Here is a 288358-nt window from a genome sequence, read left to right as displayed (position 1 = left end):
GGATAGCGTGGCATCTGCTGCCATGACTTGTACCATGAGCTGCCACTGCCAGCAGGTTGTGCTGGCTATGTTTATAGTTCCCCTTCATCCTGCAAGACGACATATGCGTCAGGGCACAGTGAGGGCCAGCTGCTCCCCAAGGGATGGGGATCCAGGAGCCAAGGATGACTCAGTGCAGTGCCCTCAGTAACTGGGCGCCATACAGCAGGAGTGAATGCAGTGGGCAGATACAGGGGCTGGTAATGGGGTCCATCAACAGCCCCCAACAAAGCAAGCAGTGAGTGAGGTCAATCCAGGAAATCCAGAGACAGGACTAGAGACAAGCTACAGTGTACTTCTGAGGGGTCCATCCAGGAGGCAAGGCTGTGGCAGGGCTACAGTCTGGCACTGCTACGGCATTATGGATCAGGGGCTGATTGTCCCCGGCTGGGCTGAAATGGGTACCTGGGCCTGGGCAGGGTGAGGAGGCCTGTGGAGGTGGGTAGGGATGGTAAGGCCTATAGATGCCCTCAGCCCCTGACAGCTTGTAATGAAGAGCATTGGAGGCGAGCAATGCCTTTCCTCTCCTCTTGGCCCCTGAGGGAGCTGATGAGCTGATGTGCTGTCCCGTTTCAGAGGAGAGTCGAGGGCTGACAGCAGATCTGTACACAGAACCAGAGGAAAGAAGAACATGACCCAGTGTTGTCCAACTTTCACAAATTGCAACACAGAGACCCCGCTTGTAATGTTTTACAGACACCTCACCTGTAATGTGAAGGATAAAATGACAAACTCATCCACTCTAGGAGAGGAAAAGGTAGAGGGAGTATGAGACAGTGGTTCCTCACGCTTGCCCATGAAAGTAGAGCAGTTTTCTCCTCTTAGGACTATCCTGGCATGTGTTTTTTTCAGCTCATGGTCTATGCATAGCTTTGAAATGAGCTTGATATCTGTTTTCTAGGAGTTCCTCAACTTGCAGGTGTCTTCAGTCTTAGAGCAAGAAGCTTTGCTCTGCACTGAGCCTACATTCAGTGCTTTACAATATATACATACCAAACAGCAGGGACTGAGATGGCCATGTGGCTGAACTGATGTCAGTGCAGCAGAAAACAGGTGCCATCTGCTGTGCCCTCTGTGTCCAGGAAAATTTTAATGGGACAGGGCCCTTCTCTTAAGAAGTTCCTCCTTCCTTTTCTCAATGTCTTATGAGAGGCGCTGGTTTCTGGTTACTCCAGTTTCAGAGTCAAACTAGTCTTCTAGAAGGCAACTAAATGTTCTAGTTCACATTTAGTTCATATTAGTTCACAGATCTTGCCTGCTCATGCTTAGCTGCAGATATTAAATCTTTGCAGCATGCACAGAACATATCTGCTTGGCTAGGAGCAGATGTCCTTGTCCCTCCTGTTACAAGGTATTTGACAGAATCTGTAATTTGCAGTTCAACTCCAGTATAACCTACCAAGACCTGGAGCATGCCTCCACTTGTATTTTTTGACAGCAACTTGATTCCTTTGCTCACCGCCACAGGAATCTCCTGCCCTCTGAAATGTGCTCCTATGGCAGGACACTACAGAGCAGCGCTCTTGCACAACCAGAGCCTTGCACTGAATGCTTTCCCCTGATTTCTCCAAGGCCTGATTTAAGTGCTAAATCATTTTGACATGAAGCTGCTTGAGGAACAGTTGAAGTGCCACCTTGGCCAGGCCAACTTTGTCACACACTCTGAATGTTTTCTGTTGGGGATCAACAAAAGGTTTTGTTGAAGGATCATTCACCACGCTTCAGAGCAGAATGCTACAGAAACAACTACTTTGTTTCTAAGACAAAAGAAAAAGAAAAACACCTTAGTATACCCTACGTGTATTTCTGTAGGACCTACAATTTTGGGCTCTAGCTGTGCACTGTTTGCCAGCAGAGGGAGCAGACATGCACAGGTTGCTCCAGCCCCATAGCTGGGCATAGTGTTGGTAGCCCATTCATGACACTGATTTCCAAACAAGGGAATTAAAAAATACAGTAAAAGCCTGTTCAATTTAAGCAAAAATGAAAATCAATGTATTTCTCAAGTGTCTCATCAGTCAAGGAGTACTTGGGCTGAATAATTATTTTCAGGACTACCAGAAGGTATTGCTCTGAATTTTAGACAAAGCTGCAGCTCTCAATAACCATTCAGAGAGGTTTATTTTTAAAGGGTCCTTGATGGTGCTCCTGCAATAAGCACAGCCAAGCAGTACATGAGTTAGCACATTTGAGAGACATACCAGCAGAACAGGAATAATCCAAATCTAACCCAACACCATCTGCCACACAAGACACTGCAGCAATATACAAAAACCTCATTAGTACCTGATGAGAGGGAGGCTGGGCCCACAAATGAATGTATTTGCAATACAAGGTATGTGGAATGCTGTCAGCATCCAAGTGACTCATTAAGATGGGATCCTTGTCCCCTGCTGCAGATCTGCCAGGGATGGCACTAGTAAAACCCCAGGGAAAGCTGCAGGGGCCCAGGTGTAGCATCTCCTGGGCAGTGCTGAGACTGATGCTTAAATAGCACTAGGAAACAGCCTAAGAAAAGTGCACGGTGAATAACCTATGGCAGATGAAGATGAAGCCCAGCTAGGCTTTTCTTCTCCTTTGACCCACATTGATCAGAGTGAAAGCTGAAAGCAGCAGAACTGTGAGGAACCAAAATAAACTCTGCCACATCAAGCTCCCATGCCCCAGGCTGCTAGCTGCTAAAGTGTGGGGGCATGGCAAACACAAGGGTGAGTGACCACATGCCCCACCTTCTCCTGCCTCTCACTCTTTCCCAGGGGCCCAGCAAAAAGACTAATAAGAAATTCATCTCTCCTGCTCACACAGGCCTCCACCATCACCAGTATGTACCACCAAATCTGCCTTTGTCACCTGAGAGGTGACAGGACACCAGGCTCATACTTGCAGAGCCCAGGCTGCACCAGTGATACCTCCAACACCATGGCCATGAGGAAGAGGGAATGACATGGCAAGCACATGAGGTGTCACTCCTGCAGCTCCTCATGGAGCCCTCTTGGGCTGTTTCCCACAGCACACCTTGCCAGAGACCAGCCAAGTGACTTACAACCAGGATTTGACCCTCAGAGGTAAAAGCTAAGATTGTACTTGGCGCTCTTTATTGTGCACTATCACTATAATGGGATTATTGTCAGATTACTGTTTATCCAGGCTGCAGCAAAGACAAGCTCATGAAACTTCAGTGAACACTGGAGCAAGGCCAAAAATTATTATTATTATTTATTGCCTTATTTTTAACTGTGCACTTGTGTTTCTGTGACCTCTACTAGCTTTTCCTGCTCTGAGAGATTTGAAGGTACTTGTTGCACAGTGAGATGGCACTGGAGGAGGCATTGGTAGGGGGCAGGCAAAGAAGGATTGAAGGGGGGGGGAGAGGATGAAAACTAAGACTTCAGAGCAGATACAATCCAGAGATAAAAAAAAAAAAGTAATTAAACAGAGGGAGGCAGAATTAAAGGGTCATTTCAGGGCTGCCACATGGTAGCTGTGCTAAAGCTGTTCATGGAAGTACAGTCTGGTATAACAGTGTGGTCCTAGTGTTGGCTCTTTTGTATTACAAGCTCCCTTGTTTTCTTTCTCTGTACAATGAAATACGATGCACTAAAGCACTAAAGCAGTTTCTCAGATGCAGGTCCATAGAAGTGGGATGAGGATGAAGAGGCAGGGCACCATGGTAGCTGCCCAGCCAGGTAACCAAGAAGCATGTACTCTACCAGGTGATACTACTGGCAAGAGGAGGGAGGGAAGGACTAGCTTCCTTGGCTTTGCTGCTTGCTCCTGAAAATCCGCCTCTCTCCAGAGCTTATAATGTCCTGTGGGCAGCTTAGCTCTCCCTGTGCACCTCCCATCTCAACACAGGAATTTCCTGTGCTGTGACCTGGTGACAGGGAGACTTAGAGGCAGCACTGACTTGCATTCAGGCAGCAGCCAAACGCTGATGAAGGTAGTAACATTGGGTAGTTACTCCAAATGTGGTTATTACATCTGCTTTACATGCTGAAGGTCCTGGGTTCCCTAGTGGAACCAGCACCAGGAAATCTTTGGGAGGCTGGACTAGATGATCTCCAGAGGTCCCTTCCAACCTTTGTGATTCTGTGATATTCTGTGAAATGAGAAGTGGGCTACATATTCTCCATACTGCTTCTTAAATATTTTGGCTCTAGGCTGGCTTCCTCTCCCACTCTAAGCTTTTGCATTCTTCTTTCATCTCATGGGGACACTGCTAGTGCTAACATCTTTTTTTTATTATTATTATTTTTCCTACGACATGTCTTACTTGCTGTATTTTGCACTTTCATATGTTTCATCTTCCCTTTTTCAGTGCAGCTCCTTGGCCATAAGCTACTTCTCAGTTCTAGCATCAGCTTTGCTTTGCTAGGTATTTTGCTCATTGTTTCATCTGTGCCCTCTTTGTTGTTTTCCTTCACTTTACATTTTCTCTTGCCTTGTAGCTAAGCTGTTGGGTCAATCAGAGACCAAGAGATGGCAAGGACCTTTTATCACACTGACTTCAGCAGCTGGGGCCTTCCTGTTGGCATAGGACACTGTGTTTGCCTTGGACCAGCTGGGAGTTCAACCATACCAGTTACTGAGAGGTAGGGCAGGGCATCTTTCTCTTTCATGTTCACCTTTTCTTTTGGTCTTTGCTGTAGATTTTCAGTTTGTCACAGGGAGTGGGGCATTTGTGGCTAGTGGTCCCCAGACATGAAGGGCTCACAGGAATTAGTTCCAGGCCTCTCTGCCTGGCTCCCAGCTTTTGAGGGCAGATGGCAGCAGGTCCTGGGAAAGGGTGGTGCCGGAGGGAACAGGCAGAGGGGATAGACAGCACAGCAGCCAGGCTGGACTCCATGACACAGAACTGCCTTCATCCTCACAGCTGCTGGGAGGGAGCATGACTCGGGGTGCTGAGATGCAGCTTGCAGAGCCTGCCATGAGCCAGTTCCCAGGAGAGGCAGGCAGCTGCATGGCCACGGTTTGAATGGAGTGGATGGTGCTTGTCACGAAGAGCAGGCAAATATAACTTGAGCTGAAGGCCTTGACAAAGATTGCCTTGTTGAAACAAGTTTCTTTTTGAAACCATGCGAGTCCCACTCTGAGGAAAAGAGGGGAAGTGATGGGATGACTGGGCGGCAGAGCTGCAGTACAGGGATGATGGCATGGGGTAAGGGAGCAGGCAGGTTTGCCCCAGCACATTAGCAAGGCTGGATGCAGCCACAGCGGTGCTGATGGGGTCACCAGGGCCTGCAGCAGCCACTGCCCAGCCACGGGCATGACCAGCAGGGAGAGAGGCCCTGTCTGGCCCTAGTATAGACCCCAGCCAGCAGCTGGAATAGGCCTCCCGGTGCGGGCGTCTGCCTGCTGGCTGGGAGGGCATGCGTGGGCAGAAGTGTTCCTTTTTTCTATGTTTTTTTTTTTTTTAACTGCCATCTTTGGATGAGCTTGGTTCTTCAAAAATCCTGAACATTTGCAACACTGCTTTAGAGTTTGGGAGTAGCTCTTTGTTGGTTTAATTTCTCTACTTCTTAGATCATTCTGTTTTATTGAATGGTTTCAAGAATTATAGCCTGAAAACATTGGAACAGGCAGACTTTTCTGCTTTGCCTGCCTTCATAATTATAGTGCTTGCGTGTTTAAAATGATTTAGTTAATTTAGCATTTTAAATTCCACATAATTTCAAAAACACAAGGGGATACATTAGATTGAATTATTTCCTGCCAAACAATTCTACCATGAAAAATACCAATAAAGCTCATGGAATTGTAGCTGAGGTAGAAAACACACTCTGTGCTGCAAGGTAGAATTCAAGTCTTCAGCCCTGGAGAGTTTCTATGGCGACATTTGCAGTAAACAAATATATAGCTTCCCTCTTACGGACACTGCAGTCTCAGCCCAAGAAGATGGCTTAGTTGGTACACTCTTTGGGAAGCAGCTATATTTTTTGGAAGGGGCAGATGCCCCTCATGCATGGATGTCCTTCTAGCAGGGCCACAGCAGCCCCCTCTCACTGGGGCTGGGAGGAGAAGGGCCCCTCGAAGCAGCACCCACCCAAGGTGCTGTTTCGGTGCTGTGCATTGCCCAGCCCTGGGTTAAAGGTAAAAGCAATGCCAGGAGCAGGGACTGAGGGCTGGTGAATATTGCAGGTACTGCGTAAAAGACTCCATCTTCTGCTTTGCCCTGTGAGGCCCTGGCGGCCAGATTCATGAGGAAGGAGAGAACATTTTCTCCAAAATCCCCCTTACTCATTCTTCTGGGTTTCAACATCCCGCTCTTATTTTACCATCAGCCTCTTGTCCCCGGAGTGGCCAAGCAGCCAGTGCGGCACAGCAGGGAAGGCAATGGCTCTGTCCCCATGGCCCTGATGCCCCTCGACGGGCACCTACAACCCTAGCCCATGCCCACCCTGGCCAACCTCCCTGCTGCTCCACTAATACTGCCTTTGCAATCCCTGAGACAGCACTCAGGAACAAGATTTTCCAGTACTCTAGCTGAGATGAATTTCTCGTAGTCCTTGCTCTTATTACTTGTGGTACCCTGCTTATTTGGCAGCTGTAAACACAAATCCATTTAAATATTTGTGTGTATCTAACTAAGCCCTTGGCGAGGTGCAGACTATTATGTAAAAGGAGAACAGTGGTTTCATACCTCTTAGTACCCTGCCTCAGCCCATGGTCCTCCTTCTCAGGTGCTCCCTCCTTTGCACCCTGCAGGGTCCTGCATGCGACTTGCAGGGCCAGGACACCCGCACATAAGCGGGCTCCGCTGGGAGTGTTTGCAGACTCCATCTGCCAAAATCTGCAGAAAATTAAAGCCCCTCTTGTGAGGTTTTGAACCATTTTTCCCTGGGATGGCTCAACAAACCATACAGCAATGGTACCACACTCAATTACCTTCTGCCGGGCTTTAATGTCATTTTTACACTCCCTTGTGATACCTGTGTGGAACTTACTTGCTTTCCTCATGATGGAAAATTTCCATCAGAGTTAAAAGCCTGTGGCGCTTTTCACAGAGGTGCATGTTAGCTCCAGCATCCTGGCCAAATTTTACTTGAGTAATTACAAGGAGCTGTGCAATAGCTTAATTATTTTTCCTGTTAAGGTCTCTCTTGCTGTTTCATCTCAGCAGAGCATTCTCCTGTGCTTCCTGTCCTGAAAGGCAGCATTGGATTGCTCAGGGCTGTTTAAACACGGCTGCTTCTTCATGAAGGGCTGTTTGTCATTGAAAGCTAAAGCTGAGCCTGGAATATAGACTGTGTAAAATGTGCTAAAGGTTTTGTCATTATCAGGCAAAAGAATAAATGCAGGTGCCAGTAATTATAATCTCTGAGGACCAGCACAAAATAAAGCAACAACTCACCAGCTAAGTGCACAGCATGTTTGTATTGCAGCATCCAAACAAACAAAATGTTAACGGACCTGCACAAAATAGGACCCCCTTTCGATTTCCAAATTCTGAGCTGAGCTGGAGTGTATGTGTGTGAACTTTTCCAACAATACTGTCTCTATGATTCTAAATTTGGAACAAGAATAGAAAATACTTATAGAAACATATACTTCTGTTGGAAATAGTCAGGGAAACTCAGACAAAATAGGCGAAGAGTCCCTGACCTTGTTTCAGCCATGGTTTATTTTTTATTTGAGGGGAAAGGGAACAGACAGAGGGCTGCAGAGTGTTGGAGGTGTCTCAGGACACAGCAGAAACTCCTTGCACGTTACAGTCAAACCCTGTATCTTTAGTAACACGCCCCCAGAATGTGCTTTTTGAACAATGCTATTGCTAGTTAATGGCATTTGAAGCTCCTCACGGCAGCAGCGAAGGAGCTGCTGCAGAGCCTGCCACAGCTCAGCCCTCCCCTCGGAGGAGAGGAGGCATCGCGAGCCGCCTCTCCTTCCCCACGCGCCTGCCGGCCTCCGCCCGCTGCTGCGGGCTGCAAGCACGGGAAGTGTCAGCACGAAACACATACCATCATTGCATTAAAATCCCCCTACTCTTGCTCAGCTGTAAGAAGGGATTATTCAAGCGGTTGACAAAACCCCGACATCATCTGACCCTTGGTTGATGAAGGGGTTTAAAGCACTCATCCCTGCTGCTACAGCCTACGACTAGCTAAAACCTGGGACGTTCCAGGCATTTAACATCCACATTTAGGGACATGGTAAAACAAAGGATGCCCCTGCAGTGGAAATTCAGGGTTAATAAGTGAATGCTAGTTAGTGCCAGGAGCAGACAGCCCTGCAGGGCTGCTCGTGTGTCAGAAGGCGATCGCTGCGCAGTGGTCCTTACGCTCCCTTGCATTTTGGGGCTGCAGCATGGCTGTCATGCTTTCACTTGTCACCTTGGTAACAAACTCTTCTTAGTGAAATGCACTGAGAGAAGTCCCACTGTGGGCCAGGGCTGATGTTTGCCCTCTCAGCACAGCCCAGCCAGCTGCAGCCGCAGCCAGACTGCGCAGGGGGCCTTGATGCACGGCCACGCAACTGCGTTGTGGCAGCTGTGCGTTTCTCCTCTGCGTGCTGGAGATGTATCTCTGTGTCAGATGAACTCAGCTCTATTTTGGAATAAGTGCAAGTGTGCAAAAGTGTGCAAATACCTGAATCAGGAGCCACTGGCCCATACCCTGAGCGAGTGCAGCAGCCTCATGGTGAGAGCTCTGGCCACGTTCCCTGCTCACTGGAGCGAGCTGGGGCTGCAACACTGCAACAGGGGCTGTGCCTGCACTGGCTGAGCTGCTGGGCACCCTCCCCTCTGAGCATGGCAGCCAGTTCCAGCCTCTGGAGGAAATGAGTGTGATGAGATTAATGAACTGCTGCTGCGTGGTACGCAGCCAGGCGGGAGTGCCACTAGACGGCTTCTCTGCAGACCCCAGAAGCTGCTAACACACAACCAGGGCTCCTGCATCTTCCCCACCGAAGGCTGGGAGGAAAATCATGGGTGAATGAGGAGGGCATTTGTGCAAGGGGTGGAGATTGTCTATATCTGATGTATGCTAAATTGGTCAAAAGCAACCCTCAGCTCGCTCCTGCAGAGCTACCTGCAAGGGCGTGTGCTCCCCTTCTGTAAGAGGCAGAACTTGCAGACAGGTCAGTCGGCTGCCTCCCTTTCCTTTGGCTATGCTGTGCTTCAGTAGTTGCCCTTAAGAGCTGTTTCTCAAGGAGCTTGCTAGGTTCTCAGTGCTGGGCAGAGGGTATAAGCATGGGAGCATACTACTGAGAAAATACAAAGAAGAAACCAACTCTTCTCTGCTTTAGTGTGTGTAGTGCTGTTCTGCAGTACCCGGTGCTGCAGTTTGATTTTCAAAACAAGTACATCTTATTCCAGGCTAGCGGCGTGCTGATTCCAGGTTGCAGCTGGCAAGACCTAAGGAAAACCTCCTGCCCTGTGAGCCCAGCTGCTCCCTGCTAGCACCGGGAGGGAGTGCGAGCCCTCCTTGATGGGTGCCCTTTGCTAAAGATGTGCCGAGACCCAGGCTGGGGAGAGGCTGCTGCCACAAATGAGTGATCCACTTTCAACAGAAGGAGTTAATTAGGGTGATCTGCTTCTGCTTGCTTTTCTAGTTTACTTCCTTTGAGAGTTAATAAATATCTTGCTCTATTTTTTTCACAATAACAACAGTGCTCAGCTCAGGGGAAATATGCACAAGGAAGAATTACTTTGTTAGTCGACTGTGGCTTGTTTTATTCACATCATTTAGTTCTGAGTAGTTGGAAGAGTATTAGGGGGAAATACCTTTTAGGTTCTTGCTCGGTGTTTATTGGCATATGGTCCCTGCTGGAGACAGAATATGTAACTATGTGTTCTGAACTGGTGTGACCAATCTTACCTTCCTTTATGTAAAGGCAGTTATTGAATATGGGTCATAAAATTCAACTTACTGGTTTCTGAGACACATAAGTTACATCATTCCAGCAACATGGCCTGCGTGCAGCTCCACTGTCCTGAATATGGCCTGCATGCAACTCAGCTATCCTGTAAGGAAGGTGCTCCTTTTGCCTCAGAGGGATGCCCTGGGCAATCTCTCTGATTGCTCTCTAAGAGGGCCACTTCATACAGCTTTAAACTAATTATTGCTATGCAAGCTCAAAGGCAAAACAAATATTTACAAACCTTAATACTGAAACTCTGAATATGCTATAAAACCACCTTCAGTAAGTGAAGATAGAAAGTATTACAAAAGGCAGGATAGATTTACCATAACTCCTAAGCTAGTGACACTTGACAACATGAAAAGAATTTTGTTAGAAAAATAAGGATTAGATATAGTAGGTAAAGAGAAGGGAAAGTGAAGGAGTAGGCATTTGCTCTGCAGAAATACCAGAGTAGAGGAGAGATCCTGGGATAAACTACATGAATCAGAACAATAACATCTCATCAGTATTATTTGGATTGGAAGCCTAGTTCTATCAAATGTGGGTTATTTGGGTTTTGCTGCTGTTATCAGCTTGGCAACCTTCAGAAGTGACATCCAGGCTGTTGAACACATGGTGAGGAGATGTTCTTAGCTTCTCTGAGTGCAGAATGTGAAGAGAATGAAGCTGCTTTTGTAGGCATACCTCTGGTGGCAGTTCTCTGTAATGCTGGCTTTTGCTGCCTTTCTGGACTACTTTTATGTCAGGCCCATTGCGCTCTAAATAAGCCACATGCACAGCTGTCAGAGGGAAATATCTGGATCGGAGCCTGTAACAGCCTGTAACCTAGCTGTAGAGGTGAAAGATGCTCTGTCTCATCATCTGCTTAAGCAGCATTCCAGTACTGTTATCATCGTGTGCTAATCAAAGCCCATTACTGTGACAAGACAAGCTGATTCTGACCCTTCACTTGAATCTACATTTTAGGCAGGTGCTTACTAAGGAAGTGTGTATTAAACTGATGCTGCCCCCATTGGGAATATGTTTAGCAGGAAAAGATGTGCTGTGCATTTCCCTTAGCCTGAATGCTAGTTTTGTGCTTTAGGAGACCAAAGACAGATCCCCTTTCAGGTAGTAGTTATCAATTTTAGGCAAGAGCTCAAACTTGTGCTGAGTCCTAGCTCCTCCATTGCTTGTGCTGCAGGACTGGGTGCAACTAGCCTCGCTCCTCCATTTGCCGCGATGCCCCAGCAGCATCCCACAGCTGCGTGCTACCAAGGAATTAAGGCACTTGCTAAAAACAGGCAATGGGAATTGCCTCAGTCCCTCAGTCATACCTCAAGAGCAACTCACAGTCAGTGAGAGGTCGCCTTGGAGGTCAGCTGTGCCAAATCTGGCACAAACCTGCAAGGAAGGGAGATTTGTGGGTAAGTCTTTCTATGGGCTATAAAACATGAATGCTGATCCCAGTGGTTTTGCCTGGAAGTGAAAAGGTGAGGAAAAAGCAGTTCATTTGGATTCATTAACCCCGAAATTGTTTTCACAGCTGATGCAATCTGCTAGCCCCAAACTGATGCTGAAGCATTGCAGTATGTGGAAAGTGGTACTAACAAACCACAAGCCTTCAATCATCACCACTAACTGAGATTAATTTGCTTGTGTAGCGCTTCATCAGTTGGTCAGAGCATTCATCTCTGCATCAGTGTCACTGATGTTATACTCCATATGCTGTGAGACCCAAAAGAAGCAGTAGGAGCATCTAGTCTAATCATCTACGTTCAGTCCTTTGCATCTGTCCCAGAATCTGCACACAAGTGTGTATTTTAAAAACATATTACATGATGTCTCAAGGACTCTAGTCAATGACAGGTGCTGTCCAGCACTGGAGAACTGCACAGGTTTAATTACCTTCTTCATAGCAGTTTGCATCTTATGTCATGGATAAATCCGTCTACCTTCAGCTATCAACCATAGGAATCTGTGTAGGCTTTTTCTATACTACTGGGAAGCCCTCACTCCAATCTCAGACCTCTTTTCTCTGAAAAGCTCAGCAGACTGATTTCCTGAGTCCCCATGTCATTCAGCTTCATTTCCTAACCCTTGGATTGCTTCTTATCTTCTCTTTGCACTCATGCTTATTTTCCCCATTTTTCATTGAAGAGAAAAGTTTTCTTCCTCATAAGCATGTCTTGCACCTCATCTATCAGGTAGGCATCCAGGTTACAGTAGAGTGGGAGACCAGAAGGGTTACAGATGTTTCTGGTTCACCACAGCTGGGCCTTGTGGTCAGAAAGGGCTATAGTTCCTGGGAAAAGGATTTGCCTAGGAATGGGGTAGTTCTTCCCCACACACAAGGATGATGATCTGCAAGGGCCTCCCCAGTCCCAGTAAGTCAAGGGAGCTGTGGTGGGAGAGACCTGGATGGAGACTTACTACAGTCTTCTGCTAGAAGTACAACTGCTTTTGCTGAGTGTGCAGCTGATGTTGCAGGAGGATGAGCCTCAGCCTCAGGAAGAGACCCAAACTGTGGATGGGACAAAGTCAGGAAGGAATGACTCATGGAAACCACATAAAATAGGGCTAGAAGAGTCTTTGAAATACCTTACAGCCTATCACACTATCACAAGGCAACATCAGCTCTGGCTGTTCTGACACATTTATCCAATCAGTTCTTGAAATCTCCAACTTTGGCAATCCTATGTCCTCCTCAGGCAACCTCTTCCATTCCTGCAGTCCTTCCTAACATGCTCCTAGGTACTGTATCAAACCATTACCTGATGCATTTAAGGATAATTCAGGGATGCATGTGCTGACCTTTCATGGATGCTACCAACGCACTGCCATGTTGCTCTAACTTTTTGCACTTCAGCAGCTCTCTGTTCCCCCTTCCCTAACACACTAGTGCTGTCACCCTCCAGAGACAGTTCAGACTCTCATCTCCTTTGACAACAACATGCAAATACTGGAATGCCTCATAATGTCACTATGTTCCATCTCACAATTCCCTGCTGCTGATTTTCTGTTTTCCAGCAGTGTTTGCTGCTCCAGCAATATAGTAGGTTAGTCATGGCTCGGAAATTCTAAAGGAAGGTGGATTTCAATGGGTTTCTGTTCCTTCTACACTGAACCCCATGGAGAGGTTTCTTCACCACAGCTGTGGGGAGGGCCCTGCACTATGCTCTAGGAAAGATGAGCATTTTTGGGTCCTGCCATAACTGTTCCGCCACTCAGTGCTCCAGCAGGACCTGTTGCACCGGCTCAAGAGTGGATAGCTCCATGTGATAGCCCTTTGACCTAACGGCAAAGGAGAAAGTCATGATTTCAGCCTCCTCTTCCTTATTGCCTTGATTCTGAAATATATATAGGTATGAAATATGTAAGTAGCTTCAGCTATATTTGCAGATTCTTATTTATCATGGTGCAAATCACAGCATCCAGCAAAGTTTTGCCCTTAAAATGGGAAGGACCAAAGAGAATACTCTATTTGATGCTGATGACCTGAATCCTGTTGCCTTCCAGTAGGCAATTCACAACACATAGTGCAAAAGCCTCACAGCCCGTAGAGCACAAAGGTGCGGAATACCATGGGGCACCAGCCCAAGATGCTGCGCATTACTTCAAAGTGGCAGTGTGCACTGTGGATATAGATAGCCAGAGCAGTGGTGGCCCCAGTGATTAGTTAGCACGTTCTGTTTGCACATTGATTTTAAACATCCCATAATGCGGCCATGCAAAATCAGGCCTTGGCAGGCTCCCAGATGGCAGAGTTTTGCAGAAGGAGGGGATGGTGGGAAAGTCCTGCCTCTGCGTAATGGAGAATCACATTTGCAGCATATCAGCTTATTTGGTTGGTTTGCCCCAAGGGTTGGGCTTAATGCTTTACAAGATAGGTGAGGTCCTTGATGGTTTTCAGAAGGAAGTGAAGAAGGGATCTGGGCATGCTCTAATTCAGGGGGATTTCCTGGGCACCTGTGGGACAGGGCAGTAGTCAGCGCTGGCTCAGTGAAAGCTCCCTGCCTGCAGGAGCCTGTCAGAGGGAAAGAGAAGAGAGAGGAAACTACGTGTGAGTAGGTTATGGTCCAAAAGATGAGTTTGCGCAGCGGGAACGCGGCACTGAGGGTTTTCTTGGCAGCAGAGGGAGCTGGGGAAGAAGGAGCATCCTCTGTGTGTTTTCATCCCCCGTGTGCGTCCTAATGGGGTTTTGCTTCCCTTCCCATTTCACATTGCTGCTTTTAGAAACGATGGAGCGTGCTTTAAGAGGAGGCATCTATGCGAGTCCCTCCTTCCAGAATTAGAAAAGCGGCCTAGATGAGCGATATAAAAATACCTGCCTCGCAGGAGCAGCGGCCTCGTTGTGCCCCGCCAAGGCCCGTGCAGGAGCGCGGGTGTCTCTCACCTGGCGAGGGGCTGTGAGCAGCTGGCCCCACGGGTCCAGGCCTGGCAAGCACCCTGCAGGGCCTGAGCCACAGCCCAGGTCATCTCTAACCTCCTGCTGCAACATTCAACCCTGCAACCGGCCCCGTGGACTCTTAATTTATACTCCACCAGTTTAAATTAACCCTGGGCATAAGGCTGCATTAGGCATTAATTATTGCTAGATAAACAGGAGCTTTTGTGACCAACTTGGTGACCATGGGCTCACGGCCCGGATGCCCATGGAGCCGGGCAGCCCTGTTTCTGAGGGTCTCCAGAAGAGCGAAGGTCCCTGGCCGCAGCCGGCAGTGGACATGCACACCACGATCCTCCTCTGCTGTTTTGGGGGCACAGAAATGGTTTGGCCAAGTCCCACATTAACAGAAGGACTGCTGCGAGCACCATGCCCAAGCCTGTCAGTGAGCAGAACTGGCATCTGCAGAGATTTTATGTTTTCACAAATTTATCCATTTCAAGGCAAGGACCAGCAAGTGACTACGGCTCTGCGATACCACATCTGAGAAGAGGGCAAGTCATTAAATGCATCCACTGTGCGGTGGAGGCTGACAAAAGCCTTTTAGCGAGAAAGCAGAGAGGAAACTGTAGGATCAGTGGATATTTCACAGGTGTGCTGAGGGCAGACCCCTGTCGCCACACCCTGCCTGCCACGTGGAAAACGCAAGATGAGAGCGTTCAAAAATGGGTTGGATACACTTGAGCCCTAGCAGCCTCCCTGGAACAATAGGCACTCAGAAATCGAGATGAGAAAAAAGAGTGGAAAAATGCCCCTCTTTCTTGGCCCTCACCCAGGCACCAAGCAGGGCACAAATTTCCTTCACTCACCTGGCTGAGACAGCCATGGAGACAGCTTGCACTGAGCACCGAGGGGTTGGCCCTGGCTCTCCGGGCATGGGAGAGATCAGGGACTAGCCAGAGGTGCCAGGACAAAGGGATCCCAACACTTGAATTTGCAGGAGAAGGTCCCACTGTGCTTTCTATAGCTGAGATTTCAAATAGTCAGTGGAATAAAACTTGACAGGGCTCCAGGATTCTTGGCTTGCTGGGATTTATCAAAAAAAAAAAAAAAAAATAGCTGTTACTTGGGCTTTATAAGAAAGAGTAATGAGAAAGGACCTGAGACCTGACTCTTCCCTTGCGGACACCCGCAAGCATTTCTAAAGCACCAGCTGGTGCAGTTTCAATTAAGGAAATGTCAAGAAAGGCATCACCATTAATATTAGCCTCTTAAAGGAGTCCAAGCTGTGATCATGCAAAACAAGAGTCCCTGCCCTGACCAGCCAACTGCAGTGGTATGCTGTGGCCATGGTGAGACATCCCTGCAGCGGCTGGGTGCAAGGAGAGTGTTACAGCCCCGTGGAGCTGGACGGGCCATAACCTGCTACACTTCCAGGCAGTGCTGCCGGATGAAAGACTATTTCAGTGCATTTATAGACATCTCATTCAGAAGAGCTGGCAATTTTCGTACAGGTTTGCAGTCTGAGAGAGGTATTTGTTCTGATATTCTGCTATTCAGAAAAAAAAAATGGATGGGAGAAGGCAATTAATGGAATTATCACCGTGCAGAGTGTGAACCCAGTGTCTGCAGACATGAGTGCTTTTCCTTCTCCCTGGACATGCTTTTGGTTAGCAGAATTTCCCAGCACCCTTCCCACTCCTGGACAACTGCTCTGGAGCATTGAACAGACAGCATGCTTTCAGGAGCAATATTAGATTTCAGATATCAGCAGTATTTGCCAGAGCTGATTGCCATTACACCAACACAGTCCTGGCAGCATTTCTGGGTGAAACATAATGTATGAAGCTTGCAGTGACTTGACATTAAAGTCTAATTTGAATCAGCCACGCAAGAAAGCCCATGAGACTTTCCCTCCTCATGAAATTTGCAGTCACCTCCCATCATCCTTTCAATATTCTTGCATTCATCTCTAATCTCTTTGGACTCAAACTTAATTCAGGGTCTAATGAAGAAAAGAAGAAAGATGAAGAGTTTGGTTTTCTCCTCCCTTACTCTAGAGGACTTATAGCCACAGCAAAAAACTGCCACATGTGCAACAAGTGACACGTTCCACGCTGCTGCGAGCTTGTCCCTCTGCCCAGGGAAGTTACATCTTCTCTTGCCATGATAGTGTGGGAAGGATGCCTGGGCCTGGTGTTGGAAACAGATGCATGCAATGCTGTGATTAGCATCTGTATTATAATACCTATTAACAGAGGTTGAATTTAGGTTTATGTGGGTAGCGTCAGTGTAGGTATTTCCCACAGAGGCCTCCATGCTCAGGAAGGAAGCAGCTGGAGAGGGGCACAGATCTCTCTCTACCCATTCCTCAGAGGTAAGCCCCGGTTCCTTCAGGCTGCCCTGCTCATGCTGGTCTCTTTCCTTAATTTTCTCTGGCTCTTCATTCATTCCTCTGGTCTTGCCTCTGCATCAATTGTTTCTTTTTTCTCATCTAAACTGTCGCAGCTCTCCCCTCTGTTTTGTCTCCTCTCCATCCTCTTCACCCTATCTCTGTCACTCCCAGTCTCCTGCCAGATCTGTCTTGGGCGCCTTAAATTTCAGACTAAGATTGTATGGGACTGTGAGAAGATATTTACTCCCACCGCCCTTGAGTCCTACCTTGGGTTGGGACGCATTGCCTTTTGGAGGTATATTTTTCTCTCTTGCTTGCAGAGAGAGCTCAGAAGAGAAGCTAGACACTTTGCTTTTCAGTAGCTAAAGAAATAAGCTTTTAGATGACAGAAAGGAAATTACTGTGCAAGATTATTACTTATTCTTTGTTTTTGAGTGTTCTTCACATATTATGAAGAATTTACAGTATTATATATTCACCCTAAACTACCTAGTATATTGTTTTTTCACCAACCTAATAATGCTTACCCTACTGCTGGAACCTCATTGTCAGCTCTCAGTATTTTAAGACTCTGGACTACATTAGTGGATTCCCCAGGAGCACGCTGGTCTGCCTGAATAACCCCATTGCCTTCCTGCCGGGTCTGTGCATGGAGTCCCAGCCCCTGCCCTGCACAGGCTCCCATCCTCTCTCGTGGCTCCCGGCCTGCCTTTGGGCTTGCCCAGCTGTGGAAACCTCCATGACTTGGTGACATGAGCTCCAAGCACTCCCATGATTCAACCCTGAGGCACATGCACCCAACTATTATAATTTCTGGGGCAATACAGGCGATAAATGCAGGTCCATATGGATCCTACAATCTATTTGTGTTACCAAAAGACTTAGGCTTTCCAACTGTAAAATCTTCAGGGTTTTCTTTGCTTCAGAGGAGGCCTGTGATGCACTGGCAGTGTTACGCAGTGGTTGTCATTCCTGCCACCATACAGTACAACTTTTCTATACATAACCTCTTCCCGTGTTCAGAGTTGCGCCTTGCTCAAGACCTTCTGGGCCACTACACAGTTCTGCACAGGGAAACTGGTAACAGGTTAAGAGGCATCCTCCATGACAAATATATGTTGTATCCTCCTTTGGGAAGGACCTCAGTTTGCAGCAGATCTCTCCCCTTCGGCAGAACGGGAGCCCTGAGATTGGGAAGATGTCCTGCCTTGGGCCTATAAAGTCCCACGGAGGTAGAGGGCAACATGACCTTTGGAAAGTCCTCTTCTCTTGTTGCCTTAGATTTGACATTTCCTTACAGTGAGGAGCTTGGTTTAGAATTTAAACAAGGTTAATTTAATATGTTTTAATATAATAATTATATCACAATAGAAAGTAAGTAAGTGCTCAAGACCAAGGAAATGGAAAGATGCTTACCCTGATTAGCAGCTCTTCATTTGTTACTAAGCCTTAATTTTACAATTGGAAATGAAAAGATGACTCAACCTCCCTGACAACCTTCTGCACTAATACAAGACTTTCTGGCTTTACTCTGGAGACACGAAATATGCCAGTGACAATAAGATTTTAAAAATCATCTAAAGAAACAGCCCAATAACAAACAGGAAAAAGTTGCTTGGAAGAAGCTAGACAAGAACATTACGAATTCATTTTAACTATAACAAACACTATCAAATGGTTGGAAGAATGGTAGAAGTGCACAGTGTTATTATACTGCAAACTGTGAGGAAATTTGGTTCCTGGAATTTGTTTTGCTTCCTTCACGTTACTGAGTTGACTAGATGTGTCTGGCTAGAATTCTTCATGTGAAGAAAAAAAAAAAGACACAAATCAAATAAAATGGTATAAATTCAGATCAAATGAAAATTAACCTCCTACCCCCGAGACATAAAGCACAGATGAATGTTAACACCAGGGTGTTTCTTCAATGAAGTGACAGTGAACGCTGCCTAGACCTATGTGCACTGGGACCTCGAGGGACTCACAACGGCTACACCTGAGTGCAGGCACCAAAATGCGCATGCAAAAGGCTTGAGGCACCTCCCAGGTCGTGTCTGGTAAGACCCGGTCACATAAAATAACAAGCATTTAGATCAGATCCATTTAAACATAATTATAGCTTTTCTGCGTGTGGATCAGTATTTCCATTCCCAAATGACAATTAGAAGAAACTTTTTTTAAAAAAAAAACAAGGAAACAGCAAAGTGAAAATAAAGAAGCTCTGAGCTTCTGCAGTGATATATACCACTCATTAAACTGTCAACATTTCAAAAACAGTTCTGCAACACGAAGCACAGGAGTCTTTTGTGCATTTTGGCTCAAAGGTCAATAGATATTTGTGGTATAAAAGAGTGTTTCTTTGGAAATAAGGGGAGTAGATTTTGCAGATCACGATTAATTCTCCTGGGCATGTGAGAGCTGGACAAAACAATTACAGCTGTGGATAGTTTTATCCTCTTTGCTATGAGTAGAAAATGGAAGGGCTGCAGAAGGAGACAGTATTATATCCCAAATCTCCTTGTTTAATAGTGGAACAAAATGTACTTTTATGCCTGTGCAGTTTGTAGCATAAAGCTGAAGCTTTTTTCCTCTTACCCCAGGGTGCTTTCATTTGTTCTGCCAGCCCATTCCCTGTCAGTCAAAGGATATAGATTATTAATACAGGACTAAATGCTTTCTCCCTCATCCCTTTGCTCTCAAAAGCACCGCTTACATGAAGAGGACAAGGAGGATTCAGCTCAAAGATTTTAATCACGTCACCCTGATAAGTTGGTTTAACACAGATTTAAATGGGAAACTTTTTGTTCTGCTTTTTGTGGTTGTTTTGATTACTGAATTGGTTACTATTTGGCTAATTTAAAACAACACGGAAGAAGAATACCCTGATAGCTGCTTGAAGGACTGTTCCTGTAGCTCTGTCTGAAATTATAAGATATTGAGACTGAAAATACATCTTATAAGTCATAATTTCAAAGGGCTTTCAATTTTTTGATAAGGGAGAATCTATGTGCAGGAAGAGATGCCACCTTCAAAGCAAGTTTGCTTTTCTGTGCTCAACCTGCACCCAGCTGAAGTTTAATCAGCACCTAGGATATATTCTTACAACTCATGGCCTCATATGAAACAATATGTGAATTGCAATTACACAAAGCCTCAGTCAGCTTGAGCTGTTTGCACCCAAAAAGTACCTCTGCTTGGAAAATAAAGCATGTAGCAGAACATAAATACAAGCAACACTTTGGAATCTTTTCCTATTACAATGGCAGTTACAGAAAACTAAAGTGCATTAAACGTTTCCAATACCACTGAAAAATAATAGTAATGTCTGCAAAGTGGAGATCAACCTCTTGCCCTGATAGAAAAAAAACCTTAGGGCCAGATCCAGCAAGTCCTGATTTTGCCAGCACTTGAACTGGATATGCTGGGTCATTCATACAGACTTTATATTGCCTGTTCTCATTTTGAATTGTGCCAAGGACAAGGGAAGGCGAGTGGGGGATTAATTTCTTTTTACACAAGACTTGTCTTTTCCACACAAAAGGGGCATTAAATGAAAACTAAACGAGATGAAACCCAAGAAGAATGGAGGAGCAAATACATTGGGCAGAAAGTGCCAGAAATTCAGTAAAACGCATCTTTAAGGTATTAGCAATTCAGAGGTCACCCAGGGTAACACGCAAAATGGTAAGCTTTAACCTGACAACTAATTATGTTAAATCTATAGTGGTGATACACACTCATGTTTTATAAATAGTTATTTGGGTTCTCACTTTGGAGACCATGCTGCTCAGTACAGCGGTGATTTTAAGCGTGAGGAGAGCAGGTCAAGGCTGCTTCTGAGCCTGCCTCTCTGGGGCGACCTTTTATCAGCTGTTCGAGGGTGCAGTAAAGAACTCTACTAGTCCCAGCTTGGCTACAGACTGTGCCGGAAGCAGATGGCATGGGCTCAGAGGGGGCTACAGATGCACGTTCTTGCTCTGCGCTGCTTGGTCCCAAGCCTTGCCCTTGCATCTCTGACTTTCCAGTTCCCCAGGCTAAGTAAGATCCTGTTGGTGACTGAGGGCAGAAAAGGAGAAGAAAGTACAGGAAAGAGAAAGACGGTCATAAAAAGATGTCTTTGCTTGAATTTGGATGCTAAGGGCCAAGGCAGGAAATCCTAATTAAAAAGGATGTAGTCAGAAGCAAGGACCCTGAGGAATGAATGATTAATTCAGAGAAGTGACCTAAAGTATACTAGTTTAGAGGAGCAAGAGAACCCCTCAGTTATTAATGAACTGTTTATACAGTGAAAAAAATAGAGCTCCAATGAGAGTTATTTCAGTATTTAGCAGATGTGACAACTTCTGTCAAAGCAGGGCACCTATTCTGTACGGGAAAGACTTCTCAATGTAAACTGAGAAAAGGACTACACGACTGCAAGATGTGTGTGTTTGCGAAGTGCCAAAGAGCACTGGCCGCAGAACAGAACCCAACTGTGCCTGGTGCTGCTCAAGACTACAGTGGGCAGATAGAGCCTGCTGCAAAGATGCCAAATGGATATCGGCAGATGGGGGTGGGGGGGCGAGAAAATAATGAGGACAGGCTGACCTGGAGAACAGCAGTAGCAACCTGTCACTGACTTTTGGAAAGCATCCATGCAAATCAGAGTTTTGTGGAGGGAATTGAAGGAAAGCAGTAAGGTTTAGAGAGCATATAACCCACATGCGAAGGACAGCAGTGCTTATTGGAAATGTGATTCTTGAAGACAAATAGAGACTACTGTCACAGGCCGGTGGTGGGAGTAAGCTCCCATGGCTTACTGAAACATGGCAAGTGTGGTGGATGAAAGCCAGGAAAAGGTCTGAAATTCTTGATAACCTGCATGTTTCTCACAAGGCAGAGTTGGGGATCCTGTGAGGAGAGTTCTCTGAAGAGAATAATATGGGAAAGCAAGAGATAAGGAAAATGATCTTTTGGGCAGCTCTCTGGATAGCCATTCTCTAAGCTACAGGCAGTGCCAGACAGCATGCAAATGCTAGTGAAAAGGATGTTGCACAGATGAGATGTCAAGGGCCTGGACAAAAGAATTAGCTAAAGGCAAAAGACCCTGTAAGACTCGTGTAACTTGGACAAAAGGTCTAGACAGAGACCATAACCAAGCCAAGAGCCCACCTTCTGCCCAAAGGGAAAGACAGGATAATGGCAGTAATGGGGAAAGGAGGAAATGGGGGAAGAGCTGTTGGCAGCAGGCAAAAAGCTTTCTTGTAGCTCTATGAGCCACAGCTCTTGGCTAGACATTCATGTGGAAATATGAGACAGGCTGACATTTACTCTACAGTAGAGAGGTAGATTGGAAAGTTGTTGGAAAAAAATAGTAGCTGCATCAGGTTTTTGAAGAGGAAAGACTTGAACAACTCTTCTATAAAGCTGGTTGGAGATAGGGGTGAGGAAGAGACTACTGGGGACTAGAGAGACTGGAAAATTATTGCTATTTGAAGATAAGATTAATATGAATATTTGGGGAATAATTTCCAAATTAAAGGATAGACTGTTCACAAACAATACAAATAATTCTCTACAGATGGGGATAGATTCATAAGAATATGTGGATTTTATTATAGCTTAGCAAAAACAAGAGATATATATCAAAAATAAGCTATGTGATATGAAATTCAGTGAACAGGCAAGAGATTTAACCAAGGATAACCACTGGGATTGTTTCCACATACCTCTTAATCCACCAATTTGCTTGAAAAGCGACTTGAGATAGATCAGTCTCAATAATGAAGAATCTTGATTTTAAGCTAAATTCTGCACCATCAGTTTTATTATAATCAGCTTCCATTTGCTCCCCAGGGAGACATTAACAGCTTTTCTTGTTCTAAGAGGTTGGACAACTAACTTTCAGCTAGAATAACATTTCAATATTTTGTTGTAATCAGCTTTAGCAATGAAGTCAATAAGATTTGGTAGAGCTTTTATCTCCTCAAGACCTGGAGCCATTTGTAAACAAATTCTGGGAAGAAACGCTCCTTTTGGCTGTTGAGTTCATGGCTGATCTTTGCTCCTTCTGTTGATACTTTTTGGTGTTCCCGTTGCTTCGTTAGGCTTTCTTGTTCATTTCCTCTCTTGTAGCTCACTGAAAATGGAAGGACTTTCTCCTCCTGGCCCTGCCAGCTGTACAGCATATGATCTGCTGGAGTTAGATTCTCATCAAAAACAGCTTGTAAACATCTTTGCTGACAGCGGGGTCTCATCATTAATTTAGTTTAAGTTTCTCTCATTGCAGTTTTTCCTCCCTGAGATACTAACTCTAAACAAGCCTGTTCAAGAGTACATGGAGAGATGAGTATCTGCACAAGTATCAATGCACCATGCGGAGGTTTGGGAAAGATGTGCCCACAAGAAGGAATGAAAGGTAGTGGAGGAGGAAATCACTCAAATGCCTAGCCCATTCCATTACCTCATTAGTTAGAGGGATGGTGCCTCAGTACTTGCAAAGTATCTGCCACAGGTGTCATATAAAGCACAGTCTTTTAGAGATATTTTTATTCTATTGCCCTTTACAGATCTTGACCATCATTAACAATCAACCAGTTCTGAACCACCCTCAAGTGTTTAAAAGCGAACACTTCACGTAAGCAACTGCACACAGTGATTTGTACTTATAGTCTCTACTTGGGATCTAACCTCTCCCACTTTCCTCCTTCCCTTAAGCAAGACAACTATCAAGGAAAGGCTGTTTTTCTTTGCTGATCTTGTGCAGAAATATAAACTTCCTGGAAAACAGTCTGAGCTTAACAGTTGTCTCCCAGCAGCTCAAAACACATCAAAATAGCAGCAGTATATGATTTGGACCATCCAAGGCTGCAGTTCACAAGACCAGGCAACGCAGCAGCTCACTGTGACAGCTAAGGGATCATTTTGTGTTGGACTAGTGGGCTGGCTCATATAAGTGCACAACGAATACCTGACCTGGGGCAAGGCTGATGCTGGGTCATGCAGCTGGGATCAGGGAAGGGGGCAGAAGGAGGACAGCCTAGCTCCTCCTGTGGCAGCAAGCCCCAGCAGCAGCTCTGCTGCCCACAGAGCCACAGCCAAAGCTGGCAAAAAGCTCTGCCCCGGTGCATGTTCGGTGTAGGCACTCAGTATCAAGTGAGCATTTGAACCTTTGAACCTGAATTCTCCTTCTCCTTCCTGACTGAACAGATAAAAACACTGATGGAAATTTGTCTTGTACTTTGGGCATTTAGTGATCTTTCTGAGGGGCTCTCTAGTGCCCAGCACTGAGTGAGATTATTTTGCAGCTCTCAACCTTGCTTTGCGCAGACATGTGGAGTCTCTTTCCTCTATCCATCTGCCCCTTTTTGTAAAGTTTGTAAGAACAAAATTGCCTTTAATACCATCTCTTTCCACCAAATTTTGCTGTAGTCATCCAAGGAGTTTTAAAGTCCAGAGGCACCCAGACACAACTAGGCAGCATAACTTCATAAGCCTCATTTCAATAGAAAAGCATGCTGGTGTTTGAGTCGGAGAAAGCACACCTGCAAACGTCTTACTGCTTCTGTTTCTTCATACTAACGAAAGGTGAAGTCAGGCCATCACCAACTAAAACTAGATGGTGCAACCAAATCAGCATTAGCAGTTAATAGTTTCACACTGGACAAATTTGCTGTTGTATGATTCCACTCCTATCCCCATGCCAACTGGGAAGCTGCGGTGTGTTTGTGTGCGGGACAACACAGACGTTTGGGTCCTGAGAAAATGCCTGGAGCCACAGAGCAAGCGAGTAAAGACAGACAATTTCAAAAGCATCTAAGACAGTAGTTTCCAAATTTCTCTCCATGAGACACTAACATCTGTGAGGTCCATAGAGTCACATTACCCACACAGTATTTCCAATTAAAAGACTTATGATAAAATGACAAGAGTAGGCCAGAAGAAATTGAGAACTGACAGTGGCTGTAGCCCCAAAACATCTTATGACTTTATGAATTAGTTTGTGAAGTCTGTCTTATCATCGCTGTGCTACTTGGTACAGCACTGTATATATATTCCAGGATAGACTAGTGTCTCATTACACACAATAATTGCATCTTCTTATGGTAATGAGATCAGCTAAAACTATTCTAGTAACATACCTGATTCATAGATTTCACAGATATTCAAACTACCAGCCTGCTGCACATGGAGATGAATGTTTATGAAATTACTAGACCAAGTTTCTACCAAATTCAGTGATACACAATTAAACTCTCACTTGAGAAAAATATAGGCATGCTTGTCCATTTAGAAAGCGGTCTACAAGCTGCAAAGTTTTCCTCATTAGTTAGCGGCAAAGTTATGATCCCAACAGAGACCCATTCTTTCAGATGCACGGAAGAATTTAATAGCAAATTCTTCGAATGACTTACTGCAGCAGCAAAAAGCAGCTGTGTATTTCTTAATGTGGTCTTGAATAAAGAGTATTGGTTAGACTCCTCAAGAAAACTGTCGTCTTTTAGCATTAATTTGGTAAGAGCTAACAGCAGCAACAGAATATCTTTGCGAAATATATCTAAGAATAGTTAAGTATTTTTTTTAAAAAATCACTGAAACAACAGAAATTTACTTTCTAAATAATTTCAGCAAATGAAGTCTAGTCCAAAAATGCAAATTATTTTTCCTCAAGTTCTGTATGGAGGGAAAAAGAAGTTCCATTGCAAGGGAAATTATTTTAGTTGTCTCTCACAGTACTATGATACGAAATCTTAACTGTATCACCTGGATAACAAAAAGTGCCCCTGTGCTATGCATTACTGTAACAGTTAGCTGTAATGACCATAAAGAACTTTAAATATTAGCAAGACATTTGCAAACATTTTAGACTTTTCAGAAGACATCATTCTTCAATTATTCTTTTGGTTGGAAAGAAATACACATTTTTAAGCCCTTCAAAAGATCCACAAATAATTCAAAACAAAGTGATCTTTTTATTGCAAAATATGCAGTGACCATTCACAGCTAAGTTTAACCATGTACACCAAAATAGAACTAAAATTCATAGCAGGTATCAGCTGCTGGAACTTTAAGGCACATCAGGAATAAAGAGATAAAGATTAAGGCCCATCCTGAGGGGCTGAGCATGCTGTGCAGTAAACATGCATTTGTTTTCCGAGTGTACTTTCATTTTGCTAAGCACTATATAAGACGCAAAGGAAGACTTGATTACAATCCCATTACCAACAAGCGAAAAGTAAAGAACACAGATACAATAAACTCCTGCAATGGGCTGGATGGCATAAGCATCCATATGAAAAAGAAGAATAGCTAGAATTTAGGAACAGTCTTGAAGATCAGAGAAAGAAATGCTCAGAATGATGCCTGGTGAAAATAACTCAGTAACACTTGCTCTAATTAGAGTTATGTAATTTTAAATACAGCAAAGCAGCTATTGCACATTCGAAAGATTTAACAAGTCAGCCTGGTTTGTATGTCTATAAAGTGTTCTCACACTGCTGTACTCACGCTGGAATTAAGCCATAACCAACATGAGGGTAAGTAAATATGCAGCACGGTTCAAACCTTAACGAGAAGATTTGCAGTTCTAACAGGTTTGGGACCATGAATTTGTCAGGACAAGGCTAAACTGCTCTGCTGCTCCAGTTTGTCAGACCTCAGCCAGCGGCGCTGCGGTAGGACCGCAGCCTTCTCGCCGCGCCGCCTCTCGGCTGCGCCCTGGGGACCGCGGCTGACCGCCCGTTCAGCCTGATCCGAAGCAGGTTGTCTCCCCGTCACTTCCCCCGCAGAGGGCCAAGCAACGCTAAAAACGTATTTTCAAAGACTTGGCCTCAGTAGTTTTGTAGTACGTTTAAGTTAAAGTTTGGGTTGATTCTGAGAGAAAGCCAGATAACTTAGTTTTAGATGGGTCAAAAGCCACAGTAACAGCTTTATTTGCAGAGTTAAACACTAGCCAGGGAAACAGAGGCAGACAGAAAGTGTCTATAAATATCTAGAAAAAGGTAAGTTAAGTATAGGCCCATTAATTGATAGGGGGAAAGAAAATGAAAGATAAGTTTTACAAATAAGTAAAAAAAAAAAAAAATGACTTAAGTCCACAGAAAAGGTTAATAACTAATTAAACAAGAGGATAGCAGCACGTTAAGAAATGGAAAGAATAAATTAAAAGTATTTAGAGGATTTAAATGGTATTCAAGTTGGCAGTAGCTGATTAATTTAACCTAAAATATTCCAGTAATCAGCTAGATTAGTGCAGAACATTAATGATTCTCTCTGAGAACTCACAGAGCCTGCAAAAGAGCCTAAGAAAACAGAAGGAAAATACAAAGAATACAAAAAGAAACAAGGGATTACATCACTCAATCTAAACCTGGAAAATGCTAGAATAATTTTAAAAATTTGTATTTGTTAATGCATGTGGGAAAAAAAACTCAGCAAAAGCCAACCAATATAGATTTGTCAGGAACAAACTATGCCACGCCACACTAATCTCCCTTCCTTTCTTTGTGTAAACTGGCCTAGTGGCTACAGGAGCACTAGATGTAGAAATCTCACCATTGCTGCAAAGGCTTTTGACACGGTAACCATAAACCCCACAGATGAAACAGTGAGCTCCAACTCATATCAGTCACAAGGAGAATGACAACTGTAAAAAAATGCTCATAAAAAACAATTACCAAAGACTCACTGGGAAACTAAGACACTCAAGCGGAATCCTGCAAGGCTTTGCCTGGCATCCGTCCCAACCAGTATGTTCATTAACTCAGATTATACAGTAAAAGAGGACATTTGCAAGACTTGCCCACGATGCCATACTTGGATGAGTTGCAAACAGTTTAGCAGACAAGAACAGAATGCTGATCTTGATAAATCTGGTCCGCGATCCATTAAAGGTCCGCATCCGCGGATCCTAAATCCGCGATTCAGGTATGCGCACACTGAATATGAATACAAACACAAAATGGAGCTTAGCGCTGCACAGTAGCGATACAGAAACGGATCTGGAGTGCTTGCAAGCCACAGATTGAATGTAAGTCAATGAGATGCAGCTGCAAAAAGGCAAATGTAATTCTGGCATGTGTTAATGCAACTGATATGTTAGTCCCAGAAGTTAATAGCTTCATCCATTCTGCATTAGTCTCAGCCAGCACTTTGGGCAGCATTTTGGGCAATACAATTTAAGAACACAGTCAAACTGGAGCAGACCCAGAGGGGAGCACAAAAATTCCGAGATTGAAAGACCGGACCTATGAAGACTGATTGAATTAACAGCGTTTACTTAAAAGAGAAGACCAAAAGGACAAGACAGCAAGGTTCATATAAGGCTACTACTATTCATCATATCTTTTGCCAGTAAGAACAGTAAGTAATTGACTTAACTTGCAGGGATAAAAAATTTGCGTTGGTAACTTTCCAGTTGTAAGGTTCAACACGGGTACACACAGCTTACAGAGTCATGAAATCTCTTTCATGGGAAGCTGTTAAACAAGTTAGACAAATGCTTGTCAGTCTTGCCAGATCTGATCCAGTCTTGGAGCAAGGCAATGGACTGGATAACTTCTTGAGATTTTCTTTAGCCTTTCTTTCTCTGAAAGATCTCCAACATATAGTAACATCTCACGTTTGTGATTTTGCAACAGGTAAGAATAGAGAGCACATGAATGCGTTTGCTGCACCATCAAAGCACTGTATAGAACTTAAACATTAAGTGGATAGTAATTTTCAGAAGAAAGCTGTGTAGCTAAACAGATTCATGCTAGATAACAATGCTGGGATGGATATAAACTCCTCCTTTCCCCAAAACCTCAAGGCTAAAAGTCATATCAAAGAATTTCAAGATACATGCAATCTATTCTTTTACTGAAAGCTACCCAAGTAACGCAACTCCCTTAGGAAATCTCTAGCGTATCTTATCTACACAAAAAGCCACAAAGCAACAACAATACATTAAGACATTAAGTGTTTCCAAATAATCAAAGTACTGATAGCAAAATTCCACATACAGAACTTTACATTTACGTTACCTTCCCACTGTCTGGACTTGAGCAACCTCTCTGATGATGCTACGGGATACAGATCATAAACTGAACAAGTCCAAAGTCTTGGAGGTGAATTCAAAGTCCACAGCAAAATCCTTAAGGTTCTAAACAGGTAAATTAAAGGTCTAAAAATTATATTCAGCAGAATGGAGCCAAGTAGATAAAAAACACAAGCAGACCTTTACTTTCTTTGTGAACTCTGCAAGACTAATCAGCTTCACTGGTCAGATCTCAGGGAAGACCACAGTTTCAGTAAAACCCAGTACTCTCCAACCTGCTTTTGTGAAAGTGATAATATTCATTTTCAAATGATAATATGTAATGATGAAACAGACATCAATCCTATCAGTGACTGGTGATAAAAGAAATTCTACTAGTTCACTTTATCAAGATACAAAAACAGTTCCATACAGTTTACCAAAATGCTACAAATTCCTTCATTACTACGTGTTCTGCAAACAGCCCTTGGTCATCAGCTTTAGTTGAGCTTAAGTGTTTTCAGCTTAACAACAAATAACCAAAAGGGATCGTCTCCCGGGACTATTTTAGAACAGTGTATAAAGCTAACTATTTCCTTAAGGCTAACACAGCAACTCACTTCTATTCTTCCAACTTCCACTTCTATTTCAGATTTTTTCACATAGCGCTTTGATAGCAAGAATAGTACTTCTTAGATGTAGGCAAGTTTCTGTATTTTTACTTTGCTCAGTAAGTCTAGGTAAAGACAAATTGCAAAGCTGTTCTTATTGACTGATTATTCAGTAGTCTTTGAGATGACCTAATCACGATTATACGTGCCAACTTTTGGGGGGGGGATCTAAGGTGAGAATGTTTTCTTCAAAGGCTTGCAAGTCCTACTCTTATTTTTAGATGATATTTAAAGAAAACTCCACAAGAGGTGCAGGCTTTTGAAAATCCAAAAATCACATTTTAAAACTGTGCTCCAGAAGCATCCATCATAGCTGACAATCATACTGACAATACCAGAATATGTAACCTAAAAGCTGTCCCTGTACAAAGATGAATTTTTCCCAAGAGAACACAGGAATTTTTCCATGCCTATTTTTCTTCCTTCTAGACAGCTTCAAGCTCCAGGACTGTCCATAGCTAGCAAATACATTTTAGAAGTGAAGTAATACTTGTTAAGAGCAGGAATGAAATATCACATTTTACATTTTTTTTTAATTCTCTTTAATCAGACACATTACAATGCACAGTTGTGTCTTTAGCCAGGTAACAGGGTGCCATCCTTCAGATCAGGAAGAGATGATAGAGAACTTAGACTGTCCTCTCAACTTTTAGGTACAAGGAGTATTGTAGATATTCTAAAACGATAACAATTCCCCCATTTAGTATAGCATTCCCACTATACTTTTAAAGCTTTTATAACAATTCAGTCATAGGTTTAATCTGTTACTGTATTTTAGATAACAACTACTGCAACTAGGGGTTTATTGAACTGAGGATCACCCTCGCCTTCTACTATGTAAAAATCAGTTCATATGGTATTTTTGAATCAAGCTTCATACAGTTTTGAAAATATACCAGTTCTAACATAATTCATCCATCCTACAAGTGATACAGCTTTCCGGCTCTTCAGTGCTCATTAAGAGAGATTGTTTATGAAACAATATTTTTATTTAATGCTTCACAATCTAAACCGAAGGAACATATACTTCACCTTTAGGCTCAAACTATAGGAATGCATCCCAAACATTTTCCAAAGTAAAATCAGATTACCAAATACTAATAAGTGCAAGAGATACCTTAATTTGCACTAGGCATATTTTCAGACAAACTACAGCATCAGAACATTTAAGTACTCCTCCCCCATTCAGCACAAAGGTTGAGAGCAGATTTCTCGTCTCCTGGGAGCCAGTCTGTCAGGATATACTTATTGATAACATTAAATAAAAAAATAAATGGTTACATTCTGATGTCAAGTGTACAAGTGCAGAAGTGGATTACTCCCAGAGGAAAACAACTTTATCTACAAAAGTTAAGTGGTATACACAGGTTATCCCAGAGTGAGTATAATATAGAGAAACTTTAGGTCAAAATGAGTATTTACAGAGATAACTGTCATAGTTAAGAGAACAGGAAGCTAATTTCACAGAAGTATTCCATTAGAGAGCAAACAAGTGGACAAAGGCTTTGACTTTATATAATAAAATACCAAGTGCATTCTTTTAAGTGAATGAGTTTTTGAGACTATACTCCTAGATTTCAGGAAGCCATTTGAAGGTCAGATACACAGTCCTGCCACGAAGCAAGGGTTACTTGGACTGCCAAAATTATTTTGCATAAATTGTAACCACAATAAATAATCACAACTATTCTAGTATCGCTTCTTACAGTAACTTCAAAACTAAAGTTCTTAAACAAGCCCAATCCAAATGTGGAGGATGGGAGACCTCCTAGTACAATTCAGATGTTTTCTACCACTTTGTGCTGTAAATCTGGGATTAGAACTGCGCCCAGAATACTAAAGGTTAATAGTATTTAGCGTCTCAAATGCTCTTGGCCAGAGTGTTATTATCCAGCTTTTTCTTGACAATGAAACTTTAAGGAATCAGATGTGATTAAAACTAGCCATATGATTTTAGTTACTTTGGTTCTATTCCAATAGGCTTATTTTAAGCTGGTTGTGAAGTAAGGCTATTAATAACTGGCTACTCTACATATTTCTTGAAGAGCTGCTACTGAAATAACCAGACACATTCAAGGGGGAGCTTGTATGGTTGACTGCTCAAGTATCTTTAAAAATCTTTCCTATCAATATTACAGTCAAGAGCAGTTACTTTAACTTATATTTGTGAGCATTACTCAGGCCACCATGCCCAAAAGCATTAAATTCTATCATCTTTCACCTCCCTTAGCCATTAAGGATCACTTGCCTCTAACAAGGGCCTCTCCAGCGCACGACTCCAAGGAACAAGCTCCCTTGCAACACAGGAATCCCGTTCTAAATGGCTTGTAGTACTAGACTCTCATACGCAGAACAGCAACATGGGGAAGGAAGTCTCATGATTCTAATGCAACTTCTAAGGAGTTTGCTTTGCCTTTTGAGCCAAGAACTTGAACACTGCACACTGAATGATAAATCTGAGCAGCTTCCCTCTTCACTTGGGATTAATTTACTGTAATGTACATTACTTTCAGTGGAATGATACTGCTCAAGTTTTGGCAGGACAGGGAAGATTCCACTTTGTCTTTGTCAGGATTTCATAAGGCAGATAATGCAGAAATTTGAAACAGAACTTCTACAAGCACTTAACCTGTGATACTGTAAAATCAAAGTACTACTTTATTAAATGAGTTATTTTACACAATATGAACATCAATATAATTACAATTGTAAAAAATTTTTTATAACAAGTATGGACTGATTTTTCAGGATTTTCAAATAGGGCACAACTGTACATTTACACAGAATTGTCTTTGCATGAAGCCCAAGAGGGAACAGCATAAAAATATGAATGTTTCTGTAGCCCCTTCATTTTTGCTGATCAACAGTTTTAGAAAAGCAGCTGCAGGTTTGTTATGTAAGATCTGACAGCAGAAGAGTCAATAGGTGCCGTGACTTCACCTATAAAAAACAAGAATAACTCAGTTCAGCTTAACTGTTACACAATGTTGTTTATCTTTGAGTGAATGAAATACTGTAATATTACTTTTTACCTTATTTCAGCCTTTTTCATTATAACTACTTCTTCCAGTTACAGCCTAACAACTGGCTATTGGTAAATCTCTTCTAGAAGTTAATATAGAGCTTACATTTTTGTTTGGATACAGAAAAATCTTTCACTTGCATAACTTCAGGAACAAAAAAGGCTCAATCACTAGACATGCTAAACAACTATTACATGTTCTGTAGCAACAGGCTGACTATATTTACTACAAATACTTTGTTCAAAGCAAAACTAATGTTTCAAAGCAAAAACAAATAATGTATTCTTATAACTAAGAAGAACTATTTCAAATAACATTCATTCCCTTTAAAATAGCATCCTTGCACAGCAAAGTGCCACAGCCCTTTCACTTACATATTAGCTTGCTTCTCATGTGTTATGCAACAGGACAAGAGGAAACGGGCAGAAATTGAAGCACAGGAAGCTCTGCCTGAACGTGAGGGGGAATTTCTTCCCTGTGAGAGTGATGGAGCAGGTTGCCCAGAGAGGTTGTGGAGTCTCCTTCTCTGGAGATCTTCAAGGCCCACCTGGATACAACCCTGTCTAACATGCTGTAGGTGACCCTGCTGAGCAGGGAGGTTGGACTAGATGATCTCCAGAGGTCCCTTCCAACCTTACCGATTCTATGATTCCTTGAACAGTTCTGGGGTATAACTATAAACTATAGTTAATTTTCATATTAGAGAAAAAGAAACAAGTTCCAACTCTCAGCTGGTTGGGGGGAAAAAGTGATTTATAATACAACTTCATCAGACTATTATTTAGAAATTAATATAATGACCTGTAGACAACTTTATGCCTGAACATCAGCCAATTCTGGAGGAAGTGGAGTCTTAGGATGCTTGCTTTCAAAGTGCTGTTTGAAGGTCTTGGGGTCCGGCATTTGCGTCTGATTAAAGAGAGACATTTAGCTTTATGCACAGTACAAGAGTTAAATGATAGTACAAGAACTGTTCTCACTACATTTTAATCTGCTTAACCAAGAAAAAGAAGTATCTCCTCAGTGACACTCCCCTAGTGATAGACGCACCATTAATTTAGCTGCATATTAAGAACATTTAACCTCAGAATCAGAGACTCACTTTTAAGCACTAGTATCACACTCTCGACATGTTCATCAACAGTGTTATTCTTAACAGAAAGTTCTTACGTACTTCACATGCTGCTTTGGTGGGAAACTTATCTCCCTACCATTTTCTTCTTTAACACAAAAATATAAGTGTTCATCCTTTTCAGAATCAAATCTTTATGAAAGGTGTTTATTCTAAAAGGCTCAAGAGTTATGCAATGCCTGCATGGCGCAAACTAAGACCACTGCCACTACACACCTGCAGGCATTAACTGCCCATTTCACAAAAAGAAGAGCTGGTTACAAGTACTTAAGTGGGCAGTCCTAATCTGGAATCTTCATTAAGACATTAAAAGTGACAAAGCTATTCTAGGACTGACTATCTGTGTGAAAAATGCAAGTTTATCCTTCAGCTCTGAAATTGGCACATTCAGGAAATTAGCCAGAAGGAAAGTATAGTCTCATTAGTGCTTACTTTTCTGTTCTGTTTCTTGTCAAGTCATTCATTCTAGTATAAATTACTGTATAGCACACCTACATTAAAGCTTTTAGCATCATACAGTGACACTTTTACTGTTTATTATCATCAATAACCAGTGATCTCAAGGCAGGCCAGTTCCAGCACAAAGGAACCTTCTTTTCATTTGTGGCTGTACAGAAAGTGATCTCAAGCCTTTCAACCTTTATATGACACACCAGCAGCACACGCAGACCCTTGCAATTCAGTAGGCAGGATGCCTAGCTGTACGAAACAGATCCGCACATGTCATCACAGGTTTTCTTAGATCTAAATTATCAACACAGCTGAGTAACCTGTAAACAAGTCACAACTTTATATTAGATACATAAAAGATACAAACACCTACAGCAACAAGCTAAGGGTTTTACTTGGTTTCCACTATACCATCTTCTAACAAGTTCTGCTACGGGCTGCAAAAAAGCCCTGCCTACAATAATACTTTGCTTTCCATTCTTCTTACCCTACAGACAGTGCAGGTATATATCAAGGCAGCCTTGGCTGCAGCCTTCTGATCATGTCCTTGTTTCTTTTTTTGCTCAGCTTGTTTTTTGGCATTTTTCTGCTGTGACTGAATCTTCTGCTGTCCACGAGCCATATCTACAAACAAAAAGATGACATTTAGTCTACACAAGTGAGAAACTACTACTGCTAGCTGACTCAGAAGCCATAACTATGAACATAAGCAGTCATGTGCTCTTTCTATAAGGCCTATAATTCCCATAATTCATAAACAGACATCTATTCAAGCTCTTTTTGTGAGGACCCTCCAGTTTTCAGTGTCTTGCTAAAAACATTCACTAGTGATTTAAACCATTTTAAGGCTCCTATTTCTACTTCAAGGCTTACCTTTGAAAGGTGTTTCCAACAAGTAAAACAAATTGTCTCCTTTGCAGCTAATAGAAACTTATTCTTTATTTCTGCAGGCACAGTAAAATTTAGAGGGAAGGGTGTTCGTTTTGAGTTCTTTTTTTTTTGGGGGGGGGGGGGGAGGGAGTTTGCTTTTTGTTTTATTTTTTGAATCAGAAACAGTAAGAGCAATATGACAGCTTTCTTAATTCAAGGCTGTTTTTTGCAGGCAACCATGCTCTGATTTCCAGCTGACTTTACATACATGTACTGTTTTCAAAAGAGTAAGACTGTCTCCATCAGAAGCCTTTACTCCATACAAAATAGAAGCATAAAGGAATCGGACCCTGTTGCCCCCTGTCATTAGAAGGTCCACTGTAAAAAAAAAGAAAGATACTAAAACTACATTTCAGGGAACTGCACAATGACGTATTTTACGAAGATACTAGTACGCAGCCTACTAGAACATCCAACCCAGCCTGCATCCCACCTCCAGAGCAGATGTCAGGCAGAATTCAGGAATGCAAACACAGCAAACTTCAAATGTGATTATATAATCCAGCAGCCCACTTTCAGCTATCATCTTTCTTACAGTCCCTTACATCCCACACTTAATCCAGTTGTGCGACTCTCCTGGAAATGCTAGATACCAGAAGCAAGCAGAGGACAGCTAATAATTGCTTCCAGGACGACTAGTAAAGTCTAACATTGCCAGGTTTGTTGGCTATTGTCCCTGTATGAAACAGGTAGTCTAGTATCTGTGCAGTGTATTTTCATGAAATACCAAGCTTGCTACAACAGGTCTGTCATGTAAGTCCTTCCCAGAAGGGCAGTGTCTCCCACTGCAAGGAGAATGGCCTACACAGACAAAGACTGAGCTTCAGTAAATACCTATGAAAAGTCCTCTGAACCACCATAAAAATGAATTCATAAGAATTTCATGAAATACCAACTGCACCTGGAAATTCAGTAGTATTGTAAGAATTCCCAGACACATAGCTTCACAGTGCTCAACACTTAAACAAGAAAATGGTCCTGACCCAAAAGAGCTCACACAGATTGAAAGGCACCTCCCAGGTCAGAGAGTCAAGTTTGCTCACTGTATGTAACCATATCATGCAACTTTGTAGAAGTATTATGCTGCATCTTGAATGGTCCCTCCTCTTCCCCCATCAATTTCTCTAGATGAAAATTTAGAAGTCCAAGTAATTCTATAGCCATTATTCTTTAGCATAGCTAGTAGCAGAATTAGTTTTCTTGTCTTCAACGTTAATAAGCATACAGAAACACTTGAAGTTTCTAGTGTTTAACAGTTTCCATGAGATGCAGCACCAAACATTAATAGATTAAGAACACCAGTTTGTGTTTCACTGTCAACAGTAAGTGGATGCTACCATTACTTGGAAATATCCCAATCAGGGCCTCACATTGTTTACATAGAGCATGGCTTAACAAGAACACTGCATTCTCATTAAAAACAAAAAACAAGAGTTATTGGCAATAGTTTTACATACACTAGAAGGAACTGTAGATTTATTTCAGTTTCATTTTATCAGCATCACAGCAACCCTCCAGGAGTCAAACAGCTCCTGACAGAAGACATATTCAGACATAGCAAGCAAGAAATAGATTTTAATAAAGCAGCTGCATATTACTATGCGTTTTAGTTCTTTGATAAGAGCTTGTTAACTAACACATTGCAACAGCTCAGTCACACTGAGCTCGTATGTATTGGGCAATTCCTGTTTTAGCTGAGATACAAACAAGGAAATATAAACAAAAAACATCTGCTTAGAAATATCAACCTTCATATGATGCCTGGGACCAAAACACCAGCAGTGCTTAAGAACTGCAAATTACTCCTACAACAACCAAAACACAGAGAGTACTAAATACTGGAAAATTAAGAGCGTTTGAACTGAGTTCACTGACAAAGACAATCCAGAAGTTTGTTATAAAGAGACTGAATCCGTCTACAAGGCTCCAGCTGCATTTTGCTTGCACAACACAGATAAAGCTTTTCTTTATCAGGCACACCCTCCCGGCGCTCCGCAAGCCGCCCCGCCGTTTCGGGACGGAGGCGTGCGAGCGCTCGCCCAGCGAGCCGCCGCCGCCCGCTACGCGCGGCCAGGCCGGACCTACAGCTCGCCGCCGCCTCTCGCCGGCCCGGCTCCCTCCGAGCACCGGCACCCCAGCAGGGGCTTTCGAGTCCTAAAACCAGCCGCCAGCAGCTGCTTCCGCTGTCGCTTCCAGAACCGCGCGGCAGCTCGGAGCACCCGGCTCCCGCCAGCAGGCCGCAGCGCGGCCGGGCGCCCGCAGGAGCGGCCGCGGCAGCCGCCCCCAGCGGCGCGGCGCGGCTCGGCCGCAGCGCGCGGGGCCGAGGGAGGCCGCGGCCCTCGCGCCGGGCCCCGCCGCAGCCCGGCCGGCGCCGCCACGTGCCGTGCGAAGGGGCCGAGCGCAGGAAGCGGCCGCGGAGCCCCGGCCCCGGCGGGCGCCCACGGCGGGCCGGGAGCGGAGCGCAGCGCTGCCGGGCCGCCCCTTCGCCTCGCCTTCCCGGCCGGGCCGGGCCTGCCCCGCCGCCCGCCCGCCCGCCCCGCCGCTCACCCGGCCTCGGAGTCCGGCCTCGGCGGCCCTGGCGAGCGGGTGGGGAAGGCTCCGCGCGGCCCCGCAGCAGCCGCCGCCGCCGCCGCCTGCCCGAGAGGAGGAGGAGGAGGGGGGGGAGGGAGGCCGGCGGCGCCGGCACTGCGCACGCTCCGCCCCGCCCCCGCGCGCCGGCCCCGGCGGCGCCTCGCCCGGCCCCGGCGGCCAATGGCGGCGCCGCCCTGTTACATAAGGCGGGGGGAGGGGCGCCAGCGGCCGTTATGACCTTAACGGCGGCGGGGCGGGAAGGGGCGGCGGCGGGCGGGGCGCGGGGCGGCGGCGGCGGCGGCAGCTGCGGCCTGAGGGGGCTTCGCACAAAGCGCCGGCTGCAGCAGCCCGCCGGCTCCCGCCGGCTCTGGTAGAGGCGGCCGAGTGCTTCCTGTTGCGCTCACCCCGACAGAGGTCTGGGCTGTGCGCGGCCAGGTGCCTGCGGCTGTGAGTCACCATCCTGCCCGTGCTGCTGACAAAGGCAGTTCTGAAACCAGCAGCTCTTCCTCTGCCCTGCAAGGGTTACGCTCCCGTTTGGGACAGATGCGTGCTGATATTCATTATTGGCCTAAGTCCCTTTAAAACCATTATTTATGCTATGTGGTGCTCAGGAAAAGCAAAAAGTTGCTGACACGGCAATGCTGCAATCATGGAAGTAACTGCATTGTAGCAAAGAGGCACTGGGAATGCATAACCTGTGTAGCTTTGACAGTTCATTTCTGCGAATCAGGAGAAATCAGGCCTGTTGAACCCCGTGGTGCTGCAGATAGATTTGTAATGAGCTACTTCTCATACCGCTTGCTGTTTGCTGGGCTATCGCTAGCACTACGCCGCAGCACTTGTGTGACTGCGGTATGCACATGCCCTTAGACCATTTCTGCTCTTCCCGGCAAGCTCTGCTCGCAGTCACATTCCTCTGTGCTTAGAATACAGACGCAGCCTAAAAATAGGAGCTGTTCCTCCTCTGGGATCCGGAAAAATGGCTCGGGAGGGGCTGCAGGGAACGGGCTTGAGACAAGGCCGGAGCGGAATCCCGGAGAGGATGAAATCTGTCTTCAGATAACAGTTTACAGTCAAGCACCACACTGAGGCTAAAAGAGTTAAATGAATTGAAAGCAGAAGGAAACTGTTTGAGATGAGAGAAGCAGAATTGGTTTGAAGTGGAAAGTGCACTACATCTTGTTTTGGCATGTAAGGCATGGACTGCAGAGGAAGTCGTTTGCAGACTGTAAGTGATTTTGGAAGATACTAGCTTGCATGAATAGAGCTATAAGCAGGCCTCACAGAGAAGGGCAGAGTGCTTTATTTTGTATTCAAAACTTCATGTATCACAAAGGAGGACCGAATGTCCGAATGTCTGTGCCTCCTCGAATTGCACGCCTGTTAGAAAAAGGAGAAACTGAGGCTGCAGCAGTGGCTTCTGCTCAAACATGATTATCACAGTTTGAGCAATTGTGGCTTTAAAATAAACCTAGAGCCTTGAAAATAGTTCAGTGTTAGGGCCAAAACAGCAATAGTAATATGCTTGCCAGAGGAATTACTAGGTATTGGTTTCCATTCAGCAAGGGGTAAGGCTACAGTACTGCAGTGTTACTTTTTGGTGAGAGGAAGAACAAAAAAATTCCTAAAGCAAAATGGTGAATGCTTCAGGTCATCATTCTGAATTACAACTGAGCCCACAGCGCAGTAGCACTTAAAGGGGAGCTGTTTAGCAGATTTCTGACACTTAAGTTACAGGAAGTAAGTCTAGATGTGACAACATCTCCTAAGACAGTGAAACATTAGCCTATGATAACAAATAAAGTTATATTTTCCCCAGCATTGATGTTTGCAATGATCTCTTCCACATCAAACTGACAATACCAAAAATAATTATATCTGGACAATATGCACTGCGTTAAAATAATCTCATCAGTAGATTCTGAACTTTATGGAAATAGACAACTATAAAAAGCCCACTGAAAGTGCACGTGTACATGCTTGTGGCGGTGGTGGGCACTTTGTACTTTGCACTTGGAAGCAGGTGGCTTTCAGAACTAGTTTTTCTTTGATCAGAGAGACGATTGTCAAATGAAAAAGCAGCCTTTTCCCTGGCTGATGCTGATTAAGGAAGAGTGCTGACCTTAGTTACATTAGTGGAGACTGCACTTTCAAGGTTATGTCCCTATAATACAGCTCAGTCAGGGTCCTGTTGTCACACGCACCTGGCTGGAAGAGAATTTCAGATAAAGCAGATCTCTTGAAGGCCTGTTGAGCCCTGGATCATCTCTGAATTTTCTTTTTCTGCTTTCAGTTGAACCGAGTATCTCCTTGAAGGACAGAGGACCGTGACCTTCCCTCTGGCTGCTTTGTCTTTTATCCCTTTGTGCTATAGGCCCTGGTCACAGCATGGGTCCCAGTATTGTCCAAATCATGGCTCTGCAGTGCAGATACTTCCAGAGAGACTATTAGGAAATAGAAACCATTGTGAAACAAGAATACAGGCCGCCGCAGTTGTATTTCTATAATAAGGATAAAGATAATAAGGACAATTTACCATTTGCTCTTAAGTAATTTTTCAATTTTTTTTCACTGTCTGAAACCTATCTATCAAACCAAAGGGGATATTTCCATGCATGGGGATAGGTTAGCAGAAAGAGACAGAGTTCATGCGGTAAACAGGTGGAGGGGCAAAACTGATCTGCATACTGGATGTTTTGCATAGAACTCACAAAATAAATTCATTGTAACTGCATTTTATTTGTCTCATGTCCTCCATCTGCTTTGTGTTGCACCTATACGAGGTAAAGCAAGTCAGAGTATGAATGAAAGTAACAATAAAAGTTGAAATAAAAAATAAAAAAAAGCTTTAAATTGAAACATCATATCTTCAAATTATTATAAACATACTGCACCATTTTCTGCATTTCTAGTTTTTTTTTTTTATTTAAAAACAGCTCAAAAGCCGCACTGGTATTAACAAGCATTCTGCAGTAAAATAGAGTAAAAATCAGAGTACCTCTCAGTAATTAAGGTAGACCAAATGCAAGAAGTTTGTCATCACGTCCAAACCAAACCTACCAAAAATGCTTCAGTGGTTACAATTCTCTGAAATCTGTAATGATATTTTGTATATAGAAATCACAGCTCCATACAGTTAAGACTAAAGCATTTTAGTTTTTGTGGACCCACTAAGACTAGTCTAAATTAAAAAATAAAGAAGGCATTATCTTCTCATGATATCACAACTGATTGGCATTAGGGTTCCAATATAAGGCCAAGCATAAATGTCGTAAACAACATGATGAGAAAAAGGAAAATGCAGGTGCTACTCAGGAGGGAAGCAGCAAAGGAGAAACTAGTGGAAGGTGCAAGAACAGGTTAAAAAAAAGCAAGTGAAAAGGACTGGAATCATTCACAAGGTGATGGTAAAAGTTACATGTGGTAGAAATAGAAGAAATTCTAAATCTATTACTACCCTTTTACTTAAAGATGAGGTTAATAAGGGAGGAATGTTGTAAGATAATTTGTTAGCTTTTTTAAAAAAACAGTCTTGATTATTAGTTTTTCCCATGCTTATTTCCCATTTCTTTTGATTCTAGTTCTCCATCATTTTCTAGGCAGGCACACAGGTGCAATTTCTGTCATTAGATCAAAAAAACTTGTTCTGCTTACCAGTGACTTGTTGGCACTGAATTTTGCTGCAAGTCAGTTTGGACTATCTCACATTAAAGTGACTGTTGTCCTCAGCAGAGTTCATTGCTAGGAACCATCTGACATTTTGATGTGCGTTATTAAATCCAAAAGCAATTGTCTGGAGGTACAGGATGAGTTTGCTCATCGCCGAATAGGTGTGGCTGCATCTCCCTTCTGAATCAACTCGTGTTCGCCTGCCAAGTCCTCCCACTGACATTCCCTGCCACGTTTACTGACTACTTCTGTTTCCCGCTTGTTTACCTCTGTGCTTGCTATTGATCCAGTGTCATGTTGATCAAACGTCATCTCACCAGCCAAATGCTGGCATACGGCCGAGTGCTGCCCTTTGCCATTCGCTTGTGGTGAGTTCACATGCCGCTATCATGTGCGTGCCTGTTGAACGATTATATTTTGTGCCCCACCATGACCCCACAGCATGTCCGAACAAGTGATGGGAAGGGGATGTGCCCTAGCCCTGTAAGTGACAGAGACCGTCTCGCTAGATTTCGTGGATCCAGATCAATGTTGACAAGAGCACAGAACAGCAGAGACTGGCTCTGCAGTCCAAGGTCATAAGCCTTAGACTGCACAGCAAATATCCTTTGAAAGGATATTCAAAACAGATGCAGTGATAGATCAGATTCAGTATCGGTGGATCTCAGGGGCAGGACTGACATGACAGCGAGCAGAAACCTAAATAGGTTGAAATCTTCTGTAGTTAGTATTGTTTGATATACACCGTCATGCAGTAGTATCTTACATAGTTCAGGGGCCTAACAGGATAACATTTTACTGATTTATCCTTTTCTGCCTTCTGGATTTCTACCTCCTCCCTCCTCCATGTGTTAGCATACCATTCTTTTCCCTATAAATGTGTTTTTCACAACCAGTGCTCCAGCTTTCATACATCCAGTTCATGCCTCTCTGATAAAATATTAACTCCTGTCCCGCTTTTGCCTTGATTGCCATGTGCTACTTTTCCACAGCCTGAATGTTGGCATCTCATGAGCTTACAAAGTGATGGTTTAAACAATGTTTTTTGTGTGGCAAATACGTAAAAAAAGATACCTATAATCATTTATTTTCTTTACAGGTTCACTAGTTTCTTAGCTCTGCCCTGGTGTAAGGTCATGTCAAATCACAATACATAAATACTGAAGAAAGACATATTTTAAGGCACCTTTCTGTATGCTATTGTAGAAGTAGGTATTTTGTAGTGAATGGTATGCTGATCCACAAGCATTAAAAATGAAAAAAAGAAGTTAAAAAAAAATCCCAAAAGTGAGGAAGAAAGCCAAAAACCATGCTCCGTTTTGGAATGAAGCCGGCACAGCACTGCAGTTCTCTTGGCAGGACTCCTCAGGCTTGCAGTACTCTTCCACTGCCCTGTTAGCTTTGAAGGACCACCCTCGTAAGCAGCATTGCTGCGTCTTTTCCTGGTTTGCCTGCTTTCTGAACACAGTCTTTCTTCTGTGCACACACCATGGATGACATCCTCCACAATATTGCTAGCCTCCCCGTGCTGCTCTCTGTACTCACTCTCCCATCTGTAGACTTCAGAGGCACATTAGTAAGAGTAACACAATTTCTTCCTTTCTATCTGGACAATTCCCATTTCTTCCATATAACTAGTTGAGTTGGCAGCCTGCCAGGTGCCCAGGAATTCACTAACTTTTTCCAAATTGTAGATACCACAATCTTCTCCACCTGCCTTACTCCTACCATGGGCCCAGGATCTTGTGCAACAAGGCAGCCTGTGAAAATATTTTTGCTACCAAACCTTAAAATAGGAGAATCCCAGGGAAAAGGTGTCCCAAAGCTGACCATAAGATGTTTTGTTTTTTCTGGCACAGAGGCTATGACTAATTGTCCTGTCTTTCTCTTTTTTTTCCTCCTATAGCTCCTGACCCTTTGCAGCAACCATGGACAGAGCTGCCTGAGTGACAACTGGTTTAGTTTCTATTGGACTGGGGGAAAAAAAGCATTCAAAGGAGGATGTGACATGGAGCTGCTTACATCCTGTGAGAGACAAAAAAAGAGAGGGCATGAGGAAAAAGTTCATGAAGAATGACAGCGAGAGGGAGGCAGTTACAAGCTCACAGATTCAGTTGTTCAGTGGTTGGCAAGGCATATGCACCTTCTGGAGAACATGGTCAAATATTGCCTTGTGACCTGTAAGTATTTTGCAGTCTGTCCTCTTTTAAATCCATGTTGTTGGATGTGACTTTTGCTAAAAACAACAAGGTGCAAATGCCTTTCTCAGCATGTCACAGCTTTTTTGACCAACCCACGCAGACAAACTGGAGACCTTGAGAACATACGCTTCCGTTCTTTTATACAGACTTTTTATAAAAACATTTTAAAATAGATTTTAGCTTTGCACAGCATTATGTACACTCACTATTTTTAAATGAACACAAATTTGATGCATTCATTTCTTTTTTTGTGTGTGCCCTCCATTCATGCTTTTGAGTCTCATACATGTTCAAGTCCTGCTTTATCGTGAAAATCAATATATCTGTAGGTTTGTAATTAATTCAGAATACCAAGATTCCCATCCCCACAGCCAATATGGGAAAAAATATACATGAAACTGTGCCACATGCAGATTAAAACGTGTGCAGCAATTGTAATTAAAATGTCACAAAACACACAGATACTGGTTACAACTTGCCTGTAGCTTGAAGGAGGTCAGTATATTCCCCTGTCTGTGCTTTTAAGTGGTTGCGTGTCCCAAAGATGTCTCTTCCTTGAGGTTCCTCAAAACATCCGCCAGCTCTGCTTGCTTCCTTCTTCAGCCCATCTGCAAGGCTTCATCCTTGTACTAGAAAATATTATACCTGCTTCCCGGACCTTGCAAAAAGGGCAGTTACTTCTTATCCAGAACCAACTTCTTCACCACACTCACACACATGCAGATTTCATTGCCTTTCTAAAACTATTAACAGCAGAGTGGAACGTTCTTTCTGTTGTCCGAATAGTATATGAAATCTTTTGCTGGATAAGGAAGTAGGCAAGGTCATGGCCCAGAATGAGACATCCCTGAATGAGAACGAAGAGTCAGCCCACAGAAGTGGAGAGTCTGTTGGAGCCTACAAACCAGGAAGAAATAAAATAATGCCCACTCCTGAGAGCCACATATCTGAGATGTGCCGTTAACCCAGTTGGCACGCTACTGGGGAATGACAGCTTAACTGATGTTTGCCCTGGAGAGGAAGAGCCAGGAAATGCTGCATTCTTGCTAAAAAAAAAAGCAATAGCAAGATGATAAATAAAATGTTGTGAATTAGAAGCAGTAGAAATCCATGAAGAGCAAGAAGGAAAAGCTGGGAATTAGTTGCTCTGTCCAGGGCAACTGTTGCATTGGGTTGTGTTAGTTAGATCTAATCAGTTAGAAGGGAAAAGGACTGAGGTCTCTGGAAGAGGACAGAGTAGGAGAATGGTCAGGACAGGCTGAAATGAGGAACTAATTCTGTTCTCTCCCCTGCGCCAGAACAAGCCTGAAGCACAAACTCATTAATACTTTCCCCTGTAAAGCTTGGCCTTTTGGGCAGCAGTGTTTGGGAGAAGTGTCTTTTTGCTAGCAATGCCAACCTGTGCTGCTATAGCCAAGATGTTAGCTCTAAACTACCACACTACTGCCTAGCAGCAGTGAGTGGCGGGGACCACCACAGCCACACCATCCTCCATCCCAAAGAGCGTCTCAGATATGGGCTCTGCAGCTGCAGAATGTACCCTGTCAAAGGAAAGCAGCTTTGGTCATCCTACGGTGCCACACACTATGCTGGTTTTCCCAGGTCTGCAGCGCTGGCCTAGCCCCTGTGATCTCCTGCTTCAGGAAGAGATCAGTGAGAAAATCTTTTGGCTTTCAACTTTTTCCTTCTCAGATGCCCTATTACCGTGGTTCTGAATTTGCCGCATGTCTTAAAGGCAGAAGTCCAAAGAGCCTGCTGCAAAGAGAGCTGTGAGGACTGTTCTGCTTGCCAGTGTTTCCTGCCAGCTGCTGACAGTGCTTTGAACATAGTAAGGTCTGGCTCAAAACCACCAGAGGATAAATGGGACCTGGCAAGAGAAATCAGGGGAATGATTTAGTTTGCACCAGTCCGCTGGATCCTATTACTTTCTGCAAAAGATCTCAGAGTACACAAAGTGCAATGGCAAAGCAACATGCTGTGGGATACAGGAGCAGAACAGAAAACACGTTTCTGGAAACAGCCAGCAATGCCAAAAGGCTGCAGCTATGTGAAGACAAAAGACATTACTTGTAGGGCAGTGAGGTGGAACATAAGTACTGCTTATCAGAATTACTGCAGCTTACTTAACATGGATATACAAAGGACACAGTCATGTCTTACTAGATGCTCATAGTTTTACTCTTAAGATACTCAGTCTGCCATGAGATCGAGGAATGAAAATCCCGTTTCCTGTTATATGGCAGATATCTGAGCAGCACAGGCAGAAGGTGCTTTTTTAATCTGTCCTTTAACCTCACATACATTCTATCTAGCTTTTGCACAGAAACTGCACAAGGAAACCAAAGAGGATGAATTATGCTTCTGTGAAAACAGTCAGTGCACATCTCTAGTCAGGTAAGACAGCATAACATTTAAAGGAGAATCCTAGAGCTGAAAAGAAACAAGAACTGGTTATGAGGTAACATTAAGTACAGACTTTACACATTAGTATTTACTGAGCTAGAATACATCAAAGATCTCATTTAAATTACTTGACTTTAAAAACAGTCATTTGAATCTTGATTTGTACATCTTTAATTTGAAAAGTTTTACTATTAAACATAGCTAAAAACTTACAATGAACTGAAAAAGAACTGTCAGGTGCCAGAGACTTACACATCAGTCCCAACAGAGAACTGTTGACTTTGACAGGGCTCCCGTGGGCCAAAAGACCAAGTTAGAAAGCAAGGGCCTGATCCCACCCGTGCTCAGACAGGTATGCCACTTCAACACCTCCTGCCACACACACTTGCTATTTCTAAACCAAGATTGTAACCCTCTACCATACTTTACCCAAGCCTTCACTACTCCCCTATGTCCAGTATTCCCTTCTCCAAAAAATAGCTGTCACAGACTCTCTAACACTTACCTGCATTGTCCCAGCATCCACAGTAACAACTCCAGCACTGCAAAGGTGCAGACCAAAGCCTGCTAGCACAACCTGAACCCTTGCACATTATAGCTTTGGGAGCAGCAAGCCAGAGCTCACAGGAGGCTGGTAGGGAGGAACTCACAGCTCATTACTTCATCTGCCTTCTCCAGTACAGGGCAGGGAGCACCCGTGATGGAAAGCCATGGCCTAAAGAAGCTTCCTGCATAACACAGGCCTTTTACCTGGCAGGTCCTGTGTCAAACCCTTCCTTTTTGGCTGCTCCAAATTGTATCCTGTAAAACAGAGTCTAAATTAAAGATTCGTGCTGAAGAAGATTTCACCATACTACTGAGGGCCTGGTGACAGATTTATGCTCCCTATTTTAAAATGTACACCCTTATGCAAGATAGACTCAGACTGGAAATAACCTCCCAGCCTCATTACTTCTATATTCTTCTCGGACCGTAAAGAGTTCTTTGGTGTCAGAATCTTTTCCATGTATACTTAATATCAGAATGAGATCCATTTTTAACCCTCTCTTTGATAAACCCAGGATCTTGAACTAGTATTGAATAGTGTTTTGCTAAGAACAGATCTGTGCATCTGTGCAGGACCAAAACTACTAAAGAGGCTGACATTGAGCATAGCTTCCCCTTTACAATTACTTTTCAAGATTTCATACAGTCTGATCCCAGTCTGCTCCCATGTTTTCCATTGGCTTGTATAAATAGGGCGCTTGTATTTATCTCTTGGCTCTCCTGGACCATGTCCTGGACACACAGGGCTTGGCGTACACATGTGGCAGAATCAACCTGCCTCACAGTGTGGCCATATGGCCCAGGTCTTGGGGATGTCCAACAGCCCTGTCAGAGCCATTGTCCTGATTTATTTATTGGATGCCCAGAAGTCCTGGAGAACTTCTCCAAATCGTTCTTTGGACGCTCCTTCCTATTTGCCCACTCAGGCATAATTTCCATAAAGAAAAAGACAGAACCTGACATTTACTAACCACTATCGACATCTTGACTCCATATTTTATTTGGGAGCCTCTAGCAGTACTCATATACAGCTGTGCATGTAAAACAGACTGATGGAAGGACTCAGACTGATGTAGCTTCTCTGAGGCTCAAATCCATCTTTCCTCATAGCCCTAATGCCCTAGTCCTAGACTAGCATGAACCTCCCTGATTAACTCCCCTTACAGGCATTGCAGCTCTTCAGCTACATTAATTAGACCTCTGGCTGGGTCAGGAAAGGACCTTTGTGCTTTACACAGTACAAGGACCCATCACTCTCTTTGCTTGAAGAGGCACTATAGAGGGTGAGGTGCTTGGGCAAACAGTGATGATAAGAGAAAGAAGGTATAGTTTTGCTGGCTCAGCACTGGAGGTGGCTTTTTACCACACCCGGCTGTAAAAGAAGAAGAAATGTTTGTCTTGGGAAATAGGAGGAGGTGGAGGGCACCACCCTTGTGCTAAGGGCAGCCCAGCCAAGAGAAAAGGCTTTGGTTGACTCTCTGTGAATTTGTTCAGGGCTTTGGGGAAGAATTACATGATGGTGCTAAAGAATCAGAGAAGAGCACAGCTGGTTACCAGGCTCACTGTTCTCACCTGTGCTTCCTCCGATGCTTTAGAGTGCACCAACTTCAGATTCTGGATCCACTGCCTTCAGCTGTCTTATGATGGGACATCTACACTCTTAAATCTCAGCTGTAGCACTAGATGTTGGGATGTGGTCTGGGATGTGCTGCACAATACATAAAGACCCTGACACATCAGCATGCTGCTCTGGGAAAATCCACTGTGATCACTTCAACCAGCAGCTTTCTCACTGCAAAAATATTTGCTTTTAGCAGTTAGGACAAAACATGAGGGAGAGAGGATATTAAACCACCAAACATACTTGCATGTTGTGTCTCATCTGATCTTACAATGAAATGTTCTAGGTGAGGTTGACTGGAGAAGAAAAAAGCCCGCTTGATCACACTGGCTGCTCTGGAGTGCCTGCATCATATATTCTGAGGAGAGGGACAGCAGATTATAGCATTAAGGTTACTTGCCCTGGCATTGTCTAGTAATCACCCTTCAGATCAAAAGTGTCAGGTGGCTTCTAGAAAAGGGCTTAAGATTCTGTTATTTAGACTCCAAGCATGAATGAAACAACTGCTCCATTATACTGTGACAGGAAGACCACAGCAACGATATCTGATGCAATATCAGTAATCTTCAAAAAGTATGTGATATCCATAAAAGACATTCGATATTCTTCAAGAGTTGAGACCAGGGTGGACAAGCCCAGTGCCAACACGTTCCAACATATTACAAAAGCCTCTAGTGTAGACATAGTAGAATCTAGAGAAGTTAAACCCAGATCCCACTGGTATAGTTGGTCTCTGGTGAGGTCTTCCCTGCTGTTTTTCAAGCACTGCCTTTGAATAGGTCTACTAACAATCAAGCAATGTATGTCACAAACTAGCCTTAGCCAGCCCTAGTCTGAACAAGGAAAGTAGTATCATGACAGATAATGTCGGATGTGAATAACATTATTCTTGAATATATAAGGAAATTGAGACTAAGAATTTTGATTTGCTTGCAAGTCTTCCTAAAAAGAGATAATCTTATGTAATACTATGGGCTGCATTCCTCACTGGCACTGACATGCACAACTCCGTTAGCATTAGGTGGGTTGCAAACACTCATACAATGGCTGTACTTGGCCTAATGTCTGCTTCTGCTCTGTTTAATGCAGTCTTACATACTATATAGAAATACTGGGAGAAATCCACCCCACTTCTGTTAGTTAGAGTATTGTTGCCTGTGTTTGACGCTTCCCAGAAGGCACATATGTGGATTCAGAAGAGGTGCAGTTGTTCATTTGCAGCTCGCATATCATAAGAGGATGCAGTATCAGGCCCCAAGCTCCTCATTGACAGCACATGTCACAGTTCTCGACAGCTGATTGCTAGATTTTCCAGCCAGCTTCTCATCATGGTCTGTTAGCTGCTGTTTGGAGATCAAACTTGCTCCTTGGCATCTATTCAAGCTGTAGAGTCCAATTTATTTCTAACATAACATCCGCTGGCATTGCCTCTCCATTACGTTGGTCCAGCCTGTGTAATCTCACTAACTCAGAAGTAGCTCTGATTTCTTTTCTGTTGCCAACAGACAGTGGTAGCAATTAAGGTGATGACTGCAATTTTACGGGCTTTCTTTTCAGGAGGAATGTAGCACCCTGTGGTTGGTCACCAGCAATCTCTCCTCTCAAGGGACGCCTTTAGGAGCACAAAGGGTACTTTTGAAGCAGAATAGGAACAACTTGGCTGAGGTCAGAGCTCCCCAGGGTATGCCAGGGCTCCATTTCAGCCTCAGATCTCACCGGGCTTTAAATTCTTTCCATTGACTTTATCTTAACCTTTCTGTTTCATACACAATGTTATCAGAGCTACTTAGGCTTTATTGGCATGTTTCCTATATTAATAGTTACATTTGTTGACAGGACTGGACTGGCTGAGGTAAATTGGCTTGGTAGGCTTATTCAGAGTTCAGTTAGCTTCACGCACACAGTTGCTCTGGCCATATATTTTTCTGGAGCATTTTCAAAAAGAAAGGAGGCTTACACAACCATCCAGTCCATCTCACTAGTGACTTCGTGCCCATTGGCTGATTTCAGTCAAAATCTGAGAGAATCATTAACTAGAGGAGGCAGCCGTCTATGAACAGAGCATCCACCTAGGGCCCCAGAAGCTGCACTGTGGCTCTCATAAGCACCTGCGAATCCATCAGAAGAGACATCGCATCCTACCTACAAAAATTTTGGCGGGAGTTCATGTCTTGCTAGACACCAGAGAATCCAATTATAAATCCAGAGGAAAAGAGGCTTTCTTAGCTGTGCTGCTCAACTGCTTTTTAACTTTTTGGAGTAAGGCTTTTTTTATATCTGAGAGCACAGGTACTAAATATAAAGAAACTCTCAGGTACAAATGAGCTTCTAGTTTTCTTCTTGCTGGAGATATCTAAATTAGCACACAACTTCAGCACAAGAGAAATAAATGAGTATTGGAGCAGATGTCTGTCATCAGCATGTGATAACAGCTGTTAATTATGCAGTGGTGCTATAAATGTGCTGTGCTCTGTAGTAATAAAACAGCACCAGGCAGGCCCCAATAGGAAAGCCTTATAGTTTTGAAAGGCAGAACAAACCAGGATGGTACCCAGAGAGTGTCAGAACATTTACCAGCAGTGGTTGCTTAATGCTTGCACTGCATCTGTGAGAAGCACTGCATGTTCCTGAGGAGTTTGTTTAGGAGTTTGCTGGCTGGGTAGTCTTATGGAGATTTAAGTTAGTGAAGCGAATAAAGAGCAGAAATACTGCAATAGCCTCATAGCAAAAGGACCCCCTTTCCTCCAGCACTCTCTGGAAGCTGCAAAAGCAGGACTACCCCGTCATAAAGCGAGCTGATGTGCACCTTGCATGATGAGCCCTCCATCAAGAGAGTCCAAACTGCAGGTAGCTCCACTGCAGCATGAAAGACAAAGAACTACTTTGTTATGGTTGACTTCACTCCAAATACTGCTGTGTTTAAAAGCTGAGAAGATAAGCAGGTGGTTCTGCCCTTAGATGTTGAAATAATGCAGTGACTTTAGTAATAAGAGACTTTACTCTGTCCTCAAATATTAAATCTATGTGGTTAATTTCCCCATCACCAGAGCTGGTGTGGAGCATGGTGTTTTGCTGGTGGCTGACCGTGATGAGGAAGAGCCATCCCGGGCACTTGCTGCCCTGTCCCTGCGACCTGAAAGCTGCTGCCCTGCTGCCCGGCCAGCAAAACTCCTTGGGGAATTGCTACTAAGACTAGTTAGTCACAACAATGGTGGTAAGGAAAGACATATTCCACAGGCAGCCTAATTAAGATTTACTATAAAGACATTTTAAGCTGACCTCACTCAGTTTTATCTGGGAAATACAACATGTGACCCATCCAAGAAGCAATTCTTGAAAGAATGAGGGGCAGACTGAATAAAACTGGGTTTCCTCAGACTTTGTGCTCTGTGGTTGGGTTCAACCATGTGAGCTCTAATCAGCGATTTTGCTTTGGGGCACACACAGTGTTGCATAGACATAGAGGGTCTTTGGCATGGGTTCTCTGCTGTCTAATAAGAGTTGAGCTCATGTACCCCCCAAGAAGGGAATTAAGAAGATTATTCTTCTATTTTCTGTGGTCTTTTCCCAAGGAACTAGTAGTAAAGCTTTGTTGTTGAGATACCAAACTGGGCAAAGTCGTATCTTGCAATGGTGGTTTAGTCCTTTGTCACGTAGAATGAGACTGTGTATTTGCATGAACTGTCTTTCCTTCTGTAGATGATTTCAGCAGAAGCAGGACACACTGGGTGTCTAGCAAAAGGACCCCAAGAAGCTTAAGGTATATATAGTATCCTTCTGCTTGGGCACAATTCTGCCAGGAAGCAAATACACAAAGTATATGCCTATAGCTGATGCCATTCTATAATGCTACTGTTACATCTTCTTTAAAGAGGGAAGCTCAGAAATGCTCTCTGTATGGGTAAGTTGTGTGGTGGGATTTCCCAGAAGCTTTTTGGGGACCTGGGGTTTCTCTGGAGCTTGTATGAAATCCTGAGACAAAAAAGGCTGATTTTAAGTGTTCCTGAATAAATCACTCTATTGTTTTCCTTCAGGATATTTATTAATAGACTGAAGAGCTGAACACCCTCCATTTTTTAACTGATTCCCACCAGATTTAGAGTAGGCCAACAGACACACAGGATGGGAAGGTTTGGTAGGGAGCTAGTCTGATAAAGTGATAATCTGTATGAAGCAGCACTGTCTGTGGGCATCTTCTTGTGAGACACTGCTTTATGAGGAGACAAAGTGATTTTCATTGCTGTTACCTGGCTTACCTCTTTGAAATATGTGGTGCTAGAAAGGAGCTCACACATTCTGTTTATGTTGAGCACTTCTCTTGATTGCTTTTAATGTATTTAAATAACCCATAGTAGCTTATCTTGTTCTCCCCAGGAGGGTTTATATGTGAAAGTTAAATATGCTTCTGTTCTTCAGTTGGTTTTTCTTTTCCCTTCCTTTTCTAAAATCAAAATACCAATGCTAAAGAGAAATGCAGCCTGAACAGGCTCCAGTGCAGCCTACAATGATACCCACTTCCTTCTGCCACCTCGTGGGCTGCAGCTATAGTACATGTAACATGGATGCTTTTGTAGCGGGAGTTGTGCTGTTTTCCCATCACATTTTATGGAAGGTCTATGATAACAGGAAACATTACACATCGCCACTGCTGGGCATGTCCTGACACCTCCTAAAGGAGCTTCTCCTCCTGGTGTCAGAGTTATCGTAACCAGAGGCACCTTTCAAAGTGGTGATTACATTTTGAATGATTTAAGCCTGCTATTGCAACGGAATAATCTTCTGTTTAATAATCTGAGCGTTTCCTTTATTTTTACTGTTGTTTCTTTTTTAGAAGTTTAGATGAATTTATTATATGCCAAGCTCACAAAAAAACACATCATTGCCTTACTCTGTGCTAGGAAGCAAAAACTGAGAGGCTCCATACCCAAACGCTTGCAGCTGCTGGACCCATTACCCCCAGAAGGCTGCCACTGAGCTGCCTCTGGCAAAGCTCAAGAGTAAGCCAAGCTTGCTTTCTTTTCTTTTTGCAAAAGCAAACATAACATCTCAGCCCAAAGTAGAAATAAAAACTAAATTAAAAAAGCATGGATGGAGGACAAGATGACAGCTTTCTTTTGCACAGTGCTCTTAAGCTCTGGAAGCTCAGGCCTAAACCTGCTCAGCTGGCTCACTAGTAATCAAACATCCTACTCTGGTGGGCCGTCTTTTAATATCATATAACCATCTGTCTCAAAAGAAGGAAAGACAATGAAATATCATTATGAAAAAGGCGGTAGCCATATGTGGGCAGAAGAAAGGAATGGGAAAGGAGACCCAGGATTAGACAATTTGCCACAGGTAGTGTTTCTTGTGGAGAGAAAAGAGCACCTGCTCACAGGTAACCAGACCACCCAGCTCTGCCATAGCCTCATACTTTAGCGCAATTCACCTGAGCTACATCTGAGCAATATGGGAGGAGGGCAGGTGCATAGGTTATAAGACTAAAAGCAGACTCCAAAGTAGTCTTTACTGCTTTATAAGACAGCTTTTTGTTTCTCTTTGCATTAAATGTGTAGCATTTGACACCAGCTATTGTAGGATATAGATGCTGAGAATAACATGGATCAAGGAAATAGTGCTAATAGTATAGTACAGCAAAAGATAATTAAGATAAACATTAAAAAAGAGCGTTTTGTTTTCTAAGAGTGGAGGAGTTTTAGCAGGAAATTATAGAGTGCTGTAACCTAAGGCTCTTCTGATAAGCCTGAACACAAATGTACAGTAGTGAGTAATCCTGTACTGGGAGTAAAACAGGTCAATATGGATATCCCAATAGCTTTCTTCCCTTCCTGTGATGCTGGGGGAAGGCTAGCTGCTCTTTTCTTTACTACTTTAGGAAACCAGGAAATTTTGAATTGTTTTGGGCTAAATGACCAATAGAAGAACAGCTATGTTATGTTAAAATAAATGTTAAAAATCAAGCTTTGCATAATTGTGTCATGCATATTCTTTGGATTTGCTTTCGCCACGTTATCTCAAACTGATATTCAGGAGCTGAGTATTTTTTCCTCCTGAATAACTGTAATCATAGCATTGACTTTGGACGGACATTCACCTCTCTGAAATGTAACTACAGCCTGCAGCTACATTTAGGAAAGTTTTACCTTGGCTACAGTAATATATATATATATATATATATTTGATGAGTTGTAATCGTGCCATTAACTTTAGAATACATTGGAAAGATCCATGAATGAGACTTGTTGATACAGTCCTAGTGTTTTGGTTATGACATCACCATTTTATATTTATATATGCATGGGTCATGCTAAAAACATTGGTTTGGCCTTATTAAATTATTCAGAGAAACTCTCTGATGAAGAATTCATTAAAATGTTAAAATGTATTACACATACATTTTTCTCTTTACAGAAATTACTCAAAGAACACACACAAGCTTGACCTCAAAAATACAGCCCAATGCAAACGTTCACTGCTGACACTTGAACAGTCACTCTTTGCACCTCCTCGTGACCCATTTACCCTGCCTCCTCATGAAATCACATGGCCCAAAAGAAAAGCTTTTCCAGAAAACATTCAACTTCCTACCCAACAAGTCTTGGGATTCTCAGCCCAAGTGACCCCACCACTCTCCTCAGCAACACAGAGGGTGCCTGCCAACCACGTCTGACCTCTCTGTGGGAGAAGGCCAACACGATGAGCTGCAACCAGAACTGGAAGCTGCTGCAATCCCTGCAGCAAGGCCTGATGCACAAGTAGATCCCTTCAGAGAGACTTAATTCAGAGAGAGCTCAGTCCTGCTGATGCCATTTCTCTTTAAGCTAATAATTAGTGCAATTCAGCATAACATTCTCTGCTAACATAGTTGGAAAGTTTGGCCTTTGCTGCTTAGCATCCCACCAGGCAGAAATCTTTTTACCTGATGTACTACTTGCTCTCTTTGCTCAAATGTACCTTTCACTCGGTGGTGTGGGATCTTGGCACTCCCATCTTACCTGGACTGGCAGGAGGTGCCAGAGAAGATGGTGCCTTCTCATTACTGTGCCTCAGTGCGAGGCTCGGGCTCCTGCCAGAGGAGCACCGGGCTTGGACCTTCTCCACATCCCACCTCATGCTAAGCCAGGTTGGCATGTCTGGAAGCTCCTGCATATGCGCTCTGGAGGGAGGTAGTCTTCATCTTCGGGAAAGGTCTGGGCTGACTTTTGGTCCTCGTCTGCCTCACACAACTCATTATCTAAAGTATTTAGCAAAGAGGGGAGAGAACTGGAATCATGCCAGGATTTGGTCCTCCTTCTGCCCCACTGCAGAGTGCTGTAGGTATTGATCATCTGGTCCTGGGTTGCACAAAACCCCAGAGATTGCATTTTCTTGAAACCTGAGCTGACTGCGATATTTGAGAACTGCAGTCTCTCTTCTCCATGTGCAGCTAGAGGGAAGAGAGCATGAGCATGAGCATGAGCATAAGGCTGACTCCTGGGGGCATCCCTAGGAGCAGACACTGGCAATGGGGTGACCACTAACAGCCCCTCAGGAGCAGCTGAGGCCCCCCTCCTCATCAACAGGTTGGTTCTTCTCTGGTCCTGCTAACCATCCTCTGGAATATGGACAACTAATCTTTTTACCCTGCTCAGGATATTTGGACTCCTGACTCTTAAATGAGCAGATATATGTTTGCACTGTGCTTGCAATGCTCCTTTTTGCTTCTCCTGGGGTTTCTGGGTCTGCTTCCTCTGTTTCCACTGAGAGACACAGCCATGTGCCAGGGAAGGCAGCCCCCGCAGAGATGGGCAAGTGACTTGGGGATGGACAGTGCCCCACTAAAGGGACAGCACATCATGCAGACAGCTTGGGAGCATCTCTGGAGGGGAACTATAAACCAAATGGAGAAAGGAATCCCAGAAAGGCAATCTTTTCCCAAGGGGTTGAAGGATCTCTCAAGGCCCAGAGACTGTGCACCCCAGCTCTGTGGCCTCACAGGTATATTAAGGATCAAAGGAGAAGAGAAGTTTGATAGGGAGCAAGAAGGAAGGAGGAAGGTGAGAGCAGGGGATAGAGAACAATTGAAGAAAACATGATTTTCTGACCCACAAAAAATGGAGCTACCTCCTACCTGAACTGTCATTCCTTCACGTAATGTACGCTACTTTCCATACGCTGCTTTTACATACACTCCTTTCATGTAGTGTAAAATACCTGAGGGCTCCATCTTTCCCTTACACAAACATGTTGGTTTCCAAGGACTAGAGCTTTTTAGGGCAATAATTAAGCTTTAAATGCAGAGATTAAATGTAGAATAAATATCTCATTAGCTTTGACAAAGCACAATCTTTCTGCACAGCTCATTGTAAAAGAGAAAGCGGTATGAAGGACAGGATAATAGGAAACAGGCATTGGCTTCTCTTTAGTGCTTAAGACTGGTGCCTGGTGCAAGGAAAATATACCAGGAGAGCGTACCCCTCTGTGTGTTTGTACCCCTCTGCTCACCTGGAGGGGTCCAAACACACATCTCCAATCTCCTGGGAGAAACCAACAAGTTACAGACTATTTCCAGGAGAAAGAAACATTTTCTACTATCTCTGCTGAAACAGGGAACACACTACAGTGTGGCCAAGAATGCAAAAATTACAGGGAACAAAAAGAAGAAATACAGGAGAGCTTGATTCTGTATCCCACTGGTAGGACTGGGGAGATTTGGGATTTTCCACTTCCAAGTTTTTTTATTTATTATTTTTTTTTTTAATCTAATTATTGCCTGACGTGAAATGTATAAAGATCCCAGCAAACAAAGCCCTGAATGTGGCACGGCCCTCAGCCATGTGTGCGAAATACCACGGTCACTGAATTCACATCCGAGAAGTTTACTAACAATAGATTCTACCTGTTCTGGTCTCACTCTTATTTTATCTGTCTAGAAAAGAGGATTTACAAATTTAGGAGAAGATAGATAACAAACACTGGCTATGTTTTCTTATTGTCAAGCCATTGTTTCTGAAAATGATACAAGAAGAGTATTTATCCATCTCTTTTATGCCTTTGTGAGCCAGTGGAAAAGAAGGGAAATGCCAGAGTGTCTTCAAACTTTTCCCAAGGGCATGGTAGGGTTAAGCTGGGTGGTTATTTGTGAAATTACTCTATTAACGTTCTTATGCAAATGAAATGTGAATCCCTGAAAAAAGAGCTACAATGCCAGCTGAATGAAACAAGACAGGGCAAGAACTAACCAGCACGAGATTGGTCCCAGTCTCCAGTTTGGCAAGATACTAACAGCTGAAAGGATGGAGGTAAACTACCTAGGACTAGTATAACTAGTCTTTACTGAGGTGAAGCAACTAAACAACAGCTTGCAAAAGCTCCTTGACTGCTTTGTGGGTACTGTCATGTAACTAATCGAAACAAAGCAAATATAAATAATTCAGCTTATTTCTGTTCATGTTGGGAACTTGGCTATTAGAGCCTTAGGAATAATTGCTCACAGGGTATTAGATCACAAGGATGCTTGAACATACTGTCAGGCTCCCATCGTTCATACTTTTAAGGCCTTGTGTTTCTTTTATATATATATGGGAAGTTTTGATACATCAGTAAATGGTGACAGTATGCAGATAAGTCAGTGTTCTTAGAGTTCTTGATTCCTCCAGGAGAGCAGGCAACAGCATCCTGCTCGCAGTCTGAGACAGGGAAACCTGAGCCTGTGGGGGGTCTTGGCTTCTCATGGAAAGAGCACAGGCTGCAACGTAAGCATCTAAACCATACACTGTGATCAATTTATTTCCTTTCGTAGGCTGAGGTATGGGTCCTGTTTGGGTTTGGCCACTCTAACACATTCAGCCTTAAGGGTTGAACCTCATTTCAGTCTCCTTTACGTCCCTGCAGATGGTGAAGCCACAGCCTGGATGTCCTGGATTCCTGATTAGCAGCCAGTGGGTGTTGTGTACAATATCACTACGCTGGCAGCAGCCAGTCACCGCAGAAGTTGCCCCTGCCTTTCCATGCCCTGTGGAAGGGAGACTGAGGGCAGCCACAGGCTTGCTTGGCAGCAGCTCTGCTTTTGCATGTCCTGCATGGTCACCGCTTGCCCAGCTGCTGAGCCTGCAGGAACAGCCCAGGATGCAGGTGCCTCGCTCTCAAATACCTGCACACATGGCAGGCTGGGCTCAGACTTCTCTTGCTTCCCTCAATACATAGAAAGGGAATAAGGAAGTTCACAGTGTGGCCCCAGGGCAGTTTGCTATTGGCTTTAGTGGGAACAGGCACTTTGTAGATCGAAGACTGTGGGCCTGAGGCTCACATCTTTTTACTTCCATGCCAGTAGAAATGTCAAGGGCTAGATTCCCCTCTCATGTTGGGCTGCAACAGGGAGTGAGGGATAACTGACTGAGCTAACACCACAGGTATGCTAAGAGAGGGTGTAAGTGTTTAACTACCAGCTCCACACACCAGAGGAAAGAGTAAGATTGCCTTTGCTGAAGACAAAACACACACAACTCTTCAGAGCTCTCTGCTACCCAGAAAACAACCTGCACCCTTGTGAGACAGATGACTCCTAAGAAGCCTACCCTGACAGTGACATTGCTGGGATCGCATGCCTGCCTGGCTGTGGGCCAGGAGCTGGCAGTCTCTGGAGAGCCAGGGGCAGCTCGGGCGCATTGGCTGTGCCACCTGCAATTTGGCATGAGAAGCCTCAGGATTGCCGGCTGCAGCATTTGTTTCGTGAAGGATCTTTGTGCCTTCTATGCAAAAAAGCCATGAACCTCTCCATTTTCTTATCACAACAGTGCTCTTCATTGGTACCTACAACAACAGCAGTGCTCCCTTGCCCTAAAAAGTAAAGACAGCTCCAGTTTTGTGTATGGTGGAAGACAGAAGGCAGAGCAGTGTGTGCACACAAAGTGGGGCACATCCCTTGTTTGATGAACAAAACCATAGGCAGGATCAGGAGCTCATGATGCTTGCATAAGGCCGGCTGCACAGTGAGACATGCTCCCTCTTTACCTTCAAGAGCCTGCACATGTGGTGATGACTCTCCAGCAATGCAGTAAAACTAGACGGTCAGGACTCTCAGGAACCTGAGTCATGCATGGGGCACCACACACACTGTTCATGGCTCTCAGAAGTGTGCTATAACTTATCATCTGTCTCCTTTGTTTAAGGTTTTACAGTTGTGATGATGCCAAAAGCTGCAGATGGACATAAGTTGCCTCCAGCTTGAGCCATGCTCTTCCCAGTGCACAAGGTCTGGGGTTGCAGGCTGACATCCACTTTGGATCTGTCTCCATCACTGGCCCCAGGGCTTTGGAAAACCACATCTTCTGGTTGAAAACACTTTCCCTTGCTACTACAGTATTAAATGTTTTACTGCCATATAGTAAAATTGCAGCACTTTTTTTTTCTTCTTTGCAGGAATGTGAGTGCACTTTTCCTTGCAGATCAGAGGACCATTTCCTAGGTGGATTTAGAAATTACCTTTTATGCACTACCACGCTGTAATGCGCTGGCCTATCTCATTCCACTTCATTGCATTGAACTGGGCTTCCTTGAGCTGTGGCTGGTGACAGAGCCTGCAAGGCACCTGCTGCACTTAGATGGCTGCAATGGCAGTGACTCCTCTGGCTTTTTGTTGAGCCTGGCAGTGTACATGACACATGTCACTTCTCCTTTCAGGAAACCTTTCTGTTGTGCTGTTCTCTCTTTCTTTCTTTCTCTAGCCTCTTCTCCATGATCACATACACTTCAATACCTGCCTTTTCTGACTTTTCATCTGGCTTTCCAGTTTGGCTTTTTACTTTCTGATCTCTTTACACATTGTCATCTTGTCATCAGCTGCAGAATCTCCCCCAGAGTTAACCCAACACTCCAGCCGCTCCACTGACTTTTATCTCCGCTTTCTTCTCCTTTTCATCTTTTCTCTGCCCTGGACTCTTTCCAGTCTGTTTCCTTAAGTGCAGTCTGTCGCATACAAAGCCATAGCATTGTCTCTGACCTCGTTTTTCATTTCCATTAGTAATTCAAAAGCAAGCTTGAAATTGGCATTTAAGTATCAGCTTTCATTTTTTTCTGTTGTAAAGAGATTTCTGCACAAGAGAAGGGCTCAGCTGCACTGATGGTTTGGACATGCTCAGCGCCCACTGGGACCTGACCCCCAACAAGACTAGAGGCATAAGCTGGTCGGTCAGCCTAGCTCCATCTCTGGCAACTCAAATGCTTGCAAGTAACTTATCCAATTTATATTTTAGCCTTAAAAATAAAGGCATTCCACCAAGCGTTTTCCCATTAGGTTCTCAAGAAAAAAGTGGTAAGAAAGGGCATTAACTTTCAAAGTCAATTGTTTGTTTCTATCTGGAGATCAAATATTGGATATCCTAGCAATGGTAGTAGATTCTCCCATCACAGAGGCGGTGTTGCCAAAGGCCAAGAGTGCTCTTCACCGCCACATTTACTGTGATGATGGCTATTTTCCTTTCAGATTTTGCTATAAAAGCCATGGTTGTTACGAGTGTCTGCCTCCACCGGCTATCACCTCCTGAAGACTGTAGGTCAATGGCTCACCACTGAGTTTCAACCATGAACAATAAGCACTCAGAGATGGTGTTTTAGGCCTGATTGATAGAAATCATGTAAATTGGGCAGGCCCAGATCATCTTGGTGATCTGGGATGTGCCTGTATGAAACAAACTCTCTTTGCAGCATAGCAGATGTGATAACATTTGAAATTCAGGGTATATAAAAGAAAAGGTGAGAGTTCAGGAGAATGGCAAGAGACTGTAGGCTTGTGTCTATTGAGGAGGGAGGTAAAATAAACAGAAATCTCTGTTAAAAGCATCTCTGATCTGAGCACAGACCAGATTTGATACTATTTATCTCCCCTTCATAGCAGCAAGCTGTACACTCAGTCAAAAGTTTTATGTCCTTCTTTATCTCATTGAGTTTGGTTAAGATGGAATTTAAATACTGCTGAAAATGCTTTACTTTTAGTACACTTTGCATAGTAGGTGATCTGTGAAGCTTCAGCACATGGGCCGCTGTGGATGCTACCTAGAATCAGACGTTAAACGAGAAAGGTCAAATGCTAACAGTTCCTCCTGGTTGCCACTGGGATATGTGGAGACATTTGTGACAGCACTATTATTTTTTTCCTACAACAGAGGGAGCAGCTCATTAATTTATTCACTTCCTTTTTAATTAGAAATATCCTCCTTCAGCTCAGGTAAAATGGAAATGGAAGGCTCTCACATTTCTTTCAGCTTACTCCTTTATTTTTCACCTTACTCACTGCAATATCTCTTTGCAATGGCAGTCCTTACTCTGGCCAGGCATATCTTCATGACATGACTGTAAATTGCCTGCCAGGAGCAGGCGTAGCCTGTGCTTTGGGGGGGCCCTCAAGCACGGACCCTGGAACAGGCCTCCACCCCAGAACAGCTCTGCCGTATCCCACTAACAGAAATGCATGCTGGCCGACTGGCTCTGGTTTTGGTGATTAACCAGCATTGGAAGCAAAAAAATTTCCCTCTTACTCTTCCTCGTAGTTAGTGCCTGTTCTGGCATGTGTAGAGAATCTGCCAGCCCTGGCTTACAGCCCAGCAGCAGCACAAGCAACAGCCCCACTGCTGCAGGAGCAGAACAGAGCTAGATGTTGCTCTCTGCTGGTAAAGCAAGAGAAGACCAGTAGACACGACAGCAGGGTATTTAAATGTGTGCTTCCTGTCTCCCAGCGGAGCATTTTTGGTTGTTTTGTTCAAACAGGACGTTAATACTGGCAGAAGTCTTTCTGGGCCCTGGGACTTGGTTAGCTGCAGATGTCGAGCAGCTGTGAGATGGGAACTGGGGTGACCCTAGCCGTGGGGGAGTAGGAGGACAAGGGTTTAGTTTCCACAACAGGGTGGAAGGGGAGAGTTTTCTCAGGATTTATATGCACATGTAAGTATTTTACATATATACATATATATATATATATATATGCACACACACACCTAAATATATATGTGCCTCATCCACATGAGTTACATTTTTATTTTCCCCTCCACCATATACACACATATTGTTGTTTCCTATGTAGCATCAGTATTTGAAAGAAGCTTGCTGGACAGATAAGGTTTCTCTTTCACAGGTTTCTAAGGGAGAAATTTTACATGGAAACCTTAATGTAATTGACCCTGGCCTCTGTAGCCGTTAACAGCTTTTTGCAGAAATGTTATGAAAATCTTCCTGAAACATTTTTATGCAACAAGGCAGGACTATGTGGCAGAACTTTGCTACTTAAAACCACTGTGCAATGTCAGTGACAGACATGTTTTTTCATGAATTATGCAAGAGAGGTCTCCTGGGCTGCTGGGAAAGACAAGAGCTCAAAAGATTCACCTGGTGCCATTACATAATTGAGCCTTAACAGAGTCCTGGTGTCCAAGGCTGTCAAAATAGTCCAGTCCTGCTTTTCTACATCCCACTGTCCCCTTGGATACAGTGCAGAAGTTTAGACCTCTGCTCAGGAGCAGTGAATGTTATAGGAACAGCATTTTTAATGTTGTTATAAAGCTTACTGCCTAATAGGGAAAACTTAAGATGAGAGGATGAGCATGCTCTTACACAGAATATTTTACCTTGATCTTATAACTTTAGTCCTGACCCTGAGACAACTGGTGAGCCCATACTATATTAACCTGAGACACGAGTTTCAAGTTCATACCCTGCCACAGATCTCCTCAATGGTCCTGATTATCTTGCTGGCCTATCTGGTGGGTATAACACTGATTTATACCTCATGGGCTAATGTGAAGGTAAATGAATGATGTACTAGTTGCCGTAACAGTGTTTTCAGATAGATAGTATGCTCAAGGGCAAGAGGCTGCCTCATCAGCACAGTATATTCAAAGCATCAGAGATACAGCAGAGGTTACTGAGCTTCATTACCAAGAGAGACCCTGTGTTCCTGGACACTGAACTCTGTGAGGCCAAGGGCAGCCCACATGGAGGGTCCTGTTGCTCATGCTGAAATGTGAAGGTTGGCCTCCTCTTTGTGCTGAGCAGCTGCCACTTCGGGTTGTTGCACACATGCTCACATTACTGCAGGTGGGACAGCTCCAGTTGCACTAAGCGTTCCCTGCTTCAGAGGAAACAGGAGGGCAGAGGCCCCACCAGCACAGAGCCTTGCTGAACAACAGCCTCCTCTGACAAGAAGTGGGTTGTTTTTCCCACAGACATAAAATGGTTGGATCTTTCGGGAAAACTGCCCTGCAAGGATGTGTTGTAAGCACAGATTTGGACCTAAGTTTTTATTTTCTCTCACTACATGCCAGAGGGATTCCACTGCCTTCAAAGACAGCATGCAGGGAGGACAGGGATGACGCACCTAGGTAGCAGGGAGACTGCTTCTTTCCCTAGGCAAGCTTTTCCTTTCAGCATCTGCTTGTGCAACCATCAGCTTCCTGGCTGAGTTACTATGGTAATAAGAGCATATCATGGGCATTGCACTTCTGCACTGCAGCCAGGGTCATAAGAGAGGAAAAAATAGCAGGGTAACTTGCTTCACTGCACACCCATGTCACGAGTGTGGGGAACAACTAGAAATATTTGGAAGTCCTTGTTTCTGCCATGCCCATTACCCTCCATGCCCCATTAACCAGGGCAAGCAGCCCCAGCCCTGTGCAGGCCCATTTCACTGACAGTGCACAGAGCCAGGTGCTTCTTCTGCATCTGGGGACGTCCCCACACAGCTGCTCACAGCACTCAGCTCCAGTGGACCCAGCGGCGCAGTGTGGGTCATAGCGGTGCCATGGGATTTTGGCAGGCTCTGGGCGCATGCAGGAATGGTCCTTCATGTCATGCGTCTGAGAAGGGCTTTGAGAGAGAGAGAGAGGAGCCCAAGCGCTGCCCTGCAGACTGCGAATGGCAGTCCTGTCCTGCGGGCTGCGATGTGGCAGGAGCCAGGAGGGCTTGTTGCTCCTCTGTTGTGAGACCAGGGCTCATCCACCCTGCCTGCCACCGTGCTGGCCCTTCTCAAGGGGCTGCAAGACCAGGACTACAAGGTGTTCTTCCTATGCCTTCCACACCAGCATTTATTGTCTCTGACACAGCAAATACTATTAGATCTGCCCTTGCTAGCAAAGCCCGGACACCCATGGAAAAATCCTTCTACTGGTGCAAAGCCCCCTGTTCCCTGTGGCATGGGGTGTTAAATGCCACTTTTTACAGAGACAATAAATGCCTGCGTGGGAGGTGTAGGAAAAGCACCCAGAGGTCCTGGTCTTGCAGTCCCAAGCTCTGACTTCCAGGCCCACAGTGCTTCAGCCAGGCTATTTTTATCACTTTGGCTGCAGTTTTTACTTACTATTCTTATCCTGTGTTAGTGATTACTCCCAGTTATGAAGGAATTTAAACTCTCTCGACACATGTTAATGATTCTCTATTGCACAGCATAAATCAATGAAAGGCACAAGCCAGGGGCCCTGGCTTGATTTGGTAAGAATAGCATCAGAGTAATGCAGTGTGTTAGGACCAAGCACTGTCAGCTTTTGTAAGAAAAATGTAGAAGCCAACACTGGTTTTATTCTTCCTTTTTCTTTGACTGAACAGTCAATCAGGAACAGTTTCTAAGTCACCATTGCAAATAGCCAGAAAAGGCAAATCCAACAAGCTGTTAGGACTGATTTTCCTAGAAAGAAGAATACAAAATGCTGTTCTTTCTTACATTATTCATGCACATTTTTCCAGTTTTGAAGGATCACTTGGGCATATCATGTACTATTTCCAATCAAATAAGCTGATTTCTCAGTAAATTGTTCTGCTTTGCCATAATCCACCAGCTTTTCTTTGCTTCTGTTAGAATTACTGTTTAACTAGGCTTTGGGAAAATTTAAGCTACATTGGTATATTGACACCATCTGGAAGAAGAGAGGAGAAGAGAATCATGTGAATTAGCCACACTTAGTTATCAAGTTTGCCTGAATACAAACTCCAGAGTCATTTCAGTTCCCCACCCTGGGGGAGATAAGAGCTGGCAACACTTCCAAAATGAAGAGCCTAGAAATCTTAAGATTTTTAAAAGAGGGAATATATTTTTAGTTGTTTTATTTGCCTCCCAGTTTGTGACTTTTAAGAGGAAATATGAATTTATGAAAAATGCAAGGGCTATTAGCCCCCACTTTCCACTCCCTTGACACAGCATCACGCCATCAAGCACCGCTACCTTCCTCTACCTATGCTACTGTAGAAACCAGCTGTGGGAGTGTAGGGAACTGGCACCCAGTGTGGATCCCAGAGTGCATGTTTGCTGCTGCGCCTGTGACCGGAGCAACGGCTCCCCACCAACAGCATGGTGGCATGTGTCCTGCCGCACTGTATTATAAAGCCCTTTTCTGTGGCAAGGAGCCACTAAAAATGCCCTGGTGAACACTGGTAGCCCAGAGATTGCAGAAGCTGTGGCTCTAGGAAAAATGCCAGATGTCAAAACAAAACTGGCAGGAGAGCAAGAAGTGGCCATGGCTGTGCCAGGGCTGCCCAGGCCTCAGAGCAGGCTGCTGGGCACTGGCAGGAGATGACTCCTTCCCCACCTGCTGCTGCCGGCAGAGGCCCCTACGAGGCTGCCTCCAGCTAAACACCTCTCATCAGTCCTTGCTAAGGACTCCAAGAGGCCTTGGCTGTATTTTAAGCCATTTTTCCAACACTGGAGCAGAGGGAAAGGGCAGCCAAGGTCAGATCGTGTCCATGGCACTGAATGTGACCTAAGCTGCTGGATGAGGCAGAGGTACTCCATGCTTAAAGGAAAGTTTAGCCCAATTTAGGAGAGCAGATGGATAGCAGGTGAGCTGGAGGAAAGAGCTAGAGACCATTTAATGAACATCCAATCAGCAGTGGGTAGCTAGAAGATGTCAGTCCAGCATCAGACAAGCTATCATTTATCCTCCAGTATAACTACATCTTGCTCTTTAATGTGTGGTTAAGAGAAAGAATTATTACAGTAGTAGGGACTGCATTTGCACTTAAATGAATTTTTAAACATATTCTTGTTTAACCTCCCTGACAGAAAAGGAATGTCTGCCTGTGGAAAAATTGAAAACCAATAAATAATATAGCTGCCGAGTGTTTCACCTTGGGAAAGGTCACATTCTGTACATCAGTCTGTTCATCAAATTAAAGTTTCTATTTGATAGAAGGGAGATAATTTGGATTCAAGGACTAGTAGCAAAACTGATTGTTGGACAGGTCTGTGAGTTAAAACAACAGTGCCAGAAGCCAGAGCAGTGTGACCGAGCAGCTTCCTCCTGGAGGCAATGTGGCAGAGTCTTATCTCTTAGGTATTTACCCAAAATAATCATTAATATATTTGTAATATAACATAGTTATTGAATCTTTAAAAAGTTGGAAGTTCTCATTGGTTAGAGTATTTTGTACTTTGCGACTAGTGTCTGTGAGGATTGCCACTGAACAGGGATGGCCCAGGCAGGCCTGTGGTACTGGTAGAGAGGAATCTCGATCTGGGCAGAAGCACTGCATTGACTGTGCTGCCGAGGTACTGTGCTCTCCCCGCTGCAGCTTCTTTTGCTGCCAGTCCCTTGGAATGACCTTCACATCCACCCACTGCTGTCTTACAGAAATTGCTTCATTAAAACGAGGAGTTTGGGGTTCTTTCAAGATCTCAGGTCCTGGTGAGCAGCCAGCTCTGTCACAGCTCTGTATTCAGGTAACACCTGGGCATGCAACAGCCCCTCTTTGCTTCTTCATGACTTCTTGCATCTTGGTTTCTGCAGAAGAAGACTTAAGCATGCAGGCCAGAGAGGAGCTACAGTCCACTCCCACATTCTGATCCTGTCCCTGCAGTACCCACAGGCAGCACAGCTTAAATACAGTCGTGCAACAACAGAACGACTGGGTATATTTACATGAGGCTTCAGTCTTGCACCTTAGTTTGCTTGCTGTCCACAGTCACCTCCAGAGCCAGAAGCTCTAGAGTTTAAAGATTCCTGGGAGCCCGGAGGTCTGAGACCCCCTCCTCTCTTTGGCACAGATGCCAGAAACAGGCTTTGGAGCCGCAGAAGACAATCAGGAGTGCTGCACACCTATGAAACATGCTTGGAAACTCTCCCACAGCTCCCAAGAGCAGTTGCGAAGCGGAGGTGCTCCACATGAATCCCCTCCAACTCCCATCTGCAGGAGTCAGGTAAGCTCACAGGCACTGTGTTTTCCAGGCAGGCAGCTGTTGTTCGGTGCTACGTCAGTGCAGAAACTGGAGAGATGGCTAGGGGGCTTTCCAGAGCCAAACTGGGAAACAAGATCATATGATCAACAATACTTGGAAAGCCACCTGGCATCACTGGGAAGCAGAGAGCTGGATGGGGAGCGGGAGACTTGTGAGAGCAACACACAGGCAGTGGAGTCACCAAGGGGTTTGTTGGGCTCCATGGCAGAGGCATGCCATGGAGGAGTCATGCGATGCAGACTGGGGTCAAGCATGGTCTGTGCTTGCCTTGCATTGCAGGGGTGGGCAGGTGGTGGTGTTTTGTTTCTGACTTCATGATTAGGACATTAGACCTTTGTTTGAGCACAACGTATTGTTTTCATGCTACCCTTGCCCTGTGTTTGAAGTGTTCTGGGTGCTCTTTACTGGCAGTAACGTATTCCAATAAAGTCGTGTAGTGTACATCCCCCACTGTAATGGGGGTACAGCAACCTCATGAATTGACTGTGCTTCCTGCAAAGCTGTTAGCATCAGTTTGGCGGCTGATAATGTTAGCTGTGAGGACAAAGAGAGAAATCTTCCTTCATGAGCATGAATCAGCATCCATTTGGTAAAAAGGGCCGTAATACTGGTCAAATCCTTTATTACAGCAATCTATGCAGAAACAGAAGCTGAGAAGCAAAAACTAGCATCAGGGAAGTTGTAAGAAACAATCTCTTAGTTTTAAGGAGCTGTTTGTATGTGCTCCTACTCCACTTCAGTGCAAAGTCAGTTCAAACTACTGTTGAAGGAACTTTGAGCAAATCTGCCTGATTAGGGTGGACCCAGAAGCTTGTTTTAGGTGGGCTTATTAATAATTGGGAGTTGAGCAAGTAACTAAGCTCAGCCGACTCTTTTGACTCTGCCTCACCACAGCGTGTCTTACGGGGGGCCAAGATGTGGGGACTACTTGAGCAGCTGTGCTGCAGTGCACAGCTTGGCACTCCTGGCTCAGGGAGAGGTGGTGGGCTGCCAGCTGCCTCATGTGATGTGAGGTTCCCAGACAGACAGCAAATCTCTGGTAATAATTTGGACACAGGAGAGCTATGGGACAAAAGCACTGGACCCAGGCCTGGTTAACTGTGAAATACAGTCTTTATCCTTTCTCTTCCCTTTCCCTTTTTCACTTGGCCTGCTCCTTTTTGAATGCTGCAGCCCTATTAGCTGCCTCAACCATGTGTGCAAGAACAGACCAGCTCTTCTAGAAGATTATATGCATGTACCAGCCAATGTGTATGTTTAACACAAGAGCAATCTCAGGAGTGATTTAATAGTAAGATGCTGAAATCTCTGCTTGCACTTCAGATGGCACAAATACGCATAACGCATCATGCATTTTCACTGTGCATCACTTGTCGTATAGGCCATGATGACTTTATATGTATGTTCCATTTATGCCCTTCCCCTGTCATAACAGCAAGGCAAAGCTAGAATAACAAGGCCTGTGTCAACTCACAGCACAGTCATAAAATTCTAGGGTGCTTCTGAGGTAAGTTAAAACAAATTAGTAATTATCATGATTGGCAGGTACTCTGCAGCCACCAATGAGGAACCTGCTGATGAATACTAAAATACTCTTAGCAAAGGAGTTACAACTCTGACTGTCAACATGGCTATAATTAGGCAATGCTAAGTGAAAAGGCTTCTTCTCAGATATACTCCCTTGAGAATCTGCAGATCTTGAATTTCTTAAAAAGGAAGGAGATTAGAAAGGGCTACTCTGCTTCATTGTGGTGGAACCTAGAGATGCCAGCCAAAATGGGACTCAAATGCAGTGGGCACAGGACTCAAGCAGAAGTGGTGTTTGTTTGCCTCTAGAATCAAAACCATGACACTTGGTACTCCCTTTGTGCTCTTCTTTCTCAGGACTACAAGCACTTCACAAGTACCAGTGGAGTTACGCCTCTCAAACACCCAGGAGTATTAATCACTTAAAAGATGAGTTAATAATCTCTGAGTTGTTGAGACATGCTGAAGGACAAGCTGATAAATTTTCATTGCACAGTGGGGAAGTATTCCTCTGGCTGAGAGATCAGGCTGATGACAAGTTCAGAAGTCTCCAGGGAAGCAGCTGAAGAGACACAAGTTTTCTGTGTGAGCAGGAACAGTCGCTTATAAAACCTCCTGTGGAAAAAACAAGCAGTGTTAAGAGACCCATATCTCTGCTCAAGGATTAATCTTAATGCATAAAGGCTAATTGTTGTTGCATAATTTCTCCACTGTCTGAAACAAGCAGGTTTTTCTTCAACATCATCTCTGTGCTTTTTACTGTTTAAAGAAAATAAATACCCATGAAAAATTTGTGGATGGGAATAGCTCTCCATTTACCACTGAGTTCCTGGGTATTCTTCATTCTGGATATTGCATCTCTGATCTTGCTCTTTACAAATGATGCCACTTCTTGCAGTGAATATATCTGAAAGAAGCTTTGAGGGTGTTTGAGGGTGACAGACAGACTTCAGAACTGGGCTGGGACCTCCCTGCTGGAATGAAGTAACAGCAGAGGCAACAACAGCAACTGGGAAAAATTAAACTACCATTGGTTAAGTCAGCTCTGTCTGTGGCTTTGAAATCAGCCCATCTTCATCCTCGGGTGCTTCATTTCCACAATAATAGAAAACATCAGTTTTCAGTCTTGCTTAGTGTTGTTGTCCTGGGAACAGGAATTTTCCACTCACTCCTCAAGATGCTGATCTGTTGACTCATTTTTCAGGTGAGCTGTTGTTAAACCTTGCTGGGTGTGTTGCTGCCACATCCTGTTTGTACAGGAGTGAGGGGCTGAGATTTGTCATCAGCTCTCTTGTGTCCCCCTTCTGTCTAGGAGCAAAGAGCCTTTAAGAAGAAAGAGTTGATAATTTCAGAGACAACCTGAACCCCTGCTTCTTCCCTCTACAGGATTCAAAGCATCAAGGCTAAACTCCATTCAGGACCTTTCCAAGCACTGTGCTTCACATCAAGGCCCTCCCTGCAAGTGACATGCCTGCTGCTGGGATTGAAGACTTAGATCTTTAATCCTGAATAGCTCCAGATGGGAAGGCTCTAAGAAGAGATTTGTTGTCAAGTGGGTGCTTTCATATGGCCTGCCTCATATTCAGCTATAAACCAGACTGTGTTTGTCCCAGTCCTGAGGAAGGCAATGAAAAAAATACAATTGAGAGAGAGGTAAAGGACTGAATTAACCTAAAGGTATGTAATTGCAGGAGAATTCAGACTTCCAGATCTTTTTACTGTTTCCTTTTGTGTTTCAGAGAGCTGCCACCCACAAGGAGCAGGAATATGTTGTCACTATCACTAAACTTGTGTGGAGGACAGTAGAAAAATAGCTCCTTCTTATGAGTCAACATACATCTAAGGCATGTTCAGTATCACTAGCAGGGAGTTTTGCATGTTTTTTCTTCAATATGGCAGTCTGATCCATGTTTCTCTATCACCATTTTTGATAGATTCATTTCATGTATAGTGAAAGCATCTCTCATGGAGATTTAAAAGGCAACAAATAGCAAGGCAGTTGCTAGCAATACAGAGCAGACAGCCTCAACCAGTGGCTCTGCTGGCTGATGTTAGTTACTATCTTGTAGGAGTAGTAACTCACCGAGGCAGCAGTTTTGATCCATATGTTTCCTATCATGGAAACATTTTGAACATGTATTCAGTGGTGACCACTACCAGAATGAAAGAGCAGCGCTGACTGTGTCCCAGTATTTTCATGTGCAAATTTAGCACCACCCACACCTGCTTGTGAGAGAAAGAGATGTAGAAGTGATGCCACCACTGGTAGGGACAACTACAGTTGCACGAGGGGTAGAGGTTCATTTTCAAATGAAAAGTGGGAGTACAGCTCTCAGATGAGTAACTGAGGAAGAGCCCCCACTGAGGAGACTCATATCTCTTACTGCCTTGCAGAACTGCTACTTTCTAGGAAAGCTGCGAAAGTTCACTGCATTTTCATAATGCCCTCAACAGCAATTCTGAGCAACCTGCACACTCATTAAGTCATCGCAATACAAAGAAAAATTTCAAGATGACAGACAATGCTTTTCACTGGCACTCCTCCTTGCATGAGTAAGAACTGAGCCTGGGCTATGTGCGGTGGGGGATAAGTGTATTTGAAACTTGTGAATCATACAAGAGTGTAACAGGCAGAACTTCTTTTATATTTCCATGGAGAAAACATGGATGAAGCAGACAGGATGTAAACCCACCCGGGATCTCCACTTTGGCCCTCTGCTCAGAGGCCAAGCTCTGTCCCTGTTCCACCAGTATATACCCAAAGAAACAGCTGGGATTAAAGACAAACCCATTAAGGAGAACACTTAAAAACTGAGAATCCAGCCTTTATATGGCTTGTGCTCCACAACTGAGTTAAATCTTCTCCTTCTCATATAGTTAGACCCATAAATGTGATGTAGGTAGCATTTAGATGCCTCTCTTACATGACCTGACCTGTAAGCTTTCATCCCTCAGGTAGCAAGACACACATGACCCCATCTCCATGGTCCTTGGGGACTATGGTGATGGGGGAACAACAGTGGACTGTCTCGCTCATTCTGCTGGGCACTGTCCAGACCATCCTTCCTTTCAGAGCAATCTAGTCTTCAAATCAGTCTTTAGTTATAGTAAAACAATCCATTACCAGAATTCAAGGACAAAATCTATTGCATTTCCCCCTAAAGACCTAACTCTTCCATGCCCCCTGTCAGTGAAAGACTTACTATAAGGGCAGGGATAGGAACTGAAGGATGCAAGAGCCCCTACTCCTACCCTGTAAGGTAAACCCATTCATTTAAAGGCAAGTTAATCTGCAGTTTAGGAGATGAAACAAAATGCAGTGAAGGAAGAGTTCCTAACACTGAATTTGCCAGATTTTCAACTCATCTGAATTATGCTCAGAGGTATGCTCAGAGGAGAAACCTGGTTGCTGTTCCTAAAACCCTGTTTCTACCCTTGGCAAATGTAGAGTTGGTTCAGAACAGTCCTATCACATACCAGCTGCTTTGGCCCATGTGTTGGGGGTGGCGAGAACAACGCCGCTTGACACCCTACCTGGCAGTAGATAATCCCTAAGCAGATGCAGATAGGATTCAGCTTTCTGAAGCCATGTAACTCCTTTGCTCTGTTTGCTGGACATTTGACTTTTGTTTCCTTTTTGGAGGACTGTGGGTAGCTGACCAATAGAAAGTAATTCATGTTAAATCTACACTGATCTCACCTGCCTCTGTAGCACATCTAGGACTTACCCTTCACAGAATCATAGAACAACTGAAGTTGAGGACCTCGGGGGGGGGGGGGGGGGGTATTTCCAATTACCTGCTAAAAGCAGGGTCAGCTAGAGCAAGTCGTTCAGGGTTGTGTCCAGTCAGATTTTGAGTGTCTGCAAGGATAGAAACCCCACAACCTCTCTGCACAATCTGTTCCAGTGTTTGACTGCTTTCACAGTAAAATGTTTATTTCTTATGTTTAAGTGGAATTTTCTGTATTTCCGTTTATGCCCATTTCCTCTTGTCCTGTCACTGGGTATGATGAGAAGAGTCCGTCTCCACCCTCTTTATGTTTATCTTTTCAAATCTTTGTCTTTCCCTCTACAAGCAGGGTAATATTGGCCTGTATTGCTGGGAGGGCAAAATTCTGCCTTCTCAATCTGTGGCAACCATTTTGAGTTCACAACTCTCTTTTGTTTATATGTTTGATTTTAATTAAATGTTAGTTTAGGTACTACCTTTGCTCAAATACAAAACTTTTCCATTGAAATTAAGATCTTTAAGAGCTCCTGCGAAGGACTCAGTTGCAGTTGAGATTCAAAATCTTTAATATGCTTCTGTTCTTCCCTACACTTCATTTGCACTTGCAAATTTCCATCTGAGAATGCCGTAAAAATGCCAACACAATGTGGATTAGCTCTTACGCACCAAAGGCAGACTGTAATGATGTGGCGCTGATTTCTAATGACAGCCACAAGTTGGCATGTTTGCAACCAGTCAAGAAGCATCATTCTCTCATTCAACTTTCAACACATGCTTATTTGTAAAACATCTCCAGCCTGTTAGGGTAAAGGAGAATCTAAACTGATTTGAAGTTTATCCTTACATTTGTGCTGTCACAGAAAAATATCACTTTATTTTGAATGTCTGTCACCTTTCTATTTATGCAGCCTAGACACCGTAACTCCCCTGACATCCTACCTCTTACGCACAGGAGTTCTTGGGAACCAATCACTGGTAAGTATTTCTCAGGCAAAACTGGCAGTTTAGCAGTTTTAGATCCATTATTAGAAATTAAAAATTAGAAAAATTAAATCTACTTTGATAGGATAATATTGAGAACATTACGGAGTGCATTCAAGACTAAAGCTTGAATCAGAAATGCAGATGATAAGATCTTATGAGAGTCTTATTAATAGTGAAAAAAATCTTGGTTTTGTAGGACTCGTCACTATGATATTTAAATCAGAAAAATTCCCAAATCAGAAAAACCTTGAATTACAAATTTGTCAAGAAACATTTTAAACATGTTTGCTAGGCAATACTCACTGATAACGATATGATAATTAGACACCTTCATGTTTGGAGTCCAAATGTATTCCAGTTCTGGGCTCCCCAGTCCAAGAGAGACATGGAGCTACTGGAGAGAGCCCAGTGTAGGGCTACGAAGATGATCAGAGGGCTGGAGCACCTGTCCTATGAGGAACGGCTGCAAGAGCTGGGCCTCTTCAGCCTGGGGAAGAGAAGGCTGAGGGGGGATCTGATCAATGTGTACAAGTACCTGAAGGGAGGGTGTCAAGGGGATGGGGACAAACTCTTTTCAGTTGTCCCGTGTGACAGGGCAAGAGGCAATGGGCAGAAACTGAAGCACAGGAAGTTCCGTCTGACCGTGAGGGGGAATTTGTTCCCTGTGAGAGTGACGGAGCACTGGAACAGGTTGCCCAGAGAGGTTGTGGAGTCTCCTTCTCTGGAGAGATTCAAGGCCCGCCTGGATGCAACCCTGTCTACCATGCTGTAGGTGATCCTGCTGAGCAGGGAGGTTGGATTAGATGATCTCCAGAGGTCCCTTCCAACCTTACTGATTCTATGATTCTATGATTCTTAATGAGATTATGTTTCTTTACCAGTATCACGTTAAGAATTTTAAAAGCTTTTCCTTTGCTCAGATACATTTAAGAGGGCAATAGAGTCCCCCTCAACCTTTTATTTTGTGAAGGCTAAACAAGCCCCATTTTTTTAGGCACTGTCATAAAATGTAATCTCCATTTTCACAATGACTTTTGTAGCTTTCTCTGCACCTAGTACAGTTTGAGTTCTTCTTTTCTGAGCACAGGTCACCTGAGCTGCACAAATAAAAGAGTTCTGGGTATACATACCTGGATATACATCAGTACTTTTCTGTTTTAGAAAGATTTCTTCTGATACATAATTTGCTTTTTTCATGACCAGCCCATCACAGTCATGGTATGATCAGCTACTACCCTCCTTTCTTCCCCTCTGCAGTCCTCCCAGAGCTATAGGCTGCATTTTTGAAGCAGACATTCTTCTTAAGGTCAGGACTAATCTCACATTATTTTAGCTGTTTAAATAGTAAATGTCCCAGCTACCTCTTCAGTGAGAGGGGAGAGACACCTCCCACAGGTGATTCACTCCAAATAGTTGTCTAAAGTAGCAAGAAAGAACTGCCTTCCAGAATGCTTGTTTTTCCCTATTAGTGATAAAGAAGACTTGATAATTGGCTTGATTTTGACATCTAACATCCAAAGACAACATGGCTTGCTCTCTGCCCTAGGAAGTGCCACCTTATTTCCACTGCTCTAGTGCCAGTGCCAGACAGTACTTTCATATTCAGTTCCTCTTCCACGCTGACAATACCTCCAAACTCCATTAGCATGTGCCATGATAATAAATGAAAACCTTTAACAGCATCAAGCCCAAGACCTTGAGGAATTCCAATATAAATTTCCTTCCCACTCCATGCTTCCCCCAAGCTAACCTGTGCTGGCTCCTTATCCACTTTGTATGTCCAGTCTAAGGCAGGTGGTCAAATCAACATTGTTTAGCAAGTTATCGTGTCAGGTAGATGAGATATGCCTGGAAAATCAACAAGAGATACAAGCTGAGTTTGTCATAATCATTTTATCTTGTATCATTTTCTACTTACTCTCATGTTTTAATTATTCTTTTCTTCAAAATTTGTTCTAAAGATTGCCCACGATTGAAGAAAGACTGATGAGTTTCTGACTGCCAAGATAATCTTTGTCTTTTTAATAAGCATCGGTACAGTGCCTACAGTTCTGCTGTCAGATGGAAGCACTCCTAGCTTAACAAATATAAAAAAACCCTGATCCTGGAACAGCAGTTTCATGTGCCAATTTTTAAAAATTCTCAATGTGGACAGTTTTATTTCTTTTCCTCAGTCTGAACATACTAAATGCTCTGAATTTCTCTCCCACTTCACATTTGGTTATTCCTTGTGTCTATCTTTTTTCCCAGTCAACCAGCCCAGCCCCATCTTCTGGTCTAGCAATGCTGGGAAAGGAAGTATTCCTTCAGCTTGCATGACTTTTGGTTGCATGACTTTACCAAAACTACTGCCAGGTGCCCTCTGAAAAGAGAAACATGATCAGGCAGGCTTAGTGTTACATACAGGACCACTTTTTTCTGCCTACTTTTTCATTTAGCACCATAACATTTTACAAATATATACACCTCTCTCATATTGTTGGACTTCAAGAGAAAAATGAGGAGCCCTGCTGACTTGAGGCTGAAGACAGCACATTAAACTCCAGGGAAGCTACTGGTCAAGTACCCAAGGAAACATTAATGTCAGGGAATAAAGGTAAAACCCTGTTCAGGTAAAACCTTCAGTTTATGGCAGGATAAGAGGCAGAGGCTCAAACACAGATGTGGATTTACCAAGAGGGGACAGCAGGAAGGCTAGGAGGCCTCCTTCTTTTTACTATGGAGTGAGTCTTTCATGCAAAGAGTCTGCTTTTGTGCCTGTCAAAGTCAGCAGCAAAACTCCTTTTGGCTTTAATAGCGTCCTGTGTTTGCAGAGTGTTTTTTGCTTGCTTGGAGCTGAACAGACCTACCTACCTGCTCTTCTGCACAGGTATTATTATAGCCTGTTTGGTGCCAAGGAAACGTACTCGATTGTCAGACAAGGCCTTATCCAGCTACTAATTGCACTATAAGAGGTTCCTAAAAGTACACACTACGCACACACTCAGCTTCCATGTTCTGTACTCACTGCTTGTTCTTATAGCTAACGTTTAGGGAGCTCAGCAAAGACTGTTCAGGCAAGTGTTTTGGCTGAATCTGAGTTTGTGGTGGAAAGGGGCATTCTGCACTTCCACTTTCTATTGATCTGTTGTCTAGGCTGATTAACCATGAGATAGCAGTGCTTCCAAATAGGATGCTTTCTAGTATCTGCATGAGGAGTAAAGGTTTGCTTATTTTCTCAAGTGTAGGTTTTATGTCAGATAAGGCAACAGATCTTTGATAAATCATCTGTTGCTAACTGAGTGGAAAAATTGCATCAGTTGATGAACTATTCTAAGAATTAATGCGATTCTAAATTTGTCCCTTGGTTTTATTAAACTTTGGCTGTGTAAAGTGTGTGTATTGGGAAGTCTTCTATATCCAAATTAGCTGGATGTCCTTACCAGTGTATCTGACTACAAATGCATTAGATGGTTCACAAAATGTTGAAGTTAACTCTGGGTTTCCATTAGTTCCAGCAGTAGTATTACAGTGGCAGCACTGACCCTGAAGTGAATGTGCAGCCACATTCATGAGAGAGCAATGTGGGCTGAAGGCAGCCAAAAAAGGCCAAGCACTGGATAAGGTCACGCACGCAGCTTTCCGGGCAGCTTGCTGTCTTTATCTGCAGTATGTCCTCTTGCCCTCCTGGGCCTAATTTGCTCAGCTGATTGCTTAATGTGCCATGCTCTAGGCGGGGTTGGAGACGCATAAAAAGGGACTTTGACAGGACCAAATGTACTATCATTGGTGACCTCTTGTAAACAGCATGCAGGCTACAGGGTGGCAGTGACACAACCACCAATTACAGCAACTGTGGATTTGTTCCTCAGTCAAACAGGCTCCATTAAGGCCCAAGGCACTGAACAACAACAGGGAATTCCTGCGAGCACCCAGATTAAAAAAGTACCAGGACTTTGGGGTGTCACAGTGGGTAGTGCAGATTTACACTGGTGAGCAAAACACTGTAACTTACCAGAAGAGCTGACCTCACACATATGTGGGTGAGCCTGCTGGAGCTTGCAATAAGTGTCCTTATTAAGATACTTATTGTTTATATAAGGACTTTTTGCAGTAATGGGTCATGAACAGAAATTAAGGATGTTTTTGAAAGGGCTTGATAAAAATTTATTAATTTATACAATGGAGCCAACATTTTGGGGGCATAAAAGTGAAATAGGTATGTAACGGCTTGCATTTTAATTTAAGAAAGCTCACATGGTTCCAGCTCATGGAATAATAAGATCACTTAACCATGGAAAATACTTATACACTGATTTGTCACGATGGTGAATTAGGTAATGAAGATGTTTTTGCACCAAATGTCCTCACGGGATATGAATGAAGACAGGCTATTTGCAAAGTTAATCTTTCACAACCTGACAGCTCTAGTAATACTGTAATGTAAATACAACATTAGGCATGTCTTGTTTAGTGATACTTAATCACATACATTGTTTACAAATGCATATGCAAATTTTATAATTTTTCAAAATTATTAAAGCATATATTTGGAGAGAGAAGAAAAGCTCTCTGATGTCTGTCATTTAGCTATTGCTATGGTTGTGATATAAGAACTGCTTTCATGGCTTGTTTATAACTTATGGTGGAGATGAAATGTAATTGCCTTTGATTTACATTACAGCAATATCATGAGGCCCTAGTTGAAGGCTTCTTCCATGGTACTGTGATATAAGCTGAACATTGCTCAGTATCTGGCTCCTAGCTATGCACATTCATCTCTAGTCTGAGTTACTCACCATTTTGATTCTTGCTAGCTGTCCTGTTGGAAAGTGGAGCAGAATTCAGTGCTTTGCTTTTATTTAAAAACATCAATCAAAATCAGCATTTATTTCAGGAAATATTCATTTCAACATTAATTTCCAGTTATAATTTCCAGTTTGTTTTAACCTCATTTTGCTTTAGTCTGTCTATCGGGGCTGAAATTTTCTCAATAAGAGCGAAACCCTGCCAAACCAGCAAATCAGTAAGTCTGGAAGGAGTGCCATGGACCTCCAGCCTAGAAATATGGCAGCAGACTATGGCTCAGATCAGCCTGGCTCATCGTGTCATTTTGGGCGAGTAAACTAGCTATCAAATAGCCTGCAGGCTCCTTGATGATGTAACACCTCTCGCCTCAGTTAGACTTGAAGGTTTGGGTGGGGTTATTCAAGTATGTTAATAGCTCAAAAGCCCCTTAGATTAAATCTAGGGAGTAGGATCCCTTTGCCATGGGTATGGGACAAACACAGACAAAAGTCAGCTTCTGCCCTAAAGATTTTACATTCAGAAGAGCCAAAGGTGAGAACAGAAGCAGAAGGAAAAATGAGCCTGCAGGTGGAAAACTGAGGTGTCCTCCTTGCTGCTAAGTCACCCTTCTGGGCGCTGCACAGCAATGCCCAACATTGGAGCTCTAGTTATTTATTATTGTGTAAAAAGGAGAATGAGAAATTGTTTATTTTTCCATAAATCATAATCTATGGGTCTCAAGGAGAGAGGCAGAAAGGCAACAGTAAGTGTGTCAGGTGTCGGCATGCAGGAAATGTTGCAGCTGACCAGAAATTATATCCTGTGGGTCCAGGAAAGAATCAGTGCAAAAATCAGCGCATATCAACAGTTAAAACCTTCCTGACTTCCCTTTCGGTGAGTCTTGGCTGAAATGTTAGTGTTTCTCAATCTCATTGAAAACAGAAAGTAAAGGAGAAAGCCTTACTCTGCTTGGGTAACTGACTGGTGAGACCTCCCGGAGCAGCCGTTTCTTCTGGAAACCTTGTGCTCTAGCCAGTCTCAAGCAACAGCCTTGGGTGCTCCCAGGGAGAAGATTTTTGTGCTGTTGAACAGACAACAGGATGATAACTCTCAGGAGCTCTTGCCATGGTTTATAACTGATTTGTCATGAGAACTCCATGGTAACATGATTATAGGAATTTGTTTGAAAGAGAATTGGTCAACTGACAGCATTTTTTTGGCTGTCAATTTGTTCTAGATATAGGATTATTAAGCTCTTCATTCCATGGCCCATGACGTGTATTTGGGCTATCTTCCCAACTTAATCTGTTCTTGAATCCCCAAACATATTTTCATGTGCCTTATGTCTATATAGAAAAGAAAACCTGCAGCTCACTAAGAATTGGTGTTTCAGGGCTTGAGCTCTGTCCCTGCAGATTGAAAGAGCATCTCCTAACTGTGCTCATGGCATAATCAGTCCCAGAAGCCAAATCTATGTTTCCACCATCTGCTGTGTCCACTCTCCACCTTGCTTGCCCTTATAAAGGACCCACTCCAGAGGTTTTCCAGAGCTCTTCTATCATTTGCAGTTTGTCTCCAGCTCCACACAAACTGAATTTTTTTTCTTATGCCCATACAAAGCAGTTCCCCAAAATACAGTTTATTCACTTCCCAAACCTGTAAGATTTCCACTGACAAAGAGCAGCTCATTTCCATTGCCTTGGCATTCCCTCACTTTCCTGACCTTCCAGACAGCTGTTTCCCTGCTGGAGCTACAGCAGTTCTCTCTGTAAGTATACATCTCCTGTGAACTCCAAAACCATCGCAGAAACATTTTTTTTAAAAAAAGTCCAACTGAATGCATATAACAAGGAACAGAAGAGAAGGATTCCTTCGACATAGATTTAGTCAGAGGTCCTCAGAATTAATGGCTTGAAGTGGTAAGGAAAACTGATTTTAACAGCTAGTCTCATCCTGCTTCTTGCCAGAGATGGCAGTGTATGACTGGGCTAAGAAAAGCAGTGTGCTGGCAGCTACAAATGGAGCATTTGTTAGCACCACTCGAGAACTGCCTGCTGTATAGACATACAGAAATTGTGTGGTTGCAAATGCTGTAAGCTTGGAAAGAGACGGGCCACAAGCGAGGACATGTGGCTGCAGCAGCAGCTCTGCCAGAACTGAGCTGAGCCCCCCAGCAGGGGGTGGTCGCCGACAGAGCAGAGGAAGGAAGCTCCTCTGCAGCTGCAGCTCAGACTGAAGCAGGCTTTACTGCTGAAAAAAGGAAAATCCTTGCAGGTGTCCAATTTCTTTCTTGTCATGGGAGAAAAGTCATGAGATAGACTGTTCCCTGTGTCCAAGACTTTACTGCTATGTGCTTGCAGTGGGTGAAGACTTGCTTCCCCAACAGAAATTAAATGTCCTAGAGTACAAGTCACAGGTCTCAGTGCAAAGCATGTTGCAACTTGAAAATAAAGGCTAGTTTCACACCAACTACAGTAACCTTTTCTATTTTGGAAATGCATGATTTATTTAACAGCAAAAAGTAAGGGGTTCTTGGTGCACACCTCAGGCTTGTGAACATCTGACACCCTACAGCCTTCAAAGTTATCTGTCCTGCTCAGGCACATGGAGAACACCAGCTTCCCAAGCCAAGGAGGAAGGAATCATATCCAGCTATCAAAAGGCAGGACTATGCTCTGGCTGCATGGAATTCCTGAAGTTCAGTACAGAGCAGTACTAAGATACACAGCTCTCTCACTCGGCCTACTAGAGCACAGACCTTTACATGCCCCAGGTTTCTGCCATCATGATACCAAAGGTATTACAGAGACATGGTACTACCTGGCAGACTGTACAGGACCCACAGTCTGGCACACTACAGATAAACCTCCCAGTGTGGACCAGATGCTTTGCATGAGGCTGAGCACTGAGAACCTCTTGGCTGGCTCTCCAAGAGGCTGGCTGTAATTTGGGGTATTGACTCCCTAATGATTCATGCTAGGGAGGGGCTAAGGCAGAGGAGCTGAAGGGACTTACGGACAACACAGGACAAGACCTAAGCCCTCCTGCTATTATCAGAAAGATTTAAAGCATGGCAGAGTTAATGGGTCTGCTGACCCCTCCTGGGCAGCTTCCCTCTGCCCTTGGAATTGCAGTGTAACAGAGCTGCAAAATCCAAGTCCATCTCCAGTCAGAAACTGCCAAAATGAAGACTGCCTGTGAAACATTCTGCTGCAGGTGACACAGCTGCGTGGTGAAGGCAAGAACAGAAGTCAATTGTGCAAGTCAGCAGCAGCCAGGCTATCACCTTTCTCACTGTAGTTCTTGGCCTTGCACAGCACACAGCTTCCAGCACTACAGCCTGTCCTCACTGAGATGGCAGCCTCCTGTGTTACACAAATCCCACCCAATCTCTGCAGCCAAATAAGGTAAGTGCTTGCAGCACACATGTTAATGCATCAGCATGATGGGAGGGAATGAAGGTTGCAGGGTCAATCTCCATGTTCTGGAATGATTTATTAGCTTTGTGACCTTAATATTCTTTATTAAGTCTGTGTATGTTTAACTGTCCAGGTTTTAAAGGAGCAAATGGAAAACAAATCCATCACATGGCCTCATATTTACACCTGTACACGTCATGAGTAGGACTTGGACATATACCTGCCTCTCTCTTTGACCTGACTAATTGATAATGCTGCCTGAACTGGTGGCTGGAAGCTGCCACCCTATGAACCACCACAAAGGGAAGCAAGGCACACAAATCACCTAGAGTGATTTGGTGACTTTGAGTCATGCTGCAGGTCCAGGAGAGAAGTGGCTGCAGATCTTCAAGGAATGAGTTTCATTTCCATGCAGACTGGGTTGCAGTTTCCATCCCATAGCTTGTTTTGCCACACTTGCACCTCTGCCCTCAGTCTAAACCTCTCTAAGCAATCTGTCTCATGTTTCTTTCCTCATCCTGTTACCTCAACCCACAGCGTTGGACTACAGTGCTGTGGTCCTCTGCATTCATCTTCAGGTTGCCGGGGTGGCTCTGCTCTCACATCTGATGCTTGACAATACAGCAGCCAGTAGCAGTCAAAAGCAGCATCACCAGCAAAAATCTTCTTCATCCACAGTAGCCTAATGCTGCAACTTACTGCTCCATCACAGATTTCAGCCAAATTCCAACAAGCCCCTACTGAGCACATTTTCTATATTTTAATGTTTTAATAGGCTGGGCTATAGTTACATCCCTGGCTCCTCGCCAGATGCCACGTCTCAATGCATGGACACACTCTGGCCTGGTCGTACAATGTGGTGCGACTGTGCATGCACAAAATGACTGTATGTGATTTTCAAGTGGGCAAGAAAAAGTGCTTCACTATCAGCTAGTTCTGGTCCTGGCTGACATATTTTTAGGAAAATCTCAAGAGGAAGTTCAGTCTGAGGTAGTGGAAATGGTATGAGAAATTTCAAATAAGTAATTGGAAGCTTGAGAAATTTCTACAGGAAAATGGAGTGGTGCAGTCCTTGCTCTATTTGCAAGCTCTGAAATAAAGGAAGAATGTATCTGGCAGTTGTGAAACCAACAGAGACATAGAAAAGTCCCTCCTCTTCCCATCAAATTGTAGATTTTCCTTGTTTTGTAGGCATTTTCCCTCACCTTTTCAATTCAAGCCCCTTACTAAATTTTCCTGGAAGACACTGATTTCTGTGGAACTGCCAATTTGTCTCAAATGAACGACAAATACCAGGCAGCTCTCACAACCCTACCTCCGAGACACATTATTATTAACCACCTGGCATTACCAAACAAAGCACTTTCTCATCCTTTACTGCTGCATCTTCTCTTTTCTAGGCTTTTTTTTTTTTTTTTTTTTTTTTTTTTTTTTTTTCCGGTACCTGAATAACCCCTATTCGCTTCAGTCAGGCGCTTCCCAAGGGCTTTTTGGCTGAGAAGAGCTCCCTGAAGCGGGCGCCGGGTGGCGAGGCGCGGAGAGCGGCGAGGCGAAGGGGGCCAGCTGGGCGGCGGGGGCCATTTTCCCCGCGGCGGCGGCGACGTGCCGCGCAGCCAGCCGCGAGATGGCGGCCTTGTGCCGCGCGCCGGCGGGATGCGGCAGCCGCCGGCTCGGCTCGGTTCGGCGCGGGTGCCGCGGGGGAAGGTGGAGGAGGCGTAAGGCAGCGCTGCAAACCGGGTCGCGCGCTGCCCGCCTATACATGTCGGTTGGTTGTGCGTGGTGCTAAAAATAACTGGGAAGTAGCTCGGGGGCGAGCGAGCGGCCGCGAAGGTGCGCGGCTGGGCGCCGTGGCGAAGATGGCGGGCCGCGAGCCCCGCCGTCAGGCCGCGGCCGGCCGCCGCTCGCAGCCGCGGCCCTTCCGCCGCGCACAGCCTTTATGTGAAGGCTCCTTGGAGCAGAGGTCGGCGAAATGGTAGGGATGGGCTGTGTCCCGGTGCAGCCGCCGAGGGCCTGGGACGGAGCATACGGGCCTTCCGCAGCCTCCTTGGCATGGCGGGGGGGGGCCCGCTGCCGCGCCCTGCGGTTCCTCGCGGCCGCGCAGGCTGGGGGACCCAACAAGGAGCCAGGTGTCAGGAGATCTGTTCGCTTTTCCTTCCCTGATTCGGCCTGCCCCCTCCTCGGGGCCAGCTGTCTTCAACAGCTGGTTGGGATAGCTCATTAAAAGCAAGACATGTAGTTTAAAGTTCTTGCTCTATGAAAATAGTATGACTTGGAATGGGCCAAATGTCTTTTCTCATAAAAAAATTGAAAAAAAGCATTTTTCTCATTTTTTAAGACTAAAAATGGAATTGTTTTTAGCCTATATACTTATATCTCTCCCTTCTGCTTATGTATGTATTTAAATGATCCAGTTGTCCTCACCACCCTGGCTTTCCTCTGAATAAAATATTCACTATACTCTTACATACTGCTACTTGCTTTTCTTGCTCTGTGCATAAATTACTTTACCATAATTGCTTTTCTTGACTCATAGCTTCAGTCTGCAGGTTCTGAATCCCTTGTGAATGTTACCAAGTGGCATCATTCCTGCTGACAGTGGTTCAGGACTCAAAGGAGCCCATGGCTGGATGCAGGATTAAAGAAAGGGAACAAAAGAGAGCCTGAATGCTGCAAAGTGGGAGTTACTTCCCTTGAAATCCGAAGGACAGATCACTGAAGAAGTGAGCTAGTGCCAACTGCCATATGTTTTATGTACCTGCACAGAGGTGTGGCTGAGGAAAGAACTGAGTTAGGGGTGTGAATTCAGGTGCCATCAGAGTAAAAAACAATTGCATTGGAGAGGTGAAAGAGGCTGGAGTCCTGTGAACATCTGAGGCAGATGTAACCAGAGCGTGTTTTAACTAAATTTCACAGTACTCTTGCTTTCCTGAAAAGTGTAGCTATCTGTAAAAGCAGTAAAAGAGTCACAGTTTTGGGAATAGTAGGGCTTAGGAGCTGGACAAGTCTACAAGACTTGCGTTTGGCCTAAAGAATGCTTTAAAAATGTAGCCTGGTAGCTAATGCTCTAATTTAATAATTACTGAGAACAATGAAACATCCTTTTTTACATATATATACAAGGCCAGTGCCAAAACTGCTCTATTCTAGGGTCAATAGTTACCTCTATACTATCATCAGAAGAGACAGATGTGATAATGGAGTAAGTTCTGCTATAGCCAACCTATCAATTCTCTACAAGCTGAAGTCATTCTGTCTTCTCTGCAGCAGTAATACTTGGCTGAAGGTTGATCCTCTATTAGAAAATGTGCAAATATATCTTTGTACCTTCATTCAGAGATGAGAAGGGAGAGCAGAGGATGCTGAAAACTACAGGATCATCGATGCAGAGGGCATGATTCCAAGATGAAGGTCTCTTGCAGATACCTCTCTTCTGTAAAACAGGGTAATATGCAGGAATGAACACTCAGGCAACTGTTTTCAGGGTGAAAACATAGCTGAATCTCTCCCTGCATCAGAGATTGATTTATTCCAAAATCTTCAAAAGGAAGGGTTGTCATTATTACCACTTCATTTACTATTGTTTTTTATGTAGAAAATATTACATGCAAAAGAGCTCTAGCTAAGAGCTGTAATGCACCTGCACACAGAGTTTGCATGGAGGTGTGGGCTAACAGCTCCAAAGAAAATTATTTATAAGCTGCTATGAATAAAAATCTCAGAAACAACCCAATAGTAAAAGAGGATTGCTTGTTGACCCAGAATGTATCAGTATCATATTGTACAGCATGTTACGTTAGTAAGCAGTATGAATTTTTCTTTAGAAAGAATATATGTTTTTAAAGCTGCACAAATTGAGTATTCTGTTTGGCAAGTGGAGCATGGGAAAGTGATGGAAGAGACTACTGCCTCAGGAAGAACAAACAGAAGATCTGCAGTTATTTTTGTGTTGATTTGGCTAAGAAGTATCCGTTGACCATGGAGACTACTAGGTAATGTCAGTATGTGCTGTTACAAAGCTCCAGCATCCCATTCTGGAAGTGACTGCATTTCACTGAGAGTTCAAATATGATGGATGAAATATGACTTGTATTTTGATCCCAGCTGAGAGGACAGTGGCTAGCATCCATCACACAAGCACTGGCAGCCTGGCTGCTACGGCCATGGCAAGATTCTCAGGTGAGGTAGGGAACATCACCTAAAGCACAGGATCTCTGGAGGAGAGGGCCACCATGTGTCCTCATGGGGTGGGGATGGGGAGGGAGCAAAGCGTAAGCATCTTCTCTCATGTGCTTACAAAGAGAAAAATAGAAAATTTGCCTCCATGGGCCTCCCTGCTGCATTGCTTTTTTTTTTTTTTTTTTTTTTTTTTTTTTTTTTTTTTCTGGCAGGCATTACTGGCAGGTGTGAGCATGAGCTTCTTAGAGGATGCATTTTCTGCCAGCTGTTCCCTATATGGTACTCTGAGATGGGAAAGACACCTATATTTACATGTGCTTTCAAATGATCTTATAGGCATTCCAGTTATGTGTCTGCAAGAATTATAACTGTAGCTTCATCTCTGGATTGCAAAATGGTTTGTGAAGGAAATTCTTTCCATTTTAGATGTATTGCTTGTGTCTATACTAGTAAACAAAGCGTGCCCAAGCTCCCTGCTGGGCACAGCAGCTGACTGGTGTGGAATGGGCTATATTCATTGTGTTTCCCTCCAAAGCAGAGTGGTTGCCTTCTAGCTTTCTAGTGGGAATGGCCCTGGATTCTGCTAACTCCTGAACTGTGCTGGGAATTATTTGGGACCCTGCCAGCTGGCTTCAGTGAAACTCATGCCAAGGATTATGTCAACAGTTTATAGAGGATTGAATTGCAGTGCCCCAGAACATCCGCTGGCAGGATTTAATTTATGTTACAGACCTAGCCAGAGAAAGACTAAATGCTTTTCCCAAGGTCATAGTATGCTTTGAGCTTTAATCTAGGGATCTCCCTTGAACGACACAGTTCCCTAAGCCATGGTACACCAAATATGCCACAGAACTCCTGGATATGCCTAGACTTTGACATGGAGAGGTGCTGTTCCTTCACATGGAAAGGCTTTTTTTTTCATATTGTTTCCTGAGTCTTCCCCCATTCTGGAAACATAGAAAGCAAAATAAATCCTTGGGACTGAAAGTAGCGAAATTATACTTGGACTAAATTACGCTGTTATATGAACTACTTTTTGAAAAAGGGATTTGCTGAGCTCTGCTGGGGCTATGGTTGGTTTCCTCTTTAACAGCTAAGCTCCAAGGCTTAAAACCAGGCATGAAATACACGAACTGAAGCACAGTGGAAGAATTACAATATTTATCTTCTCATGTTTAGCTTGGGTTCATTTAAAATTCCATTTAATTCCATTTCTAATTCCTATTCTAATAAACCAAGACATTTTATTGCTAAGTTTCCATTTCTTATTGTGACATAAAGCTCTTGGGTATCTGTTTTTACTAGTAACTTTCAGTGAGATTCAGAGTGCTTGAAAATAGATTTTAGTGAAATGTAGGTGCCTTAGTCTCAGAAAGCAATCTAAAATACCTGCTCTCCAGCTTAGCCTAAGCCTAAAGTTCCTATATTCCCAAGTTCCCTATGCATGCAGGAAATTGAGGGAATGGGCTTAGAAAGCAAGCACATGTAAACTCCCTCACCGGTTAGACTTTTTGCATGAAGAACTCTAAAATCCATCAACTTTCAGCACATTTTTTCCCCATATGGTTAGCACTGAGTTCAACAGAAAGCACTACAGCTTTTGAGAGTATCTTAAGAATGTAACCAATAATGGTGACACATCTACTTGCCTCTTGGAAATTAGCGTGATGGTTGACACTTTTGCTTAGGAGTGGGGAGGACCTGGATCCAATGCTCCCGTGAGCCTGAGGGCATTTAAACCTACAGTTTTCATTTCTATTTATATTCTCTAACCACCAGGAGTGGAGGTGGCAAAAGAAGAGTTGGGCTCGGAGAAGAAAGCAGATCTGGAGCAGCAAGAGAGAAAGCTGGAGTGTTTATATAGGTGTGTGGAAGAAGATGTGGATTGTGGTCATGCCAAGGAGGGGGAATTGGTAGGTGGCCTCCTATTTTGCGGGAAAGTGCTCCAGTCCCTAAATCACCATGTAAGAAAGGGTGATGTTCACCTTGCCTCTTCCCTTGGCTGTTCTTTGGGAAAGTGGAATGCTGCTCAGCCAGGTGCCTTCTGTAAGAGAAAACTCTGAACATCAAGGTGACAACTGAAGAACAGGAGAGGAGCAGGAGCTCAGGCTGTGCCTTACAATCCTTGCTTAGACCATGAGAACACTACATCATGTAAAAATGCCCCATTCCTGCCACTGACCTCTACCAGGAGCCTGCCTACTGAGCTCTGATGCTCTTGGTCAATGATGGCCCCAGGCAAACACACGTTAGATGTTGCACTGCCTATGGTGGAGGCTGAGAGGTGGTTTCTCAGGCCATCCCCTGTACAGCGGTGCAGTTTTCTCATGAGTGCCATAGGGCAGAGTCAGGACCTCTCTAGCTGCGTTAATGTCACATAGCAAGAAAACGACCCTACTATACTGGTTGTACCCTTAAACTTTTATAGGCTACCATGATAATATTTGTTATTTCTGTAGCACCAAGAGAGGAGTACACAGCTTTATAAATAATAAATAGTGGTGGTCCTGCCCAGACCTACAGCTAATGTGAGACTAAAGGAATACGAAATGTCTGTGACAGAGATGTATATAGTTTGTAATGGAGAAGGCTCTACTTGGTGGAGATGTCCAGGTCCTCTTTACGCCTTTGAAAATCTTCTCTTAAGAATTCAAGCTGTGCTTGTCCATGAACTGCCCACACCCCTTTCAACTGACCCCTAGGAGTGTAAGAAACCCTTGTCTGCTCTCATAGTACCCCATGGAGGCAGCTGCTGTCTCTCTTTCCTGAGATGGGTCAATGGTCTAGAGCTAGTTTAATTTAATTTTAACTAAGGCTCTAGACTTCATGTAATTGCTAGATAAATTAATGAATGAGTCTTGAGAGATTATGTTGTTTTTTGACTGTATGTACCTTCTTCCACACACAAGCATGTACATGCTCACACAAACATCCAGATGCAGATCCTGAGCCTGCAGTAGGCTGTATCTCACTAGCAGTGTTTATTTTTCAGAATACAGTGAGAATGCAGGTGTCTGCATCATTTCCAGACCATTGTCACCTATTAATAAAAGCCTACTCTTTCCTGCCAGCCATGAGATTCTTCCCTGCTGCTAAAGCAGCCTTCTGAGCAGGAGGAAATCAGTTCAGATTTAGTGTATCTAAACCTCTTGTCACATCCACTGCTTGTGTCATAAATTTATTTTCCGAAACAGTTTGTAGCAGGTGGGGTCCTGCCTGAGGGAGAGGGCAGCCAAAGCACTGCTAGTGTGTTTATTGCAACTGGGCTTCAAGCTTTGCATGCGTCTGTGTAGCTAAGCTCTCTTACCTCCTCAAATAGGATGGCCACATTCAAGCTGTCTGCTGCTAACCCCTTGCCCGTCTCTGGGCATTGACTAGACCAGTGCTGTATGGCATATACTAAAACTATGACATTGTTAAACTATGTCAACACTGTTGGAGTGTGGATGATCACACATCAGTGATTAGTCTTGTGCCTTGGACCTGTTTAGTTTAGTGAGATAAACCGAGCCATAGTGTTCTGGACATTTCACAGAAAGGCTAAAGAACAGTTCATGTGTCCTCTGCTGGGAAAGGATTGCCTGGAGAGAGGTGAATACTAGAATGGAGAGAAATAGGGATAAAGGGGCTTCAAGTATCGTATTAGCATCAGCTGAGACGGTCACACTCTATGTTACGTGGTGGAGGAAGACAGACCTCAAGCATCTCCAAGGATAGCAGTCCCACTGAAATATCTTTCCTACGCACTTACTGCAGTGATGGACACCCAACACCATCTCTCTGCAAATGCTCCAGAAAAGTTTGTCTGGGAAATCTTTGCATATGTTGGGACAATGCCCAAGTCCATATAGCTCTATCCTGATTTATGTTATAGGGCGTCTTCAACAGAAATGACGGATGTTATCATCTTCTGGAGAACTTCTGTCAGTTTTATTCCCCATTCAGGCTTGCGAATGTGTTTATGTGTTGGTGCTGATGCAAAGTGATTCATTTATTATGCTAACTGTAGTATTTGTCTTTTTAATTGAGTGTTAAAAGGCAAGCAAGATTGGATTAGACTAAGAGTTACTGGAGGGTGATTTGGTGAATTCAGAGTAAATTAATAAGCATAAGATCAGTGGTTCTAATGGAAAGAAGGCCTTTTTTTGGTCTATGTTTCTCTGTCTTCAGTGCAATTGGCATGTTGGATTCTGTTTTTCGTCTGTGGGGGTGTTAGTGCAAGGTACTGCAAGATGGTCAGAACACTTATTTTAGTGTCTTTGTGTTGACATGGGTGTGCAAACTGTAGCTAAGCCTAAGGGGAAAAAAAGTCAGTAGAATGAATGAAAAATGACAATTATTTTCTTCTGCACAGCAGCTCTTTCCCTGGAGGACTCTCTGCATTCAGTAATTCAGTTTCATGAATTTTACTTGAAGGAATGATCTTTCATAAATCCCAGTCTTATGCTTGTGGCTGGTTTGTACCTGATAAATCACTGAATTAATCTGTCAGGAACATATTGCCACATTTAAGACAAGGTAGTCTGGAGAGAGCTGAAAGACAGATGTGTGATAGTAGGACTAACAAACAATTTACAGCATGCACAAGAATGGAGAGTGGTTATTCAACTCCCATGCAGAAGGTGTAGGAGCCCACAGCTTCAGAGGGCTGTTGAGTCCTTAGGCCATCATTGCACATCAGGTGAACCCAGGTGATCCTTTGTCCAGGTCACTGCACAGAAGTGGATACCTTCCACTTCCTCCAAGCTTCCAGAGCATCGTTGATGCCAGCAGCTAGAGCCTATTTGCTTCCTTTCTACATGTACATGTGCAAATATGTCCTTGGGTTTTTAGTTTGGGCTCCTTGCTACTCCCCAGCCCAATCCTGCTCTGATGTCCTGGCAGGATCTTAGTGAGGAGGAGCTGCTTGCTGATTCCCTCTGCTTTCTGTGGCCAAAGTTGCCACAGTTACAAAAAAGAAACTTCCTGGGAATATCCAGAGGCTGTGGGATCTGACAATATGGAACAGGTCTACAGTGTAAGTACAGCTAATTCTGCTGCAGGATAGAAGATGGGCTAGCTGATTTCCTGAAGCCCCTGTCAACTCTTTCTTCAGATAATCAGATGGAAAAACATGTCTAGGGGAAAACCCACCATTCTATGGCTTACATAATGATTGTCAGACACAAGGATGCTAGTTAATCTAGCAAAGTGTAAGAAAAGAACCTGGAAATAATTTAAAGCAACCAGGGATTAGGTTTTCAGCAGACTTCTGCTCTAGCTGGCTCAATTAATAAAAATCTGTCAGTTTATACCAGCTGAGGATCTGGTCTCTAAAAATTTAATCTGTAATTAAGTCCTCAGGGATAAGATATCTTCCGGAAAGGACATGTTCTTTACTGAAGCAGTGGTAGCAGGCCAGAGTGATCTGATCAGTCTCAGTCTTTTTTTTCTCCAAAGGCTTTACCTCCATATGCTTGATTCCATTTTTCAGTCTTTGCAAATTATGACATGGTTTGTTCCTGACCACCAAATACTATACTTGGAGAAGCTCTTACTGCTGTGGTTGATACATCTGGTCAATAGACTGGGGATCATCACTGAAATTAAGGCTATGTCTTGGAGCCTGATGTTCTGGGTGGCCATGATAAGACACCAGCCTTTTTGGAAAGTACCAAGCTGGGATCTGGCTGTGTAACGCTTTTCTATACAAGAATGGAGCTTGACAGCTTGCATAGCCAAAGCTGAAGGCAGTTGGATGTGGCTTTGGACACTTCACACTGTTTTCTGTCCTTTTTTTCAATCTACCCAAGCTCACATATACAAATATGATTTTTATAAGAACTTTATTCTCATGCTCTTTCTCTTTGCAAGGTCATTCACAGCCTATTAACTAGCTGTTCAGCTAGCCCGTTTTCTCTGAAATGCCAAGCCATTGCGAATGTTGAAAAAAGCAGGACTGTTCCTTGCTACTGTACACAGTATTTATTGGGGCAAGATCTTCTTAAAAAAAAATCTAAAACCTAGGAATCATAATTTATATGAAGTGGCTATGTCATGATTGCTAAGGGACTAGAACAGACTGAAATAAAGTGATGGAGCTCTCAAGACATTTTAGATGAATCTTTACAGAGATAAATGCATTTTTCTGTTCTTTTTTTTTCAAAAAGTCATAGTCAAAATGTCAACAGTTGCGGGACTGTTTGTTCGGCTGTTTCATTTAAAAGCTGGTAAATTGAGATGGATTTCAGTGTGATTGTTTAAAGAGGAATGTTAAAGGAACCCAGAGCCAATTGTTTTATTATACAAAGAGCTCTCCTAGTATTATTGTCCTGAGTTATTTGAAATCTGCATGCTGTCTCATTACTGTTTGACATTATTTGAGGAGAACACCATGTATCAGCTCTACTAAACAAAGTGAGACAGAGAAACCAACATTTAGGCAAAATCATTTTATATTTCTTTTCCATTTCGTCATGAAGGAGCCAGAACTTTAATTTCACAGTGAGGAATGAAAATATTCTCTTCTCAGTATGTTTTAGATTTTCTTTGTCTAAATAATGGGTTTATAGATTATCCAATATAAAACGTGAGGGTTTTTCCTGCCTCCCTCACAGTTTCAGAGGGGCAAAGTCAGGTTCAGAGCAACAGATTCTGAAGGTTTAGTTCAAAATAATGAATCTTTAGCTCACCGAAATCTGTAGTTGATACAATGCATCAAGGTAAATTCCTGAAGTAGATGAGACACCATCTGCTAGTGGATCTTGTGTCCAATGGAGAAAAGATCTCACACTGAGTCTCCAGACCTCTCCTCTCTCTCCCTTCAGCAGCTTCTATGCAGTCTCCTAAAATCCTCTGGGGCTGCTGGAAGGGGGAACTGGCAGGGAGCCAGGACAAGATTTTTGTGCTAGAGCAGAGCTAGGCCAGCAAACCAGACCGAGAGAGTACCTGAGAGACTCAGTTCTCCTCTGCACTGTTGGGGCAGTGGGGGGAATGCAGGTAATGATGATTGCTGTCCCCCACATCACCCTCCCACGTGGGGGGTGTGCAGTAGGAGGCAGAGTTTGGCAATTTGTGTAGCACCTTCTACTCAAACACCCAGCCCCAGGCTCCTCCAGCTCTGGTGAAACTGGTGGTGTGCCAACCACCAGCGCCTGCCGTCTTGGCAGCTCTCTGCTCTGCTTGTGCCTAATACATGCCTGCATGCCTGAGGGCAGAGTGAGGAGGGCCTATCTGGGTTATTTGCTGCACTGGGGTTGTACTGCTGTGCAGAGTGGTTAAATGCTCAGCACATCTGCCAGGTGCATGTTCACAAGCATGCCACTTCCCAGCAAGTTGCAGAACCTTAAATCCGGCTCCATGTCTGTTGTTCATCTGTGTACATGACCTAATCAATAGAGAAAATTCTTTGTTTAGGCATTAACAAGTTGATACAGAGCTCCTTTGCTCACCAAACACAGCATTCATGCCATACAGGCATGCTCTTGCTTGGCCTGGAGCTTACACAAGAACTTTCCCACGCTCTTCACTTCCAGATGCAGCATATGGAAAGCAAACTCTGTCCACTCCCCCTCACCTCCCCAATAGCTGTGTGTCTCCACAATGGAGATCTGCTGTGGATGTTATAGTAAAGATACAGCCACAGCCCTAGTGGAGAAGAGCAATGCTTCATCTACAGGGGTATCTTCTCTGGGACAATGGCCAAACAGTACAGAGGAAATCATTAAACTGAGCACCTAATCTAGAGCTCTTAAACCTAGCAGTTCACAGCTTCTTAGCCTGGCTACCGAATAGTCTATGGAGTCTGAGGAAAGATAATCCTTTTAATTGTCTTAATAATTGCTAGTGTTTCATCTCTATCTAAGATATTTGACTTAGCCCCTAGGATTCCAAATATCATGAGGCAACAGGTTTTATCAGGATGGAAACACAGTCCATGCTCCATGAGCTCCACAGGCGTGCTCATGATTTGACCTTTGTTTTTTTTCCTTCTACTTTAAGGTGACTGCATGGACTCCAGCAGCTGCAGTACCACAGACACAGAGCAGAGCACCGAGGGGAATCAAGCATGCACAAGCACCAGCTCTCTCCCCCACTCTGCTCACATGAGAGATATGTTGATCAGCTGGACACAGAAAACATTGAAGGAAAGAGACAGGAGACGGAGAATGGGATGGAGACAGATAACTGAGAATGGGATTAAATACAATATGAATTTGCTCAAGGTGAATCATGTCAGATTACCTCAATGCCTTTCTCTTTTAAGATAACTGATCTTTTCAGACAAGGAAAATTCCGATTTGCATAAAGGAGTTAAAATAATGCCATGAAGTTAGTTCTTATGCTGAAGAAGCTATAAAAGATACATGGATTTTAAAACGAGGAAAGCACTGACAAACAGAAAGATCACAATGGGTTATAATGGAAAAAGAATGAATATGCAGTAAGGAGTTACTAGTGGAATTCCTTCAGGACTAGACTCAGAGTTGGCTTTATTTAATGTTTCATTCCCAGCTGTGACACAAGAAGCCAAAACATGCCAGTGATATTAACTTATGACACAACGTTAGGAGGCATCAGTAATGGGGCGTGGGAGATGCTACTTATAAAGAACTTGCTGGTTTGAGCAATGAGCAGTGGTGGGTAATAAGGTGAGTAAACGAGGTGAAATGTAATAATTTGGAACATAGGTTCTGCTTTGAGAACTTCTATCAAAAGGTTTGGCTGTAAGCTGGATGTTTCTCAGCTGAAAATGGGAGCTTGGGACGAGGAAAAGTTCTATATATGCATTAGTCCTGGGCAGTCCAATCTCAGCAACCATGTCCAGTCACGGAAAAGAGGAATAATGGCCTTGGGGCAGCCTGTCGTCTTACAAGTCTGTTCATGTAAAGGGTGACACGTGGTGAGCAGCCCTGTTATAATAACAGTCACAACATAGGCTGTGACGTAACGGCCGGACATGGCTGAGGTCCAGCTTCTGTTGGATGCTCCTTGGCTCCTTGGCTTCCATGGCAGAAGCTCTCGTCGGGCCCTGAGAGAAGATACTGCCTTTTTCCAGTTCCTTCTCCTATGCACAGGGATGAAGCAGCCACTCTGGGCTCCAAGCCAACTGGTGTAAAAGGGAAGATATTCAGGTCTGGGTCACCATTTGCCATCAAAACAGCCACTTACTGACTCGTTTGGGGAAAAGACAACTGGCTGAGTGGGAGTGTACTGGGCTGGATCTGGTACACAAGCTGGATCATGCTGCATTAGTCAGTTACAGTATGACTATGCAGCACCAATATATGGGAAACATAGCTCCATTGTGTATAAAATTTAAGACTAAACAGCAGAGAGAGGGCGGGTTTAATGCCCTAGTACAGGGCTCTTTTGAGGGTCTGCTGGTGTTCACCTGCATTCACAAAGGATTCATTCAAGGTGGAAAAGGTGCAGAGAAGGGCCAGGCAAATGAGCAGGGGAAGGAAAAGGAAAAGCCTGTGTTACAAGAGGAGATTCAAAAGCATCTGGTTTGTTTCAGCTATCAGGAAGAGTGGAGTAGAATACAGTTGTTGCCCATCAAATTATCTGGGCATTTAGCAGCCTGTACAGAGTTAAGGTAAGGCCAAAGGTAACGGCCAAAGCTGGCTACAGATAAATAAAGACTTCAGATTAGCAGGTGTGGAGCCCCATAGGGCTGCTTTCTAAAAGAAGCATGGGGAAAGCATACCTAACATATTTTAAATTGTACTTGATTTGTTTATGAGAGTTTGTACTATGTGCTTACCTGTGATAACTGAGGACAGGACTCAGGCCAGAGGTCCATTCCTGCCCTGCATCCTGTAGTTCTTTGTGAGCTATTTTTTACAATCAGACATACTGAAGCTGTGAGATTTCAAGCAAGCCCAGCTTCCAGTTGTCCTCCAGTATATTTGAAAAATACTGTTCCCCTGCCGAAGCACATAAATCCGTGGGGGTAACACAACTGCAAGGATGAAATGATGCATCTCTTGCTTTAATGTCACTGAAGCAGCCATTTAGTCATAAATCCCATCCAGGCTTCAGCCAGTGCCGTCTCCTGGATATGTATACACATGCAGGGATGTTGATGTGCGGGGGTGAGAATGGTCCTGTACACATTGGAATGCCATTCCAGCAGTAAACTGGCACTGAGGAAAGAGGAAGGAAGATAATCCCTTCATATTTTTCCATACCAGTACTTGTACATGTTCACACTGGTGCTTCTGAAGTTCAATTTTGGACAGTGTACATGTGCTGTGCATGTACACGTTTATATATATGGACATGCAAAATAAGTATGGAGGTGGAAAGGAGGGCATGTCTATGTTCAAAGGTAGATAGGCTCCTTATTAAATAGGCCTACATTATAGTTTCAAGGATGATCCTTCCCCTTCTAGAGACACCACTGTGAAGTTGTTGTAATTAAGTCATGGATGTGCCATGCTGGCAGACTCCAAGCTGCAAGTAGACTGCCATATTCCTCTGCGAGTACACAGGTGGACTGCCATCACTGCTCTATTCCTCTGGAGACTTTTGTTAGTCATAGGCCTGCTTAATGCTGGAAACTTGATAAGAAGAGTTGTGTTGGATACCATTTTTTTATATTCCCACCAGCGCTGCCCACTTTGGAAGGTCTGCTGTGAAACTGGCATCATGGACCCAAGTACAGTTAAAAATAAGAGAAGGAATGTGTGCTTACTTGGTTATATCCGTGCAGGTATTAGTAAGGCCTAGCTTTCCAGTGAGCCTGTCAAAGCCTCAGTTCCTGTGAAGCATGATTAAAACTGGCAACAAAAAAGTGCTCCATTATTTTATTATGGAACTTATTTATAGCTGCACCTGTGATTGGCAGGTTTAGCTGTATCAACTTAACTAGAATGATGGACCATTTCTAGCCCACAGAAAGCAGAGATCCTTGCGGGCATCGATTTTTTTCAGCCTCTTCCATACAAATGGGAATATTCCAGCTGCTTTCCTCCAGAGGCCTGGAAAGCTGCCAGCCAACTGTACCTCCACAATGATCCTCACCATGCCTTGCAGAAATGAAGATGCAATGTAACTAAAGATATTTACCTCAGAGAGATGGATTCAGATTTAATAGAGGATGTTCACTAGCTTTCAGACCTGCTTAACCTATAAAAATAGACAACTCTACAAAATAAATTGCTGCAGTTGATGTAAACTGTTTGCTTAAATTTATTCAAATCTGTTTCTATGACAGGTGGGCCTTGTATTGGTAACTAATTGTTTTGTGAGAAATGTCTAGAAATGCCTGAAATTTCTCTTCATGAATGCTGTTCTTCATTAGTTATCCCTTGTCAAATAGAAGGCTTTTTATTTGAACAGTTTCATCCTCGATGTTAGCTTTAGTGTCATTTGCAAAAAAATATATAAATTGTTACAGGGAACTATAAACCATTTTAAAAAAGAAAAGCTACTGAAAAGTGTGTGTTCTCTGTCTTTGGTAAAGCACTGGGAGTCTCTAGAGTTTGGTATTGGTGGGAAGGTGAAAGAAGAAAGCAGAAAAGTCACAAATAACTTACTTAAAAAATCTACCCACATTTATGAAAATTTGAGAAAAATTAAGATAAAATAACATTCCCCCCCCCTTATTGTCTTTCTTGGTAACCACTGAAGTTTTTTGGTTGAAAATATAAAACGCAAATAAAGAAAAAAGCAACTGAAACAGCCTGAGGCAGCATAGAAAAATTTCAGCCCAAAAAAGGTAGACTCTGGCAGGGCTGCAAGAGAGCCTTTCAAGAGGAAATCTGGAGCAGTCTTTGTAATAAGAAGATGCTACCAGTGCAGCTTATCATGCACACATCTGGGTGTGTGCACGTGAGGTTAGGCAGCAAAACTCATTTGTGCCCTTGGCATTTGGGCCAACGTTGGGATTTGCCCTGACTAGGGAAAGCTCAAGACTTGTTTACGTAGCTTAATTATTTTTTCAATATTTTATGGAGTGTCTCAGTGGGGAAAGCTATTTCCAGCTAGAGAGAGTTTGCTACACACAGTAAATTTGTGACTCCTTTCTCTGAGATTTTAGCTGAAAAAGCACAGAAAGAAGTCAAGTAAATAGAGAAGAGGTCTTATGAGAGACAGGTTTTTGCCTGGCACCCTCTCCATGGGACAGGGGCTGTGCAGGGCAGCAGTGCGTATCTAAGGTCTTTAAGTTCACCGGAGCAAAGTTTGATAACTTCACTGCCCAGTTCTTTCCACTGCATATTAAAGTTCTTCTCCCCAGAAGCTCAGCCTAATAAACACCCATTTATCTCCTTTTGCTGCTGGAGGTCTTCAGGCTGCCTCCACACAACTCCTACGCAGACTACAGAGAATATTTACAAGCAGTCTCTCTCACACATCTTAGGCCATGTGCTGCACTCATTCTGTTTACTGTAGGAGGTTTCTATTTTTATATTAGTAGCTCCCAATAAGCTTTGCTCTAGCTCAAGATTGATCGTAGGTTTTATGTTGTGGATAGTTTTGAGCTATAACAGGTGATACAGCAGTGCAGAATGACTTTAGACTTCCTGTTCTCAAGGACTAGAAGGTACTGTCCGCTTACTGTCCTAATTTTTCCCCAAGGGCTTTAAGTGGTGTAGTAATTGCTGTATTGGAGCACAATGATCTATTTAGTTACTACTCTGCCTGCCACAGCAACCAGGGTCATATACTTCAGAGTTGATTGTGGGAGCAACTTGACCATACATGCAATTTCTTGACACCCCCACAAGCAAGTAAGTAGCTTGAACTACAAAGTCTAGGAGTTAGTATGCTAGTAAGGGTGTTTCTGTGTGTAAGACATTAAACCTCAATTAAAGAGACCAAAATTATTTTTTGTCTTGAACGATAGATTGCCAATGAAACCCTAGGCAATTCAGTTTGCTGTCTCTCAGTTCTCTGTAAAATTTCCTGTCTCATTAGGTCACTGGGAAATGTTTGGCAACTGTAGTGATGGTGCCCAAATAGCTTCCAGTAAGTTATTAGGATGCCAAGAGGAAATGCCATAAAGTTAGGTCTCCCGGTAGGACATTGTGTGATGGCAGGAGTACCTGGGGTGAGTCCTGACTATATTTTCAAGACTTTGATTTCTCAGATTCATAGCTCCATCCAAATGGGCTTTGACAACAGATTCGACCACACTTCTATGAATATACAAGTATTACATGTATAAATAATGTACACATATATATACATATACATACATACATGCATATATATGTTACATGTTAGAAGGAAAATTAGCTATCCATATCAAACGGAGTCTGGAGCTCTTGAGAGGATCAGCCAGTTATTGCCTCTGAGTGCAGCTGTTGTGGTATGACACTCCTCCCATAGCAACTGTGTGCAGACTTGCACACATTTTATATAGGCCACCAAGTCAGTGTCAAATGTAATGATTTACGGTCACTGCTCAACCAGCCTGAACTCCTTGAGTGGATGAGTGACCTTGAGTTAGTGGATTTTGGACTCCCTTGCCAATTCCTTGAACTGGCCCCCAGATAAAGTTTACTGTGAGTATCTGTCTTACCCAATCCAAAGGCGGAGAAATGTGTTTAGCTAATGAACTACAAGATTTCTCTACATTCTTTTTCAGAGCTTGATCAAGGCAAACTATGACCTTAAAAGCATCAGTAAATACTGCAGCTTTCATGTAAACACATCAGATATACATCTGCTATTTCTTTGTTCTTTACTGATAATAGAATAGTTGTAGAAGAAAAGCATGTGCATACTGCGTGGGCTCCTTTCCATCCCTTCAGCAATGTCCATACCAAGAAGTCTTTCAGGGATCTTCCCATGATGTTGCCCTCTTCCAAGAAAAGAAGTATGATTCATAGGGAAAGGAGCCAGAACAAAGGGATCTGGAGAAGCTGTGTGTTGTTCCTGGTTTTACCAGAGATCTCTCCTTCTTATAAAGTTCTTGGGAGCAGGTCGTATCTGACACTATTGTGCTTCCAGTTCCTTGAGGACTCAGCTCACGTTTACAGGTAGGACTGTCCTAGGAGCAGTCATTCCCGTCAAGGGATGCTAAAAAGAGGTACTTGCACAGAGATTTTGATTCTCACAACCTTACTTTGAGATAATGCAGGATAGGGGATGTGTAACTCTGTTTTCTGGGACAGGCTTCCGAAGGAAACCTTTCTGGGAACAACAATCTAGTACTGAAGAAGTGTTGTGTAATCACAGACCCGTAATATGGCCTAGGCAAAAAGAAAAGTATTAACTAATCTTCCTCAGTTAAAAAAAAAATACTAGCATAAAACAGCTATAAGATTCCATATGTTGTACCTGAGATTGTGAAGGGAAAAGAAGATGATAGACCACCAGGGACCTTGCAGGACATGTGCTGGAGGGTGGCAGGAGCACTGTCTGATCGTGCTCAGGAGGACAACTACAAAGATGAAGTTGAAATAAATAATAAGGAAGCATTTCATTACAATTATTAAGTATTTCTGTTTTATACATTTCAAAGAACTGCTTAGCACATACTACTTGAGCTACAAACCACAGCTAAGATGTGCAAAACACAGTGGAACATCCTGGTCCCAAGGTAACCATTCCACTTTGAATGAAGCAGGATAAACATGATGTTCTGCAGGATAATCTCAAATGTGATAGTAATAGTGGAATATTAGCCAAAGGCTCTGCACCCGGGGGAAGTGTGTGGTGGGAGGGACAGAGATTAGGCAAGAATCCCAAACTAGTACTTCACAAATCTTTTAATTTTTACCCTAGATCTAAATATTAGATGAGAGAAGGCTTCAGGTGCTGATAAATCAGAGACTCTAAATCCACTAAAAATCATGCTTTCAGGCAGACCGTATTGCTGGAGATGGCAAGCGGCAGCCTTCACTAAACCACTGTAGGGTTTGTTCTCTAGCTGCCACTACACAGATGCGTCACCACTTCGGTCCTGATCCTCGAAGCTGCCTGAACAGCTTAAGACTGAGGCCTCAGTTCATGACCTAGCAGCCAATGCAGAGTGCTGCAGAGCGGCATAACAAAAACATGGGTTGTGGAGAGTGCATCCATGAATGTGAAACTCAAACAACCTCTTGACCCACAATCCACCTATGGTTCAATCCACTCCACTCAATCAGATAGAAACCGCTTGCAGCTATGCAAATAGTCCATCTTACCTGTCTTGTTGGCCTTCTCTCCACCTGACCTAATTAGTGTGGTGAGTAAATAGAAGAATGAGGTCAAATACAGGGCTGGATTTTCCTTGAAATGACTCCAGATATGGCCAGGCCACTCGATATTGCAGTATCCAAAGAGCCTGGCATGGGAGCAATAGCTGCAGTATCAGTCTATCCAGAGGTCAGACGAACCAGAGTAGGGTGGAAGTTATCCGCCTCAGGCCCTGAAACACAGGGCTCAGGGTTAAAATAAATAAAATATCCTCTGTATGCACTGATCTGTATAACAGTCAATATTTCCCGCTGTCTGAGCTCAGGACTTGTGCACACGCATTCCTTTGCTTCAGATGCATGTCCAGGAAAAATTACAGCAGTATCTGACATGGTAGGGGCTTTTTAACACTGCAGCAGGCGCCAGGTGATTTTTTTTTTTAAAGCATTAAGTCAGGACAGTCTGCTAGGGAGGCAGACAAGCCCGGTCAAGTACTCACATATTCTCTCTACAGTACAAAGCCAAACTGTGAAGTTTTCCAAGTATTTTAATGAGCATGTTTCAGACTTTTTTATTAACTTTTAATGCCTTTTACTTTTGGCAGTTCTAACTGTTATGCTACAGGAAAGACCAAGACACCCTCCAGAGCCATTCCTGATAAATAGGCCTTAACCACAAGTTAGCATGTATATCTTGTACTGCTTCTGAAGTTAAAGGCCCTATGATCTGCCTGAGAATTGCTGTGTTTGGAGTTGAAGGTTATGATTTTGCTCTGTAAAGCCCCCACTGTCTGAGGATCTAGAAGAAATGGTTCCTTCCAAGGTGCCTGGGCACGAGTCAGTTCAGAGAGAAAGGGAGAACTGAAATGCCACTTGTTGGCCCTGCTTTTAGCAAACCTTGGGGCAGACTCAGTGGTTCCCCTGCCTTGAGGGGAAGGAACTGAGAGTCAGGATAGCAAGGGAAAGGAAGTATCCTGAAGAGCGGGCCTGTCCTGAACCACCTGCACAGTGCCCAGCTTCTTCAGTCCTGCTAAATCTTTTGCTTTACGATTGCAATTAAATGCCACAAAGGTTCCACCACGTTGGCAGCTGGACCTCCAAATGGCCTGAGTGCCATGGGCTGTGTGGTGGCAGTGGCTGTCCACACAAACAGGGACACAGCTGAGTGGTTGTGCTCTGGAGCAGAAGTGCTGCTCCTCAGCAGAGGTGCTGCTGAGTGCAAGCAGTTTTCCATCACCCAGAGAGGAGGGACAAGGGGAGCAGTGCCCACTGGTCCCTCCAACAGGGCACTGAGGCAGCTACAGGCAGCCAGGCATGAAGGTGGAAGATCTCTGTAAACCATTGGCTTGTTTCTCTTGGAGATTAATTTCCAGATGCTCTTTGGGGCTGAACTGCAAAACTAGCATCATCATCTGTTTTTCTCCATACAAGAGCATGTTCTGATCCACCCTCTTTTTAACCACCCCCTTTTTATGTAGAAAGCAATAAAGGTGTAATATCCATCTCCCCAGAATGCCACCACATTAGACCTCTAGAAATTATTTCAATGAGTTCTTCCAACAGGGCAGGCCATGCTGGAACTACACACACTCTATGAGTCTTCTGTTATTTTGCCAAATCTAGGATATTTCAATTTATGAAACAACTGAACACACAAGAATGCAGTGGAGGGACCATCCCTTTATTGTCATCTATTGGCCTGACCCTGATTTCCTACACCTGGCTTCTCCCAGCAGGATAGCGCTTGACTCTTGCACTATCAAGATAAGCACAAGATGTATCTTGGATAAGATGATGGGGGTTCTGCAGACTACACTCCAATGGAGCTTGGGTTTTCTCTGGAGTTCACCAGAAACGACCCACAGCTGGGTTTAGGAAGGCTTTTCTGAAGAGCTGTGTCAAGAGTCAGGGGGCTCTCTTTCATGTGAATGGGTCAAGCGGATCTGATCCCAAACAGCTTTCTCTCATGAAATTATTTTACCTGGAGCTTCCACTTTGATTTCAGATTTTATAAATTCTGTGTTTCCAAAGAGAATAGAGAGCCCAATGCACTCTTGGTTTAGCTAGGAAACTCAAACCCAATGAAGCAGAAAGCCATGCAAGGCTGTGGACCAGGAAGCAGTTTTCTCAATTACACAATGTACAGAAAATAGTTATGGATGCACACAGAAAAGTCTTCCCTTCTGACTGCATGTTGTGATACAGATAAAATAGTACAAATCTCACAGACGTAATTACTAGCATAAAGTTGATTATTCTGCCACAACCTTTTTATGTAAGAGGATAAATAAGCTATTCCAGTATAATGCACCTTATTTTATGTGATCACTTCATCAGCCTGGTGCTTTTACCTACTTCAGTAAAGAAAAACACCTGGTTACCTGAGACAGTGGCACAGACATCAAGTCTGCAAGCAGGATTTCCGAACAGTTTGTGTAATAATGCAGTCCACAGCCTGTTGTGACCAACAAAACGCTCCTGCAAATTCTCACGGTGAGAGCACTGAGACTGACGGCACAGATTCCCGCATGGCGCAGGCTGCTTGTGGGAAGCATTTCCACCTGATGCTGACAGCTAAACTCTTGCCCTTTGGAGAGCAGTTTGGCAGCCGTGTTGGCCACTTCTGGTGTGGCCTTTCAGGGAAACAGCTGGGTTATGCTGGGGAACTGGCCACATCTAGAGACTATTTCTCCTTGGTGCTTGTCTGGAGATGTGGGACTTGTCTGGATTCACACCACCATAACTCAGAGAATGGGACCTACTACAGTTTCAATCTTTTTATAGCTATGTCTTCGCTATAAAGCCTTCCCTCAGTACTCCACACATGATAAACACCGAGCAAAGTGGACATTCCTGATTTTTGCTCTTTGCTTTCTATTAGAGTCTGTGATGAAATGTCATGAAAATGAAGAGCTACCTCAATTCGTGTCTGGTAAGAGCCTCAGGAGCTGTGACCTTGGCCTTCCCCTGGTCACTGAGGCAAAAGATGGTTGCAGATGTGTCACCAGTTAATTCATTTCCACACAGAGAGAGGAATATAAGGGGATGCTAGTGGTGAAGTGTTTTGTTTACTATGTTGTATCCTTGAGTATGTTCTGCCACTAACAAGACTGTAAAGAGATTTTCCAGTGCTATCCCTGCACAAGTATAATTTGGAAGAATTTGATTTTTGATTATTTTTTGTTTCTTTTCTCTTGAAAACAAACTCCCTCTTCCTGGATATTCAGCTGTCTCATACTGTGTCCGTTTTGGGCTCCCCAGTACAAGAGAAACATGGAGAGAGTCCAGCGTAGGGCTACAAAGACGATCAGAGGGCTGGAGCACCTGCCCTATGAGGAACGGCTGCGAGAGCTGGGCCTGTTTAGCCTGGGGAAGAGAAGGCTGAGGGGGGATCTTAGCAATGTGTACAAGTACCTGAAGGGAGGGTGTCAAGGGGACGGGGACAAACTCTTTTCAGTTGTCCCGTGTGACAGGACAAGAGGCAATGGGCAGAAATTGAAGCACAGGAAGTTCCACCTGACCGTGAGGGGGAATTTCTTCCCTGTGAGAGTGACGGAGCACTGGAGCAGGTTGCCCAGAGAGGCTGTGGAGTCTCCTTCTCTGGAGATCTTCAAGGCCTGCCTGGATGCAACCCTCTCTACCATGCTCTAGGTGACCCTTCTTGACCAGAGAGGTTGGACTAGATGATCTCCAGAGGTCCTTTCCAACCTTACTGATTCTGTGATTGTATGATATATAGACATTGGTGTGGATGGTCAGTATGTTTTTTCCTTCAGCCCTTCACTAGCCAACTTACTAGCATGCGGTTCTTAACAGTAGTTCCTTGTACTGAGCAGCAACCCATGCAGCTCTTCAAATACTGCAGTCACTGTTCCTGTTATCACAGCTACCTGTAATTTTTCACCTCTGACTCCAGGACCTGAGGTGGAGCACTTTATGAGCGCGCTCACTTCCTGCCGCACGTCGCGGTGTCCCTGCACCCGTGCAAAGTGTGTTGGCTGCCTCCTCCGGGCCTCCGGTGACCGTGGCGCGCAGCCCTCGGAGCTGCCGGCAGCCCGGCGGCTCCGCTGCCTGCCCGTTCGCGCCTGCCGCCGCCGCTTGCGTTGCCTGGCCCCATGCAGGCTGACTCATGGGCTAGCCATTTCTAAGACTCAGGCATTTTTATTGCTCCTTCTATTCTTTGGTATTTTGAAAACTTCTCCAGTTACATTTGGGTTTTATCTGTGTTTAGATCTCTTTTTTTTTTTTTTTTTTTTTTTAATGGCAGCTCTTCCCTAGCACAGACCTCCGGACAGCCCGCGCTGCAGCGGGAGAGCGAGCTCCCCTGCAGGCTCCTCCCGCCACCTGGCAGCTCCGGAGCCCGCAGCGGCCGGGCTGCGCGGGGCTGCGGCGCTCCCGCCGGGGCTCGCGGGGCCGGGTCCGCGCCCGCGCGTGCCGCCTCGCCCCGCGCCCGCTCCCCGTGCGGCGCGGCGCGGCGCGGCGCTCCCCGTGCGGCGCGGCGCTCCCCCGGACCTTCCCTCCGTCTCGATAAACCGGCCGGCGGGACGCTCTCCGGTCTGAACGACGCCGCTGGCTGATTAGACGGCTGCAATTAACCGTAACGTTGATAGCGTGTTTTTTTTTTTTTTTTTTTTTTTCCTCCAATTAGCTACTTCCGAAGAGCCAGCACAGACAGAAGAGGTTACAAAACACGGTCGTAGCGTCAAGAACATAAGCTGCGGCACTTCGTTTTGAAAGAATTAAAACTAAACAGAAGGACTGTTACACAAAGCATAGGAAAGAAAACAGGAAAAACTAAGGATGCGTTAGCTTTGTGTCGCTTCCTGAGAACTGGTCCTGGTCGGGGAGCTTAGACAGACATGCCAAAATAATACCACCCAGTTAAATACTTAATATTTAACCAATTTTAACAAATATGAATATTTAATATTTGAATATTTAACCAATATTAAAATTATTTTAAAATATTTTTATAATCTAATTTTTAATTTCTGTATTGTTTTCATCTTTATGTTTCTATTATCAGAACTTTCTAAATTTATTTTTATTAGGTAATAACTTTTACTTAATTAAAGCACTGCAAGCACATTGCTTCAGTATTTTTTATAATATTGCAGTTATATTACTCTTGCAATCGTTTATTACCGGTTTTGTGTTACCTTTGCTGTCTTCCAGACAAAGACCATGGATCTTTTTTTCCGTGTTTAACTAAATCCAACAGCTTAATATTTTTGCATATGACACAGGGCTGGATGTGGATGTTTGCCTTTGTAATGTCATATGCAGCTTTGTAATTTTTAACATAACTTGTAACTGTTTTACAAAACTCTCATGGTAACACTTGTATTTGCCATGTGATTTGTCCAGGGACAGAAGCTGGAAGGACAAGTCATCCATATTTTCCTTCTTGCATAGGACATCCATTTCTTACGCAGGTATCTCTCTCATTTTCTTTTTTTAAAAATAATTGTCAAGCCAGATATAGTTTGAGAAATTCTAAATACATAACACTGTTTTCCTCTGCTCTGCCAGTAACAGTCTCAGTAATTCAGCAACTTAGTGAGGTTGCCTGGGTAGGCCATGTTTCTCTAAGTATTTCTCCAAACTGATCTTTTAAAGAGCATTATGGCTTTCCAGCAATGGATTTCAAACTGACTAGATATAACTTTAATCCCCCCCCCAGGCTACTTTTCCCCAGCTCTTGCATTTTGTTACATTTTCCAGTCCTAAGGGATTTCTCTTGAACTTCTGAAAAGGCTTGCTGAAGCATCTCTAATTTCTTTCCTCATTTCCTTTAGCAATCCTGCATATGGACATTTTTTTTAAAACAGTTTTAAGGATCTCAGGCGTTTTATTAACTGTTTCTGATCTTATCTCATGGTTTCTTAATTCCTCATCATCTGCTCTCAATAATCAGATCTTGCTTAAGAAATTATCTCTTCTTTTGTAGCCAGAGAGGCAAAGTAAGTGTTTAATATTTTCTTGGCCCTTCTCATTTTTTTTCTGATTACTCTTTAACAATCTTATGAAAGAGAATTCCTTCTCTTTCCTCCTTTCTTTTTTGCTATTTATTCTCTTTCAGATGCTCCAGGCTGATCTATAAATAGTGAACTACATCAGTGTCTCCCCCATCAAGTGTGTTCAGCTGTGACTTAAGTGTGTTTTTGCTCCATTGCCTCTTAAATGTGAAAGCATATTAGTAAGGACGGCTTGCACAAGCTTCCTGCGCTTGTATCTCTGAATTAAGTCAGCAATAGCTAAACACAAACCAAGCACAAAGACCTGGCTCCATGATTAATCTTGGCTCAGACTAAAAGTTGCTACTTGTGTGCCTTGCTGCAGATGAGCAATGCCATCTTCGGAGTATGAGCATCTACAGTAACATTTCTGAAAAAAAATCTAGCACTGTTGAACATTGCCAGTGTAGCGAGGAGCTCTAATTTGGTCTTGAGAAAAATAATGTTATTGTGTGGTTTATTTATTTATTTATTTATTTATTTTTTGCAATGCTGACTTGCTTAAACTGTTGCTTTCTCCACATTTCAGAGCTCCTCTGCTGATGATTACTAGACTCTGCAATTAGAACTTGACTGAAGTAAATCCTAAAGTGTTTGGCCCTGTTCCTCAGTAGACTGTATTCAGGTCAGCTCCTGGTTTAGCCCATCTCAGTCAGCTTTGGATACTTATCATTGCTATGGCAGACAGCACTGGGGGCTTTGAACTCTCATAGAATAAGGATGGAAAAAAATTTATTAGATTTTTTTATTTGTATAAAATTTCCCTTGTGTTCCTTGGTCTTGAGGCTTGGAGATCTACCAGCTGAGGACAGTCTGGTGTTATCCAGGCCTTCTGCCTGGAAAAGAAGGTTTAAACTCCTCTTGACTGTGGGGACATCATGTGCCCCTTTTCTTCATACGCACCTTTTCTTCACTCTTCGCGTGCACTTTTCCTTGCTCATCAGCAGTGTCTGGCCCCAAGAAGTACCCTGCTGCAGCTCCCCGGGCTCGCCTCCCCAGCCTCACCTGTCCTTGGGAGCAGGAGATGACACCTGGCCAGCCCTGTGCCTCAGCACTGAGCACGGGCTCTGCCTCTGCCTGCCCTTTTGTCTCCCCATGGGCTATGGGAAAAAGTGAGATTTTTCATACTCTATCAGTGCTCCTGGCCCTTTCCCTTTCATACTAAAATTGTTATTATTTCAAACAGGAAAAGCATCATAGAGAGGCTTTCTCCAATGCTGGCAGCCTCCTGTGCTCTATGAGATCACGTGGACATGGTGAAGCTCCTTCCAGGTCTCTCACTAGCACATGTGAAGCACACTCAGCTTTGCCTGCACAGTACTTGTGAGTCTGAAGCAATCAAGAACTTCTTGAAAATGTTTTGCCAGTCTCTGTTTTTCTCCTTGCTCTTGCCAGCCGCTTTCATTTCTCTGGCACAAAAAAAATGGGAATCTGGAGCTGAGCCTGTAGGGTTGCAGGCATAGCTGCAACAGACAGGCAGGCAACTGCTGAAGACTAAATCATCTTCTCTTCTGGCTGCAAACTGCAGATTATGCCACTATCTACCTTCTGCCTTGGGTGCCAAATCATGATTATTCGCTGCAATCAGTCCTAGAGGAGGTAAATGACCAAGATTAATCTGAATATTTTGCATACTCAGTAGTCACTTCATGTTGCAGAGACTGCCTTGGTTGGCCTCTGTGGCTTTGCATCTACTAAGGACATAAAAGCTGTCTTCTTTTGCACCATGACCGGATGATATAGCAACAAACAGCATGTTTGGAAGGACAGCCTCTGCAGGTCACAGAACCTTCTTTGCTATGCATGAGATTACTGTAATCATCATGGGAGAAAAATTAATTTTCCTTATTTGATGATTTTACTTATTTGATATATATCCTTATATATATTCCTTATACATTTCCTTGTTTCCTTAAATTCCCTTATTTCCTTATTTGCTCTTGTATGAGTCTACTTCCACATGACCCCAGTGGAAGAATGGAGGATCCCCCATATGGCCACTTTATAACTGATTTACTCCATGTGCATAGCCCCCTGCTTGATTTATAACTCCCTATTTAAACCCTTCTCGGAACTCAGAATTCCTTTTCCTTGGGGCTTTCCTATGATGCGCCTGCCACTTGCACAGAAGTGCCCACAGAGATTAGTGAATTTACAAAAATAAGGGAGTAGGGAGAGGAAAGAGGAAAGAGACACAATAAATTCCCAAACCGTGCAAAAAGTGGACAGTGGTTTTTAATATGTTCCTGCCACAAAAAAAAAAAGCCTTCAGCTGGTACTTAATCATTCCTGGAAACCAAACCAATCAGTAACAACATGCAAACCCATAGGAAATCAAGCTCATTGTGTACTTGGGGACTACTTGTTAGAAGGTTTATAAACTGACTAGGTTTTGGTAGATTTTCAGAGGAAGGGAAAAAGACACTTCCCCAACACATCTCATGCCGAGGTGCAAAAAAAACATGAGAAATTCTCAAGGGAAAGGTGCTAAAATTGTGCGTTCTTAACCAAGATAAAGCATTGTTCCATTTGTCCCTCCTCATTCCTGGAAATGGCTAAACATTTTCATTGACATTGGCTGTGATACTCAGGAAGACAATTTCGGCTTAAAATGGTTAAGAGTTTGGCAAAGATTATCAGCAACAAAGAACAGCGGGTGACGTTTGGGAGTATCAGGCAATTTATAAATTAGGCAGTGCTACTATGGGAAGGAGGAGTCCTGGCTCAGGTGGAGGCCCGTGAGAATTCAGGAAGGGAAGGATGGCCTGGGGTACTGCGCCCCAACCCATTCCCGACACACGTGTACCAGTTGGGGAGCTGGGAGTCTGTGTCACTGCCAGTGGATAAAACGAGCCTGGGTCTGCTCTGCGACATGGGGACAGGGGGCTCAGCACAGCTCCTGTCCACAGGGTGAGAGCTCTCCATCCCCACGCAGAGCAGCCTCATGTCTGTCTGTCCTCCAACACGTTGTGACAAAAGTAAGCCCTTTGGTGTAAAAGAGTAGAAGGAAAACCAAGAAGACAGGGTGCTACAGGAGAGCAGGAGACCCATCACGTCCCCATATTTTGCAATAGCAAAGCATGAGGAAGGAGAAAACGCCCAGCTGGATGTGGTGGTACAGACATTAAAAGTGATGGTCCCCGCTGATCTGACTGGGGATAGAGATGTCCTTCTCGACCCTCATTTTGGCTATAGCTTTAACTCTCTCTAGCACATGAGCAAGACAGAACCACCAGATACCCAGGCAGGGCAGGCAAGACCCAACAACATGACAGTCTGATGGCATTTCTGCAACCCTATGTGTACCCCGAGCTTCTCGTGGGGCAAGCCTGGTCTGGCAGGACCACAGCATGGCCTTAGTGATACTACTGCAAATGGGGAGCTGGAAAATGGGAGTGAGTCTCCCAAAGGGGGAAGAGATGGAACAAGACCATGCTGTAGCATGTGAAATTCCATGTTGCATAATGAGGCCAGAAGAAAATTGGCAAGCAGGATGGGACAGAAGTTAAAATGCCTTTGAGGGGTGGAGGGAGGGGGACTTAAGCAATTATTTGGGGCATGAAGCAATGCAAAAATATTTACCAGCAAAGCTTTGATAGACTGTGTGCTGCTGAGGTGCTTCCTAGGAAAGCACACCCAGTGGCTCAGAGCAAGAGCTTTGTACTTTTTGCTGCATTGTGCAGAATGTCAGTCATGCTCAGAGAGATGGACAGGCAGCAATCACCTGTCTGTCAGCCTGTCACTAGCTTTCATCCAAAAATCACTCTGTTGCTCCGTGACATTATGGGAACCCACAGTGGTCTCACGCTCTGCTCACTAGAAGCAGTTTCAGAAGCAGGTTTTAACATCTTACCTTGCTTCCAGATGCCTAAAATATGTCTAAAGTCTTAATATCCTGGCAGGCTTTGTGCATATGCATATGCCCTTGTATATGCAAGTACCCATTATTATTTTGACATAAAACATGCCATGTTTTATGTGTGGATGAAATGTTCTCCAGAAAGAAGCCAGAAGATGTAAGACTCTGACTCAGCTGTTTGCCTGAGCAAGTTTCCAGTAGATGTTGACTCCGGTAGAGTGGCCAATTCCATGCCACAGCACAACTATAACTAGCAAACACAGCCACTGCTGAGCCACCACAGAACAAATACCGCACATGGGATGTGCAGGCCAGGGTGGGAAGTGGGGAACCTCTCAGTTACTTCAGCAACACTCAATAGTAGGTTGTGTCTGTAAGTCCGAAAGTTGCGTCCTGTGAACACTACTTAAGACTGCTATAAATGCTTGGGAAGGAGAGGTAGTGAACTGCAGATTTAGGGGCATTTTTTTCAGGCTGAGTAGACGGAGGCATCCAACTTCCCCAGAGAGACAGATTTAAGGGAGGTCCCTCTCCATGTTTCCTATGGACTCCATAAAGTGGCCTTGCCATTAGTGTGCCAGGGGGTGAGTCCCATTTCAAGGCATCAAAGTCTCCTCATGGCTTCTCTAGGAAAACTAACCCTGGGCTGGGACCTGCTGAGATGTGGCTCTGAGCACTGTGATGCTGATGGGCAAAAGCCTTCAAGAGTGAGGATGATAGTGGTACAGCCATCCATAATCACAGAACCATAGAATCAGTAAGGTTGGAAGGGACCTCTGGAGATCATCTAGTCCAACCCCTCTGCTCAGCAGGGTCACCTAAAGCATGTTAGACAGGGTTGCATCCAGGCGGGCCTTGAAGATCTCCAGAGAAGGAGACTCCACAACCTCTTGGGGCAACCTGGTCCAGTGCTCCGTCACTCTCACAGGGAAGAAATTCCCCCTCACATTCAGGCAGAGTTTCTTGTGCTTCAATTTCTGCCCATTGCCTCTTGTCCTGTCACACAGGGCAACTGAAAAGAGTTTGTCCCCGGCCCCCTTGACACCCTCCCTTCAGGTACTTGTACACATTGATCAGATCCCCCCTCAGTCTTCTCTTCCCCAGGCTGAACAGGCCCAGCTCTCACAGCCGTTCCTCATAGGGCAGGTGCTCCAGCCCTCTGATCATCTTTGTAGCCCTTCGCTGGACTCTCTCCAGTAGCTCCATGTCTCTCAGCTTGAAAGTTGTGCAAAAGTGTGAGGTACTTTTTTATAACACCCCCACGAGGCAGCTTTTAAGACTTGCATTGCTTCTCAGGAGATAAGGATCCAGCTGCAGGCTGTGCCCTATCACCTCTCAGTCCAGCGCAGCTAGAGGACAGGGTGGCTGAAGCATCACCTCCTCTGGCACTCCTATTTCATGGGATTTTGGAGCTGGATGGAGAAGGAGCAATATCGGGCACTGCTGGTAGCTCAGATGCCAGCTCTTTCCATGACTGTGGGAGAAGTCTGTGATAAGACTTTTCTTAGTTGACAGCAAATCAAATCAAATCTTCACCACCCTTTTACCTTGAGCTATTTAGTCATCTTAAAGCATTGTGCTAACAGAACCTGCTGATAGAAACTCTAGCTTCTCTTCCCCTTCCCAGGGGGAAGAAACACACTTTAGCCATTAGTCTCATCCTTAGGTTCCCCTAAAAAATGCTTACTTTTTCACTTTGGCTAAATCTCTTTAGAGTTTCTATTTTCATGACCATGAATGTAGCACTACAACCGTTAAGGGAATGGAAATGGGTGAGATTGGACTAAGAGGCTCCAGCAGAGGCTTCAAGGGATGGGCCTGGGGTTGACTCCGCACAGCTCTGAGATGCCAGCCCAGCTGTTCTGATGGGTCAGAAAGCTCTGCCCTTTTCTCCAGAACCTCTGGCTCCTCACCGTGGCCATGGGGAGGGGAGCCACTGTATCGGTGGCAGAAGATGAGAGCTGCTGAAGCTAATGAGGGCTGCACCTGATGTAACAGCTCCCTGGGGCAGCACAGCTTGCATAATGGCTCCAGAAAGTCCTCTGTGACCACAGATGTGCTGGAGTAACTACAGAGGTTTGATTTACACCGTCTGAGGATCTGACCCAACTTACTTAACAAGCTCTAAAATACTCAATCATTGCATTGCAGGTAATAAAAGAAATGACTAGTACACATGTTTTTCACAGGGTGAGATTAAATGAGGTGTGTGATAGATTTTACAGCTTTCAAATTGCTTCTGTGCACTTGTAAATAAGTGTGAAGTATAACATTAATTTTTTTTTGTTTGTTTTTACACAGTCATAGAGTTATAACTTTCTTTCAGGCTGTCTCTGTATTCTGGCTATACTCCTGGGGCAAAAAAAAATAAGGGTTAAACAAATTTAGTTCTAAATTATTTACAAAACCTGTTTGAAAAGATTCAACAGTTCACTACGGATTTTTGAATCTCTAAATTATGACGGAAAGTTGTGCTAATAGGAAATTATTTACACAGAAATAAAAGCATTCCTTTAAAAACAGTTCTAGCCTGTGGATTAGGGGGAAGAAAGGATTCTGTATTCTAGAAGTGACCTTCTGAGCTTATTTGAGTTATCAGCAGGATAGTTCTTTGGGAGAGAAAAGCAAACTTCCTCTCTTCCTGCTTCATTCAACCTTTCACAGTGTACTTATTAAATAAAAATAATAATAAAAAAACCCCCACACGCATGAGATTTAACTAATTACCTAACTAGGGACAAATGAAGTTAAAATGTGTTAGTATATTATCTAGTTCACAAGTCCTAAAGCTTGATTTACTCAATAGCAACTCAGAAAGGACAGGAGTGGATTACAGGGACATTAATCAGATGGGCATTACTTTCCTATTGGTTTGGAGTAGAAATTGAACCTGATAATCCTGTATCCTGTGTTTTGTGGGGTACCTGGTGACATCAGAGGCTCCTGGAGTGGTGTCGTGGAGTGGTGACATAAAAGACATAATTTATTTTTCCTTTGTGAGAAGGATACAATCTTTCTTTAAGGAAAAAAAAAAGTATTTCTGAGATTCCATAGCATCTACTATTCATTGTTGGAGACAATAACTCTCTCTGCTTGCATAACTGTCCTTTGCAATTCCTACCTTGGCATAGATGTTGGGGCTTGGTTTGTGAGAGAGAAGGAGGCTCAGAAGGACTTGGAGAACAAGACTCTGTAGCACTGTAAACAAACATAGGTGGATTTTCCTTCTCTAAGTGCTTGCCATCTCCTTGGTGGGCCAACCTGTGCAAAATCATTCACTCTCCACAATCAGATATCATGGGCAAGTGTTCTCCTCTAAATGAGTGCAATGAAATATTCCAAGACTGAATTAAATTGTTCCCCAAACCCAAAGGAATGTATTGGATCTTATACATCACTTCTACCTGTGATGGCTGCCCATAGGGACAACCTAATCATCCCATCCCCTGCTTTGGTTCCAAAAAATAATCATACATTTCGAGGGAGATTTTATTTAAATGTCTGCCATGACTTATTTTAGCCATTGAGTGAAGCAAGCTGGGTCATGTCAGCTGTCTGCAGAGGCTTCGTAAGTGGCTTCCATCCCATACTGCTCAAATAAGAAAAGCGATGAGATCACTGATTACTAAACACTTGACATGATTTCCCAAGGTTTGCCCCATGGTAAGTACTCTGGTAATTTGGATAATGTTGACAGAAGTGCTGAATATTATCCAAAGCACTTGGTGATTTTTTTGTTATTGTTTTGTTGGCTCCAACAGAAAAGCACTAACAAGTTCACCTCTCCTTCCTGACAGAGACACTGTTATGCTACTAATTGTTTACCAAAAAAATCCACCTTTCTTCAGGCCAGGCTGCTCTATTGCTCCTCTCCCAGTGTTATGACTGAGGTGGGGTGGGGTGGGATGGGCAGAAAGATTTCTGGACAGAGTCACATAGTTCTCTCAAAGACAGCTCAAGCTTGGTTGTGTTCTGGTTCTTTAGCAATCACAACTTCAGTAGCCTAAGAACAGGCCAGACTAACACCCCTGTTTCCTGGGTCAGCTCCACCATAGCATCTTTCTTTTTAGGTTGAATTGCTCTAACATTTTTGACTCATTCAGTTTAGTATTTGCAACATAATTACAAGTTGCATTTTAATATGAGATTCCAAGAGTTGAGTGCTGACATCATTTAAAAAATGCATTATTTATTTTTCCTTTGTGAGAAGGATGCAAGCTTTTCTTTAGAAAAATTTGTACTTCTGAAATTCCACAGCATCTAGTATTTGTTCTTGGAGACAGCACACTACTAAACCTCCCTGTATGTCTTTCTATGTAGCAAATGATAATAATCATCCTCTCTTTATAAAGCCAAAAATTGAGGTAAAGGAAGGAAAATGACTTTACCAATCTTTTTGAGAACAAACCTAGTCTCCTGCAAGGAGGAGGCATCTATCTATCCCTGTGCCTTCTGACCAGTGCTCCTGGCTGGTCTGGATCTCAGTTTCTCCACTAGTCCAGCAGTAGGACTCTCAAACCTTGCTGATGACTACTGAAAGACTCCCTTGGACTTCTGCACTCGCTGAATAAGAAGCATCATGGCAGAAGAGGGAAGTACACGGGACAATATTAATCCACAAATATCTTCCTTTTATTCTTAGAAAGAAAGAAAAAACAACAGGCAGTCCAAGGCAGCACAGCTATTTGCCTGACCAACACAACTTTCAAAATAAAATGGGTCTCATTATTTTCCCTTTGACAATGTGTGATGCTAATGAGCATGCATACTGTTTTAAATGAAACCCATGACCCTGACACTTTAAAAGGAAGCTCAGATGGAGGTTACGCTCAAGTATGCTTGAGTGCATGTCTCTCCTGGGGTTTTGTTTAAATTAAGTCTTTGCGGAAGTTGGCAAAAAGCAGCCATAGGGGGTGGAGTTGCCTAAGAACCTGTCTGTGTGTTTGCTTGGGTGTGGGGACTCATAATTGCTCTGTTTCACAGAATCAAAAAGATTTAACAAACTATAAGTCCCTTGAAATTTTTTTTTAGTCTCCAAGTTATTCCATCACGACAGATTCCCCATTAAGGCATTATTACTTCATATTGATCTTTCCCCACCTGAAGGAGAGACTATGCAGCTTCAGTGATTATCCAACGGATGCTTCTTCTCATCTCTCTTAAATTTTGTTATACCTGGCAGGGAAAGAGTCTACTCGGATATGATGGCTGTGGTTTATTTTCCACAAAAGTTTGCTATCACTAGTTGGGCTGTAGTTAAACAAACCACTGTTTGCTTTGTCCTAGTCTTGTGTGAGCCAAGAAGTTCTGCATGCCAGGACCTAACCACTGGTGGTAGTAAATCAGTTTTGTTAAACACAGATAGCTTCCTTTTTCTGTTCATCTTTTTTCCACTACTAGTACTAGTATGTAAGACTAGTACATGGCCTATATGAGCCACTTTCTATTCTTTGGAATAAAATAGCTAATGCTGCAGAAGACCCAGTACGATGCTCCTCAAGTGTCCAGACAGAACACTGATTCTGAGGACTCAAAATCAGAAGATGACACAGTAAAAATTGCTCAAGCAAGTGATCGGGCGGCTCACCTGCCCAAATGTGCCCCAGCTTGGGCTATTGTGGGCAATCCTGGCAGCCTCCAAATCAAACTGCATCTCCAAACTCCCTGGGCCCTTGTTTCCACGGCTCCTCGTGGGCCATCTGTTCTAGAAACTCACTTCTCACCTGGTTAAATACCATCCTTTCTTTACCACTCTAAATATGTTAAAACCATTTTAAAGCCTATTGTCCTTGTGCCAACACTACCCTTTAATTTAAATCATTCTAACTGCTTCCTGGTAGTTATTTCCTTGATGTATTTATACCTCCTTGTAGCCTTTGCTTTCTGCACAAGTTTCAGCTACCCCCCTAAGGGATGACTTTTTGGTCATTGCAAGGACCTGACTCTGCTCCCCCCAAGTTTGGCTGAACTAGGCAGGGCAGTCCCATGGGCTTTCACTGCTTCCTTCCAAAATGGCTTGAGCACTTCTTTCTCTTGGCTAGAAATGCCTTTTCATGGAGGTTTGCTCACTGCTATGCTGTCATTGAGGAAAATCAGCAGACCTCTTTTCTGTCATCTTCACTTGAAGAGCTCACAGATCTTCTGCTAATACAGAACTAATACAAATTTGTATCTAATTCTTCCCATATCATATTCCAGTTATTTTATGTATTGATGATGCATCCAGCCTGTGAGTTACCTGCATGTTAACATGCTCAAAATTCATGTACCAGGATCACTAATGCAAAGATCAAAACTCCATTTCACGATTAACCCCTGTGATACTTTACCAACCTTACTCCAGTCTGATCATTCCCTTTCAAAGACATTATCAATCTGCTAGCTAGCTCCTCTGCTAAACAGAAAGTCCTCACTTCTTGTTAGATCAGAACCCCCCCAAATTATTTGTTGTCCTACCCAAAATGTCTAGTTGTACCATTGTAAGTGGCCTGCTTACACCTGGGAAGTGAGTTTCTTGCAGTGACACAATTCCTGGGAATCTATTTCCCTTCAGTAACTTTGAGACCCTTGGCAATCCAGCACCAGGAGAAGGTAGCAGATGCGGTGGCTGATGCAGGAGGCCACAGTCATTGGTCTTGTCCAGACTGTGTCCCCTGGCCTTCAGTAGCTCTTGCTCTCCTCAGGTCAGCCCCACTGCTTTTCCTTGTAGCTCTATTACTTTTCAGTTCCTGTCTCTCATTCAAACAGTCCTAGTCTCCCTACACCTCTGTGTCCATTTTCAGCCTGCCCTGCTGTCATTGCTGGGCCTCAAGGTCCCCTCCCCATGCTCATCCCACATATGCTGTCCAGTCCTTCCCACACTCTGGTTCCCAGATGCAGCCTTCCTATTCCACTACTCTGGCCTACAGACCCTGTCTTCCCTTCCTATGCTCTTTGTCGTCATCCACTCCTTCTGCTCCAATTCCAAAAAGTCTCACTTGCAGGGCAACTCTCTGAAAGAGGGAACTTCTTCCTCCAGCGTGCTGGCCCAAGAGGAGTGCTCAGGAGAGGCAGAGGCTTCCTGCTCTCAGGACATGCATCAGGGTGAGGTGTAGTCCAGAGCTGTGGTGTTTGGTGTGTGTTTGGTGTGGAAGGAAACAGCAATATTTAGCTGCTAAAATTAAGAATGTTATTACTGAACATACGTGAATTGTGACATCTGCAGGGATTTTCAGCAGATTCCTGAAACAGATATTTTCTCTCTTGCTGCCTCTCCTGATGCTGTGTTAACCTCCAGCATCTTTCTCTGAAGTATAGAAGTAGTAGAGCTGTTCATAAATATGAAATCAACAATTTTTATGATGGATAAAATGTTGTATTTTTCTCTCCTTACTGTCAGAAACCGTAGAACCATTCTGGCTGAAGTTTTTCAAATACCTAAGCCTGAGGTGTATAATCATTCCAGAAACTTCTGCTCAGATAGGTCAAGTTTGGTGATGTGCAGTTGAACTCAAGATCTTACAGAGTGAAGTGTTTTGTGTATCCTTAAACTGGTAACAGCAGGTGACACCAGGCCGACCTGTGATTGTAGCATATGATCCACAGAAGAACCTCCTCTTTTTACTAACCAGAAAAGTTCATGAAGTTCTACTGCAGATAGTGATTTGTTTGCAATATGCTGGGAGCATGGAAAGGACTGTAAGTGTCTGGCTCCATTCAGCTATTACACACTGGGCAGACTGAACAGAACTGCGACAAACAGCAAAGGCCATCCTGGGTTCAGCTATGAATCACAGGAGAGACCAGTATGTATTTGGTGACTCAGTACTATGGTGACAAAAAATTCACAAACACTTAACAGAGAGTAAGGTCATGTGGTTTTTGCTCCTCCTTATACAGTGTGGTGCTGCCTGGAAATAACCTCTGGTGGTGAACTCCTTTGAGGTGGTTCTTCTTTTACCTTGCTCTCCTTGAATATGCTTTGCTGGGGAAAGACGGTTTCACATGCCATTTACGATGCACTTTACCTAGCTGATTCTTTATTGGTAGTTACCATTGAACAACAAAGCCTTTGCTATATTCTTCAGAGTGTGCATATTCACCCTGAACTACTTCTTTGTGGAACCTTAATAGCAGGTGGAATCATCCTGTCTCTTAATACGCAATGGGCCATTCAGTGTAAGCTCCATTCCATGATGGCATGAAGCTCCTCCAATACAGTGTGTGCCTCCAAGTGGTACAGGCATGACTGCATAGCTGAAGCCAGAAGGTTGCCTCTGAAATCATCCTCTTTGTAGCTTCATCCCTTGACATATCCACTGTGAAAAGCATTTGGTACATTGGTGATCATTCCAGTTTTTCCAAATTCTTCTTCATTTCCCATTTGTTGCTGAGTCACCTCTAACTGACTGCACTCTTAAATGTTTACAACTGTTCTGGCTAAAGTGTTAATATAACGGAAAGCAGCAGTAACCAGACTGAAAGACTAAATTCCTTGTGTTCACAGGAAGTATTTAAGGAAATGAAATGTGAAGTAAAGCTCTCTTACAAGGATGCCACTGGTGCTCTGTTTCATTCTCTTCTGCTGTAATGAGTTCGGTCTGTCTACAAGCATGAAATTTCCCATTCACAAATACCAGAAGAGCATACCATTCAGTATCCACGGTTCCACTTTCCCATTCAGCTCCCCTTCGCATTAATAAGAAATGCTAACAGGACTCCCGGTCCCTTGATGAAATTAAGACAACTTTTTCCACTCACTTTAAGTGGCAGGCTGATCAAGCCTACACAGGGAGACTAAATCTAAAGGTAGGCAGAACTATGCAGGAGGGAGAAAAGTTGTTCTTTGTTTGGCTTTGATGCATTTGTGCTTATGTGGTATTATTATGCAGCATTGCCATGACCACAAAGTTTGATGAAAGTGTTGCTCCCATAGCTGGCAGGGTCAAAGGAACATCAAGAACAGAGTGGAGAGCAAACCAGAAAGCACTGTTATGCCACTGTACAAAGCTGGGGTGCCCCATGTCTTGAACACTGTGTACAGTTCCTGTCATCCCATGTCCAAAGGGAGGCAATCAGAAATGTCACAGGGTTGAAACAGCAATCACAGAGAGACACACCAAAATGAGCAGGACCCTTCAGGATGGAAAGGTCCATAAAACAATGAATGAGAGAGAGAGAAAGAACAGTTTGTTCTCTGTTTCACATAGTACCATAGGCACCAAATGCCACAGTCAGATACCTGCTTTATAACAAACAAAATACTATTTTAAGTACCTCATAACCTGTGGATTTCATGCCTACATAATGTCAAGAGAAAGAGGAGGAGGAAGAGGACGAGGAGGAGGTCAAAAGCATAAGGAGGTTCAAACAGCGATCAGATAGATTCACAATAGAAAATGCTGACTGAGAGGTCTGAAACTCAAAAATAAGGATCAAAGCTCCAGCTTAGGAAGTCCCTCCAACATAGGTGGGAAATGTTTTGAAGGAGAAGAGCAGAAGAACACAAAAGCGTTGCATACTTTGTCCCAAAGGGCTGGGGCAGGGGCTCCCAAAGGTGGTACTGCAGCAGGTGAGCCTCTGCTCCAACTTGTGACGGATACTTGTGTCTTCTTACACAGTGGCTGTGGGAAGGGGCTTGTCCCTGATTTCTCTCTTTCATTCTCTTTCTCTCATCAACTCGGTCAGTATAATGAGATCCTTACATGGACCAGTCACACCATTCATTTGATACAGGTTCTTCATGCACACCTGTACCATGTGTTTACATGGCTGGCTTTTTACCCCATATTCCTTGTTCCAGGTTGCTCCTCCTCCTCCCCACTTTCCCTAAGGGGGAGGAAAGTGCAGAGCCCAGGAGCGGAGCAGATATGCTGCTGTGGCAGAGCTGGGGCTGCTACATGCTCCCGCATCGCTGCCAGCTGGTGGATGAGTGACGTGGGACACTCCCCTCAAGGGTTTCTGCGGCTTCCACCGGACCCAGTGTTAATGGTGAGCACTTTTGGAGAAGTTTTATTTTTGCTTTTTTTTCATCCAGCATATGCAAACAGAAATGTCTCTATGCTTTTGTAGTACTTGCTTGTACTCATGAGGAGTTTGTGAGAACAAATATAAACTTCATTATTGTATCAGCTAATCATCATACTTAATGACCATCTATTGGCCCATTTCCTATTAAGGAAAGAGACTACCTCTTAACAAAGATCATACTACATAGCTGTGTACAAATAATGCTTTATAGTTCAGTGATGCTGAGTTCTTTAAAATCAAGGAAAATGGTCTTTAATTATACTTGGATTTTTTCTTTTTCAAATAACAGCAATTAGTAGACCAAAGATAAAGTTTTTTTGTCCAGGGAAGCAGTTCATAAGTAATAAAGACATTCTTTATGTTAAAAGAATACTTTGTAACTTTCCTGAAATAAGGTTCAAACAAATTACTGTGATATAAATCAGTATATATCTATAATTACATAAATATAAATAAATATGTATCTATATTAACATATGCATATGTAACTAGTAGTACTTATCATCCGTGTCTCTCATGGAGTGCAAGATGGGACTCACTATTCAATCCTACAGAATAAAATACAGAGACCAGGAAAGAGGATGTGTCTTGTTCAAAGTTAACACAATAGTTCAATTGTCAGGTATGAAACACATAAGTGGAAATACACAGACACAAAAGCCTGTTCATGGATGGGAACAAAATATGAGAAGAATGAGCAAATCTTCCTGTTGCTAGAACAGAAGGGTTGCCTGCTGTGATGAAGAAATATCAAACATTTTAAAACCACCTGCTAAGTTCCTATCTATATAATTTATACCACAGATTTCCCTCTAGGGACTTGACTGTCTGGAGGAGCTGATGCAGGAAACTTCAGAGACTGCCTGTAAGAGCTGAAAATGGGGCTGTTTGCCACAGATGAAGCATTTTTTCGGAAAACTCACGAGCACTTGGACACTTACTAGTGGCAGAGTTAAGGGTAACTGCACATAAGCTGTTACATTGCTAAACCAGTTAATATGTTTTCCCCTTTTCACATTTATACTATGCAAGTGAGCTTACCAGCTCTTTTATCTGCCACTATGCCAGCGCTTGTTACCCACTGCAGGGCTGCCGCTGGGGAGCAATCCACAACGAAATCCTTAGAGACCATTCCTTCAGCAGCCTCCTGAGCCATGCCAACCATCCGTTAGTATAGCTTTTAGACACACACGTGCCTCCTTCAAATCTGCTGTACCCTATCTCAGCTCCCACAACATAGTAATTGTACTGAATTCTCCATTTCTGAGATTTTTTGGGAAAGAAGCCAAACTCTTATCTCCCTGGACAAGAAAGAAAAGGGTAGCTGCTTCTCACAGTCCTTCCCTCAGCTTGTCTTCTCTTCTGCTATTTACTTTACTTCTTTACCTTGCAAAGAGCTTACCGTCTTTGAGCCTGGGCTAAGCCCAGCCCTTTTGTGCCCTGCAGTCATCGCCGCATCTTTAAGGGAAAGCTGATTCCCAGGAATGCTGTGCATGCACATACCTATCTGGGCGCTGCACCCACACCTGCCCACCAGGTAACCCAGCGCCGCGCGGCCCTCGGCAGCCGCATTCCAGCCCGCCAACCTATTACTCTCTAATTGTTACCTGTCAAACAGGTAAACTAAGCTCTTGGGCCAAGTCCAAACAAGCGTATATTCCCACGAAATCCTAAACCAGCAAACCTTTGACCTTTTTTGCAGCCCCGCCGATGATTTTCACCAGGACCGATTTAAAAGTATGATGGTATCTTTGATGGATAGAAAAAAAGTAGCGTGTTTGGCTATTGTTTATTGTGACAAAGCTTTCCTGTACGTGTTAATACCTGCAGGAGGGCAGAGGATTACCAAAACAGGTGAGCAGAGTAGGCAGCCCAATAAACCAGTGTAACTAATGTCTCCAAAATCACACTGGTGAGGTGGCTCCCCAAAATCTCAGCTGTGCCACACTGATTCAAAAGCTTGTTGATGGTGAGGGATTAATATGTAAAATCTCCTGAGCCCGAAAAAGTTTGTGTACAAAGTAGCCCAGAGCCATTTGGAAGGGCTGGAACTGGCACTTCCTGTTCATTTTATCCAGTTCAGACTTGCTCCGCAGAGCATAACAAGATCAGCTTTGGGTAGCAGGAGGGTCTCTGCACACAGGCATGGGCAGCAGTCTTGATACTGTTCTTCGCCAAGTCTGTGAAGACTACTGGCACTTTCTCTAAAGGCCAACAAGAGAATTCAGCTGCAACCAAATGGCTCCTTTATGAAGCTCCTTCCTGGCTGATTTCAAAGAACAGACATTCTTCTGCATAAATGCACACAGAAAAGCAAACATGCTCTTATTATAACATCTGTAATAATTCACATGCTGTCTCTAGAGCTTTATGTCAAAAATAGAGCTGCAAATCACAACACTAAAACTAGCACAGATGTCCCTACATTACCACGGCCCTACATTTTACTAACTCTAGCTTGGACTGTAAGTGCTTTGGGACAAGGACCATGGCACCTACCTTCTTACAATGCATGATATAATCTGATGACATTTCTGATTAAATAGCAATACTCAGTCTCATCATGGCTTCACCCTGAGTGAAGTCCTCCAGCTGTCAAATATTATCTAACCAACAAAGAGGGTAGAGTAAATGGTATAAACCAGATTGTTATTGATAATAACAGAAACATGATCTCCCCAGCAAGATGGTAATCTTTCTCTGTAAAGGTTGCAGATAGCCTCTATGGTAAGCTTGATTGCCTCTCACCTCAGCTTTACCCCAGTTAAACCAGACTTCTAAAGATTTCCCACATGTGGCCTTAGACTATAAGTGAATTTTATTTTGCCATTGTTAGAGCATTTGGAAAGGGAAAGGGCTTTTATACTTTATTAGGAAAATGTTTAAATATACTTTTTTTAACTTAACAGAGGCTCCAGATTGAGGTTTGGGACTTTGCTTTGGACCAGGCTAGTGCTTTAAGCTGATTTTTAGGGCTTTTTAGCTGACACCAGATCAGATTTGCTTGCACAACTTCAGCTCAGTCCACTGCCTTTTCTAAATGGTGAGGGATTTTGGCTCAGAAACGAGGAAAGATCCTGGGATCTATAGCTGAGCTATCAGATTTCATGGGGCTAAATACAACTTTAGGTTCTTACAGCTCCAATGTGCTATGCACAGATTCCTACAGGAATTACAAACTCTTCTCCATCTCTTCTTTATGTTCCTTCCTCCTTTTTCTTCTTTTTACTGTAAAGAAACATTGCAAGAGAAAGGATGTCCTGCAAAGGATGAAAGAAATAACTTTTTTCAAAGGACAGCCAGGTATTACCAGACCTGCCTGTCTCTCAGTCTGCTGAGAGTACAAATGGTAGATGGAAGACAGCTGCTTGAGTTTCTTTGTAGGAGGAACTAATGCAAAAGAAGAATCCCTGTGCCAGGGGAGAAACTCTCTCACAGCCTGGTCCTCAGTAATAAAGGAAAGACATTTGGAGATTAGTGTGCTGATCTTATGTCCTCTGCTGAAGGGAATCCTATCTTTCACAGGACGGCTGGCAGAGTTCAGGACTGGTCCGGGCCTCCTTGCAGAGCTGCAAGTTACATTCTAGTCTTAGAGACCAACACCAGAGTGGTCAACAGAGGCCTCCTAAATGAAGAAAACATATAGGTTGAAACAATCGCAAGGGAATGGGAATGTTTTGGTAGAGCTTTAGATACTTACCTGCTCCTGCTGCCATCAAAAGTAGCAGCTTATTACATTTCCCACTTCACTACCTTGTGCTCTTTGCTACCTTTCCCTCCTCCAGTTCAGGGCCCCTCACAACTCCCTTTTTCCCTCACACACAGAGCACGCTACCCCCTATGAAGCTTCTTGGTGATGCAGGAGCTGATCTGACAGAGCATCCAGAAGTTATTCCTTTGTAAGGACTGCAAACACAGGACAGCAGCTTGTCACCCCTTTCTCCGACCCTCCTTCTCATGCTAGGGAGATGGCTGGACTGCTCAAGGTCTGCTGGTGCCACCTGCATTATCTGAGTATTTGAACCTGTTAAGATGCCCTTGTGACAGTCATTCCCCCAAGAGAAGAGAAGCCCATGGGCCAACAACCACTATCGAACCTTGACTTTAAATGGACACAGCAAAGAACAGAAAGATAAACCTAGAGCTCTTCAAGATGGAGAATGTCAAAGCAGAGTGCGTGTTGGCCCTGCTGCCTACCATCTAGCAACACAAGATACCTAGAGCATGGCAGGGGGTAAGAAGGAAGGAGGAGTTGATCTTCCAATTCTGTCAGCAGGAAAGGCAAATGTTTTGTCTTGTGGCTCTGAATAGGAAGCAGTTCCTTGGCAAAGAGAACCTGCCCGCCAGGCTGAAGACTCCTCTCAAAAGCTGTTCAAACAAAGAGAGGTTCCTTTGTAAGCTCCACTGAGCTTAATATACTTGATTTGAGATTTTTCCTCGTTTTTTCCTCACAACATGCTTGGGCTAATAAGCAGATGTCTTATTTGTTCCTAGCTCCTTGTCAGGCTCCAGGAGTATCTTTCAGCCGATAGCACTGTCACCTAATTCCCCATGCTATGACCGCACTGCATTGACCAGCTTCCACTTGTTAGCTGCTTCTGTTACTGTTTTAGTAGTGCCCAAAGCCATCGGTAATGGTACCCACAGGTATTTTGTTTAGTATAAAACAAAAGATATCTTAAAAGATGACTAAAGCAGAGAATGTCCATTTAAATCATCATATGAAAACTGAGAGCTAAAACTCATCTATAACCAACTGGAAATATCTTGGCCAGAAAATGTTGATTTTTCCTGGATCTTTCATGCAAACACTCCTATTTTGACAAACATTTACTGAACCATGAGCAAAGTTTCAGGAATCTGTTTCTCCATACAGGCTATTAAGATTCCTGGACCACCTTGGCTTCTCAGGGCTGCCCTTCAAGCTAGTCAAAATGATCTGCCTTCAAGATAAGTTACTGCTCTTATCAACGGCAGAACTGACTGGTTCATGTCTCTTCTCTCTATGGGATTTTTGAGAGGGAGGTAGACTAGCTTGAGTTTGAGGTTTCTCCTTCATACCTGTAGAAGCACTTCAATGCCTGTAATGTAATGTCCATTACATTTCCTAGCTATGTAAGTGATTGAATAAGATTGAGTAAGCACTGCCTACAAACCTTACCTCTCCCCATATCTCATGGTTACAATATTACTGCTACATAAAGTATGTCTGCTTTGTAATTAGCTCTTACTGGGGAGATCATGAATATGCTAGCTATTTTCAGCAGCTGGAGAAGAGGGTGGATTGACTAGAGGGTTAAGGAAACTGGACTGGAAGTGCCAATCAACTGATCGCTGGAAAAGCTGATTTTACAACTGCAAGCTCAAGTAGTCCTATGTCCCTGACTGAGAACAGGGGCTTCTTACATTATCCCACATCTGATGAGCAAAATTACTCAAATAGAGAACTGGTAACATGGGAAGAAAGCTGTTTAGCTTCTATAATGTTCAGAAGTGAACCAGCCTGGTATTGCTACTTATGCCTTCGTAAGGTTTAATACAGGTTAATTTCATTAAAGTGGGTGCATAACAGTTTCACTTTAAAGCTGTGTTTACACTTGTTTCAGATTTAGAAGTGCAAATGTGGAGAAAGGAAGAAAATTTGCAACTCTTCAGACATAGAGAACAGCTTTCTTAAATGAAAAATATACAAGGGATTCTTCCAAATGAGTGCAAAACAATTAAGAAAAATAGATGTGTGTCTAATTGAACACAGTCCAGATTAGTTCAGTAATATCATAGATGCATCAGTGACAACAATTCCTGAATTTTTATCCCAAGTCTCACTCTTCTTAAAGGCCAAGCTCTCAGATTTTTTTTTTCTAATCTGATTCTTATGCTTCATTCAGATGCTAGAGAAAAGCTTGAAAATGAAATACTGAGATACTGACAGAGAGATGAAATGATCCTTAAACATGATGCAAGGAAGGGGATGGTAGCCTGTATGCACTGCACTTCAGAATCTAAAACAGGATTTGAAGCTCAGGGCCTCCTGAGTGTGTTCCATCATCTGTTGCAAATGTGTCGTGGAAGAGGCCAGATAAAAAATGAGGAAACACAGAAACAAGATTTGTGCCTTTGTTAAAAGAAAGAACTCAGTTCTCAAACTCCTGTATGTTTGCTGTGGCTCAGGACACAGCAAGCCACCCAAACAGCAGTTATCTCTGGCATTGCTTCTACGCACGTTTGGAGAGCCTGCTACAGTGCAGACACTATTTCTATCTTCCTATCATCACATGTCTGTTGCCCACAACAGTGGCTTTATTGCACCTATCAAGGGCAAGAGTCGACTGCATGGGCCGAGCTGCCTGTTCTCAGTGTGAGATAGCGGGGAGAAGTGCACTCCAGACCTCAGCCACTAATTAGCCACTAATCCCATGCACTAGGATTCCCACACATCACAAAGGATTCCTTTGGTGACTTTCCAATTAGCATCATAACACCTCAAGCTTTGAAAACTTTGTGTATATTTATCTTTTCTTCCAGTTGTCAGGGCTGGCTGACATAAATTAAACCGATTTAAGAGCATCTGCATGTCTGTCATTTGGCAGCCATTAGCCTAAATTGACCTAATCCTCCTCCCAGCTGCGAGTGAGACACATTTATGTTAACCTGGGCATGACTTGTATTCTTTCTCAGGATATGCCAGAAATCATGCAGGTAGTACTACAGAACTGGCATTCACTTTTACAGCCTTACTGCATAGATATGTCAGGTCTAAAGGAAGTAGCCCCTATGCAGCCCTGTGGCATGTATGAGGGCAAAAGCAGCACAGGTCGCTCCCAGAGAGGACAGAAGCTGTATATAGCAAATGTTTAGGAATGTTACAACAGCAGCAACCATGTGCCATGGGAAGAAGAACATGCAAAGAAATCCTTCTGTTCAATTACTCTTCTATAGCAGATCGTGGCTGGGAAAGCTGCTACAGCCCTCAGGATTTTGTAGATACAAGAATTTACCTGCAGATAGCAGACTGAACTCAGCCCTATAGGGCCTTATCACAGCTTACAAAAGAATTAGAAAGATCCTCAATGGAATCCATATGCCACAAGATCAGGCCTTTGGATTAAGTGATATAACTCGAAAGAGAGAATTACACTGGAGTTTGGAGAGAGCTAAAGTCAAAAGAGGCTGCACACTTACTGGGAACGTGACCAGCCAGCAACGTGTAGGCCAGGCAGTTTGCTGGACACAAATCCAATGACTACACACTCGTGTAACAAAAAGCCTTCTCTTCACGTTGCCATCATTCTTAAGTGTTGGCTGATATAAGCAGGCCTTCAGCCAGGTTGCCACTGGCTACTGCCCCATTGCTGTTGGAATTTCATCATATCACAGACCTCCAGCCCCCAATCTACACAGCTCCATTGTCATTGTCACCAAGCTATACTCAAGAGAGCCAACAGCTACTGCTGGTGCAATTCTCTGCATTAATAAGCAATCTCCGAACAAAGGCTGTTTTGGCACTTCAAAGCACCCTCCTCAGCTCCAAAGGTTCTGCCCATTATACTTTGATTAGTTGTTTAAACTAAGGTAATTGATGTGTGTTTAATTGGCCTTGTTTACACTGAAGATTTTCAGATCTCTTTGGTCTCCCTTCCCTTCTCCCTGCCCGGATGGAAGCTTTGGAAGCCAAAGAGAACAGCACAGATCATGAGGAAATGTCTTGCTAGGCTTGGTTTGGAGAGTCAAAGCATCTAATCTAATCCCTGAGCTGTCAGGGGCTAACACAATTTGAGCACTAGCCAACTGCAAAATCACTTCCAAAACTAACAAGAAGGATGCACTGCAAAGGGCAATTTAAATGACTGATGTTCTGCATTGTACTATCTGTAAGAACTAGGCAAAGCACCTTCCATACATAATACCTTTCAAAGACAAGATGGTCATTTCACCTGCAACTTACAGATTACCTAGTTGATCAGATAGCTGTGTTCATCCATACACATCCATGAATAGCAAAGCTATTAAAATAGCTAAATAGCTATTAAAGACTAAATAGCTATTAAAATAGCTTCACTGGGTCTACAGAGTGATGCTGATGCTGTGAGTCTGTCTTGCATTTGCAGAAATTCATCCCCACTCTGGAGCAGCAGAGGCTGAAACATTCAAGAAGCAGATGCTCCCAAAGCTGCCAGTGATGTCATGTTTCTCTAATGCCAAGAAACACTGTGTGAGCTGGCCATGTGTGAGTCCAGGAGAAGAACTTGGCCATAAAAAGGCTGTAATTAATTCCCTATGCTTATCACCTGCAAGGCTTTTATTCTTCCTGAACAGAAGGGACTACCACTTGTGCCCTTTCATAATTACTTTAACTCAAGCTAAAACCAGGCTGCTGCCAAGAGGTGAGCCTGCACTACACCTCTTTCTCTGTGTATTTCTGTCCTCTTCCTTTGCTTGGCTCTAGCATTTCTGCAGCTTGGTAATGGAGCTTTAGGGCCTAAAAATTAACCTTATTAAAAAAAAAAAGACAGTTTTCAGGTATATGAATGGTCAAGGCTGCTGCTGTGACACAAGACAGCAGAAATGCATGACCCAGGGTAAGGAGAGAAAACCCCTTTCAGCAGCCACATGCTCTTCTGTTGGCTTATGCCAACCAGTGCTGATTCAATGCTTTTATCATGCTTTTTTATTAATGCTTTTTAGAAATCTAAAAAAAACCCTGCTTTACTCAACTTTGCCATAAGAAGGAGGGCTGAAGCATGCAGTTACACAACACATTCTCCCTACTCACCTTACAAATGAGATCACAGCAGAACCAGTGTGACAGGACATTCCACCTTTCACTTGCGCACTGTTTTTCACCCAAGTTGCTGCATGTTCATCCTTACAACCTGGAGGATACCACGGAAATCTCTACTAAGAGATTATTTCCTACTCCACTGTATTGTGGTGCCAGGCTGAATGCTAGCATGTTCACTTAGTACAGGAGAGAAATAAACTTAGAAGAATTTTACCAAGAGTTATAAAATCCTGGTGGGGATGGAATCCACTATGCCCAAGGTAAGACCTGAACTTGAAGCCAAGTATGATCCTGCATCCTCAGCTGTCCTGTCTAAACACTAATGTCATCTTAGAGTTATCACTGCAGCAGTTGCATTCAACCTGTGCTGCACAAAGGCTAAACTGTCTGACTTTGATAGAACAATATGAAGACATTCGGGTTTTAAATCCTACATTTCAAATGCAGTTTGTCAATTTTGTGAGTGCAATTTACCTTTAATTATTTTTCCTCTATAATTCTACCTTCATTTTTGCCACAGATTTAAGCAAAAAAAAAAAAAAAAATGGCAAGACTAGACTGAGAAAGATGCCTTGCATTCTCCCAGAGGTTGCCTGGGAGCCCACAGAACAGTAGAAGGATTCTTCCTGGTGGTAGGTTTAACATGCAGTTAGGCATGAAGGTGTATCAAGGGCTCAGAAACTGCGAAGCACTCAACATGCTAGTACTGGTTTGTCAAAACATGTAATCCCTATCTGTGCATTTTAAAGATAAACCTATTCTGAACTGAGGAACTCACTGGTTCCACTGGGAATGCAGAAGTACTTTCCAGTCAGGCTCTACCTGTCTGCTTCTGGCACCAGCCTGATATTTGGGCAAGGGGTAACCTGATTCCACACAGATTACCCATGTAACAGCAAGTCTGTTGCTTGAAAACCTCGTGTATAAAATGGAGAGGTGCTGCACCTACGTCCCAGCATCTGCCTTGTGTATCTACTTTGAAAGTTGCACAGGTCAGGAACTGTTGTTTGGACCTGGGCTGTGAGAGCTTCAGCAACTTTACCGTGGTGTCAAATAACGTCTTTGCCTTCAGGCTAGAAGACTGAAAGATGTCAGTCTGGCCTCCCTCTTAGGCAGGTGTCCTGAGTCTCTGAATGTGTCCTCCTGCACCTAGTTCACTCTGGAATGACACTGTCGAAGTATATGCTTTCACCTCCCTTCCAAAGCATCTTAACCTTGGTATTAATTATGCAGAGCATATCCCCAGTGATGGTAAAGCATGGTTTGCCTTCTCCTGAAAAGTCTGAGAAGCAAAACTTTTGGTGAAATAAAGAACAACATACACATCTCACTGCCATTCTTGCCTGCAGGGCTATTGCTTATACATGGGAGCTGCAGAAAAAAGCAGCAAAGAAATGTAAATGTAAATCTGCCTGCTTTGCCCTTCACACCCAAATACTCCATATAAACAAACAGTCATCTCTGTTTTCAAGTCAAATAGAGACAAGCAAATAGTATAGCTATGGCTAGAGCCTTCAGTACAGAATTCTTCAATACTGAATACTTGCATCTTGCTTATGGAGAAGCTAAGATTTCCATGCACCTAGAAAAAAAGAAAAAGACATCAAGAATTTAGGGAAAAACATGGATGTAATAAATATGTTTATTCTGAGAGATTTGTTTTCTGTACTGAAGGAAGCAAAACTGCAGTGCAACTTCTATTTACACACAGCATCTAAGGCATGACACAGTAAGACATTTCAGTGTCCTGAATGGATTGAGAAAACATGGACGTCTCTTAAACAAGGGTAGGGTTATAAAGTGGCATATGCCACAGCCATGGAGTACAGCTACAACAGATAATACACAGTAATTCCAATCTGCATTAAAAAAATGAAAAAATCAGTACTGAATTAGGCAGTGTAATAATACACAGAGGTAACATTGACACTGCAAAAGAAAAATAAGGTGCCAAGAAACTTGGAGCCAGTATGTCAAACTAATGCATCATGAGACCCAGATTGAATCTGGGTCCAATGGTCCCAGGACACCGAGGCAGAGAAGCTACCACATCAGCCTGGGTGTCAGGAAGTCTTTCCAGTGGGAGAGGAATAGCTAAATCTATTTTCATGGCAGAATTTGAATGTGAGTAGAGATAAAGCAGGCTTGTAGGTGCATGCAGAGTATGTGCATTGAATAAACACTGTATCACTGAGACGATGAACCAGACAGGACAGGCTGACTAAGCAGCTGCAGGGGATCTAGAACTGGGGTCTTCCCCTAGTCGTGGACTAAATGTTCTTGAAGCTCCAGAGCACTAAAGAACCAAACCCAGACAATTCGAAAGGGCAAGGTTATGCCAGCAAGCTCTGATCCTTATATTCCCCAGAAAGCCTGGTGAAGTAAGGTTATGTGCTACCTTTATGTTACATACCCAGGCGAAGAAAATCAGTTGAAGTGTTTTCTTACAAAATATTCCTCTACTTCAAAGGAGAACAACAACAAATAGCAGAAAGTGACACCGCTACATCTCTCTTTAAAACCAGAGCTGAAAAAGCTTAGACAGAAACACAGAGACACAGGGTCTGGTGACCTTTCAATAGAACAAGGCACAGCAGAGATCTCCTGGCTCCAACACTGGTTCCTTTTGTGCCACCAGACAATTCTCTTTATCTTATGCCCTTCAAGTAAAATAACATTTGCTTGCTCCTGAGGGCAGTGGAAAGGATAACTGAGCAACAGCCCAGGGGCTATCAACATTACCCCTCTTTCCCAACAGATCCTGAAAGCAGCCCTTTCCACTTGCTGTGATTCCTTAAGTACCTTCCTATTTGATTACAGTATTGACCTATTTTAAGGAATAATTGCATTAATTTTAGTGAACAGGATGATAATGTCCAAAGCTTTGTTTCTCAGTTCCTGTTGCCCTGACTGGAAAGTGTTTCTAGGGATTCTTTAGGCTGCATTTACTCTGGTTCCCGAGTGTGGGAAAAGTAAACAAGCAATTGTTTATACACCATCCTTCACCTTCTGCATACTGGAACACTCGCACCTATTTTAAGGCAAATTGTTAGAGCAAAAAGAGACACACTCTTTATTGGTTTTGGAATGCTTATTATTTCAAAGCAGTATTTTAGACCTATGGATTTTTTTTTTTTTTTAACTCTCAACAGCCTTATAACTTGTGCAAACAGATTTGAAGCTCTCAGGAGGTGATTAACATGTGGAAAACCTATTTCAGATTCCTTTAAAATGATGCACTGTAAATCACGATGGTTCAGGAGCTGGCTCACAAACAGCTGGGAGGCCTGTCCAGCAGGCAAGTAAAAGAGGAGCAAAGAGCAGCAGTCTCAGTGGCCAGCCCTCGCTGGGCCATTCCCACTCTCCATTCACAGCCCCTTAGGCCTGGGCCTCCACTGAGCTCTGGGAAGGCCAGCCCAGCTCCCTCAGGCACTCATTGCAGCACCAGGAAAAACTGTCAGCTCATGCACACACCTGAGGGAATTCCGTGAATTAAAAAATAAAATAAAAGATCCTTTAATTTGGGAGGAAAAAAAAGTGTTGGTTTTAAACTACTACCGGCAATTTAAAAAAAATGACTATTACAGTAACTAAAAAAGGATAGATCAGCCCTATAGAAAAATTTTCTTCTGAACCTTCCCAGGAACTGTTCACAACCTAAACTAATAGCATTTTATCTTCCCCAAATAGCCCAAATTAGGATAACTCAAAATGTGCCTATGAATTTGCAGATTTGTTCTGTGATGATGCAATTATCCTGTAGATTAACGCTGGAAGCTGGACAAAGCCACTGGAAGATGCACACAAAACATTTTTCTCACAGGTCAGATTGCTTAGGTGCTCCAGCTCTGCCCCAAATGACATCACAGAATTTTAATCTGAGGTATTTCTAGAGTTCCTGATTAGGATTAATCACATTAAATTGTCTTTCAGAGATGCTTTTTTATTCTTTTTTACCCTAATTTCACTAAGTCATTACAGTCATTAGGTGACCTAACGATATTTTCTCCATGTTGCAAAATGCTTGGGTGAATCACTAAAAAATGCTATCACATAGATCAAAGCATCTACAGAAAAGTTAACCTTGTATATTAAATTCTATTGAACTGGTTCCAAAACTGTAATTGCTATGAAATAAATTGGTAGTCTAATGTCTGCTAATCAAGTGTTAACCTAATATTCCAGTCTACCATCAGACTTAACCACCTTCTTAGCTGTCCCAGTGTTTCAATCTAGAAAGGATTTTGACAATCTGAGCTAGTTTCACCACTAAAAATGACTTCTCCAGGCTGAGACGGCATTCTGTGTGCCATACTGCTGCTGTCTAAGACTGGAGTTGCAGATACATAGAATATTTCTGAGGATACTCAGCCATCTTTCAGAAATATGATTTCTATATTAATAATGAATAAAATGAAAATAAAAATGCCTCATTTTTTTCTTACACGATTCCATACTGCTTTGATGACTCTAAAAGAAACGCAAATCAGCATTTCAAATAGAAAGTGCCATGGTAAGCTCCACACCCTGCCCAGTGGCCAGGATATGCTTGCTATTCCATCCCCCTCTACACTGGTGAACTGGCACTGTTCCTTTGTGATTTGTAGGCATTTGAGAGCTTGAAGTTGCTAAAGGGATCTCAGCAGACCTGCTTGGGGAGCACAAGTTGCAGTTTTCAGGTGGCATGGCAGAAATCCACAAGTAGTTACTATCAATGACAACATCTTTTATTTAGATAGCATTTTAATGTTTTTATTGTGAAACATTAGAAGTAAACTTATTAGGATTTCTGTTACTTAAAATTACGTTCTTACAGTTAAAATTGAGTGCTGTAGAATAACTGGTTATTAAAATGATATTTTAATGATTTTTATGATATCATAAAAATGATACACTTGGGGTATTATCAGGGTTGCACTAAAATCTCTGTTAAGCTTACACTGATGTATACAACAGCTTCATTTAAGTCAGTAAAGGATCAAGGTCTGCACAAATTCCAATAAATGTAGTTTGATACAGAAGATTACTACAAAGGAAGGTTTATAGAGAATATTAACATTAAATGTTACCTATCATAAAATTAGTAGTAGGTGGTTGTCTTTGAACCTACTGCAAGAGGGTATGTCTTGCATCAACAGCCATCAATGAGATAGAAATACACAAATAAAAATACATGGTAATCCTGGCCTACTGAGAACAGTTGTTTTCAAATATCTGTTCTCTCGCTAAACTGCTTTACAACACTGTTTTAATATAAATATATCTCTAACATCTTTTATCCCATAGACTTCTTTTAACAGCTTTCTGAAAGCCAGTTTTAGGCACTTACTGCAATTAGCAACCCTAGTTAAGCCTTACTTATACACTCGTACTTTCTTTGCCCAGTGCTGGCAAGTCTAAACAACATTGATACTAGCTGCTATGGAGCAAATAATGTAAACATGAGGTAAGGATTTAAACAGTTGAATTCTACAGTGAATCTTTACAGCAACAACGCCACAGAAAACCAGAAGCCACTACACAAACAAACAAGCAAACATAGTATGAAAAATAGTAGCTTACTGGAAAAATACATGCTAATTGTTCCTGTAAGCTCCGAAGATAAGCTCTAGATTTTCAATAGTGTATTACATGACCATTTTATTTTTCCTCTACACAGCCTGTATTCTACAGGAAGCAAGGCTGGTCTGGTCAGAAATAACGTTAGCTAATTTTGACTAACAGCTAAGTTTATAATAATCTTGTAAATCATGAAGAATGTGCATCAGGTTGGATCAGGTAGGGCTTGTTTGACCTGCTCAGCTAGTGGTGGATTCTAACACTTTCAATTTGATTTCAATCTTCAGGATGAAGCAAAAGGCTCATCTGTAAAACTATGAACACCTTGCCTGCCTGCCTACCTACCTCATTACAGTAATTTTCAGGGTGTATTCTCCATCTAAATTAAGTATCAACTAAGTAACAGTTGTCATTTCTGACAACTTCAGATCAGAAGAGTTCATTACTACATTTTCCACTGATATTCCTAACTTTGACCTTGGAATACTTTCCCTGACGTTGAGCAGTAATTCAGTCTCCCGACTACTTCATTCTAAGAGAATCTCTCCTGAGAGCAGGCTGCTAAAGACAGTTTTGTATCTGACCCAGTATTAGAACAAAAAACTCCACTCCAGTTTGAATTACAGTTTGGTTTTGATCCAGGACCACAGATGGCATCAAACATTGGCTTTTTTCCTGTAAAAATTACACATCAGCAGCATTTCGACCTTGGGAAAGGTGGCATTTTCAAAAGTGCTCATCAGTGATCCTCCTCTGCTCCTTCCTATATGCTTCATATGGTAAAAATGAGAAAGTACATCCAAATGTTTCTCATATTAAAGATATTTTAAAAAGAGGATACTCAAATTGAGGTTAATCCTATTTACTGTTCTCATACAAGTAACTTCTTTGGGGTTTCAAAAACCTCTTTCAGCATAAGACATATTTGGGAAGAAATCTTAGCACTACTGCAATTATCAGGAGGGTTTCATTAACTTAAAGTGTTACAGCATTCTACCATTATTTCTCCATAAGAATCACAGTTCCAGTGTGCCTTTAAGGCTCAACTTGCTTTAAGATTACATAGTAATTGTGTATACAAAATGACAGAATAAATAAATTATTCTATTTCTCTTCATTGATTTATGAAGCTTTATGGCTTCCTCAAAATGTATTATACAAAACAATTCATACTAACATTTTATGAATAATGTCTTAAAATGTATGAATACAGTCTGAAAACTTCAATACTAGTATTTGCTACTTAAAATTCAGATGGCATTAACAACTGTTGATAGGATTGACAGATAATGACGTTTCTTTCCTAAAACTAGGGAACAGAGGAAAAGAAAGGCTAACTTATATGTTATGTTCAAGTAAAGCTCCAATAATCTAGCCGTTTTTTTTTTCTAATTCTGCTCAGTTAAAAATGATAGAAATCTTTGTGGGGTTATCCTTAGACTGACTTAAAACTGATTTATAATGAATTGGCTTAATTTGTTTAGTTACTATGAATACAGATATGGCTGAGACTCAGTTAGAGGTATTTGTGCCCGATTGCCATCCCATGCTAACTTTTATACTAACATAGTAACAAAGATTTTATAGAGACAAGTTTGATTTCAAATGAGGGAGGTGAAAGATGAGAAGGGCCCCAAAAATGCAATACATTGTTGTCATATAAATACATCTTTCTCTGAATATGCTTTTTACTACATTGCCTCACCAGATGAAGCTGAAGATAAAAGGTACCTTCACCTAAGACACCATAAATTCGATATATTTTTCTTCCTTCAATTAGTTAACTTTCTTATAGAGATCACAAAGTGATATAGTGATCTATCCCATTTCTATGTTTTATGTATATGGCACTGTTCGTAAAGTAGAGATTATAAGCAGTGAAGTTTGATTCCTAGGATAGAAAGATGTCTCAGGAAGGACAGGAGTTAAGAATGTGGTGGCAGGAGGAATCAGTGGGGTCTGGTCTTGTCCCTAGAGCAAGGGAGACTGAGAATGGGTGAGCGAGTGCAGATGAAAGTCTCTCTGCCACCTTTCTACTCCCTCTTCTCAAACTGACCTGATTTCTTGGGGGAATAAAACCTCTTTCTCCCCATCAGAAAAAAGGCTGCAGTAGGTGCTACCCACACAACTTGATTCTATCCTTTATAACAGCACTTAGGTCTTCAGGCAGAGTACACAGCAGTGTGTACTGCGCTGAAGTGTGACAGGGTTAAAGTGTGAGGATGTAATGTCCCATCATTTACCTGCTTCACCTCTGTGTCATAGAGCCCTGCTCAACAAACACCTCGTTCCAGCTTTCCAATTTTCTTGTAGGCTTTCCGCTCCTGATGGGGTAGACCCTCGGACTCCCGCCCCCACACTCAGCTCCGAGCACGGCTGTCATCTCCTGGAACAACTTCATCCCTCCGCCGCAAACGCAAACCACCTTCTGCACCGAGGCATTCACCAACATCAAACCCAGTTCGGCCCAACCTTGGGTGGCAAGGGGAGGAAAAAAAAAAAAGGCCTAAACCCACCGAAGAGTCCAACTTCCACCACCACAAAACCATCCTGCGAAGGCCGACGCTTCCCTGGGGACCACACGAACCACGGAAGCAGCCGGGCCGGGCTGCCGGCTCGGGGGCCTCGCGAGCCATGGCCCACGGCCTCCGCAGTTGCTTCCTTCCGCCGTTTGCCTGAAACGCCCCTCGGTGCGCGGAGCGGGCCGGGCCGGGCCGGGCCGGGCCGGGCCGGGCAGCAGCCTCCCGGGCGGCGCCGCCGCCTCGCGCGGCCTCTCTCAGCCTCGGCCACGCGCGGCCGCCAACGGCCAACCGTCAACCGCCAACGGCCGGCCGCCAACGGCCGCGGCGGCGGCGGCTTGGCCACAGCCCGCTGCCGCCTTTCCCTCGACGGGCCGCTCCGTCCGCGGCGGGGGGAGGGGGGACGAGGAAGTGACTGTTAACGGTGAACGCGCCCGGCGGGGCTCCCCCCGCGCCCGTGCCCGCGCCCGCGCCCGCGCCGGCGGCGGCGGCGGCGGCGGCTGCCTCCCGGCGCGGCGCGGCGCCGAGGTGCGTTACCTGGAGCTCGGCGGCGGCCTTACCTGTGCGCGCCTCTTCCAATGGCAGCTCACCTGGGCCGCGCGCCGCCCAATCAGCGCGCGGCTCGCCCCTCTGGCTCGGGTCCTTTAGTGAAAGAATCCAGCGCCGCTCGGAAAGTTACCTGTGCGCGCCCGGCCCGGCCGCTCTCCGCGCCGCGCCGCGCCGTGCCCTGCCGCGCCGCTCCCCACATGCGAGGGGGAGGGGGCTCTACCTGTCCTACCTTCGCGGCTGGCTGCGGGAGCCGGGAGAGGGGGGGAAGGAAAGCAGAATTACCAGTAGCTCTGGTTCTGCCGTCCCGGGCGTTCACACACACCTTCACCTGCACAGACTTGAAAGTCCAGTTTCACCAGAGAGACTGAGGCACCAGGAAAAGGGGAGAGAGTTCATTGGATCAAACATGTCACAAGAGACGGACAAGTAAGTGATCACAGACATGCTGCTGCTCCTGCTGCTCTGGGGCTGATCGGCCCGACTGGTTTGTTGTGTTTTTTTTTTTTCCTCCCCTCTCTGGTGGTGGATGCGGACCTGCTGGGATTATGTTTCTCCCTTGATAAAAAGACACTAGACCGAGGAGGCAGAGCAACTCCCAGAGCTCCCCAAGACAAAGCTGCAGCTTAACGTTCCCCCTCTCGCTTTTGATCTGGTTGTGGGGGTCTGGGCCTTTTTTTTTTTCCTTTTCCCCCCTTTTTCTAATTTCCCTTTTAGTTCAGATTTCTGTTTCCCCCCTCACTTCGAGGGACTCTTTCCTGGGAGTTGGGGAGGGAAGCGAGTTCTCGCCCTGCAAGAGAGGAGCGGCGCCCGCTCGCCGAAGGCCCCGGACGAAAAGCGCCCCTTGGCTTTTGTGTTAGCGCAACAAAGAGCTTTTATATCGGCTCAGACACGGCCATCTTCCTCGCCCGGCCCGGCCCGGCCCGGCGCCGACGGGACAGCACGGCCGGGACGCGAGCGGGCTGCCGCAGGCCCGGCCCGGCCCGCCGGGCACCTGCGCGCCGCGGCCCGCGGGCGGTGACCTTGTTTTTCTCCGACGGGATGTCTCGGCGGGCCCGCGGCCCTCTGGAAACCCGCCCGCTCGCGATCCCCGGGTTAAAGAGTAACTTCCCCGGGAACAGCTCAACGCCGCGGGGGAGGAGATGCCGCGGCCCCGTCGCGCGCGGGCCCGGCCGCCGGGAGACGGGGCCGCCGCCTCGCCGGGCCCCGGCGGCGGGAGGCGCCGCCGCTCCGCGGGGGGCGGCCGCGCTTCGGCCTGGGCCCGGGCCGCCGGGCCTGGCGGCGGGGCAGGGCGGGAGAGCCTCCACGCCCTCGCCGCCGTGGCGGGGCTCCGCCGCCGGGCACGGCCGGCCGCGAGGGCCGCGGCCCCGCCGCTGCGGGCGGCCCCGGCCCCGCGGCGCGGGCGGCGGCGCAGGCGGGAGCCGCGGCGCGGCTCGCAGGTCGCGACTTGCTCCTCTCGTGCTGCTCCAGGATATATCGGATTGAATCAGCGCTCCGTGATGCTCGGCCAGAAAAGTTGCTCTTTGTGTGTGTGTGTTTTGTTTCTTTCCACCCCCTCGCCCCGCGCCTCCCGCCGCGGTGCGGCTGGACGAAGCCGGGGTTGGCCGGGCCGGGCCGGGCCGGGCCGGGCCGGGCCGGCGGGCGGCGGCAGCAGCAGCAGGGCGGGCACCAGGCGGCTGCTCGGTCTTGCTCGTTCGCTGGCCGTAGGCGGGAGCCGCAGTCGCTGCTGAGGCCTCGGCTGCGCCCGGCGCTGCTCGCACACGAGCCGTTTTTGTTGTGTTCCCGCTGCGGCTACGCCTCGGTGGCAAAGGAGGTAGCGAGGAGGAGGCCGATGTTGGAGATGTTGACCTGAGAGAGGACAGGAAGGCCTGGTGACAGCCTGCCGGTCGAGGAGTGAAAGAAAGAGATTATCTGACAAAAGAGAACAGCAGGGTTGGCTGCGCTGATAGGGAAAAGAAGGGACAGTCCAGAGGAGAAAGATAACAAATTTTAGCCTGGCCTTTTCAAACATGAGCTGACAGTGGGATAGTGTAAAGGCAGTTACTGAAGTGAAATTAAAGTGATTACGGTCGGAGTTGGGAACAAAGAGGAGTTTGGGAGTTCATCTGAGTGGGAATGGGAACTAATGCCTTCAGGGGCCAGATAAGAGCAGTAAACGATTTAAATGCAAGGAGGAGAGTAAGGACAGAGCCCTGGGCCCTGTTGAGGCAGGGGGGAGGAGCAGCTGAAAGAGCAGTCATTGAATTAGGAGGGGAACCAGATGAACTGCAAAAGAGCTCGGGGACGAGGTGTGTCCGAAAGCAACGGGCAGTTTCAGAACCGTAAGAAGGTGAAAGAGGCTCTTAACTTATTCTCCTGGACAAGTGTAGTTGCCACTATTTTCGTTAAAAATCCGTCGGAAACTAGGCTGCAGGAGATCAAGCACAGTTAATGGAAACGACAGGGAAATTGGGGGAAAAAAGAGCAACTCTGTACCTCAGTCAGCTCTGAAGCAGGAAAGCAGTGCAGTAGAAGCCTAACTTGTGTGCATGACTGGAAACTTAGGGCTATGGTGCTCCTCTGCTGGGTCTAGGATGTTACTAAAATATCCATCTTTTCCATTAGTAGCAGTATGGCGGTAATGGATTAATGCTCTTTGTTCCTTGCTCTGTGTAGCCCTAATGTTACTGCTATGAGGAACGTAAGAGCACCTAGAGCCTTGTAGAGCGTATACCGCAAAGTAACGGCCTGCTGAAGTATGCCTGTGATCTATTCCTAGTTAGAAGTGCTTAGAAAATTGATAGGTGGTGGCCTAAAGCTTGAAGAGGAAATCAAAAGTAATGAAATCCCCTGGCTTCCATAGACAGTTGTGACCTGAGGAGACAAATATGCTTGTCTTCAAGAAAGATGACCAAGTGGAATGAGAAATCAGATTAGGGGTGAGTTTACCTGGGATTTTTTTTTCCTTAGAGTCTAACTATATTCAATTAAAACCTAATCCAGAGAGTAGTACATTATTCTCCTCCACATGGCCTTTTCTTTACTTCAAAACAAATCTCCCCTACGGGCAAGACGGGGTAGGGAAGCTCATTATTTCGAGGTCAGTTAATTTGTCAGTGTCTTTGGACATATTTTTGTGGGGTTTGTTCCAGGCAAGTTCTCTGCTGATGCAGAGGAGGTAGCAGCAGGGGGGTGTAGAAAACATGGAAAACTATCTCCTCTGCTCATCCTGTACTGGGATTTGACTGGTGCTCTGCAGTGACAGCAGTGTGCCTCAGTTCTCAGTGCTGCCTGGTATGCAAGGTCCCTCTGTAGGAAAGAAGGAGCTGGGCTAGCGAGTTCCCAGTGCTACCTGCACCCTCCTCTTTAAGGGAGGAAGGTGGTCAGTCAGGGGAAAATGCTAAAGAATAAGTCGTTTGATTCTAATTCTAACTGGATCGGGGCTTGGAATGGGAGATTATCCCCAAGATACTGTGCATATCTCCCTGTCTTTAGTTCTTCTGCTTAAGATCAGTCTTGCCTGCTTTCTTCCACAAATTGCTATCAGTCAGAAGAGATAAGGCATGATTTCACATGCATTTTTCAGGTGTAGTACCGACTTCAGCAGGCTGTGACCACTTGTTCCTGCTTCCATTCCTCCCCCCAAGTTGTGTCAATAGAGCTGTTTGTGCTGCTAGAGAACTGGGTCAGAGGAGTTTTGGGCTAGCCCGGTCTCCCCTTGGAGGTTATTTTTAGTGTATATTTTTCATCGATCTGGGTTCATCACATATCACAATGTTCTAGTGCAGTAGAGGGGGTGCAAGCCAATGGCTAGAGGCACAACTGCTTAAACTAGAAGTTCTGCAGAAAGAAACTCGTGTGTCTGCTTTTTTTTAATGAATGTTTCAAAGCACCATAGTTGAACTGGGGCTATAGCTGCTCCTGTTATCATCCCATTCCCAGAGCCATCATGAAGGGATCTTCGGGATGCAATAGTTGCCAGGGGGCATAGGGCAGGGAGGGGGAGGTCTTGCCCTCTGCAGGATCTGAGGGTTTCTAGCTTCACTTTGACATTTATAAACTGTAAAGTTTTGTTCTGCTGTAACATATAGAAGTAATTTATGTATCGCTTGTAGAACTCCCGATTAATGGGTCTCATGCATTAGTAAAGCTCAGTACTTTATGGCTTTGGTACTTACGGGACTTAACAGGGTTTTTGAGACTGTCACTGCTCCTGTGAATGCGGAGCAGCAATTGTGCAACCCGTGTGACCTGCCTGGTAAATGCCACAAGTATATGTTCCCTCTGCTCTCAGTGTTGCCTAAAGTCATGAAGGCTGGGCTGGGGGCTGGGGCTGAAGTTGCATGCAGAGCAGGCTCGGGGACAGGCCTGAGTGTGCTGATCCCTGTGGCTCTCATGGTAGCTGACCAGCCACATTACTGACCATGAGCCATACTGGTGAGGCCCAGACACCTCTGGGACATGTAAGAGCTACTCAGGACACCAGGTAGATGGGGCTGGGGCATGCTCAGACTGACCACATTAAGCAGGATTTGAGGGTAGCCTGGGCCCACACCTGAGCATGTGCTTGTGGGTAAATAAGTGAATGGAGAGCAAGTCTGGAGGTAGGAATAGGTTCAGACCTGTTCCCCTCTCAGTGTGGACTCCAGCTTGGTGGTGTCTGTGGCTGAAGTCTCTCTTGGACTCTTCACAGGATAATTTTGCCCTGGTTTCATATTTCTCCCTCACTATGTAATGTAGTTGCTGTCTCCATAATATTTAAATTAAGCATCCAGTAGTATAACAACAGAAGTATTTATGGCTAGCAGTGTGATTCTGTGAATTTTACTTTATTATTTGAGGGCCAAATATATTCCTCATCAGCTGATGATCAGTGGCAATTAGGCCACATACTGCACAGTTCTTTTTTTCCCCGCATTGCTGATTGTTCAGTTTAGGGTATCCATTAAACTGAATTTTCCAGTATGTTACTCATCCAGGAATGGATGGAGAAACAGAGGAACTAGTGATGTTCAGTGCTTGAACTTCTCAAATGTCCAACTGGTTGTTTTGGATATTCTCCAGAAAACGTCCATCTCCGTACAAGGGAGGTGGAAGTCAATGTGCTGTACCTCAGAGCACTTGCAACCACAAACTTACCTGAGAGGAATTACAGGTATCAAACCATCACATCTTGCTGTAGCACTGATGTCTCTCTAACGGTAGAGTCTGAAAGCAGGCCAAAGATCAAAGCAGAAGAGGAGGGAGGAAATTTTCCCAGGTCACTTACTTGATTGTAGTGATCACATAACCCCTTCCCTGCGGAAGGATCAGCAGAGACACTATTCTTGTCTTGGTGGAGGCATGTGAAGGGGAAATGGTAGTGCATTGGTTGGCATTTGTTGTCTTTTTCAGAAATGCTAATTCTCTGCAGTCTATTGATATTTTCCTGAAATATAGTATTTCTCCTGTGATTATGAAGCAGCCAGTAGAGCTCCCATTCTGGGACACTGTCATAAAGAAAAGAGTTGTTACTTATGAAATATTTAACTAATGAAACTATATTAAGTGTGTGTACACTGCGGAGAAGTTTAGTGTTGTTACATACTTCTAACTGGAGAATATGAACCTAATGTTAAAGTTTACATCTACCCATAGATTTATTATATCTTTGGTTTCCTGTGCCATTTTTAATATTGTGGAAAATGTTGACCCCTCCAGGACTGTTCAGTCGAATTTGTGTTTTCCTTCTGACTGTGGAAAAGGTTTCACATTCTGCAAAGAACAGCAGTCTTTGCTATCAGTGCAGTAACCGTTACATCTCCATTAACTTTCTGGGGAGTAATGAATGAGCAAGGGCTGCGGGGGCAAGGGTCAGGTTAAACTGCAGCAGGTTCAGGAAGCTCTGTCATGAGCTGCTTTTAACTTTGAAGTCTCCTGCCAGCTAAAACAAGCTTGTGTGCTATGCATGCCACAAGTATGCTTCTGGGTGAAACACTGTGGCCTCATCCGCAGCAGCTGTGATTACTGCTAATGCTGATCAATGCTGTTAGCCTTTGCAGATATGTTGCGAGCTCCAGAATATCTCATTTTTAAAGATGTCACAGTGTTGGTTTTTGTTTGTTTTTTATTTTTGTTTTACAAATACGCTGAAATCTGCCTCTTTTGAGACTGTTCTTTGCTTAGTAAAAGTGTGAAAAAGAGCAGGCTACTCAGTATATTAATATAAATGATTGTCTGTCAGAAATTAGTTTTAATTAAAGTCAAGCAAAGCAGTCTCTGAAATCATAGGTATAAAAAGTCTGTCTCGAGATAAGCAATTGACTACTTGAGATAGTCTTCAGTAGGCATTTACTGTGTGTATTTAATCTTTTTTTGTAATTCCGCTTTGACATACTTAATATATTTTTTGTCAAGGTTAATGAATCACCTATTTATTTTAATCTTTATAATCATTATTACACGTTCAAATTATTTTGGTTCTGAGTGAAATAAAACTTCTAGTAGGCATCTAATTTTCTAAGTAGTCTGTTTTACTATTCAGTGTTTTTGCTCTCAGTATAATTTACTTCCTCTTAGACTGTTTTGTGAAAGTAAAATAATTTAGTTTAACATGTCTGATCTTGTTCAGATTTGTCTTAGCACTCAAAAAGAATAATTGCCCCAAATTTGCAAGAGTCCCAAACCTGCATTCATTAGTAGGCAAAATTACTTCTTTCATGTGAGTTTGGATTGCTGGTTGGGCCAATACTCACACTTTCATGTGAGTATTGGATTCCTAGTATGGATTGCTGGTTTGGCCAAATGACATCTTATCTTCTGGTTTCTTGGTGGTCTAAATGCTTTGATTTCACTTTACTCTCCAGTCATTTGTGTGGCTTAGACTAAGTGCATTTTGGAGACCTCTTCTGGGGAAGATGGAATTCTGGGCTATGAAAGATAAAATACCAAGACACAAGAGCCGTTATTTTCCTGTTGGTTAAATATTTATACTCTTTTGTAGTCTTAACACTATTCTGTAATTGAAACAGTGATTTTACTGATTTTTTCAATTGTAAGTTGGGGAAATTCTGAGGAGTCTAAACTTTATTTAAGGAAAAAAAATAAAACATGCTGTGAGACAACCACATATTATTTTCTTTTAATCTGGCAAAGCAATATGTTGAAGGCAGATTTGGGCTAACCTTAGAATCTTTAATCCAAGATGCTTTCAAGCACAGGGAGAATTAAGACTAGTTTTGATGTATGGTTCTTGGTATGATGAGCATAGACAGGCAGTGAAGATCTAGAATTCAAATATTGTTAAACTTACCCAGCTTCTATGGGATCTGTCCTTCAACTGCTTTTTAAATGAGCATAGTAGTTTAATTTGTGCCTGTGAGTTCCCACTATTTGTTTTACAAATGATGCTGTATGTATGAATATTTGTTTTAAACTTGTTTCATAGAAGCTGTATAGCTGTACAGAGAATTGTCTGAGTGAAAACTGAACTGTTAAAAAGGGTTTTAGAACTATTGAACCACACATTTGTAAATGGTCACCCTCTGCTCTCTAATGTCAAACCTGTTTTCTTCCCAATGCACACTAAATCACAGCATACTTCAGCCATTCTGGGATCTGTACAATTAAGGGAGCAGAATCCCAGAATGTGACATGGTGTGTCTCTACATGGTAACATAAAAGTAGCTTCTTTGACCAGCATCTCTAAAATTTGTGTTTCACCTTAGGTTTCCAAGTTGGAGACAGGTGCCCTGTGTCATCTGTGCACCTTTGTATCATCCAACAAAAGAGGAGTTTATGATAAAAGTGTTCTATAGCCATGATGTGCTGGGATGGGAGCCAAAACAACACAGGTCTCTCTTGCCTTTTCCAGTTATTTGACTAATGTGGATGTATCTGTGTGCTTTGTAACAGTAGTGTGGACCAAAGCCTCATATCTCCTCTCCTGGAACAACAGTTTAAAGATGAATCAATGAAGAGTTTGCACAATTCACTGTGAAAAAGGTCTGCAATCCAGGTCTTCAGTGTTTAGCCAAGCTGTGTTTCCAAAGAGGATACTAAGTATCTGTGCTTGCTGCTCTTGTCTGGCTGGCTAAGACAAGGCAGGGGAGGCAGGGTCAGGCCTGGGCTGTAACCTGGGAACTGGGAATCCTCACGTTCTCCTGCTGCCTAACACACGTTGCCCCTTGTGTCCCTACCCAGCACATGGCCGTGCTGGGAAGGAGAAGTCCTGTTTTCCAGTGCTACTGTCTCCCAGGGGATGAAGAATTCTGTGGTAAGGTGCAGGGAGCACTACATTTTTACATTTTTTTTCTTTAAAGTTTGTTAAAAGAACAAATGCATTGTCTAAACAAGCAGTCATACTTCAGAAAATGTTTGGGCTTAGTGCTCAGCTTCGCACTTTGAGCAATCTGTTCCGTGTTTTGGGGTAGATTTCCTGGACAAGATGAAAGTTGAGGGACAAGGAGTGAATTTCTTCTCTGCTAGCACCCAATGGCATAGCATGTTATATTGAGCATGTGATGGAGGAGGGTAGGATAACTGCAGTTTCCCGGCTGTATTGTATCTGGGTACAATGGTATTGTATCCATGCATTCATGTTAAGGATGTTTTCACATGTCAGCATATTTGGGGACCTTGTATTGCACTAGCAATTTTCAGTAGGCAGGGAAGGAGGGATGCATCAAACCCTGTGGTTTGATTCATGCCTAGATGAATGGCTTCTTGTTTTGGGTGTTTGTGGTCCTCATGTTAAATCACTGGGTTGTACTTGGATTCCACCAGTATAGCTGCATCCCGGTACTTTTCATTCAGTGGCAGATTTCGCAAAGAGACTGAGGACTGCACGAGCTTTTCAAATCCAACAGAAGACTCATGCACACCAAAACTGGCTGAAAGAGATGGACAGGTGGGAGGAGGTTCAGGAAATCTTCCTGAATAAAGAGCAAACTCCAATCACAAAGCTGCCTTCTTTCACCATTGTTTGTGAATGTATTAGTGGATATTCAAGATTATATATAAGTTAATTTGTATATTGTATCAAATCATGTGAGAATGTGGCTGTTTGTGGGATTTTATAGCCCGAAGTGGTGGATGTTGAAAACTCGTTATCTCAAATTGGAAGGACTTGAAACACCAGCACATCACTTCAATTATTTATTGACTTAGGATGGTAAAGTGAGTCCTGTACGATATGGCTGTCATCCTTATGTTGTATTGCAATAACTGAAATGAGACAAACTGAGCACCAGAGTTTTGGATATCTTTATTTCTACACTACTCTTACAATATCCAGTTTTATAAAATTCCATAACTTTCATCTTAAGCTCAAAAATATCATTGTACCAGATGCCAAATCACCGTTAACTGGTATCAATCTGTAAATCTGATCTATTCCCTTTCTTAAGAGCAAAGACCACAAATCATGTAAGGCTGGTGCAAACAAGAAAATCTGTACTGAACAGTTTGGGAAAGAAGATTTTGCAAAACAAAAGGTCATCCTAAGTTTAGTCTTGACATAAATGCTCAAGTGTTGGGGAAAATCTAGCTCTTAAGTTAATGTACCTGAGAACATAGCTTCATCTTTACACACCTATAGGATAAGATACCTAACCACCTATCACTGTTTAACATAAAACAACTGAGAAGTATTTGGCAGTCATTAGGAACTTAACTGATTGCTTGAAAGGGAATTTGCACCTTTTATGCCCCAAGTATCCTCAATCTTTAAGGTGCATCTCCATGCTAAAATAATGGAGTGATTTTGGTGTACATAAGCATGCCCCTCTTAGCTTTATTCCTGCTAGCACACATCCTGACGAGAGCGCAGACATGGGCTATAGCCCGCGTAAGGAATGGGCAAAATCCCTGTTAGGCTTGTTCTTCACTGCGATCTATTTTAGAAGATATGCCTCAGGCTGCAGAAGAGTTTTGCTGCGATTCCATGCTTGCGAGCCAGGTTGAATGACAGTCTTCCACTTTCGATCTTCCCTCCCTAAGGGAGTCCCCCCCTCCCATGGGTGGGAACAGAAGGAGGTTGGTCGCTGATGGATTTGTAGCTTTTAATTGGAGTTTTAGATGTGGTGGCAAGTGCAGGCTCCAGCTGAGGCTTTTCTCACACGCTGAGCGTTCAGAATGGCTCTCCTGCAGACTCGGGTATCTGATAGTTGTCACAATTTGTCAGGATGCCACCAATATAACCCTTCTCTGAACAGTTGCTGGCTGTCATAAGTTACACAGCTGCAATTGCTGTGGGTGCCCACGTGTATAGAAGGGTGCTCGGGGGAGCGTGAAGGGAATGTGCCCATGCAGGATCTGCACTCAGAAGAACGGTTTTTCTTTGTGTACTTTAGGCATAATGTATTGGTCTCCTCTCGCTGCAGCTGGGCGGGGGGGGGGGGGGGGGAGACTTCACATCTTCGGGGCTGCTGCCCCTCTGTCACATTTGGCAGGAATTGTCCGGGAGGTTCAGAAGTAATGGAAAAGGAGGGGGAGTGCCATGTGCACACCCGAGCTTCTTTTCTAAGGGAAACCCTCCCTCCCATCCAAACGACCTTAATTAAAAGAGCAGTTTTCTTAAAGCAAGCACAGTTGTTTTGGCTGACTGCTTTGGATATAATCTTTGAAATGATTGACTATGTTAAATCATGATAATTAGGTCTGACCATTAACCTCCCACAGAGCTGATTACAGGGATGGGGGTGAAGAGGAAGTTTTTTATTTTTCTTCGTGCTATTGTTTCAGTCTGTTTGCAGAGTAAACACAATGAGTGTGTCAGTTGATTATGTTGCAGACTATCTCTGTAGCCAGAGAAGAGGAATACTTAGTTTTTAAATGTGAAAACTTGGCTTTTAGAGAACAGGCATTGCAGGAGGCGCTGGGGAGGCTCTGGGTCTCTGCACCCATGGCTTCCTAGCTGCCCGGCTCTTCACTTACTCGCTGGTTGTCCTACAGCGTTCATCCCCTTCGCTTCAACTCTTCCCCAAACCATCCTTTACGGCACCCCTCAAGGACAGCCCTCTCTTCTTATCGCTATAAGATTGTCTTTACCACGTTAGAGCAGGACGTATTGACTCCTTTCCTCCAGCATTGCTGCAGGTGAGCACCGAGCGACTGTTAAAAGGTGCTTTTAAAGGGCAGCTTGCAGCCTGCTTGTAGTGCTCATAAATCGGTTATGACTATCACATGGATATGAGCGCTCCAAGTAATAAAAGACAGTTATTGATTGTAAGCACAGATTGCCCCAGGAAGGCGAGTGAGTGCTGTTTTGTGCTTTGCGGTGGGCAGCAGCCCGTGCAGGCAAACCCCAGAGGCTGAGCTGAAGGAGAGCTTTGTGGAGGCAAGGAGAATCCCTGCCTGGCCGGGAGCCTCGGCCGCCCCAGACCCCGCCAGGCCTGCGGCTCCCTCTGGCACGAGCAGCGGGGCTGCTGCACAGCTGATCGGAGTCGCTAACAATAAAGCATTGAAAAGGAAAGCAGACCTAGTCGAGCTCTGCGTCTTGTGTTCCTAATACAGGCTTCAGCTTTTGTTTGCTGGAGGAGAGCTGTAACAACACAAATATGTACGTGGAAAGGAGGAGGGCAGAAATCTTAAGAAGAGACAGCAAAAGCCAAGGAGAAAGGCATTCAGAAACTGAAAGAAAGCTTCTAAAAATCCAGATTATTTAGAAGAAAGGAAAATATCTGATCTATAATCACTGGGTATATTTTGTGATATGAAGCTAATAAATACTCCCCCCTCCCCTGAGTTCATAAAACTCTGCTCCATGTACCAGATAGCACTGTTTATGAGTTACTTTATTTAATGAAAAACAAAATAATCTATGTACCATAGAGATGATAATCTCCACCCCCCTCCTCTTCCTTACACAACACAAAATGCACTTTACAGACTGCATTCAAGCAGCACTGAAGTTCAGTGTGGAGTCTGAGCATGCCAGTTCCCTGTAGACTGAAAGCTATAGAGAAGATACATTCCCAGAAATCCGTTTCCAAAATCGAATATAAGACTCAGGCATATAGTGCTTGAATGAGCAAAAACTCTTTTTGTTACAGCTAAAGTTTGCTACGTGAGGTCCATGGAACTGGGACCACTTAGTTAGGGGAGAACAAAAAGAAGAGACTGAATTCTGATCATTTTTTGTGTAGCAAAAAATGTTATATGAAAATGCAGGCAGTAACTGCTTGTCTGGCCAGTTATATCAGTACATTCAGTTCTAAGTAATTCTACCTTCTTTGTAGTTTTCTTAAAATGGATCAGTTTTTAAGCTGTAATGTATTAAAAGCATGAGCATGATCCTTGTAACTTGACCCATAAATCTGACAGTGCTTTTGCAACATGTAGGAAGCACACCTCACTTTCAGCTATTTCTCTGCTTAACTGTTTGCATACTAACTTGGGCTGTAGGGATGCTACTTTTCTTTTTTTTATTGCATAGCTCTTTTATCCATGAGTTTACCAACATTTTAAAAAAGCAGGTACTATAATATTCATTTGCATTTCCATTATACCAGAAATTTCAGCCATAGCTATGGCAGAGCAGCCCCTTGCCCGATACTTGGGGCACTGGACAGTTTCTGCCTCTCTCGGGCTGGAGGAAGCTGTTCTGCTGCAACTCCCACATTCTCAGGTCTGGCCTCTGTTTGCCTTGGGTCTATAACTATATGTGGTGAATGACAAAGTGGGAATTGAGCCCAAATGTGCTGATTTCTTGTGCTCCGTCCACCCAATGCTTGTACCTTGTTATTGAAAAGCTATCAGAAATTGCTAACCAATTGTTTATGTCTTCTTGTAACTGATTTTATATATATATTTTTTTCTATAATCAAGTTGTCATCTAGGAAAAATATCAGTGCTGAATTGTTCTTATATCGTTAAATTTTTATTTCCAAATAGTTTAAAAATGTTTAGCTGCTAAACAAAATTTAGCCAAAACATACTATTATTTACAATAGCTATATTGTATTATTAGTATAACAACATAAAAATGCATTTGAATTATTATTGCAAGATATACACATACTAAAAAAATGTTTTGGTTAAGTACTGAAGATACCCATTAAATATTTATATTACCTACCTACATATTTATAACAGCAAGTTTAATACAGAGAAACTTGCTTGATATATCACTTTCATTCAGCTGTATGGTGTTCTTTAACACGTATTGTGAATTAAAAATAAAATAATCCCTCTGGATCACCATTTTATTCTTCCTGTTTATGTAGTAACAAGCGACTTGTGGCCTTAGTGCCAAATGACGCTTCATTCAACACCAGACGAGCCTACACCAGTGAAGATGAAGCCTGGAAGTCATATCTGGAGAATCCCCTAACAGCAGCTACCAAGGCTATGATGAGCATAAATGGTGATGAGGACAGTGCTGCTGCTCTTGGCTTACTGTATGACTATTATAAAGTAAGTAACTCCATCATTATTCCTCCCCACTGCACTGACAGGGACCCACTCTTAAGAGGCATGAAAAGAGCCAGTTTTCAAAGACAGAAGTCACTACATCCTGTCTTCTCTCTGACACTTGTATGAAGCAAGCTTTCCATTTTAGTAAGCCTATTTGAGCCTCTTTTGATGTATTTAGCTCTGGAAAGAATAAAACAAAATGAGAATTCTCATGTTAAATTGGCAACTGTGATTTCTTTTTCAACATAACATTCTTCTTTTCTAAGAGCCTTTGATGAATAATCCCCCTTCCTTTTTTTTTTTGTACTCCAATACTGCAATATTCTTTAAAAATGGGAAAGAGGAGACCTTGTTCATATAGATCTACTTTTCTGGTTCATTACACACATGTTTTAGCTTGCTCTTTATTTGCAATATTTCACCTAGCAGTTTCCCATGTTATTTTTATTTGTATTAGGATTGCAATAGGCTGTATACACCCCATATAGTGAGATCAAGCAATTGCATGGTCAGTTTGCAGTCTAAATTGAAAGGTGAGGGACAGAAACAGAGCTGGACACCTAATATAGTTTTTGGGGGTAGCACTGACATACAGTTTGAGTTTATGTCAGGTTTTAATCCCAGGGCTTTATCCACAGTTTTGAGACCAGCTTGCTTTTTCATATATTTCATAGTGTCTAAGTGGGATTATGTCTGAGATTTCTGCTGAAATCAGAGGAGAATGCTGTAGGGTGCATCTCTGTAATGCAGACACTCCACTCTGAAACGCTGGCTGACCTTTTCATACTCTGCAAACAAGTACTGGTGTCATCTCCCAAGTAGAGAAATATAAAATAGTTTATTTCATTTAAGTACCTCAGTAATCTTGAAGCTATCTGTGCCTGAATTGGACAGATGATCTTCTATGAAAGTCAGCAGAGCAGTGACAGCACCTCCTCATAATTCATGAGGAGATGGCAGGAATGGAAATTAAAAATTAAAAACCTTTGCTTTTAATATTTATTGATATAAATTCTTTTAGAGTTTTTTTTTTTCTCTACTACAATCATTAAATGAGTGTTCAGGAGAGGGGGTTATAGGCAAAATGCCATATATGAGGCTCATAGTTAAATATTTTCTTTACTGATTATATTTCAAGAGACAGTTCATGCTGTTATATATTGTTATCAGTAGAGGCAGGCTTTTCCTGAGGAGAGAGAAGAAAGTTCCTGTTCTTGGTTGGACTAGATGATCTCCAGAGGTCCCTTCAAACCTTACTGGTTCTATGATTCTTGACAGAGTTACCACAACACTGGAGTCCATGAAGTTATGTGACATGCAGGATGGGTACAAGAATCTAGAGCATTGCTGTCTGTCTTAGTAATACCTTTGCACTACGTGTAGCAGTTCATTAATCTGCTGAATTTTTTATAAGAACAAAAAACATTCCTTTTCCTCCTCAGAACTATGTTCCATGAGACATGTCCAGTTCCTTGTTTCAGACAGTTGCAACTAAGCTGTGCGAGTCTCAAGCTGTCACCAGCAGTCAGAAATAGCTATTTCTGACTTGAAGTGAGGCAAAAGGGTAGCTCTTGATGATGTGCTCAAAATGGAAGTTAAACATAACCTCAGTCTTGATGTTGTACTGTGTCAGTGTAGAAGAGGACTTCCAACGCACAAGACTCTCAGATTGCTCTTTGCCTGGCTTATTTGTTCTGACATGCTAGGTAATTTTTAAAGCATTTTTCGCAGTCAACAGGAATTGTTTGACCTGAACTCTTTCCCCCCCCCTTCTCCTCTTTTCCTTGTAATGATATTTACCTAAACATTGGCCCTCCTTCAAGGGTAAATATGTGATCTTAACAAGGAAATCAACATGTGTGAATAGTGGCTTGGATCCCACTTTGAAAATATGTGAAGGAAGTTTCTTAGTTAGCAGGGCACTTAACAGAGAGGAAGGAAGACCCTGAGAGAAGGAAAGGCTCTGGCTAGCACTCTAACTCTGCTACTGTCTTGGAGAAGTAGCTGGTGTTAACTTTGGCTACCAAAGTGCACTTTAGTTTTGTTTTTTCCCTAAGTTGAGAAGTTTCCTAATCCTTCTTTAAAGTATATAGAAATAGTAAGTACAAATTTAGCCCATTCTTAGGTCTATCCTTACTCTGCAGTCCTGTCAGTTAACTGCTGTGATGACATGTATATAGCTTCTTTTCTGAAAAATAGATTAGGAGTGTTAGTTCCAAAATTGATGGTTCAGCAAGAAAAAAACAAAAAACAAACAAACAAACGAAAAAAGAGCAGCAACTTTGCCCTTGATGATTTCATATCTGTGCCAGTTTCAGGGAAACAGCTCTAAGTCACTTCCATTGTGAGTTTTCAGTCTATTGAGGGTCCAGCTTTGACTCGATCTTTACTTCTCATAGCTGTTCATGCACTCAGTAAAGCGGAAGTCAGTGTTGACTGGTGACCTGCCAGCATGTCCCTGACTTGTCCCTGTGCTAGTAAAGAGAAGGAGCTACAAATTTGTCCTGGTCACTAGTTCTACATCCTCCAGACTGCTCCATCAGTGGAGGGCTTTCTCAGTGAGCTCTTGGTTTAACTGAAAACTCTTTTCCCTCTGAGCTAAAAGGGTCTCCATGCAGCATTCATCCGAGCAATAATGTGCTTTCATTCACATCTTTTATTATTTGGTGAAAATGTGTGTGTTTATGAATATAAGCTTGGATTTTGACATAGCTTATACTCTAAAGATAAAGGCATACAGAAGAGTGCTTTGCTTCAGATTTTTGTGTATCTGAGAACTGAAAGAGAAAGCAATCCCTACATTTTTCCTTTTGCAAATTATCTTTGTGTTCATGATCAGTCTCCCAAAGAAAAGCAACTCCTGACATCTGTGAATCAGACAACACTGATTTAATTACATATTCTGATTGTTACACTAGACCAATCTGAAGTTGCAAATATCGGACAGTTGCATTTACCTGACTATGCCTGGTGTTGTTCTTAGGTTCCCAGAGATAAAAGGCTGTTGTCTGTTAACAAAGTGAGTGATAATCAAGAAGACCAAGATAAAAGGTACAGTATTATTCAAAATTATACACTCAAATACTAACAATGTTGATCAGTTGTGAACTGAAAGAGCTATGATAGCCTGAGGGCTTATGGTTTTCTTCCTAAAGATAAAAGAATGAGGACTATTTTGGGAGGCAAACTCAAACTTTATTCCTTTTTACTTTTAATTTATTAAAAATTTGAGCAGGATTATTAAACATGAAATTTGCTTAAAAGCAAAAAGCAGAAAGTTTCAAGATTTGTCCATGTTTTGTTTTGTTCTTTGCTGCTGTTGATAATAGTTTAGATATAATAGATCGCATTGACAATCGACTATTGACTGTTTCTTTCAATTTTCTTTTTCTAGAACAAAAAACAAGTAGTTTGTCTTCAATAACCTGCTTTGTACAGTTTTATTTGACATACTCAAATGACTCCTCATTGACATACTCATTTGACTCCTCTCACCTTCAGCTTTCCTCAGTAGGCTAAAAGTTACTTGAAGATTCAGCAGAAGCTGACAGTCACTGTCTTTATTAAGATTTGTGGTCAGGAGTGTGTATTTGCTATAAGAAGAGCTAGGTTTTTACATTTTTGTAAAGGGAACGCTATGTTCATGGAAAATTATAGCGCAGGCAAGCTACACAAGGTTTATTTCAATATAGCTAGCTCAGGATAGCACTATACTGTCTCTACTAGCTGTGTGAGGTGAAAGTTTAACTAAGTAGTTTTATTGGTATTTAAATTCACTGCTTCATGACAGAGAATTTGTAACTTTTCCTAGAGGTACAGTTTTACTTCTATCTAACTGCAGAGAAATTGCCGCAGTTGAGTGTGGTTGGCAAAACTGTCCTCCAGTGAAAAGCTGGTACAAAGGAACTGTAATGTCAGAGCAGATTTCTTGGGCTGAAAACAAAGCAGAATGTTCATAGTAGCTGCGCTGATATAAAATTGTCCATTTATAAAACTTTTAGTAGGTATAACAATCAGATACTTTGCAGCAGCAGCCCGAGGTAGAGACATGGGAGCACTGCTGGAAGTTCCCTCACAGCTGCTATAGTTACTGATCTGCTCGGATACAGTGGGATTCCACGGTACGTTCTTTCAGAAGTACTCTGGCATCAGAGGTGCACAAATAGTGGTGAGCCATCAACTACCTGAAGAAGCTTGCATCAGCATAGGAATTTTACTGTTCCTCCTATCTAATTCACATGGAGATTTATTCTATTGTCAGTAATCCATACTTCATGTTACTCTTCATGCTTATTTTGTGCCGAAGGCACTAGTGAATTGACTTTGCATCCAAATAATAAAAGTTATCCTGAATATCCAGAGTTTTGTCATACTATGTCATATCTTTTAGGGCAAATCAAATGTCTTTTGCCTAATACTTGTTAATGTACTGCTTGTTATGGCAATGGCTTATCAGAATTGTAAACACACAGACCTCCTTTCCTGCCATCTAAGACACTGAGTTATTTAAAGAAGAGATTTGCTCTATCAGGGCAGTTCATACCATGTTTTGTTTTTGTCTCACAGAAATTGTCTTAATACAACTGAAGCTCAGAGTAATTTGAGTGGAGGTGAGAACCGTGTGCAAGTCCTGAAGACAGTGCCTGTTAACCTTTCCTTAAACCAAGATCCTTTGGAGTCATCCAAAAGGGAATACAACGCAAATGTATCTGGGAGCTCAACGCCAATTACAGGGACTGGAGTGACTGTGGTAAAAGCAGAAGAGTTCACCCCTGTGTTTATGACCCCACAAGCACACTATGCAAGGGGAGAAAATGAGGAGCACCGAGGGGTTATCTTTGAACCATACGAAGTGTCCAACATTGCACCTCACACAAATTATCTCAAAGATGACCAGCGTAGTACTCCTGACAGTACATACAGTGACACCTTCAAAGATGGAGGAACAGAGGTACGTTTTGCATCTCAAATTAGCATTTAAGAATGCTATAAAAAGCTATAAACAAGACAAGTAGATTCGAGCTGTCCACAAGAACCATGAGAAGAATAGTAATACCAGTTTCACCAAATTCATCTCTGCTCCTTGCCACATTCCTCTCTCTCTGTGCTCTGATGATAGAGGGACATCATGTTTCAAAAGACAGGTTTTAAGTTGTGTTTACTGTAAACTTGGAGAGTGATAGATACTGAATAAGAAACATCTTGTATCTTCAGGGATATTGTGCCAAGCAGAGGATAGTTGCCATTCTGAAAGAAGATCAGTTATCCATTAAGATCTGCCTTCAGACCTATTCATAACAGTAAGAAATAACAGCCATTTTGTAACTGGGAAATTCTTGACATTTTCCTGAAAGTGCAAATTAGCAGTGTCAGCATCTGCCGCTAGACAAACCTAAATAATTTATTCAGAAGCTGTCTGTCGTGCTAAACTGCTCCTCAATGTGGGTAAGTGAGCAAAACTAGTAGAATTAGGTGACTAGAGGGGAACTGAAAGGTTATCAGGCAGGGAAAGAGTTCAGATGCGCATGTATGCTGGGGAATAAGGATGCGAACAAAGAGAAAGGGCTGCTGTGTAGCTATTTTGCACTGTTATGCTGAGGCAAGTAATTACAAAGTCGGCCTTAATACTACAAGTACCCTCTGGCTGCTTTTGGTTGCTGCGGAATAATGCAAACAAGCCAGAACAGTAGAAAGGTAAAAATCATTTAACACTGATAGTACATCTGCAAATAATTAGAGATATTACATGGTAAATTGCTCTTTGGATTTTCTCCTCCTCCATGAAATTGTTAATTATACAAAAGTACAAGACAGAAGTTACTTCAAGGCCTTGTTACTCTGACTGAATGTGTGAGAAATTTAGTGTCTGTTTGTGTGTATGTATTATAAAAATGTAAATTGACTCTAAACAAGCATTATAGATCAGGACATCTGGAGGTGAAATCCATGCTAAGATATAGAAACACACATTTAGGTCAACTGAATGAATGGTTAATGAAGAAATCTAACTTGTAATTGAAAAATCACTAAAATCAAACCTGGAAACATGATTCTGTATTATCAAATCACATTATTTCATTGTTACTGGTAAATGACTTTTTATGGGAGTCCAATGATAACACCTGGCATTCCCGAGGGTGCTGCATCAGCAGTTCCAGCGTGCTGATCTCTTATGGGACAGACTGCTGAAAGTTACCCAAACAGGCAGTCTGTTCTGTACAAAGTGCTGTCAAATGTGCAAAGCTGTTTGACTTTGGTGGTAAAAAGGGAAATTATATCTGTAAGCTGGCCTTGCATCCCCAAATCCATGTTACGATATGAGTGACATATTGTTACATATATTTTTTAAAAAATTAGTCATTTTTGCATTGTATTTAAAAACAAAGTATGATGCTTGTCATCTAGGCTTTCTCTGCAGTCTATGGAGAGTCCGTGAAGCAGCACAAATCTGGTTGCCTAAAATGGGGGAATGAATTGTGCTGTAGCACACTTTTCTTCCTCCTCCTTGCTCTCCTCTCCACTGTACAGGGAGATGAAACAACTACCTTGAACCAGATCCCCACGTTGAGCTGCTTAAAATTTATCTGCTCTGAGTGTTGCTGTCAGTGACCTTCCAGCCACAAGGTTCACACACCTGCAACGCAGGGGAGAGGGAAGGCTTTGCACCCCACTGCTGAAAGCTGTGCTGGGAACTACCCCCATCACTTGCTCTTTTCCCCAGTGCCCGCTTCTGGGATGAGCCTGCACCAACCTCAGCTGCTCTGGGGACTGCTGCAGGGCAGCCTAAAGCAAAACGTCAAAACATACCAGAAGAGGAACCTGTGTTAAAGTAATGTTTGGAGTAAGAAAATAGAAGGTCTTACTAGTTTTCCTGTTCATTTGGTAAAAGTGACATTTGCTCTTATAAAAAAAGAATTTGCTCTGATACTCAAATTTAAATACATTATGACTGCATATTTATAAATTGATTCAAAATGTTTATTGAATGAATTAATTATGTTATATTGAAGGAGTGCTGACTTTTTATAGCTCCCTGTTGCAGTGAATGCCTCTGTTTACAACTTGGCCATGTTCTTCTGATGCAATTTTAGCCATCTATGTAAATATACTTCTCATATCTTTCATATTCTTGTTTATAGCTGTGATTAATTTCTTAGTTCTTTAAAAACGTAAGCAAAAAAATTCGAGGATGGGTAAATCACTCAAATGTTTTTGAAAATGTTACTTATAGACTTTATATAAAATATGACTTATACGTTAACATGAAACCATCTTACTATAATACTCCCCAGGTGTAATATTTCTTACAGTATTTAGCCTATCTGTTTTAATGAATATGGATCCTTGACTTTTGATCTTCAGCAAATACTCCTTACGGTACACAATACCTTTGCACTTCACTAGTGTTTTATTGGTCATTTTCATTTGCTTTATATGAAGTTAAATTCAATTGTTTTTTTATATTTCAGAAGTATCGCAGTGTGTCAGTGGGGGCTGAAGAATATATTTACGAACAAACCAGGTATGGCATAACCTTTGAAATATGCTGACTGATACCACATAAAAGTGAGTCAAGAGGAGGCTCCCTGTGTCCGTTCCTACCCTGTCTTTCATTGCCTGGTGCCCTTACAGTGTTCCCTTGATGCTCACCAGCATCATTCCTCCCCTCTTCTCCTGTGCATGTCAGCTTTTGAATCTAACTGGATTGTATCTTTTATATCTTTATATCTATTATCTTCCTCCAGCACCATTTAAAGTTGTAACTCCTCTGGAGACCCTGGAATTATGCAAGAGTAAAACTGTTAAGAGAGGTCCTCTGGGTACAGGGCACAGCTTTGACAGCCAGGTCACGGTAGATCTTCCTTACTTTTCAGACTGGCAGGATGCATAATTCAAATGTTCAAGATGGCTCAACTGGCTCCATCAACTTTATGGAATTCCTTATTTCTTACTGCTATTTGTTATTAGGCTAGTAGGTTTTCTGGGAAACCCTCTGTATTTTTACACTGTTTGTTGTGGTACTTTTTATAAATATAAATATAATAAAGATGGTGGTCAATGGAGTGTTTAAGCTGATGCTTAATTTTATGCTTGTGAATAAGTCTGTTTATATCTGAGAGATTACTCTCATTTTAGAAACAGGAAAATGCCTACATGATTTTTCTGGAGTAGGCATATGACTGTTCATGTAGTGGAGGTTTCTTATAGCATGATCTTTTGAATATTGAAACAATTATTAACTTCAGTGGGCTCAGAACTGAGTCATTATACAGACAGCACATACGAAGCTGATCTTTAGCAAATAGTTCTCACTTGCTATGCTGGATGTTTATAAAATCTAATCCTGGAGCATTGGCATCATTAACAATTCTCAGAAGTTAAAATCTTTCATGCTGTTACACAAGTCAACTTTAGAATATAACCTCCATATACATACTCAGCAAAATATATCTTTTTAGGGAGTTACCTGGAAATAGATGTTGAGAAATGTAATCTTCAGATTAAAAAAACCCATGTAGAATATGAAAATAATTGAAGGCCTGATATAATCTCCTGTGATGACTGCAGAAGGCTTTAGCTAAGACCCATGGTGAGATTCAGAACAGGGTTAGAATCATGAGTGGTGATTGCACTAAGTTTATGAGGGTTATGGTAGTCCTCCCACTTTAGGGGGTAATCTGATTGTCAGCTGGGATCAAGAAGAAATTTCCCTTGTGGTACAACACAAAGATTGCATAATTGGCTGGGTGCAGTGTGTCTGGGATTTATATTTTTAAAAGCTTTCTGAAACATACAGAATATTAGTAAACAGAAGGCCAAGGAGTTACAGACATAGGCAGCTTTGTTAGGACACTGTGCATCTGACTTTGGTTCATCCTAAGCTGTTCTTAGAGGGTGTCCTCATTTGCCTGTCTGGTCAGAGGTTTTGAGGTGCACCTCTCAGGGTGCTTAGTGGGCTTGGGTTCACAGCGTGCAGCAGTCTCAAAGTGCACAATCTGCATTCTCTTCACATCGAGCTAAATCAGAGGACATACACCAACCACTAATGGGCATGCATGCCATAGCAGAAGACCAGAGCTGGTCCAAAGCGCTCTTCTTGCTGAAGCACATACGGGGTAGATGTGGCTTATTCAGTGCCAGCAGTTGCACTGGTTGTTTGGAAGCACTTGTGATCAGTAGGTGTACTATGTATGTGATAGTATTTATTTTTCACTTTAACTTTGCTTTGATTAATAACTTTAAAGCAACTAGAAAGATGGCTGGCTTTACATATATAAGCCAGTGTAATCAAAAACATTTGGAAATTGCCTTCATTTCAGGTTGATATTAAGCTATCTGAAACTTTCTTTCTTTGATTAGAAAGAAAGTAGACCACGATATTTCTTTTTTCTTCAAGTAAGGATTTTAGTGCTATTATTGTTCATGCATTTCAATATTTTTTTCATTGAATAGTTTAAAAATGTTTTGGTCTTTCCCTTATTTCCATATTACTATGGCAGCGTTATGACATCCTGGAGTACTTGCTTGAAATAGAAATTAAAGATGCACTGTTGTTTTAGACCAGCATATCTATCCTTTTGGTGCTACTCCAGCACTGCTTAAATATTTTGCTGAATTAGGACCTTTGTGAAAATGCTTCGCCCTCCCCAATTTGTGGAGACAACCTGTGACTCTTTGCATTAAATTTCCTATGATGACCAAATGCAGTTTGAAGAGAATATTTATTCTGCAAGACAAAAAAATATTTTTCATTTAAGAGAATGTGAGAAGCTTCAGGCATAGTTTTTATTGGATTATTGTTCAAGCTCATTATTGGAAGAGATGGCTGGAAAAGGCTCTGTGAGAATTGCGTTCAGCAAACGGTTCACTACTAATGGTGCTTTAAACTTTTCATAGTCTGAAAATTGCTTCTGAAGGTGATGAAAGGTTCTTCTATAAAGGAGGATCTTTTCTAAAATCTCTGTTCTGGCACAAAGGCAAACTGTTTCTCTAAATTTTGGTTGTTTTTCTAAGAAAGGTTGTTTAATTGTAGAATCCAATTAAATGTAGATATTTTGTGCTGTCTGATTAATTTTGAAAAGAATACTCATCAAAAATTGATTTCATATTGTCTTTACATGAATCTACTGTCCCTTCTCCTGTTTTTCTTCTCTGCCCTGTGCTGAAAGTAGTAGTTGGACTTTCCATTCTCCACATGTATCTTCTGCAACAAGTTTTATTCTGTTCTTTTTGAAATTCTCTTTCTGTGACACTTCTAAGTTTAAATATCAGTGGAGGTAACTGATTTCCTTGTAATACTGCAAATTATGCTATATTCCCTCTTAGCATTTGTCCCTTTCACTGTGGATTGCATAGCCTTGTACTTTATAGTGGTTATTGTCAGAGAAGACAAAGATGTAGTCTTTGAAGAGACTTACAGTCCAAATAGGCTTATGCTCAATTGCCAGACCTGATGAACTTGCAAAAAAAATTGTATTTTTTAATACTTGTAGTGTGACCTTTTTCTGGAATTTATTATTAGCTTCTTACTGGTTTACGCTATACTTATATAATGTATGAAATATATAATAAATAGAGACAAAGAGAAAAGGAGAAAGTGATACAGATTTTGCTGGTGTTTCTCTCCCTGTCTTTTCAACAGCACTTTTCAGTATACGCTAGAAGCTACCAAATCTCTGCGTCAAAAGCAAGGGGAAGGGCCAATGACCTATTTAAACAAAGGACAGTTCTACGCCATTACCCTGAGTGAGACGGGTGACAACAAATGTTTCCGGCATCCGATCAGCAAAGTCAGGGTACAGTCCAACTTCTTTCCTAGATGGGAATGGAGCTCTTCAGATATATGTAGTCTGAGTTGATTGTTTTTTATTTATTTTTATTTTTTTGTTATGGGAGTGAATGGAACAACCTCACTCTTATGGCCAGCATGAAGTGGGAGAGTGTTGTCTCTGGTGATTTCAAATGTGTTCTGGTCCATCTTTTTCAAGGCCCGATCTTATGAGCTGTTATATACATATTTGCCTTAGTTTATGATTTGCCAAAAGTTAATTGCACATGTATTGCACTTGACATTGGTGATCTTAGCATTGCCGTGGTTAAAAAATATCAGAGAACTACTAAATCCGTTGTTACAATGTCATGCACTTAAGCAGGTGCTGTCCAGTGCCTTTCAGAGAAAACCTAATTTAGTCTTTCTGGCACTGAAGTTTTCAGGAGTTGAAGCCATTCTTTGAAAGTCTATATGACATTAAATTTAAAATACATCTACTATAAAAATGTATGCTTTTGCTTGATATTCACTTAAGGCATCTGCTCAGATTCTGAAAGCAGAACTGGAACTGGGTGTTCAGCAACAACTGACTGGCGAATAGACTCAGTTTTCCCTGGTAATGTTTTTGAGTAAGCAAATCCTAACCCAGTAACCTTGGAAAGAATAACAAGCCTCAGAATTGCTGCCCTGCAACTTTCACCCTGAAGCTGCAAGGGTTGCATATGTATGAGGCTGCAAAATTGTTTCCACCCAAATAAATGAAGTACCATAAAAATGTTGTGACTGTGGTGGCAGGAACCGATGAAAGTTAACATGAGCTGTGAAGCAGAGAACTGCCTATACAGCTCTATTGTCTGAAATTTAGAGAGACTCTTCCTAAGAAGAGGCTATGATTTATAAGCCTAAGTAGTAGTTCATTTTTAGCCTCGTTTCCTAAGGACATGAGACTGATTGTAGAGTTTAGACGAAGCTGATGTAATACTTCTTTACTGCTGAAAAGGCTCTCCCCCCCTGCCAGCCACCCATGTCTTCCCCCTTTGTGGTGCCAGAAAGAAGAATCAGGTTGGTTCTCTGATCTGGCTGACAACCAGTTCTCATAATTCTGATTCACTGCATAACCATGTGAGTTCTGAAGCTGCGGCAGCTGAAGGGTGGAAATGGTAGGGGCAGGGAATCGTGAGACTGTTTCTTTTAGCAGCTGTATGGTTTAAAGAAGATTGTGAAACCACAGCCAGCTTTCATGATCAGGTTCTGTTCACCAGGCTCAAATACTCAAGTAGCTTTTGGATTTATTGCTGATTCCAGCCAAACTTGACAGAATGGCAAGAAGTTTTCAAGACACTAAACCTCTACAGGTTCCATTTAAATGGTTCATAGAGGAAAAAGACCCAAATTAATGCTGTCCTTGAGGGAAAAGCTCCAGCCTGAACTGCCAGTTCTGATTGGTCTGCCACGCTGGCCAGCTAGCGCATACCTGCTGGCCAGCCAGTGTGTGTGTGCATAACTCAAGACTCATCCAGTGCATATACTGCCTCTTGCCCAGACCGTAGTTAGAGGACATGAAAGACACGATGATGATGATAAGCTTATAGAGGTAGAAAGGAGGAGGTCACAGAGCACATGCAGGGTTACTGTGGTGAAGGTGGGTCATGAATCAATTGTTAGTTCCTCTGCTTATGAAACTGCTTGTTAGTATTTTTTTTTTATGAGCTTGATGACTCAGGGTTAAGGGAAGAATTACAACAAAAGAAGATGAAAGGTGCATTTTGTTCTCCATGATTTCTTTTCACTCACATTTACCTAGCGTGAACATTCTTTTGATGTTTTGTGTTTTTTATTTTGCTTGCTTACAGAATGGCTTTTTAAAAGCCATTTTAAAAAAAGCTTTTATTACTCATGTGAAGTTGTACAATAAAGTTTCAATCTGTTTCCTTTGAATCATACAATTTAAACAATGGAAATCCAGAACTTGAACTGAAAAGCTCAGTGAATATTCACACTGAGTTTGTCATTAAATACATATATGCAGACGTCCTGCTCATAACAAGGTTGTTTGTACTATGAGTCCAAAGTTTTCTGTTCATGAAAGAAGATAAAGTCTTGAGTTTGTTGCCACTCATATTTTAATTGTGCTCAGATACATTATCAAATAAAATTTATTTGCGTTTTTGATGGTTATAGCAACTTAACTACCACATTTTTGTCAGAGTACATTTGCACATATGATCCACATAAACTGACTTTTCCATTTTTACTCCCCAATGACAATACCCAATGAAGCTTCACTCTGAAGTTGTGATTTCTCCACAGCATTGTAACCCTTAGACTACTAAGCTAATCTTTGAAAATGGCCTGCTTTTAGCCAGCCAAGCCTGAACTCTATGATAACACATTCTCTTATAGCTTAATGTGATCTTCCAGAAGCACAAGGAATGCCTATGTTGGTCAGAATTGGATTTGGAGATCTCCTGACTTTTTACCTAAAGTAAACTAAACTTCTTAAATCTAAGAATATGATCAAATTTTATTTAGATTATCAAAAACGTAATCCTAAGACATACATTAAAACTACATTTTTTCTATTCTGAAATTTTAAGTGGACTGCAGTATTGGACTGGAATAAAGTTCAGTGATCTTTTACAATCTAAGTACTGTGGGAGAGGGGTGGCTGGATCAACATTAGCAAGATATGAGAGCATTAGAGCATTTGGGAAATTATTATTTCTATGTTTCTGGATCTTGAATACATATTAATTAATACCACTTCTGTTGATTTTCTTAGAGTGTGGTCATGGTTGTTTTCAGTGAAGATAAAAACAGAGATGAACAGCTGAAATACTGGAAATACTGGCATTCTCGGCAGCACACAGCTAAACAGAGGGTCCTTGACATTGGTAAGTATTAGCGGATCTTGGTTTCGGAGGAGATTACCAGATTTAGAAATCTCTGGTACCTTGCCCAGAGATGTGGTGGGATATACCGGCAATAGCTGCAAGGTTTGGGCCACAGTTCTTAGCAATGGCTCATGCCTGCAAGGACTGGGCAAGGGGGACTATGAAGTGGCAGAGAGCTGTGCTCCTGCAGCAGGAGTGATCCTCAGGAGACACAGTGCAAGGCATCACTTGCATCCATATTAATGGCGTTTCAGCTTCCCATTCCCTGCTGCTGGGATCCATGTCTGTGCCTCCTCAGTAGTGGCCAGCTACTTTTGTTTTTTCAAAGACTGGCCTGTTTTTTGATCTGATGACGGCCCATGTAACAGTTATGTAAACTAATCTGATAGATTGAGCTTCTGGACTGGGGAAGGAGTGAATACATTGGGCCCACGTTGCTGCAGAGGCCTTAGTGTTGGGTCACTGCACGCTGCCATCCCTGTGGGGACTGCACATGAGCACAGAGGACTCCCACACCCCTGTTTCTGACTGTTGTCAGTCTTGCATGGAAGTAAGGGGGAAACTGTGAACTCTGATGCACTATCGTGAGAGCACTGTTTACCATTCATCCCATATAAGGTATTTACAAGCCCATTTCAGCCACAACTGCCCTATCTGCATGCTTGGGAAGCTTTCAACAGAGGAAGAAAGTATACCTACTGCCAAGGAGCCTAAAGTCAAAATCTGTGGGAATGTCTAGACTTCAAGCGCTTCTCCCCTCCCACATGCAGTTTATACATGCAGCGCAGCCATCTGCAGTGAATTCCAGTCAAAGGAGTCGGCTAGACCAAAGCAGGCAAAGTCTATCTTGTTTTGACTGCCTGAGGGAACCAAACCATTGAATGGCAGAAATGAGAGGGGGCAGAAGGGAGGAAAAAGCCTAATGACTTGGAAAGCAGTAGAGGACTTCAGGGGTGATCAAACATCTCCAACCCTGGGAAGCAGTCCCTAAGTGGTCTTACTCACATAGTGCCTCTTGACTTTCAAATGCTGCAGCCTCCAATGAGGCTGGCATTATTTAAAGTCAAGTGTATTTGGTCTAAGCTACTGGGCAACTGTTCCTGAATCTCCTCTCTGCCTCTTGTCTGATCGTTATAGTTTCAGCTGAAATGTTTCCCCAACTCCCTTTTTTTTTTTTTTTTTTTCTCCTTTGGAGTACTTGAGGCAGTAAAACTTCCACCCTAGACCAAATGACTCCTATCATGACACATTAAAAGAGCAACTATGTCATGTCACAGCTATTTCTGAGGCCTGCTTGTTTTTGTGCTAGTCTGTACAAGCTTGCAATACCTTCGAAGGTATGTGCCGACAAGCTAGTTCCGTTGCAGTGCCAACACCCTTCGACTGCCTCAGCCGGATTTCACTCGTGGTGTCCCTGACAAATTTCAGTCCCCTTACCCAAGTGAGTCAGCCTGTGTTATATATTCTGTAAAACAGTGCTCTGCAAAACAAATGCTGTGCACGAGCAATATGTTTACCTGTGCTAAAATGAATGTCTTTTATGTTTCCACTAATTTAAGAAGAAACTGAGATGAGATGAGTCTGTTCTGATTTCGGTGGCACTTTGGTGTGTATTCTATTTAGACTGCAAACACGAGCAAAGCCTGGTGTAATGGGACTTAATGATACAACGTTCCCTGTCAGATGTTAAAACTGTTCACCTCACATTTTCAGAAGACCTAGATATTACTAAGTAGTATTTTCTTGAGAGTAGTTGAAATATGGCCTTAGCTCTTAGCAAATACAGTATTTTTGAAGCACTTTTCCTTTTATATGGGACTTATAATGGTGGACATTTGGCTCCTGTGCAGTCGGTTTTGCTGTCCCCTTTAGGACAGAATGGTTCCTAGCTAGATTTCCCCTGTAAGCATCGAGCTCCATTTAGAAGAGCTTTCCGTTTTTCTCATAGGATCATCTAACTGATCAGCTTCATCCAATTCAGAAGTTGGTCCTGCTTTGAGTAGGGCTAGGGTAGGGCTTGAGCCAGATGACATCCAGTGGTCCCTTCCAACCTAAATTATTCTGTGATTCTCCAAAGATTTCCCTTTATGTTAAAAATTCCACCCTAGATCCTTGAAGGGCTCCTGTAGAGGAATACTGAATTAGTGCCCAGACCCTATATAGTGAACAGAGAGAGTTACATGTCTGTAAGTGAGATTGGCAAGTGCTGGGATGCTCCCTGGAGAGCCATTTAAATGGGCAGTGAGAGAGGCTTGCTCAGGATGGGCATATTTACTACATTCTGCCCATCTCCAGGGGCTGGGCTGGCAACCTCTTTCTACTGGTAGCTGCACTTCTGCTTGTTATTCTAGGTCCCACTCCTGACAAGCCACATTTCTGCAGGCAAATCTCTATTAGGCTTGTGACTTACTGGTCCCTTTCTGGAGCTGTGGCCCCTTGTTTGGAATCACTGCTTGGCTGCTTTAATAAATACTGCCAGCCTGCATAAATATGTGAACTACCCCCCTTCCTCTCTAAAGTCATTCTTTTGTTTTTTCAAAACTTGAGCAGAAAAGGAGGAGATTCTCTTTATAGAAGCTTTACCCATGACCTGGAAATGCCTAGGGTCAGTTCCCTCCGTAGCCAAAGGAAGTTCCTGCCCTCGTCTCCTGAGCAGGAGTCTGGTCTGGAGCAGTGGCAGTGGTGGGAGTCTCTGTGCTTTCCTGTTAAAGCCTGTTCCCTGTGATCATTGACCCACAAAATAAGAGACAGAGCTCATGAAAGTAAATGAAACGCTGGGGTATACTGACTGGGGCACGAATCAGGGTTTGAGTCCCACCTTCAGGGAAGATTCAAGTTGTAGCAGAATAACCTTTGCTACCTGAAGTTAACAAATATTAATTTTGAACATTTCCAGGTTACAGTGTTGGGGACTACATATAAAGTTATGTACTTACAAAATACCTTTGCTGGTGTGCTAGATACAGTATGTTGGCTTGTATTTTGTATTCTCCTCCTACTCCAGTGGCTGTTTCTCTTCTCATGCCTTCTCACTCAGATTTGATGTGTCATTTTCCATATCTTGCTGAAGAGACACTTTGGATCAGAGATTTTGAGTATTTGTTGCACTGAGGCCTACGCTTGTATAAGGGTCTACACTTCAGATTAAAAAATTTACCGCAAAGCATATATAAAGAGTTAATCTTTTATTAGATTCCTTCTATGTAAACTGTCTATATATGAATAGCTATAAATATATTTAACATGTTCCATAGACATGCTTATAACCATTAGTATTATGTTAATTTAAATGTTTATAACATGTTAAACATTTGTGAATCCTTTTAAAGTGTTTATAAATGAACTTTTAATCTAGATTGTGACTTGCACCGTAACAAAAGTGCTGGGTATTTGAGGAAGTAGACTTTAGGACTTGACACTAAACAAGAAGCAAAAGCATTTTCCAGAATTTAGGCTTTATGCAGTTACGGATTTTTGTGGAAAAGGAGGCACTTACACACTTCTTAGCAGTGAGAGTGAGAATTGTTTCTGACTTTTCCACAGTACTGTGCAGTGGCATTGAGTTTCCACTTTCAAAATAATGCAGCATAAAGAATACAATAGTAGATTACAGCAGATATGTACTTGTTTGCTCAGAATCTGTGGCATAATTTGACCAATACTGAAGCAGATTCAAGCATAGATGTACAAGAGTGGATATGGGAGCTTTAGATTGTGATTATCTCTGCTTCAGAGTTTTACCCATATTTTATCCAGTATAGATTGTATTATTTATATACTCAATACAAAAACTATTACAATGGCATATAATAAAAGCAAATGATTAGTGTTTAATATTGAAATCTGTTACTGTTTAATATGCAGATTACTCAATGAAAAAGGAATTTCTGTAAAGCTGTTTTCTTCCATGTCAAAGAACTCCAATTTTCTATTTCTGATAATTCACAGCAGCAGGAGAGGAGAAATCATCACACTAACTTTTTGCAAATAGCCTTGGATGTAAATGCTTTCTTAATCTACTAAGGATCCTTTAAAATTATTTCTAAATTAACAGGAATAGAATACAATTCTGCTTTTAAACAGCACATCACATATACAGTTCATGAGATTTGTGTGTGGCAATTAAAGAAGTGGGGACATGTGTTGGGGGAAGGGAAGGGTTGGTGGGATGCTTGGTTCTGACAGTTTTTCTGAGAAGAAAATGTGTCTTTATAAGACATCTTGTTCATGTCTCTCCAAAGAGCACCTACACAGCACGCCCATACGCAGCAGGCAGTTGCACAAGGCACTTTTTTTGGTGAATCATAAATTTAAGGGGTGGGTGGATGTGTGCACATGCATATTAAACTACTTATGCGTCTTCAAACTCCTCTCATTTGCATTCCCACACTGAATTTAGATAGTGAAGCCAATAACTTTGTTTACAAAGGAAATCTGAGTTCACGAAGGGAATAAAAACTTACAACCCCTCTCAAACATCATGTTCAGTTGCTGCATCAGTGAATGTTGTTGTTATGCTTAAGCCTGTGTTGAGAACAGGGACTATTTACAGTGTCCAAAGTCCTTTCAGATATCCCAAGTGCACCATTTCGCTTGCTTGGTAAAATCCTAGCATCCCTGCCCATCAGCTGAGAGAAAGGTATACTAATTGCTTGTGTCTGTTCTATGTTAAATCGTTCTCCTTGCAACGACAATTTTGTTACAAATGCTTTTGAAACAGTTATTATTTTTAGAGACCAAAACTTTATTTTTAAAAAGGTAAACAGGGAAGGATAGGAATGCGATGTCCATTTGGGTCTCTCATTTATAGAATACAAAACCATCTCCTTCCTATAGCTGTGTACAAAGCTAAGCATCAACATGCTTCTGAAGTACAGATTTGGGCAAAAGTTAGAAAGATCAAGATTGCTGCATTGCATAATCTCAGCTCTCTTGTGCTGAGACCAAAAACAGTCCTCAAGGGCTTCTAAGACAGTGTATAGAACCAGAGAGATTTAACATATTTTCTTGAAGAATCTGAAAGTTCCTTCAATCAAGCAGATATTACTTACATACAAACCTGGTCTCTCTCGTAATCTGTCATCATAGAGAACAAGGTGCATTAAACTGACTGGCAAAGGGAGAAAAAAGGGGGCTTGTCCCACTTTGCTTTTTGGTTATAAGGAAGACCTGGAAGTTTTCTTTCTTATGTGCTTTTCTTTTATTTTTTTTTCTGTCATCTTTGAAATTCAGACTTCCTCTCTCTTGCTTTTTACTCTTTTTAGGAATGCTAGTTACTTGATAATATCAAAGGTCCTTTCAAAATAAGTGAGAAAATGATACAGTTTTGGTATTCAGACAATTTAAAAATCTCTATGTTTTGTTTGCTATTTTAATATCATTTACACTTTGGAGAAACAGTTTCTGTGAATATTTGACAGAGATCCAGCATCTGATACTGTAACTTTTAGGCAAGACAAAAAGGTTGAGCAAGATGCATACACTACTGATTATTTCCTCCAGTAATAGGGTAATAGCTGCCTCTTAACCTATTAGAAATCTTCTTTAGGTTTTACCATAATATCATTTCTTTATGGCAGACTTTAGACATTCGTTTTAAATGTTTCAATAGCCTTGGTTAATTTTCCAATTTTACCTATTCCATTTTACTGCCAAGCTAATGAATGCACCCACTCATTCCCACCACAGTCATACTGATTCCTTTTTGAGAGTAAAGAATATTTTTCAAGAGCATTAGATAATGAAGTAGTATGCATTACACTCAAGGATATTATTTCTTTGCAAATAAATTTATTAATAGCAATACATAAGCAATACATTAGGTAGTTTTGATGTATTAGACAACCCATTTGAAAAAGCAAAGGGCAACTCCACAGTTGTACTATGAGCTATAAAAGAGAGTCCTTTTTCATAAGATTTTCCTGTTTGTTATTTGTTACAGCTGATTACAAGGAGAGTTTTAACACCATTGGAAATATTGAAGAAATTGCATTCAATGCTGTGTCCTTTACTTGGGATGTCAATGAGGAAGCAAAGGTGAGGAAAAGCTATACAGATTGTATTTGTTTATAAAAACCATCCACCCTCAGTCCCTGTTCCACTCTTCTCTCCTCTATAACCAACATAAGAAGGATAGGTGGAGGTGAGAAAGCTCTTTCTCCTCAAAGCCGGGCAAATGTTGGTCTGTTACTGACTCCAAGGATTGTGATCATCCGTTATATACCATCTAACAGCTGTCAGGATGATACTGCATACACATGCATATCCCTGTCAAATAAAAGGAGATGCAGTCGTAAGGAAAACAGGGGTGTCAGAGCGCAGTTTCTTATTTGTGGCGTCTCAGTGATTTTTCCATTTAAAATGTGCCCAGCCTGAGAAGCAGTAAGAGGTTTTGTCCTACTTGCAAGGTCAGTGCCAGACACAAGGTGAATGTTTCCATTCTCCAGATTATCATCTGTCTTTCTACACTGTTAACATTGTCAATAATCAATATTCTGTAAGCTAGACTATGCCATCCTTGGTGTTTTTGCCACTGTTTTCCATAAGATAACACAGACTGGCCATGCAATTGGAAATGAGCATGTTTTTGGTGAATTATTATTTTTTAATGGTCAAATACACTCAGATATGGGGTTTTGCAGTTGAGGATGTAACAGTTACAGTGAACCTCTAAACCAGGACAGCAGAGCACCTTATCAAGTGTCTTGTCGATAAGGACATCCAAAGGATAGCAAAATGTTTTAGCTCCATGAACTAGTGGAACAGAAATGAAAATCTTCTGTAAGCAAATAGCAAGGGAGGTGGGCTGTGTAAAATGGGGTAGCATAATGCAGAGTTCTCAGGGATCTAGAAATAATAAGCAGCAAACGCGGTCAGTTTAGCAAATTCCTAGTACAGTCTTCATATTGAATACAAAACACCCAACATTCAGGTAATACTAAGAATCTCTCAAATGCGGAGCTTCATGCATAGTTCCCCACTGCATTTCTAACAGAGCACTGTCCTCCTTATGAGAGACAGCGTTGAGCACTGTACGGTAGCATTAACGCTCGCTATCCTGACTTGCTTATTAACTGAAGATGTTGAAGGCTTTAGTAACAGAGATTGTCATAGTTGGTGCACATTTTAAAAGAACAGAGCACTACGTAAAGAAGACAGTAGTTCCCAAAACTGCCTAGCTCTTTCAAAAACTGAGCCTTGGTAAACAGACTCGTACTTGGCCCAGTTGCTATTAATGCTATATTTGCTCATATAAAGCTCACATTTACTCACTCTCCCCACCCCAGATATTCCCCTAAAATAAGGATGTAGCTATTATGTGACTTCATTTAAAAATACGGTATTATGTTGTCCTCTGCAGTCACAACAGATGACCATTGTGTGCATGTAGTCATTGTGCAAGAAAATACAGAATTCATTTGAAGTGTTCAACACCAGGACCTTCACAATCTTGCTGGCTCTGTGCACTCTGACAGAAACACTAATAGGTCTAGAGCACAGCATTCCATCTCTTCCTCCTGTTCTTTAACACACTTGATTTGCAGCTGCAAGCCAGACTGATCAACACAGCATATTGATCTAGGAGCAAGAAAGTCTCCTGTGCTAATATCAGGTGTTATCCTCAGCCACTTTGTTCCTTTCTAATATCATATCATTCACACCATTCCCTCTGCCAAAACATTAAGAATACAACTCTCACTATAACCATGTGGAATATAAATAATAAGAGTTTAAAATGGTGGCTGTATTATTGTCCTTAGAGCAAAAATTGTAAGGTGTAACATTTAAGAGAGCCATTTGAATTTCTGCAGAAAGTAGTCATTAAAATACATGTTGTCTTATGCTTAATTTATTTTTATTATTATTATTAAATGTAATTATTAAATGTCTGGGCTCAAACGGAAAATGTATTGATAACAGTAAGAAGGTTCATAACATTACTTGTTACTGGGCACTAAAGTGTAAGTCAGGTTGTATATTTAAAGTTATCACCATACACTAAAGCGTTATTCCTGCCCTGCACACAAGTACATGTATGTGCATGCTTGCTCTTGTTGCAGAGTTTAATAAAATAACCAGTCATGCTCAGACTGGGAATTCCCATAGGATCCCCCTGCGGTGTTTGAAAGCTGTGTATTCAGAGTCACGTCACTGAACACTGTTTTCTCCAGCAATTACCTCATCTCAGAGAGCTAAAGAATTTCAAGACCTAATTACAGACTCTCTTTCCTCAAGCTTTTTGAATGATGATCCTTAAACTGGCTCCATTGTTTCTGTTCAATGTTTTTTTCCCTTTTCTCCACAATTTCAAGATTAAAACTAACCTAACAAGCACAAAGACCTTTCTCTTCTAAAGTCAGACAAAAGCAGTACAGAGCAGTTCTTTCCAGGGCCGCTAAGATGTTAGGTGACAAAGCTCTCCACTGGGCTGGGAGGAAGAAAAAATAATCCAGACCAATCTTTGGAACTGCACAAGGGAGCAATCTTTAAAAATGAAAAAGAACTAATTGAATATCCTTGTCTATCCTGGGACACGAAATCCTGCATCTAGTGAGATGCATCTCAAGCATCAGATTTCTCACTTCGAAACTCCACCTGCAGGGCATATGCTTTAAAGCCAGATTCCTCCTCCCACATTCAAGTTGAGTTGTACCTTCTTCCTGGAAGCCTTTTAGGATGAAGGTATGGCAGCCTGAGTGTGACAGCCCGAATCTGCCTGTTGACGAAGGGAGTCTGCTAAGGATTTATAAGACAGCATCTCAGGTGCATCTTAGGTGAAAGAAATGGGAATTTGTAGAAGACAGGCAGAGGCCTCCCACTGTTGCATTGGGAGCCTGAGGAGAGCTGGGGACTGGCTCTGGCTCCATGGGCTCTGGTCTCTTCTCTCTCGATTGCTGCTGGGCAGAACAGGGGCACAGAAGGGAAGAGGGACCCTTATGTAACACACTTGCCTATGTGCTAATCTGCCCATTGCTTTCCCTGGATGAGAGTAAACAGCTCCAAAGTCAGAATTACTGCCCCGTTAAGAGTTTTCTCTACTATATCTGAAGTGACAGCTGTCCCCTTGCCCTCCAGGAGAGCAGAGCTGAGCCCTGCACGGCCATACCCCCTGCGTAGCCGTGTCTTTTCCTACAACGACAGCCTTTTCTACTGCAGCCATTCTCTAGAGTTTCCCATAGATTTATGGTTTAGAAGTGGAATCCCAAGGAGTGAAGGGAAAGTATCTATAGCCATGTTAAACTCTTCCTTAGGCTTCCTTAAGACAAAAGCACTCTGCAATAAGGGAGCATCAGTAGGAAGAGGATCAGGGGATGACTTTTTGTATGATCCATTATCCTTTCTCTCCACCGTTTACTCCTACATGTAATTCTACATGATTTATAAGCAAGGTGATCTGCTGGCTTCCCCTTGGTTAAACCTGAATATAATGTTTGGTATCTTTAAAGGAATTCTTTAAAGGAAGGTGAGAAAACAAATAACACATAATGAGAACTGGCTGACTTTTCAGCCATCTTTTAAAAGTTTTTTTTTTTTTTTTTTTTTTTTTTTTTTGATATGTAAAGGTGATATGTTAAAACTGCCTTGCTGTTGATCTACAGAAGATTTTTCTGTAGCATCTGGTAGGTTAACAAAATTCTTGTGGAGGCTTTTGAACAGAGCTCAGCTTCCTTTTCAGTAGACATATTATCTGCCTGCTTGCAGTCTTACAGCAGCGAGAATTGAATTTGCAAGAAAGATCATTAAGAACATGAACACTCTTAGTCAAACAAGAGTCTCTTTTTCATAAATTGGTGTACCAACACTTTTAGATAAGTCTTCGCTCTGATTAATACTTTGCTACTTTAGAATGATTAGGGTGATGTTACCTCCGAAACAATGTTATTTTGAAAGTAAGTTCATACTTTTACTGTAAAGTCAACAATGTGATCTCAGTAGAAGAGAATATGACCTTAAAGCTCACAAAAAATACTTTTCAGTAATATCAAGAAATAACTGGCTTCTGCAAAGATATGCAACTTGGACGGGCAGTAAAAAGACGTCAGATATGTAAATCACACATGCTGGCACAAGCTTCTTGGTGTCTGTAGCAGTGGTGTGCTGTGCAGTAGTTGTGTATACTTGCATGTAGTCACTGTCCTCGTGTATTTAACTGAAATGTAGATCTTTAATCCAAAGCATGCTGAAGCCCCTGGGAGCTTTTCCAGTTACTTAATGAGTTTTGGCATAGCCCATAGAGTAATAAGCTCTATTTTCAGTGAGTGAGTGATTTGCTGGATTAAGCTCTTAGACATTGTGGGCCAAAGAGAGACATGATTCCAGTGAGCACAGTTGTAAAATCAAGTTGTTGAAACCACACAGTCTCTAGCCGTGATTTTTACTGTGATAATCCTTTTTTTTTTTTTTTTTTTTTAAACTTGGTAGGATATTTAGTACAAGTTTTGACTAGTGTAAGATTTATGACATTCATAGTTTTCCATTTCCTTCCTAAGTTACATCAACTTTCATTTCATTTGGAAGGAAATTAGTATTTTCTATACTTTCAAAATTTAATGGTGGAGGTAAAGAGACTTTGTTTTGGGGAATTAGTACCAGAAATGATGTAGTGGTAGACTTGGAGCCAGCTTTAATAAACCATATCTGTGTGTGTATGTGTGCATGTATATATATATATACACACACACACACACACATATATATATACACACACGCGTATGTATACATGCATGCATTCATGGGTGCACACATATGCACACATTAAAAAAGAGTTAATATAGTAAGATTAATATAATTGATATAACTTTATATTATTATTATTATATTATATTATTATTTGTGTATTATATATTATATACAATTAATATAATAAGAAGAGCTAATATTTGCCACCTTTGTGGTAGCAAATAATGTTGAAATTTCAGTGTATACAAATGGTTCAGTAAGTATGCGTCTGGGATTCAAGGCAAATGGCATTTTTATGTAGTTGCCGGGGTGTGGTGTGGGTTGAGGAAGCTTCAAAAGAGCAGTGTAAACATTTGCTGGAGACATTTGTATTGAAATAAAACAAAGGTCTTACCTTTGTATGGGATTTATAAGGTAACGGCTGGCAGGAGAAACTATAAACCCACACTTTTTACGTATACAAGGAATGATGGGATTGGTGTTATTCATTAAAGAGACAAGTAATTTAACTTTCTATTGCTACAGTATGGTGGGATGAACCTTTTTAAAACTGAGGACTGTTAGGATTTTGTAAAGACCAATCCCCTAGACAAAGATGCTATATGTTGCCTGTATTCAGTAGAGGAATTACTTAAAGTTTCTAATTTTGTGATACAACCCACTCTTCCCTCCCTTCTGCTGTTGGCTTTTTCTGAGATGATGAGAGCCAGAAATGTAAATAGTAATAAAAGGCTTATATTTAGAGGTTTCGTAACTGTAGACCTTTAAAGTGTCTAAACTGAGAGACTGCAGCAGGAGTCATATTGGCTGGATTAAATGATAAAAGGGGAAATGCATTTCTGAGCCTTGCCTTCTCTTAAGACAGGTTACTGTGTTTGTGTCTTGTATATCACTAATTATACTGCAGTGTTTAGCAAACAGTCAGTAATTCACATAATAACAGCTATGCAGTGGAGGAATACCTCCCCTGAAAGAGAGAGAGCTTTTTCTAGACATTCCCTATAACAAACAGAAGAGTTGTCGTTCTCTTAGGCCACTTCTGAAACTTTTTCAGGCATCAAATGTTTCTCCAAATTAGTTTTTCATTGCCAATGACATGCCTGAGCTGGAGACTCGATGGGTGGAACTCTATTATTAATTGCTCTAATCTAAAATATGCTGACATTTTAAAAAAGACAATCACTGTAACGACAAACTAAACTTGTTCCTGATAGCAAAACATTGCTAAAATCCAATTTGCACAGGACAAAAAAGTTTGTAAATGAATTCATGTACTGCCAGAGTCACATCCATGAAAATAATTCTAAGTCAAATGTAGACAGGGCCATGGGGAAAACAGCAGAGATTTCTCCTCCTGCTGCTGTCATTTCTACCTAAATCTGCTTGTTCTAACCATCTAACCAGCATGCGAGAGACCAGAGTAAGACCACTCTTAAGCCTTAGCTTCTGCCAAGAGATGTAGGATAGGACTTATGTTTTCATGGCTGCCTGTGTATTGTATTGCTCCTAGTCTCATTGCGAGTCGCTTGCCTGCTTCATGGATGCAGTTGCAAAGGAGGGTAAGATGCAAGCTGTACCAGGTGAAGCAGCCTGTGCTTGGACAGGCAAGTGAAGTCATTGCTGCTGCCTGGAACAGTCTGCATTCCTCAGCCATGGCCTCAGGGAAGTGAAAGCTATGGGGCAGGATGGGGGCAGAGAAAGGTATGGACCAAGGGCTTTCTGCCTCTATTTCACCCCAGAAGCCTGCTATAACACTATGCTATAACTAGTGAAAATCTTCAGTAATGCAAAAAAACCTCTCTATAATATCAGCTTAAGTAACACAACTCATGCCCTCTTCCCTTTCCCTCTGTGCACACAGCAAGATTTGTTTTAAATTGTTTTCCAAATCAAAAATCAGTGTTGTGCTTTAAAGAAAAGCTAATAGAAGATTATGTGGAGACAAGAAATCTTCCAGAAATAAATGATCTGTGTTAATTCAAGTATATCTGTCTATCTGCATGGCAGAAATGATATGACAGAAATTACAGTACACTTCTTGCACGTGAAAGTACAGTCATTATTCCTCAGAGAGATCCTGATGTATTACAGTGTCAGGATTAGGATATTGAATCTTACAGCGTCAATCTATTATTCATGCTGAATAATCTGTTATTGCTGTATTGGGACTCTTAAAATGATAAAGTCTGTCTTTCCCAGTTGCTCCTACTACACTCCAGGTTTCTGGAGGCAGTGGAAGAGATAACACACAGTGTATGTAGTTGATTAAGATGGGACAGTGTCTTTTTTTTACTTCTCAGCTATGTGTGCAGCAAACATGACAGATGCAGTTGCGTAGACTCAAAGTCTTCACATCCCTTCTCACATTTTTAATATACAGTTTGGAAGATCCCTGTGTGCAACTATGGGCTAAAATACGGATTCTGTTCTACATCAAACCTCATTCCATTGCTCTGTGTTCATACATACATGAAAGCGCTGCCCTGATGCTGTAAAGGAAACTTAAGGCAAATTAAAATTCAGGCAATTGTATTTCAAAGGCATATGCACCCATATTTACACTTACCTTTGGATCTGGAAGAGACCAAGTTGTAATTTGAAACAGAAATAACACTATCAGCTTTAAAATCAGAGTTTCACCTAGGGCCCTTCCCTGCCTCCCTCCTCTCCCCTCAGTTAAAGTTCAACTATTTCATTTGTAAATGCAGTTCTGTGATACAATCAGAAGCAGAAATGTGGAGGTGCCATTAACTCAGTCAGGCAAACAAGCTGCTCTGGCTCCATCATAAAAAAACCCTGACTGTAATGTTAACTTCTGCCATTAGGGTAAAGTTTCCATCTACCACCTGTATGCAATCCTTCTTTACTCTGTGCTGTCCTTCCCTTAAGGAATATTAATGTTAATATTCCTTAAGGAATATTCTGTTCAGCCCTACTGATTTATTTTTTTCCTGCTTGTGGTTTGCAGGGGGAGGGCTTCCTTCAGTCTCTGTCTTTCTGAATCCTCACAGGCCCTGGGGGCTTTTGGTGTCTCCTGTGCCTGGCGAGGTATATGGCAGTGCCCCAGCTCCTGGTGGGGAGTGGGTTTGCGAGAGGTCCCACAAAGCTCATCCTTTCTGAGTATGTTGATATGTTTTGTTTTTTAAAATCTGAGGAAAACTAAAAAGTAGAATCAAGTTAATATATAATCAGCACTCGTTATTATGTAATGCCTATATTAACACATACTTCATAGGAAGAACAATTGGATTTTTAATACACTTTTTTCTCTCTCAAATTTCATGCATGCTATCCTGTCTGGGAAGAAATTAGTGATATTTCAGATCATGTAACAGCTTCCTTTGTACTAAAATAATCATTGGGAGACTTGCTGGTGGTAGGCCAATCTGCCAGGTGCTGTACAAACAGAGAACAGAAGAGATGGTCCATGTCCCATAGTAGTGATGGTGGTTAGAAGGCATGAGATAGCTAGTGGCTATCAGTGGACACAAGTGGGCATAGAAGGAAACCACGAGACAGATTTCTGAGTAGAAGACAGGCAGCGGTTCTAGCACGCCAGGAGCCACAGGCATTGCCAAGTTATGTGGAAGCTACATGATAAAGGGGATTTTTGAGAAGAGATAGGAAGTTGCTTTATAAGTGTATGAAGAACTCTGTTCCAGTTGGACAGGGTGAGATGCATTCTTGAAATTGAAGAAGGACTATGAAGGAGCTTTAAAGTGAAACTCAGGAAAGTCTGTTGATAGGACAGAGGAAGGGGAACTGCTGATGAGAGAGAAGTTATCAAAGTGGTATGGGAAAGGACTGGTCTTTGCACAACTGTTTGCAGTAGATATGAGCACAACAAGAAGAGATTTGTCAATGCCAGGCAATAATGGTGCCCATACTAAAAAATGAAATACAGAGACCCTTCTATAGTTTACTAGCTATGAGGATGGAAAGGCCATATCTTAAAGGACACTGTGCTGAAAAAAAATCAATAAGATTTAAAAGTAACCTAGCTATGAGGAAGCAAAAATTTGTATTATGAGGCTTTCCCATATGATCAAAGATAAAAGAGCGTGCGTGAAAAAAGGGTAGGACTTTTGTTTGGCCACACTGAGTTTAAAATATGAGATGTCGGAAGAACAAGCCAGACAAAAAGATGACTAGAAAGGACAGTGCAAGTTTATTTTGGTTTGACTATATTAACATATAGTACAAACATACAAAGCAGGTTTGTAGGGTGAAACAGTCAGGGTTAGATTTGACAGCCATCTGAGATGTTTTACCTCAGATTATCCCTAGTCAGTTCCCAGAGACTGAGCAACCGTTAGCTGCTGGACCACAAAGCGTTGCACCCAAGGCACATCTTCTGGTCTGACTCTTCCTAAAAGAATCCAGCTTGAGCTCTCTGAAGCAGCTCTGTGGTGGGAACCAAAGCACAGTAAGTTGAGCCCAGCAAATGATTCATCTCAAACCTAAACTCCTGATCCAGTGATACACTGTAGAAGTCTGCCTTCCTATCTCAACATGATACCACCTTGACTGGGCTTAGGATGGAAGTGGGGAACAAATGCGTGAATTGTCAGAGTGGAGACAGTAGCTGAATTAAAAGCGTTTTTATTTTTTGTATCTGCTTTTTATGTTTCCCATTAATTGCCATGTGTTTCCAGAAGTTTAATAGTTGTTTGCACCATGTATTTAAAGCAATCTCTCTGGTACACAGATTTTCATCACAGTGAATTGCTTGAGCACGGATTTCTCCTCACAAAAAGGAGTAAAGGGGCTTCCTTTGATGATTCAGATAGATACCTACAGCTACAACAATCGCAGCAATAAACCCATCCACCGAGCCTACTGCCAGATCAAAGTTTTCTGTGACAAGGTAAGTGGAAAGCAGAATTACAATGGATAGAGGAGGGACATTGTTACACAGTTTATTAATATTGCTGTATTTTAGACTGAGTAAAAAGTTGTTTTTCTCTCCAAAGAATAATGTTTCATAGTAAAATTTGGACTAGCTATATTATAAATCTAACAGGTTATCACACAATTATTTTACTACTTTGCAGCCTCTTGGACCCCAAATCCTCAGTTTATGTGCAACAGCTGGACTACATAAGGACAGCATGATGCGACTCATGGTGTAGGAAATAGTCCTAATGTAAGGATCTCCGGAAGATCAGTACTGACCTGCTCATGCAAGTGCCTGGTCTGATGATCTATCTTTTAGTTCTAGCAGCAACGATAGGGAATATGTAAACTTTGAGGTAGAGATCTCTAATACAAAAATGCACTATTCAATAATGGCCTGTTAAGCTGTCTTTTGTGATATAGTAGAAAACACTGAGTCCCAAACATACAGCTGATTTTTTTTTTCAGTTTGGTTGCAAACAGTTATTTTGGAAGCTTCTGTGAGTTTTCTGCAAAAATATATAAACTATTCCCATTTTGCAGATCCGCAACTTTTTTTTTTTTTTTTTTTTTTTTTTTTTTTAACTTACTCTCTTTTTGCAAGATGTGGTCCTTTCGGCCCTTTTGCAGTAGGTTTCCCCACTTTTTTTGTGAGAACTGGTAAGATTTGGCTGTACTCCTCAGCTTCAGAACAGATCACCACTTAAATGAGTCTGATAATGTCATGGTCAGCTATAAGGACCACGAAGTAGGAACAATTGCTCAAAAATTTTATCTCAGTGATGTTTCTTAAATGTGTAGTATGACCACTTTCATTTATATTTTATATATGCCAGCCAGTGGACTTCATCCCTGCTGGAAAAGATTTTTTGAAGCAGAGTAGATGCTTAGATTCTAGTCAAAGTTCAAGAACCTACATCTATTTTAAGTGACTATGAAAGTTATCCAAATTAGTTTTCCCATCTTACAGATGGGAGTAGAAAGGCAAAAGGCCATGCTCCAGGCAATACATAACATTAACTTTTGAAGAAAGAAAGGGTAAGGGTTCAACTGTTCCAGGTCTTTGTGCTGCTGCTCCTTCCTCTTTTTCAGTTAATTCTCTTCTTACTGTCTTGACAACAGAATCTTGAGGGCTAATCAGTTTTATTACTGGAGGAAAAATTTTGAAAGTAATGAATGTAAATGTATGCACTGAGGTCTTCCTGCAGCCAAAGTGTTATGTTTTTAATTGTAACTTTGAATGACAAATATTTACAGAGATTTGAAGCTACCACTGGCTGTTAAAAGCTCAGTTGATATCAAAGTAACAAGTTGTTTTTATCTACCTGTTTTGGAAAAGCAATTAGAAAAACATGAATTATTTAAAAAAAGGAAAGAAATTCAGAGCACAAACTCCTCTAGGGTGACTGGTAGACACAACTGATAGAGATTTTGAGTAATAAATGTTCACTGCCTCTGTTGACTTAATTAGCGCTTCAGATTTGCTGAATAGGAAGCAGGAAATGAGTATTGAGACTTAATCAAAACTGTCTCAGAGTAGAAGAAAAGATTGCAAGGGTAAAGTGTTAAGAACATCAAAATTGTGTTGAAAGTGGGAACTGGACAGCCTGAAGGAATTGATAATGGAATATGTATCTGTATAATATAGATGTATGCACACGTACACACACACACACACACACACACACACACACACACACACACACACAGAGTGCTTTCTAACTTGGTGCAGAGTGGAAAATGAATTAGATGAAAGAAAATGAATGAAAATTATCTAGGTCAATTCACATCACAATTTGTGCTAATTGGCACTTTTGTAAGAGTAACTCCACTCAGTTATGATGGTGCCACTTTACTGACCTCAGGTTGTCACTGTGCTTTAATAGGTAAATAAATATTTGAAGACTCAAAGCTCGGGTACCAGCCAAGCTTGGATGTACATTCCTGCAGCACAGGAGCCATTTCGTGTGCACAGTAGCCTCTGTTCATGGATTTACTGTGCCTGCTTTGGTGAGGCCACAGCCCACGCTGCTCAGGGTGCTCTATCCCACCTACTGAAGCAACTGCAAAAATTCGCTGTGCTCCGAGGGAGATAGCTGACTGGGCAGGATACTGTTATCTTTTTCCGAGTTGCAAAAAAAAAAAATGGGAGGGCACTGGTTGTTCATGGTGCTAAATGGAGGGTTTCTCACCCAGTTTTTCTTCCAAGTCTGTTATTCACCCTCTAGTGACAAGGACAGGACTTGCTACCTATTTGGTAACGGCAGTGAGACTGCAGAACGCTGTTTTTTTGCTCTACTCTTTGTCACACTTAATTAAAAAAGTATTATGGGCCATTTTAAAAAAGAACAAACATACAATCCCTTTTATATATTTTAAAAGTATACATTGCATTGTTGTGCCCCACTCTGACAGCTGTAAAGAGAAATTCATGAGATTTATTACAGGAATTGCACAGTGAATTTTTCCCATGTAAATATTGAAATATAATGGCATTTTTGAATATTTATCTTAATTTGAAACATGGAAGAAAAAATGTTTCTGTGGCTGATAGTGTCATTATAAACGGTCTTTCTGCAGTGATGATGCCTCTTTAGGGCCAGTAGTAGTGTTTATAAATTAGCTTGGTTAAATCACAGGTCAATGTGCTTAGATACGTAGAAAAATGTCTGTTGATTAAATTAATGTCCTTCAGCTGAAACATAGCACAACTGTTGTGGAAAGACCATGCCTGAAGAACTAAAGCTGCATTTAGCTAAGTGGTACATATTATATGTATATGTCAGTATTTATTCAGGCAATTACTTATATATACTGTTCTTTTGCATGTAAGTTAGAGAGCATCACAGACTCAAATCAAACTTTCGCTTTATGTAGCATAAATGTATGGAAGTAAAGGCTGCAAAGGTTGTAATCATTTGCTTGCTCTCAGTTCATTCTCCAGTCTTGTCTATGTTTATTTTCCAGTAGGGAATTTTCAAGTCACTGTTATAGTGCTCATCTTGTTCTCTCAGTGCTAATTCTCTCTGCCCTTGCAGTCTTTTTATCATATGTGGATCACTTATGCTGTTTTATCATAAGACAGTATTATTTTTATTCCTTAAGTAGGTTGTCAGGGAAACTTGCTACCAGGCTTATTTATATTTATATATTGCAAGATGCTTTAACCAATGAGTATGAAAGAACTAGAGATTCAGAGACATTTTCATTTTCTATATGTCCTTAGCTTTGCTAAAAAGAAGTAGCAGCATTTGACTTGGCAAATACCATAGCATTGTTCTTCCAAATCAAATAAATTAATCCTGTTATTTTTTACTCAGGGAAAACTGCCCATTGTTTCAAATATATGCAGTTCCTTCCCTCTAGTCTTCAATATGGATAGTAAAATAAAAGCAGATTATTATAGGATACTGAGCAAATCTAATTGCCTACCAGTCTTCAGCTTTAGGGAGGAGAAAGCTGAAGTCTGTAGGCCTATTATATAAAATATGGAATATTTTAGCCTTGATCTAGAAAAAGTCATTCATGTGGGCTTCATAGCAGTGTTAGTCCTTACTGGGATAGTCCTACTGGATAGCCCTTAGCTGGGCTGGAGCTAAGCTGCTTCACAGCTAGCAAGACAGAATCCTAAATGAATTACAGACTTGGAGAACAAACATATCTTGAATCAGATGAAATTTGTAGACTGGGATTTGCTAATGGATGGTTATACAAGTACTAGACCTGTTGTACAAAGTCTGCTAGGCTGCTCCTAGTTCAGGCAGTTTCTGGGTGCAGAAGCAGCTGAGGCCATCCACCAGTGTGCTGGCGCTGCCACCAGGCTCTGCCACAGGTCTGGCTGCTTCCGCTCCCGCCTTCTGATGACCTATTTCAGGACCCAGCAGAAAACTCTCCACCACCCCTTTGTTGCTTCCCTGGAGGATTAGTGACTTGCAGTGGTTCACAGAGGTCCAGCAAGTGCTCGGACCAGTACGTGGGAGGAGCAGAGGGAGCACACCTGCCCTGGTGGGAGGGAATTGGTAAAGGATCTCAAGCCATCCCATGGGACTTCTCCCTCTGTGCCCTGCTATGTGGAACATGAGAGTGCCAGCCAAGTCCAGCTTCATGTTGTGCTGTGCTTTTTAGTGGTGCTGGAAGTGAATTATATGAACTGAAGTCTATAAAATGCTGAGCACTTCCTCATCTTGTACAGCATCTTCTAAAGGGAATCGTGACATGGATAAACACTGGTGGTTAGAAGTGGCTCTGTGCTCAGGGATTGCCTGCATCCCAGATGACCTGTTGATCTTGACTTGAGTAGAAGGAGATGGAGCTGTGGCACCTTCTTTTTCACATACAGAAGGCTGAGTCCTCTTCAACTTTTACTTTCCTGAGAGGAAACTCGCACTCCTGGCAGTGTACAAAATTCCTTGGAACATTCACCTGTTTACCTGAGAGCAATCAGAGCTGCAAAACAGAAAGGTAGGGCCATCACTAGCATGGCAAGGACACCACTGTGCAGCACAGTGCTCTCAGACATGTACCTTCTTCAAGACAGGGACAGTAGGACATATTTCTTTCTCTTCTGTCAAAGAACCTGAGGCCTTTAAAAGCAGAGATGTGCCCATAGATACAATTTTGACAATTAAGGGCATAACTGAATCTTTTAGAATTCAGGCGACTTCTGTGATTAAGGTTGGTATGAACTGGCTTGTGAAGGTGATGTTTCTGTTAGACACTTTGATGTTCTTTTAAAGAAATGCTTTTTCTTCCATCTGTTTCAACCTCTGGAAAGCCATTGATAGGTCAGAACCGGGAGGATGTCTTTTCTTGCATTTTTTTTCAAACTCAGATCATAGGCTCATGTATGAGCTTTGCTGTCTTGAGTGAATATTTTTGGCTTTGCTTTCCCCTCTCCATTTTCTTTTAAATAAACTTCTAAATTTAATCTGGAAAAAAATCTTTAATTTTGCATGCTGTCTGTCTGGGAGCATATGGATCTTTAATGTGCTTCATAATGTGGCTATATTCATATTTATAAAGTAAATTAGAACTTCAAAGGAGGCGTTGCTGCTTTTTATGTCAATAACAAGTTTTATTTTCTAAACTTGTTGGGAATATATTTACATAACAGAAGCTTGCAACTTCCCAGGAGTTCTTGAGGCCTACTAGGGCAGTCTGCATCGCTTTCAAGTTGGTTGAGGACTTATCCCTGTTTGAAATGCCTGTTTCTGTAAAAGCTGTTGTGTTATTAGCAAGCTGTTGATGTAGCTTTCTAGCACGGGAAGATCTCAAAGGCTTTTACAAAGCTGGCCATGATGGGGCAGTCCCACCCTAAATCCAGGTGGGTTCAGGAAAAAGCTTAGCGTAGGCATGATCTAAGATGATAGCAGTCCTGCAGGGGCTTTTTGTCAGCATGTAATGTGAAGAAGTACGTAGGCCTGAATGTGCCAGCCTTTGCTGAGGTCCTGGCTTCAGGGCCACTTTACATGTGACGTGGTACCACCAGCTTTGTGCTAGGTGACACACCACAGTCAGCAGTGGGTGTTGTGTACTGCCCAAGCCGTTGCTTTGTGGGTTCCTGCCAGCCATGAGGCATGTGGATTAGCAGCTTGCCAGCCCCAGCATCCCACATCCCCAAACTACCTCGGCGGATTTCAAGATTTTGGGCTCACCAGTGTTTCAGCATTTCCAGCGTGCCTGGTGCTGCAGTTCCAGGCACTGCAGGGGCTGATGCTCATATGAGTTCTTCATAGGATAATACCTGTATCTTGTCTTTTTTTTTGCATCAGGGAGCAGAAAGGAAAATCCGGGATGAAGAGAGGAAGCAGAACAGGAAGAAAGGCAAAGGCCAGGCACCTCAGGCCCCATGTAGTAACTGTGAGTAAGACAAGTGTTTCTTGTTTGGGCTAAGTCCACTTAACATGTTTTGTGTCATAATTACATGACTTTGATCTTCCCAGCAGCTGAAGGGAAGTTGAGTGCTCTCCCTCTGCAAAAAAAGAGCGATATTACCTTCTTCAAAACGATGACTGATCTGGATTCCCAGCCAGTTCTGTTCATACCAGATGTTCATTTTGGAAACCTGCAAAGAACTGGACAGGTAGGAGATAATAATGAGATGAGCAAGAGTCCACCTGCCACCTGGCTGCAGGTTTTGAGTCATGTTTTACAAAAACAAAGCACTGTTCCTGGTGACTAGATCATCTTGTCAGTTTTGGTAAATGTGGCTCTGGACTAGTCTGGCATTGAGTACACTTAAAAAAGACCTTATAGGAGACAAATGCCTTTTGTAGTTCTGGGTGCAAAAATGGAGTTTATAGTTCATTAACAACAGACTGTTTTGTGTTTTGTTCTGGTTTTGTCATTTTTATGCTAATAAGAAATACTGGAACAAATAATCAAGAGTTTTGAAATGGAAGATTGATTTGTGACTGACGGTGTCTTTTCTTTTGAAAACGCAGTTGGCTTGATGAAACGAAGTGCCACCTTGTGGTAGAAGAGATCCCCCTCCCTGTGATGGTTGAAAACAACCACCAAACTTAACAGTGTAATGAGGTCAAGCACTGGCTCACTAAACATCACTGCCTATTTTTGTAGGCATCACGTAGAGATCTGATAATTCATTAGAAGAATATATTTGGACTCTAAAATGTAGTAGAGGAAGTAAAACTCTACCATGCTACTACTAATGTTGTTACTGCTTACTGTGAGTTACTGCTGAAGTCAGGGAGTCATTATTGCCAGTAATTGTGACAAAATCTTTGCTGACTTGACTTTTTAAAATCTACTTTATTGCTTATGGGAAAATAGTCTGACAATTTTTAAATATGAACCTGCTTTTTATTATCCTCTCAGAGAGTGGAGTAAGATCTTTGCATTGTGTTTATAAAGACAAGTTGTGGATGATCAAATTTTATGTTCATCTTCCTATAAAATATGAAAATATGAAAATAATGAAGACTAAATGACACTGAATTTGAATTGTCATTATTTTAAAGCAGTCAGGATTGTGGTAGAGCAAAGCACAAAGACCGCAGACATTGCAATCACAGCTGTCACTGACTTATTCTCCAAAATTGGAAAGACTCCTACTCACATATCAGTGCTGGGTACCTTCTGTCCTCATGACTTTCAAATCAGAATGTGATTTGTCTCAAAACAGAAGAAGGTGGAAGCATTTCTTAGTACATGGAATCCTGTAAATAATTTTCTAAACTAACTGGAAGATGCCCAGTTTGCTAGTTCTTAGGCAATGTTCAGTCATGACTTTTAGTTATATATAGTTGCAGTATTGGCATTTCTGCTATCTTAAGCTTTTCAATTGTGTTTTATATTTCTTAATAGAAAAATGGTTTATTATGACAATGTTCTGTAGCCACTTTCAGTTCCTGGACTTTGAATAAATTACAGATATTATAGAATTCAACTTTGCACACACCCCTTTGAAATATTTTCCATGTTTGGGTTCAGAAGTTAAAGGCCTTTCTGGCTAAGCATTGAGGGTCCCAGTGAAAGACAAATGTGTTCTGAATTTTGCCAGTGTGAGTGCTGGAAATTTGTCCAAGGTCCCTCCCTCTGCCTCTGGCAGAGCCCAGGACTCTGGTACTGTGTCTTTGCCTCACGTTTACACTGTAATTCAGTAGCTGAGATGTTCGGGTACTTGTTGGTATGGACCTGCGTTTCAGGCATGTTGTGAGGAATTTGACTGTTTTATAAAGCTTTTGACAATGGACTGTGATTTTATACCTCTGCTGCAAATATTAGCCACATTTTCTGCTGTTATAAATTTGTTTCAATGAATGTAAATTATGCTGATTTACACTGAACAAAGATTTGGACTTTTGCGTCTATCCTCAGCAAGTGCAAAATAGATATGTATCATCTGTGCCATTAGTAATTGTATTTCCATTAGGCCTGTAGTTTAGTATTGGCCTTTATAGTTTAATCAGGTTTCTCAGACAGTATTTAATACATATAAAATCTCATGAGTGCCTTAAATCATATTAAGGGTAATTTAACTGAATAGTGATCTGATTTACAGGATTGTAAAATAATTGAAAAAATGATATAAACCAGAGGAGAGGACAGTGTCTGTCAAAATGCTTTGATATATTTCCATTAGGCAAAATTCAACAGCAGTTTTTCTAAGCTGCACTTTCTCTATTAGAAATATACATGTTTTCTTTTATAGAAGAAAAAGATTTTTTAACAGATGAAGAACTGCAAAACAGTTGTCGTCTTTTCTCTCTTTTGAAGTTACTCTGTTCAGCAGGTGTCTGAGCTTTGGGAATAATTTTTTTTTCTACCTTTCTAGGTTTACTATAATACAGATGATGAGAGAGAAGGGTAAGGCATTTATTGTTCCACAAATTTTACAGTTAGCAGTCCAAACCCTTAGAAAGCAGACCCAAAACACAAAGTCAAAAAAGATTGATTCCCTTTCTTCCCTTTCCTTCATATTCTTCTGTCACTAATTGTAGGTCCATAACATGTAGAATTAGTAGAAGTTTCTCTTCCGGTAACATTTTTTTTCCTTTATGTGAACTGGCTTTTTATAATATCTATTTATTTGTACATTGCCAAGTAAAATGGTCTGATGAGCCAGGTTCAGTATAGAAGCAGGACAATATATTTGATAATAAAGTGCCTTTTATATAAAGGTTCCCAAAGCAGTTCAAAAGCAATCTGTTCAGGAATTGTTTAGTAAAGCACTGAAATTTGGAAGCTGTTATATACTTATGTTACATGAAGCACACGTGTATATATGACAAATATGGGAACTGCAGAGAGAATGCCCAAATAGCAGAAGAGAAAGGCAGAAAGAGAAGGGGAGATCCTGGGGAGGGAGAAAATTGGAATGGGGAGCACAAAGTATTGGGCTTTGAAAGGACTGTGAGAACTGCAGAAAATCCCTAAAATAGTGACAGATCTATCTATCTATCAATCAGTCCAAGGGCTTTAATGTCCGTGGCTGATGTTCAACCAGCATTAACTGTAACAATTGCAACTCCCCTGTTTTTGGAAGTTGCTTGAAACTCTCAAATCTGAGGTTGCAGAGTAAGATGACTGAATGCACGAATATGAGTGCAAAACATGGCTTGCAGGAGGGAGCAGCTACGCACCTGCAGCTAACATTGACTTCCAAACATTAGGCCCTTTTTTTGCCTTTTGTGAAGCTCCTGCTCATGGTAGGGCTCACAGGATTTTGGGAAATACGGTGTGTCCCTATACCAAGCGTGCTGGCTGCAGTTCCCTGCTCCGTGGAGATGTGAGCCCCAGCAGGGAGCAGCGAAGAGGCTGCGGCAGTGGCGGCTTGAGGGTGGCAGCTCCCCAGCAGGGTGTATTGCAGCACCCAGCTGGTCCTGGCCCCGCATGCTGCTGAACTACTGGCTTTCAAGGTCTCAAGTATTTTAGAAATCTTGTCAGCATTTCCTGAGGCTGTCGCCTTGGCCAGAAAGGAAAGGTGAATCCATGTTTAAATGTGGGTTCACCTCCTTATTTAACTGTTACTTTTTCCGCTTTTCTTCCATAAATATTGAAACACTTAGGGACTTTGAGTTTTCTAACTCGTGTGCAATTTCAAAGTGGGTTTTCCTGTCACCTGTCCCAATCAGTCAGTCTGGGCAATTTGAGAGGCTTGGAGAGTTCAGATAGGCATCAAAAGCTAAATCCTTCCAGTTTTGGGTCTGTTGTTACTTGAGTAGCTAGTGGGGGTTTGCCAGAGTACAAAGTGAGTCATACATGTTGCTGATGTCTCCTGTCTTGTTGGAAGTGCAACTTTACCCTAACATGGTTTGTGTGGTGTGTTTTCTAGTAGCAGTGTCCTGGTCAAAAGGATGTTCCGGCCTGTGGAGGAGGAGTTTGGCCCATCGCCTTTGAAGCAAATGAAAGAAGAAGGTCTGAAAAGAGGTAACAGTCAATTCTCAAGTGTTAAAAATAGCACTCTAGGATTTATGCTCTCAATCTGCACAGGGCAGGGTTGGCTCAAACCAAGTTGGTTGCTTGATGCTAATGCAACTGTGGGGTGGATGTAAGAAGATAGCATTACACCTGCCAATATAAGAGGAAACATTTTATCAAATGCTGCTGATGATTTAAAAACAGACAATAAAAAGAAAATGTGTTGTGTACTATTTCCAGAAGAGATGAATAAACAAGTTTATATAAAATATAAGAAAGCTAGAAAATTTCTTGATCTTTGACCTCACTACATAGTTCATAAATGTTCTAGTAGCAAATCTATCATTGTTTATTTTTAACTTCTGCTCATCTTTTCTGTTCTGGCTGAGATCAAAAGCAAACATGAAAAATACACTGGGTCAAATACAGAGACAGTACACAGGCAAGCTTCTGCCGACTACAGTGAGATGAGCCTAACACCTCACAACTTTCCTATCCAGTCAGAAAGTTAATGCATGGTCAGATATCCTCCAGCAGACCTAACTGAAATGTTTAAAAATTTGTTTTCGTTAACAGTTTGTTACTGCCCTAAGTAACATTACCACACTCACATTTCATATTCTGTATTAGGAAAGTTCCTGTTTACCAGTCTGCTACAGTGTAGGCTAACTTGAGCAGAATTCAAGCAATGATTTAGGTAAAGCTGTCAAACTTTGCAGTGAAGGTAAGGTTGAGCATTCAGTGTTTTGGTCCACAACATATGCTTTGTGTGCAGTCACTTCCCATTTAGTGCTGGAGCAGTGACCAATAGGTCATCACTTCTTGCACTACTGCATTTAGACACTCCGAAGATTATTTGTCATTTCTTCAGTCTCATGAGTTCTGTCATATAAGTTTATTGGAGACTGCAGGAGCATGAACAACTCATATAACTCAAACTTGCAGACGTTTTGAGGTTCACCCATCAGTTTGTGAGACAGCAAAGTAACAAGCCACAGAGGTGAACTCAGTTGTTCTTAGCCATGCCATCTATAAAATGCCTTTGAGCTTCACAGGAACAGCTTCCCATGAGCCTGCACTTGCAAAGTTTTTCTGTTGGTTAGAATGGTGTCCATGAATCAGGGCAAGCATGCAACGTATACAACATGGAGGCAGATATCTCCTTGGAATAGATTTAATCTTCAGTTAATTACTTAAGGTCAGCACTGGCCACAGACTTATGTCTGGTTGTCCTGAAGTCCTGACCCAATTCACCTGATCAGCATGGGCTCCATCAAGCAGAAGGGGACAGCTGTGTAAAGAACTTCTCCTGCAATTTCACCTGGATTTCCCAGCCAGAAGCGTGGAGAGCTGCCAGCAAGGAGAGATTGGTTTGCTTTGATTATTCCTCTCCTATGCTGTATTAAATTGTATTAACATCATGCAGGAATTGCAGCAATTTCAAGGGGAAGATTTGAAAGAAAAAATGTTTTTCAGCTGGTGACAAAACTATGTTGAATAATTAAATGCAGCAGAGGCATGGAATCAGGGAAGCTGGAGGATGCTCTGTTCACATCCCCTTCCTGTTCAGTGCTTCTTGCAACGTGGACTGTGTTGGCAGGCAGCCAAGCCCCTTCAGCTTGGCCTTTGCTCTGATGAACTTCCTGCCATTAGGAACCCCACATCTGGAATTGTGTAAATGGAGCGTAGCACAGCTGAGGCTACCTATTTGACCATACTATCTTTGCCACAGAATTCACTGGATAATAAAATGTTTTGCTATTTTTCCCAGGCTGAGCCATGCTAAAAGCCCCTTTCCTCCCAGATATATTTGGTACAGTAGAATCAATAACTCCAAAGGACTGATATAGATGGGGCACTGGTGTAATATGTAAGAAAGGTATGTGTTCTGTATTAAATATATTAAAGAGAATGTAATCCAAAGTCGTTATCAGAGCCACTCAAGTTAGTAGCATCCAGTGAAGAGCCAAGCCCAGCTGAGGAAGTGAAGTGGTGCATAGTGTTGCCTTGTGCAATTTCAGCTCTGCCTGTTGGATCTCATTGTAATACTGTCCAGTGGAAGCAAAAGTATTAATGGACCACCCTCAAGAGAGATCTGAAGGGGTTTACAAACCGTCAGTAAAACAAAGTTCATGTTCTCACACAGCTAGCTGCATCCTTTTGAATTTATGTCTTTCATCTCCTTGAGCTCTAGGGGAGGTAGAAGTGCCCAACACAGAAATGTAAAGTATGTTAAGCTGTACCAGCTGTGCAGCACAGCTTGTTGCTTGGCTAGGCTTGTGGCCTTTTCCTGTTTTGAGTTCTCGCTAATAGTTTTCAAATCACTTTTCCTTTCAGATTTGATTGGAGTTTCCCATTAATTATGAATCTAGCAGCTGTGTTACAGACCAGGGAGATTTCCAGCCCTGTAAGCCTCAGCCTGAAGAATGACATATTTTTTTTCTAGCTTTTGTCTCTCAGAAAAGTTAAATTAAATTACTCTTAACATATTTTGGATTAATAAGACTTATGGTTAGGTGAACTGCACCTATGGAGAACATAATTCACTCTGTAGCTCTGTCTAGCTAGAACATTTGTATCTGGGAAATTAGTGAAAACTACAAATATGGAAAAGGAAAGCTGGCTACTAGTCTTTTCTAAATGCCACATCTCCTTCCAGAGGCTATTTCTCAAAGAGTTTAGTAGTTGGGCTTTAGCTCATATTATCAGTCTGGTTAGGCACTGGTAGTACCTGGACTCAGACATGGCTCATGGCAGAAGATCTTAGTGTTCCATCATGTTTCTAGTTTCTTTTTTTACCACATACCCGTTGCTTGTTTTCTGCCATGGCAGATTTGCCAATCATGAGCCAAGCAGTTAAACTTTTTAAAAGAGATAACTAGCATTGTTCTTCTGTATTCACTTTTAAATCCCTAGTTTAGTGGCCTGGCTTCCAAAAATCTCCCCAGATGCAGCAAACTCCCTTGACTTCAGCAAAAGCTAGTTGCCACTCTTCAGTTTTCTAAATCTGGCTACTTCATAGGCAGCTAAATATAAATTGATCACCTCCATCTCTTGCAACTCTTTTTAACATCTAAGGAGCATTAGGGAGCTCAGTGACCTTCACTGCTGGCAAGAATGTTTAGAACTGAAACCAGGTAGTGTAGAGGTTAGACAAATTTGAATTTATCTGATTTGCTCTCAAAAAATAGCTCACTGCCTGGTACAAAATATTTTTTTCCAAATATTACAATCTGTATTTTTAAAGCAAGACCATCCAAATGACATGAACATGATGACAGCAGGATCAGAGGGCATATAAGTACTAGTTGTGTCACATCACCATAGTCATGGCTTGACGTTCGGTGGCAATCCTGTTGAGCCCAATCAAATCATTGCTGTCCCTTTCCCTCCTCGCTGACTTCTTCTCCCGCTGTAGGCCATCCTTTCCGTTGTGCTAGCACAAACGTTTATGGGGCTTTATAAACTGAAGTGATGACCTTATCTGTCTGAAGAACAACCACCAAAAGGGTTACTCTTTTTACTTTATTCTGCTCTTTGAGACAGTTCACTGTCCAGGAAAATTCATAGAGACAGGCCAGAATAGCAAAGCATAAGGGCAGGAATAAGTCAGGGACTTCTTAAGCCATCATTGTCACCAAAAGTCATTTATGGAAGAGTGCCCTAGGGAGTCAAAGCCGGAGTTTTCACACCTGTCAAGGGAAAAAAAAATATATCAAACCCCCATATGTTTACTAATCCTGGCTTTCTGTGTGTATAACAGTGATTCAAGTTCCCCATTATCCTTGTAATGGATCTTTCATTCAACATAATATTCTCTGGCAAGCCAAGCACAACAGAGAGATTTAAAGCTCAGCACTTGTATAATGTCCCTTACTTTAACCTCAGACTGAGTGATTATTCCTTCTTTCAAATACATGTTTGTAATTATTAAGGCTGGCAGATGGTCCAGATGTTTGAAAGGCTGGAAGTCACAGGACAGCACTCAGTCACAAGAGAATTATTAAATTAGTAAAAATGTTAGTCTAGGTAAAACTAGCAGCTTGAGTGAGTGCTTGCTCATAAAGTAAACATTTCAAAACCAAAAAAGGTTAACAACTGCTTTGATTTTTTTTTGTTCTCTTTATATACTGACAATTATTTGAGTGGTGACCCGAAGTTACCTCATCTTCTAAGTCTCTTACCTTAAAAAGGGCACTATCAGGCAGGTCCCAAATAAATACCAAAATGTAGTAGAAAGGATCTGGCTCTTTCTGCTTGTAGGAGCAGTTTTTGTGGCTAACACTTCTAAATTAAAAGAGAAAATAAAACCCATCTTTGCCTCTGGAGTCTGGACTGTAGACCAAGACTGGAGATTGATCTGACCAGCCAAATTTTAAACCTTTTTCAATCATAGGCAAATCATATTGAAAACATAGGCAAAGAAGTTCTCTGCAAATGACTCTGAGTTCATGCTGCTGCAGCCTTAAGTTGAGAATTATCTCCCAAAGAGTTGGTTCTATATGAATAATACCATCATCTCTGTTTATCTGCTTGTCGGTTATTGTAAAATTAAATAATCCGGCAATGATATTTTCTGGACTGTAAGGGTGAGAGCTTTCAAAAGTTATCCATCTATCAAAAAAGAGATGATTACCAATGTAGTTGTCTCATAGAAATATAAAATATTTAACAATGCATTTGTATTTGTCTGACATACAATACTGCTACTTGAAAAGACTTTGTTTAGGGAAAAATCAATTTCGGAACATCTTATTTAACCTGCTGTTTTATCTGAGTAATATGAGATTACACATAAACATCTCTAAAAATTATGATGGAATCTTAATCTCTTGTACCTGTATACTTTACTTTTGCCACAGAGTCAGTGAGTTTCCTACTTTTACTGGAACAAACCTTAAGTTCAGTAACAAAGAAAAGCTAGAATAGGTAGGATAACATGATTGTGAACCCCTGAGATCTGACAGGATGTCTGAGGAGAGGAAGAAGAGATGTATAGAAGTACCGTTTGCATTGAGATATCTGAGTAGGGGCAGTCACTGCAACAAAATGTGTGTCCGACAGTTACACTTTTGAATGTCTTCTCTGTAAAGCCTCAGATACTTTGGACTCATCCTTTCAAATGACTGATTTTCCAGCTAGTTGTCATTCATGTGATAACATCAGAGAGTACTATTTCTTTTCATTGCTTTTTCTCTCAGAGACTTGACTAAAGGCAAACCAGACCTGCCTTTTCTGAATGTCCTTTCCCAGTCTTTTGGATGAAGCCTGAAGAGGTAAAAACCAAGACATAGGTTTAGGAAGAACTATATTATGTTTTTTGTCATAAGACCCAGCGACAGAGCCCCAGTGACTGAATTTCTACAAAGCAAAGCCCAAGGTTTTTCAACTGAGACTTCTCTTATTTCAGTAAATGAAGATTTAAATTCCTGAAGCTATAGATTACTTGCATTAAATTAAATCTAATGGAATTTCTTTGTTTTTCAAAGCAACTGCGATGTGTCTTCCATGTTTAGATTGCTGATGACATGAGATTACCTTTTTTTAAAGGTGCAGACCATCTTCAGCACCTCATTGTATCTGTCATAGACTGAATTTGTCTTTCTACTCAGTGTAGGGTATTTCATCTGTTCAGTTGACTGGACCTGCTCCAAGTTTGACTCTTTTCTGTTTCAGTGCTTTTGTATGTGAGGAAGGAGACAGATGAGGTGTTTGATGCTTTGATGCTAAAATCACCCACAGTAAAGGGGCTAATGGAAGCAGTAAGTATCCGATGTCCTCACGTTGTTTATCTTCCTTTGTAAGCAGATCTTGAGATTTTCAATGTATTATTGAAAGAAAACATAATATAGAGATGAAACTTCTTAAACGTATTTGAAGTATTTTATCACAGTTTTCTAGAGCACATCTCTATCTGAAATGCTTGCATGTTCTGGATTCAGTGCTGCCATTAGGTTGCTGAGATAAAATACACTTGCTGAGCTGATTTATTGGAGACTTGTGCCTTGAAGAATGGCAGTAATTAACCAGTGTTAGAGATGGGGAGAATCAGACACTGTTTTCTGAAATGCCTCTTTCTGCACCAGTGATTCAGAGCCTGTTGAATCATCTCCTGTAATGCCTATCAGCATGTCCCTAGCTATTTTTCTCAAAGAGCTCTTACTCCCAGAGTGACCTGCTCAAGCCTGCTTCTGTGACTTGATTTTCTGCTTGTTGTCCATTAGTTGTGATTGTAAGTGGATATTTTGAGTTTAATCCTGTTTATGTGAGCTGAAGGCTAGTAGAGCTGTGAAGATTGATGAGGGAACAGTGAAGAACCAGTTATGTGTCTCACTAACATGTGGGAAGCTGAGCTGAATTCCAGCCTTGGCGACACGGTGGAGAAAAGATGGGGATGGATGAGAGTGCCTGTTGAGTGCTAAAAATAATATATTCTCATGAAATTACTGCAATATCTTGTTGCATGTACTTAGAAACACTTAGAAAGCAGTAGTGATTGAGTTACCTTTATTTAGGCCAATAGCAGAAGGCAAAAGACTTGTGACTAATGAAGCTGTTTGAACCTGTGTTCCTGTGGACCTGTTTGGATCAGTGTTCTCTAAGGATATTCATTTGCATTATAATCATGACTTAACTGTGCTTTTGCCAGTACTGTTGTAAAACAGTAAAATAGTAAAAGCCAAGTTTTGCTTGAAGTGGCTGCAGTCTGATTCATGATAAAAGTGTAACATGACTTGAATTTGTCTTTGTAGGGAAGTTAAAAGTGTATTATAATCCTTCTATAACCCTTCAAGCTATCATGAATATTTTACCTTCAATATTCTGTGTATCTCCTTGCCTGTTTTTCCAACCACTATGTAATATAAAAACTAACAAAGCTGGTGCAGGCAGGAAAGGTTTCTGCATACCTCTGTCAGCACAGCTGCTGACTCAGTGGCATATTTTCAGCACCAGAGAAATCTGATCTGTTGTGAAATGTCCCAGATCACTGAAAAGAACACATTCAGAAAATTTTAATTCTCTTTGGTAGGATATAGTGAATAAATCAATGCCAAAAAGCTGTCATATTGCATATTCTAAGTATTCTCTCTAAATTCTTTTCAGCAAATCGTGTAATTTTGTAATTGTATGCATTCTAAATACTGAATTCTAAATTCAGTGCTAAGATCTTAGAAACTGAGATTTAGAACATTATATAGCCCCAGGTCTGAAAGGCAATGATCCTGAATCGTATCCTGCTTCTCTGTTTGTGAATTACGCACTTTTTTGTTTATCCCGTTTCTTGCTCTTTGGCTTTCTCCTGATTTTCCATGGATAATGACATTGTTTTCTCAGATACTATGTTTATTTTATTCTTCTTGTATACTCACTTTCCAAAAGAACGAGATTTCTTCTCAGATCTCTTTCTTCTGACAAATATCTGAAGGTCTCAAGTACGAGGGATAGGGTAAATCTCAAAAAATGATGCACATGCTTGTTCCTTAAATGTTTGCATCCTACACTACTCAGCCCTGATCAACAAAAAATGTTCAAACAATTGCATGAAACTTCATGCAACGATGTGGTGACAGACCAGTTCCAAATCCTCCTCTCAGACTGATCCAAATTCAAGTTAACTCTGTGGATATCAATAGGTATTCCAGTTTTATTATGTGCAAAATAAAATATATATTCAAGTTGCAGAGGGCAGTCTAAGTTGGGAATTCAGGCATCTCCAAATGTCTTTCTACAATTAGAAAGTAACAAATGAGTTCAGCAGAGCCTGCGCAGACCACAGTTTATTAGATATCTGTCCGTGTATGTGTCCCATCTGCAAAGGTACGGCAACACACCAGATTATTCCATAGAAATGTGTTGGTAAACATGTATTCGTACATACCTCAACCAGCCCAGGTGTTGTCCTTTCCATCTCCCAGACACCAGCAGAGAAATTCTTTCTGGTGACTTCTGCAATCAGACTTGCCATGCCAGTGGCCTGCAGCACAAAGGGACACTTGTCCTGTTGTTTCAGTGTTTCAGTGAAGGCTGTGACTGCTTCAGCCACCTTAAGGGAAGGATAGAGTTTCTGCTGAGAAAATTGGAAAGAGGGAAATGAAGATGAGAAAGGAAAGTATTCCAAATAAAGGTATCTTTTCTACTGCATTGTAGTCTCCTTGGGGGGCAAGTGAAAAGATGTTTTATACAGCGGTTGGCAGTAGCAGTTTTCCTTCTTAGTGGGCAACAATCTGCTTCAGAAGAGGTGTTAATTGAGATGTCCTAGCAGATGCTAGCTCTCTGCTTTCCCAGATTCTGAAACAGGACTTAGCACATTTGCACTGGAGACTTGTTTTCTGAGCCTTGTAAGTGGGAGGCTGTCCCAGATGCCCACTTTGAGCCTTGCTTCCACAGCTCAACATTTAATATAATTGGTTGAATCCATAGGGGTCCCTGAGAAATGTGCTTGTTCAGTCAGTTGGAAGTCTTTCCCAAAGCTCACTAATCCCTACATGCTATATAAATCCTACACCTGTCAGAAGCAGTGTGACAGGCAGGGCCTTCATAGTGCTACCTCTAATAGCTTACATAGAAAATGGTGTCCCAAAGTCCCAAACCACTTTGAGGAACATTTGTTAGGAGTATTTGTTAGGTATGTCAAATATTGTAGGAAATTTTTATTTGGAATATGCAGAATGCTCTATATTAGCTGCTGTTAAACAGTCTTGACACAAGAAGGTTTCTCCCTGCTTGTTTATTTACATGGAGTCAGAGAAAGGTGTGTTTAAGTACTAATCTTTAGAATATCACTAGGCTTCAGAGTTAACAGCCTAGAGAGATAGATACGGCATTTCCTCACGTTCACACAGTTGTTGTGACATTGTCTGCAGGTTGCAGTTTGCCTCTGACTCCTATTATGAAGGATTTTTTCAGCTGTGTAATGAAAGGGAGCCATTTTTATGGCTTCCTTATCCTTTTAAATGAAAGCTTAAATTTAGAGGCACATCAAAGCCATATATACAAAAGTTCAGCATTAAATTGCTTATCTGATATTATTCTCTCCAGCTAGACCATGCTAAGCAAAGCTAGGGTGTAAGAAGGAATAAAAGGAAGATGTGAAATTTATCTGAGAACCCCTCTAAGGCAGCCAAGATTTGCCCTAACGCTATTGCACCTGAGTACTCTAGAGGATTCACGAGCCTCGAGACAGGGAGCCACCCTCCATGGGTAGCACAAAATGAGACATTGGAGGAAGGCAGCCTTGGAAACATGGCCAAGAAGGAGCCAAGAGTAAAGTGCAGAGTAACAAGGCAAGGTGTAGGTACCTACAGAAGTGCATCTGGCCAGAGGTAGGTGATTCCTTCTATCAGTGATCCTGCCCCATGGATCTTCCCTTGAATTTATGTACATAGGCTGGTCATGAAAGCCAGATGGGGCAACCTGTTCTATCTGTAGAAAAGCAGAGTGGCCAGAATAAGGTTAGGACATCCAACACTGGGAAATGTATGTGCCTTATTTGGAGCAAGAATTTGAACATTATCCCATTTGAGAATGCTGACTGCCTACAGGCTGTTCAGTATGTAGGATACATGTCTTCCTTGTGGAAGTAATCCCACCCTGTGCCTATAGTGATCTAGAGAAAGATTGGTTTTATAGATTTATAGTAGTAAGGACATCTTTGTGAGATACAAGACAAAAAGGATGAAGCCAATCTTTTTGTAAATGTGTGAAGTAACTGCAGCAGAGTGTGCATGATGGTGCAATGTATGAGCTCCTGCAGCCTGAGTTAGGCCTCTCCCAAAACAGATGAAGAGTTGGAACCAGGACTAGCATCAGTATCTCCAGCACCATCTCTAGAGGGGCAGTGAAACATGCCAGTGTGAGTAAAATTGAAGTAGCAAATGCTACTTGCCAAACTTAACTTAATTTGCATTTTGTTCACTATTAGTTGTAAAACACACTAGACTCATCTACTCTTTATATCTTATCAGTTACTCCTTTTATATATATCCTTTCCTTTCTGCTTATAGCCACAGATGTATATATTGTAGTCGGATGAAACTGTTTTCAGTGAAAAAGTTTCATTGAGTCTTCAAAACCCTGAAGTTGCACTATACTTTTTAAGTACAAGATTGTATGTTAGGTAAGAAGACAGTTACATGAGTATAGGCAATATACAGCTAATTATCTTTCTTGGAGGATTCTGGCTCTGTCAGGATGGAAGCCTTGCTTGGGTATTATGGCTGTTTGAATCTGTCCTTGATGCTGAGTTTTATCCATTAGTTTCTTTTCATTCTTCATTTTGTGATGATTGGTTTAGTTTACGTTTCTAAAACACATTTTCTCAAAGGCAGTCTGAACACAAACACACCAAAAAAAAAAAAAAAGGATTTTACAGTGACTGATGTTTGGCAATCTTTAAATGGATTTTTAATTGTGCATTTCAGTTTTCTAATGCAGAAAAGAAAGTCAGCTATTTAGCTGTAACTTCATTTCACCTGGGAAGAGCAGGAAGCTTACTTTGGTTGACAGTAGAGTACCACAAAACGTCGATCACTGACAAAAGGTCCCTTCTCCATAATTATTTTGCCTTTTGGGTCAATCCTTTTCTTAAGAAACGTGCCCTGAGAACTGTTCCCTTAAAGAAGAGTCAAAATTTGGAAAGGAAAATGGGCTCAGACTGAAGACTCAAGGATACATGATCAACACACAGACTTACTATAGAATAGATATCCGAACACGCTGCTGCAAAGTCTTCCTTCGTATTTTCTACTCTATTCTTTTTGGTGACGCATACCCTATGAAAACTATAGTCTCCAAGTTTCTGGATGGAAGAAGTTGTATTTTTTTAATCAAAATGTTTAGAATTATTCCTTTCCAAATCATCCTTAAATGAAGCTATGATATCACTGTGGGTGACTTTTCTACATCATGTTGAAGTTTGCAGGGGTTGTGTTTTAATGTCTTGTGTAAAGAGAGATGGAGTTACAGCCTATTCCTCTTTAAATTCATTTTTCTTTTGTTATTTTGGTGATTGCAGATCTCTGAGAAATACGGGCTACCAGTTGAAAAGATTGCAAAACTTTACAAGAAGAGCAAAAAGGGGTAAGTAAACTAACTAACTAGAGACTAACACTAACTAGGGTCTATTGCTGGATCCTTTAGAAGCATCCAAAGATCCCAGTGATGCTTACAGCATCACTTTGCTTTGCTTAGTATTATAAATACTTGTAGGACACAAGTCCACAACCCTGAAGTCTTACTGTCCATGGAGCCAGCAAGAGGTGGCAGGGTAGGAAACATAACTTCCAGTCTGTGTCTGACCAGTATTTGTAATTCACCCTTACTGTGAAGGGGCAGAATTTATGTTTGAAAAATGTATTTGAATAAAGTCTGTTTTGTAGACTCTGTATACCCAATAGCACTGTGGGCACTAGATGGGAGAGGCCCAGTCTTTACCATGAATGCAATGTGGAGTTTCCCTGCAATGCTAGGAGGCAGTGGGCCACTGCCCAAATCTGAAAAGCAGGCAAGTTCAAGGCAGTTTGCTGCAGGAGTTCCAACTGAGTCAATTTAGATGTGAGCATCACAGCTGTGATTTTAGAATAGCTAGGCCATAAACCTTACCATAAACCTGAACCTCTCCATTTTAAATTTTTTTTTGTTTCTAAATAACCACAATATATTAGCGATACCATTTTAAATCAATCAGTTATTTTCAGCCATAACTCTAACTTAGGGCAATCTTTTGTCTAGGGATTTTGTTAACTTCTGAAAAGAAAGGTGAAACTTCTCAAACTGCTTCTTTCTAGCAGTGGTTCAAAGTGGTATGTTTGTTGGAAGAAGCTCTTTATGGTAAAGAGTGAAAAAACACATACTCTTTAAGTAAATAGAATGGAAAATAGTTTGTCACTATTCTCACATATAAGCTGAGTTCTTAGGCCTGCGAGCTGTGTGCAAAGCCTAAATTACACTGCTTCACCCTGTAAATGACTTGCACACATCACAGAGGAGGGCTCATGTGTAAGGCTCCTATGTGGGTACATGCCTGCAGGGCTGAGGACCAGCACAGAGATGTACCTGGGCGAACTGATGCCAGGCCAGGGAATTACTAGCTAGCTAGTCTTCCAGGGAGCTGCAGTGCAGCTCGCCTTCTGAGCAGCTTGTGAAGCATGTTAAAGTCCCAGCCATGGTGTATCTTTTACCTTAACTACGTTGGTGGCAGCCTCTCATCCAAAGGCTATAAGGGGCAATGGTGTAGATCTTGATAATTCCCCACTGTTGTCTCTATGCTGACATGTGCTGGAGTCTTATTCCACTGCTTTTCCCTTAAAGAAGAGTCAAAATTTGGAAAGGAAATTGCTTTTAGTTAGTGAAGTGAGCACATGCAGTGGAGTGTGTGGCTTTCCCTTTAACTGCCCTGGTACATAAAAATACTAATTTTTGCCTTTGTCACCAGTATCTTGGTAAACATGGATGACAACATTATTGAGCACTACTCCAATGAGGACACGTTCATCCTGCACATGGAGAGCATGGTTGAAGGCTTCAAGATCACACTGACTGAGATCTAGCCTCGAGCAGAGCCTTTCTGTAAGGAACCACAGCATTCCATCCTTATTGGAAAGCAGAAGATTCCCCAGGAACTTGACATACATTGATCAGAGAAACTGTTACAAGACTGCTTTGAAAACATTGTCCATTCTGCACGTGCACACCCATTGCATACAGACTTGGGTTTTTCAAGCACAAGGCCACTCATGTTAACCTGGATTCTTATTTATTGTTCCTCACTCTCTAGTGTGCAAGCAGTTACCAGCCCCCATATTTGTAACCAGATGACCCACCACAAATGTGAAATGCAGCATTTTAATCCATGCTTTAGTGTGGATAAGCTCATTCTAAAACATGTTAAGGCACCATGCTGGTCCAATTGCAGAAATCTGGTATAAATCACTTTAACAGTAGTCCTCCACTATTGTGAAAAAAACTGTTGCAGTGCTAAAAATGGGGAAGGTAGCTGACAGTTCACTTGCTCAGACTGATCTATATCTCTCCATAGTGTATAGTCTTGCCAAATACCTCTGGTAGTTCTCAGCATGTAGCAATGAGGACTTGTAAGTAAGGCATTCAGCTAAAAATGTCATTTATAAGTAAATGGTAAAGAAACCATTTTAACCTTGTATATAATGTTTATAATATGCAATAATATATTTTAACTACTGTATGTGGGCATGTTTACTGCCACTCTGTTTTTATATGTATTGGGTTTAGGGTTTAACAGAATCTTTCCTAGAGGATTAGATTTCTGCAATATCTGTTAAGGAGTGTGTGCTGAGAAGCTGATAATTGCATCTTCACTCATATACTCCACCCCTACCCACCCGATTTTGTATTGAAATATTGGAGCAAACTGTGCTGCAAGGGTTGGAGTGCTCTGTCACAATGAGATCCATCTTAGGTGCCCAAGTCCCAGTTGTAGATATTTGAGTGCCCCATTGAGCTGTCATCAGATCCTTCAGGCACCCATATGTCTGCTGCTTGGCATACCTAGAGGTACGAAAGGGACTTCTGCTTGCTTTTTGGGCCAGCAGAGGCCATCACGATGGGCCTTTCTCTAACCAGTGGAGGGAGAAGTGCTTTTCCCAACGGCCTGCTCATTAAAACATTCCTCTAGAGTGTAAGAAATGGGACTTCAAATTCGTCTTTTTCTTCATAAGGGAATTTGCTCTTGTATCTCTAGTGAAAGATTCTGTTTTAATTCCTAGGAAAATTGGATGAGGTGGAAAACTGGGGTTGATGTAAATAATTTATAGAAACTGGAACAATTTCACCAGAGGAATCTGAGAGCAGCTGAGGTATGGAGATATATCTCCCTCAAAAAAGACAGATCTGAACCCAAATCAGCCTAGGTTATTCCATCAAATTCCACCTCTGCCTCATGAATTTTGTGAGAAAGAAGATTGCAGGCTAATGATATCAAAAAAGACGTTCAAGGCTGAGTGTACCCAGCACATCCGAAGCTGGTACCTCTCTCCTTTCCAGCTCCTACAGCTATCTTAGAAAGCTCCTCACTCAACTTACACTCCTGTGAGTTTCAGTTGTAAGCATTTCATTCTCACATGCACTGTATGGATCCTGTGAGGCAGACAGAAATGTGAGTCCTTTTGTACATGCAGCTTTTAAAGTTTCTTTAATTTTTCCTTCTGAAATCTTTTCATAGAATCAGTAAGGTTGGAAGGGACCCTTTTCTCCCTATAGTCACAGTATCTTTTTATTGACTAGTTAATGAATTAAAGAAGCACTGCCTACTTTAATAGGGCTAATTCTCTAGTGCTTTGAGCTGTGTAGAGCTATTTACACCCAAGCAAAGCAATTGTAATAGATGACCGATCATCTGATTTGGTACTACCTTTACATGAATTGTCCTACAAATTCTTGCACACTTTCTTAATTTCATTAGCAATAGCATCCCATTGAAATCTGTACTTCAGATAGTAATGCTAGGTACCCATAGAGGCTTCTGTGGGACCAGGATCTATAAAAGGTCCAGGCCATTCAAGTCAGAGCTAACATTTCCAGAATCTACATGTGTCTGTGTTTGTCTGCAAAGCAGAGTGTCTGGGGTCTCTGTCTCCATCTCCCCCTCCCTCTTCCTTTGCTGTGTACTCTTTTTCTCCTCTGTGAGTTAGAGTTCTGTGGTAATTCCATTATCTTTTCATAAATACATACTCCAGCAAAGATTTCCTTGCTACCCCACTTAAGAGCAAACATCCTGAAATACAAGGGATTTATGGAGGATAAATTTGTTTCTACTTGGCTCGGGCTTGGGAAAAGGTCTATGCTGACTTAGACCAGATATTTTTTTCCTAAAAAAAAAAAAAAAAAATGACAATTTTGGCAGGTGGCATTAAGAGCTGGGATCAGCAGCAATGATGTTAGTTCTTGTATATCTCTGTTGAAGGTGGTGTTTGGGATCCTAAGGAGTTTAACTGGAATCTCTCAGTTGGTAATGGTGTCCTGGCAGAAGCTACAAGTTGAGTGTGTGAGTAAGTGTAGGCAGAGTCAAGCTTTGGTTTTGCCCCTAACAAACCTGCCATCCAAGCTCTCTTACTTTGAATGTAGTGGTGCCTAGGACTGGCCTGAGTTGTGATGTGCTGCAGGAAGAGATGTCTGAGCATTTGGGTAGCATTTGAGATTCACAGGGAAGGGCAGGGCTATCCTTAGATCACCAGCACTCAGGTTAAAATCATTCTTCTCTTACACTAGGACAGGACTTTCCTCTCTATAACATGAGCTAGTATCTGCTGCATGCTGTGGGAATCCTACTTCCTTGCAGCATCCTGTATTAAGGAGCAGTAAAGGATCAGTGAGATGTGCAGTACTCCAGGAAATACTGGGCTTGAGGAGCCATCTTCCTAATGCCATTTCAGGAGCTGTTGGTCAGGCCCTGTACAGGGAAAGGAAATTGCTTCCGAGATGAACTCTCATAGCTTTTCTAAACACACTTTTGAAAGTGTGTAAATTCCTGGTCTGTTAAAAGAAAGCGGATCCTCCTGCATTTAATTCCTTCTTACAGTCTCACTGAAGAGAGCAAGACTCTAGGATTGAGAATGATGAGTAGGATTTGCCTTGATGGAAAGAGTATTTTAAAACAACAAATAGAGCTAGTTATGGAGTCTCTCTTAACTTTATTTATGTGCCAGGACCAGAGGGCTTTGTTTCTCTGCTCCAGAGGATGGCCTCACGAGCATTTATTAACATTATGAAGAGCACAACTCTCTGCACCCATTCAGTGCTGGAGAGGCACTGAGCCTTGCATGCTGGTGGTGGCAAGCTATGTGCTCACAAGGTTCACCTGTAAGGACTTGCTGGTCAAAAATAAGATTTCAGAGTGATGGGGAAGAGCCAGTAGGAGTGATTCAAGCTTCTAAAATCTTTGCCTGCTTGATTCAAAGGTCACGAATAGTACAAAATATTTATATGTATATTGTTTAAAATATACATGTTGCTTTTGTTTCATGATAAAAATTGAGGAACACCATATCTTCTAAACAGTGTGAGTTAAATGGAAGTGAGATTTGGCTAGGACTCAGAAATGTTTGTATTACCTTCTTTTGACTTTTTGTGGCATTATTGTGGTTGTTTATTTAAAGGAACAAAACTCTCACATCCTCTCCTCCTTTAAGATGGAAGTCTTGAATCTTCACTAAGGCAGCTTGAAGGATGGCTTGCTGCTCAGCTCTCTTTCCTTATGCAGAATTAGAGCAGTGTAGTGTCTGTAGATACTATATTAGTTTTCAAAGACTCTGACAAAGATGTTATGCAAATGACATAGTGTAATAAGCTCTAATTTTGGTTCCTGCCACAGATTTGGCTATGTGTCCGTCCATTTGATGTTTTATTATGAAAACCAAAAATCTCAGTTTCCTTCTACATAGTCAAGTGCTTATAATCCAAAAAAGTGCACCCTTACAGTGAAGCTTTATTCATGTATGATGAAATACCTATCAAGAAATTTTGAGATTTTTTACCACTGAATATTAACTACAAAGAAAATACTTCTTTTCTATGAATCTTTTCTCATGAAATATTTTGTCAGTGGAATTCAGAGATCAAGTATCCTTCTTGTATAGTTTCCTCTTTCAGTCTATGGATTGTTTAAATGTTGTAAATTAATTCAAACAATTAGTAAAAACTAAACTCTCCAGCTGTCAGAGGTGCTCTACATTGATTGATATGGAACTGGAAGAGAGTATCTTATGACTTTTAAATGTAAAGCTGATGAAATGTTTATACCCTCTTCTATTTCCTATAAATGGAGACAAGATACAAACAAGAGTGTTTGTGCCAAAGTTTGTGACAGGCCCTCTCTCTGGCAAACAAGGAAGCTTTATGTATAAATAGTGTGCTTTTATATTAAGAAAATAGCTCATGTAACTTAATAGTGTTGTAACTGGGAGAGGGGTTTGATAAACTGTAAATACAGTTATTTTATTTTTTGTACATTTTTAAGAAGGAAAGAAATAAATATTCCTATGTATGAGATAATATTTCCATTAGTGTGGTGTGCATGACCTTGAATTGGGAATTCTGAGCCCAGGAAATTTTCTGAAAAGAATAAAACAGACATTCATGCTACTAACAAAACAGAAGAAGACACTGAAAAATTAATCACCAAAATACAGATTTAGCTTTCACATTTTTAAGTAGTGCCTATTGGTGGCAAAAGTGGCCCCGGTAAGTGGTGTAAGAGCTGTGGTGTGACACTGCTCAGGGGGCTCACAGGCTCACAGGCTGTGAGCAGCATTTGGAAAACAAAAGCAGAAAAATGAGTCAATTTTAGTCCCAGCAGAATACAGGCCCCTGAAATACCTTTGTTAATGTCAAATTTTCATCATTAAAATTGATGCAAGTGTATTAATCATTTTCCGTCCCTCTCCCTTTTCTTATCCCAGATTTTGAATCCATAGCCAAAAGAATGTCACAGCAGTTTCTTAACATGGGAAGTACAATGCAGCAGATTTTTGTGATGAGTAAGAAGGAGGAAAAAATTAATCTGTAATACATGTATACTACATGTTTCAGTCTCCTGTTACGTGAGTTCCCGAACCAGAAGGCTCACAAATTTTCTTCCTTTCTCTGTTTCTCTCTTTCTTTCTTTCCCCCTCACCCTTTTCCACTGAACATTTAATTATCATTGTAAAGTAGAACAGCCTTAGTGGGAAGGACTAGGAAGACTTGTGGCAAGGAGTATTGATGTATTTGTCTGAATTACTCAAATGCAAATACTCCAAAGCAGAGGAGAAAATGAAGGCTGGTCTACCTTACTGAGCAAGTGGATGAGAGAGAGAGAGAATCTCTTGGCTTGGACCCACCAGATCTGACTCACTGGGTGAGGTAATCAAGAGTTGAACTCCTGCGGAGTTTTAGAGTAGACTCATCCTCCCTGGCAAAGAGCAGCAAGTCTGGAAAGGGCATAGGCTGTGCTGGAGTGTGGCTGGTGCCACTGGAGCACCTCTCTAACTCAGATCCCTCCAGGTGGGTGGGGGTTTTGGGGACCTGTGTGCTGAGTGAAGGTGTAGCGAGACATTGGCTTCCTCTGGGAGCTAGTCTTTGCAGCCTGCATTCATGCTGCCGGATGGAGATGCCTATGTTATGAGCTCAGTCCAGTGGAGCAAACTACAGTCTCTCTACAGTCAGTGGAGAGAGACAGAGAAGTACTTGACCTGAGGAATGGATGACCTGCTGACTCCCTTAGTCAGGCATAAAGACAGACCAGGCACTGTCCTCCCACTGCAGCTTTCTGCTACTGACATCCCCATGGTTGGCTCAGTCACCCATGTAAAGGTGGGCATCTAGGCCACAGTGGTCATTTAGGCTCTTCCTATGGCCAGCCCAAACAAGGCAGCAGCTGCGTCCCACAGGAGGGACGTGCAGAGCCTCACCATGGCTCATGGCCATAATGAATTGTAGATGTGTAGCAGCTTTTCAACTCCATTTCTCGCATAAAGCAGTGAGAGACTCGATAGCTTTCCCAGGTGTCCTTACTACCTACCATGTTGTGGTGTACTGGAAACTTGGCTGCAGGCACTGGTGCTAACATCTTTGTGATTACAGGGCACCTTGGATGAGAAACCCTCAACCCTCATCTGCTCCCCCGGGACTGCAATGCCGAAAGCACCAAAGCACATTGAACTGTGTCTCTTGCAGTAAAACACTTGCATTGGTCATTTTATTCTCCACCATTTGGTTTCACCTTTTCAAAGAAGAACCCAAGAGGTGAGAACATCTAGTAGGTGCCAGTTACCAGGGAATTACAGCTTCTTGGTGAGGAAATGGGGCCTGTGCAAGCAATGGCAGGGCAGACCTGTAGCGCTGCAGATCAGGAGGGGGCAAAGGTTTGCGTGGACACCCCCCTATCGAGGCCAAGTCCTGAGCGGGACAAGCTGCTTGGGAAACCCAGCCCCTGAGCTCCCCTCTGTTGTGTCAGGAAATGCCAGGGCAATGAGGAAAAAAGTCCCTCATTGGGACTCATTGGTGATTTTTGGGAAGTCGTTTTACTCAGTGGCTCTTAAAATGTGACCGCTTTGCAGGCTGCGAGCTGAGAAGTGCTGTCGGCGGAGGCCGTGGGGCAGCGAAGCAGGAAGTGTTTCCGCTGGTGGGAACTGCAGCACCTTCAGGGTCTGCAAAGGCCAGGTGGTTTCTGATGCAGCCGGACAAGGCTTCACACAGGGTCTTTAAGAAAAACTGACCCTCTCCTATTCGAGAGGATCAAAACGCTCCTCCTGCAGCTCTTCAGTGAATCTTCAGGGGACTCGGTGGGGCAGCAAAGCCGCATTTTCCTCCTCCTTCCCAACTCTGCCTCCCCCCCGAGATGGTGCTGTCTCCCAGCCCGGCCCAGCGCTCGCTCGCCAGCCCTGCGGGCGAAGGCCGGGCGCCTCGGCTGTCCTCCCCCGAGGAAGGCGGGGGGCGGCAGCGGGAGGCAACGCGCGTGCGGCCGGGCGCACCGTGGGAGGCCTCCTGCGCCCCGGCCCCTCTTGATCCTCCGTGTCACCGGCCTGGGATGTAAGGCCCCGAGGTGAATAAAGATCCCCTTTTTACAATTCAATGCTGAATTGTGTTGTGTCCCTGACAGAGGGCGAGGAAAAGGTGCTTCGCAGCGGCTTTGTTAGGCTGGAAACTCGTGGAGCAGAGGCAGCCCGCGGGCGCGCTGAGCCTGCAGCGTGCTCGGGCCCCTCAGCCGACGCTCCAGCAGAGTCACCAGGCTCCGGCCGCGTTTAAGCCCGTATTAATGTGCAGTTCCACAAATAGGCTGTTTTTTTAATCTCGTGAGGAAATAGGCACTGGTTTCAGTTACCTTCCAGTAGGAGTTAAACTACTTTTAGCATCCCAGTGCTAATCCCGGCTCCAAATTTAAACCAGGTAAAAATTTGAGGAGCTTAAGGACCACGCACAGGGCTGCAGCAGGAGCGCGAGACGGGGCCACCTGCGAGGCTGCTCCAGGGCGGGCTGGAAACGCCCGGGGCGACGCTCGGCCGCCTCTGCCCGGCGGGCAGAAGGGGGTCGGGTCCGCGCCGCCCGCTCTTCGTCTGGTGTTGCCGCCCGAACCCGGGGCAGGGGTTCATCCGTGCCCTGGAAAGCCCCCGTCAGCCAGCCGGTCCCGGCTGCCAGAGCAGCTCCCTTAGCCTCGTGCTGACCTTCCCTCGGGTTTTTTTTTTATTCTCCTGCACGACTCGGGGGTGCCCTGGCGCAGAGGGCTTCTCCCCCTTCCTCCCGGCGCCTCCGGATTTGGGGACCCGGCGGTGGGGGGGGGATGAAACCCCAGGAGCAGCCCCGGGGCGAAGCGCGTGTGTCCGGCACCGTCCCTCTCCCTCCCCAAGCCCCACGCTCGTCCGAGAGCCGCCGTCCGCGCCGCGGGCCGGCAGCCCGACCACACGCCACGTAGCTAGCTGCAGCAGAATATTTATTAGTAGGAAAGAACATTTAGGGGATTTCAGTAGGAGAATTTGTTTGAACCGTCGGTGTCCACCGTACATTGGTTTTCATCAAGGTTGTTCAAGGTTACATATAAGAAAAGAAAACAAAATAGTTCATATTTAGGTGCAATCAGTAATTCCAGTATGAAAAAGCACCATGTCACAAAACAGTTTACAATACAAAATTCTTCAAAATCTAACATTTAAAAACAATATTTGTTCAACAGTAATAACAATACAGTAAAAAAATTCTTATTTCCCTTCAAACAATACTGCTTATATATTTTGGCACTGAAGAAAACTATCACAAATGCGTCTTTTTAATCACACAATGATGTTTGGTGAGTGTCTATATAACAAGGAAAAACATGCTTTTGAAGTCAGTCATTTTGCTAGGTGCAGTTTGAACTGCTTTCTCCTTAAGAAGGAAAAAAAAAGCAGAAAAGAAAAAAAAAAAAAAAAAAAGTCATAAGCTGCAGCATGTCCTGTCTTTTGGCCCAAGACGCAGTTGGGAGACATCTCGCCATGAGTGCGTCTAGGCTACCTGAAAGGCAGGAGCCAAACCACTCTTCTCTCTCCAGCCTCTCTCCAAACCTTGCGAGAAACGTAGAGCTAAACTTCCCAAGTGGTCCTGTTTTTTACTGGCTGACCTCAAATTCTCCCTACATTAAGCACCCCAATAAGATTCTAACCCCAAACTTGCAGCTCAGGCTTTTTTTTCCCTTAATTATTAATGTGCAATTACTTCTAAATTTTAGTCGATTAATTTTAAAGTCACTTACACAAGCAGTCTTGAAATGTAAACCCATCAGTTTTGTCCTGATGCAGCCGATGATAGCCTCAAAGGGGACAGAGCATGCACACGAGTGAGACTAAGGATGAACAAGCTTGCCGGTGCGGTCCCGGCAGCCTGCCGGAGCCGGGGAGGCAGCCGAGGCCCCGTCTTCGCGGTTCCCCCATGCAAACTCAAGGCAGGGCAAATGACCTGAGTCACGGGAGCCCTTGCCCTGTCCTGGTTGCTTGTAACCCCGACTGCAGCCTGCTGTATGGGGTCTGGCACACACTGTGTAATCAAAAAGCTGGAATCCGTCAGAGAAAAAGGCAGAAAAATAGACTTTTGGGGAAGAACTAGTTTCCGCTCAAAACTGACCCCTGTTGAAACAAGAATGCAGGTGTTATACTCTATGTAAAACGACGGCATCTGTGTGCAGCTATGACAGTCTTTAAAAAGGCTGATTCTAGTGAACATGCATTTCTTTGTGCTATCTCTATAAGCTGAGCAATAACAAAAAAAATCATTTTAAATAGTTTTTACATCTTACATCAAAGATGCCACTACGAAAACACAATAATTAACACATTAATTAGTACAGTCTTTAAAATGCAAACCAACGCTGGTAAGACTTCCATACATTCTGCATATCCTATGTACAGAAGAGAACAGCTTCTCGAGAGGAGAGGACAGTCATCAAGAGATAATCTTCTGGGGTTTTTTTTCGGAGTAAGTTGCATAATACAAATACATTATCAGCATAAGAAAACTTTACTCGGACACTAAGAGTTCAAAGAAGGTCCTAATTGAAAGTTGATAGGAGGGGAGATGATGTGCGTGCTGAAGGGCACAAAACACATACACAACTCTCCACCAGATTCGCTGTCTCCTCTTCGAGTTGATCATCTACTTTTATCTTCCGGTGGGATTTAACACATCACACTGCAGGCACACATTCCTAAAGCATGCAACAGCACGGAGACATATCCCGAGAGCTGCCCTCAGTCTTTCTGAAGGCAAATCACCCTTAGATGACATTTCCAGTGGGTTTTGCCTGGCTAAGACCTGGCTGGAGACTCAGAATATCACCATGTGAGTTTACAGCAGAACTGGGGAGAAAATTAACACGTCACAATTGCTACAGGACACGCAGGACACTAACAATTCTAGACAGCCATAGAAAAGCTATATGGACCAAATTCATTTAATTAATATTTGTCCCTCTCCTTTCTGAGTTGTAAAAGTCTTTCTTAGGATATGTAGGCTTGCTTAAAAAGCATTGATCTAGAGAGGTATCTAACTTTGCCAAGACACAGGATATGTTGAACTCCATGCTGCTGCACTTAGTCTGCCCCTGGTAGCTTGTTAAAAATTACATTAGATATCTACTCTGCGATGTAGAAACGGCATGGGGGAACACAGAAGAGAATAATCTCTGTGGAGTCATCATGGACTTCAAGGAGAACTGGGTCCTTAAAGCCCATTCAGCTTTTGGCCATAGTGTATTCCAATTTATTAGTCTCTACAGCATCTAAAGTATTTGTCCCAATTTACACAGACAAGTCTATAACTATTTTCTTCTGCATCTATCATGTCACCTACTGGGCAACATTCAAAAATCAAAAAATATCAAGTACTTCTTTCAAAAGAGGCAAATATTAGTCACCTCTAGTTCAAGAGAAAATAGAACTGAATGTACAAATGTCAAATGTAAGACCTCTCAGATGAAGTTGAAGTGAACAAGTGGAAGAAATAAGCATATTGAAACAATCCAAGATTCCCCTTACAGGAAATGTGTGGACAAATACGATCCCCAACTTAACGAAGCACTTTGTTTTTACTAGGCACAGTGAGGCCACCTCTAGAGTAGTTGCTCAGGCAAATCTGCTCTTGGGATCCTTGGGGCTTTGCTAGTATACAACCTAACAGATCAGCAGGACTGAATCCAAGAGGAGCCAAAGAAAAAATCAAGAACACAGCTAAAACATGAATAAGGAAGTCAGACAGAAAAAAAAACAATGAAATATGATCTTCTAAAGCATTCAAATGACTAATACGAAGCATCATGTCTTTAATAGGCTTCCTTAGATCTTTATCAGATTGAGATTCTGTTTTCTTTCTTTTTTTTTTTTTTTATTCCACATACTAAGAAAAACTGTTTGGCTGCCCTGGAAACAGGAATAAGCTAATAACAGGAGATAAAAAGGTGGTGTGTCAGGGAACTCCAAATTCTCTCCCAGATGAGTGTGTAGGATCCATTAATCCTCCCTCTGCGTGCAGTCAATTAGCAGAAGAAACAAAGCTTAGGATTTAAGAGGATTTTCTCAGGTGGGTTCACTAATCATTGTCATCCAGTTCAGTGGGGGAGTGTGAGGCCAACCCTGAATACTGTTGAATACTTGTTGAATGACAGAGAAAACCAGAGACCACCCCCTTCACACATGCTTTTGACGGATGGCTGGAAGAGTATCAGCCTGACATTGCTGCGCCAGAGCGTCTCCTGGACTGTAGCAGCTGGCCGCTCCGGGCAGCACCGGGACACTGCGCGCTGAATGCTGACGCATAGGAAGACACTGTTCCTGCCTGGAAGAAATCAGTTCTCTATGGAATAAACCATGGGAGCGGCAAGCAAACACTGGTCGGGTTCAGTCCGTGGTGGATCAACAAACGCATAAATGATAATGAAAACCACATTGTTCCAGAAGTTTAGTGTGTTCTTGAAATGTTTAATACTACCATTACTTCATAATAGTATATAAATAGTGTGGTTGGCAAGGTACACACCAGGGGCCAAAGGCTGAGAACCAAATCAGAAGCTATTCCACATAAGAGCACCAAGCCTGGCTCCTCCAGATGTCAAGGGCTTGTGCTTGTTATTCATTCAGAGAGAAGGGGTACGGATGGCTACTGGAAGATGGTAGAAAGCCTCTGACGGCCTGACACCCTGAGTGCCTGCCCTGGGAAAGTGAGAGCGTCTTTGGTATAATATCAGGGCAAGAGGGGAAGACCTAAGACAAGTCTGAACTGCACAGTAAGTGAACACAGCGGAGAGGGTGGCCATCGCGTGCTTCAGAACCGGGGAAGAGCTCAGCAGACTGAAAAAAGATCAAACGAGAATCTTTGTGGAAGGACACTGAGTTCCCAGCCTTAGCACATCATGACTTTGCTGGGACAGGGGTAGGGGCAAAACAGCCCAGGAAGTCATATGGACTGAAGTGCAAAGGAGCTATTCTGCACTGACTATTGCTAAGGGTGACTTTCACCTTGTGAATTCAGATTTCTGTCTAAAGGCAGTGATGTGAATTACAGTTTTTCATTTCTCTAACCTTTTCATATTGTTCACTACAACCCAAGCTCTTTTTTTTTTTTTGCCTTGTTTATTGTGCATTAGTCAGCATTTTACAAGTGATATATTAATCTCAACTATACAGGTTAAAATAACACTATGACCTGTGGGAGCAAAGAGGAAATTAAACCTGTACCCCCCACACCCCCAAACCCTCACACCTACACTTTCTGGCTATTATTTCTAAAGATACGCAGAGTATATCTGAAAAGTCTGTACATCTTATACTTGAAAATTCCCAGCCCCAAAACAATTTCTATTTTAGTGTGGATAATTCAGAACCAACAGTAGCAAAAGCCAAACTGGAATAAGGGATGTTGCTAACTGAGACACTCAAGTAGCTAGAGATGGTTTCTGGAAGGGACTAGAAGATTCACTTTGCAGCTGGTTGATCACCCTACTGCTCTGAATGTCATGTCCAGACCTCTCCTACGGTGGTCCCAGTTTCTAGCGTGACTGCTTTTCATATCAATTTACAAACCCTAGTTCTTTTTTTTCTCTATGTGCTTAAAGCATAGCTCTTCTCCTGCCTAACATCCTATTCGTATCTTAAAAAGTTGCTGTAAAATGGTCAACATGGGGTTCTGTGTTGTAAGTGGCTCACACTCATTTTACATCAAACATACTCAGTTTGCAGGTGAAGATCTTTTTGCCTTCAGCAGCCTGAAAAATGACGTTGAGGCTTTGAGAGTCAGATAGATTTTTTTCCTTCTTGTCTACTATGACCAGGAAGAAAGTTCCTGCAGGCAAAATTTTGCCCTCAGTTATGCTTAGGAAATGCCATCCGGTCCTCCTGCCACCCATTTGTTCGACTTCTAACAGGGACACACCAAACAGCTCTGTTGCTTATGTGTAAGAAGGGACAGAGTTATTGTCGTTCTCCAGCAGCACACTCATGCTAAAGGTGAGTATTTAAAGCGTATTTTGTCAGTATGCCTGACGCCGGATGTGCAGAACACAGAGTTGCTCACCTAGAAGGTGCCATTTTTGTTACAGTCCTGTCTCACATCCTACCATGGGTCTGATTTCCCTCTGCTGCGTATCCTATCTCTCTGGTACAGTCAATGGAAAACTCTGCCATTCAGCTCTGAGCACTGCCTGACTGTCTGAAGCTTGCCAAGTTTCTTTATGCTTCCAAGCACATTTCCTGGCCATGATGCCAAGGAAACTGGCTTCTCCTGCTTTCAGACTGCTACATGAGATCATATCCAGTAAGATACAGAGCAAAGAATGCATCCAAATACTTGTACAAATGGCAAGTAAAATACTCTGCTCCCCTGGTCTTGCACCAGTTGCCTGACACCTAATTCCTGAGCCCAAAGACCATCTTGCCACAGAAAACCAAATAAGTACTGTTGGAAAGACAACAGAAGGTGCTGCTATAGTGAGATTTTGGGAGAGGTCTTGGCCCGACCCTCCCCTTCCACATGTTTCACTTGGTGTTAGTACACCAAGCTTCAAAGGGAAACTCTTAGGACCATCAAGGATGTCTCCTCCATCCTGATTGTGCTATATTGCTGTGGTGTTGCATCTTCATCAGTGCTATTAAAAACACGATAGCTTTTTAGAAAAGGGGAGACTGCTCACAGCTGAGGGCACTAGCTCTGATGTAAGGAATCCCCTCTCCACAACGGCACGCTCCCAGCGAGCCTGCCGCTGCCACTGTGTTCCCTGCTTTACATGTACAGAGAGACCTACAGTCACGGTGAAGTTCCCATCTCAGTTTAGTTTGCGGATTAGGACTCAAGATTGAGTTACCACAGTTCATCAAGTTTCCAGGAGTCAGCTGAGCTGTGGTATCTCTCCCTGTACATGCTTTCAGCCCACAGCGAATGCAAGGTAATGCGACTTAGCCTAACCTATGGCGAAAGAAAATTAAACTAAGCCATGTTACTTCATGTTTGCCATGAGCTAGAAGAGCACATACAGAAAATTCCTGTGGCACAGCTCTTGGCGGGGGGGTGGGGGGGAGCAATTTATGAAGCTGTGGCAATTTGGTGGTGTATGAACATTCGTTGTGCCAGTACACACTACTTCTGCATTTAGACCTCTTCCTGTTATGCACTTACAGCTTATTCATTGCAACAGAGGACAATGAAGGATGAACTGCCTCAACTGCAAGGTAAAAATCTTAAAAATGCCTAACTACAGCAAGAGGAACAGCACAACTCCGTTTACCTCAGAAACATTCACTACTTGAACACACAGAGATTCAAATAATGCTGAGATATTGATCTTCCTTCAGTCCCTTTCAAACCCTAAGTGCTCACAAAAGCACATACATGTTGATTTTACAAAGCTTGTGTTCCCTGTTTCCAGTCCCAGAGGACAGTAAAACCAAGACAGGCTCTTGCAGACAGCATAAGCCGTAGTCCTCAACTCACATCTTCAGTCCCAGAGCCTAGATCAGCCTGGTAAGCTGGCTGGGAATGCTCTACAAACAGGACCGTCATTTCTACCAATTACATGTATATGCTGGACATACTCGTTCTATTTATTTAACATATGAGTCAAGGTTACCTCTTGCACATGCAAATATGACTGGAGAACAGATCTACAGCATTGAGATGTGATAGGAAACAGCATATATTCCCTACTATCTTTCATGTGTGGGGATATTTCTAATAGATCTCTTGAAAATGTTTAACTTACTTTGTTATTTAATACAGGATAGGTCATTCTGTTTTCAAAAGACTTACGAAGGCTATTATGACGGTAAATGATAACAGTAGCAAAACAGTAATTCTAATCCAACACACTGCATACCACTACTGTTTCCCTGATCTGAGATCTGCAGATGTTCATATAACCAATTCAGTTATGGGTTGCTTTCAAAGTACATGGAGAGTATATTTTTGTAGAGATAGAGAGGGTCAGTTAATAATTTAAAACAATACCAATCATCAGTGGTAGGTAGGTAAAGAATAACCTTAGCTCACTCTGTAAATGTTTATACAATATTCTTATCTCCAGTTACGTCCTCTGCAGCTGTAGGCTAATTCTTATTCTTCCAGATTTTGTGAACTGTGGAAAGAATTACATCTCCACTGGCCGGGGGTCATATCACAGGTTGTGTTTTCAAATATGTGCTGTAAAGTATTAACACACGAGGCAAGCCTGGCCCAAAAAGCCCAGAACTACTGAGCTAAAACAAACTGGGAGATTTGGTTCTGGGCCAGAAATATTTTATAAAACTAGAAAGAGATGTAATGCAGTTGCTTAAATAAAGGGTAGAATTTTAATAGTTTCAGATAAACACAGCTGCTTCCACAATATTAAAAAAAAAGATGGAAGTGTAGAAGGTATCCAAATTCATTTTCAGTAGATGTCTTTTACTGGGATGCTTTTGATCTTGGAGGCCCGCACTGAACAAAGAGATTAGAATTTCAATGCGTTTAAGTAGACGTGAGGACTGCTCTAACACATCACTTAATTGCCCCTGTGTAGTGGTGGTGATAGAGCATCCCAGGAAGCGGCTGGTGCAGCAGGACCGATTGTTTCTATCTGACGAAGCAGGTGTTAATCAGTGTATGTCCACTGACCTTCATGGAGCAATTCACAGCAACCTAGCCAGGTTCGTCCTACTGAAAAACAACCCTTGAAGCACTAAAGAGAGAACATGGCTTTGAATATGCATGAGGTGATGGATACAGAACCTCTCTGGGGAAAACTAGAAGTTGTCTTGAGGAAGGTAGGCATGTGCTTTTCTTTGAAGGCATAGATTTGCACGCAAGATGTCTAATGAAGATTAGGAAGAAATAAATAAGAAACACTCCATCAACTGGAAGAAATGATGCAAAACTTGCCAGTGGTGTTTGTAACAGGTACCAGCACGAAGTGCTGAAATCTGTTTGTGTCTATGCGTCTGCATTTGGGCCTCTTTTACTTTCTCACTTTCACATATACCCACACATGCCTCTGCCCAGTATTTTAATGAATTTTGCAGGAATATGTCATAGATAACTCTCTGTGATTGTTTGAGACACAAGTGTGCGCCTAAAAGTATTTATCGAGTGCGCTTAGCCACTGATAATAATTTTAGTACAACTGCTTAGGAATTTTATCTAAATTAAAAGTAAATCAAAGATTTACTATGCTTTGCATATTAAACCTGGTAAAGCAAATGGTATTGAAAAATTAAGTCCAGGATACCTTATCTCTTATTTTTGTGCATGCTAGCTAGCGTTCAGCAAAAAATGATCCATAACTCAGCTACTTTTCCATGAGTTCTAATTAATGCTTAGCTAATCCTCATCTGCAAAGCAGACTTATTTTACTTAGTTTATTTTAAATTAAGGCTACTTGGGGATTAGCAACTGCAAGGTCACTTGACACAGTGCCAACCTTGCCGCTCAGGCAGAGGTTACTCTAACAAGCTCACTCGTTCCCAACACTGTGCACTGCCTACACGGATACCTCACCAACAGGATCACAGAGCAGACTTTAGCTAACGACAGATTAACTCCAATTTAGTCAGCATAATGCCTCCTGTCACTAAAGCTTTTCTGTTGCAGCAGTGCTTGTAAAGCTGCTAAGCAATCCCACATAGGCAAACTAGCTGTGAATGCAGCAACTCTGACCAAAGGATAAAATTTTGCAGCAGCAAATTTCAGAACTCCTGCATCTAGGCGAAAAGATAAACATTCAACATTTTTCTCAGAGCTGATCTTTTTTTTTTTTTGTTTTAATTTTTATATATATAAATATACCATAAAGCGTACCATTTCCTTGTTTCAGTACAGATTTTTGAACTTTACTAAAATAAATGAAATATAAATGCTACAATTTTATGCTTAAAACAAATTTTGATGATAGCCTCCCTCTAAGAGCAGGCCCAGAAACTGTGTTAACTACATGGAGAGAGACAAACACACCCCAAAACTTGGTACTGCACGAGAGCATTCGGAACAGCCGATCTGCCTCAGGCTGAGCTGCTTGCAGGTGTTGCGTTATCTGTTCAGTTGAATGCCCACTCTCCTTAGTAGAAACTGCTTTATTACTAACCCGAAAATTTCACATTCAACATGTAACTCCCTTAAATTCATTGTCAAGACCCAGTTTCAATATCTGTGTCTGTCTTTGCTGATCCCAAGTGGCAAGAGGTACTGTCTGTTGTGGATTTTGGGGATCAGGATTGCAAATTGCTGAATTTTCCGATAAAGCCACGTGAAATCAAGCATTGTAAACCTAGTAAGACCATTGATCTTTGTTTTCTCCTTCTCCTTCACAACCTTGAAAACCTTCACAGCATTGAAACAACGAGGCTTAGGTGCAGAGGTGCGGGTAATACAGTCCTCACCAGCTTTGCACATGTGTACTTCTTCACGATACTGTCTTTGAGCTTAACTGGCGCCTTCTGGGTGGGAAACAGAGGTGCGGACGAACTCTACCCCTGCCGTAACCCCTTTGCTTCAATCTCTACTACACTTTCAGGTCCTGCAGGTGACTATTCAGCAACTAAAGCAGCAATCTAAAATCTGTCAATATGTTTTGCTGTCAAGGGTTTTGTTGTTTTATCTTTTCCTTCTCATTGTATACTTTCCAAAACAGACATGTTAAAAGAAAGACAAAATAAAATCTTTAAAACAATGATAACACCACAATATCTGTTTAAAACAGTACTGCCCATGCTCTGGACAAATCGTTAAGAGCAATTCAGCATTCTTATAATTAATCCACAACAAAAGAAGCTATAAGATGCCACAAAAGAAGGCATAATTGGCCATACAGAGGCAACACTACCATGAATGTTGTTTGGCAAGGAAAAAAAAAAAGCAGATACATAATTCATCCAGAGGAGGGGTTCAGAATTGCCCTGCGCTGCTGGGATCGCACTGCAGGAGGCGGACGATGGACGGGTCGCTCTTGGCCCCTCGGATGAACTCCTCCAGCGAGAGCTTTCCTGGAAGTGAAACACACGTTCGCTCAAGGAGCCCGCGCTGTGGCCACGCGCGGAGACCGGCACGGCGCGAGGAAGAGCCCTGGGAGAGCGAGGCGGTGCCCTTCCTCAGCGCCCGGCGCCTGCTAAGGGCGGGCGCTCAAGCCTGAGCTATGGCCAAGGCAAGACCTGGCCACCCCGGCGCTTGGACATTTATTACAAGACTTCCATTCCCCAACGTCAAGTTCATCAATTGTCAGGAAAGAAGAAGGCAATTTTAGGGGGGAAAAAAAAACCCGCCCCTGCTGCGGGTGCCCACGCGACGTTCCTCGAGCAGCGCGCCTCCCTCCGAACAGCCTCAGCCGCTGCACCTTGCCTCACCTCGGCTTGGCTGCTTTCGCAGAGCAGCAGCCACTGCTTATTTTCCTCCTTAAAAAAAAAAAAAAAAAAAAAAAAAGGCACGACGGCCTGAAATATGAAGTGGGAGATAAGGCTGTGGGTTTGCACGCAGGCTCTTGGGGAGCTGTATAATTAGCAGGCGTAATCTAAAGCTTTTCTTTGCTTCCCAAGTTGATGAATGTTTCAAGACTGCTTGAAAGTCCAAGAGCGCTGCTTCAGCGAGCGCCGTGAAGAGGAAAGCAAACATTTAGCCTGCCATTTGTAATAAGGTGATAGCACGACGGAAGAAGGCTCCTGAGGAGCGGCCCTTTCCCAGTTCCCCATCCCCATAACCCCCTCCCCATCCGCCTTTCTTAACCTGCCAATGGCTCTCGCTGTTTGTTTGCGCGACGCTCCACGAGCTTTGTCCCGGGTGCTGGGGATGGCTGGGACGAGACCGGCAAGCGCAGGACCACAGCCTTTCTCCTCGATGCGGGGCTGCTTTTCCTGGCATCAGAGGGGGCCGCAGGGCTCCCAGCCCCTGGGGGGCAGGGGGGGGTTGCTGCATGCAGCACCATGTCCTCCTGCCCGGCTGAGCCTCCTCCGCTTGTGGCAGCCGTATCAGCCACCGCTCTGCTTGGAAGGACGCAGGAGGTTGCGTCTGGCTCAGAGGGACTCCCCATGGGCACGTGAAACGGCCAGGGCACCTCCTGCCTCCCTGTCCCCCAGGTAGCCATGTGCCCCCCTCCCCTCAGCACCCGCTGGCAAGCCTACCGTCACGGTTGGTGTCCATCTGGCGGAAGATCTTCTCCGTTCTTTTCTCTGGTGTCGACTCATCTTCCGGCATCTTCATTACAGAAGAAACCATCTTATAGATTGCCTACGTGATATGACAGGAGCAAAGAGCTGGTAAGAAATACATTGTATTAATGGAGTGGTGTGATTATTTCGTGGTGAAAGAAATAAATAGAAAAATATCCCAGGAACATCAGCCTCGATCTGCTCTCCAGACTCCCTATGGGACTCTAGTGGCACCAGTACATGTGGTTGCTCTCTTCAGTGAGATATTTATTTATGAAATAATGTATTTCCTTATTTAGTCACCATTGAACACAGTCTGGTTTTGGAGTGAGGTTACATTTTTTCTTATTAAAAAAGTCTTCAGATTAATTTCTCACTTCAACAGCATATGAGGTCCTCGCAGCTGACACCACCTGGGGGGGAATGGTAAGACAACCAAGATCCCATCCTACACTATGGTGTACTTTGCGCTTCAGCCACCATCAGCTGGTTTCACAGGCTCCATCTTCACACCGCCTTCCCTTTACCTCATGTTTGCTTTCTCTCCGTCCTCTTTCTGCCTGCTGGGAGGGCAGTGACTCACTCCCTAGTTTTGCAGTGCGTGGCATGTAGTGAAGGTGGCCAACAATAAGGTGGCCTTTTCCTTTAGGATTTATGTGTGTACACAGCTAAAAAAACCCGTTCACAATTTGTTCCACAGAGAGCAGATGTTCTAATCCCTGATAATGCTGGTGCCACCCATAGCTATTCTTTGTACTGACAAATTCATTAGTCACATATGGTATTAGCCACTCTGAAAAGAAAAGTAATGTTAATTTTAAAACAAGAGAGAGTAATGGTCTCTGAACTGGTTATCTAAACATTGCCTGCAAATGAGAGCATGCAGAACAAGTAATCTGATGTTTTGCCTAGGAAATAGCTTACAGAGCCATGCAGAGATTAGCTGCGACAACAGAAGCAGTCAAATTGCTGTAGTGTGGTGGCCTTGGTGGAGCCTCTCAGCCACTTTGAGAGGCAGATACATTAGCCCAAGGCAGCATTGCCCTCATCTGACCAGTTCCTTTTGGTTGTCATTCCAGCTCATTAGGTTCTATCTAACCAGCACTGCACTGGGCAGGCAGCTTGCCCTCCAGTCCTTGTCTGTAGGTATGGAATGCTTTTTTCCAAATATTCAAATTCCTGTCTTCCCCACAACACAGTGTCTGCATCAGTCAGTTGATAACTTACTCCAGACATCATCACTTCAGGTATTTCTTCTTTGCTTTTGCTTCTCCTGCTTTGGGAGGGCTTGATCTTGGCCGAGGCCCAAGATCACTCCCTTTGCCTCCACTGTCTACCTTTCCCTTTCATGAAAGCACTCTGCCCTGCCTGTTCTAATCACCTGGCTCAGGGGTCCCAAAGGGACTGCTCCCGGAGTGTGGCAACACACTGACCTGCTGGAGGATGCTGTTAGATAACACAGACATTTTACCCTTGCACTAGTGAGCATTTACTTCCTTAGCCATCTCATGGGCTTCTCTTCCAACAGTAGAACCAACTCACCTTTCTGATTTCCTAGCCTTTAAATAACTTGAAGTATTACACCCTGAGAAATGCATTTGTCTGTTTAATTAAATATTCATCACTTATGCTCAATGCAGTCAAACATCTGCTCCCTCAGTTGTGTCAGTAATGGTGTGGCTGCAGATTTCCTGATTGGCCTTCCAGCAATTCTGTAATGCTGGTTATAGAACCAAATAGAAGAACACAGAAGACCATCTCAATATGAACAATTGCTGGCTGGATAGAAAAGTGATGGGCACCCATTTGATCATCATCATCCTGATTTGCATTGTTGCAAGTGTCCAGAGGCTCCCAAGAGAATTAGGATGCTACAGAGTTGGGCAGTCTCTTAACACAGATATGGATGTTGTCTACACAACATCGACCGGATAGCCAGCAGAAGAGAAGAAGGCATAAATATACAAGCAAATGCACATACAGATGAGAGAGCTGGGGGAAGAAGGGAATAGGGAAAGGAAAAAAAGGAGAGGATGGACAGTCAGAATTTACACCTGCCTCTTCCTCGTCAGCAGGCAAGACTCGCAGGGGTCAGAGTAGAGATGAAGCTTATAAATCTGCCAGTGTTTAAGCATCTCATGTCTGGCTTTTGTGTGGGATAGGAGGAAGGGTGGAGGGGTCATTCCCTCACTCTGGGTGAGAGGACAGCAAAGCAGAAAATCTGTATTGAAAGTGTGGGAGGAATGCCACAGAGTGGGAGTGCAGTCATGTTTGCTCTGATCAAAGTAACCATAGTAAGAATATGCAGATTTTTAGGACAAAAAAAAATTGTTTCAACATGACTTCATCCTACAGAGTCCTTTTCACAGAGGCGTGTGAAGGGAATAACAGATGAGATATTCTAGGAAAGCCAGATGGGAATAACATAGTAAACGTTCTTTTCATACTGAAAATGGTTACTCTGGACAAATTCTTATGGCCTTACTCAGATGTGCAGTGGGAAGTTTTCCCAAAGTAAAAGCCAGCTAAAGCTGATTAAGAAGCTTGGGACTTGCCCCATTTTAATTCAGTGCAGCTACACTGAGTTCTTTATTACGTCTTTAAAAGAGAAAGCTTTCAAAGGAAGCAGGTTTCATGCAATAACAACATGGAACTGCTTGGAAGTGGTTAACTGTGACCTTATGACCCAAGAACGAAAGACTGCATGGGCTATGGAGAGCTTTCTCCACTCGACATGGCAGAGAACTCCTTGGGCTCACAAAACTTGGGTGGAAAGCCATTGGCAAGCAGGAGAAGGAATGGAGCAGGTCATCAGCAGAGTTGCTAGGAGTCAGGGCAGCCTTCTCAGGTAGGCTTCCATCAAGAGGGCCTGATACAGCTCCCTGACGCCCCTGCATGTCACCAAGAAATTGTATCTTAGGACCCCTGTGTGTGTCACTGGAGCAAGCATAGACTCCAGCTTCATCTACAGCTGGCTGAATCCCTGCTGAGCGCTCCTCTCTGTTTTTTTCACCTGCATTTGCATGAACAGCAATGGGTGATTTAGTGCAAATTTCACCCCTTTGCACCCATTCACACCTGTTTTGCTCCCAATTTCTGTCCAGTGTGGTGTTAATGCCAGTCTGTCTACCACTGCTGAACTTGATCCAGAAACCCGTGTGGAGGCTACACTTTCTTGCTGTACTTGGCAAAATATCAAAGAGCCACTTATGGTGATGGCAGTGACAACAGTACAATTTTTGAGGAAAAACTCTGATGAAATAAAATGGAAGAATTTTGACAGCTAAAATGATCTCAAGAAGAAAGTAACTGGCTTAAAAAAAATTGTTCTGCTTTCATCTCACAGGGTTTTTGATACTGTCCTTTCTGAGAGCCTTATCGGCTTCTGTTTCTTCCCATATCAGCTTCTGTTTCTTCCTGACTTCAAATGTTAGGCCAGTGAAAGAAAGTGAATATGCTGTGTTTGTATTAATCTGAAAGTGCTATTCTCATCTCTTGGCTCAGCATTCTTAAGGTGCCTTATGATTCCACACTATAATAAAATGTACCCTTAGAACTATGTTGCATCTCTTATTTTAACCCTTATTTTAAGAAAATCTTGGCAAATATGTCTCATTTCAGCAAGAGGAGCAAACACAGTTTTTCCAGCTAGTTCTATTCTAATAGTAGCTATTTTTGAGTTGCCTGGGCTATTTAGATTATGGATAAACAGATGAGAGACATGGAAAGCATTTCTAGAGAAGAACAATCTGAGAAGATCCGTAGCAAGGTCGGTTAGGAAAGCAGGCTGCGAAGACTCTTCCCACCGTACTTTGCAGATATGCTGGGCCTGGTAGATCTAACACTGTTCCATAGACTATCTATCATTAGGCTCTGTGAGGTGCAACAGTGAGTCTATCACTAATATCCGTCATGTTATGTAGTCTTCCAGACTATGCTGCCAGCTCCATATATGTGGATGGTTCATGTTCATCCCCTAAGCAGAGCTTTGGGGAGACTTGTCTAGGGGAAGGTCACATGCAAGCCCTTTGGATGATGAGTCTGTTACAGGCTACAGGTATGTAGTAAAAACGCTATAGTAAACAGAGCTTAAAGGAGTACAGGTGTTTTGCCCTCTAGCCTATTTGTTTGCAGAGAAATTGGGCTTCAAAAAGCTGCTATTGACCATTCATGCTCATCTCCTTGGCAGCTGGCCAGTTCCAAAGGCTCCTATGGCAGAGGAACCCCAAAGTGTCCTTGAGTGACTGAGGAGAGTCCCACCAGATTGTCATGCACAACGTGTGCCAAGCTGGTGGGTTGCGCAGGTGCTCTCGGACAGGCAGGAGCACTGCTACACACAGCGCTCCTCAACCCAGCACTCTAAAACTCCACTGCGAAAGAGGATCCTGGCTGAGTGTTTGCTAGCTGGTATTGGGGCTAAATCAGTCATTTGCCAGGCAGTGGGGAGGAGTGACGATGTTCCAGAACAGCCTGCAAACAGCTTCTAATGCTGTCTGCAAAGCCTTAAGCCCCAATTTCATGCTATTGCATGAAAAGATGAATTCGTGCTATTGCATGAAACCCTCTCTCCCTCATCATAAGCCAATAGCTCTGTGGTTTCAGTGTTGCTGCTGCCAGCCAACAACTTGTGATGCTGAGCAAGAGAGAGGAAATGCAAGTAGCCATCAACATGACACAGAAAATGACTACAGAGAAATGACTTTCAAAGTACGAAGAAATGCAGACTGAAAAACAAAAAATGCATGTCTTGCCTCTGTGTTTTTTTCAGATACTCCCAGGGGCACTGTGGAACAATAACAGGGGCAGCATTTTTCAGTGAAACTATGACTTTTAAATTGATGATATTTCTTTTAGCATTCATTTTGACGTATTGTCTCATGCAAAAATCTTGATGAAAACATAATAAATCCTACTATATCAATATGCAAATGTATGCTAGATAAGGGACTCTTAATAGGTTCCTGTGAGACTTATATCAGAGATATAAGAGAGTTCTATTTTTCACTATCAGAAAGACTGTGACAGCTGAGGGCCCCTAGAACACATTTGAAACAGAATCCTGTCTTTCCATATTCAAAAATAATCATTGGTAAGTGAAAAGCTGTTTTTTAAAAATAAATCTAATCACTATACATCAAGGGAACTTCTAAATATAGTAAGAAAATATGCTTATTTACTTTAGTTTCACATTATCAACCAAACACGCTTCCAGATACACTGCAACAAATCTTACCCCACTGGGAGGAGCTATGGGTGGGAAGTGCAATACAGGAGGATCAGTATGACCACTAAAAACTGGGAGAAAAGAATAGGCTGAGATCTAAAAGCAAATTCCCTCATGAGAAACTCCATCACACAAAGGGCAGCTCTTCTGTCTGGAGTGATGGTCTGTGGTACAGAAGTGACTGCTGTTCAGACCTATGAGCCTATTTGTATCCAGAATAAATTTTATATGGTCCTTCAAAATTTGGGGTGAGAATAAATGAGAGAAAGCGTATCTCGATAGAGTTTCAGGTGCATTCTGAAAGGAGGTGAGAGCCAAACCTGCTCCCAAGAAAAGCAATGTTAGAAAAAAGGGATAGAGATCAACATGTGCCTGCCATGCAATACAAATGCAGCCTCGGAGTGAGTGAGAGTCTCCCAGGCACGGCTGTGCAGCGAGGGAGCAGAAAGGACAAGTGGGCTGGACGGCCAGGCTGAAAACTGTGTATGCAGCCGCTGGGGAAGGAGAGGAGAGAAGTGGTTGTCTGTGACAGTTTGAGAAAGGGCTCAAGGGAAATTCAATCTGACACTGGTCATGCTCCTCTGATCTTGAGTTTCTCTGATTTCAATGAATTCTTGGACTCATCGCTATCTGTTTTGCAATTTTGCTCATATACTGAGTGAGTCTTGCGAAAAAAGCATTTGAAAACTCATGTCGAGTAATGTACACAAATGGAACAACGTCAGTCACCTTGCATGTATGTAGTAAATCACATGGCCCCATGTGACACTCGTGTCCATCTGATTTTTCCCCTTTTGGCTGCAGAGAATGCAATTTCAGGAACATTAAACAAAACGATTTCTTTCATCAAGTGTCTTAGATTAACAAAATATAGCCCTACACTGATCCCTAAGCTACACCTTCATTTCCTGATGGCACCATGACTGTAAAGAATGATGATACAAAGTTGGTACCAACAAGACTATGAATAGGAGACAGAACATATCAGTATCTAAACATGCTGGTGAGGAGATCCATGGTAATTGAAAATAACAGCCATATTTCCTTGCTTGGATCACTAGAGAGAATGCAGCCATGAATATTTTCATTCGATTTGACACAAACACAGTTGTGGCCTTGTTCTCCACGTTTGCAAGTCTTTTGATCTCAGGAGTTTACACTGCTGTTCAGCACTTAGGCTTTCCCTGACTAATTGACAACCGTAAGGGGCCCTGTGGTCTTTGGGGCCTCTCCTCATGCTGAGGAACAGACGCTTGCCTGGGTTGGCCTCCCTTGTGTTTGCTTTGTGCTCTGTTAGCTCTTTTGGGATCCGCTTTATATTTTTAATGAAGAGCAGTTGGAAAAAAACAGTAACAGATAGCCTGGTTACCCTACCAAGGAGTGAAAGATTTGTGAGGAGAACAGCATCTTCTCATTCAAATATTCCATGGAGTTTGCCATGGACCTGAGACAGGGAGATGTCTAAGTCTGATTTTTAACTCAGCTACAAGAACACAAACAATAGTAATTGAAAAAAAAATTTTTTTGCAGCTGAGCCTTGTCTCTAGCCTTACTGAAGCTGTGAGACTGCTAATGTTTGCTGCTGTCTGGAGGACATTAAAAGAGCCCTGGTAGAAAGATGAGGGCAGCATGTATTAGAATGATTCTAAACGTGCAGTTTGCCATCACAGATTGTAATTTGTGAACATTTCTTTCACTTGATTTCTAGCACAAATATAAACCTAAATAATACAGTATATATTTAGCACTTCCAAATTTCCAGTGAAATAAAGGATCCTGATAACAGGCTTTTTTTAACAGTGCTGCATTGCACAGATTCAAGCTGTGTAAATATACTACAGAACCAAAAATACTTTAAAGCTTTCAGTAGAGTGATGTGCCTTAAAGGGCAAAGACATGTTAGGGAAAGACAAGATGAGGTGAAACTCCTATTAGCAACACAAGAAAATGCACCCAAAGTAGCTGTGTGTAGAATCATGATGTACCCAGTTAAGGTTTATCTGGAGTGGCAGTCTAACCTGAAGATTGCTAATATGATCTTCAGCATGCAGCCCTTGCTTAAATTAGACAGAGAGACATCTTTTAAAATAAATGAGCTGGTTCTTCATAACATCATAATTTCAAAGCAGATTTGTTTTCTATTGTAGAGGGAGTCTGCCTTGCTTAAAAGTACATTACCTGAGTTGGTTAATCTGGGAGACCTGCTCAGGCCAAATGTAATTAAATGACAAGCCAGGTCCTCCCAGAGGCCAAGTCACATTTATCACCAGTTTAGCTGTTGTGCTGAAGAACTCCCAAAGGAGTTGCCAGAGCTTTTCATTCAGTGTCTCATTCTGACATTGCTTCACAGTTTGAAATGAGAGAGATGGAAGTGTACCTCTGAGCAGAACATACCTGCACAATTTCCAACATCTCTGATTTACTGATGTAGCCATTCCCATCAAGGTCATACATGCTGAAAGCCCACTTCAGCTTTTGCTCTAGTTTACCTCTCGATGTTACGCTCAGGGCTATGATGAATTCTCTGAAGTCTATTGTTCCATCTCCATTAGCGTCAAAAGTGCGGAATACGTGTTCCGCGAATTTAGAAGCGTCCCCATAAGGGAAAAAGTTCCCATATATTTTTTTAAACTCCTCCATAGATAAGTGTCCACTTGGGCAGTCTCTCAAGAAGCCTTTGTACCATTCCTGGATCTCATGTTCTGTAAAGTCTGTACTTTCTAGCAAATCTTGCATGACTTCAGGGCGTAGTTTGCTGTTTTGTTTTCCCATGGTGTCAGAATGTTATCTGTGGAGAAAAAATAAACACATAAGTTATTACTATTATTATGTATTATTATTTATTTTTAATAATAATTATTATCTTGGAGTTTTTAGAAGAACAGCATGCTGGATTATGAGTTTTCTAATGACAGTTAACTCCAGGGAATTAATTTAAAGTCTGGGCAGTGTCCACTACTACATGTATACTCTGAAACAATTAAAAAGCCCAATCTACACGCTGATTACAGTGTCTTTTCACAGTCTGGAGAATAGTAATTACATTGAAGTTATTGCCATCCTGCTTTACCTTTTAAATTGCAATGTAAGCAGAGAATGTTACAGGATGTAGGCTGACTGGTAACTCTGTGTTACAACACAACCTACATCCTCGTTATCCCATCGTCTCAGGGACCTGGCTTGCATGAGCTACATATTTTTGTACCTCAGATGGAAACCAGGATGCTACAATAGATTGTTTTTATCTCGGTTTTGCTGCAAAATAGGATGAATACGTATCTGTAGTGCATGCTGAAATCAGGAGCTCCAAAGCCCTTCTAGATACTTCTCTGCAGCCAAAGTCAGAGCAACAGAACAACTCCTAAGATGCCTCCCTTGTTCAGCATGGAGCGATTCCCATTTTAGTTCAAATTCAGATAAAGTCTGAAAAGTTGCCAGTTTACTCCTATAAACTTTAAATGTCTGTTTTAATTCTCCCTATAGCCAGAAGTTGGAGCTTCTAAGTAATATTAAGCTGGGTGGCCAAAGTCCTTTGAAAAAATTTCTTACCAAAAAAAAAAAAAAAAAAAAAAAAGCCCAAAGGAAAAAAGTATGCATACAACTGGAAATTCATTTTCCTTAAATTAACCACTAAGAAATATTCCTGGATACCACTTTTATCTCCAGGGTTTCAATTAAATAACCTTAATTATATTTTATTTAAGGCGAGTTGCTACATGTCACATTTTTCAGCAGATTTACTAAGGATTGATGCCCTTTGGGTTTTAAGTTTTTAAGTCTGAGCGTGTTGGCTCTGAAGAACAACATCATTAGTTTTACTGGAAGTTTAACATTGTCCCTGAATTATGGGAAGCCATTCTTTACTGACAGAAATCTGCCTAAGAGCTTGTCATGTGAAAGACAGTCACAACTAAAATCTGTTATGTGGATAACTTAAGTAGAACTGTGGAATAATTTCTACAAGACTCCGACACTGTTGTCAGAATGGAGTCCCTGTGCCACAGAGATGAATTTAGGAACAATGTCTGGAGTGGCTAATGAACATTCAATAAGATATTCTTTCCAGATCAAGATAATAATTTTAAAGAATGAAGAGTAAAGTAGTATTATTAAATGACAGCAACAGCTGGTGAAAAGTATACTACCATTTGTAGCTAATTACTTCTTCTTCTGTGTGACATTGGAAAGAACAAAGTGAGGCTCCTTCGACTGATGCTAATTGTCTCTTATGGTGAGTTCCACTTCTCCCCAAAGTGAATTTGAACTCCCAAGGCAGCTTGAGGATCACCTCCTTAATCTCCTGTGTTTTTGTATCAGAGCTGACAAAATGTTTTTTTTTCCCAAAGGCAAAAGGGAAGTATCCATCTTAAATGCATCTGAGTCCTCCACAGATGACTGTCCAGAAGTTAGAAGTCTAGTCTAAGCTTATTGCTTCTACAGTTGATGGACAGTAGATTCCACCACTCAAGAGAAGAGTCTAAAGGGGTGAGAAGTGCTGCATGCTGGCAGCCCCTTCATCTCCAGACCATTCCAGGGGCCTGGACGACTAGTTTAATCCAAAAGATGCCTTTTCTTCCTAGTGTCTCCAAAACACTTACAAGATGGAAAATACCACCTCACATGCAAGTATCTCTATTGCCTCTCCTTCCTGCATCCTGATCAAAACATATCTTACAATTTTTAAAGACTGCAAGCTCTTAATACACTGAAAGTGGCAAAAAACCTAATGTTTTGTAGGCCTAATCTGACAGCTGCCAAGGGCAGCTGAGGGTTGCATTACCTCTCGTGGGTTTTAGATGGGTCCATAATAACCTGGGAATTAGCTGAGTGAACAGATTATGTTAGGGCAGACAGATGGGTTGATGTCAGGCAAAAAGGCACAGGTCAGGTCTGCCTGGAGGATGGAAGAGCAACCAGACAGGTGAAGTGGTGAGGCTCAGTTTAACGGAGCACCAGTTTAATAAAGAACAAACTAGTAAAATCCCCACAGTAGTTAGGAGCTATCCACACTCACAGTCTGCAGCTATTACACAGGCCCAAGGGCTGCATGCTTTTCAGACCATTAAAGTAGGAAGGAAGATACCTAAATAATGTGCAAGTGAGCTGCAGCAGGTGTGAGCTGGCACTAGCAATATAATCTCTTGCTGTTTTTAATATCGCAAACATTTGAAAATGCAAAACTCAGCTTGCACATTTCCAATCCAGAATTTTTTGAAAAATAAAATAATGAGGCAACATTTAGACAGTGGTTTTCAAGACATAGCTAATATAAATGTATTTCACTCCAAAAATGATGTATTTATAGCTACATAAGCCTGTAGGTGTAACATATTTTTACCAAATAATAAAAACATAGCATAGCAGAACACACTGCAGTGTACCGTTAAGTACAAAGTGTCGTGATCAGAAAAAAACTATGTTCTTCAGGCATAATGGGAGAACTAACTGTATATGATTTGCAATAACAGTTTGAAATTCACAGCCACTGTGATGTGAGACGTCCACACACAGAGAATCCATGGAATTATTTCCGAGTCCAATTGTGATGAATTTGGATCATATTCTTTGCCTTCAGAATTGTTCCTTATTAATAGGTTGTGCTCTAGGAACCATAACAATGGGATTTATTGTGCTTCATCTATCAGCAACAGATCAAAATGCTTTCACGGTCCAAGTACAGAAAATCCTTGAAGACACTTGGATTTCCTTGTAATCACTTCATATTCTGCTGCCTGCCTCTTCAGGATAGATTAGATTGTGGAGAGAGTACAATGGGCTAAGGAACTTCCATCTAAGAATGGCAACAATAAATACATAGAATAAAACAAAACTGAATGTGATTTTAGGCGTTTTTCCACAGTGTATCACTTCTGTAGATCCTTCAAAATTCTAACAAATCATTAAATGTTAATAATACAGCCAGCAAGTAATAAATGGATAAAAATTACAATGGTAAAATAAAAATTCGACTGTATCCAGAAGTAAATATTGGAAGCATGCAAAACAAAGACAAATTAAGTGTTTAATGATGATGTTTAATTGCATTTCTTCTTCTGATGCAGTGGTGCTAGACATAACATACATGAATGACCTCCTAAATGGGAATATATGACATACTTAACAAAAATATTGAGTTCTTGATTGTGAAGATAGTATTATATGTTAAAGTGATACATTTTTGTAACTTGTGACTTTTTGTGATATGTTTATGACTTGAAGGATTGACATAATTTCAACCAACAACTACATAAGATCAAAAGGAAGCTATCACTACTATGCGGTTGCTATGGAAAGAATCTCTGTGTGATGATTATTATAGTAAATGTCATAGGAGCTGCTCCATAAAGTAAATATTTAGAGCTAGCTCTAATCAGGTCTAGAAATGGAATTTTTAAGTTGAGACTGAAGACAGAGCTTTTTGACAGACAACAGGCTGTAACAATTCAGCATCTAGGAGAAAAAATAAATCAAATGATGAGTGACACTACACCAACTGACTTTGAATGCAGCATGTTGTGTGCAGACAAACCTTAATGCTTTTTATAGCCTTCTACTTAAACAGAGGAACTGACTGGACAGAATGGCAAGGAGCCCTTACCCTAGCACGTCTTGCTTGTCAGCAGTTTGCTGCTGTTCACTTACACTTGTCACCTAGATCTGAAGCCTCAAGGTAAGGCAAACATACTGCCTTGCTCCATCAGCAGCCTCGCGGGAGCTGGGACCTGCCTTTCGGAGACTGCAGGAGCCAAGAGCGTGCCGTTGAACTGAAGCTAATTCACCACCACGTTAATGCAACGGAACCGTCTGAACATACCTCTTTAAAAAGGTTCCCCTCTCTTCCACTCTTTTTTTTTTGTTTGCTTGTTTTTGTTTGGGGAATAGCTAACATAAGTATCAGAAAGAGCTCTAACAATGGCTGTGACCTGGGACGCACCAACAGTTTTGTATATCCTACTGCCTGCAAGAGCTGTGGCTCTTTTATCTTGACAGCCATCACATAAAGACATCCTGTCCTTTTCTTTTTTCTTGAGCCCAGTCTGCCAAGGACAGTAAAATATCTTAAATGTGATTTAGGCTTTAAGTTAGAGGAAAGGCCACAGCTGAGAAAAAGTGTAATGAGAAAGGGTCACTTGTCTGGGGGAAGTGTTGCTCTAAGAAGGAGGATTTAGAATATTGGGTACTTTGCAGCTAACGAAGTATAAAGGCCCTGAAAGGTGTAAAGAACCAGCCTGGAGAGATGTCCTGCTGGAGATGTCTGCAGTGGGGGTAACAGGGCAAGTCACACCATAGACTTGGCTACAAAGACCATCTGTGCAAAAATGAAAGGCAGACACGTTTTCAGAAAGAAGCAATGAGAATTCCATCACTTGATTTCAGTGCTACTGCACAATTTAAAATTAGGAAGCACAAAACAACAAGAAAAGCTTTAGGCATCCATCTTTCAGTGGAAGGGAGATACACTAGCCAATGCAGATAGCTTTTACACAGCCAGTTTATAAAATCCTAAATTCACACAAAGGCAGTTCTGGGTCATGGAAGGAGAACATTTCAATAACAGTACTAAAGGAAGCAGGACGCTTCTCTAGCATAGCCAAGAGACAGCAGGATGAGACCAGCACCAGCTCGCTTGACTAGTAATATGTCCATGTAATCTTACAGAAAATGAGGATGAACCATCTCTGTTTCATTTTCATTTGTCTTCAGAAATTGTCATTTCTTGGTTTCTTTTACACTCACACTCTGATCTGTTTCCAAGAAAAAATCCACTTATGGGGCAATGCCGTCTTTAACATTTCTAACACATAATTTGAGAATTTTCCTGAGAATAGCAATCATGGGATTTCAGCCTCCGCCAAGCAGCTGGAGAAGTTCTTGACAACTGCTGGAATGAGCCAAAGGTTTAATGAGACATCGCTTCTGGACAACACTGCCTCCACACAGCACTACTACCTAACAGTCTCAAGAAAGTAGCGCTCCAGCATGAGTCAACCCCCCAGTGGCAATGCCTAATAACTTGTCTACTGTATGAATGCTTTCTGCAGCCTACGTGGTTCTCCACTCATCATCACCACTGTACTTTTTCCTCCAGAGTAATTATTGACTATTACAAAAACATGGATATGTGACAAGCAGGTTCATTACAACATCTATCTCTTGGTCTGTCTACACATTTGCACATGGCAGGGATCTCAACTTCTTTCACTTTTATCCTCCAATAGTCATCTCCTGTGACTGCATGCCAGCCTCTACAATTCAGTGTATAGGGCTCCTTCCAGCTAAATTCTCCTCCTACCACTTTCTGCTACTCCTTCTACCAACATCTCTGCCTGTCATTGCATAATTCCTCTCTGTCCATGTCACAAGCTCCAAGAAAGGGTGCTGCTTTGCTCTGGTTGTCAACCAGATCTCAAGTCATCTCATAGGAAGGATTTATAGTATAGGATCCCCGTACCCAGCAATAAAGACAAGATAGTGGCAAGGTGAGTGAGAGAGATATCTATGGGATACTGCAGTATCTCTCAGGTCTCCTTTCCTCTTCCCTGGGAAGAAATAGATGTCTCACCTGGAACATGCTTTCTTCTAGCTTCTGGCCTTCTAGTCAGTCTTACTTCCAAGTATTTGCTGAGGCAAAGGAGAGAGATGCATTCATGCATCTCCTGAGCCCCTCTATCTTGCCTACCAGGCTGTATTGCAAAAGCACAGCCAACTCCTGTTCTCACTCTCCAGTGGCTTCCCTCCAGTGCAAGGAAGACCTCAAACCCTACCACAAGGGAAATTTAGACCTGGACATTCATTGGCCAGCCCCATGACACTGTCTTACAGTCATGGAGTGGAGATTAGGTTGGTTGCATTTTCCCATAGCTTCCAGGCCAGAATTTTGCCTTGCTCTCAACATTTTTTGTACAGCTGGAGCAATTCTCTTCCTTTTCCTCTGCCAGCTGCTGTCATTACTCGGTAAAGCTTCAGATACCAAAGACTTTCACTCTTAGAGCATGTGGCAGTCTCTGCAAATTCTGCAGTAATTTGTGATCAAATGTATGCATGTTTCCAGATGCTTCTCTCTGGTTCCTCTTTGTCGGCCCCCTTACAGAATGGGGGAAGGTGTTTACAAAAGACAAGCTCTTAGCGAACACGTTCAGGGATAGATGCTGAGTTTCCCTCATAAGGTCAATTATTCCTTCAGGCTTTAATACTCCTAACTGCTGTACAAGTGATGTAATGAGATGGTTTAAAGCAGCAGCTAGCTAAAATGACACATTTTCTTCCCATCTGTGTATACTGTTTCCCTGGAACAGTGATGTTGCCATGGCCTGGTAATGAATGCAAGTCTCAGTAAATGCACCAGTATGAGGGCAACGCACTGCTTGTCATCTTGTAACTCTCCAGTGAGACTCAGCTGAGCAAGGTAGGAACCTGTGGTCAGGGATCTCCGCGGTGCCCCAGCATCAGGAAAGCTGTGTAAACATTCACTGAGCTCCCGATGGGCAAGTCAGGCAGAGCACTTTTCTTTTTCGTTGCTCTGATTTTGTTTTTCCGATGTTTACAGGCTCAGAGACACTTCTAGCTGTGCTGCCTACTTTCTGGTGCTAGTGAACAGTTTATTACCAACGGAGGATCCCACTCTTGGGACACAGTGCTTTGGGGCAAAGCAGTACATGCACTGGAAAGAATAACTACTCTGATTTAAGTTTCCTGCAGTGAAGAGTGGAATCAATCTGGTCAAGGAGTTTTTCTTCACAGTTCTATAGAAAACTATCCCACAGCCCCTTGGAAGCACCTGCGTTGTTTCCTTCTGCCGCCTTCTAGTTTGTTTTCATACTTTCATTTGAATAACCGCTATGGCAGTACTTGCCAGGAAAAGTTTTTGTTTAGTTTTTTTAAAGGAGCATCTTAGAATATTTATTTTTGAAAGAAAACTAAACTTATTAAAAAGCACACAGGGACTTAATCAAAAAGAAAGGAAAAAAAGTAGAGTAAAATTTTGAGTTTGCCATCCTCAATTAATCTTATTATATTGGCAAACAGCCAAAAATGAATAAAATTCAGAAGCAAGATTCATTAAAAATCTGGCATTATTTTATGAATATTCACAAGGAATAGTAGAAAATACATTTGCAGTGCAATATAACAAGCACGCAGTACTTGAAATTAAAACTACATCTGGCAATACAGAACAGGATGGAAGAATCATGCAAGAATGCAAAGGAAAAAACAGAAGAAATTTATTTATTAACAGAAGAGACAGTGTGCAAATACACCACCAAACCACCAATGGCTACTTCATATCCTCTGTGTCACTCGGCTTTATAAAGCTGGTTCAGTCACAATAAATCTCACAGATTTTAGACCAAGCTTTACGTCTAATTCCAAGATCCTAATGCTTTTGCTGCTACAAGTTATTTTTTGTTTCATGTTACCTTCCTGCTCCTTCAGATGCCTTACAACCCCCTTAATCCTTCCCCTACAGAACGTACCCTGTTTGCTGTTTGGACAATATCAGGTTTGTACTTTCCTACTACAGCCTCCATGAGAAACTAAAGACAAGAATCAAAAATAAAACCCTTGTAGCACTGTCCTTTAAGAGAGATGGGCAGTCCAAGGAGGAGCAGCTGCACAGCGTTCATGTACTTCAAACTTGGAGACGCTTATAGACATCAAACATGCAAACCCTAGGCCCTCGTCCCTTTAGATACACCCTAGCAGAGAAACGTTACAGCTGCTCCACGTTGTCTCCAGTCTCTCTTTGTCATAACCACTTTGTACGCTTTGGCAGCGAGTGGGGGCAGAGGAAAGGAGAGGAAAGGAAGCAAAAAGGCAGCGCCGCATCAGTAAATGCTCATTTTTGCTATTGGGATCTTCAGCATCACTGGGTTGACAGGACAACAGCCTAGCGTTTGATCGCGTCACTCTCGGCAGTGCTCCTGCTCTCGGCTGGGATCGTTTCCACGAGCTTGCGGAGTTAGGGGTTGGAGCAGTAAGACGTCTCCCCTCCCGCCTCCGGCGCCTCTGCACCGGCTTCGGAGCCGGTGGGACCACTGGGCAACGTCTCTGCTTCCACAGCGTTTCCTGCAGGGCTGACTGTGTGGTACAGGAACTTGCAGCTGGGCATTAAGAGCTGGAGGAGAAGACCACGGTATGCAGATTTGCACAGAAAGGTGTACAGCGCAGGGCCTCCGCTCTCATTCACTCTTCCCAGTGTAAAGCCCTGAATTTGGGATGTAGAGCTTGCCTGTGAAACCACTCCTAATTGAAACTTGGTGCAGATCTATGCGTTGAAGGGAAATGTCTTTGCACCTCTTCGTATAAGGGATTCTGTTCGTTCCATCTGCCCCCGGCAGATTCACCTTACAGATGAGTATAGCGACACGGTCCAAGTCTGCTCTTAAACTACTGGCAATCGGCTTCTTCCTGCTGGTTTGAGAGCACAGCCACCATGCATGGCGGGCAGAGCTCACTCGCCTTAGCACAAGATCGCTGCCGTTTCAGGCAGAGGGCAGCTACTAAGGAGATTTTCAGGCAGGTTTTCTACTCGGTTAAGGTGTAACTTGTATCTCCATGTAGGGATAGACAGGCAATGAAGACTGTCAAGAAACGGAAATCAAACAGAAGGGGGAAAACTCACAGAAAAACGGTTAAGCCCTCTTTCCAGATTCCCCAAGTGTCCCGTTATTTGATGTCATTTCTTCCTCATCCTTAGAGAGTTCACCAGAATAAAAATCGCATCAATATTCATATTCTTTTTTAGTTCATAATTATTCTTTCATGAAGATTTGAGGAACAACGATTTAGCATAGGCTTTGTAAGAAAAAAGTGAATTGTTCATTAATCCTGATTAGAACTGCCTAAAGTCTTTAAAATAACTAACTCTTTGTCTTCCAGACTTCAGATGATTCTTTGGGGAGTTAGATATATTTTTATATATTTGATTTCTTCAAGCTCTCTGGAAAAGAGCATTTTTCTAAAAGTATGTTTGCCTTTGACTAATTTTTCAAGCTGAAGGGGAACAGAGACTTGGCTACGGCACGTTATGACATCCAGCCTTGGGAGGGTGCTTTTCCAGTTTTTATCGCATTCAACTGTTTCACTAAGCACAGGACATTTACAGTATTTATAAACACTGATGTTAAGCTAACAGCAGGGGAGCTGGCAGTGACTCTCAGCCAGTTCCAGCTGGGGTTGACTTTATCTAGTGACATTCTTTCAAAAGAAGACCATGTATCAAGATCCCAGTGACGGACCTTTTCTGCAGTGATTGAGCCTTCTCTTATGAGAGTAATATGGGAGCCTAAATTTTGTTTGTTTAAAAATACCTTTCTGGATCATGTTTTCTAAAATGCTTATTTTCATATTTTTCTGGTGCTCAGTATCCACAATTAAACTTGGACTTCCGAAAAGGAACACAACGTCCGTTCAGACACCTGTGCAATAGGCAGCGTTTCAGAAAGAATCTGTACCCGGTAAACTGAGATCTCCCAGAAAATCACACCATTTATTTTGGCGCCTAAAAGGATCTGAGTGCTTTAGAAAAGCCAGCCTACCTGCATGTCTCTGTCACTGCGATTTGTCCTTATCCTGATACTCACATCTTCAGCTATATCAAATGGTATTTGTTCTCCCCTCTTCTGAAGTGCCTCCCTCCTTTGTATAGGGCACCCAGCGGCAGTAACAAAATCTTCCCCAATACACCCAAGCAGACCACTCACCAAATTCATTTAGCAACAACTTTATCAGGTTTCTAATCTGTCCTACATTTCATTCAGGCCTTTTATGTAACCGTATACGCAATACCTTTGCTGCCAGGTAGTGGAAACTAAAGGAGAAAGCTACTATTGCACAAAGTAACACAAGAAGCCTATGTGAATTCATGATCTTGTTGATCTTTTTTTTTTTAACTTTGTAAATAAATAAGCAAGTGACTCCCAAAGAGTGACATTTGTGCTTAGTGTACCCTTAAAAAATTGTTAACAGATGGTCTCCTATCCCACAGCAGAGACTCAGTGTTGATAGATAAAATGAAAGCATGATCTTGAAAAAAAAATGGACTCAACAACTGGCAAACTAGATATTTTTAAAGATGCTCTTCTAATGGGGAAAATAATGGTAGCAGAGGTCTCTACCTGGAGAGTGACTGTGAGTTTTTGATCCATCTTGAAGAAATTCAGTGGAACTTTCTCAGGGAAAGCAGGCAATAGGAGAGTGGGAATGGGAGGTTTTGGCAGCCAGGATCAGAATTTTGTAAGGAGATGGAAACAGGATGCACTAAGATAATGTTGGTGTTTATAAGTTTATAAATACAAAAGTCCATGCCAAGGATTATTTGTCCAGCACCGAGCCGTGTCAAGTCTGACTAAACAAAAGACATCCCAATGTAAGGGATGATGTTTATGAGTAGGCAGAGTCATTGCAGGAATTCTGAAAACAGTTTTCAAAAAGAGGGTTTGAATTAAAGATAAAACATTAATTTTTTTCATTATGTTGCTTCATTTCTAAGAATTTTTAAATCCTTGATCCTGCAAGATGAGGATGTGAATTTCTGGCTCTGGAAGAACTACACTGGGTGAGCATTTTCTCAGTACAACCTGTTTCTATCAGATAATGCAGTTCAGTTGAAATCAAAATGTTTTGTGGGAAAGTGTCATATTCAGGAAAATAAATTCTGGGAAAATGTCAGAATTAATCCTTTCAACTTTACCATTTCATTTTAACAAAGTAAAAAGTTTCAGTTTGACTTAATCTTTTTATTACTTTTGTTTTGACGTTTATATTAGATGTTAGTTTTAGCATTACAATGGTTTTGACATTATTGAGAAAACAATTCATTATCAGTGAAATGAAATAACTCAGTGTTTCCAAATCATTTTTTAACTTCCATCCCACTGGGAAATTTTGATGTTTTGTTCCAATTTGTAATGAAAATAAATATAAATGTCAAAATTTCCTGTGGAATGGGAATTTCAGATTCTAACCAGCTCTAATCAACAACAAAGCCATCTGCTTTGTATTAATGACTCGGGGCAGTATGCAGCGCTGCAGAGCAGGGTAATTTCTGCTCTTCAAAATAGTTCACTGAAGTCAATGACATGTGGCAAGTTTATAACTCCTAGTAGTCTAGCGAAAGTTTGAGGCTAGCCATTTTTATTCTTCATAATGTATTGCCAAATTCAAACAATTCATCATTCAAACCCAAGATTTTCCTGTGAATGTATGAGAAAACATCCTCCTAGTGACATATGGCACAGCCTACAGCTCCTACATTCAAAGATAATTTGTTTAAACAGATACATCCTTCCTGAACTACAGTACCGTAAGCTATTTTCATTTTGCAAAGATTTTTAATTGATAATTTAATAAGCTATTTTCTCCATGACAGATTCCTATTTTTGAACATTAATAGGAAGATGAATTGTTTTCAATTTTCATCATTCAGATGAGTCATAATTTGAATTCTATTTGAGAAGTTGTATTGTCATGATGGATTTTAGCACCAACAAAATAAAATAACATTTTAATACTGGTGTAATACACCACCTGTGTTATTTTCCCCAAAATCTTTTCCCTGTCTTTACAGATACATTCTTCATGCTGCAGGTATGGGAAGAATACATATTTGCCCCAGGCTACTAGAGCAATCCAGGCTACTTGCTAAGCTCAACTGTGTCTCCTGAAAAGTTCCATGTGGCCAAGAACGCAGTTAACTTTGGTGATGATGGTGTCTCCTCTTTTTCTAAAATTTGATGATTCAAGCTGCTCATCAAGGTTCTACTCAAATCAATCAGAATTAAAGCCCCGTTACAGGAGCAGCACTAGGAGCATGGGGTAGTGGGCAGCCCAAGGAAGGTTCTCCTCCTCTCTCTTCCTCTGTAGCTGAGTGCTCTTCAGTCATGAATGTAAGTCATGGGGTAGAGCAGGCAAGGAAGAGCTAGTAGATGAGACATTCATTTGGGTGAGAAAAGAGTTTGGGCTCCAGACCTCAGTCCTTGAGTATCTGTATCTTTTAAGGGCATCTCAGCATGAAGGAAAGTGTCTTGGGAGTGAGGCTTGCACTACTCTTGGTGTAGATAAGGTGCCCTGTGCTCTCCGTGGGAGAGGCAAACACTTCACTTTTAGGTGTACTGATCTGCCCTCTTCAGGCACCTCTGTTCCTTATGCAAGCAATGGAAATTGGGAACAGCCTAAGTTAAGGCAGGTTTGGGGAGGGAGGGTCTCCCACTGGCACATCCTCAGAGTACCTGCTTTTCTCTACTGACTGTGCTGGGAATGTGGGCACCTGATCCAAGTGGGCTGGACCCAGGTCCCTACAACAGGCGTCTGAGGCAGAGACACTGGATTCTCTTCCCTCTGACCGCAATTTGCGCACTAACTTCATGGGAAACTTGGCCTGGATATGATGGATTAAATTAATACAAGATGACTGATTTTTATTTGTTTTGAAATTCAGAATGATATCAAGTCCTGACAGTACACTCTGATAAACACTAACCCACATCTTACCCAAACGCTGGTTCATGCATAAGACAGGATGCTACCTGATTTTAGAAATTACTCGAGAGGAATGAATTTGGAAGTTTGAACAACACAGTAAAGGTCGATGAGCAAACTCCCTTCAGAGGCATAGAAAAGCATTTTACAAATGAAGTACAAATTAGATACAGAAGTGATTTGCTGTGCTTCTCTCTTTCACACCAACAAACACATTTGCACACTTGTGTAATCTTTATGTTCTCCCTATTGCTTTTTATGCATAGGCAAAGCACTAAGAGTTCTCCACATTAAGTACAGGTAGTAGCTACTCTTATAAACAATACTGTTTTACAAAGGATACTTTGTAATGGCATCTGTCATTAGTCATAACTAAATATAGACCGTAGGAAAACAAAAAACATTTATGAGCAACTAAGTCAAGAAAAAATATTTGCCTGTTCATAGCATCACCCACAGTGATGCTATAGTGAGGAATACTCTACAAATATCAGGACTGAATCCAGACTGAAATGTCTAAATTATGTATTTGAATGTTTTTCTGCCTTTACTGAATTCAACTGTACAAAAGCCAATTGAGATGAACTCCTCTGCAAATTAATGGGTTAACATTCTCTGAGGAAGTAAACCAAGCTCATTAGATAACTGTTTTCAGACAAAGCAACCATTTTTTCTCATGTGAACAACAAACAATTTGTATTATTGTTGAAAAGCATGAGTGGGAGAACCCTTTCTTTCCAGAGTTTAACTTCAGGGATATCAGATATTATCCAATATGGAATAAATTATTTTTTCTACCCCTTCGTAGCAATTGTAAATAAATAAAAATGCTGCTCCTATTGTATTTTCAGGCCTGTTTACTTTTGCCTCTTTACTGCTTTCAAGATGTCAGCTTCTCTGAGATCTCAGTTTGCAATTCACTTTCCTTGCATGTGGCTTTTACTATCTACCCCCATTTTTCATTTCCTAGGACTTCTGTTTACTGTGTTATAACATCACACAGTAACCTTGACTACACAGTGAATCCTTTGATTTTTTTATTTCTCTTTTTCCTTTTTATTTTCCTCTGCTATTTCTTAACCCCTTGGAGGAAACATTTTTCTTTCGTTTTCTATTATCTTTGAAAAAGTCCATGTCACATCTTCTCTTTTCAATTTTTCTTTATCTCCTCTGTATTTCTGTTCCCAGCGTTAGTGTTTCCCAGACCATACAGTGTGTAGAAATAATACCCTAACAAAGAAATACGTTATGACCCAAGCAGCAGGGTTTGGAAACTTTGGAAGGAGGCCATCTGTAGCAGAATCTCTCTCTCTCTCATGAAATCATCTGCAAAAGAAATAGGTAGTGAAGACCTATTCTGTATCTCATTCTTTGCAGATTATTCATGTTTCAGCCACAGCCTTTTGTATTGCTGCCTTTATCTTCATGGCAGAGTACAAGTACAGCTGGTATTGAGAGAAGTTTCCGAACTTTTCAGAGCATCATAACCAAATTATCGCTAGAAATTCAGATATTGTTGATCTGATTCATTTTCCTGGAAAGCAATGCTTTTCAGACATGGAAAGGAGTGGAAACAGTATGTGAAATGCTGACTTTGATGAGAATTTTTTGCCTGTCATGAATGGAAGATGAATTGGTTACATAATGGTAAATATTTAAGATCCATTCAGCAAAGTATGCAGTTTTGTAATCATAATCTTACTGATACCTGTATCACTAGTCTTATTTGTTCCAATTGCTTTTCTTGCTTTGTATGCCCCTGTATAATTGTCTTCCTACAGTAACCCTAACTTCTCACGTCTTCAGTATCGTATCTTGTAAAAACGAAAGCCTTGCATTTGAAATTGTCTTCTTCTCACTGTCTGCTACATAGACCTCTTAAAATGTCCTTAAAATATCTTCAGGTAACACCCTTTCTTCCACATCATCTTCACCAATAATTTACCTCTCAACTCACTCCCTCAATGCTCCGCACTTCCTCTCCATGCATCTAATGTTTCTTAATTCTCTCCTCCACTACCAGTGTTAGGAAAATCAGTGAAGCTTTCCTGCATAGAAGCTGCATGAACACTGAAGAATCAGCCCACTGTTTGTAAAGTGCCATATAAAATCACCATACAAATTACTTATTCAATAATAAAAGCACATCCTGTTCCACAAAACATGTCTCATATCTTAATGTTCTAATGACTTCACTGGAAAGTCACTTAAATCAGTGAGCAACACAGGAACCCTCCTGTGAATTGCCAAATGAAAGCTCCAAGAAAGATTAAGAAATTGATAACTATGCAAATGTATATAGAAATTCTGACTTTTTACTTGCTTTTTCCTTATCAGAAGGAAGATGTTCCCCATGAGAGTTACTGTTTTTTAATGAATGTTCTAGGAAAATAAGCCATTCATGAAGAAGCAATATGTATTTCATGCACGGTGCTCTAAAATCTTTCACTTGCCTAAATTAAAATAGGGGTGTTTTCGCATTATTTTACACAGAATGATAAAACAGTTCCTTTTCAACAGTTTACCAATCGGCACTCAGTAAGATTCATTTAATCTCAATCTTTTATTTAGTCTAAATGAAAGATGTAACTGTCATGACACCATGAACAGTTCAAACCCACGCATCGTTCATTCATCTGTGATCAGATGGGAATTGCTTTCAGTGACCTTATAATGATCTATGAAAACTTGTATTATCATATCTTGTCATTCCTCTGATTTTTAAAAGGCTAGCATTAAAGTTGTCTTTGAAGTTGGTTTTCAAGCACTTAAAAAATGCAAAAAAAAAAAAAAAAAAAAAAAAAATCCCACAAAACAATTTGAGGACAAAGCCAGAATTTTATTATCATTACAGAAGAGTAGGAACGGGATAGAGCAATACCCTAGATTTTGGCAGTAAACATTTCTCCTGGCAACTTCATTAAACAGCCATTCCCACTTTATGACTTACCAGCAAAGAGCTGGCATTTCTGAGCATGACTGATGGGTCCTCCCTGTGCTAACAGAATTAGAAACATCAATAATTCTTAGATTAATTGCTTAGAAAATTTCCAAGAGGCAAACATTTCCTTATTTATAGACCCTTGTTTTCTGCTGTAGTCAAAGCAGTAGAGGCCAAAGTTCAACTACATGTACTTCACTTAAATGATAGGATCCCTCTACTCTGAGTTACACATGTAAGCAGAAACAACACGTGCATCAGCTATGGGGGAGGACCTTATACAGTGAGCCCCCAAGTCCTAGATCCTGAATAAATCCTTGCTAGCTCACCACTTCGCAATGCAAGAAGCCTGCAAGCACTAGTCTCACGTATCTCTATTTCCTTCAAAGGGAGTACAAGATGTGGATGCATTAGGGCCTTGAAAAGAGACTATGGAGGCACCAGGATCGTGAGTGCGCTGAAGGGAATCTGTGCCCCATGATGCTGGCTCCACCAAAAGGAAGGTTTGCATGCAGCTAGCAGGTGGTAAAAAACCTGAGCTGGCCAAGAGGCCAGACCCAGATCCACATGGGAATGACGTGCTCTGCAGGAGTACTGGCAAAACACTTGTAGTAGCCACCTCAAGCACCAAGCTGAAACTGAGGGACCTGCTATTAAAATGAAAGTCTCCTCACTTACACTTCTTCTCTTGCTCATTCAAGAAAAAAAGGTTTCTCCAAACATGTTTTGTGTAGCCTTCCCCACCCACTGCCTAAATAAACATCTGAAAATCCAATAGTGGGCTTGATTTCTGTCTGGAAGTCCATATGAGTGCTCCTGGAAGCTCCACATGCTGCAGCACGGCTGGGTGCCACAGTCCTCTGTGATACAAAAATTGGGTGTCATCTGCCTCTTCTATGCTTGCAATGGATAGAAAGGGTTAAATACCACAGAATTGTGTGAGCAGGGATAAATACCATTGCTAAGAAACCGTATTTTTGAAGAAGGGTAGTATCTTTTACTTGAGCAACTAATGAAGTCTGAATAAACGGACTTTCACAGGTACCTCAGCAGGTCAGACAAACCTGCTCAAAGAGTGAGCACCAAGCTGAACACAGGACAGAAACAGATTGCCCATAAATTAATCCTTGATAATGTGCTAGAAACTTGTCAGAAGAGAGTAATTAGCATGTGTGGAGCAGAGAGGGGTATTAGTAGAGGAGGAGGCAGCCATTAATGTCTATGAAACAGAAATAGGCAGTTAGCACCTGAAAAACAGTGATGGATTAGTGAAAGTGTGGTGAGAGGTAAAATGCAAGGGGCTACAAACTCTGTCACCTCTAAGTCCATGATCAAAGTTAGTTGCTTCAAGCTCACTTTAAAGATACTATATAGGCCTTCCTGTAAGGATCAGAACTGTGAGGCCAGCACTGGAGTGGCCATTTTACAAAAAAAGATTTTCCCCATCATGTTTATGTGATTTTCCCAATAATGTCCTTCTCAGCCATCCATGTGAGGTCATTCTGACATTTGGACATTATATAGTCTCACATTCTTCATTTTAAAGGAGGCAGTTACTGCCTAAGAACATATGTATCATATTTGGGGACAGGTATGTACAGAACCCACTGATTTTGAAGGTCTTGTGGGGCTGTGGCAACAGCTGGTTTTGGCTAATCTTTCTTGGTTCCTTGGACAATATACTTCAGCTAGTGAACTGGGCAAGGTTGGAAGCTATTGGAAATAAAGTGGAAGAACTCTGGGAAAATATATTTCGAGGTGTGATCTCATTCCTGCACAGGTTATATTTCTTTAATGAATTCTCCATACAGATTCCAGTCTGCAAGACTTAGCAGTATATGTCAAAGAGGTATTCTATTTTTTCCTGTGTATGAATTAATCTAGTAAAAATATTTCCTTCCACGCAAATCTATATTCTCGGGCCATCATGATGATAACACCTGTACCACGTTATGTGGACTAGTATATCCATACACACGAACACACATGTTCTCATGTCTCATTCTTGATTGGTGACAGTAAACTATACCATAAAGAAAAGGAGAAGGAAACTCCCAAACGCTATAATGAGTTTAAACACAGGCATCTCACAAGCAGGCAGAGGCTCAGCTTTGTCAGCATCTTGCTGACTATCAGGCTCAAGCTGTTCATCTATATACAAATGCAGATTAATTTTTTTCCTTCTACCCCAAGACAGAAGACAGGCAGAATTGCATTGCCTAGGACAAACCCGTAACAAGGACTTGAGCACATACCTCCAAGTGCCTTCTGCACCAGACAGCACAGGGCACCTAATACTGAACAGAATATGGCATGTCCAGCTTCCCTTCGAATGACAGCACTGACATACCAGTATTTTACACATCACATACAATCTGATTTTATTATTTATTAAACAATGTATCAGTCCTTTTAAGCACAAGTTTAAGGTGAGTTAAAAGCAAACAAGGATGCCTGGGGAAGATTAGGCAGTTCAGACTTAGCATTAAAATATTAATCCTTCAGAGTATGAGTGAGATGCTCAGAGAAAGTACTTTCTGTGTGTAGTAGCTGTGCTGGAGCAAGGACAAGAAGAGTTACACTTTAGAGAATAAAAATCCCACCTGTGAAAGGTGTTTGGTACGATGCCTCACAAGGATGAATCTGCCTCTCATTTCTGAGTCATTCTATATGTATATTAGTGGTCGCAGAGATGAATGAGTAGTTTCCTTAGATTTGTATAATACCTTGCTGTGCTTCACACACACACATTATACAGACTGTTTTTCCAATACTGTTGCCAGATCTAAACATCCAAATTTAAGCAGAACAAATAACTGATGCAAAGGACAAAAACACTATCACTGAATTGAACATATGTCATTTCCTAAACAACACAACACATTCACTTTAAAAGTAGTTCTAAACAAGAAGACATTTTTGTTGTTTTTTTTACAGAAGTCTATCCCCATGTATTACTCTTCTATCCATCCAACGAGCATTTGGGAAATCACATTTTAAACCTGGGAGTTCTGCAGCTTTTATATATTCTAAAACCATTTCTTTACCAAATTAGCTGCTAACACTCCCCCCAAAAAGTTAGTCAAAATTAGACTGAAAAATGTCTAGAATATGTTATTCACAGAAGAAAGGATGCGACCGTCTTTTAGAAACACCTTGAAACCCTGCTGAAAGATTCATGAAAATCACCACTGAATAAGAATGTTCAGATGCATCTTATTATTTCTAATAAAGATATACAGATTAGGGTGGCTGAAATAGGAAGCTCTGCAGATCTTTACTGGGATGTGTAGAGGTCCATACTCAAATAGATGGGTAAGGCTGAGCCTCATGGGATAGTTGTATATATATGTGTGTGTGTGTGTGTGTGTGTGTGTGTGTGTACATCCCCCAATAAACACACTCAAATTATACAGGGTAGGGGGGGACTAGCAGTGAGATGCAGAGGAGGTTCCACCAATTTGCTAGTAAAGAGTCCTTCTACGTCTGAGGAATTACTGAATAAAAGGCTAAGGGTAGCACAACCTTTGAATTACAAGTAAATTCCTTCTCTCCAAATCGATCTTTCTCATTCGCAAAGAGATTCCACTCTTAAATTTCTGCAAGCACTTTCAAAGAGGTGACACAAAAATAAAGCAAAAAGGACAGAAAAATCTACCTATATTATTATAGATGCTATAATTTTATAAAAATAGTTGCAAGCTAAGAGAGTTGAGAAATGAAAACATAGATCACCTCAATTTAGCTTTTCCAAACTCAACTATTTGACTTTGAAAACTTTTAATGTACAGTATATATATATACAACATCAGCATCAATAATTTAGGAAGACATGAACTTTCAAAGGAGGAGAAAACAAGAGACATCCTGATTTGGTCTTTGTTTACCAAGTAGGTTAGAGCAAACCTGAGTGAGGACTAGGTTGCACAGGTGGGATGTCAAACTGAAGTACTAATGCTCGGAGGAGGGAATCAAATGACTCCTTCACATCCCATGTGGGCTAGACCTGAGGTCAGCTGTCAAAGCCACTTTGTACAGAATTGACTGCACCTTCATGTGACCTTGAAGCTGCAGGTCTGTTAAGCTGCTGCAGTGAGAGCTGTGGTGAGGCATCCACTGAATCAGAAGCAGATGCTGATAGCTGGGTGCTTGCCTCCTTTTTCCATGATTGCAACATAAAAATGTGCATTAAATAAGGAGTTGCCTAAAAGTGTGCTGCCCATTGAATAGACTCTCTCCTGGTCCCTCTCCAGCTCCAGGGAGATTTTTTCTGGTCTATGTGAGTAACAGGTTATTTCTCTCCTACACCAACTCAGCCAAGCTGGGCAGCATGCTATTAAGCTTTGGCCAAGCTTTTTAGAATGAGTCCATAACATTGCACTATTCTGGTGGAAAGAAAGGTTCCTAAAGCCCAGTGTTCATTACCTCTATGAGCTGAACTCACTGGCATCAGAAAAACGACACTCCTAACAAACAACGAATGGAATAAAGAGTAGGAAAATGAGTGAATATTAGTGTGCTAGGGCATGAAATGATGAGAGGGGACTCATTTAGTCAGCTCTTACAACAACAAAATGGATTGTAACTGCAGCTCAGCAAAATAATTATGTGTCCAAAAATAAAGACAAAAATGTGATTTCCAGCAATTTCATGGTCAAAGGAGAAGTGACTGTTAAGCATCCAGGCTGTTCTCCTCCACCACCAGGAAGAGCATTGCCTGCCAGCCTTCCCAACCGGAGACAGCTGTGCCTAGAGATGCTGTAAGGACTACATAGCAGCAGAGACTGTGAGAGACTGCTGTTCAGTGGCCACAACTCTCTCACTGTGGAATGCTCCACAAATGATGTCCCTGACCAAGAAACCCTATTTTAGCATTTGTGTTCAATTTGGCATTTAGCATTCAAGGTTTCAGTGGGAATCTTATGCTGGATCTCCTTGGATAGGCCTGTGTTGTGCTTTTGAGGGAAAGGTGGCACTGTCATTTTCCCTGTTTTGTAAAATCTTCAAATCAGTATTCTTCAGCATAATCTCCATTATCCACATAATGCTCCATTTAATATGTGGATAGCTTTAAGTTAGCAACCACACTAGCCAGAGCAAATTCCAACACCAAGCGGAGCCAGGCAACAACAGCAAAACAATGAAAACTCATAACTCATCAAAAAGGTGATACCTGGCAGCTCCAAGTCAAGAAAATACTAAAGAGGGAGTCAAGTAGCGTAGGAGCAGAACAACTATCTTTAGAAGGCAGTGGGACAGCAGCCTGGATACGTAGATCTGAGTTCATGAGTTACAGCTCTGGAGCCATTCTTTCAGGGTATTCATCTTCCCTACGCTTCTGTCCACCAAGGAAGTTTCTGATGAAGGGTTCATGCACAGAGCAACAAGAAGCAGGTAAGACACCTAAAGGAAGAGCGAGATGAACCACAGGAAGTTCCGCCTGACCGTGAGGAGGAATTTCTCACGGTGAGAGTGACGGAGCACTGGAACAGTTTTGCCCAGACAGGTTGTGGAGTCTCCTTCTCTGGAGATATTCAAGGCCCATCTGGATACCACCCTGTCTAACATGCTGTAGGTGACCCTGCTGAGCAGGGAGGTTGGACTAGATGATCTTCAGAGGTCCCTTCCAACCTTACTGGTTCTATGATTCTATGAAAAGTAGGGCCCCTCCACCAAAACATGCCCAAACCAAACAGCTGAAAGGTCCTGCTCAGCTGCTATTTGTCCCTGGAAGTGTGCAGATGTGAGAGACTGCCTTCTTAATCACATTTCTCAATGTAATCCAAGTTATATATACCAGTCTTAATAGGGCCTAGAACCTACCCCATATGCAATTTTTCTGGAGATCTAGAAACTAGTTGTTCCTTTGGCTAAGGCTCTTCAGAAAGTCCATCTGGAAGGCACGCACAGGGAGAGGCCAAGCCTTTCATTAAATCCCAGGGTCACTACCACTTAAAGAACAAAATATTAAACACGGGCTTTGCAGCTCTTAATCACGTCAAGCCTTCTCCTCTTACTACTTTTGATTTTCAGGAATATTCCTTATATTCCACAGGCAAATGAGGTATAAATTATTCATCCCTCCTGACGTTCAGTGTTTCTGTGAAACAAGGAATTTCAGTTTCATTAGCCAAACTGTGTGGGAGGCAGAAAGCAGAGTCCAGGAGCTCAGGTGCTTAGAAACCAACACACTAGTCACAGTCTTCTTATATATTTCATCAATGCAGTTTGGTGCTCATGGTTTGACACTTTCTGGTAACCTGTGTGCTCGTCCACAAGGCAGTCACAGTTATCAGTTCATCTCCAGTGAAAGTCATGGAAAGGAAATTATTTTTTAAAAAAAAATGATGAGGCTTTCTGTAAAAACTCCAAAACAACAGACTTTTCCTCACTCAGGCTTTCCAAAACTGTCTGCCTTTAGGTCAAAACCAAATATGAGTTGCAAAGAAGAATTTGAAAGAAGTTTTCAGTAATCAGAAGGGGAGGGGGCAAAAAGGGCAGAGAAAATCAAGCCTGTTTGCTTTTCTCTCTCTGGAAAGCTCTAATGGCAGAGATGTTCCGTATTATGTGACATGTGTAGTAACATTATCATAGAATCATAGAATCAGTAAGGTTGGAAGGGACCTCTGGAGATCATCTAGTCCAACCTCCCTGCTGAGCAGGGTCAACCAAAGCATGGTAGACAGGGTTGCATCCAGGCAGGCCTTGAAGATCTCCAGAGAAGGAGACTCCACAACCCCTCTGGGCAACCTGGTCCAGTGCTCCGTCACTCTCACAGGGAAGAAATTCCTCCTCACGGTCAGGCAGAACTTCCTGTGCTTCAATTTCTGCCCATTGCCTCTTGTCCTGTCACACGGGGTAACTGAAAAGAGTTTGTCCCCGTCCCCTTGACACCCTCCTGTTATCTAAGTGAATAGGAACAGATCAAAAAGAGTTGATGAGAGATGCAATAGACTGAGTATACTAATAGTCCTGTTGACCAAGAAATCTCTTTGATAATTATTATTTCTCTTCATGTAGTGGAGAAACTTCTTTCAAGGTCTCATTTTTCAATAACTCCTGTGAGTTTGTCTATACAGTGGAGATGCTGAGGGTATGACTACATTTATAACATAGAGACAGATTAATAGCAGCACCTGCAAGGCCTGGCAGTGCTATACAAATACACAGTGAGAGAGGCCCTGGCTCAACAGCCTGTCTTTGGGTGGAAAACCAGGAGCACAGCAGGTTCGAAAGACTTTCTCAGACCCTTGGAGTCACCAGTGGCCAGGATAAGAATTAGAAGCTCCCACTCTATTTTCTATAGCATGCTTTTTACTTTTCCTCTTATCAAGTATTCAGTCATCAAGATGTAAATAAATTGTTTTTTTCACCCTACACTTAAAAGTTGTACATGAAGTCTCTGCATGCATGCTGGCATACATTAATTATCTTCAGTTTTTCTTTAGGAAAATTATAAACAATAAAAATGGATTTTTTTCAACTGAAGACTTTTAAAATATCACCTGTATCTTAGTGAATGGAATAAGAAAAACATAATTAAGCATTTGCTCTTTTACTCCGATTAATGACTGTAAAATAGCTAGAAAATTCTGAAGGTTGTGGCCATGGTAATAGACACCAGTTTAGGAAGAAGGAAATATCTGAAGTTATAATTCAACATAAATATTGCTCATCTCCATCCCAGAGCTGAAAGTTTACAATCAAAGCTTTGATGTATGCTCTGGTCCTTCTGTTGTGATTTTTCCATATGTATGTTGCATGTTTATTGTGAGAAACTACCATTTATAAGAGCATGATGTGTCTCAAGTGCTACATTAATTCTTGTTTGAAGGAAGAACTGATTTTTGACAATGGACTCGGGCAATTCCTGATTAAAGCTTTTTTTTAAGAAAATGTTAATGCAGTGCTGTAGTGGGCCAGATCTTCTCCAGTACAGAGTTGAGCCTGGAGAACTCCTTGACTTGGTTGAGGAAGAACTAATAGAAACTGATGAGACTCCCTGAAACACCTACCTCATCCAGCACTGGCCACTTTCTATTACCTCCTCTGTCTCCTCTTACACTGTCCTGCTTGGGAGCCATTGGTCAGATAGTCCACTCTACCTTGCAGCTCCTCAGGCACATACCATTCGGGAAGGAAAAGATTATTAGTCAAACAAAGCCCAACAAAACAAAAACCGCAACAGAGTGGCTGGACAAGCTGAAGCAGAGGTCGTGGAGGATTATACAAATGTACTGCACACAGAGCCGATCAAGCGGATCAGGAGCTGTGTGAGATGATTCAAACTGCTCGCACCAAGCATCAGCAGTGAAGAAAAGGCCTTCTGTGAGTGCAATGGTAATGTAGAAGTTATATGCAGTCATGGGACAACTCTCTCAAACAGGAACCTATAAGCAATGTGAATATAGAATGAAGAGTCCAGGCAAAAAACACGTTTCCACCCAACTGTTCAATATCAGCCATGGTTCATACAAAAATCACAAATGTTCGTCTTTGAGATGCACACATGGTAAAATGTCTAAGAGGCCAGAAAATAAGCAGGCAAAGGAAGGCCTGGGAAGCTGGTGAACCCAACTAAAATCACCAGTTGGTATTTTTGAAGGCTTCCTGAAAAACTGGTCTGAGGTTCACATCTACAATTGGTATGAAACACAGCTGCTGTCTGGAGGGCAGTTGTGAACCTCTTGCTTTAGGTGCAAGTAAAGGTCATAAGGTCATAAGGGAACAGGCAAGAATTAAGGAGGTGGTGGGAGTGCCTGAAAACTTTTTTTTTTTTTTTTTTGGATGTGTGTGTGTGCATGATTTCCCATTGAAGAGCGGTGCACAGTAAGTGCTCAAATAGCACAAACAAGTAATTTATTAGGATTAAGAGTAATTTATTAGGAATAATTTATTAGGATAGAAGTAATGTGTATTTTTTCCTGAGGGGTTTCACATTAACAAGATTCCATTATGAGCTAACAAGAGGTGCTTTTAGCACACAGTTTGGAGCATTGTACATTAGGGCTTTCATAAAGCAAGACAACATAACCAAGAAAAGAATTTCTTCTTGTCCTGATCAATAATGGTTCCAAACTGACATTAAAATAGCCCATACAGAGCACATTGCTAGATCCTACAGTGTCAATGTTCCCTTTTTCAAATATGAAGTCAACTAAAAGTTAGGGAAAGTGTGGGAGCTGCTTTGCGAACTCCACATGGCCATGTTAGCATGGCCCACAGAAATAAAACTACACAGAGCTACTACCACCAATATTACAAGGACTTCATGCCTGTGGTTTGCAACAACACTAGCCTCATAATGTGGCTAGGTGAAAAATTTATCTCAGTTAAGTTGCATAAGAAGTCTAGTCCCACTAACGATGCAGGACAGTGCGATCATGAGTGAAAATTAATGACCCGCTAAGACTTATGATATCTTTTGTGGGGTCACACAGCATCTGCCTGCGCCTTTGCACACCTGTCCTGAAAACATGCAGCCATCTCCTTTCCCAGGTATTAGTCATACCTCGATAGAGCTATTTGCCTTCTCCTGAATTGTAGAGACAAACAAGTTCAGGAGCTCCTCTAAAGAGGTCCAAGCTTCCATTCAGGTTCATTCCTATACACTCCCGGCTCTTAGGATTTTTTTATCATTTGCAAAGTATCTCCTAATGCCACATTTGAGTCTGCTCATTGGGACAGCCTTGTCCCCATGGAGTGCTCTGTTACAGGATCTCATGCTCCTGATAAAGCCTGCATTGCTGTCTCACTCTCATGAACCCATCAGCCTGCCTCTCACTGCTGCCATGGCTCCTGGTTATTGAATAATTCCTGGACTTCTTCTGACCTTGTGCCCAGCTGGGCTGAAGTAGCTCAGCTGGGATAGCGTTAGACTGAAGATCTAAAGGTCCCTGGTTCAAGCCCAGGCTTCAGCAAGGGGGGGGGGGTCCTTGTTGCTCCTTCTCTGAAGATATTCAAGGCCCGCCTGGATGCAACCCTGTCTAACATGCTCTAGGTGACACTGCTTGAGCAGGGGGGGTGGACTAGATGATCTCCAGAGGTCCCTTCCAACCTTACTGACTCTATGACTCTACTTCAGCCATTCCTCACCCTAAGGCATGCATACAGACCCTGCAGGCAGTGAGATGTCTGCCCAACATCTCCATTTCATGGATTGCTGCTGTATTCATAGACCTTCTGATGCCACTTCTTGCTACTTACACTGCAATAACCTACATGAATTAGGCACCTGTAGTGCCACAAATATTCAAAGACTATTCCAGTTCTGTGAGCCTACATTTTTGAAAAGAGCGGAGGTATGTTAGATAGAGGAGATGCAGAAATCAGTTGCAATATAGAAGCCAAATGACCAGTGAGATGACGGGTAGAAATCTCACTTATTTGACATACGTTCCCTATTATACCTTGACTCACATTGCCTAATCAAGAAGGGCAGGAATGAGGAAGATTCAGTGTTTATTCATGTAGTAAAGAGGGAACTTTGGCAGGCAGCAGGTATGCTATTGGCCTCTGTTGCCCAAAGAGCACAGAGGCCAGGCAGAGCTGGAAGTGCTGAAACCAGTGGCTCTGCTGAGCTGGCTGGGTTTACTCGCTGCTTGAATACCCAAGGAGAGAGGAGGGCAGTGGAAAGCAGAAGCCACAAACAGCTACAGAACGAGGAAAGAAAGGGAGCTGGCGAGAAGGGGCAGGGACAGGCAGGTCTTCTTCTCATGCAGGAAAATACTGCTCTCTATTTTGCTTGAAGAGTATCTCTAAATCCTGTTTTGCACTGCCTTTCATATGAGCTGTGAAGAGTGACAACAGATGTTCATATACAGAGGGAGGGAAATTTTAGTGCTGCTCTATTTACTTCCCCTGAAGATTTGCTTACAGATGAGAACACTGGAGCAGTGTAACAGCTACCTGAGGGAGGGCTTTTATTTCCTGCTCCTCTGGAGCGTTAGAAATCGAATGGAGTGGAGTGTGCCATGAGGCTTCATTTCACTGGAGCTTTTATGTCTTAAAATTAGGTTAGCAAATTTACTGCTGCAGTAGCTTAATCTCACAGTGCATTATCCGTACACATGATGGGCTGGAATATGAACTAATTCTGTCAATAAAGTGGCTGTTTGAATCTTGATTGCCAGATACAAGGAATCCAGTCTTTCCTTTGAGATGCTAAGTAACTACAGTCTTATACAGTCCCCTCCCCATGGGTTATGGGCTGGAGGCTTCCCATATCCAAGTTTTCCTTGGAAACAAAGATGCTCTGGAGGGAAAGGAGAGGTGGACAGATCACGCTTCAGGCACACAGGTGCGCACTTTGACTCTGCACCAGCTGGTCACAGTAGCTTGGGGATCTGCAGAAATCCTGGAGATTTCTCTGACTAACACCACTAGATTTATATCCACTGGGGACCCAACTGCCATGCTGAAGGGATGCTCCCCTGGAAGTTCACAGCCAGAACCTCTGGTATTGCCTGAACAGAGCAAGGGCACTGAACTGTATCAGAGCATATGTGTAGAGATACACACAGAGTGCTCTGAATTTAGACACAACTCTTAACAAGCAATATGCTTTGATAACTGGTATCAGCCTAAGAGATGACCATTTTAGCATCTACAAACTCTCCACATCACTTAACTGCAGAAGGCAGGGAAGACATAGCTCCAGATTTAGAAACCTAACTTTAGGTGTCTACAGTGCAAGTGTCTAATCCTTCCATGCAAACCATGGAAATCTGGAATTTAGAAACCTCCATCATTGCAGTTTAGAGTGTGATTGACCAAACCCTGGATTCCCTGGCTAATTTCAAACAGAAATAGAAATATCAGAGGCTAGTTTCACAACACTGCTTGAGAAGGTCACAGGTCCAGTTTATTCTGAAATGGCTAATGTCAAATTAAATGATACAATTTGTTGTCATGGGGTTCCTTCATTTTAGCAAAAAGAGATGGAAAATGCAGCCTCATGCCAAATTAAAGCCTTTTCTGCCTGATTGCTCAGTTCACCAGACAAACCCTCAGAACAATTATTCTTAGAGCTGTAGCCAAGACAACTGTCCACCAAGGGAACAAGAGGAAGTCTGGATTGTCATGGGGATATCTGGTTATTGGCTTTAGAGCAGCCCAGATGGAGGAATGAGGCGAAGGCTCACCAACCAGCCCTCTACATGCAAAGGTAGAGGTGAAAGCTTATTCTTCAGATCAGAGAGTGTTCTAATGTTAATAAGGAAATGTATTTATAACGCAGGGAACATTCTTCACTAAGAATTCATTTGATATTTCTGAAGATTTTTTCCTTCCTTTTTTCTTAAAGTGAAAATCACTTACTTTTTTGGGTATTCAGAAGTAGATGATAACATTGAGAGATATAAGGAAGGAGGGCAAATACTGCATTTTGCTGTCATCAAAAGGGCAGTCAAAGATTCGATAGCCTCTCTTCTCTTGCTTCATTTACACCTAGAAAAGATGTAGCTGTGTTCTCAGGTTTGTGGGACATCACTACTAATTCCTCCCAAAGTCTCTAAACCCTCTGGCGCCAACGAAGAAAGTACTATAGTCAGATCTTTGTGGGGAATTGCAGGGAGAAGCTGAGGGAGAAGTCTTTCAGTCTTAATCAAAGAACTAACAGGAATGTTTTTTTAGGATTTTTAGTCTTATCCATTTTGACTGTAAAGGGTACAAATACAATTTCTGCTATTCCTTTGCAGGCCAAGATCTTCACACACAGCCCAGAACACAAAAGAATTTTCACCCCAATCCAAATTCCCATAAAAAAAAGTTCACTAAGCCTGAATAATGAGTTTAGTCATTTGAATCATGAATTTGGCTTCATAACCCACTGGGAGACTGAAGCAGAGCAAAACACGTCTGCTAACACCCAGACTTGAGCACCACAATTGGCAAGTCCTGCTGAAGCGAGATCTCAAACTGAAACTGTAGAAATGTTAGAGGTTAGAACTGAAGTTTCTTGGCAGAACTGACCTTATATGGAAACCTCATAGAAAGTCTGTTTGCACTAGCTTTCAAACCAGCACATAAGCTCTCATTTCTAATATACATATGTGTATATACATATATATATACATATATATATACACACATTTATATAGATATATATAAAATGATTAATTCAAAATTATATAGGAAAAATCAAAATAAATGATTCCTGCTGAGGGAGGTGCTAGACAAAATAGGACAAATGTTTCCTCTTTAAGGATAATGGGTTGAACTGAAAGAGGAAATCCTAAGTGGAAGATGATTACGATAGAGTTCTTCAGAGATGAGTCTTGGGACAGATTTTATTTAACATTTTCATTAACAATCGTGATGCATAATCTCAAAACTGATTTTGCTGTTAGCACCAAGGTGGGAAGTACAGCTAGAGAGTCAGGCTATCGCACAAGAAAAATAGGATGATTTTAGCACTGGAATAGTGAAAATGGGATGAAATTCCTTAATACAAAATGCAGTTTCTGAGGGACCAGTAAGAAGAACTCGTCCTTCTAATTGGAAGTAACAGAGTGGGAGAAAAAGCTGCAGATCTCATCTAGCCATAAGACAACTATAAAACACCGCTATGATGTGATCTGCTGATGACAAATGCAACTTTGTAACGAAGCTTGGGTGAGAGTCCCAGCATTAGGAAGTATCAATGCTATTAATCAAAGTACAGCACACTGTACAAGGGTTTGGTGATACGAGGATTACTGGTGATACCAGGTGGTAGTTAGATTACTGTAGTACATGACCAACAATAGGCAGGAAATCACATTCAGGAAAAGGGAATTCAATATACAGTGGATGCAGAGAACTGGTAAGCCAAATAAGGGAATGGGAAGCCTGTGCTCTTGGAGGAGACCAGAAAAGCTCGGCTGTTTAGCCTAGCTAAAGAAAGGCCAAGAAGGGGTATGGTTGTAGTCTATAAATACATCAGAAGGGGTAAACACTAGGGACAAAGAAGATCTATTTAAACTGAAGGACAATGCTGGCATAAGAACAAATGAATATAAACTGGCCATGAATAAATTTTGGCTGAGAATGAGAAGCAAATCTCTAACCACTGGAGCAGCAAAGTCTGTAGAACAGCCTTCTCCTTAAAGTATAAGAAAAATGGCCTAACTCATGTGAAAAGGGAGTTTGAAAAATCCGTGAATAGGGTTTACATGACATAGCTACCAGTAACAGACTCGATGACTCAGGAGGTCCCCTCCTGTCTTGTGTTCCTCTAGAAGAGAAATGGCATCTTAAAAACAAATGCTTCTTACAGCAGAGTTTTTCAAAACGTGTAGGATTTACAGCACCACTGGCACAAGGGGTCACCAAGAGGAGAGCCAAAGGCAGTAACGTTAAGTAAACGTGTTTACAGTGTTTCTGTCTTCCTCTGCACGATGTAATATCCCACCATTGCACATCAATAATGTGGTGCAGCAGGAATGTAAAACAGAGGATTATATAAGCAGATGAGTTGGTGCCAGAACAAAGCAGATAGGTCAAAAGAATCAGTAAGCTGTGTCAATTCAAGCTTTAAAGAGCATTAGAAGCAGCAATACAATTAGCACAAAAATTAATTGAAATTGGGATTTAAAAGCAACCTCAATAAAATTCTGATCTGGTTGGGCTTAACTTTAGAGTCAAGAGACTTTACAGAATATGTTATCCAAATCTGTGAAATAGTAAGTTTTCAGTTTTCTTTGAAAGTGAACCATGTGCCCAGTTTCTATCCAGTATTGACGGAGCATGTAGTAGTCATCTTGTTTTAGGCAACTGAGGCTTTTTATAGACTTTCTTCCTCGCAGTGTTCTCTTCCTCCCCAGGATGGAACACAGTAACGTTTATTTTACATGGTCGTTTCATCTGAAGATCTTTGAATGTTTACAAAGATACCTGCATTTCAGTGCTGACTGAACTGATGCTCAGAAAGAGGGAGGAAAGGTTTTCGTAATCGTCTGTGTGACTGTTCAGAGCAGCTGATCCAGTGCTCCTAGACCGCCCGGGGTCAGTTTTCAAAGAGCCCAAGGTGCGGATCAGTTCCTAGGGCTGGATCCGCAGAGACTCGCAGAGGGATTAGGTGCAGGATTAGGGCGCTCTTCAGGTATTGCCCAATCCTGCAGACATCTGAAGTGCCAGGGCACCAAGGCTGTTGCCGCTTCAAGTCTCTTAATGCCCGTCCTACAGCTCTAGGGCATACCTAGGACCATCTCAGTTGTGACAGCTGTGAGGTGTCTCAACCTGTTCTCCCCGCATGATCCCCATCACGATGAACGCGGAGATGTCCCTCAGCATATTGGCTTGACACAGCAGGTGGCTGGTCTCACAGCACCCTGAGAGCATGGGGCTCCTCATCTCCCATGGCCGTGGTGCACTGGCTCTGCCTGTTCGCATTGCCCCCATCCGTGCTCTAACCACAATCTCAGCAACCACCTTCTCTCCTTACTAGCCTGCAGCACCCTCCATCCCTCCCAAGCTGAAAGCTAACCCTCAGATATTCATGACTGAGAAATACTTTGTAAGTAGTTGTAACAAATAAGAAATAATTAGCAGCATGACAAATGTCAGTAAAATAACTTAATATTCCCCCCTCAATGTATCTTCTCATACTTCAGATATTTCAAATACTGTAAATGACAACTTCAAGCAGAGATGCCCCTGTAGTAAATAACACAGATTCTTTGGCTGCTGCAGGGTACAGGAGATGTTTGCTCCAGCTTTTTAGCTGACAGGCACTTATGTGCAAATAGTTAAGGAGTTAACATGTATGAAGGTTGTCAACTGTCCACCTAATGGAGAAGATCACAGCTGGAAGGGAGCTGTTGCTCTGGGACAGAGCCTTGCATGGAGTTTTCCATTTTCAGCTCCTGAAATTATCAGCCCTGGATTTGAAATAGCAAAAAAGTACAAAACACCAGTGAACGATATCAAGAGACTTCACTTTGTTTCCATAAAATGAAAGCTAGACCTGCACGTGCTGCACAGCAAACAAAGAGAAAGCCTGCTATCTGATGAGTGTACAGCAGGCATCACCTAATGAAATGAAACCAGTTCAAGATGAGACAGGGAGATCAACATCTGAACTCTCTGCTCACATTTTGGCTATCGCATGAGTTTCCTCAGAGCAGGAAAAAACAGAACAGGAAAAAGCTCAGAACAGATACCACAATACCTAACAAATTAATATGATGTCAATTTATCTCAGAGAGCATAATATATTTAACCAATGTTCCTGCTAGAAACACCAAACCTAATTAGTTTGTGTAACTGCATTTGACGAAGAAGGTACATGTTGCTGAAAGTTGCTTAATGGAAGTGTACTGTAGATCTTCTTTTTGTCCACTTACAATTACAGTGATCTCCTTCATGTATTAGATTCAGTGGCTTATAATTAAATGCAATAAAGATTCCTAGAGTAAATCACATTTTTCTTAATATATTTAAGCAATTTTACAGAGTCTTATTGATCAAGGGAGGAGGAGTTTTAGAAATAATGTGCTTAAACTGATGTGACAAACCATCCAATTACCCAGCACTTCTCAAGGCTAACGCCTGAAGTAACAAGCACGTCACACAACTGTGCCATTTCCACTTGTGCCAGACACCTAAAAGGCAGCAATTATTAAGCTTTGCAACTGGTGGAGTGGGAGATTTCAGAAATGACTGAGGGAAACGTCTGTTATTGTATTGTTTGCATCTACAAATTCAGCACATCAAAATCTTGAACAAAATTGCACACCAGCAAAATTAAATAGCCAACTTTAATTTGTAAGCAATAGTAAGTTATATCCAGTTGAGCAGTGGCAATTTGGACAACACTGGTTGTTGAGTGGAAAGATTGGAGCAAAATGCAAAAGATATAGAAGAATGAATGCAAACACTGATGAAACACCCAGACAGCTGAATAGGCTTTTATTGCCAAGTGAAACAACAGCACTTTAAAGGAGGAGCACATTTTGGATCAAAAATGAACATAGTCAAGGAATTGTACATTAGAGGCAGATGCTTAGTGCAACTAGAAATCTTATAACGTTTTTGTTTTTATCCAGTGATGCTTGGAAGAAAAACTTGTTTTCGGTTTTGTTGTTAAAGAAATATTTCTGATTGTTTGGGTTTCTTTTAGAAAGACATTTCACTTTCACTAGAAAGAGCAGTTGTGTAGCTATAAATGCATGGTAGGCTGCACAGGACAAATCTTTAATTATACCTATCCTTCTGCAAGTTCATTAGGAGACAGTTGCTCAAGGCTAGAAAGGATTAAAACATATTTAGTGATTCTGAAAAATGTCTTAATGCTAGTCTCCTCAAATCTCTTGTATTATTTGAAGCAAAATAGAACACAGCAATTGCTGTCTGCACTTGAAAAGGGAAAACTTTTCAGTTTCATGCCACGTTTTGGGGTCCTGTTCAACTACCTGCACCGTTCAAAATATATTGCAGCCAATAACCTGGTGTTTTACAGGGCTTTGATGTAAAGCTGTAATAACGAAGAGGTAAAGGCCTCCATGAACAGACCTACCAAGACATCATCGTCATGGACTTCATCTGACCGGAATGGCCTCAGACCTAAGGTCACAAATGACTCAGTGGATGCATTTAAATGAGGACTCAGCCTGAAGAGTCCCAACATGACAGATTTTGCATGCTGCCAACGAGCATAGCCTGTCTCTGTTCAGCATCTCAGCATCTGAAAAACCAGTTGCATTTCCAGCACACAGCAGAGGCTGAGCTTGGTCTCTCTGTACCAGCTGCGTTGCCAGTGCTGCCCCAGGGAAAGGAGCGTGCTGCCCTGAACAGAGGGGTTGGCAGTGTGTTGGGAGCAGGCGGAATTAACTGGGAAATCTGAGGAAAGCAGAAAACACTCCCTGTCAAACAGGGGAAGTAATAAAAACAATCAAATATCTTGAGAAGCCAAGGGCAAGGAAATAGGTAAATGCTCCCCTGGCTCTCTTGAAACTCCGCTGACATTATGTTCCAAGACTAAAACCATAAAGGTAAATTTCAACAAAAATGGAAGGACTGGCCGCAAACTGTACCCAGAAATCTGTTTTCTTTTCTTTTGACCTCTTTCAACACTGAAATTGAGATTTTATGAAGCGCGCACCTAGACACTACCTCCATCCTGTAAAGTGAAATACAAAATACCTTCAAGTGCTGTACAGCAGAAGTCTGTAGGCTGTAATGTTATTAGGCAGCACATAGTGTGCACTTCAGGCAAGGGATGGTTTAAAAACAGGTATTAAGAATAATAAACATGAGAAAAATGGAACATGTCAACCTACAATTGAGAAGGTTAATACAGATTATAACAATTTACTAATTCTAGAAAAACTGGAACAGAAGGAAGGGTAATACTGAATATCCATCTCTGCAATTTTCACATCTTTAAAATAAATGCAAAACTAGGAAAGTTTTAAAACAGAATCAAGTAATATGAAGCATTTGCACCAAGCAATAACATTAAGTCAGCATCAAACCCACATACTGAGAAAGAAACCATTCAGTAGAGCGTGAGTCCAGCTGTGTACATGATAACGTACAGGCGACTAAAGAGCTTGTTTCTCTATAGATTAAATGGTGTTTCTCCTTTATCCTTCCTTCTAGCCATGCTCTTCACTTTCTTCACATCAGTCCTTTTAAAACACCCCTGCTTTGTCTGAACAGACTGGAGCTGCAGCCTTTGTGTCATGCTTCGGCACTCTGGTTTCCTGCTGCTGGCTGCAACAAGAGCTCTCCCGAGCCTTGGGTTTCAGAGAAGCACCTTTCTGTTCCTAAGAGTTTCTCCAAGGATTTCCACTTAGATATGCGTGCTGAGGTACAATACATCACCTAAGCCTGTGAAATAAATGCATCTGAGTGCCTTCCCCATAACTGGGGCCAACTTGCTTGGAAATACCCTCATCTATATGATTAAACTTTGAAGAACAGCCATTACAAACTGCCTCCGCGGACTGGCCCAGTTGCACAGGTAAGCCTCAGACTGGGCTTGGGCACCCCCTGGGAGGATATTACTTAACCAGGAACAAAACTGTGACAGGGACATGCGTATGGACACAGTCGTTGAATCAGGAAAGCCAGATAACTTATCATACCCTTGAACATGCTTTTGCCCCTAATGTTAGTGAAAAAATAAGAAATGTCTAGACTTGGGAGAAGCGTGCTATTACCCATTGGGAAAAAGGTCAAGTTATGAACAAGACTCAGGGTCCTAAATATTTCTGAGCAAACCAGATTTGGAGCATGCATTGCAAGAGGCCTCAGGCTCCGAAGTCAACTTCCTGGTGCTCTGAAAAAGTTTCAGGGTCCAGCAGCTTCCAGCAACGGGGCCAGTAAGCCCAGGAGGGCTAACTGTGTGGGAATATGAGCGTGGCTTGGCAGCCCCAGCCTCCCAGTGCCTTGTATTTAGCAGCAACACCACCTGCCTGAGTGGTGTTTGACTCATCTGGGTCTGGCCACCTTCTCCCATGGTGCCTCTCACTCTGACACTGGGGACTTTCCACAGGGAAGAGGCACCGCTCGCTCCGGCAGGGCAGAGCTACGGGCTCCTGCACGTGAAAACACATCCCAGTGCACAGCACGGGGCAGCTCCTCTCCTGCACTTCAACCCGGCAGGGCGTGAGGGACACTCTTGTCTCCGGTGAGGAAATGAGGACAGGAAGGTCCTCACCTCCCACACAATACTTCCATAGCTGGAAGGCCACGGCAAAGGCAGACCACGAGGATGTGGCAACAACAAGACACAGCCGTGAGCTTGTGATTTTTAGGTCATTGCGGAGCTTCCTTTCCTCCACTCTGTACCCTCATGGGTAGACCACCAGCACCCAGTCCTGGAGCGCGAGGTAACTTGTCTGGGTGCCTCGATGTGGCTGACGAGGCAGTGAGAAGGAGGTATCACCAGCAATCCCTGGCTCAATGCTGCCCGGAGCCCCTTGGAAACAGCTGCTTCCCCGGGTCAGCTTTCAAAGACAGGACACCAGAGGGACCCTGAGGGCTGGAGTTGCATTCCAGCGACAGCAGCTCAGCAGTATCCACCTGCTTCGCTGGCGCCGGGGAGATAGTCCCTTCATCTTATTTTCCCACACAGTTTCCCTCTGTGCTCCTGAAAGGAACATCCACCAGCAAGAAATGCTTCTGGCCAGGTCCAGCTGCAAAGCCACTGTAGTAGGGGTATACTGGCTTCCAGGCCACCTTCCCACCATGCTGGCCAGCGACACACCCCCTTTGTAGCAGGAAGCCATTTGGACATGTTCAAGCTTCCCATTTGAAAAAAGAATAATAAACATTTCTCTGCAATAGCAGCTGCAAGTGCAAAACTGAAGCTCACCCCTGAGAAACACCACTGAGGGCTGTCAAAAAAGAATTACCGGGCTCAACGGTTGAGGAGTCAAAATTGCTTTAAATACTGGGAATTGCCACCTGCCTTATAATCTTCCATTAGCATCCAATGACAACTCAGAATTATCTTGACACAGACACAGGAGAGCATGCAGCTGTCCAGTTTTGGCTACGGAGTCCCCTCCTCTCAGAGTTCAAGCCATTCCTTTGGTTAAAGATGTTATTTTGGGAAAGAAATGAATAATGGGAACAGCACTGTAAAAGCACAGGGAATTCAGCAAACAAAAGAAAAGCTGCTATTTTAGAAAATGCTTCAGACTGTTAATCATGGCTTAACTCCTTCTCTCCCACCTGCTGCCCCACTGCCCTGCATATGGGTCAAGTTCCTCTCCCCCTGTGCCTTGCGCTGGAGAGCTGTCCTCAAGAGGGTCAGGCATTGAAGGAGCGATTTTACTGCAGGTTCCTTGTATGGGAACAACACTGCAGTGAATGGGTAACAAACTTCAGTTCAATTTTTAATTAAACACTATGAATTAAGTGAGGTAGAGCCTTTTGCAAGGTCTCCGAGTTTAATGAAAAACAGCGCAAAAATCAAGCAAGCAGTTACTCTACTAGATCTTCCATCACCTTTTCTTGTATTTAAAACAGCTGTATTGTTTAAATTGGGGTATCACAAGTGTTATGTGGACACAGTGAGTGGGGGGCTTAACCCTGCACACCCAATCACATCCTCTGGTTTGCAGAGAAAAGACATTCATCATTATAAATAAAGAAACTGAATCCACCAACACTGCAAACCTAGGTAAATATTTGGCATTGTATACTTAATAAATTCATGAAGCCCACTGAGGAGCTGCTGTGGACCATGTTCTAATGCTGTTTTATCAGCTCTCATTTACCCTTGCCATCAGTATGACCACATGCCTGCAAGGTCTTTTTGCAGCCCTGATACACACTGGCATGGCTCGCCTGCCTACGGAGTCCTTCGCCGAAGGAAAAGACAGGTGACGTCTCGGCTATGGCCGCGGGCGGCTCTGCAAGTAATCCCAACGAAAGGGAACAGCCGCCTTCCCGCGCAGGCTAAAACCTAGCGAAACAGAGATAGAATAGGAAACAAATAAATGTGGTGGAGCTACTGCCGTGATGATGCTGGAGGAAGAACGACTTAGATCTGAGCTCTCGTGTTTTCAGTTCCTAAACATTTACCGCTCTGGTTCAGCCTTGTTATGTCTGCCTCTGCTGGGACGCCCCATACCTTGCCACATAGCAGCAGGGATGTGGGCTGCACTCACACTTTCAATCTCACTTCTGAATTTTCAGAAAAGGGTTTGTTTTATTTCAGGAAAAAAGCTCCAAACATCAGCAAAACCCCCACTCCTTAAATTTTCTCTTTCAGGAGAAGTATGAGGAAAGAAAAATCTATGTTTTGTTCAGAAATGGAACAGTTCCTTTTTCCGTTGCCTCTGACCTTCCCAAGGCACAGCACTTCTCTCTTTCACTTAGTTCTGTTTCTCTGCTTTTACCTGAGTTGAGACGATGAGACCTCCTGCACCGGGGTGACTACGCTCCTTCAGCAGGGCTTCTACAGCAGCGACAAAGCAAAACCTAGAAGGACTTTCTGCAGAACTGCCCACTAACTAGTGGCTCTTGCATAACTCCGTAACTGAATAGTCCCACAAGGATTTCAGAATTGTAAGTGGTTTAATACCATGTGCCATTGAACATTACATGCCCCGATACTCACATTGGGGATTTTGGTTAAGAAAATCCTCCAAAGTGGTAAGGAAGAAATGCAAGTTCCAATAATGTTTTTATATTTTTAACAGTGAAATAAGTGAATGCGAAGAGTTTTAGAGCTGTGTAAAATTAGCAATAATGTTTAAGCAAGGGGAGATCATGCTTATACTGAAAGATATACCTTGGCCAGCTATAATTTTAGTCTTCTTGTTCATACCCGCCTGTGAAATAAGTCTACGAAAAAGCAGGCTATCCTTCAGATGTGACTGCATTAGTATGGTCAGACAGATTTTATATAAAAAACACCCACATAAGATAAACAGCTATGAATAGGACACTTGACAGACAGGTCCAGAAGACAACAGGCAGTGTTTCTGCTAAGATATAGTTGCTCTAATTGGACCTGTGCTTGCTAAAATGGTGAAGTTAAAGAGGGCTCTACAATCATGCTGCCATTCTGCACAAAAGAATAGTGTTGTGATAGGAAGCAAATAGCAGTTGTGGAAATAATCAGCTGCTTTGTGTTCATTTTCCCCCGGCATCTTGGATTTGCCATTAGGAACATTCGCACAACATGAGTAGAATATTTTCTTTAGAGTTAAAAGTTCTCAGGGTTGAATTGCTTCATAGCTGAAGTCTCTTCAAGTATTATTCAGCTTAAGTTAGACACTTCAAATGAGCGGGATCCATTGTGTTTTTGTAATCCTGGAAGAGACAGAGAAAGGCTGTGCAAGGCATAATCAGCAAATGCACCCTCACTGGGAGCAAGGGAATTCTGCAAGGAAAGGAGCTGGCTTTGACATGCTTCTGCTTTAGCGGGTCTCCTTTGGAGAGCAAGCCTGTAAATTACCTGTTGTGCTTGTCTAATCAAACCTCCATGCACAGAATCTCGCAACCTTCCAAAACCTGATCTCTTTTATAATATGAGAACAAGCTCCAAACTCTTAGAGGCAAAATCTTTGCTCTCCGGTAGCATCTACTGTGTGAGGGGTGATCAGGCAGTGTTTGTCCAGCCCTATTTTATACATGGCATCCAGAAGCAAAGGCAATTCTTTTTGCCCCTTTTAAATCAGATGACAGCCAAACAACAAAATGTCAATATTAGCTTAGGAGGCATTTTGCTTCCCTGAACCCTTCAGCAGCTGTTTTGCATGAGATCTGGCAGGCCAGTGCCAGAGACTCCTCCAGACGCTGGGTAACACTATTAGAGGTCCCTGCTTGGGGCAAATGCCCCTGTCGCTGCAGCAGTGCAGTAGTTACAGCAGAAGAGCCAGGAAGTTGCCGACCTGTCTCCAGCCTTTTCCTGTTATAAGCTGCTCATTTAGTCGTTCCCAGGCTCTCCTTTCCTCGCTCCGCACCACCTTTGCCCTGTCTCACATGGACCATCCTCCTGCAGCTGCAGGGCCAGCCTGATTCTGGCCCGCTCCCAAGCCCCCATCCTCTCGACAGTGAAACTCAGCACTGCTAAGAAGCTTTGCAACAAACGTGGCAGGTATAAACCTGTCTCAAAGCCTTTCTAACCCCTGCGTGCACCTGCTTCCATGCACAGACACAGTGAGCTGAAATACCGACTCCTGCCCCCCTGCTGTCTCTATGCAGATCTGCAAAAATGCTGAGCTGCTCAGAAGCAGCTTCTATCCAGCCTGTGAAGAGGCTCCTGCCCTCACGCAGGGCTCCCCAAGATATGGCTGCTTACCCATAAGGAACGAACGTGGCTCATTACACCCCTCCAACAAACATGCCTTCTCGTATCATCCCGATGGTGCTATGCGGCTCCTGCCCTCTGCTCACACTGCAAGCAACAGGTCCCGGTTGCGGGATGTGCATTACTGAAAGGCGAGCGCTGGGACAAGCCCCCTCTCCGGCTCCTAGGCTTCGTGTAATTGGGCACAGGAAAAGGGTCTCACTCCGCGGAGCCTGCTGTGGGGCAGCGATGCCCCTCAGCCACTAAGGGTCATCTCCCACGTTGCGAGCCAGCACATTTACTGATACAGTCGTGTGTTCACAGGGACACATCCATACATCTACTGCAGCCCTGCCACTGATCTTTCCTTTGAAGGAGCACTGGGAATCGCTGTCTGCAGAGCTGTGAGGGACGTCCGGGGAGCTGGAGGCACTGAATATGCCCTCACACTCAGCTTCTGCTGCTCCCCATCATCCGTTTCCCTTTGTGCTTCGCTAGCTCTGCTCCTTATCCCGGGTTGCCCAAAACCCTGACAAGGTGGTGGGAAAAACTGGTGACCGATGACAGTCTCCAAAGGATTGTGTGTTTCAGATGAAATCAGAGGGGATTTATCAACACAAGTGCAACTCATACGAAAGCACATGCTCATTTCTATTCAGTACCTCTGTAAAAGGCAAAGATCATAATAAAAATAACCTTAAGGACTGACATCAGTGAGATTTATGCAGCTAAAACTTTGCACGACACTGTGAACATATACAGCAAAAGTCTTGAATTAGCAACAGAAAAGAAATAGAGCTAAATTGGAGACCCCATCCTTTGCTCTTTTCAATGAGAAGAGATATTTCTGGGAATTCCAGGCACTGGGCAAATTAGAAACAGTGCTTCAGCCCAAACTACAAGCTTCTTGGCTTTTCTGGGTGTAAATCAGAACCTTACATTATCTCAGTGTCATTTTGTGGCTGAAAGCAATTCAGCAACTAGCAGCACAGCCAGACTGAAATTCAACAGAACAGGATCTGAGCACTTTAGCTTTTAATGATTAGATGTTTTTGTAGAAATGAATCTCAGAAAAAAAATGAAGTTTGGCAGAAAGTCAACAGTGTTGAGACCACAGAATGGAAAGCAACTTTACAACCCTATATTCACATTTTCCACCTATAGGATTTCAACATTTGCTAAAGTTGTAATAAGGGCAGCTTCTTCACGGTGCTCCCTCTGGGAAATATCACATTCAGCAATTCCTGAATTACAGTTTCTAATTATATTTTCATACTGTAATGCTGTCTGAAATGCAAATTTGATGACAGAATAATTTGATCCATGTAAAATAATTACAAAATTACTGTTTTTCAAACCTCAACTCATACTCCCTGCTATTTAAGAAGATAAATTTAACAGCAGTAAAAGTACAGCCAAAATATATCCTATTTTTTAAACTGTTATCTGACTATAACTGTCTCCCTAGAGTTGGCTCACCATGGAACATTATTTCTAAACTATGGCTACCAAAAACATTCCAGAGCTAGCATTTTTTTACTTTAGCTTGGAACCAACAATGAGGTCAACTTTTAGTTTGCATTCAGAGTACCATATCCATGGCATCTGGATTTAATTGAAAAAGCAACTGTTGATTAAAATGCCAAATCTCTACAGCTGCTCAGCTACCATTTAAACCAGTTGTTGCTAATGTTGATGCAGGACATTAAATTAGCACAACATGATGATTTTTAGCAGGGTTGAAACTAACTTCTGCAGTATGTAATTTAAGAGCCTGAATCTCAGTACTGCTGTATGAGTTCCCGCTGTTTGTCAATCCCTCACATATGGGGTTTTTATCCCCCCCATTATCACCTTGAGTCGTGGGTAGGACCAATAAAATTACAGCCAGACTCTCATTCTGTCTAAAAAGTGCTAGAAAGAGTTGAAGTGCTCTGTGTTGCAAGGTTTATTCAGGTTTTTATTACACTTCTGGTCTGAATTTAGAATGTCATTGCCCATCGACTCAAGCAGATCAAGGTAGAGCACACTAAAGGCTTGAGTGTGTTATTATTACCAGGCTAGAGGCATCAACAGTTTGAATTTGTTTTTAATGTTACTGGCTGAATCCCGTTGTAGAAGAAGAGATTCAAGGAGATTTCAATTCCGTTTTTAGCCAAGCTCTCCCGAGGTGAAGCACTGTGATTCTTCAGTAATTACTGGTCTATTCACCCTTCTTCATGGATAAGGAGACAAAGCTATAGGAAGAGCTTGTCTTCTCCTCATGTGCGTGCCACGGGGTCACATTTGCAAATCATATTAAGGCTAATAGGAGTTATAAGGGTCAATCTGGTGTCGCCGGAGGAAGGTGGAGCGTTACTAAGTGTGTGCGTGGTCATTTTTTTTCTGTTTATGTTAGAAAATTTCAAGTCCAATTTGCAGTCTAAAGGTATAGCCTTGGGTGGAAGATGAGGGGTGGATTGCAGTCACCTTCCTGCTCTGCAGTGGCAGGAAGGAGGCAGGAATTTAAAGCTTGTGTTTGTTCCTTTCTCATGGTAGCTGAAAACCATCACAGGGAAGAGACTGAGGGATGCTTAACATTATATTGTCCTGAGAATTTCACACATTCCTAAGGTAAAATTCAAGCATGTGTCAAAAGTTTGTGACACTACACACAGCTAACCAAGCAAAACGAGAGCATGAAATCATGGGAAATAGGCACGTGGTCCTGGGACCTCTCTCACACCCCACTTCCTTTGCTTGCTTTGGTGAGCAACTCATGCTTTTTCCACACTTCACAGACCCTCGCACTGTGTACAAGCCACCTCACTGGCCATGTTGCGGCCATCTACTCCTCCAGTGGTGGCTCCCAAACCTCCCAATGCCAGCAAAAGGTGACAGAGCTCGTCACTTCACCAAGCAGGACGCATCTTTGTGCAACTTATGTGGCACTCAACAGCTTTCCCTGTGACCATGCTGTGAAGACCTTCCTGGTGCAACGGGAAGCAGATTATCATCCTCTCTTAGGTCAAGTTCATGCCTTTATCAAGACTTGTTCAATACTGCTAAAGCAAAATTAGAGATAAACTACAGATGAGGAACGCATTTTTAAAATATTTCTAATGAATAGCTCTTGAGCAAAAGCTACATCAATTATCTTTTACCTTCTAAGTGTTTTCAAGGCATCAAATGCTACAGGATGCTGTACTCAAGCCTAAATAAATGAGATGAACATCACTGCTATGCTGACAAGTAAAGTCAAGTCACACCTGGTAGGTAGCAGTAGCTGCACAACGGAGCCAAATCCTACTGAGGCGAAGGTGACTAACTTTTTTTGCAGGAAAACTCCCACTCGGTTCAAAGCCATCACTGCTCCCCAGGTCTCCCCAGGTGCCGACCACTTGTGGGCCCTGGCCCAACACCAGAGCCTCGAGCGTGCAGGGCCATGTCTGCCACCTCCCTTCGCCACTGCCACCACCGCGCTGTCCAACCTTGGCAGGGGCTCACGTGCAGGTGAGACCACACGGACCGCACTCATGGAAATGCAAACTCCTCACCCTGCCTGCTGAGCAGCTACTCCCAAGACAGTCCAACCTACTCCCCAGCATAAGGACAGCGCCAGCAGCACTAGTACTGGCAGCTCGTGCAACCTAAAAAAGGGCTGATAGCCTTGTTCTTGGAGGAAGCTGAGAACCAGGTATTAATCATCATCACTGTGAAGCTGTTAAGATATTTTATGCATATATATGTGTATATATATATGTACATATATGTATTTGATTTGCTCATACACTACCATCAGGTGAAAAATTTAATAAACAAGATTTAAAATATTTCAGTCTCCAAAACTTTGATATTTTTGACATAAGAGTTAAACTGGAAAGAACGGATTAAATAACACCATGAACAAGGGTTGAGAGGCTTTAAACGCATTTATCATTACTGGTCTATTAAGAATACCAAAAGCAGCGAAATCCACGACCTTAGACCATACCTTTCTTTACAGAAGTGCTTTCAGTCTTAATCTCCACCTTGAGGCACTTTTGAAACAATTACATCTGCTGCATTTATTAACATCAGAATAATGTTTATACAATTATTTTATCTCTTATTGCACCGTATTTTAAATTGTTGTGTAGGTTCATGATTGTTTTGGAGTTGCAGCTGCTTTAGAAAGTCATTACTGCTATCAGTAAACCCTTTGAACTTTGGGAGGGAGAGAACAGGGAATAAGAGTATATAATCCGAGATGATACAAATGATCTAACACACTTTTCCAGGAAATAATGCACATGATGTTTCATCTGTAATCCTTTCTTAAAACGAATATGTCTGTTGACACACAAACAAACTCAGGCAGTGGCAATAAACTTCAGGAGCTCTGGAATCTCCTTCTTGCTAGCAACCTCCTCTCAATAAGTGTAACATAAAAACCGAACCAAGTTCCCTCTTCTTTTCCAAAAAGGATCCAAATAGCATTTATTTTTCAATTACCATGGTGCTGTTCATGCTGCAGTTATTTTTTTAGCTAATCTGACTGTTCTTACTGCACAAGAGAAAAGAAAGCTCTATCTGTGTGTGTGTGAGAGAGAGAGAGAGAGAAAAGGGTAAAAGCCTGTGTTACAACAGTGTTGGTCTCTTGGCACATTTCAGACAATTTTTCAGGAAGCTGTTGATCCTTTCCTCTGTAATCTTTAGAGTCAGGCGTGCCACATGCCCCAAGAGCCAGGCAGAAGCCCTAGCCGCGTACGGCTGCTGCGGGTGCAGGGAGCAAGGGCGAACAAAGATGATTTCAAGATTCAAACTTTTGGAGTTTGATAGCAAGCTGTACCTACTGCCGGCTTTCTGTTCATTAAAAACATTGACTATAACAACATCTCAGCTAGAAGGCATTAAAAAAAATCCAAGTTCCAACAGAAGTATAAAGCTGTACAGATGCCCAGGTCAACAAAATACCTAAACATCATTTCTTTTAACTCCAGTATAGATTAGCCTAAGTTGCTCATGTTCATTTATATTCCTAAAGTGTCAAATGAGAACAGTATCATTTTATTCTCCTTTCATGGATCATTAATCTAAATTTAACTCTGCTCTGCAGTCTGCACACAGAATTAGTAACTGGAAGCTGCTTTGCATTTATCTGATAGTGCTGGGCTTGTTCATCAAGGCAAACTTCCAGCCAAAACAAACAAGTGAAAAAATATCAGTCACAATAAGCTGCTTTTTACCCTTTCTTTTTTAAGAAGAAAAAATACCTGACGAGAACATAAAGCAAATGGTTACCTCACACGGCAGAAACGCAAGTTTTTAATAGTCCATGCTCTGGCAGCCCCTGAGAAACAGCAGCAGCAACAGCAGCAGCAGCAGTGGGGATAAATCCAGCATCCACTAGGTTCTCACAAGCCTTTGGCTGCGCGGCCGAAACCACAGGCTCTGCCTCCAGCTGACGTCAAAGTCGCTGTCACATGGCCAGATGAAAGCCAAGAGAGCAGTGGTTGTCCTGGCAACCGCAGCACTGCTCCGAAATTATTTCAATAGGTCATCTGTCATACTGTGTGCACATTTGAACCATCATGGGCTCCCTGACAACCCAAACACCGAGGGCTCGGCTCCGTCGGCTCCCGCGGGGAGCCCGTACCACCTTCGCGCCGCCGTCGTTTCGGGAGAGCGCGCATCCCTTCCTCCCGCGCTCTTCCTCTCGCATCCCCAACCTCCAGCCAAAAGAAAAGAAAAGAAAAGAAAGAAAACTCCCCTTTTATGCCCAAGCGAACACTGCATCTCTAAGAGCCGCTGCCCTCCGCGCACGGAGATGCCCGCGCCGCCGGCTGCGAAGCAGCATCTTTGGGAACCACGCGCAGCTGAGCTCGCGTTCACCCTGGCAAAAATTTGCGCTCGGCTGCCAGCACCCCTGCCCAGCTGCCGCCCCCGGCCCCGCTCGGCCGCCCCCGGGGCTCCCGCGGCCCCGGCCCCGCGGGGCCCGGCAGCCCGCCCAGCGCCGCTCGCCTCCGGAGCCTCGGCCCCGGGCAGAGACGCGACGCCCGTCTCGGACCCTCTTGCAGTTCTAGCTGAAATCTGCTTTTGTCCCCAGATCTCCCCTCCCTCTGCCTGCGCGCTGCCTCGCGGGCGCGCCGCGGCGCGTGCACAAGGGGGCAGGATGCGAGAGCGAGAGGAAGGAGCCGGGGAGCGGCGTGCACCGGGGGGCCGCGGCGAGGCGGGCGGCCGCGGCCGCAGCAAGCAGGCGCGCTCCTCCGCGGGGATGGGGAGCTCTGACAGGTGCCGGGCAACTCGAGAGGAGGAGGCGAGAGCGCCGGGAAGGATGCTGCCGGCGCCGGCGGAGGCGGCAGCAGGCCGGAGCCGGGCCGGGGGCCGGGGGACCTGCCGCGAGCCCGCCGCCTCCCCCTGCCCCTGCGCCCGGCGCGGGAGCGGCTGGCGCCTGGGGAAACCGCAGCGCCCTGCTCCGCGGCGGGCGGCGGGGCCGGCTGTGCGGGCAGACGTGTGGCTTTCCCCTGCGGGAGCTTGTAAACCGCCTTCCAAACGCTACCAGCGCGCTGGGGTTTCCCGAAAGCCCGCGGAGTACGCGGGCAGCACCCTCCGCTCACTGCCCCGCTCGTAGTGCGGGAATAGCGATATTTCCCCGACGGATGCAGGGAGAGCTAAGGTGTTAAAGACCGCAAGCATCTCAGATACTCACTGTTGAGATCTAGCCCTCAGATAATGCGATCTAGCCCCCAAATAATTGGAAAATGCTTTTAAAAAATGTATGATGGATGGGCAGTTGAATGGATAGAGTGAATGAGACGCCAACGCGTGGTACGTGCAGTAGCACACAGAGCTCTCTCATCCGCGCACTTCTTTCCCTCACCTGATCACTTATACCTCATTAGCAAAACAGTGAAGAGCATTCAAAGGGTTATTGCAAGAGAATGAAGCAGTCCAAACTGTCTAAAATTCATGCCTTAAAAAGAAAATATTCACAATTAGCTGGAAAGCCTGTGCAGTTAGAACAAGCAGAGTATGATGAATTAAAAAAACTCACCATATTCTACATGTGTTACGTATAATCACATGTATTAATCCACTGTAGAAGGCTGAAATTTCACGTCAACACCCATCAATGAAATTGTACCATAACATACAGATATATTTTTTTCATTTACTTGCAACGCTTGTACAATCCAGCAGAAAATTTGGGATTATGATTTGAAAAGAAAGCCCTCCAATACCACATGGTACACCACTTTCTAATTATTAGTCTGTCAAAAATGTGTGCACGTGCGAGATATTCTGAAGTTTTAAATTTTTTAAAGTCCTTTTCACAAACCAGACAATATACTGAACACATTCCTAGGGTCAAAAGGCCTTTCAAACACATTTCAATAATACCCTAAAAATATTACCAGCAGTTTTATCAAAACAGTTAAATCACAGCAGCTGTTTGGTTTTACTAATCCCCGGCTTTGGCCAGAGAGCGAAGATTGTGGTAGACACAAAAGGAGACTTCATAGAAGTTTAAGGGCGGGTTCCCATGACCATCCTAATGTTCAACCAACCAGCTGGACAAATAGGTGCCTTCATCACTGCAGTCTTCCTCTCTGACGAGGGCTGCCGGCACCACGGCCGCGTGCAGGAGAGGGGGTGCCCACGGCCAGACCCGGCCGCCTACCCGTTACTGCTTACGCCAAGTGGGGCAGGTCGGCGGAGGAGACAGCGCAGAGCCTCCCTGCAGCAACCCGGAGGGGGCTGCGAGCGGACCCAGCCGCACTCGAGTCCCGCAAAAGCCCAATTTTCCACACCTACAAACACACGTGGGCTCAGAGTACCTGCTTTTTCTAGTGTAAAAATAACCCTTTCACTCTCCTTTGGGGGTATTTCTGCTGCAGGGCAAAAAGCCCTGTGGAGTTCCTTAAATATGGATAGTCTTTATATGGATATGCTAAATATATGTGATGAAAGCTTTAGCTTTCAGTTAGTTGCAAGACTAAGTGAAAAAAACAAGTCGATGCTCTGCAACGCATAAAATAACATGCAGTTATTTTATAATTATTTATTTTTTGCATAAAATAATGTGCAGTTTCCATTTTCCAATGGGCTTGGCTGAGGTCCTGTTGTGCCTCCCCACAGATGATGATGGGAAGATGATTTCTCCACTGCGAAATTTTATGAATTAAATCACTACTTCTCCACAGCAGTTCCTTGTAATGCACAAACCTTTTCAGAAATAGGGACAAAGCAGAAGTTCACACCACATAAACAGAAACTGGAATGGAAACAACAGCAATCATCCCTGAGAGGGCCAAAAAACCTGCAAAAAAGTAGTAGAAGAATATATATTCGCTGACTTAGTTTAACTATTCCATGATAAAACCCCCAGTGCCAAATCTGTCTCTTTCTTATTGTCAATCAAATAAGTGAATGCTAAGCAATGAGACATGGGCAGTGAGTGGAAAAATAGATAAAAGATATTTAAAGGCTGAAGACTACTGAGAAACAAACTAGTTTTGTCAGGTTGGGAGCACAACCTTAAGATTCACACTCATCATCTCAGTATTGGGATGCTTCTGCTCTGCACTGTCACGCATTTGGCTTCCCCCTCAGAAAGCAAACTTTCTTCTTAGGCTTTGGAGGACAGTAATAATTGCCATATGTGGGTACAAGGCAAGAAAGTTGTTGTGACATAACTCACTAGGTAGGTAAAAAGGCGGTTGAACACAGTGATCAGAAGTCAGGGCTCACCTCACTCTCCAGGGAATCAGAGATCGCACCACTGAGTGCACCAAAAAAGCTCAGATGACTTCCCAGCAGAAAGCGGAGGTCTTGCACGTTTTGCTCAAATGGATTTCAAAATGCCAGGCCAGGAGCAACCAGCCCTCCAGAGCGACGGCTCAGCCCCCCGAGCTGAGCTCGCCGACCAAGACGGCGAGGACGCGCAGCCCTTCTGCAGAAGCAGGCAGGGAGGCCGGTGGGCAGCAGGGCTCGGTGCCAAGGCAGGAGAAATCCTGCCTTGCTGCTGGCAGGAGGGAAGGGCAACCCAGCCAGCATCTCTGCCCCACGCTAGGGACCCGCTTCCTCTTCCCTGCATTGGGCCGAGCGTGGCGTCTGTGCCCCCAGGGTACCCACACAGTGACTTCCTCACCCTCAAGACAGCGGACGATCTATCAGAGCTTCACTGAGTGCAGTAGTATGTGCTGTATGTAATAACATACATATCTTTAATATACAAACACACCAAAAACACATGTATATCTGAACATAAGTAATAATTTACACACATCTATAACACTGCAAAGAGGAACAGAATCCGGCTTTTCTTCCCATACTTGTTTTGATTCTACAGTGCTAACAATAGACAACATTTGTTTGCCCATAAAACTGAAGACACACATAGGGAGCAGAAATACTATATGGGCTGACCTTTGAACCCACAAAAGACTAGATCCTCCCCAATGCCAATCACCGAAACAACCTTGCCCTCAGAAAGGAGTTATTTCAATTTAAGCAGCTGAGAATCCACTCCTGACTTTTCTTTTAGTAAAACATTTACTAAAACATCTTAACTTTTCTTTTACTGCAATATTTTAGAAGGTACTTCATCTTGAAATCTTCTTTCAAATATTTGTGACTTTTTGCTGCTTTTAAAAACAAAGCGAAAAAGCTCTATGTAAACATTATTTTAATGTAATATATTAAAAAAATCCCCCTGTATTTCGCTGGTCTCTGCAGCTTGCTGTTTGAAAGGCTTCTGTTTCCATTGGCATCAGTAATGCAGACAAAAGAGAGACAGAAAGAGGGCTCAACAAAATGTTGTCATGTTGATTTTTGCTCTCATAGAAAAACAAGGTGGGAAAAAACCACAGGAGAAGACATTCTAGTTTTCTAACAGCTGACATGGCATTGCAAGCAAAGGGATTTTTGAAATAAAAACAACAAACAAAAGTGGTTCACTCTGCCCCATTCAGTGAAGGTGGCCCAGTGAAAGTGCTATTGTTCAAGTCAAATCGGGTGGAAGATGCATTCCCATGAATGCAGCACGGTAAGAAAATCCGACGCCCTCCATTTTTTTTGTAATATTCCTTTAGTGTCACCAGTTCCTCTTCTCAGGGAACATTAACGATTCTCCTTTAGGCACCAGTAAGTTTGGCTTCATGTCCAATAACTTACAGTGCTGCTTTTGAGATTTTCCTTCTCACTGCCCTTTCTAGCAACGAGAAGAATCACCAGACTTGAGTGCTAGGAGGGTATGAGCATTGGCAGCGGGTGTCTGTCCCTGCATGAGGACCTCTGATGTGTAACACAGAGCAATGGTGGAGGGCACCACAAGCAATATACCACAGAAAGGATCGCTTGGTCTAAAATAACTTTTCTGGCTCTTGAGCTTAAATAATGCCATTATTTGCCTTTAGACCCGATTAAAATAATTTCTTTGGACAGATGGCGATATACTGAGATGTATGCAACATCCTCTCATTTGATCTTCAAAAGATTTTTCCTGCTTTAAAGCCAAGTCGCTTGTATTTAGACTTTTTTACTATCTGACAAGGGGAAATATGGGGAGATGGAGAGGTGGAGAAAGTAAGAATTTCCTGTGGCTTGGGGAAGGAGCATAAGTCCCAAGGGCCCAGACAGAAGCAGGTGCCCTCTCCCACAGGGAGGAAAACCCACCAGCAGCATCTCCCTCATAGACGATGTCATTTATTCCCACTGACAGGTTATGTCTCCTGGCTCTCCATCATTGCTTGTCAAACCTTCACCTCTGCTCTTGGCAACCTCACAGGTGGCAGCTGGTGGCTGCTCATCCCTGGCTGCTTCTCCTCACTCCAGCGGCAGGGCCCTGTCTGCCTCCATGCTCCTCTGCATCCCCCCCCAACCGCTGTGCTGAAGTCCATAGCTGCCCCCTCACTGTCTCTTCTATGTTTGTCTTGCAGTGCTGGGCTGGTTTTCTGCCCTCATCTGCACTGTCATTGGTTAGACACAGGTAAGATAAATCCACTTTCTGCCACCTTGCAGATCTTCCAAGACTGCATTTGCACTATACAGAGCCAGAGCCCATTCTCTGGCACAGACACTTGACGTCACAGCGTAGCTGGTATCTGCGTGGCTAAACCTCTCCCTCAACAGAGTGGCATTGCAGCTACCTGTGGGAATGACCTCCAGCCTGTGCAGGCAGGGGGAGCGAGAGGAGCTGAGGTTGGCCACTGCATCACAGATGGGGCCCTTGGGTAGTCGCAATTGTGCTAGATGAAAGCACCCTTGCACAAATCCCACCTTGCTGGCAGTGAAACACCAGGAGACAAGGTCAAAAACTTGAGAGAGGAGATGAAAAAAAATGAAATACTGTTAGCTGGAAAAAAAATCTCATCATCTAGTAACCACAGTCGGTACCTCCTAAGGGACCAGCCAGAATTATCTCGTAGCTGAATGTGGATGTCATCAGTTAATTGATGCGCTTGAACGGTGCACGCCTTCTTTTTTTCTCATTGAAGGGCCAAACTGAAAGAAACTAGGGAAAAATAATTTGGATCAAACAAGAATTGATTACTTGGCAATATGCATGGGAAAAAAAAATCACTTTGGATCAAAGACAGAATTTTAGACTTTTTTTTTAAAAAAAAGGATAAATGGAAACAAAGGTCTTCATTTGGAGCTGGACTTCAGTGAGGAGCTATGGGGGCAGGAGAGGTCACCATCACCTACCCACTGCCCTCCCTCCACTCAGGGAGCTGCAGCCAGGGAGCGCAGCCCACTCTTCCCAAGCCAGCAGCGTTCAACCACACTCTGCTGTTTGCACTGTTTAAGCTAACCTGCCTCATTTGGAATGAGTGTGCAGATTGCTTCAAGTGCCCAACAGATGCACTTTTTGGAGAATAACAGATTTACCAATTATTTTTTCCCAGATCCATGTAATATTTCAGGTAGCGGATTAGCCCCGGAGCCCTCTTGCCAGTATCTCTGTGGTCTCACAATAACATTTGCTAATTGTCTAGCTCTTCTGTGTCTGCTCCTTGCTGCATGCAAGGCACATCTGAGCAGCTGAGATATTAAGATCCTGACCTAAAGTCATCTAAGCACATGGATAACCTTACACTGACTGGGACGTTACACGTGTGCTTAAGTATTTGCTGGATGAGAGCCCAAGTGCCTGACAAAATTGTGGAAACTAACCGTGCACACAGCGATAGCGAGTGCAGAAAAACAAAGAAACAAGATAGAAATATCCTTTTACTCTCAAATAAATCTTTCTTCAATAAGAAGAAAGGAACAAAAATCTGTAACAGGAATTCTATGTCATCTATGTTTTAGTCTCACTTATATTGAAAAGGAACTTTTCCAGCTGTTCAAAAAAACATTTATCGTACTTGGCAGATTTCAAATATTTTTGTTTTTTTTATATTGAACTTTCCCTGTGCCCCTACTCCTTCATTTTCTTCCCCCTTTCCTTGACCTCCTGCAGTCCACTTCTGTGAAGCTTATCTTATCTCAGTAGCTGCAAGTAATTAGTTTTGTAATACTTAACACCCAGCCTCAACCCTCACATGGAAATATTATATCATACCCCTGTAAAATAGGCCAGCGTATGAGTATTAATAAAATAGTATCCTGTTTTATTAATTGGCAACCTAAATACATTAGCAGCTACTGACACTAGGAAACCTTTAATATTAATTAAAAAATGAATTTAAGAAGCCCTTTGCCATCACTGCTCACATTCAGAAATTAGCGTGTCACTTTGTCCTTCCTTCTTGGAGTCATCACGATCCTGGCAGAAGGCTTTCCATTACTCTAGAGCACTTAAAGGCAGATTAGCTTTTGGTGTTGGAAACCTGCCTTCCTCTCTAAAGGATGACAGCCCTTTGCAGCCCATTCCTGGGAGGTCGGCTGGTGCGTGTTTGCACACCCGTGCATCCGAGGCATGGGAAGAGCCCCCGAGGGCCCAGCTCCTCATGGCAATGCATGCAAAGTGGGATGAGCTACGTTGTCTGGTTCATATCCTCCCCAGCTCTCAGAGTCATGAAAAGCCACAGGCAGTGCCGTTCGCAGGACACACGATCCCTGGAAGACAGAAAGGGCCCGAGGCCTGCAGCGAGGTACCGTGCTGCAGCCCCCTTGCATTGCTGCTGGATGCATGCTGGGCACTGCATTTAGGTTGCCAGTTCGCAGGGGAAAGTGGTGCTGGCTTCCATCAAACTGCTGTGACAAATTGGGAGCTGATGAGGGCCACCTTGGCCATGGGCAGGATCCCTCTGGTGGCTCAGGATGCCCCCATGGGCTGGTAAAAGGGCCCCCCAGGCTCAGGCAGGGGCAGAAGACTGAGCTCCCATACGCTGGTCACCATACTTCCTCCTCAGCACCCACGCTCTGGTCATCACACTCCCTCCTTGGCCCCAACATTGTGGTCACCATGCTCCCTTCTCCCTAGACTCATGCCTGCCCTCTATCCAAGCTGTGAAATATCATCTGCGTTGAATTTGGACACAATAAACAACTGAGTCTGCTTCATTTCCTCGCCAATCCTGATCATGATATCTCTGTGCCCTCCCCCCGCCCCCAGCCCCCGCTCCAAATCAACCAGGGCTTCACCCAGGAGCTAGTCCATGGTCTTTGTTGTTTGATGGGTGTACTCTAAATTGCCAGACTTTGCCATGCCACTTACTTTTTATTATTGGACAAGCACAGCTCAGATCAGAATAAAGAGATCTGGAATTAAAGCTCTTCGAGTTTCACTGTCTAGAAGGGGAACTTACTGTTCTTGTACACATTGTTATACTGTATTTCTGGCAGATGCTTTATTAACTTCTTCCTCCACAGATAACAGAGGAAGGTTTCCTAGTGTCAGTAGCTGCTGAAGAGATAGTAATGAAAGCATTTTTGGCATCTGTTTCTTCCTTAGACCAGACATCTTGTCCCTTTCCTTGATAACATGCCCCTTTCCCCTTTCTCCCTTTGATATCCAAAAGTAAGTGGTGATACATTTATGATAACCTGGCTAAATACAGGAGGAGGAGCTAGAGAGAGCATCGTTCCGAGACACACTGGATTCCTGATGACTTCTGGATCAGCCCTGCTCTACCAGAAGGGGAGGACTGCGTGCAGAGGAGCACAGAGTCCTGCAATAGTGGCCAGCTACTTTGCTTGGACATATCACTTCTCATTTTGCCTTTTCCAAGACTTTTTACTTTCCCTAAGGTCTCCAGTCCCTCCCAGTCGAGAGCTATGGACTATCTGTGCCCATCCTCTAACCTCAATCTGCAGCAGGATTTACGTGTGCCGGCTGGCAGGCAGGTAGCAGTGCAAATCTCTATCACTTGCACAATCTGTGCTTGAAGGCTGCTTTCATACCATAGCACTGTCATGAACTAGGCAGAGAAAAATTTTAACACTACTAACGCTATGTTGCATCTGTGGGGGGAAAAAAAGAAAAGAAAAGAAAGCCCTATCAACTTTCAGGGAGGTAAGACAAAAATAGATTCCTCTGCCCCTTCTGATCACCTCTTCGGCTCTCCCCACTCTTTCCAAGAGAGAGGAAGACTACATTGAGTCAGTTAGGACCCCTGGACACTAAGCCAAGTATTTCAGAAACTTTCATGAGAATTTGAATCCACAGACCTACACGAAGGTCCCAGGGTTTCTCCGCAGTGCCCTTCTGAAAATGTTACTGGCATTATGGTCTATTTTCCTAGTGTGCTGATTCATAAAGCAAAGCTGTACACAAGACAACTTGCTAACTGGATCCCACTCAGTAAACAAGTAGGCACTTGCTAACTTTGCTTTGAACTGTGCAACGCTGTATATGAACCTGAATGCAAAGGTAGACTTGCACAAACCAATAGAAGTCTTTCTATTGATTTCACTTTACTCTGGGGATAGGTCTGCACGGTATTTTGCAGTCAGATATGAACTCACTCTTCCCCTGCTTTGAATCGACTGAAAGCTCTATGAGCATGGTTTACACAGAAAAAAAGAAAAAAGAAAAAAGAAAAAAACAGCCTAAGAAGGTAACCACATTCAGACAATGTTTGGTTGCTGTGGAGTACAAGCAAGATTGAGCCAACATCTGCCTGCCAAAAACATGCAGAAATACCCCAAGAATAAATGAAAGCAAGCTAGAAACAGCCAATGGCTTTGCACAAATTTTGTAAGATTCAATTACACATATTTTTGTATCTGCTGCATTTACTGCTCTTATTTGTCTTTAATAGGAACTAAAAGTCATACTTTTAGTACATTCATACTTGAATTTAAAGAAAAGGGCCTCAGTGCATAAAGTACCTTTCTGTTCTTTGCTGAAATGACATTATCCAGTCTCAGCAAATGTCCTTAGTGTCCTCCTAGCAAAAGAAAACTATTTTTCCCACATTATCTCTGAGTGGGATAACGCAAGTCACGCAGCTGTGATAAATCCCAGCAACCAAACTCAGCAAAACAAAACAAAACGGAGCAAACTTGAGGCTGTCCCTGCCATGAGAGAACTTTTCACTCTGGCGAGCCAGGTGAGCAGCCACCCAGGCAAGGCACTGGCCTCCAGCCCTTGCCTCCACAACTTATGCTTGACTTGCCAATGTGGCAGGAATGGCATTTTCCACATGTTAACGTATATTAAATCTTTTTTTTTCCCCAGAGGGGTGAATGTCATACAGGTGTTTGAGGATAATACCTGGGCCACTAACGCATTAACTTTTTTTAAAAGATGCAAAGAGAGGACAAATACAGGCTGTAACAGCCTGTGCTCCTGACCAACCTGGTTTCGCCACTCCTCCAGGCCAGCCCTGCTCAGTCAGCCCCCGTGGGAGGATTATAAACCCTCAGAGGGAATAAACAGGCAGCTGCTCCCTGCCATCTTTTCTTTCCCCCCTCTGCTTCATGGAGTCCTCTTCATGCTGCCTGATAGTAGAGCCCTGTGCTCATCTTTTCAGGGCTAGGCAAAGTATTACAGCTGCGTATTTTATCCATTTCAAGAAGATTCAAGCAGAGGACTGATCCTTTATTAATGCTGAATTTGATGATCTGCTTAGACCCAAAAATGGTGAATGAGTAATTGAAAATTTGGAAACAAGCTAAGCAAGAGCTGCCCCAAAACAGTGTTAACCTTGCAAAGGAAATTCACATAAATAGTTCAGAGCCAGCCTACAAAAATGACAACAAGGAGAGAAAGAGGTGGAGTTATTATGCGTATAGACTAGTATCCAAATTAAAGATAATCTAAGTATGGTCCCCAAACTAGTTGAATTCCACTCTCTGCAGAGCTGTCTCTTTTGAATTGTTTTACTGAAAGGTACTTCTGTCCTGGAAAAAAAGCATGACAAGTCATTCCTAAAAAGCAAATGATTAAGTTCCACTAGGATGGTAATTACTCAACATTTTAAAATGTCATGAAACATTTCATAACTAGGCAATGAAAAAACAAAAACAATCTAAAGTGAGTTTGGATTTATCTAGAAATTCTGTGTTGGAAAATGAATTGGACAAGGGAGATTTTCACGTTGCCAAGGAGCAAATTTTATTGGATTTCAAGATCTTCAGTGGATTAGCAACAAACTGCATCTACAGAACACAGAAAGTCAGTGCCACCTTGACATCGCCAGGCAAGGCATAGATTAAGGTAGGTGATCATAAGAAGGGGAGCAGGTCAAAATGAAAGGAAAAAAGTCGTTGTCTTGTCTTGCTGTGTTCTTCGTCATTGATTTTAACAGTGGCCAGCAAAACACATAAGCCATTAGAAATACACCTCCAAAAGGAAAACAGTGCTTGCAGAGGGAACAGTGTCTAACTGAGAAGCTCCTAGGATCAGTAAGAGCTGTGATACTACTACCTGTCAAAACAAATCCATTTTGCTTTGAAATGGAAAAAATGATTTTTTTCCTCCCTATGGTGCCAGAGCAAACTTACTATAATTTGATATGTGAAAAAAATGTTACTTGAAACTGGTGATTAAGTATTGCTGATAAATAGGAAACACCTCTGTGATGTTAATCTACCATCTGTCTAGTATAGCAAGAGTCCCACATTAGAATTTCCAAAACATTAATAAAACTATACTTAAGGTAAATTGTTCCAAGAACCAAGAGGGAAACCTGAGTTACGTCTTTTGGTCCATCTGTTCCCTGTTATGTGGTTCCAGTACTGCTTCTTAGAGGGAAGATGCTAGTATTTGTGTCTCTTCTAGTAAAGTACCAGTTTTTCAAAAGACATGGAGGAACTCAGTATCTCTGAAATCTCTACCCTTATGCCAGTCTGTCTGAAATCAGGCAGTGGGTTCAAAGGCTACGCAGGGTGGCAAGAGAGGAAGATGAAGACATGCTCAAAGAGACAGCATGCTCAAAGACCGTAACAGAGCAAACCCCTCTTGCTCCTGCGACCTTACACTAGAAGTCCTGTTTGAGCTCAGATAATGCAAAGGTTGTATGAAATATGCCACAAGCTGCCAAAATTATTGAGATCAGCAAATTGGCAAGAAAAAAAAAAAAGAATCTTCCAGTGAGCTACAGTATTTCCAACAAGAGGGTAATAGCAGAGACTTTTTGTGCTCTTCTTCCTAGAGTATTTTGCACTTTAAAAATACTATTGGCCCAATTTTAGTCCTCCATGTGTCCTGCCTCCAAAGCTCTGGAGCCCATTAATAGGTGTTTTGGAGCAGGAATTGACTCCTCTGGGGACAAGGAGTGCAGCCTGCTACATGTCCCTAGGCTATTCTCCAGCATAAGTCCTACAACCAGGCTGTACCTTGGAGTATCAGTCTCAGAGAAACAAATTCCCTTGTGTTGTCTGGAGCCCTCTTCAAGGTGCACCCTTGAGGTTTCAGGTCCTTGTGCTGTGATCAACTTGAGCTACAGTCCCTTGGCATCTTGCACGAACTGGCTGGTCATTCTTATTCTCTGAAAGAGGTAAGAGGCAATGAAATGAAAGGTTGTTCATCATTCTTACAGCTTTCCACGCAGATGATCTTCCTCAGTTCTGTGGCTACTGTGGCCTCCAGCTCAAATCTCTCTTCTCAGAGGAGGGTTTGCTGCTTTCAGATCTCCTGGGCAATATGCAAGAGGAGTTTGCACTGATGTGCCAGATTCTGCTGCTATGGTCTTAATCTCAAAGTTAAAGTTTAGCAGTTCCTGCCTCTTTCTGTCCATATAAGGAATATCCCAATAAAATTGGGTGAGAACAAAGGTAGCAGACCTACAAACCCGTTGAGACAGATGTTACAGCTCACAGTTGTCTTCTTTCATGTTCACTCCATGTCTCCATGCAGCTGCTGTAGCATCCTGATACTGAGAGCCAGCACTAGCAGCTAGGAGCCCAGTCAAAAAAGTACCCTCCTATCTGACTTGGAGACCGTCCTTGATTATAGTGTTTGTTACGAGATTACTTCCATTGCCTCCTACTAAACAAAAGGTTAAGTGACAGTCCATCAGTTAGGGTTGACAGGATAAAATTGATATCAGAAGTCTGGAAAAATCAAGTAATTCAGCTTAGCAAAGGTGTCTGTTTCTGGCTTTGTTATCAAGTCATCTTTTTAAAAAAAATTAAATATATCATTAGGAGTCCCATTCCTGATTGCATGAGTATAGGTGAGGAGTAACTCTGCTACGATCAATAGTGTTTCCCTGGAGTGCTGAAGAGTGGCAGGATCTAGGACAAATTCAAATTGTACCACAGACAGCCAGGGATAAATGGGACATTAAACACTTAAGAGCTTGGGCAGCCTGAAAGTCCCTGCTCCCTCACGATCATTATGATATAAATGAGTTTTACATTGGTACTGGGAAAACATACTGAAATAATAAATAGGATGGATATTTTGGTTAGTGATACCACCA

The 288358-nt window shown here is 42.7% G+C and overlaps 3 protein-coding genes and 1 long non-coding RNA gene across 5 annotated transcripts; 2 read left to right on the top strand and 2 right to left on the bottom strand.

The window, feature by feature from the left end:
• Window positions 1-29845: 29845 nt before the first annotated feature.
• Window positions 29846-37525, bottom strand: ZNF706 (zinc finger protein 706). The gene is made up of 4 exons (XM_062570457.1): window positions 37410-37525; window positions 34420-34556; window positions 33152-33259; window positions 29846-32267 (listed from the first exon to the last, which is right to left on the bottom strand). The coding sequence occupies exons 2-3, from the start codon at window positions 34552-34554 to the stop codon at window positions 33164-33166; spliced, it is 231 nt and encodes a 76-aa protein (XP_062426441.1). The 5' UTR covers window positions 34555-34556; window positions 37410-37525; the 3' UTR covers window positions 29846-32267; window positions 33152-33163.
• An 890-nt stretch (window positions 37526-38415) lies between these two features.
• On the top strand, window positions 38416-43761 carry LOC134136446 (uncharacterized). The gene is made up of 2 exons (XR_009957505.1): window positions 38416-38661; window positions 43009-43761. It is a non-coding gene; the product is annotated as an uncharacterized LOC134136446 (long non-coding RNA).
• A 41892-nt stretch (window positions 43762-85653) lies between these two features.
• Window positions 85654-203117, top strand: GRHL2 (grainyhead like transcription factor 2). The gene is made up of 17 exons (XM_062568550.1): window positions 85654-85669; window positions 87449-87582; window positions 151255-151446; window positions 154430-154497; window positions 156013-156397; window positions 158916-158968; window positions 162089-162242; window positions 165000-165111; window positions 171053-171147; window positions 180500-180658; window positions 186459-186546; window positions 186630-186769; window positions 188984-189015; window positions 190484-190578; window positions 196246-196331; window positions 201584-201648; window positions 203003-203117. The coding sequence occupies exons 1-17, from the start codon at window positions 85654-85656 to the stop codon at window positions 203115-203117; spliced, it is 1989 nt and encodes a 662-aa protein (XP_062424534.1).
• Window positions 203118-210992: 7875 nt separating this feature from the next.
• On the bottom strand, window positions 210993-274940 carry NCALD (neurocalcin delta). 2 transcript variants are annotated; one of them, XM_062570456.1, is made up of 4 exons: window positions 274811-274940; window positions 229816-230209; window positions 222171-222276; window positions 210993-221042 (listed from the first exon to the last, which is right to left on the bottom strand). In XM_062570456.1, the coding sequence occupies exons 2-4, from the start codon at window positions 230191-230193 to the stop codon at window positions 220945-220947; spliced, it is 582 nt and encodes a 193-aa protein (XP_062426440.1). In that variant the 5' UTR covers window positions 230194-230209; window positions 274811-274940; the 3' UTR covers window positions 210993-220944. The 2 variants fall into 2 exon arrangements, with proteins under 2 accessions (XP_062426440.1, XP_062426439.1); XM_062570455.1 differs by having other exon boundaries at window positions 274839-274940.
• Between the last annotated feature and the right edge of the window lie 13418 nt (window positions 274941-288358).

Source organism: Rhea pennata, chromosome 2 (genome assembly GCF_028389875.1).
Source record: "Rhea pennata isolate bPtePen1 chromosome 2, bPtePen1.pri, whole genome shotgun sequence".
Lineage (NCBI taxonomy): Eukaryota > Metazoa > Chordata > Aves > Rheiformes > Rheidae > Rhea > Rhea pennata.
The sequence above is the reverse complement of the archived record's forward strand: the minus strand, read 5'-3'. Positions and strand labels throughout refer to the sequence as shown.

What these genes read in the sequence shown, in the direction of transcription:
- ZNF706 (XM_062570457.1), bottom strand. Translation starts at nt 34,554, where the DNA reads ATGGCTCGTGGACAGCAGAAGATTCAGTCACAGCAGAAAAATGCCAAA. An exon ending in ATACCTGCACTGTCTGTAGG is followed by an intron (nt 33,260 to 34,419) that starts GTAAGAAGAATG and finishes CTCTTTAATCAG; the next exon opens with ACGCAAATGCCGGACCCCAA.
- GRHL2 (XM_062568550.1), top strand. An exon ending in ACAGAGGGTCCTTGACATTG is followed by an intron (nt 165,112 to 171,052) that starts GTAAGTATTAGC and finishes TATTTGTTACAG; the next exon opens with CTGATTACAAGGAGAGTTTT. An exon ending in TCAGGCCCCATGTAGTAACT is followed by an intron (nt 186,547 to 186,629) that starts GTGAGTAAGACA and finishes TGATCTTCCCAG; the next exon opens with CAGCTGAAGGGAAGTTGAGT.
- NCALD (XM_062570456.1), bottom strand. Translation starts at nt 230,193, where the DNA reads ATGGGAAAACAAAACAGCAAACTACGCCCTGAAGTCATGCAAGATTTG. An exon ending in AGATGTTGGAAATTGTGCAG is followed by an intron (nt 222,277 to 229,815) that starts GTATGTTCTGCT and finishes CATATCACGTAG; the next exon opens with GCAATCTATAAGATGGTTTC. An exon ending in GATGGACACCAACCGTGACG is followed by an intron (nt 221,043 to 222,170) that starts GTAGGCTTGCCA and finishes TTTCACTTCCAG; the next exon opens with GAAAGCTCTCGCTGGAGGAG.